The sequence below is a fragment of the Narcine bancroftii genome, chromosome 6, assembly GCF_036971445.1.
Source record: "Narcine bancroftii isolate sNarBan1 chromosome 6, sNarBan1.hap1, whole genome shotgun sequence".
In the NCBI taxonomy this organism is placed as follows: Eukaryota; Metazoa; Chordata; class Chondrichthyes; order Torpediniformes; family Narcinidae; genus Narcine; species Narcine bancroftii.
Genome location: NC_091474.1, coordinates 28,811,327 through 29,065,555, shown reverse-complemented (window position 1 = coordinate 29,065,555; position 254,229 = coordinate 28,811,327). Strand labels below are relative to the sequence as shown.

At 48.4% G+C, this 254,229-nt stretch overlaps 5 protein-coding genes across 15 annotated transcripts; 3 read left to right on the top strand and 2 right to left on the bottom strand.

The window, feature by feature from the left end:
* The first annotated feature begins 8,699 nt into the window (after window positions 1–8,699).
* Window positions 8,700–23,338, top strand: LOC138735893 (elongation factor 1-alpha 2). Its single transcript, XM_069884498.1, has 8 exons — window positions 8,700–8,803; window positions 9,294–9,460; window positions 13,296–13,475; window positions 14,962–15,258; window positions 16,907–17,057; window positions 19,041–19,297; window positions 22,309–22,543; window positions 23,008–23,338. Exons 2-8 carry the CDS (start codon window positions 9,317–9,319, stop codon window positions 23,136–23,138), a joined length of 1,395 nt encoding a protein of 464 aa, XP_069740599.1. The 5' UTR covers window positions 8,700–8,803; window positions 9,294–9,316; the 3' UTR covers window positions 23,139–23,338.
* Window positions 23,339–27,637: 4,299 nt separating this feature from the next.
* Window positions 27,638–119,792, bottom strand: LOC138735888 (DENN domain-containing protein 3-like). 6 transcript variants are annotated; one of them, XM_069884483.1, is made up of 24 exons: window positions 119,685–119,792; window positions 83,403–83,545; window positions 82,810–83,029; window positions 80,067–80,182; window positions 78,139–78,272; window positions 77,389–77,500; window positions 76,746–76,865; window positions 74,164–74,382; window positions 73,206–73,318; window positions 70,987–71,142; window positions 57,345–57,441; window positions 55,343–55,446; window positions 54,644–54,807; window positions 53,257–53,784; window positions 47,061–47,320; window positions 44,430–44,603; window positions 43,370–43,499; window positions 41,638–41,745; window positions 31,112–31,248; window positions 30,393–30,562; window positions 30,078–30,214; window positions 29,501–29,619; window positions 29,158–29,295; window positions 27,638–28,853 (listed from the first exon to the last, which is right to left on the bottom strand). In XM_069884483.1, the coding sequence occupies exons 1-24, from the start codon at window positions 119,713–119,715 to the stop codon at window positions 28,665–28,667; spliced, it is 3,819 nt and encodes a 1,272-aa protein (XP_069740584.1). In that variant the 5' UTR covers window positions 119,716–119,792; the 3' UTR covers window positions 27,638–28,664. The 6 variants fall into 6 exon arrangements, with proteins under 6 accessions (XP_069740584.1, XP_069740583.1, XP_069740585.1 ...); XM_069884482.1 differs by lacking the exon at window positions 119,685–119,792 and adding an exon at window positions 101,221–101,292; XM_069884484.1 differs by lacking the exon at window positions 119,685–119,792 and adding an exon at window positions 100,434–100,694.
* LOC138735890 (putative uncharacterized protein DDB_G0291608) lies at window positions 109,582–167,797 on the top strand. 4 transcript variants are annotated; one of them, XM_069884492.1, is made up of 6 exons: window positions 109,582–109,686; window positions 146,152–146,379; window positions 147,668–147,894; window positions 155,201–155,449; window positions 163,615–163,712; window positions 167,270–167,797. In XM_069884492.1, exons 3-5 carry the CDS (start codon window positions 147,876–147,878, stop codon window positions 163,629–163,631), a joined length of 285 nt encoding a protein of 94 aa, XP_069740593.1. In that variant the 5' UTR covers window positions 109,582–109,686; window positions 146,152–146,379; window positions 147,668–147,875; the 3' UTR covers window positions 163,632–163,712; window positions 167,270–167,797. The 4 variants fall into 4 exon arrangements, with proteins under 4 accessions (XP_069740593.1, XP_069740590.1, XP_069740591.1 ...); XM_069884489.1 differs by lacking the exons at window positions 155,201–155,449; window positions 163,615–163,712; window positions 167,270–167,797 and having other exon boundaries at window positions 147,668–149,907; XM_069884490.1 differs by lacking the exons at window positions 146,152–146,379; window positions 155,201–155,449; window positions 163,615–163,712; window positions 167,270–167,797 and adding an exon at window positions 115,093–115,170 and having other exon boundaries at window positions 147,668–149,907.
* LOC138735891 (large ribosomal subunit protein P1-like) lies at window positions 134,832–171,123 on the bottom strand. 3 transcript variants are annotated; one of them, XM_069884494.1, is made up of 5 exons: window positions 170,943–171,123; window positions 137,813–137,887; window positions 136,965–137,079; window positions 135,670–135,834; window positions 134,832–135,011 (listed from the first exon to the last, which is right to left on the bottom strand). In XM_069884494.1, the coding sequence occupies exons 2-4, from the start codon at window positions 137,843–137,845 to the stop codon at window positions 135,707–135,709; spliced, it is 276 nt and encodes a 91-aa protein (XP_069740595.1). In that variant the 5' UTR covers window positions 137,846–137,887; window positions 170,943–171,123; the 3' UTR covers window positions 134,832–135,011; window positions 135,670–135,706. The 3 variants fall into 3 exon arrangements, with proteins under 3 accessions (XP_069740595.1, XP_069740596.1, XP_069740594.1); XM_069884495.1 differs by lacking the exon at window positions 170,943–171,123 and adding an exon at window positions 146,140–146,308; XM_069884493.1 differs by lacking the exon at window positions 170,943–171,123 and adding an exon at window positions 138,178–138,352.
* On the top strand, window positions 171,083–244,164 carry LOC138735892 (potassium voltage-gated channel subfamily KQT member 2). Its single transcript, XM_069884496.1, is given in 16 exon segments — window positions 171,083–171,588; window positions 207,566–207,656; window positions 211,402–211,528; window positions 212,188–212,363; window positions 214,063–214,188; window positions 215,267–215,377; window positions 216,610–216,705; window positions 218,268–218,362; window positions 219,814–219,912; window positions 224,750–224,776; window positions 226,372–226,428; window positions 231,251–231,465; window positions 232,042–232,147; window positions 233,311–233,442; window positions 236,234–236,357; window positions 239,322–244,164. Coding segments are annotated over 16 exon segments (2,601 nt in total). The 5' UTR covers window positions 171,083–171,283; the 3' UTR covers window positions 240,036–244,164.
* The last annotated feature ends 10,065 nt before the right edge of the window (window positions 244,165–254,229 follow it).

Here is a 254,229-nt window from a genome sequence, read left to right as displayed (position 1 = left end):
CCCACACGGACTCGGGGGGGGGGCGGGTTTCACCCTTCCCACACGGACTCGGGGGGGGGGGGGCGGGTTTCACCCTTCCCACACGGACTCGGGGAGGGGGGCGGGTTTCACCCTTCCCTCACGGACACGGGGGTTTCACCCTTCCCACACGGACTCGGGGGTTTCACCCTTCCCACACGGACTCGGGGGGGGCGGGTTTCACCCTTCCCAGACAGACTCGGGGTGGGGCGGGTTTCACCCTTCCCACACGGACACGGGGGGCGGCGGGTTTCACCCTTCCCACACGGACTCGGGGGGGGGCGGGTTTCACCCTTACTTCACGGACACGGGGGTTTCACCCTTCCTACACGGACTCGGGGGGGGCGGGTTTCACCCTTCCCACACGGACTCGGGGGGGGGGCGGGTTTCAGCCTTCCCACACGGACTCGGGGGGGGGGGGCGGGTTTCACCCTTCCCACACGGACTCGGGCGGGGGGGGCGGGTTTCACCCTTCCCTCACGGACACGGGGGTTTCACCCTTCCCACACGGACTCGGGGGGGGGGGCGGGTTTCACCCTTCCCTCACGGACACGGGGGTTTCACCCTTCCCACACGGACACGGGGGGGGGGCGGGTTTCACCCTTCCCACACGGACTCGGGGGGGGGGGGCGGGTTTCACCCTTCCCTCACGGACACGTGGGTTTCACCCTTCCCACACGGACTCGGGGGGGGCGGGTTTCACCCTTCCCACACGGACTCGGGGGGGGGCGGGTTTCACCCTTCCCACACGGACTCGGGGGGGGGGGGGCGGGTTTCACCCTTCCCTCACGGACACGGGGGTTTCACCCTTCCCACACGGACACGGGGGGGGGGCGGGTTTCACCCTTCCCTCACGGACACGGGGGTTTCACCCTTCCCACACGGACTCGGTGGGGGGGCGGGTTTCACCCTTCCCACACGGACTCGGTGGGGGGGCGGGTTTCACCCTTCCCACACGGACTCGGTGGGGGGGCGGGTTTCACCCTTCCCACACGGACTCGGGGGGGGGGGGCGGGTTTCACCCTTCCCACACGGACTCGGGGGGGGGGGCGGGTTTCACCCTTCCCACACGGACTCGGGGAGGGGGGCGGGTTTCACCCTTCCCTCACGGACACGGGGGTTTCACCCTTCCCACACGGACTCGGGGGTTTCACCCTTCCCACACGGACTCGGGGGGGGCGGGTTTCACCCTTCCCAGACAGACTCGGGGTGGGGCGGGTTTCACCCTTCCCACACGGACTCGGGGGTGGGGCGGGTTTCACCCTTCCCACACGGACGGGGGGGGGCGGGTTTCACCCTTCCCACACGGACTCGGGGGGGGGCGGGTTTCACCCTTCCCACACGGACTCGGGGGGGGGCGGGTTTCACCCTTCCCACACGGACTCGGGGGGGGGCGGGTTTCACCCTTCCCACACGGACTCGGGGGGGGGGCGGGTTTCACCCTTCCCACACGGACTCGGGGGGGGGCGGGTTTCACCCTTCCCTCACGGACACGGGGGTTTCACCCTTCCCACACGGAGACGGGGGGGGGGCGGGTTTCACCCTTCCCACACGGACACGGGGGTTTCACCCTTCCCACACGGACTCGGGGGGGTGCGGGTTTCACCCTTCCCACACGGACTCGGGTGGGGGGCGGGTTTCACCCTTCCCACACAGACTCGGGTGGGGGGCGGGTTTCACCCTTCCCACAAGGACATGGGGGGGGGGTTTCACCCTTCCCTCACGGACACGGGGTTTCACCCTTCCCACACGGACACGGGGTTTCACCCTTCCCACACGGACACGGGGGGGGCGGGTTTCACCCTTCCCACACGGACACGGGGGGGCGGGTTTCACCCTTCCCACACGGACACGGGGGGGGCGGGTTTCACCCCACACGGACTCGGGGGGGGGCGGGTTTCACCCTTCCCACACGGACACGGGAGGGGCGGGTTTCACCCTTCCCGCACGGACACGGGGGGGGGGGGGCGGGTTTCACCCGTCCCGCACGGACACGGGGGGAGCGGGTTTCGCCCTTCCCGCACGGACACGGGGCGGGGGCGGGTTTCGCCCTTCCCACACGGACACGGGGGGGGCGGGTTTCACCCTTCCCACACGGACACGGGGGGGGTGGCGGGTTTCACCCTTCCCACACGGACACGGGGGGGGTGGCGGGTTTCACCCTTCCCACACGGATACGGGGGGGGGGGGCGGGTTTCACCCTTCCCACACGGACACGGGGGGCGTGTTTCACCCTTCCCACACGGACACGGGGGGGGCGGGTTTCACCCTTCCCACACGGACACGGGGGGGCGGGTTTCACCACGAACTCGGGTGGGGGGGCGGGTTACACCGTCTGCTCACACGGACACGGGTGGGGGGGCAGGTTACACCGTCTCCTCACACGGACACGGGTGGGGGGGCGGGTTACACCGTCTCCTCACACGGACACGGGTGGGGGGGCGGGTTACACCGTCTCCTCACACGGACACGGGTGGGGGGGGCGGGTTTCACCGTCTCCTCACACGGACTCGGGTGGGGGGGCGGGTTTCACCCTTCCCACACAGACACGGGGGGCGGCGGGTTTCACCCTTCCCACACGGACTCGGGGGGGGGGCGGGTTTCACCCTTACTTCACGGACACGGGGGTTTCACCCTTCCCACATGGACTCGGGGGGGGCGGGTTTCACCCTTCCCACACGGACTCGGGGGGGGGGGCGGGTTTCAGCCTTCCCACACGGACTCGGGGGGGGGGCGGGTTTCACCCTTCCCACACGGACTCGGGGGGGGGCGGGTTTCACCCTTCCCACACGGACTCGGGGGGGGGGGCGGGTTTCACCCTTCCCACACGGACTCGGGGGGGGGGGGGCGGGTTTCACCCTTCCCACAAGGACTCGGGGGGGGGCGGGTTTCACCCTTCCCTCATGGACACGGGGATTTCACCCTTCCCACACGGACACGGGGGGGGGGGGGGGCGGGTTTCACCCTTCCCACACGGACACGGGGGTTTCACCCTTCCCACACGGACTCGGGGGGGGCGGGTTTCACCCTTCCCACACGGACTCGGTGGGGGGGGGGGCGGGTTTCACCCTTCCCACACGGACACGGGGGTTTCACCCTTCCCACACGGACTCGGGGCGGGCGGGTTTCACCCTTCCCACACGGACTCGGTGGGGGGGGGCGGGTTTCACCCTTCCCACACGGACTCGGGGGGGGGCGGGTTTCACCCTTCCCACACGGACTCGGGGGGGGGCGGGTTTCACCCTTCCCACACGGACTCGGGGGGGGGGCGGGTTTCACCCTTCCCACACGGACTCGGGGGGGGGGGCGGATTTCACCCTTCCCACACGGACTCGGGGGGGGGCGGGTTTCACCCTTCCCTCACGGACACGGGGGTTTCACCCTTCCCTCACGGACACGGGGGTTTCACCCTTCCCACACGGACTCGGGGGGGGGGCGGGTTTCACCCTTCCCACACGGACACGGGGGGGGGGCGGGTTTCACCCTTCCCACACGGACTCGGGAGGGGGGGGGCGGGTTTCACCCTTCCCACACGGACTCGGGGGGGGGCGGGTTTCACCCTTCCCACACGGACTCGGGGGGGGGCGGGTTTCACCCTTCCCACACGGACTCGGGGGGGGGGCGGGTTTCACCCTTCCCACACGGACTCGGGGGGGGCGGGTTTCACCCTTCCCTCACGGACACGGGGGTTTCACCCTTCCCACACGGACACGGGGGGGGGGTGTTTCACCCTTCCCACACGGACACGGGGGTTTCACCCTTCCCACACGGACTCGGGGGTTTCACCCTTCCCACACGGACTCGGGGGGGGCGGGTTTCACCCTTCCCACACGGACTCGGGGGGGGGGCGGGTTGCACCCTTCCCACACGGACTCGGGGGGGGGGGCGGGTTTCACCCTTCCCACACGGACTCGGGGGGGGGGGGGCGGGTTTCACCCTTCCCACACGGACTCGGGGGGGGGGGGCGGGTTTCACCCTTCCCACACGGACTCGGGGGGGGGGGGCGGGTTTCACCCTTCCCACACGGACTCGGGGGGGGGCGGGTTTCACCCTTCCCTCACGGACACGGGGTTTCACCCTTTCCACACGGACATGGGGGGGGAGCGGGTTTCACCTTTCCCACAAGGACATGGGGGGGGGGTTCACCCTTCCCACACGGACACGGGAGGGGGGGGCGGGTTTCACCCTTCCCACACGGACTCGGGGGGGGGGCGGGTTTCACCCTTCCCACACGGACTCGGGGAGGGGGGCGGGTTTCACCCTTCCCTCACGGACACGGGGGTTTCACCCTTCCCACACGGACTCGGGGGTTTCACCCTTCCCACACGGACTCGGGGGGGGCGGGTTTCACCCTTCCCAGACAGACTCGGGGTGGGGCGGGTTTCACCCTTCCCACACGGACACGGGGTGGCGGGTTTCACCACGAACACGGGTGGGGGGGCGGCTTACACCGTCTGCTCACATGGACACGGGTGGGGGGGCGGATTACACCGTCTCCTCACACGGACACGGGTGGGGGGGCGGGTTTCACCCTTCCCACATGGACACGGGGGGGGGCGCGGGTTTCACCCTTCCCACACGGACACGGGGGGCGTGTTTCACCCTTCCCACACGGACACGGGGGGGCGGGTTTCACCCTTCCCACACGTACACGGGGGGGCGGGTTTCACCACGAACTCGGGTGGGGGGGCGGGTTACACCGTCTGCTCACACGGACACGGGTGGGGGAGCGGATTACACCGTCTCCTCACACGGACACGGGTGGGGTGGGCGGGTTACACCGTCTCCTCACACGGACACGGGTGGGGGGGGGCGGGTTACACCGTCTCCTCACACGGACACGGGTGGGGTGGGTTTTACCACCTCCTCACACGGACACGGGGGGGCGGGTTTCACTGTCTCCTCACACGGACACGGCGGGGGCGGGTTTCACCGCCTCCACACACGGACACGGTCCTCCCGCAATTACACACATCGAAATGCTAGAGAGTGCACAGCGTTCATGGGAGATGTGATATACCCCGCTAGTCTACATAATGTACACAGTGCCTGTTGGTTTGTATAATGTACACAGAGTCTGCTGGTCCATATAATACACAGTGTTTGCTGACCTGTATATTTGTACACAGTGTGCGCTGAACTGTATAATGTACACAGTGCCCGCTGGTCTGTAAATATACACAATGCTTCCTGGTCTGCATAATCTACAAAATACCCCTGATCTCTATAATCCACGGTGTCTGTTAGTCTACTGGTCCAAATAATGTACACAGTACCCGCTGGTCTGTACAATGTACACAGTGCCTGCTAGTCTGTATAATCTACACAGAGCCCGCTGGTCTTCATAATGTACACACCATCCTCTGGTCTGTATAATGTTTACAGTGTCCAGTGGTTATTATTGTGTACACAGTGCCCACTGGTCTGTATAATGTACACAGTGCCACCAATCTTTATAATCTACACAGTGCTCAGTGGTTGTATAATCTACACAGAGCCCTATCGTCTACATAATGCACACAGTGCCTGCTTGTGCATGGTCAGCTCTGGGGGTAGGGGGCATTCACAGGCATGCCCCCCCCTTTGTGAGGTGCCTTGCAGCATTCCCCCCCTCTATGCGATGCTATGCCCAAGCTTGAAGTATTCTAAGACTCTCCAAGCAATAAAAACAATGCTTTTGGCTGCTACGTCAGAGAAACAGAGAAGATTTATGTCCACTTGGCAGGTAGGCCACCACCAGCACCCCCCATTGACTGAATCTACAACAGTTGGACTGTGCCCACCTGGTTACCCTAATGCCCTCCTCTAACACTCGTTCTGGCACCAACCCTGCGCTGGTCTGTATAATGTACAGTGTCCCCGATCTGTATAATCCACACCCGCTAGCTGTATAATCTACATAGAGCCTACCAGTCTGCATAATGTACACAGTGCCCACTGATCTGTATAATGTACACAATGCCTGCTGGTCTGTATAATGCACACAGTTCCTCCTAGTTGTATAATTTACACAGTGCCTGATGTTGTGTATAATATATATAGAGCACACTGGTCTACATAATGTACACAGTGCCCAATGATCTCTATAATGCACAAAATGCCCATTGACCTGTACAATGTACACAATGTCCACAGGTAATGTACACAGTGCCACTGGTCTATATAATGTACACAGTACCCGCTTGTTTGTATAATATTCACTGTACCTGCTGATCTGTATAATGTACACAATGCTTGCTGGGTTCAATACTGAACACAGAGCCCGCTGGTCTTTATAATGTACACGTTGCCTGCTGCCCTGTATATTGTACACAGAGCCCGCTTGTCTCTAAAATGTACACAATGCACGCTGGCCTGTATAATGTAAGGGCCCACTGGACTGTATAATGTAAACAGTGCCTGCTGGTCTGTATAATGTACATAGTGACCACTGGTCTGAATAATGTACACAGTTCCCATCATCTGTATTATCCATACAGTGTCCAATGGCCTGTATAATGTACATGGTGCTGGACGGGCTGTATAATGCACATAGTGTAATGCACACATTGCCTTCTTTGGCTTAGCTTCGAGGATGAAGATTTATGGAGGGGTAATGTCCACGTCAGCTGCAGGCTCGTTTGTGGCTGACAAGTCCGATGCGGGACAGGCAGGCACGGTTGCAGCGGTTGCAAGGGAAAATTGGTTGGTTGGGGTTGGGTGTTGGGTTTTTCCTCCTTTGTCTTTTGTCAGTGAGGTGGGCTCTGCGGTCTTCTTCAAAGGAGGTTGCTGCCCGCTGAACTGTGAGGCGCCAAGATGCACGGTTGGAGGTGATATCAGCCCACTGGCGGTGGTCAATGTGGCAGGCACCAAGAGATTTCTTTAGGCAGTCCTTGTACCTCTTCTTTGGTGCACCTCTTTCACGGTGGCCAGTGGAGAGCTTGCCATATAACACGATCTTGGGAAGGCGATGGTCCTCCATTCTGGAGATGTGACCTACCCAGCGCAGTTGGATCTTCAGCAGCGTGGATTCGATGCTGTCGGCCTCTGCCATCTCGAGTACTTCGATGTTGGAGATGAAGTCGCTCCAATGAATGTTGAGGATGGAGTGGAGACAACACTGGTGGAAGCATTCTAGGAGCCGTAGGTGATGCCGGTAGAGGACCCATGATTCGGAGCCGAACAGGAGTGTGGGTATGACAACGGCTCTGTATACACTAATCTTTGTGAGGTTTTTCAGATGGTTGTTTTTCCAGACTCTTTTGTGTAGTCTTCCAAAGGCGCTATTTGCCTTGGCGAGTCTGTTGTCTATCTCGTTGTCGATCCTTGCATCCGATGAAATGGTGCAGCCGAGATAGGTAAACTGGTTGACCGTTTTGAGTTTTGTGTGCCCGATGGAGATGTGGGGGGGCTGGTAGTCATGGTGGGGAGCTGGCTGATGGAGGACCTCAGTTTTCTTCAGGCTGACTTCCAGGCCAAACATTTTGGCAGTTTCCGCAAAACAGGACGTCAAGCGCTGAAGAGCTGGCTCTGAATGGGCAACTAAAGTGGCATCGTCTGCAAAGAATAGTTCATGGACGAGTTGCTCTTGTGTCTTGGTGTGAGCTTGCAGGCGCCTCAATGAGCTCTCTGAACCCTTCTCCATTAACAATGGCGTGAAGCAAGGCTGCATTCTCGCACCAACCCTCTTTTCAATCTTCTTCAGCATGATGCTGAAACAAGCCATGAAAGACCTCAACAATGAAGACACTGTTTACATCTGGTACCGCACACATTGCCTACATGCCTAAATAATGAATATAATGCCCACTGGCCTGTATAACGTACACAATAACCGCTGGGCTGTATAATGGACACAGTGCCCGATGGTCTGTATAATGTACACAGCACCTGTTCGTCTTTATATCGTACACAGTGCCCACTGGTGTGCATTATGCACACAGTACCTGTTGGTCTGTATAACCTACACAGTGCCCACTGCTCTGTGTAATCCACACAATGCCTGTTGGATTTATATAATCCATATAGTGGTCAATGTATAATGTATGCAGTGCCCACATGAAAAAAATCCACTCATTGCCTGGTGACCTGTATAATGTGTATATTGCCTGCTGGTCTGTATTATGTACACAATGCTCGCTGGTCCATATAATGAACAGTGCCCACTGGTCTAGATAATCCACACAGTGCCCGCTGGTTTGTATAATCCACATAGTGCCCCGCTGGTCTGTATAATATATACAATGCCAGCTTGTCTGTATAATATACACAGCACCTGCTTGTCTGTATAATGTACACGGTTCCCACTGGCCTGTATAATTTCCGATGCCTGATGGTCTGTATAATGCATTCAGCACCCACTGGTCTGCATAATCTACAGAGTGCCTGCTGGTCTGCATTACATACACAGTGCCCCCTGAGCTGTGAGTTATACGGATACCACCATTTCCTACAATTCATCTGGGCCGCTGTGCCGATCATCTACAAAAGGGCCGCGATAGATTCCAGTACCCGGTCCGTTGTTTGCAGCGCCGTGGTCTGTGTCCACTAGCTGTTGTTCCACAGGGGCAAAGGCGGCTTCCGAGATTGCCGTTTGCTGCTACCCTCCCCTCTGCATTTCCCCCTCTGCAATCTCTCCCCCACCCCACCGCAGTTCAGTCGCTACTGGCAGCCGCTTTACCGCATTGCTGTAGTGGGGGTGGGGGGTGGGGGCGGGTCTGCATTGCGCAGCGCAGGCACAGACACCGCCCTCTCATAGAATAAAAAGCGAACTGAGGCAGCGCCGGCTCCCCGGCACCAGGGCCAGGTAGGGACCGTTCTCGGGCGGCGCAGGGCTCGGCGGAGAGGGGGAAGAGGGGGTGGGGAGAGAGGTGGGGGGGGAAGGGGGAAAAGAGGGTGGGGAGAGAGGGGGAAGGGGGTGGGGAGAGAGGGGGAAGGGGGTGGGGAGAGAGGGGGAAGGGGGTGGGGAGAGGGGGGAGTAGAAAGGAGAAAAGGGAGCGAGAAGGCGAGAGGGGGGAAGGGGAGAAAGGGAGAGGGAAGGAGAATGTGGCAGAGAATGCATTGGGGAGATCTTCTCCGTGGCAATGGATCAGATTTGCTCCCCCCACCCACCCCCCCCCCCCCCCGCGCGCGCCCCCAGAACGGCCGCGGCTCGACGGAGGGGATGGATTTAATTTTAATGAATTTGTTTTTTTTGGGGGACAAACGCTATAAAAAGTCGGTCGGGAGGCTATAGGTTTCCAGCCCCGGTTCCTTTCGCGGGACGGATCACTGACGTTCCCCCGGTGTGTTCGCAGTGTTCTGCAGCCTCACCTCCAGCATGGGCAAGGAGAAGATTCACATCAACATCGTGGTCATCGGCCATGTGGACTCGGGCAAGTCCACCACCACCGGCCATCTCATCTACAAGTGTGGCGGGATCGACAAGAGAACCATCGAGAAATTCGAGAAGGAGGCGGCAGAGGTAATCGGGAGCTGAGCACATTCCCATCAGGGTCCCAGCACGGCGACCCCTGCCCCAACAGGGTCCCGGCACGGCGACCCCTGCCCCTTCAGGGTCCCGGCACGGCGACCCCTGCCCCTTCAGGATCCCGGCACGGCGACCCCTGCCCCTTCTGGGTCCCGGCACGGCGACCCCTGCCCCTTCAGGGTCCTGGCACGGCGACCCCTGCCCCAACAGGGTCCCGGCACGGCGACCCCTGCCCCAACAGGGTCCCGGCACGGCCCCCCCTGCCCCTTCAGGGTCCCGGCACGGCCCCCCCTGCCCCTTCAGGGTCCCGGCACGGCCACCCCTGCCCCTTCAGGGTCCCGGCACGGCCCCCCCTGCCCCTTCAGGGTCCCGGCACGGCCCCCCCTGCCCCTTCAGGGTCCCGGCACGGCCCCCCTGCCCCTTCAGGGTCCCGGCACGGCCCCCCCTGCCCCTTCAGGGTCCCGGCACGGCGACCCCTGCCCCTTCAGGGTCCCGGCACGGCGACCCCTGCCCCTTCAGGGTCCCGGCACGGCGACCCCTGCCCCTTCAGGGTCCCGGCACGGTGACCCCTGCCCCTTCAGGGTCCCGGCACGGCGACCCCTGCCCCTTCAGGGTCCCGGCACGGCGACCCCTGCCCCTTCAGGATCCCGGCACGGCGACCCCTGCCCCTTCAGGATCCCGGCACGGCGACCCCTGCCCCTTCTGGGTCCCGGCACGGCGACCCCTGCCCCTTCTGGGTCCCGGCACGGCGACCCCTGCCCCTTCAGGGTCCCGGCACGGCGACCCCTGCCCCAACAGGGTCCCGGCACGGCGACCCCTGCCCCAACAGGGTCCCGGCACGGCCCCCCCTGCCCCTTCAGGGTCCCGGCACGGCCCCCCTGCCCCTTCAGGGTCCCGGCACGGCCCCCCCCTGCCCCTTCAGGGTCCCGGCACGGCGACCCCTGCCCCTTCAGGGTCCCGGCACGGCGACCCCTGCCCCTTCAGGGTCCCGGCACGGCGACCCCTGCCCCTTCAGGGTCCCGGCACGGCGACCCCTGCCCCTTCAGGGTCCCGGCACGGCGACCCCTGCCCCTTCAGGGTCCCGGCACGGCGACCCCTGCCCCTTCAGGGTCCCGGCACGGCGACCCCTGCCCCTTCAGGGTCCCGGCACGGCGACCCCTGCCCCTTCAGGGTCCCGGCACGGCGACCCCTGCCCCTTCAGGGTCCCGGCACGGCGACCCCTGCCCCAACAGGGTCCCGGCACGGCGACCCCTGCCCCAACAGGGTCCCGGCACGGCCCCCCCTGCCCCTTCAGGGTCCCGGCACGGCCACCCCTGCCCCTTCAGGGTCCCGGCACGGCCACCCCTGCCCCTTCAGGGTCCCGGCACGGCCACCCCTGCCCCTTCAGGGTCCCGGCACGGCCACCCCTGCCCCTTCAGGGTCCCGGCACGGCCACCCCTGCCCCTTCAGGGTCCCGGCACGGCCACCCCTGCCCCTTCAGGGTCCCGGCACGGCCACCCCTGCCCCTTCAGGGTCCGGCACGGCCACCCCTGCCCCTTCAGGGTCCCGGCACGGCCACCCCTGCCCCTTCAGGGTCCCGGCACGGCCACCCCTGCCCCTTCAGGGTCCCGGCACGGCCACCCCTGCCCCTTCAGGGTCCCGGCACGGCCACCCCTGCCCCTTCAGGGTCCCGGCACGGCCACCCCTGCCCCTTCAGGGTCCCGGCACGGCCACCCCTGCCCCTTCAGGGTCCCGGCACGGCGACCCCTGCCCCTTCAGGGTCCCGGCACGGCGACCCCTGCCCCTTCAGGGTCCCGGCACGGCGACCCCTGCCCCTTCAGGGTCCCGGCACGGCGACCCCTGCCCCTTCAGGGTCCCGGCACGGCGACCCCTGCCCCAACAGGGTCCCGGCACGGCGACCCCTGCCCCAACAGGGTCCCGGCACGGCGACCCCTGCCCCAACAGGGTCCCGGCACGGCCCCCCCTGCCCCTTCAGGGTCCCGGCACGGCCCCCCCTGCCCCTTCAGGGTCCCGGCACGGCCCCCCCTGCCCCTTCAGGGTCCCGGCACGGCCACCCCTGCCCCTTCAGGGTCCCGGCACGGCGACCCCTGCCCCTTCAGGGTCCCGGCACGGCGACCCCTGCCCCAACAGGGTCCCGGCACGGCCACCCCTGCCCCTTCAGGGTCCCGGCACGGCCACCCCTGCCCCTTCAGGGTCCCGGCACGGCCACCCCTGCCCCTTCAGGGTCCCGGCACGGCCACCCCTGCCCCTTCAGGGTCCCGGCACGGCCACCCCTGCCCCTTCAGGGTCCCGGCACGGCCACCCCTGCCCCTTCAGGGTCCCGGCACGGCCACCCCTGCCCCTTCAGGGTCCCGGCACGGCCACCCCTGCCCCTTCAGGGTCCCGGCACGGCCACCCCTGCCCCTTCAGGGTCCCGGCACGGCCACCCCTGCCCCTTCAGGGTCCCGGCACGGCCACCCCTGCCCCTTCAGGGTCCCGGCACGGCCACCCCTGCCCCTTCAGGGTCCCGGCACGGCCACCCCTGCCCCTTCAGGGTCCCGGCACGGCCACCCCTGCCCCTTCAGGGTCCCGGCACGGCCACCCCTGCCCCTTCAGGGTCCCGGCACGGCCACCCCTGCCCCTTCAGGGTCCCGGCACGGCCACTTCTGCCCCTTCAGGGTCCCGGCACGGCCACCCCTGCCCCTTCAGGGTCCCGGCACGGCCACCCCTGCCCCTTCAGGGTCCCGGCACGGCCACCCCTGCCCCTTCAGGGTCCCGGCACGGCCACCCCTGCCCCTTCAGGGTCCCGGCAGTGACTCTAGTCCCATCAGAGTCACAGAATGACAGCTGCCCCACCAGGGTCTTGTCAAGTGGCATTGTCACGATAAGGAAGCAGGGGATTGAGTGCAGATGGACTGTCAGGAAGGGCCAAGGAGTTCGGTGACAGCAGAATATTCACATGATGTGAACAATAGGAGAAATGTAGAAGGTCAACATTTAGGTACCTTTCTTCAGTCCATGCAGCCTTGATAGAATGACAGGTGACACAGATTGAGACCTATGGAATGCAGGAACCTCCATTACGGACACTTTGTTACATGGACAAGAGAACTCAACCTTCCAAGGTGTGAGCTGTTTTGAAAAGGCAGGAAGAACATCAGGAGTGGGGATTCAGGGAGATCCTGGGACATAGAGCATGAGAAAGAGCAAGGAGCTGAGTTTCTGAGGGCCAAGATATAAAGGATATTGAGGGGATGATAATGCCATAGGGCTAGTTTATAGAGTTCCCACAAGGGCTCAAACTTTGGACAGAGTTATGAAATCACAAAAGTCAGTATCAAAAGTAATGCATGAATATTAGGACTTGATTTTTCATAGCCAGATTCTAAACAAGTTGGCAAAGAGTGTCCTGGAGTGTGTAGAGAGAATTCTGCCAACCTCACAACCAGGGTGGAACCAGTAAAGTATGGAAACAGAAAATGCCAGAACACTCAGAAGGATAGGCTGTGCTTGTGGAGAGAGAGCAGTCAACGTTTCAGGTCCCGTCCCAGAACCCAGGTTGCTCCTGGCAAAGGACGGAAATAATACAAGAAAATAACACATTGAGTTTGAAAGTGGTGTACATGGACTGTCCAGTCATGGCACTGAAGAAATTATAGAGCTAGCAAGGTTCGATAGACAGAACAATCTCTTGCTGAGCGTCATTCCATTAACCCGATAAATATCTACCTTTTAGTGTCCAGATTGCACAATCACCCAGTGACCTTGGACTAATTGATTGAAGGTTTCACTGTTAATGATGCTCTTTTGAATGATCTGCTGTTGAATGCTCTGGTCTACTCTCTGTCAGATGGGTAAAGGTTCCTTCAAGTATGCCTGGGTCCTGGACAAACTGAAGGCTGAACGAGAGAGAGGAATCACCATTGACATCTCTCTGTGGAAGTTTGAGACGTCAAAGTACTACATCACTATCATCGATGCCCCTGGACATAGAGACTTCATCAAGAACATGATCACTGGGACCTCCCAGGTCAGTGGGGCTTACAAACAAGGCATGGGATGCTCATCTCTCCCAAAATGATGTCCAGAACATTGCATGGGAATGGGACCCAACAAAACCTGCCCAAGGAGGAGTTTGAATTGGAGCAGTGAAAAGGTTTAGAGAGAGGATTGCAGAGCTTGGGAACCAGACAATGGTGTTGGTGGTGGACAAGGAATGTGGAGAGTTGTGGGGTGGGGGGAGGAGCCTTTTTGAAATTTATGAGGCCACGGCAGATGGACCTCAGTCTATGACACAATGTGGTCACGTCCTATGTGGGATCAGAGGTGAACGGTGGCTGAGCTTCCCAAACTCCTAATGCAAAGACATTATGTTGTTGTTGAATCTCATTCACCATACTTGGTGCAGTAATGTTGGGACTCATTATATAAATTTAAATTTAGACATACAGCACGGTAACAGCCCATTTCGGCCCACGAGTTTGTGTTGCTCAATTTACACCCAATTAACATACAGCCCTGGTACATTTTGAACAGTGGGAGGAAACCCATTCGGACACAGAGAGAACGTGCAAACTCATTACAGACAGTACGGGATTCGAATCCAAGTTCAGATCGCTAGTACTGTAAAGGCATTGCTCTAACCGCTACACCAACCATGCTATAATGATAAAGAAAATCCACAGAACCTGCAAATGAATGGTTAGTGACAGGGTGAAGTTTAAATCCTATCTGGTCACTGGTAACTGACCATCTGGACAAAGCAAGATGAATACAATGGATAGTGAAGGTGCCCAATACACCATTCCTTTCCTGGACCAACAAGGATGTCAAATGGACCCTCGTCTTGGTGGTGAGATGTGGTACAGGAGGCCACCTGTGGGAGAGGGGAGGGGAGCTCCCTGTCCAATCCCATCACAACCGCAATTCCCTGCACAAACCCTCTATCATTCCACTCTCAACAGTCCCTGAGGCGCACAACCTCAGAGGGAATTCTGAGTGACTGTCCCCTGGTTCCCGACCCTACCTAGGAGAAAACATCACCATGCCTGTCCACCTAGGGATTTGGGAACCCTCTGCTCAAAAGAGTGGGAGAGGAGAGGTAGGGGCAGCTGAGTGGACTGGTGACTGGAGGGGAGAGCAGAGCAGAGAGGGGTTATGGTAGAATTCCAGAGCTCAGCCCTTGGTGTGAAGCTGGGCAAAGGGCTCAGATATTGATGGTAGAGAAAGGAATTGGGAATAGGATGTGGAAATGAGGAGAAGAACTCTGAGGTTCCTGATGACAAGGATGGAGGAGAGGGCTGAGCTGGTGGACTGGGATAACATGGTGAACATTGTGGGGGTGGGTGTCCATGGGTCAGAGTGTGGGGTGAGAGAGTATAGGGGGGGGTCAGAACAGGGGCCAGGTTTAGGAGGTCAGCTGTCTGGGGGTCAGGGGTGAGTGTCAGAGTGGATAGGACTGAGGGTGTGGGGTCAGTGTGACATGTGGTTGATCTTCCCCCTCCCCCCTGGTGCAGGCGGATTGCGCAGTGCTCATCGTGGCTGCAGGCGTGGGTGAGTTCGAGGCGGGGATCTCAAAGAATGGGCAGACACGGGAACACGCGCTGTTGGCCTACACACTGGGTGTGAAGCAGCTGATTGTTGGCATCAACAAGATGGACTCCACCGAACCGCCTTACAGTGAGAAACGCTATGATGAGATCGTGAAGGAGGTCAGCGCTTATATCAAGAAGATCGGCTACAGTCCTGCCACTGTTCCCTTTGTGCCTGTGTCCGGTTGGCATGGCGACAACATGCTGGAAGCCTCGCCCAATGTGAGTCTATGCCCCGTTACTTAGCAACGGCCGCCTGGAGCTCCCCTGGACTCTGCAGGGTCCAAGCTCCTGGCAAAGGGGGTCAAGGGCTCACTTCCTAGCTCTCTATTCAGAAGAGGGGGGTGGCACCCGGTTGTGGTGGGGGGGGGTGTGGTAGGCAGAGAATGACGAGTCAGGGCAGACAGTGGGGATTTGGGCAGGAGGTGGGGGCAGGACAGAAGGGGTTGGGAAGACAAAGGGATGGGGCCGACGGTTGAGGGTGGGGGTTGGCAGATGCTGGGGGTAGGGGAGAGTGCCCAGTGTTGGCCTGGAATGTGTTTCTGGAGGGCTGTGCTGGCAGAGGGGAAGTTGGGGGAGATTTGGGCCAGATGTTCAGCTGCCATCTGCTGACCAACAGGACCACGCTGTCAATGCCATGGGTGTCCCTACTGGATGACTGGACCACATTAGGTGCTAGTACCCCAGGGTCCCAGCCGACGGGACCACATTAGGGATCAGTGCCCTTGGGGTCCCCACTGTCCGACGGGAAGTTGGAGAAGTTGTTTAGTGGCGTTGGGACCAGGGTAGGTCACTGGAGGTATTCACTCCCAGGCATGGCCCAGTTGTCGACGTTCTCCCTGTTCGTGGTTGATGCAGACTGGGGAGTGAGCACTGCCCCTGCTCACGTCTGTAACCTGCTGCTCTTGAGAATGGGGTGGTCCTGGCACCAGGCAACCTCTCCACCGTCTCCGCAATCCCTGACCCGTGATGTGGGTATTTTTAGATAACAGAGAGCGTGCGCAGTTCGCTGGATCAGTGAGAAACCTCTTCTCCCTACATGGCAAGGGTTTATTTTTATTTCCTCTGGAATCTGCTTCAAGTGAGCCTGCAGGAACTTGGCACAGCCTCACCCTCCACTCAGGCCTATTTTTGTCCAGGGTTCGGCAAGGCCTGATGGTGCCTGTTCGGTGAAGGCTGGACAAAACACCCTCACCCCAAGGAACCTCTATCCTGCCCTCTCCCTGCCTGGCCGGCAGCTATAAACAGCTAGGCCTTGCAGAGCCCAGAACATTCCAGAGAACTGACAGATTCCCCCTTCTCTCTCTGGGGGTTCCCAGCCTGTGCACCTCCATGCTAGAAAGTGGGGGGGGCTGCCTCTGTGCATAGCAAGATCTAACAAAAGTGTTGATATTTCTGATGCTGGTCAGGTTACGGACTGGGAAGTGGATACAGTGTGGGGGGAGGATCAGGAGGGACATGGGGAGGGGGAGGGTCAGGAGGGGACAAGGGAGTGTGTTAGTGGGCACGGGGTGGCGGAGGGTTAGGAGGAGACTTCCCCAGTGGGAGGTGCAGTGGTGAGGGAGCTCTCTCAGGACATGGTCTGGTGAGACAGCTCCTAGGGGAGGGCAGTAGTGAGGGAGTGCCCCAGGGGGAGGGGCAGCAGTAAGGGAGCTCCCCAGGGCAGGGCTAGTAGGGAGGGACCTCCCTAGGCCAGGGACAGTGACAAGGGAGCTCCCTGTGTGAGCAACCAATGGGATGGGGTCAGGCTGGAGGGTACGAGGCATGCCAGGGTGGAATAGCCCAGGGGAAGGTGACCTGGGCTCTGTATGGGTTGAAGGTTGTGTCCCTGATGACTCTGGTCTTAACCCCTGACCCCTGCCACCTACAGATGCCATGGTTTAAAGGTTGGAAGGTTGAGCGCAAGGAGGGCAATGCCAATGGGGTGACCCTTCTCGAGGCTCTGGACACCATCATGCCCCCTGCCCGCCCCATTGCCAAGCCCCTCCGCCTGCCCCTGCAGGACGTCTACAAGATTGGAGGTGAGGGGCCAGGACTGCTTTGAAAGGGGCAAAGGGGATGGGGTGTGGGGGGCGGGGGGTTAGTGGTGTGTGAACATGATGTGAGCAGAGGAAGGGGGTGGGAGAAGAACAGGGTGGGGTGGGAGAAGAAGGGAAGGAGTGGGAGAGGGGAAGGAGTGGGAGAGGAAGGGAAGGAGTGGGAGAGGAAGGGAAGGAGTGGGAGAGGAAAGGAAGGAGTGGGAGAGGAAGGGGTTGGGATGGGAAGGAAATGGGAGAGGAAGGGGTTGGGATGGGAAGGAGATGGGAGAGGAAAGGGGTAGTGGGGAGGAAGGGGTGTGGGGAGAGGATGAAGAAGGGGGCAAGGTAGGTAAGGGGATGGTGGAGGAGCCATGATGGGGAGGGGTTAGAGGCAGAGATGGGAAGGGTGGAGATTTGGGGGAAGAGGATGAGGGAGGGAAGTGGATGAAGGCAGGAGGAGATCTGGGGGATGGAGATGCGAGGGGAAGGGATATGGGAGGGAGTAGAGTATGGTGGTTAGATGCCATAAGCGGATAGGAGGGAGCAGCGTTCCAGGTGACCCCCATGGGGAGGGGGTTGGGGGGGGAAGCTGGGCCTTAGCTGGGGACACTGCGACCTCAGCATAGCCGTCCATCCAGCTGTGGTGACCCTCTCTCAGGACCCACCCTCCAGCTGGAGAAAGGCTGGTTGTTGGAGTCACATTTCGGCCCAACTTGCATGTGCTGACCATGTCCCTACCTGAACTAGTACCACTACATGCATTCAGCCCATCTCCCAAACTTTTCCTTTCCAGGTACCTGTCCACACAACACAATTCTTCCTGCCTCTTCCTCTACCAACTATATAATGATCTGGATGATACCATAGTAAATTGGATCAGCAAGTTTGCAGATGACACTAAGATTGGCGGCATTGTGAACAGAGAGGAAGGTTTTCAAAGCTTGCACAGGGATCTGGACCAGCTGGAAAAAAGGGCTGAAAAATGGCAAATGGAATTTAATGCAGACAAATATGGTGTTGCATTTTGGAAAGACAAACTAAGAAAGGATATACACGCTAAATAATAGGGCACTGATGAGTGGGTAGAACAGAGGGATCAGACACATAATTTCCTGAAAGTGGCGTCGCAGTTAGATAGGGTCTTAGAGAGATTTTGGCATTAAGGCCTTCATAAATCAAAGTATTGAGTATATGAGTTGGGATGTTATGGCAAAGTTGTTTTAGACATTGTCGAGGCCAAATTTGAAAATCTGTGTACAGTTTTGGTCACCTAACTACAGAAAAGATACAAGATAGAGTACAGAGAAGATATTGTCTGGCCTTCAGGAACTGAGTTACAGGGAAAGGTTAAACAAGTTAGGACTTTATTCCCTGGAGTTTAGAAGAATGAGTGGAGATTTGAATTGTGAGGGGGATAGACAGGCTTTTTCCACTGAGGGTAGGTTGTATATAAAGCAGAGGGCATTTGTTAAGGGTGAAAGGAAAAAAAGTTTAGGGCAAATATGAGGGGAACTTCTTCACATAGAGAGTGGTGGAACGAGCTGGCAGCTGAAGTGGTGAATGTGGACTCAGTTTTAACGTTTAAGAAGAATTTGGACTGGTTCATGGATGGGAGAGGTATGGAGGGATCTGGACTGGGTGCAGGTCAGTAGGCCTAGGCAAAAAATGGTTTGCACAGACTAGAAGGGCCAAAGGTGCCTGCTTCAGTGATGGAATGCTCTATGGTTGTAACTTGCTCCACACACTCTTTGTGTGTGAGGATGCCCCTCAATTCCTATTAAAATCTTTCCCCTCTCACCTTAGACCTATAATCTCTGGTGCTAGCCTTCCCTACTCAGGGAAATATATTGTGACCATCCACTTTACCCATCTCCATCATGATTTTACAAACCTTGATAAGGCCTCCTCTCAGCCTCTTGCTCCCGCCACTGTCTCACAATGAGCCTCACCTCGGTTAGCTGATGCCGTGCATGTGGTTTCTGGCAGGAATTGGCACAGTGCCAGTTGGACGGGTGGAGACTGGTGTGCTGAAGCCGGGCATGGTGGTAACCTTTGCCCCAGCCAACATCACGACAGAGGTGAAGTCGGTGGAGATGCATCACGAGGCGCTGAGCGAGGCTCTGCCTGGTGACAACGTGGGCTTCAATGTCAAGAACGTGTCCGTGAAGGATGTGCGCCGTGGCAACGTGTGTGGGGACAGCAAGAACGACCCGCCCGTGGAGGCCTGCAACTTCACTGCTCAGGTACGGGGGGGGCATTGTGGGGGAAGAGCCAGTGGGGAAGGGCTGGTGGGAAAGGGGTAGGGGAGGGATTTGGGGCAGGTGTGTGGGGGAACATGGAAGGCAGTGGCATTCAATGGATTGCGGAGCGAAATTGTGATGATCTCTGGGCCGGGGTAAGGGTACAGGGCCATGGTTTTTGGAGTGGAGCACTGAACAACCTGTGACCCTGCAGGGCCCGTCTGCAGGCCTCTGTGGTCAGGGAGAGAGGGTATGGGCTCATAACAGCCTCATCCTCCTGGAACCGGGACCTGGGGCAATGGTTCTGTCCTAGTTCCTGAGGTCAGTGGCTCACCAGAGGTGAGGGGGTTACTGGGTGGGATCTTGCAACATTAAACCTGGCAATGTATGACAAAGAATGCAAGCAAAACACTGCAGATGCTGAAAAACTGAAACAAAACCTGATGCACAACTTAAACACTTAGAAGGTCAGGCAGCATCTGTGGAGAGGTTATCAGCCAGGAACTCCTCAGCTCTGAAAAGTATGAAGGAACGTTGACTCTGTTTTCTATCCAGGGATGCTGACCAACCTGCTAAATTGAAATGCAAGGAATCATAGAAAATCGGAGCAGAAAGCCCTTCAGCCCCTCCAGCCTGCACCACCATTCAATACTATCATGGCTTGTCATGTGACCTCAGTACCCTATTCCTATCTCTCCACACCCCTTGATCCCTTTAGCCAATGAGGTTACATCTAACTCCCTTTTGAATTTATCCAATGAACCAAACTCAGTGAAGAGCTTTCTCCTCATCTTAGTAAAAATAGCCAAATGCTGGAGGAACTCAGCCTGTCTTTTTAGCATCTAAAGGAGGCAAAGGTATATTGCCGACGATTCGGGCCTGAGTCTGTCTTTGTAAAAATTAGAAAAGGCAGAAGCAGGATATATTAGAAAGTCTCAGAATTCAAACAATGGGGGAAGAATCCAAACCAACAAAAGGTGTTAATTGTATGTGATAAGGGATTAGGTAGAATTGATCGTTTCTGTGCGAAAGGAGACAGGAAATGGAGAGATGACAGGGAGGTGTGGGGAATTTTAACAAAAGCCAGAGAAATCAATATTAATGCCATCCGACTGGAGGATTCTGAGTCGCAAGATGAGGTGTGTTCTTCCAATTTACATGTGGTCTCAGACTGGCAGTACTTAAGACCACAGTCAGACATGTCAGCAAGGGTATGGGATGGAGAAATGAAATGGGCGGCAGACAGAGCTGAGGTGCTCATCGAAGCAATCTCCCAGTCTGTCTGATGTAGAGAAGACCCGCTGCAGTAGATGACCCCTGCAGATTCACAAGTGGAATGTTGCTTCACTTGGAAGGAGAGTTTGTGGCCCCGAATGGTGCTGAGGGAGGAGGTGAGGGTGCAGGAGGAGTATCTCCAGCGGTCACAGGAGAAGGTCCCAAGGAGACAGTTGGTGGGGAGGGATGTGCTGATTTGGGGGAGTGGACAAGGGAGTAATGGAAGGAGTGGTCCCTGCAGAAGGCAGTGAGGGGGAAAATGTATCTAGTGGGGGGGAAATCACGTAATAGGTGGCGGAAATGGCAGAGTAAGATGCGCTGGATGCAGAGGCTGGAGAAGTGGAGGTGAGGAGAAAGGACAAGAAGAATCCAGTCCTTGTGTGGGGGCCAGGGCAGATGTGTGAGTAATGGAGGATATTTGGGTGAGTGCTGAGTTGATGATGGTAGAGGAAAAGCCACATTGATTGAAGGAGGACATCTCTGATGATCTGGCATGGAAGTGTCATCCTCGGTGCAGATGCAGTGGAGTCGGAGGAACTGAGAGTGGAATCCTCAGATACACAAGATGTGTAGACGAGGTAGCTGTGGGAGTTGGTGGGTTTATAGAAGATGACTGTCGAGAGTTTGTCTCCTGAGATGGACACAAAAAGATTGAGGAAAGGGAGAGGGTTGCTAGAGATGGACCAAGTGAATTTGAGGTTGGGGTGAAAGTTGGAAACAAAATGGATGAAGTCAATGAGCTTATCGTGGGTACATGAGGCAGCACCAAGGTAGTCATCAATGTAGCAGAGAAAGAGTTGAGTTAGGGTGGTCTCATGTACTGCCAGTCTAAGACCACTCATAAATTAGAGGAAAAACATCTCATCTTCCGACTGGGCACCCTCCACTGGTAGCGTCTGCAGCCTATCGTGTTTCACTCTTCTCATTTTAGTCCTAAATGACTTCCCCCTCATTCTTAAACTGTGACCCCCTTGTTCTGGACTTTCCCAACATCAGGAATATTCTTCTTGCATCTAACCTGTCTAGTCCTGTCAGAGTTTTGTACCTCTCAATGAGATCCCCTCTCATTTAACTAAATTCCAATGAGTATGACCCTGGTCTACACAGACTTTATCCCTCTATGCCACCTTAGAGATCAGTTTGGTGAACCTTCACTGCACCTCAATAGGAGACCAAACATGTACAGAATGCTCAAGGTATGGTTTCACCTATCCCTGTACAATTGCAGTAAGACCTGCTTGCTTCAGCTTTCAAAATATCTAACTTTACTTTCTTGACCACTTGCAGTGTCCCAACCTTCAAAGGCTGATCACTGTGACCACCCCAGCTCTTGTTGTAGCCCCCTTCTCCAAATAGGCACAATTTAGGAAAATCAGTTGAGGGGCTCAGTTTAATGGACTGTCACGGGTACCATGAATGGTCCTGATTCCTAATTCTAGAGGGACTGGTGGAGGAAAGGAAGTGCTCATCACCATTGGGCTTGGAAAGGTGGAGGCAAGGGGTGGCCTAACCACACAAGGTACCACGGGTGAACATTGGGAAGATGGGTCCAAACATGGGGATTGGAGATCAATACCATCATCTTGGAGTCAGATTGAGGGGAGGGGTCCTTTCTCAGGGATCAAGGTCTAGTGGGAGGCAGTGAAGGGGAGGGGAGGGGAGTTTGGTGTGATGGGTGCTGGAAGCATCGAGTTTCCCATGTTGCTGTGGCATTGATGGTTTGGCTGCTGTGCCTGCAGGTGATCATCCTGAACCACCCTGGGCAGATCAGTGCTGGTTACTCTCCTGTCATCGACTGCCATACCGCCCACATTGCCTGCAAGTTCGCCGAGCTGAAGGAGAAGATCGATAGGCGCTCCGGCAAGAAGCTGGAGGACAATCCCAAGACTCTGAAGTCCGGAGATGCTGCCATCGTGGACATGACTCCTGGGAAGCCCATGTGTGTGGAGAGCTTCTCCAAGTACCCGCCACTCGGTGAGTCACAGTTGTCGGGCAACAGAGTATAGTCATTCTGACAGAGCAGGTACTTGACTACAGCAACTTCCCACACAAGCAGCCCGCTTCAATGACATTGACTGAGGTGGGGGGTGGGGGGGGGTCATTCTTGGCCCCAGAACTCAGGGAGAAGCTTTGTGGCTCAGATAGTGCTAGCAGCAAACGTCAGGATCCAGAATCCTGGGGTCAGGGGCCAGAATCCTGGGGGTGGATCTGGGTTGTATCCGGTGGGCAGGATCTGGGTACAGCGCTCAGGGATTATGGTCTGGGTTTGGGATCCTCCATTCACCACAGATGGCGGACATGCCCTTGTTCACAGTGGCACACTCCAGCAATGAGTGGTGGGGGCACCAGCCCTATGGTGGGAAGGGGTGCGGATAGGTATTGGGCGTACACATTCGCAGCCCCCCTCTGACCGTCATCTCCTGCTGTTTTGGCTGCAGGACGCTTTGCTGTGCGGGACATGCGGCAGACTGTGGCTGTGGGTGTCATCAAGAACGTGGAGAAGAAGGCCAGCACCATTGGCAAGATAACCAAGTCAGCCCAAAAGGCACAGAAGGCTCAGGGCAAGTGAATGGGACATCCCAGGACCAGCCGCCATCTCAAGGTCTACCCTGTCCCCAAGGGGCATCCCTGTGTGTCTGCCTGTCCAGCCTCATTGGTGAATGACTGGATGTTAACCATTAAAGTCCAATGGAAGTTTTTCAAGAGGAAAAGCATGCCTCTGTATTGGTGGGGATGTTGGTTTTATCAATAAACAGAAGCAAACACGGAGCCATTTGTCAGCAGTGTTTTCCTCAGATTCCCCAGTGAGCCTCAGGATCCCCGTGACCTGCTTGGAGACCCCTAGCTAGCCTCAGGACCCCCATGATCCACCTGGAGATCCCCTTTACCTGCCTGGAGGCCCTAGGACCCCCATGAGCTACTGAAGACTCCCCGTGACCCACGTCATCCCGCCTGGAGACATCTCCCCCGTTACTCACCTGCAGACCTCCGGCTCGTCTCAGAACCCACATTACCCACCTGCAGACTCCCAGCTAGACACAGGACCCCTATTATCCACCTGGAGAACCCCAAACACCATCCATTCCTTTCTGTCAGAAGGCCAGAGTGGTGTACACCTCCCTGATCAGCGACTTCTCCTGATCCTGTAGGGGCAGTGGGTGGTCTAGTGTGGTCCAGGACAGACAGTGGGCATCTGATACAGGACAGATGGTGAGTGGTCTTGTCTGGTCCAGGACAGGTGGTGGGTGTCTGGTCTGAGAGAAGCTGTGATTGTAGTAAACACACAGAAATGATGGAGGAACTCAGCTGGTCTTTTTAGTATCTATAGGAGACATATTGCTGATGTTTTAGGCCTGAGCCCTTCTTCGAGTAAATATCAAAGTCTCAGAATTCAAATGAGGGAGGACTCTAGACCAACAAAAATGTTAATTGGATGTGATAAGAGACTAGGTAGAATTTATCATGTCTGTGCTGAAGGAGACAGGGAATGGAGAGATGAAAGGAGGTGGGGGTGGGAGGTTTAACAATAGCTTGAGAAGTTGATATTAATGCCTTCTGGTTGACAGGTTCACAGTCAGAAGATGAGGGTTATTCCTCCAATTTATGGGTGGTTTCCGTCTGGCAGTACATGAGACCATGGACAGACATGTCAGCCAAGGAAATGGATTGGAGAATTGAAATGGGTGGCCACTGGGCGGACAGAGCCAAGGTGCTCAACAAAGTGATCTCCCAGTCTGTGCCCTGTCTCTCTGATGTAAAGGAGACCACAGTGGAAGCACCGGATGCAGTGAAGACCCCTTACGTGAAATGTTGCTTCATTTGTTTGGGGTCCCGAATGGTGGTGAGGGAGGTGGTGATTGTGCAGATGGAGCATCTCCACAGGGGAAGGTCCCAAGGGGATGATTGGTGGGAAGGGAGATTGGACAGGAGAGTCACGGAGGGAGCGGTCCATGTGGAAGGCTCAGAGGGGAATATTTGTCTAGTGGTGGGATCTCGTAGTAGATGGCAGAAATGGCGGAGGAGATATGTTGGATGCAGTGGCTGGAGGAGTGGTAGGTGAGGACAAGAGAAATCCTGTCCTTGTTGCATGGGGGGCAGAGGGGGCCAGGGCAGATGTGCGGGTAATGGAGGATATGTGAGTGAGTGCCAAGTTGATAGTGGTAGAGGGAAAGCCACGTTGTTTGAAGAAGCAGGACATCTCTGGCATGGAAGTCCTCATCAAGGGTGCAGATGTAACGGAGGAAGAATTCAGAGAATGGAATGGAATCCTTATAAGTGACAGGGTAGTCGAGGTAGCTGTGGGAGTTGTTGGGTTTATAGAAAATGTCTGCTGAGAGTTTCTCTCCTGAGATAGAGACAGAGAGATTGAGGAAAGGGAGAGTATTGCTAGAGATGGACCAAGTGAATTTGAGATCAGGGGTGCAAGTTGACAGCAAAGTGGATGAAGTCAACAAGTTCATCATGGGTACATGAGGTAGCACCAAAGTAGTCATTGATTTAGTGGAGGAAGAGTTGAGGGGCTTTACCTGTGTTGGCTTGTAGCATGGATTGCTCCATGTAGCCAACAAAAAGGCAGGCATAGCTGAGGCTCATGCAGGTACTCATGACTACCCCTTTAACCTGGAGAAAATGCGATGAATCAAAGGAGAAATTATTGAGGGTAAGGACAAGTTCTGTCAACCGGTGGTGGCAGAGGGGGACTACTTGGTCCCATTGTCCAGAAAGAAACGAAGGGCTTTGAGGCCTTCATTAGGGGGGATGGAGGTGTATAGGGATTGGATGTCCATGCTAAACATAAGGCCTTTGAGTTAAGGGAACTGGAAGTTGTTGAAGTGATGGAGGGTGTGTGAAGTGTCCCGGATGTTGGTGGGGAGGGACTGGACTGGGGGTGGGGGGAACGACTAGGGGGAACAAAACAGAGTCAAGGTACGTGGAAGACAAATCTGGTCCAGGATGGATGGTGGTGGTCTGGTTTGGTTCAGGACAGGTGGTGGGTGTCTGGTTTGGTTCAGGACAGACGGTGGGTATCTGGTCTGTTCGAGGACAGATGGTGAGTACCTGGTCTGGTCCAGGACTGATGGTGGGAGTCTGGTGTGGAGTGGCTGTGGGCTACAAAGTGACAGCAGCCACACGGGACACTGCAACCTGAAGCTAAACACAAGCTGTGGAGGAACTCAGTGGGTTGAGTAGCGTCCATGAGGAAAATGGTTAACCTTTCAGGCCAGAACCCTTCATCGACTGTTAATTTTGTCCCATGGATGCTGCTGGACAGCTGAGTTGCTCCAGGGCATGTTTCGTGTGAAGTGACAGCAGATGGACAGCTCCAGGTGTCTGGTGAAGGATGTGCACAACTGCCTGGATGGGTGCCAGCCACTGCTCCTGCACCAGTAATACGCAGTTAGACGCTAAATAAAAGTAAAGAGGCCGCTGTCCTCTCCCCACCCCCAGACCAGCTGTCAGTGCACACTTACCTAGCCTTCCCTCTCTCTGAACAGGATGAGCCTGTACAGATACCAGCTCATTACAGAGTCTGCACGTTGTCCATTGAGAGGCTGGAGCTGGAGGGGTGATGAGGAGTGGAGAGCCCAGGCTGGGGTAGAAGGGCAGAACAGCCTGCTTTGTACTCCAGGTGCCATGTGGGCAGTTCTGGTAGTAGGCGCGGGGTTGTCCAGAGGGAGGGCAGTTAACTCTGGTGTGCAGACGACTGTTCCTGGTTGGTTATGTGTCTGCTGGTGAGCGGCGTTCCTCCCGATAGTCCATTATGTCGAGGTTTTTGTTCCAGGATGCTGCAGATCGTGGAGGGGAGCCCTGGTTGTTGGGCAGTAGGGAGCAAAAACCAGGCAGCCTGCCCCAGGGTGCAGAGAAGCTATGAGAAGATGGGCCAATCCCTCCTGCACCACCCCCAGCTCAGCTCACCGTCTCATTACTGTGATCAGAGGTGGGGCTAGGTGGTCCCTCTCCTATTCCCTGGACCTCTGGAGACCAGGTGGGATGTGCAACCCTGCAACACTCAATTAGACTATTCAGCCCATCTAGTCTGTGCTGAAGGCCTTTGTACTGGTGAGTGCAGGGGCCCGAGTGCATCAGAAGGGGGAAGACTGCACATTCACGTTATTGAACAAAGCCATTTTAAAACCCAATGGAGAAGCACATGGGAACACGAAGGGAGAGGGCATCTTGACGGTAATGCCCCTCAGTCTGGCCCTGTTGCACTCCCTGGGGAGGCTGCATTAGGGTGGGACCAGCCCGGGGGCTATAGCGACAGCTGATGAACACGGTCCTTGTGTGGACTTGCTGCCCGGATGGATGGATGGGACAGGATAGTGGTGGTGGGTGGGGGGGCATGGTGACCAACCAGACTGGGTAGAAGAGAGGAATGGTGAGGGGGAATACTGGCCCACCCCCATCACCATTCACAGAGTCCCAATCCCAGCCATGCCTTGTCTGCAGGCTGGAGCCAGACCAAAGCGAACGGAACTCAGTGGTCTAATTTCCCCCACCCCCCCCCCAGGCATCTGTGCCATAACCTTCCACTCCTCCACCCAACCCCTCTTCAATGCAGTGGTCTGTGACTCTCCCCCACTACCCCCAACCCCCCCCCCCCAGCTCCACCCCTCACCCACCCCCCCCCCCCGCTCCACCCCTGACCCCACTGGCTCCACCCTGGACCGTTTCCACCCGATTGCCCCAGGGCTGGGATGAACATCACTGCAAGCTGTTGCTCCTGGCTCTGGAGGTTGAATGGGCGTTATGTAAGCCTTGGACTTCACTGTGCCTATATGTACTCCCCACCCTCCCCCCTCTTAGGCAATAGGCAGAGCCTGCCCCCACCCCTGATAACCACCTCCCTTTCTCCATCCCTGACCACCCACTTCTTACTAACCTGTCAGCCCCAGGGATTAGATGAGCATCAATGTGAATCGACGCTCCTGGGAGGGGGATGGGGGCTGTTTTACACCTCACCTCACCCACCTGTATACTTGCCCCGCCCCACCACTGGCCTGGGGCTAGTGATTGGTATCAAGGTGGCGAACGAGGGTCTCAGCAGAACATCCAAAAGCAAGTGAATTTAGTCAGAGGTCGCACTCGTTATTTATTTCTTAGGCTCAGAAGGATTTCTGGTGAGGCCATCTTCTCCTGTCCCTTGAGCAGGTAGGGTAAGCCGCTCTCTGGAACCACTGCAGTCCATGTAGTGTCGGTGATCCTGTGGTGGTGTGGAATCAAACCCAGTGAGTGGGAAAGGGGTCTGTTACTCAATCGGAATTTGTTGAGACAGTGACAAAAGTGATTGATGAGGCTAGGGCAGTGGATGTTATCTACATTGACCTTGCACCATTTAACATGGTCCCTGGTCCAAGAGATGGTCATATGGGACCCAATGTGAGTTGGAAATTTGGATCCAGATTTGGCTGGGTATTAGAAGATGAGGGGTAGGGGAGTGTGTGTCTGGCTGTAGCTCGGTCACAGAGCTGGCCCCTCTGAGGCTGAGGACCATCCTGATAGAGGTTTATAAACAGATGTGAGGTTGTGATAGGCTCTTTCCTGGGGGAAATGTCAAGTACCACAGGGCATGGGAATAAAGCCTCTAGGAGATGTATGGCAGGTTTTAGAGATTGAGGTGGGTGCCTGGGACAGGCTGCCAGAGGGAAGGGGGGGTGGAAACCAAGATGAGCAGTATGTAAGGCAGACATGAAGAGGCAGGACATGGAGGGATATGCTGATGGGATTAGTTGCAATTCACATTCTGGGTCAGTGCAGACATGGGTGGGAGGGCCTGTGTTTCCAGTGGCTGAGCTTCGAGCTCCCTCGGCCATTGACACAATGATTATGTCGCTCCCGAAGGTGCCTCTGGTCAGCAAATGGCCCGAGATTGGTCAGTGATCCACAATGGTCAGAGGTCAGGAACTGCCACCCAAGGGTCAAAGACTGATCCACCAGGTGAGGTGATGAAGCTGGGTCACGTTTCTGTGATGGTGTGGGTGGGGTTGGTATGGTTTCCCTGAGCCCCCACCCCGCTGACACTGGCTCAAGGCAATGTGAGGGGCAGGAAGAGGCACCCTGGCAGTGTGGTAGTGCCCATGGGCACAGTCCTCCCTCAGTCAACCTTCCAGATGATGGCCTTGCCGTCCTCTGACCCACTCAGCACATAACGATCTTCTGCTGAGCACAGCGCCTTGATGTGGCCGCAGGGGGCTTCCAGCTCCTTCTCCAGGCGGTAGCTCTCTGCATTGATGATGTAGATCCGTCCCTTGTTCCCGTGCAAGGTCCCTCCGCCCACCCAGACCTGGGAACGGGGGCACAGGTTAGAACACGCTGTGGGGAGGGGGGCAAGGGTCGGGGGGAGGAGTGGAGGGAGGGGCAAGGGTTGGGGTGGGACAAAGATCAGAGGGAGGGGATTGGGCAAAGCCAGAGGAAGGGCTGAGGGCCAGGGGATTGGGCGAAGCCGGAAGAAGGGCTGAGGGCCGGGGGTTGGGGTGGGACAAAGAAGTCAGGGCGAGGTTTGGGATGAGGTTGAGGGGCAAGTATTAGGGTGAGTGATTGGGTCGGGGTGAGGATCAGGTCGGGATTGGGGTGAGTGAAGCTCCCACCTCCTTTTTGACGTGAATCATGCAGACTGCCTCGCTGCTGTCGGGGATGGAGATCACCTTGTCGGGGCTGGTCACTCTGTCCATTCGCCAGACGTACATCCTCGATGTCTTTGTACAGAGCATCCACACCTCATCCCTCTGCAACGGGAGGCTGGATCAGCCAGGGTGAGGGAAGAGCATAGGGGCAGTGGCAGCAAAGGCTACATTTCTCTAGCACCTTTACCAGCCCTGCAGGTTGTCCCACGTCACCAGGCACCACCGCGGGGGTTTGTACTATGGGAATCGCCACACCCACCCACCACGGGCCCCACCACTCTGCCGACCCTGGCCAGCACGACGGTACCTGCGGAAGAATGATGAAGCAACTCAGTGAGATGGAGCCTGGGTCTGGGCTGAGTGTCTGGGTCACCGACTGCAGCTGGTTCCCATTTCGCGACACGGTCAGCACAATGTTCTCAGCACCTGGGAACGACAGATGGAGAAGTGGTGAGACCAGTGGTGGAGGGGGGTGGGGGGAAGAGGGAGTGAGAGAGAAGGGTGGCAGGGAGGGAGAGAGGGGTGGTAGGTGAGACCAGGACAGGAGGGAAAGAGGATAAGAGGGCCCGGGGTGGGGGGGGAGGGGAAGTGAGATGAGAGTGAGGGCGGGGAGTGAGTGGTGAAACGGGGGGGTGGGAGAGCAAGGGTGGGGGAAGGAGAGAAAGGAGGTGGGGATATTTGGAGGGGGTTGGGGAGTTTTGGGGGGAATCAGAAGGGATTTGATTGGGGATTCAGTGGGGTCGAGGGGATTCAAGGCATCGGGGATTCCGGGGGGAATGGGGGAATTCAAGGGTTTTGGTGGGTTTGGGGAATTCAAGGGAGTTGGGGGGATTCAGAGGCATTGGGGGAGATTCAGGTGGAATTCAATGTGGTCAGGCACTCACAACACCAGAGGTGATCATGGTGCAGGGCGATGGCTCTGAGCTGCCAGCACGACTGCAACTGGAACTGGCTTTTCATCTCCATCGACACTGGGTCCCACAGCACCACCGTCCCGTCCAGGCTGCACGAATAAACCTGGCTGAAGAGGGAGGGGGAGGAGACAGGTCACATCCTACACACACCCCCCCAAATGCCCCTCACTCCCCCTGGTTGCCTCCTCTCTGCCCTTACCCCCACACTCCCTGCTCACTCTCCTCCCCCACACCCTTCACTCCCCCTCACCCGTTCCCCTCTTGCACACCAGTCTGGGGACGTACCAGATGTTGCCTTCGCCCCCAGGCAGTGCCTCGTAGACCATGGCAGACACCTGGTTGCGGTGAGCAAGGAGGCGCCGTCGGCAGCACAGATCCTGGGTGCTGATGATGTAGATGAATGAATCCTCTGATCCGAGCCACACCTGATCCCGGCCCACCCCGATCATGCAGTTCTGTGGCAAGAGGGGGGGAGGGGTCCACAGTGAGCAGTCCACTCTGGAATCATCGCCCTCTGGCCCCACTCCCAAACCTCCGCCCCACTCCAGAATCACCCCCTCCCCTTCTCCCAAATCCCTGCCCTGCTCTGGAACCCCCTCAACTCCAAAACCCTCTTCCACTGGATTCAGTCCCTACACCCTCTCCCAAACCCCCTGCACTCTGGAAACCCCCTCCCTGTTACAGAACCCTCTCCTCCCCACTACAAAAGCCACTTCTCCCTGCACCCCCACTATTCAGCCCCCTCCCTGCTCCTCTCCCCCTCACTTCAGACATCCAGACTGCACCTTGGGGTAAGGGGGATAAGTATCAGGGAGTAGTGACCCCATCCTCCTTCACTTCCCCATGCCCCCAACACCCCGTAGCCTGCAGTAACTGGCCCTCCACACTTGATGTCTGGGCCATATGCCTGGGGTGTGGAGAGAGTGCAGTGTGAGGCTATCAGCCAGGGTGCAGGTTTGGGGGTAGCAGACAGGAGGGATGGACTCCCCTCTAACGACACTCACCAGTCTCGAACGGCCGGCGGAGATGGGGGTTTGCTCCATCATCCAGGACGCTGCGTCGTACACCAGCACCCGTCCATCACACAGCGCGCACCACAGCTTCGGGGGACTGTCTGTGCTCTCACATGGGTCCAAGCTGCCTGGCAACACACAAATATGGCAATAGATCAGGCATGGGGGCAACTAGACTTTTCCTATCCCACCACGTCAGCCAGGCCATGCCCTGGAGAGCATGACTCCAGTCACCCAGGATCAGGGAAATGGAGCAGCAACGATCAGAGCATTGGCACCACCAAAATTAAACTCATGAGTAGGAAGATACACTGCAGAGCTCCCTATTATGTGCTATCCAGGCAAGAGAGATCATGATGAAATGCAGTAACAAAACAAAGATGATGTGTGCGGTGTTATACTAGGTGCTTTTAAGCTATAGCACCCAGGTAGCCCTCCTGGGACCCAGGAGTGATTAGTGGGGCAAAGGTGCCTCCAACACTTTTTAAGCTGAGGGGGTATAGCCCCAGTAAATTGCCAACCCAGTAAATTAGAGGGGGATCCCACCCCCATGATGACGAGGTAAATGACGCATCACACAAACTAGTCTCCCTGTCTCTCCCACCAGCTGTCAGTCTCCCTCCCACAGTCAATAGCGCTCCCCCCCAAACCACGGCAGTCAACCACTCTGCCCCCACAGCAGCGACCTCCGCCGCGCAGCAGCAGATCCCTCTCCTCTCTCCCCAGTGGCAGCCGACCCCTCTCATCTCTCCCCCGTGGCAGCGACCTCTCTCCTCTCTCCCCTGCAGCAGCGACCCATCTGCCCCCACAGCAGCGACCCCTCTGCCCCCACAGCAGCGACCTCTCTGCCGCGCGGCAGCCGACCCCTCTCCTTTCCCTCGCGGCAGCCAACCCCTCTCCTCTCTCCCTCGCGGCAGCCGACCCCTCTCCTGCTGATTGTAGCACACCCCACACCCCCATCCGCGACATCGACCTCTCTCTCCAGGGCAGCGACTTCACTCCCCCTCATTGTGGAACTTGTCTCGCCCCCCTCATGGCAGTGACCTCTCCACCCCGGGCCCTGGCTGTGACCCCTCCCCCCCATCACCATAGACACTTCAACTGGGGTTTCCCTGTGACATCAGTGCATAGGTGCTGATGTCACAGGAATAACTGGGTCGGCCATTTTGCTGTTTAAGCCACTGGTCAACGCATCCTGGGTGTTTAATTGGGTTGCCTGACTACCTCCGAGGTAGGGCAGGGACCTAGATGACTTTGGATGGCATTGACCGGGTGTGACCCTTTCAAGCTGCCTTGTGAGTGGGGTGCTAACGGGGCAAATTGCCTGGTTAACCCCATTTTACAAGGCAGTTTGAAAGCACCTAGTCACAGAATGTAGGGTGCGGGTGTTACTGTGAGCCACAGAGTGCAGGTGTTACAGTGAGTCACAGAGTGCAGGTGTTACAGTGAGTCACAGAGTGCAGGTGTTACAGTGAGTCACAGAGGGCAGGTGTTACAGTGAGTCACAGAGGGCGGGTGTTACAGTGAGTCACAGAGGGCGGGTGTTACAGTGAGTCACAGAGTGCGGGTGTTACTGTGAGCCACAGAGTGCGGGTGTTACAGTGAGTCACTGAGTGCAGGTGCTACAGTGAGTCACAGAGGGCAGGTGTTACAGTGAGTCACAGAGTGCAGGTGTGGTGTTACAGTCACAGAGTGCAGGGTGCGGTGTTGCAGTGAGTCACAGAGTGCAGGTGTTACAGTGAGTCACAGAGTGCAGGTGTTACAGTGAGTCACAGAGTGCAGGTGTTACAGTGAGTCACAGAGTGCAGGTGTTACAGTGAGTCACAGAGGGCAGGTGTTACAGTGAGTCACAGAGGGCAGGTGTTACAGTGAGTCACAGAGCGCAGGTGTTACAGTGAGTCACAGAGGGCAGGTGTTACAGTGAGTCACAGAGTGCAGGTGTTACAGTGAGTCACAGAGTGCAGGTGTTACAGTGAGTCACAGAGTGCAGGTGTTACTGTGAGTCACAGAGTGCAGGTGTTACAGTGAGTCACAGAGTGCAGGTGTTACAGTGAGTCACAGAGTGCAGGTGTTACAGTGAGTCACAGAGGGCAGGTGTTACAGTGAGTCACAGAGGGCAGGTGTTACAGTGAGTCACAGAGTGCAGGTGTTACAGTGAGTCACAGAGGGCAGGTGTTACAGTGAGTCACAGAGTGCAGGTGTTACAGTGAGTCACAGAGTGCAGGTGTTACAGTGAGTCACAGAGTGCAGGTGTTACAGTGAGTCACAGAGTGCAGGTGTTACAGAGTGCAGGTGTTACAGTGAGTCACAGAGGGCAGGTGTGGTGTTACAGTGAGTCACAGAGGGCAGGTGTTACAGTGAGTCACAGAGTGCAGGTGTTACAGTGAGTCACAGAGGGCAGGTGTTACAGTGAGTCACAGAGTGCAGGTGCGGTGTTACAGTGAGTCACAGAGTGCAGGTGTTACAGTGAGTCACAGAGTGCAGGTGTTACAGTGAGTCACAGAGTGCAGGAGTTACAGTGAGTCACAGAGTGCAGGTGCGGTGTTACAGTGAGTCACAGAGTGCAGGTGTTACAGTGAGTCACAGAGTGCAGGTGTTACAGTGAGTCACAGAGTGCAGGTGTTACAGTGAGTCACAGAGTGCAGGTGTTACAGTGAGTCACAGAGTGCAGGTGTTACAGTGAGTCACAGAGTGCAGGTGTTACAGTGAGTCACAGAGTGCAGGTGTTACAGTGAGTCACAGAGTGCAGGTGTTACAGTGAGTCACAGAGTGCAGGTGTTACAGTGAGTCGCAGAGTGCAGGAGTTACAGTGAGTCGCAGAGTGCAGGTGCGGTGTTACAGTGAGTCACAGAGGGCAGGTGTTACAGTGAGTCAGAGAGGGCAGGTGTTACAGTGAGTCACAGCGGGCAGGTGTTACAGTGAGTCACAGCGGGCAGGTGTTACAGTGAGTCACAGCGGGCAGGTGTTACAGTGAGTCACAGAGTGCAGGTGTTACAGTGAGTCACAGAGTGCAGGTGTTACAGTGAGTCACAGAGGGCAGGTGTTACAGTTAGTCACAGAGTGCAGGTGTTACAGTGAGTCACAGAGTGCAGGTGTTACAGTGAGTCACAGAGGGCAGGTGTTACAGTGAGTCACAGCGGGCAGGTGTTACAGTGAGTCACAGAGTGCAGGTGTTACAGTGAGTCACAGAGTGCAGGTGTTACAGTGAGTCACAGAGGGCAGGTGTTACAGTTAGTCACAGAGTGCAGGTGTTACAGTGAGTCACAGAGTGCAGGAGTTACAGTGAGTCACAGAGTGCAGGTGCGGTGTTACAGTGAGTCACAGAGTGCAGGTGTTACAGTGAGTCACAGAGTGCAGGTGTTACAGTGAGTCACAGAGTGCAGGTGTTACAGTGAGTCACAGAGTGCAGGTGTTACAGTGAGTCACAGAGTGCAGGTGTTACAGTGAGTCACAGAGTGCAGGTGTTACAGTGAGTCGCAGAGTGCAGGTGCGGTGTTACAGTGAGTCACAGAGTGCAGGTGCGGTGTTACAGTGAGTCACAGAGTGCAGGTGCGGTGTTACAGTGAGTCACAGAGTGCAGGTGCGGTGTTACAGTGAGTCACAGAGTGCAGGTGTTACAGTGAGTCACAGAGGGCAGGTGTTACAGTGAGTCACAGAGGGCCGGTGTTACAGTGAGTCACAGCGTGCAGGTGTTACAGTGAGTCACAGAGGGCAGGTGTTACAGTGAGTCACAGCGGGCAGGTGTTACAGTGAGTCACAGCGGGCAGGTGTTACAGTGAGTCACAGCGGGCAGGTGTTACAGTGAGTCACAGAGGGCAGGTGTTACAGTGAGTCACAGAGGGCAGGTGTTACAGTGAGTCACAGAGTGCAGGTGTTACAGTGAGTCACAGAGTGCAGGTGTTACAGTGAGTCACAGAGTGCAGGTGTTACAGTGAGTCACAGAGTGCAGGTGTTACAGTGAGTCACAGAGTGCAGGTGTTACAGTGAGTCACAGAGTGCAGGTGTTACAGTGAGTCACAGAGTGCAGGAGTTACAGTGAGTCACAGAGTGCAGGTGCGGTGTTACAGTGAGTCACAGAGTGCAGGTGCGGTGTTACAGTGAGTCACAGAGTGCAGGTGCGGTGTTACAGTGAGTCACAGAGTGCAGGTGCGGTGTTACAGTGAGTCACAGAGTGCAGGTGCGGTGTTACAGTGAGTCACAGAGTGCAGGTGTTACAGTGAGTCACAGAGGGCAGGTGTTACAGTGAGTCACAGAGGGCCGGTGTTACAGTGAGTCACAGAGTGCAGGTGTTACAGTGAGTCACAGAGAGCAGGTGTACAGTGAGTCACAGCGGGCAGGTGTTACAGTGAGTCACAGAGGGCGGGTGTTACAGTGAGTCACAGCGGGCAGGTGTTACAGTGAGTCACAGCGGGCAGGTGTTACAGTGAGTCACAGAGTGCAGGTGTTACAGTGAGTCACAGAGTGCAGGTGTTACAGTGAGTCACAGAGTGCAGGTGTTACAGTGAGTCACAGAGTGCAGGTGTTACAGTGAGTCACAGAGTGCAGGTGTTACAGTGAGTCACAGAGGGCAGGTGTTACAGTGAATCACCGAGGGCAGGTGTTACAGTGAGTCACAGAGGGCAGGTGTTACAGTGAGTCACAGAGTGCAGGTGTTACAGTGAGTCACAGAGGGCAGGTGTTACTGTGAGCCACAGAGGGCAGGTGTTACAGTGAGTCACAGAGTGCAGGTGTTACAGTGAGTCACAGAGTGCAGGTGTTACAGTGAGTCACAGAGGGCAGGTGTTACAGTGAGTCACAGAGTGCAGGTGTTACAGTGAGTCACAGAGTGCAGGTGTTACAGTGAGTCACAGAGTGCAGGTGTTACAGTGAGTCACAGAGGGCAGGTGTTACAGTGAGTCACAGAGGGCAGGTGTTACAGTGAGTCACAGAGGGCAGGTGTTACAGTGAGTCACAGAGGGCAGGTGTTACAGTGAGTCATAGAGGGCAGGTGTTACAGTGAGTCACAGAGGGCAGGTGTTACAGTGAGTCACAGAGGGCAGGTGTTACAGTGAGTCATAGAGGGCAGGTGTTACAGTGAGTTACAGAGTGCAGGTGTTACAGTGAGTTACAGAGGGCAGGTGTTACAGTGAGTTACAGAGGGCAGGTGTTACAGTGAGTCACAGAGTGCAGGTGTTACAGTGAGTCACAGAGGGCAGGTGTTACAGTGAGTCACAGAGTGCAGGTGTTACAGTGAGTCACAGAGGGCAGGTGTTACAGTGAGTCACAGAGGGCAGGTGTTACAGTGAGTCACAGAGTGCAGGTGTTACAGTGAGTCACAGAGTGCAGGTGTTACAGTGAGTCACAGAGGGCAGGTGTTACAGTGAGTCACAGAGGGCAGGTGTTACAGTGAGTCATAGAGGGCAGGTGTTACAGTGAGTTACAGAGTGCAGGTGTTACAGTGAGTTACAGAGGGCAGGTGTTACAGTGAGTTACAGAGGGCAGGTGTTACAGTGAGTCACAGAGTGCAGGTGTTACAGTGAGTCACAGAGGGCAGGTGTTACAGTGAGTCACAGAGTGCAGGTGTTACAGTGAGTCACAGAGGGCAGGTGTTACAGTGAGTCACAGAGGGCAGGTGTTACAGTGAGTCACAGAGTACAGGGTGCGGTGTTACAGTGAGTCAGTGTGCAGGGTGCGATGTTGCAGTGGTGCTTTCACACTGCCCCTGAAAGCTGGTATTTAATCGCCTTTTTTAATGTTTCAGAGCATAGAACTATACAATGCTACAGCACAGAAAAAGGCCATTTGGGCCTTCTAGTCTGTGCCAATTATTATTCCACTAATCCCGATGATCTGCTCCCATTCCATAACCTTCCAGACTTCTCCCATCTATGTATCTATCTTATTTATTCTTAAAATTTAAGATCGGGTCGAAATTCACCACATCATATGGCAGCTCGTTCCACACTCTTAAGTGGAAAAAGCCTACTCACATCCACTCTGTCCATACCTCTCATAATCTTGTACAACTCTCTAAAATCTCCCCTCATTCCTCTTCGTACCAAGTAACTCAACTCCTGAAGACCTGGCAACATCCTAGTAAATTTTCTCTCCACTCTTTCAATTTTATTGATATCCTTCCTGTAGCTAGACGACCAGAACTGTGCACAATATTCCAAATATTGCCTCACCAATGTCTTAAACAATTTCAACATTACATCCCAACTCCTATACTCAATACTTTGAATTATAAATGTTAAAATGCCAAAAGCTTTCTTTACAACCCTGTCCACCTGACAAGCTCCTGACAAACCAAGTTAGGGAGCTGGAACTGGATGAACTTTGGATCTTAAGGGAGGCAGAGGAAGTGATAGACAGAAGTTTCAGGGAAGCAGTCACCTCTAAAAGTCAGGAGACAGGTAACTGAGTGACTGTCAGGAGAGAGAAGGGGAAGAGGCAGAAAAAGCAGAGTGCCTCTGTGGCCATTCCCATCAACAATAGGTCTACCATTTTGGATACTGTTGGTGGAGAGAACCTACCAGGGACAAGTTGTAGAGGTCGTATCTTTGGCACTGAGACTGCTCCCTTAGAAAGGAAGGAGGGAAAAGAGTGATAGGGGTTTCCATAGTTCGGGGGACAGATAAGAGATTCTGTGCGAGAGATTGAGAACTCCAAATGATCTGTTCCCTCCCTGGTGCCAGGGGTCTGCGATATCTCGCATTGAGTTCTCCCTATTCTCAGGAGGGAAGGTGAGCAGCCAGATGTTGTGGTCCAATGATGTGGGAAGGAAGTGTGAGAATATCCTGCAAGGAGAATTTAGAGAGTCAGTGCAAAATTGAAGGATAGGACCTCCAGAGTTGAGATCTCCGGATTGCTACCTGTGCCATGTGCTAGTGAGGCTAGAAATGGGAGGATAATTCGTGGCTAAGGAGATGGTGCAGGAGGGGGCTCGGTTCAAGGGAAGGTGGAACCTGTTCCAAAGGGTTGGTTTGCACCTGAACTGGAGGGGGAACTAACATTCCTGCAGATAGGTTTGCTAGTACTGCCATGGGGCATTTAAACTACATTTTCAGGGCGAGGGGAACCAGAGTGTTAGAGCACATAGTGAGGTGGAGGAGGATAAGGGTCATGTGAGAACTGTATGTATAGACAGAAATCAGAGGTTGTACGTGATGGAAATACTCTCAGGTACATCTATTTCAGTACAAGGAGTATTGTCAGTAAGGCAGAGGCCATATGGGTGGAGGTGAGGAATGAGAAAGGTGTGACCGCACTGATAAGGTTGTATTATAAACCGCCCAATAGTCAGAGAGAATCTACAGAGATAGCAGACCGATGTGTAAAAAAAAAACCCGCAGCAAGTTGTGACAGTAGGAGATTTTAACTTTCCACATTATTGACTGGGACTTGCATACTGTGAAAGGACTGGATGGCTTGGAGTTTGTCACATGTTCAAGAAAGTTTTCTAAATCAATACTGTATATAGAGGTACAAACTAGAGGGCAATACATGATCTCCTGCTATTAGGGAACCAGGTAGGTCAGGTGACAGAAGTCTGTGTGAACATTTTGGATCCAGTGACCATAATGTCATTAGTTTCAAGTTATGGATAAAGATAGGTCTGGTCTTCGAGTTGAGATTCTAAATTGGAGAAAGGACAATTTTGTGGAAATGAGAAAGGATCCAGGAAGAGTGGATTGGAATAAGTTGTTTTCTGGCAAGGATGTGTCCAGTAAGTGGAAGGCCTAAGTTACCAGGCATAGGGAACCTTGGTTTTCAATGAATATTGGTTCAGAACAAGAGAGAGAGATGTATAATAGGTACAGACAACAAGGAGCAAATGAGGTACTTGTAGAGTATATAAAATGTAAGAAAATACTAAAAAAAAGAGATCAGGAAGGCAAAAAGAAGACATGAGGTTGCTTTGGCAGATAGTGTGAAGTTTAAACCCGAAGGGTTTCAACAAGTACATTAAGAGTAAAAGGATAGTAAGGGACAAAATTGGTCCCCTGGAAGATCAGAGTGTCGTCTATGTGTGTATGTGTGGAGCCTCACAAGATGTGGGAGATCTTAAACAGTTTTTTTGCATCAGTATTTACTCAGGAAACTGGTATAGTGAATAAGGAAGGAAGGGAAACAAACAGAAGGATCATGGAACATATGGAGATTAAGGAGGAGGAGGTGCTTGCTGCCTTACAGAAAATAAAGGTAGACAAATCCCTTGAACCTTGAGGGAGACTAGTATAGAAATTGCAGGGGCCTTGACAGATGTATTTAAAATGTCCTTAGCCAGGGGTGAGGTGATGGAGGATTGGAAAGTAGCTCCTGTAGTCCCATTGTTTAAAAAAAGGTTCCTAAAGTAAGCCAGGTAATTTTAGGCCAGCGAGCCTGATGTCAATAGTAGGTGAATTATTGGAAGGAGTTCTGAGATAATATAGGTATTTGGACAGCCATGGGCTGATTAAGGACAGTCAGCATGGCTTTGGGCATGATAGGTTGTTTTTAATGAACCTTGTAGAGTTTTTTGATGAAGTTAACAAGAAGGTAGATGAAGGAAATGCTATGATGTTGTCTACATGGACTTTAGTAAAGCCTTTGACAAAGTCCCACATGGGAGCTTAGTTTAAAAGGTTATGACACTAGGTATCCATGGAGAGGTTGTAAATTGGATTTGAAATTGGTTGTATGGGAGCAAACAGAGAGTGGTAGTGGATGGTTGCTTCTCAGACTGGAGGCCTGTGACAAGTGGTGTGCCTCAGGGATCTATGTTGGGATCATTGTTGTTTGTTGTCTATATCAATGATCTGGATGATAACATGGTAAATTGGATCAGCAAGTTTACTGACGACACAAAGATAAATGTAGTGAACAGTGAGGAAGATTTTCAAAGTGGGGGATGTTGCATTTTGGAAGAGCAAACCGAGGTAGGACATGTACAGTAAATGGTAGGGCACTGAGGAGTGTGGAGGAGCAGAGAGATCTGGGAATACAGATACATTGTTCCCTGAATGTGGACACAACCAAAACAGTAAGGGGGTGGGGGGGGGGGATCATTTTCATCCCAGTTCTTACCTTCAAGGTAGGTAGTATCAGAGCCAATGCGAAATGCATTGGCTCCCGTGTAAAAGGTTACCCACTTTCCCGTGACACCAGCACTGTATAACTGTAGGTCCCACCTCCTTTTGCACCAGGATGCCAGGTCCCTATGTAAAAGATCACACTGAACCATCTGTTCTTGGTTCAGTGTGAATGCTCTGATCCAATGTGACCCAGCTTTAAACACTGGTCATTGACATGTGAATTTACTGGGATCTCGGTGTGAAAGCACCATCAGGCATTTTCACACCGCCGGCCGAGAGGTGACCATACTTGGATCTGGAGAAATCCCGGGAATGCAGGACCTCCCGGGCCTTTCACACTGTGGTCCAACTTCCCAAGAATTTACCCTCCTTGGTAACTCGGGGGTGGGGAGGGAGGGTCCTGTCCCCAACTGATGATACGTTATGCACTCACAGGAATAAGTTTCCCACCCCCCGTCCGTTCATCTGTCACCCATCTGCCCCCTCCCTCCTTCCCTCTCGTGCGTCGGTCAGTCACCTGCCCGCACCCCCCACCCCGTGCTTTGGGACCACTTTGGCACATCGTGACGGCAGCACAATGCGTGAGGAATGGCTGACTTAATTTCCCATAATCTCTCATGCAGCTGGAACCACTCTGGGAAATACAAAGCAATTCTAGCCGTGAGGGGTTATGGTTAATGAGGACAGCCATTCCTCATACATTGTGCCATAATGGCCTGCTGTTGGCAGGAGGTATGAATCTTTAAATTTTAATCGCCTATATGATGCAGCAAGCTTTGCCTGCTTGGCTATTTGCCTTTTCACACCTCAGGGAGAGGGTGGCCTGGAAAAATTACCCAGGTCCATGGCCCTACCTACGAGGTAGGGCTGTGGACCTGTTTGAAAAATTTCTGGGCCAATCTTTTCACACTGCAGGTTCACGTGAGGGTTCCCACGAAAATTTCCCAGCAGTTTTCATTTTAAACTGCAGTCTGAAAAGGCCTAGTGAGGTGTGGTGTTATAATGAGTCACAGAGTGCAGGGGTTCGGTTAGGGTGTTACAGTGAGTCACAGAGTGAAGGGTGTAGGAGGTGGAGTCGAAGTGAGAGGAAAAGGTGAGTGGGTTGGAAAGGCAAGAGGATGGATGTGGAGGTGAGGGTGTGGGGGAATAGTCAAGGGGGTGGGGAGTAGAGTGGATAGGGAGGCAGAGATGGGGTAAGGGATTTGTATCCTGTGATGAATTTGGAAGGATGAGATATGATCACTGACATTCTTTTGGGAATTGATGGGGTGCGGAGCTGACCCTGGCTGAGAGTTTCACAGTCGGGATCAGTCACTCGGACAGAGATGAGATGGCTTAGTCTGCTGAAGTTGAGAGGTGTTCGATGTGAAGGGTAAGGGGGCAGCGGTGGGAGGTGTTGCCCAGTCAGAAGATGTTACAGCTTCCCATGGGAACAGGGTCCCATTCCCAAACACAACTTACCGGGGATGTAGAGCAGCACACTGACGGGGCAGGGCTTGAAGTGGCTGTCAGACAGATGGAGCGTGTGCTTCAGAGCGTCTGAAGTCATCTGGGGAACGACGGGCAGCACTGCAATGGGAGAGGACACACGTCACACTCTGTCATAATCACAGCTGACCCAGAACAAATCCCCGCACTAGGATAACGCAGGAGGTCGGCAGGAGACGGGCAGTGAGAGCTTTGCTCTGTCAGAGCGACAGTGCAGAAGTCATGGTGCACACTGCTGGGAAGACGGTGACAGATAAATGATTTAAACGGCTAAAATGGGATTTGAATGGAAAGGAGGTTTTATGAGTATAGCGTGGGAGCTCTTGGGCGTCTGTTCAGAAGAAATCTTCTGCCTGTGAGTGAAGCCCTGCTGTCCTCAACTATGCAGTTTCAGCAATTAGCTGACAGTTTGCCAGGTTGAATTTACTCCACCTTGGAACCACCATTTTTTGCCTAATTTACTCATTAAAAGTTTAACATCGGTGACTTCACCGCTGGTTCATCACTGATTACCTTGGTGATCGATTGTTAATGACATTTTGACAGTGTCTCAAAGATCTGGGAGCCTCGGTCTCACCTTCAAAGAGCTCGGGAGGCTTTGGCAGAAGGCCAAGGAGCCAGTTCGTGAAGCATCCAGGGATTTCTGTTCATCGCTCTGCTATCTCATGGTCTGGATAAAGGACTCACATCTTGGACTCTCGTTTCGACGTGGGGAATACAAATGGTGTACTCCGAGGACTGAGTTAGCACAACTTTAGTCACTAGTTGGTTTTTTTATAAATATGCCAGACCCGTTTTCTGAAAGACCTGGGCCCCACAGGAGTCACGCTGGGCCAGTGATTTCAGTGACCCCTGTGGCCAAGAATTCTTTCTCATCATTGGAATGCGGTCATGATACTTGTCCCCAACGATCACGGTTGGAAAATGCACAAGGGCAATGGTGGGGAGCGATGGCATCCTGTCATTATAGCGAGTGTGAAAATGGAGAGGAAATCTGTGATTTGCCTAAAAAAGGTGAAGGTGGTGGGTCTAGTCACAAGTCAAATTGATTCATAGACTCACCAGCTATCTCTCACTTCAGCGGTTTGGTTGAGACCGTGTTTCATAGAGATATGGAGTGTGTGAGGGTGCAGTCCCTGCTCCTGTGCTTAAAGGGATTGGTCTTCACGTTCTGGCTGCATTTCAGCCCAACGCTCTTGATCTTTGGGCACCTGGTTACGAAGGCAGGAGGGTTGGTCGAGGGCTGTCCTCGTCGGTCTGTTACTGGGCCAGGCCAAGATGGCCATCCATGGGTCCAGGCAGAGGGCTGTCGAGGGTTCAGCTCGGTCTGACTGTCTACCCCTCGTCTGAGGACACCTGTATGATCGTGTATCCCTGGAACAGAAAGACTCAGTGCCCATAGGGAGACTGGAGGGTCTCTGGGAATGGTTGGCCCCCTAAGGGTTTGAATGGTATTGACAGAGATTATCATGTTTCAGATTGTAACTTGTGTTTTGTGTGAATAGTCTGAATTGTAGACTAATGTTGTTCTTGTAACTTTTGGACAATGAATAATAAAGGAATGGCATTGATTTACCAGCTACAAGGCAAAATGAAAGCATGGTCTCACACGAGGCACATTGGATCATTAAGATGGCAAGGACGTGACAGGTGCTATGCAGATGGAAGTGGGTCCGGCAAGGGGGAGTGGGTTGTGTGTTCTCACCCTCTTGTATGGTGCGGTCAAGCTGTGCTAACTGTGAGAGGACGTGGGTGGTCCGGGGGTGGGAGCCACACTTGGCTACAGCGTGAATCAGCTGAATGTTGCTGTGTGCTTGCTGGTCATACTGAGGGTCCTGTGGAAAGGAAGAGGCTGTCAGAGAAAGCATGCCAGTGGAGACGGGGCGATTGTCTGACACTCCCCATCCCCCTCACCCTGGGCTCATGCCCTTCCCTCACCCCATCTCTCCATCCCTCCCCTCCACCCCTCAAATCCCTGCCCTCCCCCCACTTACCCTCTCCTTTCGCTAACCTCCACCGTCCTGGGCTGAGGCCTCCCTCACATGTCTGTCTTTCAGCACCTGGCTGGCCCACCCCTTCCTCCCTCCCCCACCCCCTCCCCTCACCTTGTGCCTCTCGGACAGCACCTTGCTGACCCACCCCTTCCTCCCTCCCCCACCCTCTCCCCTCACCTTGTGCCTCTCGGACAGCACCTTGTTGGCCCACCCCTTCATCCCTCCCCCACCCCCTCCCCTCACCTTGTGCCTCTCGGACAGCACCTTGCTGACCCACCCCTTCCTCCCTCCCCCACCCTCTCCCCTCACCTTGTGCCTCTTGGACAGCACCTTGTTGGCCCACCCCTTCATCCCTCCCCCACCCCCTCCCCTCACCTTGTGCCTCTTGGACAGCACCTTGTTGGCCCACCCCTTCCTCCCTCCCCCACCCCCTCCCCTCACCTTGTGCCTCTCGGACAGCACCTTGCTGACCCACCCCTTCCTCCCTCCCCCACCCTCTCCCCTCACCTTGTGCCTCTTGGACAGCACCTTGTTGGCCCACCCCTTCCTCCCTCCCCCACCCCCTCCCCTCACCTTGTGCCTCTCGGACAGCACCTTGCTGACCCACCCCTTCCTCCCTCCCACACCCCCTCCCCTCACCTTATGCCTCTCGGACAGCACCTTGCTGACCCACCCCTTCCTCCCTCCCCCACCCTCTCCCCTCACCTTGTGCCTCTTGGACAGCACCTTGTTGGCCCACCCCTTCCTCCCTCCCCCACCCTCTCCCCTCACCTTGTGCCTCTCGGACAGCACCTTGCCGGCCCACCCCTCCTGGAGAATCACCGCCCACAGGTCGCGGTCGGACCGCAGGTTTGCGGTGAACACTTCCTTCCGGCCACGCACTTTGATCTTCAGGCTGGGCACCTTGCGGGGCAGGCCTGATGTGGGCACCCCTGGCTCCACCTCCTGGAGGCACAACACACCATGTTAGGGCACACTCCTTCACTCTCCACACACACACCCCCCCTCCAGTGAGGGGGAGTGCACAGCAGAGGAACAGGACCTCTGAGAATCACACCCATCATTCTTGACATGTTGGTGTGTAAATGTGCATGCGTGTAAATGCATGCGAGTGTGTTTTAAAGTGTGTGTGAATGAGTGCGCGCATGGATGAGTGTGCACATGTATGATGGTGATAGGTTTCACCTTGAGGGAGAATGGAAAACTAGGGCCCAGTGCTTGAAACATCTGGGTCTGCCCATTGGACAGAGATGAGGGATTGCTCCCAGAAGGCAGTGAGTGTTTGAAACTTTGAGAGTGTGCTGGAAGCAGAGGTTTCAATACAGACAGGAGGTGACAGAATCTTCACAAAAGAGGGGATGTGGGGCAGATGTGGAGCTGAGGTTCCCACCAGATGATGTGTTTATTGAATGGGGGAAAAGTGTGGTAAGGTCCACCTCTATAGCTTCCACATCCTTCCTGTAATGTGGTGACCAGAACTGAACACAATACTCCAAGTGTAGTCTCAGCAGAAATTTGTAGAGTTGCAACATGACCTCTCTATTCTTGAACTCAGTCCCTCTATTAATGAAGCCCAGCATCCCATAAGGCTTCTTAACTATCTTATCTACCTGCACGGCATCTGAGAGGAATGAATGTCCCTGCCCATAATGTTAGTGGGCAGGGTCACTGTGTTAAAATGAATGTGTTGCCGAAACTTCAGTACCTCTTCCAGACACTGCCCATGTCATTACCCCGAAGATTCTTTCAAAATTTGCTCTCATGAATAAGGATATTCCTATGGAAAAATTGACCTGGGATTACAGTCTGGGTAGACTATGAATGCCAGACTTCAAAAATACTATTAGGCAGCCCAGTCGAGATACATCACCTCACTCTGAAGGGGGAGGTGTACCATCCTGGGCATAAATTGACCTGCACGAGGTAGGTGAGAAGGTAGCAGAGGACTTTATTTATAAACTGGACACTAAATTGTTATCTGGGAAACAAATTGTCCTCATTTGGTATAAAATTAACCAATATTTAGGAATCAAAGTGTGGCTGTCCCCAAAAACACCCACAACTCCAAATAGATTAATATCATTGATGGTAACAAGATCCTGGACACCTGGCATCTTAATGGCATCAGGTGCATAAAGGACTGTTATGAATGGGGGCAGTAAATGTTGTTTTTAACAACTCAGGCATTAGTATGATTTGGATCTTTACTGCAGGACAAATTAGGTCCAACTATGGCCCTACCACTGTTCAGTGACATAGAGGCCATGATTTGAAGGAGGAACACATGGAAGTTAATTTTGGCAAAACATTTCTTGCTCCAAGCTGTGTCGCAATTATTAATGCGCGGTAAGGCTGGTACAATACAACTTTCTGCACCAGCTGTACCTGACACTGCAAAAATTGAACAGATCTAAACCAATACTTCAGATATGGCATTGAGATAGGAACCTTCGTGCACATAACCTGGATATGTACCAAAGTGAGTCCCTCTGGGTGGAACTAAATCAAGTCCTAGAAAAAAATCATAGGTAAAGAATTCCCACAGAATCCAGAGTTGTTCCAGATGGGAATCATAATGGACATAAGACTTACAATGAATCTGTCCAAATTCCAAATCCAATTTGTAATGATCACATTGGCAGTGGCCAGGAAATGCATAGCGGTTTCCTGGAAATCTGACTCCTGCCTGAGCATTACTCACTCGAACACAGAAATGCAAAGCTGTGTTCCCCTGGAGAAAATCACTTATACTTAAAGGAAAAAAATACAACACTTTGCTGAAAATTTGGCAACCATACCTAAATTCCATAGGAGCACGATTATAGGGTGAACCATCACGTCTCACTACCCTACCTCCCCAGTTGATGGTGGGGGGTACCATTCCATTCCAACCAGGAAAAGTCAAGAGAAGAAAGCAGCCTGAGCTCTTGCTGCCGTGATGTGACAAACCCATAAACCCCTGATATATGTTTCATACCTTTATTGTGAGTGTCTTCAATGTCGTATGTAACTCTGGTTAGTTAAGTGTTAAATATTGAGGGTGAGGGGTGGGGGGAGGGGGACTGAAAGAGCCTGAACTCTGTAGAAAGCTTTTTATAGAATGGATAATTGTAAATGCTGATTCTGTTAACATTGACATGGATGATGTTGATAATTGTTTGAGTTTAAGTTTGGAAAATCATAAATAAAATATTCAAAAAGAACCTTGAAGGATTTGGACCCAATGGAGGAAGAGAGGATTGAAGTGTGACTGGGAACGGGCGTGTAGTTGGAGCTGAGTCCATGGTCAGATCAGCAGTGACCTTATTGAATGGTGGAGTAGGCTCGTCGGGCCAAAGGCCCCACTCTTGCTCCTTCCATTCTTCTTGTGATGAGAGGGGATGGAGGCAGGCGGGGTCCTACCTCAATGTCCCGTAAGAGGGCAATATCCCTGCAATAAGGGTGGGCCTCAGACAGGAGGAAGAGCCTCTTCTGACTCAGAGCCAGCCTGCCCAGCCCACAGCTGGTCTTCACTGGGTTGGACACCACCGACACCTGCTCGTCATCCAGCAGGTTCTTCGCCACTTCGGGGGCCAGCATGATGCTGTCCACCTCTGACCGCATCTTCCTCCAGTGGGAGTACAGCTCGTTGAAAGTCTTTGACTGAACCACCTTCTGCTGCCCTGCCAACCCAAAGCAAGGGAATGTCAGAGGAACAAGCCTGAACGGAGGGATCTCCTCAGGACATAACAAATCCTGCCCTATTCCTGGCACCAAAGATGACCCACCCAGCCAACACTGGGGAAATTTTGCCAACTTCACTAATAGATGTGGTCTACGTGGACTTTAGCAAGGCATTTGACAATGTCCCCCATAAGAGATTCATCCAGAAAATCATTAGGTATGGGATCAGTGGAACCTTGGCTGTGTGGACAGAAAAAAATGGCTTGTAGTTTGAAAGCAGAGAGTTGTAGAGGAAGGAAAATATTCTGCCTGGAGGTCAGTGACTAGTGGAGTGTCACAAGCATCTGTTCTGGGACCCCTGCTCTTTGTGATTTTTTATAAATGACTTGGATGAAGAGGTGGAAGGATGGGTCAGTAAGTTGGAGGAGTTGTGCATGGAGCTGAAGGTGGTTGAATGTTGCAAGAGGAAATAGACAGGATGCAGAGATGGAAAGAAAAGTGGCAGATGGATTTCAATGCAGGGAAGTGTGAGATTATGTATTTTGGAAGGACAAACCAGAAGGCTGAGAACAAGGTTAATGGTTGGTTACTTAAGAGTGTGGATGAACAGAGGGACCTTGGGGTTCAAATACATACACCCCTCAAGGTCGCCATACAGGGTGATAGGATAGTTAAGATGGCCTATGGGATGCTGGGATTCATTAATTGAGGGATTGAGTTCAGGAGTAGAGAGGTATTGTGTGGTGATCCTTTCTGGTTACCTCATTATAGGAAGGATGTGGAAGCTATGGAGAGGGTGCAGAGGGGATTTATCAGGATGTTGCCTAGATTGCAAAACAAGTTTTATGAGGCAAGGTTAGCAGAGCTGAGGCTTTTCTCTTTGGAGCACAGAAAGGCGAGAGGAGACTTATGTGGTATTCACCCATCCCTCTCTGTTCTTCCTTTCAGACTCCAAATACTAGCATGGGTCGAGCATTGATTGATTGGCAGGCAACAGTAAGAATAAAGGGATCCTATTCTGGTTATCTACCAGTTACCAGTGGTGTTCCACAGGGGTGGGTGTTGGAGCGCCTCTCTTCATGTTGTACATTATTGACTTGGGTTGTGGAATAAATGTCTTTGTGGCTAAGGTTGCAGATGATACAAAGATAGATGGAGGGGCAGGTAGTGAGGGGGAAACAAAGAGGCTGCAGAGAGACTTCACAGGAGAACGGGCAAAGAAGTGGCAAATGAAATATAATGTTAGAAAGTGGATGGTCATACACTTTGGGAGAAGGAATAATAAGGCAGACTATTATTTGGATGGGGAGAAAATTCAAAATTCAGAGGTGCAAGAGGGACTTGGGAGTCCTTGTACAGGATACTCAAAAGTGAGGGGATAGGATACAAGAGCAGGGACGTGATGTGAGGTTTTATAAGGCACTGGGGTGGCCTCACTTGGAGTTCAGGGTTGAATGTTGGGATCCTTATTTGAGAAAGGATGTGCTGCATTGGAGAGGGTTCATAGAAGATTCACAAGAATGATTCTTGGAATGAAGGGATTAGTTTATGAGGAACGTTTGACGGCTTTTGGACTGTACTCCTTGGAGACCAGAGCAATGGTTATGGGGGGATGGACGAATGGACAGTGGGGGGGGGGGGACCTCATAGAAGCATTTTGAATGTTGAAATGCCTGGACACAGTAGATGTGACATAGTTGTTTCCTATAGTAGGGGAGTTAAGGACAAGAGGGCACAACTTCAGGATTGAAGGGCACCCATGTAGAATAGAGATATGGAGGAATTTCTTTAGTCAGAGTGGTGAACCTTTATAATTTGCTTCCATGGTGGCCAAATCATTGGGTGTACTTAAGGCAAAGATTTATTCCCTGGAGTGTAGAAGAATGAGCGGAGATTTGATAATTATACAAAATTGCGATGGGTACAGATAAAATGCAAGTAAGCTTTTTCCACTGAGGGTAGGTGAGATAAAAACCAGAGGACATGGGTTAAAGGTGAAAGGAGAGTTTAGGGGAAACTTCTTCACACAGAGAGTGGTGGGAGTGTGGAACGAGCTGCCAGCTGAAGTGGTGAATGCAGGGTCAATTTTAACATTTAAGAAGAAGAATTTGGAGAGGTACATGGATGGGAGGGTATGGAGGACTATGGACTGAGTGCATGTCAGTGGGAATAGGCAGAATAAGAGTTCAGCACAGATTAGAAGGGCTGAAGGGCCTGTTTCAGTGCTGTAGTGTTCAGTTGTCCTCTGGTTCTACCTGTTTGACTGCAGTAAACAGGAATTACAGGAGTATATTATACTCCTGTAATTAATTCATTATTGAGAGGGGATTTAAAATTTTGAAAGGGGTAGATCAGATGGAGGCAGGAAAGTTGTTTCTGTGGGCAGGTGAGACCAGAACTAGGGGATGGTCCCAAGATTCGGGGGGAGTAGATTTAGGACGGAGACATAAAAGAACCACTTTTCCCAGAGAGCGGTGAATCTGTGGAATTCTCCGCCCAGGAAGCATTAAATGTATTTAAAACAGAACAGATAGATTTTGGCAAAATAGGATAATTAAGGGTTATGGGGAACAGGAGGGTAGGTGGAGATGAGCCCATGGCCAGATCAGCCATGATCTCACTGAATGGTGGAGCAGGTTTGACGGGCCAGATGGCCGTCTCATGCCCCGGTTTTTATGTTCTCTTTGGGGAAGCAGGTAAATGTGAGAGCAACAGAGGGCAGCAGAGACCAATGATCTGTATTGATCCTAGATCCAGCCTGAATTCCTCCTCTGCAGTACATAAAACGTGCTGGAGAAAAGCAGGTCACACAGCATCCACAGGAAGTGACCAAGGCTTCGGGCCTGGATCCTTCAACAGGGATCAGGTAAAACAGGTAGACACCTGGGAAGGAGGAGAAGAAGGGGAAGGAGGAGGAAATAAATAGGTGGATACAGGCGGGAGGATAGAAACAAAAGAAGCTGAGAAGTGATGGGGAGAGCAGAGAACTAAGAAGGGCATGGAGCTGCTATAATAGCTGCACTGCCGCTGGTGCGGACCCGTGAAGAGCAGGGAGCAGAGTCAGCTCCATACAGGCTTTGAACGATTTTAAAATATTTCTTCATTTAAAAATACTGCGACTGCTAGATCTGCACACAGGATGGTGGGGGCTATAGTCGGCAGCAGCCATGAGGAGTTGCAGACTCTAGGGAAGCAGAGGACTGGCACAGGGCACCAGAAAACAAGGAGATCAACCCCTATTGGAGAAGGAGAAGCAGAGGAGACGACCCACGAGATGGTGACCATGGCTGCAGACCAGTGAGGGGCTCCGAGGCTGAAGAACATACAGGCAGCAGGCTGTTGGCGATTCAAGGCGAGGAATGCATGCAGTCTATGGGCTGCTGGCGACTGCGGTCAAGGGATTCACACTGGGTTGCGGACAGCTGGAGACTGGCTGAATAGGTACCAGGTATTGGAACCTGATCATGTTGGAAGTTTGGATCTGGAGCTTAGGATGCTGATGGTTTGGACGGGACTCTGTGAGGCTGTGGGAGCGCTGGAGGTGACTCTGTTTGGCTTCTCTTTCTCTGAATGTAAGAGGCACTTCAGGTAATTTCTGCTGACGGCAAATCTGTCTGCCTTACAGCAGATGAAAACAAATTTTGTGTAATATTACACTGTCTTTATTACATGATGATAAATTGAATCTTGAATTCTCTGATAGGAGAAGGAAGGGAAGGGGGTGGGGAGGAAAGGAGACAGGGATAGGGAAAGAGAGAGGCCGAGGGAGGGAATACAAAGTGTGTTCCTCCAATTAGCAGCTGGCCTTTGTTTGGCAGTGTGCGAGGCTGTGGACAGTATGGCAGTGGGGTGCGGAATTGAAGTGGTTGGCCACTAGAAGGTACTTGCTGTTGCAGCAGGCAGAGCGAAGGGGCTCAATGAAATGATCTCCCAGTCTACGTCTGGTCTCACCCACGGGGAGCACCTGATGCAGTATCTGGCCCCAACAGATTCAAAGGTTGCTTAAACTCTGTCAATTTTGAACGCTCCCAGAAATTGATGGAACAACAGCTTGTATTCTGCTTTGGCAGTCCTCCAACCAAACCTCCCTAGGTGAGGCAGAACTTTATACACACTTCAGTCAACCTGTCCAGTGTACCCAAGAATTGCTTCCACTACATCAGTGAGACCAGACACAACACCTATACTGTGTGTGTGGGTCTAACCATGAACTCCATCCTCGGCCATTGTCAGAGAGAGGCTAAATGCAACAGTGCATCGTATTCCTCCTGGACAGCCTTTAACCCAGCCGCATGGACTGACTTTTATAACTTCAGTTACACCCCCTACTCAGTTTCACTGATACCTGATCCCTGCCCGTTCACTGTGGACTCACTTGTGTTGTTGGGAGGTTCACATGCACTGTAATCCCTGCTCTGTCTGTTAGGAGGGGGAAGGTGGAGAGAGGAGACAGAAAGGAGGTCAGGGGATGGAGAGAATGGAGAGGGGACAAGATGGAGAGGGGATGGAGCATGAGGACATAGAGGGACAGGAGATAGAGAGGGGTAGGGGTCAGAGAGGGGAAAGGGATGGAGATGGGGGAAAGGGATGGAGGGAAGGGGTAGGGGATTGTGGGGGTAAGGAAAAGAGAGGGGTGGGGGTCTGTGCCGGATATAGTGGCAGTGATCATGAGTTCAAGCCTGGGTGGGGAGGGGGGATCTCCCCCACAATCTAGGGGTGGAACCTGGGCAGGACCTCCATCCGGAGAATTGGGTGGGTGGGTGAACCCCCAATGTGGATGGGGGCATCTGAGGCATCTTTGGCCTGCTGGGTCTGGGGGTTCTATGTCCTAGTTGGTCACCTCAGCCCAGGAGGCAGGCAGTGAGGGAGCAGGGGAAGGGAAGGGCTTGGGAGGGGCAGGGTAGGAGCAGGAAGGGAGATGCCAATGTTGGTGTAGTGGGGGGGGGGGGGGTGGGGAGGGAGAGGGAGGGGAGATGTGTAGTGGGGAGGGGTGAGGGAGAGGGGTGAAGGAGGGAGTTGCTGAGGAGGGGTGGGGCAGGCAAGGGCTTGGTGATGGAAGGAAGGATTGTCGGCCGAGGGGCATGGGAGGTAGGGAGAGAGATGCCAAGGGATTGGGAAGGAGGAGGTGTGAGGGATGAGAGGATTTCAGCATCACATTACAGGTGAGAGGATTTGTTGTTTATTGGTTTTTGTTCTCTTTCCTCGTGGACAGTCCCCTTTTGGGTGTCTCTGCACAGGTTAAAAGAAGAATAGATAGATCGGGGTCAGTGGTGGGGCCAAGGTCAGGGCCACCTGCCTACCTGCCCTGGCAACCTCACACTGGCCTCCCCCTTCCTCCTACCTGTGGGGGACACAGCACCTCACCGATCCCAAAGGTTACTCCCCCAGCACCTCACATCCAGGCCAGGCCCTGTGCGTGCAGGGGATCGATCTTCTCTCCTGATGGAGATGGCCTTCTGTTCCTTTCCTGGCCTGAAACCTGAGATGCCTGCCCCAGGAATATTGAGGGAGCAGACACACCAGCAATTCGGTGCTGGCTCAAGGTAGCTCTCCCCGTCATTTGGGGACCAGGCAAGATGGACAACTGGTGCCCAAATCCCTGGGTTCTCCCCACCCCCTGCTTCTGGCACACAGACCCTAAGGCAGTCCCTAATTGAGACCCTGGCACAAGGACTCTGGGGCAGTCCCTGGCAGAGACCCCAGCACAAGAACCCGGGGCAGTTCCAAACGGAGACCCCAGCAGATGGACCATGGCGGAGATCCTGGCACAGGGAACCTGGGCTCTCCCCAGTCCTTGCTCATGGAATACGGACCGTGGGGCAGACCCTGGTGGAGACCATGGCAGACGGACCCTGGGCCAGTCCCTGCTGGAATTTCCAGCACACGGACCCTGGGGGAGTTGCTGGCAGAGACCCCGGCATAGTTTGGCACTCACCTTCTGCCAAGATGTCGAAGAGGCAGTCGGTGTTCCTGGTGTTGCCAACTACTCCTATGGCCTGGATGTGCATGCTGAACTCCTGCCTGTTGAGGGGCTGTCTGGGTAGCTCAAAGTCCTTGATGGTTTCCTCGGGACGGACCCTGTCCCAGTGCGTCTCCATGATGCCGTGGAGAAGCCCCTTCAGCTCCTCTGTCTCCTGCACACCTTGCAGCTGCTGGGGGCTCAGGGACTCCAGGATCTGCTTCACTAGCTCCAGTGGGAAAAGGTTCATGTTTATCTTCTCCAGGTTCTGGAAGTCCAGCAGAGCTTGCAGGAAGTGTCCCTGGCCCAGGCGAGCAAGGCCCCTCAAGAAGAGGCAGACCGCCATCATCTCAGAGTCCTCACCGGCTGTCTGCTCCATGAACCTGCTGACCTGCCGGACAAGCTCAGAATAGTACAGCAAGACGTTGTGGGGGTCCCAGGGGTCATGGGGGAAGCAAGGCAAGGGCAGGGTCCGCAGCAGAGGCACGTCCTTCACCATCGCCCCTGTTAACGCAGAATATGGAGTCATGGACAGAGAAGACCCATGCACTGACAGCACACACACACCCCACTAACCATCTCCCCCAACCCTGTCCCAGTACTGACAACACACACACAACCCATTCACCATCTCTCCCCCAACCCCGGGTCCAGTACTGACAGCACACACACACACACACACACACACACACACACACACACACACACACACACACACACACACACACACACACACACACACACACACACACACACACACACACACAACATTTTCCCCTACCCTGGAACCAGCACTGACAACACACACACGCCCCACTCACCATCTCCCTCCCTGGACACAACCTGACAGCACCCACACACACGCCACTCTGGAACCAGCACTGACAACACACACACGCCCCACTCACCATCTCCCTCCCTGGACACAACACTGACAGCACCCACACACACGCCACTCTGGAACCACCACTGACAGCACACACACCCCATTCACCATCTCCCTCCACTCCGGACCCAGTACTGACAACACACACACCGCTCACTCACCTTTTCCCCCATCCCAGACCCCTGACACTGGTCTCTGCCTTTTCCTGTGGGACCAGGTCCCACCTTCACAACCCCACAGGGGAACTGTCGTCTACTAAATGCCCAGTGTTTGGGAGCACACTGTAGAGGGAGCTTTACTCTGTGTCTGACACCAGGAATGTGTGATGGGACGGTGCGGAGGGAGCTTCACTCTGTGTCTGATCCTGGGAGCATGTGATGGGACGAGGGAGCTTCACTCTTTCTGACCTGCACTGTGTCTGCCTAGGCCTTGTGTCTCCTCTGCCAATGTTTCCAATGGGAAGTAAACATTCAGTACCTGAGGTCTGGCTGGGTTTACTGTGGTTCTGAGGTGTCGGGGATTCAGGCAAGCTTGTGTCCTGGACTCTCTTCAGCACTGATCCCTGCAGCTGGTTCTGTCCCTTCATCACAGAGTTGGAGGTGAGTGTCGTTGAGCGAGTAGATGAAGCCTCTGGGTTCACCCTGAAATATTCCAGTGGGACAGTTATTGGCATGGATTTTGGAGTAAGTGATGTTGGGTCTGGACCCCAAATTTCCCCAGGGCCACGTGCCCAATCAAGGTTAAAGTGTCTGGAGAGTGAAAACTCCAACCGTTCTCTTCCATTGATGCTGCACAACCTGCTGAGTTCCTCCAGCACGTTGGGCTTTGCTCCAGGTTCCAGCTGCTGCTGCCTCTGGTCCTCAGTTTATTAACATTCATAGTAAGAAAACCCACAGTCATTGAAATACAGAGGAGGTCATTGGGTCAATACTACGTGGCAGGGTGATCCAGTTAATCCCACAGCCCTGTGAATCCTTCCTTCCCAATACACATTCAACTCTTGTTCCCTGCACACTGATCACTGACGTGTGTGTGTGTGTGTGTGTGTGTGTGTGTGTGTGTGTGTGTGTGTGTGTGTGTGTGTGTGTGTGTGTGTGTGCATGTAAGTGCAGACCCCAGCTGCCATTCCTGGATGTGCATGCCTATATGCATGTGTGTGGACCCCAACAGCTGTACCTGGCTGACTCAAAGCGCGCTATCAGTTCCCAGCGGCTGAATGAGTCCACTCTCTGGTTGAGCCGGGCCTTCAGGAAGCAGTGAAACAGGTCGGTCTTCAGAAACTGCCCAAGGCAAGAGACAAAGTCAATTCCACCACTCAGCACATGGTCCCCAACCCATTTGCCTGACAGACAGCCACAGATCCTCCCATTGGTAACAGGCCACCAAAGGGAACCCTATCCATACAAATACCTGTTCGTTCACTACAGCTCAGTCTTTAACACCAACAGACTGATAAATATGTCACTGAAAATTCATTTTTTGCTTTCACACTTGGAAATCCTCTCTGCTGATCTTGGTGCAGTCAGTGATGAACACGGTGAAAGGTTTCACCAGGACATTGCGACCATGGAAAAGAGGTATCAGGGAAAATGGAATCTATCAATGCTGGCCAACTATTGTTGGACACCAACATGAGAGGCAGCAGATGCTGAGTACAAACGAAAATCAGCGGCAAAACACTTTTAGGTCAGTTAAACTAACGCAATGTGTTAGCGTCATTGTGCGATTACACAAGCTAAAAGTTAATCTTTCTCCAACTTCTTACATGATTCAGAAAATCTGAAATTATTTTTGTGTTCAGCTTGACTATCAAAATCCCCAATTTTTTTTCAGGAAGCAAACCTTTTGAAAAAATTAGTTGTCCAGTGTAATCATTCTCAGGGACCTGGGACTCAGTCCATCTGCAGCTGGACCCTTGACTCCCTCAATGGCAGACCTCTGTCAGTCTGGATTGGGAACATCAATGCAGGGACACATCAAGGCTGTGTGTTAGACTCCTGCTCTGCACCCTGTACACCCATGACATTAACTCCAAAATCTACAAATTGGTTGATGTTGGCCAGGTCACGGGAAATGATGAGTCATAATCCAGGATGGAGATGGAGAACCTGGTCAGGTGGTGCCAGAACAATCTTGCTCTCAACGTCACCAAGGACCTTATTGTGGACTTTAGGAAGGGGAGGCTGAGGAGAACACATGATGATGATGGGACGGAGATGAAGAAGGTTAGTCCCTTCAAGTCCCAGGGAGCCAGCACAATGAAGCAAATGTGAAGAAGGCACACCAATGCCTCTACTTCCCAAGGAGATTTGGCATGTTGTTGAATACTCTATCAAACCTACAGGTGCACTAGCTGGTGGTGGCAGAGCCTGGTGTGGGAACTCAACTGCTCAGGAACACAATATTTATTTAGACATACAGCACAGAAATAGGCCCTTTTGGCCCATGCCCCCCAATTGCTCCCAATTGACCTACAACCTGGGAGGAAACCAGAGCCCCCGGGGAAAACCCAAACAAACATGGGGGAGAGTATAAACTCGAACCCCTGTCCCAATTGCTGGCGCTGTAGTGGCATTGCCTCAACCACTATGCTAACTGTGAAGGCTTCACAAAAACACAACCAGGTCCGTTACAGGCTCCGAGCTCCAATCCACTGCAGACATTTATGTAAGGCACTGCCTCAAGAAGGAAGTTAACATCATAAAGGAGGCCCAGCACCCTGGTCACAACCTCTTCTCACTGTTCCCTTCAGGCAGAAGGTACAGAAGCCTGAAGACCAGCACCTCTAGGCTTAAGGATAGTTTTAATCCATCAGCTATCACGTTCTTGAATCTCCCCCTACTACCCTAATCATAACTATTCCAGAAAACCAAAATCACTGAAACATCCCTGCTTTTTTCCTTGCACTAACTGAAACTGTAATTAATTACTTATCTATCTTTTTATGCTAATTATGTTCTTTTCTAGTCTTAGCATATAGAGGTGCTGTAATACAGGGCAGCTTTTGTTCCTGTGTGACTGCAGCAAGTCAGAATGTCCGTGTATCTGTACACTGCACTTCCAAATTCCACTCCCAGTCCCATGGGCTCTGGACGATTCCCCAGGACACCAGAGATAGTGGTAGCTCCAAATGGAGTCCCCCGCCTCTCAGAGATGACAGAGAATCGCCGTTACTCACACTGACATAGAAGGGTTGAGCGGCCGGCTGGCGCGAGTCCAGGAACTCCTTCTTGATGAACACACGATGTTTGAGATTCAGGTGCTTGGAGACATCCCTAGGAGCAGAGCAGACAATCATGTGAGTGAAACATGAAAGTCTACAGACCCTGTGATTGTAGTAACAACACCAAATGCTGGAGGAACTCAGGGGTCTCGCAGCGTACAAAGGAAGATATAAAACTGAAGTTTCAGCCCTTCCAGGGCTCAGGCCCGAAACGCCGGTTATATATCTTTACCCCCTATGGACCCTGCGATATCTGCTGAGTTCCTCCAGCATTTCTGCATTTTAAGACAATCAAGTAAACCTTGGTCAGGACTGGGTGCTAGACAAAGTCAGCGCTGGCCTCAGCTGGGAAGTGTGTAGAGTGGGTGGGGTCAATGGCCTACGTGTTTAGCCTCTCATTTAAATCTAGGCACACTGCTCAGTGTCCCCATGCAATGGGCAGGAGAATCCTGTGGCTGGGTAGAACTCACATTTCTGGATGTAATTCTCATTACTCTTCGTGTTTTCTTGAAGGTTACACAGAAACATAATAACTTTTCCAATGAATCTAGTTAGTTTAAGGCAGTGGTTCTCAACCTTTTTTAAAAATCTACCTTAAGTAATTCCTATGGCATAGGATTCCATGGATGCTCTAAGGCAGGGGTGTCAAACTCAAATTCACGGAGGGCCAAAATTAAAAACTTGGACTAAGTCGAGGGCCGAATAAATATTTATTGAAAATTTTCAACAACATCTGCATGTTTTCTCTTCTTTCAACATATGTAATGTTAAACTTTTTCTTATTAAAATAAATGTTTAATAATAGTTTTGGATAAACTCTTTCCAGAAGCATTAACAAATGAGAAATAAAATATTCAATAAATTATATTTCTCTATAGAGGATTTGTCAAATGTTGCTAGTGTGCTGTCAAATAGTAAAATCTGAGGGCTATTGAGAATGTGGGAGAATAACATGATTCCTGAAAAATCAAATGGGTGACAGATTGTGGGCATGAACTCTAGCAGGGTTATTTGCCATGCCCTTTTTCCATTGGTACAGATATCCTTTGATTTACACACTTTTCAAGTTTTATGCCTAATGAGCTTGTATCCAGGTGCAGGACCATTTTTAACCAGGAATATATTTATCACTGTGACATGAAACTATTGGAAGATCGTTTTATCCTGAGATTAAAGTTCATAATACTTACTCAGGCCTGTGTGCGGGAGGGCGGGGTTTGTGGGCGATCGCGTTGGACAACGACAGTGCGGGGGCATTGGCTCTCGTTGCAGGGCAGCATCTCGGCAGATCAGCGGCCCCGTCACCGTGAGTCGTGGGTCGGCCTGCGGCAGGGAGGGGGAGTGGGCAACGGTCCTGGTGAGGTCAGGCCCCCCCTGAGTTTTTGCCGGACCCCCCTTGACCTGCTGAGTTTCTCCCGGACCCCCCTTGACCTGCTGAGTTTCTGCCAGACCCCACTTGACCTGCTGAGTTTCTCCCGGACCCCTCTTGACCTGCTGAGTTTCTCCCGGACCTCCCTTGACCTGCTGAGTTTCTCCCGGACCCCCCTTGACCTGCTGAGTTTCTCCCGGACCCCCTCCCCTTGACCTGCTGAGTTTCTCCCGGACCCCCTTTGACCTGCTGAGTTTCTCCCTTCTGGTGTTTTTACGAGAACCACAGACTTTTGCTCATACATTGATGAGGGGGATCAAGGGCCAAACATTGTCAGGTACCTCTCTGCTGGATAAAGGATACGGTTTAACCCGCTGAGTTTCTCCAGTGTTGGGTTTTCACGAGGTAGAGTCAAAGGGCCGAAGGGCCTGTTTCTGATCTGAAATGTTCTACGGACCCTGCTCTTCTTTCCGTGCCGGTGTCCCAGGACCTTTCCAGGGCAGTCTCCGCGCTCAGGACCGCGCTGGGATCCCAGTCAGCGGTGGAGGAGCAGGTGAGCGCGGCTAATCCCGATCCAGCCCACGCCACTCCCGAGATTGGTGGGGGGTTCCACCCTACCTGCCCAACCAGCCTCGCTCTCCACGTGTACTCCGGGCACCCGCCGCTGGTCCGGTGGGAAAGCGCAGGGCGGCCGGCGGCCGTCGCCCCCATCGCCCGGCGGGGAGCCCCAATCTTCCCTCCGGCGTCCCGACTCCATCTGCAGCTCCAAGAATCGCTGTGCCACTGGGGTTCCGGGCGCTGGGAAGCGGCCTTGGCTTCCTCCAAGAAACGCTGTGCCACTGGGGTTCCGGGCGCTGGGAAGCGGCCTTGGCTTCCTCCAAGAAATGCTGTGCCACTGGGGTTCCAGGCGCTGGGAAGCGGCCTTGGCTTCACCTGACACCGGCTAGGCAGCGCTGCGGTGGGGGGGTGGGCGGGGGGACACGACAACGTGTTTATAAAACCACCCACCACTACTTTTCAATGACCAGGATTTTTCTCTCTCTCTCTCACCCTGGGACACAGCGGTTACTGTGCATGCGCTATACTGGCGCGGTGGCCAGCGGGCCACCTCTAATACATTTTTGATATGATCTTGCGGGCCAAATATAATTATATCGCGGGCCAAATTTGGCCCGCGGGCCAGAGTTTGACATGTGTGCTCTAAGGGATTAGTTAAGGTGGTATGTGAGTGGAAAAAAAAAGGTCGAGAACCACTGGTTTAAGGGGAGCGGAGATCAGATCTGAGCCACTGGGATTCCCAAATAACTGGACAGCACATCATCAGCGTTTAAGAATATGAGAAACAGGAACAGGATTGGCCCGTCGAGCCTGTTCCACCATTCAATGAGATTATGGCTGATCTGATGATGGGCTTGTCTCCGCTTACCTGCCTTTTCCCCTTATTTTCTCTATTATGTAAAAATCCTATTGAGTCTTGTCTTAAATATATTTACTGAGGTCGCCTCCACTGCTTCAACAGGTAGTGAATTCCACAGATTCACCATCCTCTGGGAAAACCAGTTCCCCCTCATCTCTGTCCTAAATTTACTACCCTGAATCTTGAGGCTTATGTCCCTTCGTTCTGCTCTCCCCCACCAATGGAAACAACTTACCTACCTCTGTCTTATCCATGCCTTCCATAATTTCATACGTCCCTCTCATATTTCTGAATTCCAGCGAGTACATTTCCGGACAACTCAATCTTTCCTCGTCAGCTAACCCCCTCATCTCTGGAATCAATCTGGTGAGCCTCCACTGCACCGCCTCCAAAGCCAGGACATCCTTCTTCAAGTAAGGAGGCCAGAACTGCCCGCAGTCCTCCAGATGCAGCCTCACCAGTACCTTGTACAGTTGCAGCATAACCTGAACGCTTTTCTTTTACAAAAAGAGTCAATACTTCTGGAATTTCCAGAACTCCATGACCACAGCTAGATGGACACTTGGCGTCATTGGTAGAAGACTGGAGGCGGGTTAAAGGACACACACTCTGCTGGAGGAACTCAGCAGGTTGAGCAGCATCAGTGGGAGGAAACAAATGGTTGATGTTTCGGGTGGGGACTGTCATCAAGACTCCTACTGATGCCAATTTCTCCCAGCAGGTTGGTTTTTACTCCAGATTCCAGTGTCTGCAGTCTCATCTCCCCCCAAGGTCAAATCTTTCAGTTCTCACTCAGCTGTGCTGGCTTGTTTAACTAATTTGAATGACAGTCACATCCCCACACATTCCGTTCACACCAGTAGAACTGGCTGTGAAAGGCATCAGCGCCTTCCAGACCATTAAACAGCACCGGAAATTCAGGAGGCAACAACATGGTTCAGCTGAAGGAAGTCGGTGGGTCAAACAGCAGCCTTTTTTAAAAATTTTTTATTTTTCACGCTATAGATCACATTATTCAAGATATACACATTTCTCCTTTCAAATATATACAGTATCGTTTTCTCCCCCCCTCCCTCCTCCCCTCCCCCCCCACCTCCCCCTCCATCCATTCAAAACTCTGAGTCCAAGATACATCAAACCCATCAAACAATGTTGTCACTCAACATTAACGAACAAAAACTTCCACTGAGTCAATTCTTTCCATTCGCTTTTCCTTTTGTCATTTTAGGTAGGTTTTCTCTATTATATTCCATATATGGCTCCCATATTTGTTCAAATAATGTTATTCTTTTCTTTGGCTTGGCTTCACGGACGAAGATTTATGGAGGGGGTAAAAAGACCACGTCAGCTGCAGGCTCGTTTGTGGCTGACAAGTCCGATGCGGGACAGGCAGACACGATTGCAGCGGTTGCAAGGGAAAATTGGTTGGTTGGGGTTGGGTGTTGGGTTTTTCCTCCTTTGCCTTTTGTCAGTGAGGTGGGCTCTGCGGTCTTCTTCAAAGGAGGTTGCTGCCCGCCAAACTGTGAGGCGCCAAGATGCACGGTTTGAGGCGTTATCAGCCCACTGGCGGTGGTCAATGTGGCAGGCACCAAGAGATTTCTTTAGGCAGTCCTTGTACCTTTTCTTTGGTGCACCTCTGTCACGGTGGCCAGTGGAGAGCTCGCCATATAACACGATCTTGGGAAGGCGATGGTCCTCCATTCTGGAGACGTGACCCATCCAGCGCAGCTGGATCTTCAGCAGTGTGGACTCGATGCTGTCGACCTCTGCCATCTCGAGTACTTCGACGTTAGGGGTGTAAGCGCTCCAATGGATGTTGAGGATGGAGCGGAGACAACGCTGGTGGAAGCGTTCTAGGAGCCGTAGGTTGTGCCGGTAGAGGACCCATGATTCGGAGCCGAACAGGAGTGTGGGTATGACAACGGCTCTGTGTACGCTTATCTTTGTGAGGTTTTTCAGTTGGTTGTTTTTCCAGACTCTTTTGTGTAGTCTTCCAAAGGCGCTATTTGCCTTGGCGAGTCTGTTGTCTATCTCATTGTCGATCCTTGCATCTGATGAAATGGTGCAGCCGAGATAGGTAAACTGGTTGACCGTTTTGAGTTTTGTGTGCCCAATGGAGATGTGGGGGGGCTGGTAGTCATGGTGGGGAGCTGGCTGATGGAGGACCTCAGTTTTCTTCAGGCTGACTTCCAGGCCAAACATTTTGGCAGTTTCCGCAAAGCAGGACGTCAAGCGCTGAAGAGCTGGCTCTGAATGGGCAACTAAAGCGGCATCATCTGCAAAGAGTAGTTCACGGACAAGTTTCTCTTGTGTCTTGGTGTGAGCTTGCAGGCGCCTCAGATTGAATAGACTGCCATCCGTGCGGTATCGGATGTAAACAGCGTCTTCATTGTTGGGGTCTTTCATGGCTTGGTTCAGCATCATGCTGAAGAAGATTGAAAAGAGGGTTGGTGCGAGAACACAGCCTTGCTTCACGCCATTGTTAATGGAGAAGGGTTCAGAGAGCTCATTGCTGTATCTGATCCGACCTTGTTGGTTTTCGTGCAGTTGGATAACCATGTTGAGGAAGTTTGGGGGATATCCGATGCGCTCTAGTATTTGCCAAAGCCCTTTCCTGCTCACGGTGTCGAAGGCTTTGGTGAGGTCAACAAAGGTGATGTAGAGTCCTTTGTTTTGTTCTCTGCACTTTTCTTGGAGCTGTCTGAGGGCAAAGACCATGTCAGTGGTTCCTCTGTTAGCGCGAAAGCCGCACTGTGATTCTGGGAGAATATTCTCGGCGACACTAGGTATTATTCTATTTAGTAGAATCCTAGCGAAGATTTTGCCTGCAATGGAGAGCAACGTGATTCCCCTGTAGTTTGAGCAGTCTGATTTCTCGCCTTTGTTTTTGTACAGGGTGATGATGGTGGCATCACGAAGATCCTGAGGCAGTTTACCTTGGTCCCAACAAAGCTTGAAAAACTCATGCAGTTTGGCATGCAGAGTTTTGCCGCCAGCCTTCCAGACTTCTGGGGGGATTCCATCCATACCTGCTGCTTTGCCACTTTTCAGTTGTTCGATTGCCTTATATGTCTCATCCAGGGTGGGAACCTCATCCAGCTCTAGCCTTAGGGGCTGTTGAGGGAGCTGGAGCAGGGCGGAATCTTGGACTGAGCGGTTGGCACTGAAAAGAGATTGGAAGTGTTCTGACCATCGGTTGAGGATGGAGATCTTATCGCTGAGGAGGACTTTGCCGTCTGAGCTGCGCAGCGGGCTTTGGACTTGGGGTGAGGGGCCGTACACAGCCTTTAGAGCCTCGTAGAAACCCCTGAAGTCGCCAATGTCCGCGCTGAGCTGTGTTCGTTTGGCGAGGCTAGTCCACCACTCATTTTGGATCTCCCGGAGTTTGCGCTGAAGATGGCTGCATGCGCGACGGAAGGCTTGTTTCTTCTCTGGACAGGACGGCTTTGTAAGGTGAGCCTGGTGGGCAGCTCGCTTCTTTGCCAGCAGCTCCTGGATTTCCTGGCTGTTTTCGTCAAACCAGTCCTTGTTTTTCCTGGAGGAGAAGCCCAGTACCTCTTCAGTGGATTGCAGTATTGTAGTCTTCAACTGATCCCAGAGGGTTTCAGGGGACGGGTCCGTGAGGCGGGTTGCAACGTCGAGCTTTGCTTTGAGGTTTGCCTGGAAGTTTCCTGGAAGCTTCATTGCCTCCAAACTCGAAAACCTTCCGACAGGCCTCTCGGACCGAATCATGTCCATGCGACTCCCCCTTCAAAACAAGCGTCGCATCACCCTCATCAGTGTCTATGCTCCAACCCTCCAGGCGGAACCAGCAGAAAAGAACAAGTTCTACACCGACCTGCGCAACCTCATCCAACGTACCCCTACAGCCGACAAGGTTGTCATCCTGGGCGACTTCAACGCTCGTGTCGGCAAAGACTCAGAAACCTGGCCAGGAATCCTGGGCAAGCATGGCGTCGGCAAGTGCAACGACAATGGGCGCCTCCTGTTGGAGCTCTGCGCAGAACAGCGACTTGTCATTACAAACACCCTTTTTCAGCAGAGGGACAGCCTTAAGACCACCTGGATGCATCCCCGATCCAAACACTGGCACCTCCTGGACTACATCCTGGTGCGAGAAAGTGACAAACAAGATGTGCTCCACACCAGGGTCATGCCTAGCGCGGAATGCCACACTGACCACCGGCTGGTTCGTTGCAAGCTCAACCTTCACTTCAAGCCAAAGCCCAGGAACAATAAAGCCCCCAGAAAGAGGTTCAATGTTGGAAACCTGCAGTCAGACGAAGCGAGAGGAAACTTCCAAATAATGTTATATTATTTCTTAAACTATATGTTATTTTTTCTAATGGAATACATTTATTCATTTCTATATACCATTGCTGTATTTTCAAATTATCTTCTAATTTCCAGTTTGACATAATACATTTTTTTGCTACAACTAGGGCTATCTTAACAAATCTTTTTTGTACACCCTCCAAATCAAGTCCAAATTCTTTATTTTTTATGTTACTTAGGAGGAAGATCTCTGGGTTTTTTGGTATATTGCTTTCTGTAATTTTATTTAATATCTGGTTTAGATCTTCCCAAAATTTTTTCACCTTTTCACAAATCCAGATTACATGAATTGTTGTTCCTATTTCTTTTTTACAACGAAAACATCTGTCAGATATTGTTGGATCCCATTTATTTAACTTTTGACGAGTGATATATAACCTATGTATCCAATTATATTGTATCATACGTAATCTCGTATTTATTGTATTTCTCATAGTTCCTAAACATAACCTCTCCCATGTTTCCTTTTTTATCTTTATGTTTAGATCTTGTTCCCACTTTTGTTTAGTTTTATCATTTATTTCCTCATTCTCCTTTTCTTGTAATTTGATATACATGTTTGTTATAAATTTTTAAATTATCATTGTGTCTGTAATCAGATATTCAAAATTGCTTCCTTCTGGTAACTTCAGACCACTTCCCAATTTATCCTTTAAATAGGATTTCAATTGGTAATATGCCAGCACTGTATCTTGAGTTATATTATATTTATCCTTCATTTGTTCAAAGGATAATAATTTATTCCCCGAAAAACAATTTTCTATTCTTTTAATCCGCTTTTTCTCCCATTCTCTAAAAGACAGGTTATCTACCGTAATAGGGATTAGCTGATTTTGCGTCAGTATTATTTTTGATAATTGGTAGTTTGTTTTATTTCTTTCTACATGAATCTTCTTCCAAATATTAAGCAAATGGTGCAATACTGGAGAATTCCTATGTTTTACCAATTTTTCATCCCATTTATATAATATATGTTCAGGTATCTTCTCCCCTATTTTGTCTAGCTCTAATCTAGTCCAATCTGGCTTTTCTTTTGATGGGTAAAAATCTGATAGATATCTTAATTGTACGGCTCTATAATAATTTTTAAAATTTGGCAGTTGTAAGCCTCCTTGTCCATACCATTCTGTTAATTTATCTAGTGCTATCCTCGGTTTCCCCCCTTTCCATAAAAATTTCCTTATTATTTTCTTTAACTCCTTAAAGAATTTTTTTGTCAAGTGTATTGGCAGTGCCTGAAATAGGTATTGTATCCTTGGAAAAATGTTCATTTTAATACAGTTTATCCTTCCTATTAGTGTTAATGGTAAGTCTTTCCAATGCTCTAAATCTTCCTGTATTTTTTTCATTAGTGGATAATAATTAAGTTTATATAGATGGCTGAGGTTTTTATTTATTTGTATACCTAGGTATCGTATTGTTTGCATTTGCCATCTAAACGGTGATTCTTTCTTGAATTTTGAGAAATCCGCATTATTCATTGGCATTGCTTCACTTTTATTTGCATTAATCTTGTATCCCGACACTTCTCCATACTCCTTCAATTTCTTATGTAATTCTTTTATTGATGTTTCTGGTTCCGTTAGGTATACTATAACATCATCTGCAAATAAACTGATTTTGTATTCCTTTCCTTTTATTTTTATCCCTTTTATTTTATTTTCTGTTCTTATCAGTTCTGCAAGTGGTTCGATGGCTAACGCGAACAATAAGGGCGATAGTGGGCATCCCTGTCTTGTTGATCTGCTTAAGTTAAAATGTTTTGATATATATCCATTTACTGTCACTCTTGCCAATGGCCCCTTATATAATGCTTTTATCCAATTAATATATTTCTCTGGTAAACTAAATTTTTGTAGTACCTTGAATAAATAATTCCATTCTACTCTGTCGAAGGCCTTCTCTGCGTCTAAAGCAACTGCTACTGTTGGAGTTTTATTTCCTTCTACTGCATGAATTAAGTTAATAAACTTACAAATATTATCTGTTGTTCGTCTTTTTTTTATGAATCCAGTTTGGTCTAGACTTACTATTTTTGGTACATAATCAGCTAATCTGTTTGCTAATAATTTAGCTATTATCTTTTAATCTATGTTAAGTAGAGATATTGGTCGATATGATGCTGGTGCAAGTGGATCTTTCCCTGCCTTTGGTATTACTGTAATTATTGCTGTTTTGCACGAATCTGATAAGCTTTGTGTTTTATCAATATGGTTGATTACTTCCAGGAGGGGAGGAATTAATAAATCTTTAAATGTTTTATAGAATTCTATTGGGAGACCATCCACTCCTGGTGTTTTATTATTCGGCAGATTTTTTATTGTCTCTTGTATTTCTACTATTTCAAATGGTTCTATTAATTTATTTTGTTCCTCTGTTTGTAATTTCGGTAGTTCAATTTTAGTTAAGAATTCATCTATTTTGCCTTCTTTCCCTTCGTTTTCAGTTTGGTATAATTGTTCGTAGAATTCTCTGAAATTTTCATTAATTTCCGTTGGATTATATGTGATCTGTTTGACTTTTTTCCTTGATGCCAATACCATTCTTTTAGTTTGTTCTGTCTTAAGCTGCCACGCTAGAATTTTGTGCGTTTTTTCTCCTAGTTCGTAATATTTCTGCTTTGTCTTCATTATATTTTTCTCCACCTTATATGTTTGAAATGTTTCATATTTTATTTTTTATCTACCAATTCCCTTCTTTTAGTAGTGTCTTCCTTCCTTGCTAATTCTTTCTCTATATCTGCTATTTCCTTTTCCAACTGTTCTGTTTCCTGATTGTAGTCCTTCTTCATCTTAGTTACGTAACTTATTATTTGCCCTCTGATGAACGCTTTCATTGCGTCCCATAATATAAACTTATCCTTCACTGATTCCGTATTTATTTCAAAATACATTTTAATTTGTCTTTCTATGAATTCTCTAAAATTCTGTCTTTTAAGTAGCATGGGGTTTAATCTCCATCTATACATTTTTGGAGGGATATCCTCTAACTCTATTGTCAATATCAAGGGTGAATGGTCCGATAATATTCTAGCTTTATATTCTGTTTTCCTAACTTTATCTTGTATACAAGCTGATAACAGGAATAAATCTATTCTTGAATATGTTTTATGTCTATCCGAATAATATGAATATTCCTTTTCCTTTGGGTGTTGTTTCCTCCATATATCCAAAAATTGCATTTCTTGCATCGATTTAATTATAAATTTGGTTACTTTATTCTTTCTGTTAATTTTTTTCCCGGTTTTATCTATGTTTGAATCCAAATTGAGATTGAAATCCCCTCCTATTAATATATTCCCTTGCGTATCTGCTATCTTCAGAAAAATATCCTGCATAAATTTTTGATCTTCTTCATTAGGTGAATATATATTAAGTAAATTCCAAAACTCCGAATATATCTGACATTTTATCATTACATATTTTCCTGCTGGATCTATTATTTCCTCTTCTATTTTAATTGGTACATTTTTACTGATTAATATAGCCACTCCTCTAGCTTTTGAGTTATATTACGCTGCCGTTACATGTCCTATCCAATCTCTCTTTAATTTCTTGTGCTCCACTTCAGTTAAGTGTGTTTCTTGCACAAATGCAATATCAATTTTTTATTTTTTCAGTAAATTTAGCAGTTTCTTCCTTTTGATTTGATTATGTATTCCATTAATATTTAAAGTCATATAGTTTAATGTAGCCATTTTATACTTTGTTTATCTTTCCCTTCCGTTTCCTCATCATCACCTTTCCTTCTCATCCATTTCTGCTTTCTTTCTTTGAACAGTTTATAAGACAACATTTTTAACACATCAAACATTCCCCTTATTCTCCTACCTAATATTTCTTTAACCCCATTGTCCCCTCCCCTTCCTGAGTTGCCCATTATCCCTTGTCAGGCAACCACATCTCCCCTCTCCATTTGGATTTGCGAATTCACTCGCAAGCGTCAACTGATTTTGCAGTGACCATAATTTCTCTCTACCCAGCCCCCCCAGAAAAGATTTCAATTTTTATATACAACAAAGGTCACTCTCTAAATTCCCTCTTTACTCCTCTCTTCCCCTTTTTTTCCCTCATTAATTCTTCTCTATACACTATATATTTTCTTTTAAATGCACATACACTTATGTAATATATGTATTATATATCTATATAGTCCTATACACACATCTTTTTAGTTCGCAGTCTTTTGTATTCTCGTTACACGTCTTCATCTCTCAGTCTATTTTGTAATTGTTCTGCAAATTTTCGTGCTTCCTCTGGATCCGAGAATAGTCTGTTTTGTTGTCCTGGAATAAATATTTTCAATACCGCTGGATGCTTTAGTATAAATTTATACCCTTTCTTCCATAAAATCGCCTTTGCTGTATTGAACTCCTTTCTCTTCTTCAGGAGTTCAAAACTTATATCTGGATAAATAAAATTTTTTTGCCCTTTGTACTCCAGTGGCTTGTTGTCCTCTCTTACTTTCTCCATTGTTTTCTCCAGTACCTTTTCTCTTGTAGTATATCTTAGGAATTTTACTAAAATGGATCTTGGCTTTTGTTGTGGTTGTGGCTTAAAGGCTAATGCTCTATGTGCCCTTTCTATTTCCATTTCTTGCTGTAGTTCTGGACATCCTAAGATCCTGGGGATCCAATCTTTTATAAACTCTCTCATATTCTTGCCTTCTTCATCTTCCTTAAGGCCCACTATCTTTATATTATTTCTTCTGTTATAATTTTCCATTATATCTATTTTCTGAGCTAACAGTTCTTGTATCGCTTTAACTTTTTTATTAGATTCTTCTAATTTCTTTTTTAAGTCCTCTACCTCCATTTCTACAGCTGCTTCTCGTTCTTCCACCTTGTCCATTCTTTTTCCTATTTCTGATATGGTCATATCTATTTTATTCACTTTCTCTTCTGTACTGTTTATTCTTCTTCTTAAATCACTAAATTCTTGTGCTTGCCATTCTTTAAATGAATCCATGTATTCTTTAATAAGAGAAAATATATCCATTGTCTTGCCTTTCCCTTCTTCTTCCATTTCACTGTACTCTTCCTCTTCCTCTTCTTCTTCCTCGTTGTCTTCTGTGTTCTCCTCTTGCTGCTGCTGTTCTGTAGCTGTCATTGCTGGCTGTGGAGATCGACTCCCCAGCTGGTCGCCCCTCCCGTCGGTGTGTTTTTTTGCATGCGCATCGCGCATGCGCGAGGAGTCGCGCATGCGCAGTTGTGCACTTTTACTCAGCTCAGCGAGCCATTTTTGTAGTGCACTTTCTACCGACCTGAGGGAGCGGGCTTCTCTCTCCACCGCGGGCCTCTTCGGACAGGTAAGGCCTTCTCCTTCCGTTGTCTTCTCTTCCTCTCTTCTTACCGTTGGTTTCGACTTTTCTTTTTTCGTCGCCATCTTCTTTCTACCTTTATATTCACTTTACTTTAATTTTTATTTTTGTGCCTTTGTGCTTTCCTTTATTTTTTTCAACTTTTCTGGAGAGGGCTGGAGTTCACCGTCCGGCCACTACTCCATCACGTGACTTCCTCCGAACAGCATCCTTGAAGGACAAAGAATGGTCAATGTTTCAGCCCAGAATCTTCCATTGTGTCCTCCGGATGCTGTTCGAGTGCAGGATGGTTTCTGCACTTTCCTGTGTCTCTATCCTGGGAAATTTATGCCCCTTTGTGAGGTGATGGATTTGGGAAGGACAGGTCAGTTACATAAGAGTGTGGATGAACAGAGGGACCTTGGGGTCCAAATCCATGTCTCCCTCAAGGTCGCTGCACAAATTGATTGGATAGTTAAGAAGGCCTATGGGATGCTGGGCTTCATTAATGGGGGCATTGAGTTCAGGAGCAGAGAGGTCATGTTGCAACTCTACAAATCTCTGGTAAGACCACAGAGTATTGTGTTAATTTCTGGTCACCTCATTATAGGAAGGATGTGGAAGCTATGGATAAGGTGCAGAGGAAATTTACCAGGATATTGCCTGGATTGGAAAATAAATCTTGAGGCAAGGTGAGCAGAGATGGGACTTTTCTCTTTGGAGCGAAGAAGGACAAGAGGAGATTTAATAGTGGTTGACAAGATTCTGCAAGGCATAGATAAGGCCTTTTTCCGGGGCAGGAATAGCAAACACCAGAGGACATATGTACAGAGTGAAGGGAGGAAGGTTTCGGGGAGACATCAGGAGTAAGTTTTTTTTTTACAGAGTTGTGGATGCCTGGAATGCCTTGCCAGGGATGGTGGTGGGGGTTGGAACAACAGGGCCATTTAAGAAACTCTTAGACAGGCATATGGATGAAAGAAAAATAGAGCGTAACGGGGTAGGGAGCATTTAGTATTTTCTTTAAGGAATATATGGGTCGGCACAACGTTGAGGGCTGAGGGGCCTGTACTGTGCTGGGGTGTTCTATGCTCTATGTCCCACACTCTCCTGGGTTAAGATGGCACCCAAGCAGGACCCTGCCACAAACCTCAACTCCGCCAGGGCTGGAAACCAACCTCAGCAAGTTCCCGATGAGCTGCAGGAAGATGTGGTGGATCTGCTGGTTAAGCTGGTGCCTGTGAAGCTGCTCCCTCTCCCGGGCAGATGCCAGGCTCGTGCACGACGACCGATGGGCCAGCGCCAGTTCAGAGTTCATCTGGAGCTGCTGGACACTGCAATGCAACAAGGAGCAAAGATCAGTGAGCAGTACAGAGGCCAACGAACAAGGACAGGGGCAGCCACAGAGGATACAATATTCACAGACTGCTTAAAGTAGCAAGCACACTCAATGTAGAAACATGGGAATGCTGGCAGAACTCAGTAGGTCTCGCAGTGTCCACAAGAGGTAAGTGTTTAAGCAACATTTCAAGGCTGAGCCCTTCCTCAAAGTGAGTGAGAAGATGAACCTTGAAGAAGGGCTCAGGCCTGAAATGTCAGAAATATATCTTTACCTCCTTTGGACTCTAAGACCAGCTGAGTTCTTCCAGCATTTACTGTGTTTGTACTACAATCACAGCGTTTTCAGACTTTCGTGTTTTAGTACTATGGTTTGAAAGCTCTTTTGGATTCCAGATGCGCTACAAGTTGAGGGAGAGTCACCTGGATCTGGCCTTTCAGCCCTCTCAGTCTATTCCAGCCCACTGCCGATCCACAGGGATCGTACCCTCAGTGCATGTTACCCATTTCAGTCCTTCCTCTCCACAGCTGGAAAAAGCCCAGATGGTGTAATATCCAGCTGTGACACCAGATTTCAGATTTGTTGTCAGAGTACATATGTGACATCAAACACAACCAAAATACTTTTTCCTGCGGGTGAGGCAGAATTACCACTTAATGGTAGTGCAAAAAAAGAGGAACCAGATGGACTTCCCTCTGATCATGAGCATCCAGTGGCCTGGACTGGCCAGAGCCAGTCCCTCCTTCCATCTCCACTGACAGCTCACGTCACCCTGGATAGCTCCTACTGCGGCTTCTCAACACAAAATCGGACAGGTCCTTCAGCTCGTCAAGGCTGTGCCAATCATGAAGGTAACTGAATGAATCCCATCAGCCTGCACTGGTCCATACCCCTCCATGCACTGCCTCTTCACATCTGTCTAAATGCCTTAAACACTAGTCTCTGCTTTCACCACCATCCCTGTTCCAGGCACCCACCACTCTATGTGTAAAAAAAACACTTCACATATTACTCAGTGACTCTGGGGGGGGGGGAATTATTTCTCTGACTGTAAGGGGGACTGTGCAACTTCTACTGATGGCGAATCTTTGACTTCCGGTAGACTAAAGGAAATTTTGTGTAATAGCACATTTTCAGCTTTCATGACAGTAAAATAATCTTGAATTTTGAATTTCCCCCTTGTACCTTAAGATATTCGACATCTTCATCGTGGGAAAAGACTGACTGTCCACCCGATCAATGCCGCTCAGAGCTGCATGCACCTCTTTCACGTCTCACCTGGATTGCCCCCAGGTCCCACTGCATAAACTCAATGTCCCTGCTAACTGCTGGGGTTCATAGTTCAGACTGTCTCCAACTATGGAAAGCAGCTGGTTGGATGAGCAAGTCTCCACTCTGCTCCGTCACAAACTGTCCTACAAGTCCCACTCACATCAGGCACACCCACCTGTTTTGCTACTGGCACAGCAGGTAGTGCCACTGCCTCAGAGAAATCCGGGTTCGATCCCAACCTCGGGTGCTGTCTGTGTAGAGTTTTCACATTCTCCCCCGGATGCTCTGGTTACACCTTGCACATCAGCATGTCAGTGGGTTAATTGGCGGGTATGTGCAGTTAGGGGGCAGAGTTGGGGGGACTTTGATGGGAATATGGGTATAATAAAATGGGCTTAGGATTGGTGTAAATGGATCAGTATGTATTTGATGGGCAGAAAGATCTGCTTCTGGTAAAAGTTCCATTATTGTCACATATTTAGAATGTAACGCATTAAATTCTTTAACTTTTGTCTACCATAAGGCAGACAGAGTCACCAGTTTGTCCAGTGCCCCTCACAGAAACCTAAAGCATCTGGTGTTCCTCGGAGGTCTCCCCTCCAAACACTGACCAGTTCTGAACTTGGTTATCTTCCGATATCAGACAATCTCAGGCGTATTCAGGCTATTAGGTGCTGTGTTCTGTGCTGACTGACTTTCTGTAATGAATTCTGCAGTGATTGGAAACAATGCACCAACATCTGGTCAGGAGACTCCAGCCCCGAGCTGTTCCAATGGAGCTCTTACCTGGTGAGGAACTCCACCACAGCAGCACTCGGCAGAGGGGGCGTCTCCATCTCCTTGAATTGGGTGGTCATCACCCTGCCATGGTCAATGTCCACCAGAACCAGCTCATCCACCTGTTGTGGACATGAGAAGGGCAGCAGTCAGGGCTGATCGGCTTCAGGAGTCCACTACCCAGGGACACGCAGACTGGGGTGGAGCCAGAACCCCAGGGTTGGCTGTAGGGAGGGGAGGGGGAGGGGGAAGAAGGGAAAGGGGAGAAAGGAGACAAAAGAAGGGGAAAGGGAGGGGGCAGGAGAGGGGGAAGAAGGAAGAAGAGGAAAGGGGGAGAGGGGGGAAGAATGGGAAGGGGTGAGAGGGGAAAGAGGGAGATGGAGTGATTGTGAGAGGGAGGTGGGAGAGGAGGAGGGGGTAGGGAGGGGGAGGAAGGTCAGGAATGGGAAGTAGGGAGGGAGAGGGGGTGGGAGGTAGGAAGGGGGAAAGTAGGGAGGGGAGTGCACAGTCCAAGCTTGTGGTGGACATTGCTCCTGGGAAGGTTTTGGAATGGTGAGAGGGTTTGGCCATGAGCTGGATTACTGCATAAACATCCATACCATCCCATAGTTGTTCGTGACACACGCCAAGAGTGGCTGAAATCCGTCAAACCCACACCCATTGGTTCAGTGGGCCATCTGCTGCATTTCCATCTCGTGTTGTGATGTTTCCCCCCTCCCCACCTGTCTGTCCATCTCTCCACCCATTCTACACTGTCACCTCAGCCCCTCCCAGCTTCCTCCCCCCTGCATATTCCTGTCCCCTTCCCCACCATGTCGATGAAGGGTTGCAACCCACTCCTTCCCACAGTTGCTGATGGACCCAGTGACCCCTCCAGCTGAAACAGGACTGTGGATGGAACCGCTCTCACCTCCCCACCCTCCCATGCCCTGCGAGCCGGGGCTCAGACCCTCATAGTATCGCTGACCTCGCTGATGGTGTCCAGGTGGCGAGAATGGCAGCCCATGAGGAAGACGGTGGGGGCCATCACCAGGTCGAGCATGCGGCTGCCAAGCACTGGGATGTAGGGGTGGCGCCAGCGCAGGGGGTGCAGGAAATTCACAAAGCACTCGGCGACCAGTGTCAGCAATGGGCAGTTGCAAGAGAGGAAGACCAGCCGCCTCTCCATTAGGATGTTGGTCAGAATCTGCAGGAGAGAAAGAAGAAGTGGGGCAGCTGGTTCAATCCCAACCTCGAGTGCTGTCTGTGTGGAGTTTGCATGCTTATTCGGTGGTCATGTGGGATTTAGCTCAAGCACTTAACTAAAAACTTGAATTGTAAAACATGAAAGTCTGCAGACACCGAGGTTGAAATAAACACAATCTGGAGAAACTCAGCAGGTCAAACAGTGTCCTTAATGTAGCAAAGATAAAGATACATAACCAAGGTTCCAGGCTTGAGTCCTTCATTGAGGTATGAGCAAAATGTAGGTAGGCGCCCGAACAAAATGGTGAGGGGGGAATGGGGTAGGGGGATGATCACAGCCCCACGGGCAGGATAAGGGAGGTTGGGCATATCAGAGGGGGGATGGCTCTGTGAATGGAGAGGGAAGGGGGTGGAGAGCTAGAGGAAAGAAGAGAGTGGGATGGGGAAGAGAGGGAAAACGGAGAGTGGTCTTGCAGAAACTGGAGAATTCGATGTTAATGCCATCTAGCTGAAGAGTGCCCAGAGGGAAAATTAGGTGTTGCCCCTCCAATTTACGAGGCCATTGACAGACTTGTCAGCGCAGGAGTGGGGCACAATATTGAAGTGGTTGGGCACTGGAAGATCCCTGTCACTGCTGTGGACAGAGCGAAGGTGCTCAGCGAAGTGAGGCTCACCTCCCTACCTTGACAAAGGGCTCAGGCGCAAAACATCGGTCAGGTATTTTTGACCAGCTGAGCTTCTCCAGCATCATGTTTTTAACTATAAACTTGAACTTGACTGGCTGCAGAGGGGTCCAGAGAAGATTTATGATTTTGTTGCCAGGACTCGGGAGCTACAGGGAGAGGTTGAGTAGGCTGAAGCTTTATTCCTTGGAGTGCAGGAGGATGAGGGGTGATCTCACAGAGTGGACAAGATCATGAGAGGAATAGATTGGATAAATACAGAGAGCATTTTGTCCAGAGCAGGGGAGTCAGTAAGCAGGTTTAAGGGGGTGATATAAATATTTTTATATACAGTAGTCAGTAGGAGAGGTACGAATGAACCAAATCTTGACTGCTTTCCAAGGACCATAACCTTATGCAGAGTCCTCAGGAGGCCATAGCCAAAATAAAAAGTTGAGAAAGGCTGGTTTAAGGTGAGGGTGGGGGGGGGGGGGGGGGAGAGAGATTTAACAGCAACCTGAGGGATAACCTTTACACAGAGCATGGTGGGTGTACAGAAGGGGCTGTGCAGGAGGGGGTTGAGGGAAGTACTATTGCAATGCTTAAGAAAATTTGGGCAGATACGATAGTTTGAGGGATACGGATCAAACACAGGCAGGTAGGATTAGTGTGGGTGGGGCATTTTGGTCAGCATGGCCCAACTTGCCCAAAGGGCCTGTTTTCACGCCGCGTGGCTTTCTGACTGCTTTTACAGCTGTATGAATGTTAGAGCTCTTCTGTTCGTCTGTTTGGGGAAGATCCCTTCACATAGTGGCAGGTATAACGTGACAAATAAACTGAACAGGGCTTGGAGGGTGGAGGTAAGTGAAGCATTGCACTTGTTGAAAGGGTGGAGGATGGGAAGGGGCGAGAGTGAGGAGAAGTGTTGTGATGGTCCACAGATTCCCTCCCTCAAAACAGCTGGACCCATGGGTGAGGATGCTCATGGGATACGAACATCTGGATAATCCATGGGGCAAGTGTCCTCACTGCCCTCTTTCTCTCACACCTCCCCTTCACCACCAACAGATGCAGGCACCCCACTCCAGCGGGTACAGGGAGGCGGTGGGGGGGGGAGGGATTTACTGGTGCTGTCAAGGGAAGAGAGTCTAGGTCGAAATATTTTCAATGAAGGAGACTGAAGGCAATTGAACTCAAATCAGGTGGATAAGGTGTCGAGGGCCCTTGGGGATAGACGGGGACATCCCAGTCCTTCAGCAGAGGAGACAGCAATGAGAGAGCACAAAGGGGAGGGGGGGTTCAGGAAGCTAACCCCAATGAGGACACCCCGATGGGAGCAGAGACCGGGAGGGGGCGAGAGGAGGGGGCCAGAGGGTGTGGGGCAGGAACTCCATGATGGAGTGGGGATGGAGAGTGGAGTAGGAGCTCCATAATGGATTGAGGAAGGGGGGGGGCTAGATGTGGAGAGAGGGGCTGATGGGGGGTGGAGCAGGAGCTCCACGATAGAGCAGGTATGGAGGGTGGGGGGGGGGTGACAGGGGTGGGGGTGGAGGGGGGAAAAGGGGGAGGGGCAGAGGTTCCATGATGGAGCAGGGATGGAGGGTGGGGGGTGACGAGGGGGAAGGGGGAGGGGCAGAGGCTCCATGATGGAGCGGGTCAGCAATAACCTGTTCACATATACAGAGTGCACGTTCCCCTTTACCTGCAAGATGGTTGTGGGTGTGAAGCAGAGGAATGGGAGGTGCAGGCCAATGTCGAGAATCGGACTGTCCACATCTTCAGGGGGTGTCAGCACAATGTTGAGGGGCCCCAGCTCGAAGCACTGAGCACGTGGCAGGACCGGATGATGGGAGAGAGACAGTCATCACTATGCAGCAGCAAGAGCTGTGTGATCCATCCCCCGTCCCGGACTCCGCGGGAAGCTGCTCCTATATCCTACTCCCTGCCCAGTCGAAGGTAGGCGATGGGGAGAGAGGAGAGGCAGGGGATAAGGCAGAGGGATGGAGGGGAGAGAGGTGATGGAGTGGGATGAGGGATGGTGGGAGGGAGTAGGCAGGAGAGGAGGTGGGAAGAACAAGGGAGGGAGGGTGGGGAAGGAGGAGAAGGAGAGGAGGAAGAGCAAGATGGAAAGGCAAGGGAGGAGGGGAGCAAGGAGGACAGAGGAAGGGAGGAAGGGGATGGGGTGCGGGAGGGGGAGAAAAGAGATGGGGAAGGGGGAAGGGAAAGATTCTCTGAGGCCCAACCCCAGTTATGACCCCAGCCCCTCACACAGACACTCACCCTGTACAGACCACACATACTTCTCACAGATCCACACACCCCATGCCCAATAATGAAAGGCTTACCAGTTGCAGAGAGCCGGGAGGGGGACAGGGCACCAGGAAAAGCCGTTCAGCAAAGCCCTTCACCTTCTTCTCAAAGTCTGTCTCACTGCAGCTGGTTAGTTCGGACAGCAGGCTGGTGAAGGGGACAGGCAGAGCGGTTACAGGGGTGTGGGTCTAACCTGTGTCCCCACTCCTGACCCCTGAAACCAGTTACCAGGTCTGCAGACCAAGCCCTGGGGAGTGCAGACAGAGCCAACACCAGACCATGGGCAGCTCAGGCATTGGGGGAGAACAGAGAAAGATCAGTAGTTAGTGAGGGGAGCAAATTGGGTCACAGTCACACTGAAGATTCAGATACAGCCCTGTGGAATGGTCTTTCAGGTGGCACCCCTGAAAGCGCTGTGCTGTCCACCTGAAAGGAACAGCTGCAGGAGAGGCACCTTGGAGTACACTCCAACTCGTCAGCGCGGGACGTTGGGGCAAGGGCGACCGGCGCGGGATGTCAGGGCAGGACCGGCCAGTGCGGCAGTGGGGCTGTCAGGTGTGGGGGGGGGGGGGACTGTCAGGCAGTGGGGAGGGGGGTTGTCAGGCACGGGGATTTGGGTCCGGCTGATTATTATCAGCCCGGCCCATGGCAGCCACTTTCAGGTGGCTGCATTCAGGTGCCTCGGGGGACTGCTCAGATGCGGACCATGCCCACCCTCCTGTCTCCCCTCTAACACTGGTCACAGGCTGTTAGATTCCAGCACTTGCTGTGTGCACCCCACTTACCAGGAGAGGCAATCCTTCAGCACAGTGTAATATGGGAACCTGGTGATGACACATATTCCATATGGGGCCCACAAGTGGAGAGCTTCTGCTGCTGGTTCTGAGTCTGAGGATTCTGTGGGACACAGGTCAGAATCCTGTTGGGCAAAACCATGGCATCAGAGAGCTGCCGTCCAAAGTTCATATCTATTGTCAGAGTACACTGAGATTCTTTTTCCTAATTGGTAGCGCAAAAAAAAAACTGTACACAACATACACATGTAAACAAATAAAGAAATGTAAACAAACTGGTTGTGCAATACAGAGAGAAAAACAAAAAATAAATTGCAAAAGTCCTTAAATGGGTCCCTGATTGAGTTTGTCATTGAGGAGTCTGATGGTGGATGGGTAGAGATGTTCCTGAACCTGATGCTGTGAGTCTTGTGGCACCTAGACCACTTTCCTAATGGTAGTAGCGAGAACAAAGTGCGTATTGGGTGGTGTGGATCCTTGATGATTGTTATTGCTCTCAGACAGCAGTGTTCCCTTTAGATGTTCCCAATGGTGGGGATGATTTTGCCTGTGATGTCCTGGGCTGTATCCACTACCTTTTACAGGGCGTTACACTCAGGGGTATTGGTGTTCCCATATGAAACTGTGATGCAGCTGGTCAACACACTTTCCACCACACATCTGTAGAAATTTGCCAGGGTTTCTGATGTCGTACCAAACCTCTGAAAACTCCCGAGGAAGTAGAGGCACTGATGTGCTTTCTTCACAATGCCATTGGTGTGTTGGGTCTGGGAAATATCTTCCAAGATAGTGACTCCCAAGAACTTAAATTTGCTCACCTTCTCCCTCCCCACCCCGTAGACTGAACCCAGGTGGGCAAGGGTACGCTGCTGGCTGGAGTTCCATTCGCCTCATGGGTGGGGTATTCTTTGCCTGCAGCCTTCAGTGGAAAGTTGGGTTCTCCTGGCCCAATACAACCTGAGCACACATACATTCCGCACCAGGTGAACAACATGGTCAGTATGGACAACTTGGGCAGAAGGACATGTTTCTGTGCTTTTAAACTCAGTGGGGAAGAGCTGGGTGCAGGGACATTGGAGGTTGTCAGCTCCACCAGCTCTAATCTGGGCAGGTGGGATAAGGAGCCTCTAGCCAATCACCCACCTCCTCCCCCAGTCCACCGAGCAGAGTCTAACTCCCCTCCTCCATTGACGCCTCTTGGCTTTGTGTTGACCCTCAGCCCCACAGCTTGTTGGGGATAGGAAGCCATCTGGCACCCACCTCCTTGTGAGGAAGGTTCCCCCACAGTTCTGCCAGAGGAAACTTTCCCCTTTTGCTGAGACTGTCGTCAAGGACAGTCTCCCACTCTCACATCCTTGAGAGTGGCCAGCAAGTAGACAGGGTGGCGAAGGAGGTGCAATGCATGCCTGGCTTCAGTGGGTAGGGCACTGAGTGCAAGGGAAGGGAGGTACGCTGCACCTGGACTACTGTGCACAATTCTGGCTGTCCCATGACCAGAAGGATGTGAGAGCTATGGAGTGGGAACTGATTTACAAGGATGCTGCCTGGATGAGATGGGAGGAGCAGCAGGGAGAGTCTGGACAAAGGGTTGCTTTCTCTGAGGTGTCCGAAGCTGAGGGGAGGTTTGCAAAATTGTGAGAGGCATCACGAAGGTGGGTAATCAGTACTTCCGAGGGTGGATGCGACACACGCCAGAGGATGCATGTTTAAGGGGAGGAAGAGGAGGTTTAAGGAGATGTGCGGGATAAAGATTTCACACACATTGTGGTGGGTGCCGGGAACAGGCTGCCAGGAATACAACAAGGAGTTTACGAGGCTTCCACACTAGTCATTCCCAAAAGGTTAGGTCTCAGCTTCCAGGAAGAAGTATCCTTGCCGCGGAGAAAGTGGGGAATTGAGAGGAGACATTCGCTGCTCACCCTGATCTCTCTGTACATGCGCAGCACCACTCCCTGCTGTCGATTGCCTAGAACGTCTGTCAGCACCAGGAAATGGAAGGAATCTGCTTTGGCCTCAGCCGCCAGCTCAAATCCGTCTGGGAGGGTGAAAGAGGGAGACAGAGAGAGGGGGAGGGGGAGTGAGAGAGAGAGAGAAGGAAGGGGAGGAGAGGGAGGGAGAGATGGAAGGGAAGTGTGAGGGAGAGATGAAAGGGGAGGAGAGAGAGGGAGACAAGGAAGGGGAGAGGAGTGAGGGAGAGGAAGGGGAGAGAGGGAAGTGTGAGGGAGAGAGGAGAGGGCGAGGGAGAGAGAGAGGGAAGGGAAGTACGAGGGAAAGGGGATGAGAGAGGGAAAGGAAGGGGAGGGAGAAAAGAAGGAAGAGGGGAGGGAGAGAAGAGGGGGAGGGAGAAGTGAGGAGACGGGAGATGAGGGGGCAGGAGAATTGAGGTGGGTTGGATAGGATACAAGGAAACTTTGGAGAGATGGAGCAAACATGGCAGGGATGGAGAATGGGAGGGGGGTGTGTGGTGGTGGGGGGAGAAAAGAAACAAGAGATCAATGGGATTGTGCTCAGAATGATTCCTAACGTTCACCTGGGGTGGATAATAAACCTCAGCTTTGTGCCTACAGCCCACCCATGGGTGGGGGTAGAGGTACTGACCACATAGCCCATCATTGGGAGGGGGCAGGAGGACTGACCCACACAGCCCACCCGTGGGTTGGGGCAGGGGGACTGACCCTCACAGCCTACCCATGGGTGCAGGCAGAGGGACTGTCCACCACAGTCCACCCATGGGTGGAAGCAGGGACTGACTGACCACCACAGCCTATACCCCATCTTCCAACTTTCTCAGTGCAGGATAGCAAGCGGTCAGTCTGTCAGTGTGCACATGGAGGAATGTGGCAGGGAGGCCATTCCCCACAGCATACAGGACAGGAGGCCTTTCCACGGCTGGTATCCATTTCCCCTAGCCCCCAATCCCCCCAGCCCCTCTTCAAATCCCAGAAAACCCCAGGGCAGGATCAGACTGGGACCCTTTGTCAGGGTCTCTGTATCCATTGTGGCCCTCATTCCCCACTGACCCCTCTGCCCATGCCTTTTGCCTGTTGCCAGCTCTCTCCCAATTTCCCAGCCATTAACCCTTTCAGTGAGTTGTCCAGGTGAATTGTGGTAGGAACACAGGTTTGTGCCGAGCTCAGGGCCACAACCTGACTAACCAGCAACGTCTTCTCCAGAACTCCCGTGCTTAGCACCACCACAAACAGCCTGGCCCGATCTGGTCTGTTAGGAGCGCAGGATTGAACTCTGGGCCACTAGACTATGGCCTGGTTCAGAATGTAGGATGGGCTGCGGGATTCTTTGTGCGAGAAACAATCAGCTCTGGGATATGGCTTCTTCCTCACCCCCCCCTCCCCTCAGACCCCGGCGCCAGGAACAGTGCCAGGGTTAACAATGGTTTGATCTGGTGGATACATCAAGGATGAGGCTGGGGAAGTGGTGAAGAGGCAGTCTGGGATACAGTACCGTCTCTGGGTCAGGACTGGGATTGAGTCCCTGTCCCCACAGGGCCAGAAACTCATTCACGGAGACCTTGTGGCCAAAAATGGTTCCTTTGGTGGAGGGGGTCCATCCCACTCTAACCAGGAAAATCCACAGAAAAAAGGAGGCAGTGTCTGCACCGACTGCCGTGATGCGACCAATCCATAATCTCCCAAATAGAAATTTTGTACCTTTGTCATGAGTGTTTTGGTTATTGTATGTAAGCGTAATTAGTTTGGTGTTAAGTTTTCAATGTTGTGGGGGAGGGGGGGTGAGGGGGAAGGGGATAAAAAACTCAAAAAATTTGAAAAGGTTTCATGGAATTAACAAGTATGAAATGTAAATAATGTGATAACAATATTAATGATGGTTTGAGTGTAAAAACTATGAACAAAATATTCAAAAGATGGTTCCATTGGTGGGAGAGGTCCACTGCGACATCACACAAACTCCCCTCTCCAGATGATCCACACTTCCCACTGCCCAGGAAAGGAGGCCACTGCACTGAGGGGCCCTCTACACCCCGCACACACTCCTCACATCTGGGAGAGGCTCGGGAGTGTGCCTCAACAGGTTTAAGGGGTGTTCCTTCCCTGCAGACGTCAAACTCCTCGCTGAACTCCACCACGGTGCTCTGGGGGTGCCCTTGCTGCTGCGGAGTGACCTTCCTTTCTTTACCATCCCACACTCTGCAAACTTGCTCTTCACGTAGTTGTGTGACTGGTCACACAGCATGGTTACAGACCCTTCCAGCCCATGAATCCATACCTCCCAATTACACCCAATTAACCTACAACCCTCCGGTACATTTTGAAGGGTGGGAGGAAACTGGAACCCCTGAGGAAAACCCACATAGACACAGGGAGAACGTACAAACTCCTTACAGGCAATGGCAGATTCAAACCCTGGTCGCTGGCGTTCTGATATCTAACTGCTATGCTAACTGCTAACTCCTTAAATGTTGGAGATAACCCACCACCTGCTCACAGAAGAACCCTTCTCACTGTTCTTGGGCCTTTGTGACACTTGAACTTGAATCCTTTCCACGCATCTTCAGCACCACTCCCCTTCCTGACTGACCTGGCCTTGATCCCTGACCCTCCTGACTGAACTTGACCCCTGACTTTCCTAATTGACCGGACTGTGACCCTGACCCTCCTGACTGACTGGGTTGTGACCCCTGACCTGGGAAGCAGAGTTCCGGCAGCCCGCACAGATCTGTCCTGCCCGGAATTCCGAGGTGCTCCTTGGGAAGTTGCATCATATTGACGAGTTGTTCCGATGTGGGGGTTGGCCCCATGGTGTCCTCAGCCAGAGTTGGGGTGTGAGTGCTGGCGAAGGATGATGCGTGGATGGACAGTACCTCTGGGCAGACATCTGAGGGTCCAGATCCATGGCGGACATCCTGCAAATGGTGCGGAGATGAGGAGCAGCAAAGCCCAGATAGGGGTCAGAATGATCCGATGTCTGCCAGAAAGGGGAGGGAGGGAAGGCAGAGTAAGGGAAGGGTAGGGAGGGAAAGGGGAAGGGGAAGAAGGGAGGGAGGGAAGTGGAAGAAGGGAGGAGGGAGGAGGGAGGGAGGGAAGGGGAAGGGTGCATTGTTGGGAAGGAAACCGATTGGACTTGGCAACACCTGGAGAGGAGTGTGTTAATCAGCAGCTTGGAGAGCAGGAGGTAGGGGAGTACACTGAGGGTCTGAAGGGAGCACCAATGGTCAGGAAAGGGGAAAGGGAGGGGATGGGATGGGGTGGGAGGCTAGGGAAAGAAGGACTCCCTACCTGTACCATGTGCCAGAGGACTTTGGGAGGGACCCCCACGACAAGACACATCTCCAGCAGCTGGTGGCTCTGCAGTTGGACTCCTGAATCCCCCACCACCAGCCGGCTCGCCTCCGACATCCTCCTGAAGATCTGGGCTGCAGCTGGGCAGAGATGAGAAGGCCATCAGGACCCACTCCAACCTCATCTCCACCACCAGCCATGGTGAGGGGGTGAGTGGGGAGGGGGTGAGAGGGGTTGTGAACAGAGAGAGGATGGAGGGTGAGGAATAAAGGGAGAGAGGAAAACTGATGAGATAGAGAAGGGCATGGGGGGTGGGGGAAGGGAGGGGCAGACAGGGTGGGAGAGACATTGAAAGATTGTGAGAGGGGAAATCTCAAGCTGTTGGCCCTCCATGTGAGAACAGCCTTACAATCGAGCAATGGAGATAGGAACAGAAAAGGGAGTGGGAGGCCAGATCCACACATCCTGACCTCGATCATCTTTCTGTGAGCAAGCCCTTCCTGGCCTAAATGGGCACCTCGAGGACTGTCCAAACCACAAGACATAGGAGCATCAAGTCTGCCCTGCCATTTAATTGTGAGCTGATCCATTTTTCCACTCAGCCCCACTACCCGGCCTTCTCCCCATAACCTTTGATGACCCGGCAAACCAAAACCTATCAATTTCTGCCTTAAATACACCCGATGACCTGGCCTCTACAACTGTCTGTGACAAAAAATTCCACAGATTCACCACCCTCTGGCTGAAGAAATCCCTCCGCATCTCTGTCTAAGTGGACTTCAATCCTGAAGTTGTGCCCCCTTGTCCTAGACTCTCCCACCATGGGGAACAACCTTTCTACATCAACTCTGTCCGTGCCTTTCAACATTCAAAACATTTCAGTGAGAATCCCCCCTCATTCTCTGAAATCCTAACAAGTGCAGGCCAAGAGCTGCCAAAAGTTTATTCCTGGAAACTATTCTTATGAACCTCCCATGAACCCTCTTGAACAGCAGGACTTCCTTTCTTAAATGGAGAGCCCAAAATGGCTCACAATACTCCAAGCAAGGCCTCACCTGTACAGACCAAGAGCCATCAAACATTCAACATGGCTAATCCCTTCATTCCTGAAATCTTCCTTATGAATCTTCTCTGAACCCTCTCGAATGCCAGCACATCCTTTCTTAAATGAGGAGCCCAAAACTGTACCCCATATGGCCTCACCAGTACCTTATAAATCCTCAACATTATATCCCTGCTCTTGTATTCTATTCCTCTTGAAATGAATGCCAGCTTTGCATTTGACCTCTTCACCACCCTCTCAACATGCAAGTTTACCTTCAGGCTATCCTGCACGAGGACTCCCAGGTCCCTTTCCACCTGGCATTTTCAAATTTCTCCCCATTTAAGAAATAGTCTGCCTGTTTATTTTTTTTTCTACTAAAGTGCGTGACTGAACCCTTCCCAAACATTAATTTTCATTTGCCATTCCTCTGCCCGTTCTCCTAATCTGTCTAAGCCCTTCTGCAGCCTCCCTGTTTCCTCAACACTACCTGCTCCTTGACCTACCTTCATATCATCTGCAAACATGGTCACAAAACCATTCAGTCCATAATCAAAATCATTAATATACAAGATAAAAGGAGTGGCCTCCACAAGCAATTGGCAGCCAACCAGAATATAATCCCTGTATTCCTGCCAATTAGCTAATGCTCTACCCCCGCTAGGACATTTCTTGTTATACCATGAGCTCATGTTAAGTAGCCTCGTGTGGCACATTGTCGAAGGCGTTCTGAAAAACCATATACATAACATCCACTGCATCTCCTTTTTCCAGCCTGCTTGTCACTTCTACGACAGAAAGCTGTCAGCTGGGATCACCAAACTCACATTAGTAGGTTACAGATTAGTCTGAGATCAACTTGCATCAGTAGATTAATTAGTTAAAGATTAAGATGTGATAATCGCAGTTGTATTGGTGGGTTAACTAGTTACAGATTAGTGCAGATCTCACATTAGTGTGGACATTACTTTAAATTAATTAGTATGGATCCGTACTACCGATTTGAAGCTGATACAAGGATCTGTGCGAGGAACTCAGCAGTTCAAGGGGCAGCAGTGATGCAGAGAGAATGGTAACATTTAAAGAAAGAGCCCTTCAGAGAACCATTGAACTCTCCAGCACATAAAAGAGACCCTTTGTGCTGAACTATTATTCTGCCTCGTCCCACTGACCTGTACCCAGTGCAGATCTCTCCACACTCCTCCCTTTCATGTACCTGTCCGGATTTCTCTTAAATTTTTTTTGGAGTGTGTGGTGCGCTGTTAGACAGAAGCAAACACACAAAACCGAAGAGACTGTACAACAGGTTTTAATTGACAAAGACATCCACAGAGCAGGACTGGCTGTGGCTGCAGCAACTCTGAGTGAGGCCTCGGGAGGCTGGCTCAGGCTTGTATCCCAGAGGGTGATTGACACCTGACCAAGTGGGGCTTGATCCATTCAGGTCAGCTGATTGACAGCCGGCCAGGTGTTGTACTCTCCTGCAGGTACAGAGGTTGCCCCCTTCAGTAAGCCGGTGGTGTACCACCACAGAGAGATAAATACGAGAGGTCATAGTTTTAAGCTGAAAGGGGAAAAGTTTAGGGGGAACATTAGGGGAAAGTTCTTCACTCAAAGAATGGTAGGAGTGTGGAACGAGCTGCCATCTGTTGTGGTGAATGTGGGCTCAATCTTAAATTTTAAGAATAAATCGGATAAATACATGGATGGGAAGGGTCTGGAGGGTTACGGAATGGGAGCAGCTCAATAGGACTAGTGGAATGATGGTTGGCACAGTCTAGAAGGGCTGAATGGCCTGTTTTCTGTGCTGTACCATTCTAAATATTTCTCCAAATTGAGCCTGCATTCACCTCTTCAGCTAGCACTCGTTCCACACTCCCACCACTCTTTGTGTGAAGAAGATCCCCCTCATGTTCTCTTTGTCCCAGACTCCCCTCCCATGGTAGGGGAGTCCAGGACAAGAGGCCACAAAATCAGATTTTTTTCCCTGCATCAGCAATGGGGAGGGTAGCAAGAGTTAACACTTGCGGCTCTGATTGCCTATTTCTGGTACTTCCAGTTTCTCTCTCAGATCGGCCAGCTGCGTCAGCTTCCCTTTTTACCGACCAGACCTAGTGCTCCGGTAGGTACTTTCCTCTGTCACTGCTCACATGCAGGCCTGGCCCATGCAGCAGCAGGGAGAAATGTGGCAGTGAGGGGGAAGAAGAGGAGGCTTTGGAGAGGCTACAGAAGAGCGGAGAGGTAGGCCAGTATGGCTATATGGGCTGAAGAACCTGTGAGTCTGCCCTCCCCAGGCAGAAATCTCACCAAAGACATTACTGTCACCAAGATCACTGTGCGTCACCACATAAAAGTTTCAAGTTTCAATTCAAGTTTATTGTCATCTGATTGTACAAATACAACCCAACGAAACAGCGTTCTCTGGTCCTCGGTGCAAAACACACAGACACACAATCAGACGTAACGCACATTACAGACAAACAATACATATGAAGGACAAGTATTTAATCTATAAGTCAGCCTGAAGAAAACTGAGGTCCTCCATCAGCCAGCTCCCCACCATGACCACCAGCCCCACCCCACATCTCCATCGGGCACACGGAACTCAAAATGGTCAACCAGTTTACCTACCTCGGCTGCACCATTTCATCTGATGCAAGGATCGACAAAGAGATAGACAACAGACTCGCCAAGGCAAATAGCGCCTTTGGAAGACTACTCAAAAGAGTCTGGAAAAACAACCACCTGAAGAAACACACAAAGATCAGCGTGTACAGAGCCGTTGTCATACCCACGCTCCTGTTCGGCTCCGAATCATGGGTCCTCTACCGGCATCACCTATGGCTCCTAGAACGCTTCCATCAGTGCTGTCTCTGCTCCATCCTCAACATTCATTGGAATGACTTCATCACCAACATCGAAGTACTCGAGCTGGCAGAGTCTGCAAGCATTGAATCCATGCTGCTGAAGACCCAACTGTGCTGGGTGGGTCATGTCTCCAGAATGGAGGACCATCGCCTTCCCAAGATTGTGTTCTATGGCGAGCTCTCCACTGGCCACCAAGACAGAGGTGCACCAAAGAAGAGGTACAAGGACTGCTTAAAGAAATCTCTTGGTGCCTGCCACATTGACCACCGCCAGTGGGCTGATATCGCCTCCAACCGTGCATCTTGACGCCTCACAGTTCGGCGGGCAGCAACCTCCTTTGAAGAAGACCGCAGAGCCCACCTCACTGACAAAAGACAAAGGAGGAAAAACCCAACACCCAACCCCAACCAACCAATTTTCCCTTGTAACCGCCGCTGCAACCGTGCCTGCCTGTCCCACATCGGACTTGTCAGTCACCAACGAGCCTGCAGCAGACGTGGACATACCCCTCCATAAATCTTCGTCCGTGAAGCCAAGCCAAAGAAATAAAATAAATAAATAAATGAAATTGTTTGTTTCATGAATATGAGAGTCTTGGATAGTTAATGTGACCAGTTCCTTTCGTCGTTCAGCATTCTCACTGCCTATAGGAAGAAGCTGTTCCTCAGCCTGGTGGTGCTGGCTCTGATGCCCCTGTATCTCTTCCCTGATGGGAGCAGGTGAAAGATGCTTTGTGCAGGGTGGAAGGAGTCCTCAATGGTTTTGCACACCCTCTTCTGACAACGATCCCAGTAGATCATATCAATGGGGGGCAGGAGGGAGACCCCAGTAATCCTCTCTGCCACTCTTATTGTCCTGTGGATTGACCTTCGATCCATTTCTCTGCAGCAACCATTTTATTTCCAAACTTTATTCAACTACGACGTTACAAACTCAAAACACACACAGAGCCACAATTAAAACTAAAAACCACCATAACATGTGGCAACAAAACCGTGAGAAGCAGTAATTACGACCACCTCTCTAGTAAACAGTATTACACATCAAATTAAAGCACGATCTTCATCATCAACCACACATGCGATCCCCTGGGGGGGGGGGCCCACCGTTCCCTGAACTCAGCCACTGCCCCCTTGAACACCATGTGTTCCTGCTCCAAAACCAAATGGGCTTGCACGTAACCCCAAAAGATGGGTGGGCAGTCAATTCTCCACACCCCCTTGACCACTTAATTCTTCTCAGGAAGTGCAGTCGCTGTTGCGCCTTCCTGACAAGTGAGGAGATGCTTTGTGTCCACAATAGGTCACCAGTTAAGTGAATTGCAAGGAACTTGGTGCTCTCCACTCTCTCTCCTACAGAGTTGTTGATATGTAGCGGAGAGACCTCCTCCTGAGGTCCACGATCATCTCCTTTGTCTTGTCCACATTGAGACTCGGTTTGTTCCTATCGCACCATATCGTGAGATATTCCACGGGGTCACCACTGACCAGGGCCAGTGGAACACTGTGATGCAGGAGCAGCTCCATGGCTGGGGCAATGCGATGAGCGACTCACCTCCCTACCCTCCCCAAACCTCCCCCTCTGCCATCCACAAGGCATGTCCAGAGTGTGTTGGAACACTCTCCCCTTACTATGACTCTCAGAAAGCTCAACAGCAAGGAAAACACAGCACCCAGCACTGCACATTTACTGTACTGCAGTGATGTATTAATGCTGACTGCTTGCTATTAGTTATGACTGTAGATTGGCTCCATCCTACTGGTATAACAGATGGTGCAACTTAACCCACTGGTCAGTAGAGGTGGCTTCTTCTGTTAATAAAAGCCTATAGTATGATACAAGACTGGTCCCTGCTTATGGCGTATCAAGTACCCATGCCCAGAGACTGCTGGCTGCACAAGCTACACACCCTCTTGTTCAATAATCTCTGGTATGGTACATTATTGAAACCCTCCTGATAGTCTTGCACCCCTTCATCCACTGATTCCTCTTTACCTGCCATTTACAATCTTGGAACACTCTGGACCATGTGTCATGTGCAATTTCTCTCCCTTAAATCCATGTCGACCCAGTCCTAGAATAATTTTCTAACTTGCGTTTTTACAGTTAAATCTTTGCCCAACAATCTCAGGCTAACCCATCTGTAGGTCCCTATTTACACTCTTCCTCTTTTCTCAAGTCTTGGCCTTACATTTGCCTCCTTCCAAACGGTTGTGTCTTTCAGAATCTGTGCTATTCCAGAAGGTGATAACCAGAGCTCTGACATCTCCATCGCTCCCTCCCAAATGCCGGGATACAGGGCACTGGCTCCTGACGATTTACCACCCGCCAGCTCTGTTCACACTCACTGAATTCACTATTTCTTTAAAGTTGATGATCCTTTTTTAATTACAACACAATTAGAAATTAGAAACAAATTCCAGCATATAACCCAAGCCACCCAAATTAACCTACAAACCCAGCACGTTTTCGAAGGGTGGGAGGAAACCCACGCAGACATGGGGAGAACGTACAAACTCCTTGCAGGTAGTGCCAGATTTGAACCTGGGTTGCTGGTGTTGTAACAGTGTTGTGAAGACAACCACAAGATATTTATTCCATTTTTCTTTCATTTCCTTATTCATCAATACCCCATTAATTTTCACAAATCTTTCTCTGGTTAACATCTACAGAAGTTTTTAAAAGTCTGTTCGTAGTGGACTTATGGGACGTTCTCGCATTCTGCCATCCCTCATCAATCCCTCAGGCATGGCCATGGGGCGGAGCTAGAGCAGTGTTCCTCAACCAGGGTTCCCCGGAACCCTAGGGTTTCGCAAGAGGTCGCTAGATGTTCCGCAAGAAACAGTGATTAAATAGGCTAATGCATTTTTGAGTAATTTTTGTTTAATTTTATATTTGTAATTTTACCATACATGGATGGTATATTGTTGGAAAATCCTTGGTTATTATAATAAAGGCTTCCACCTCTTATATTATTTGAAATGAAAACCTCGGTGTGAGGTCTCATAAACAGCAGTATGATATTTTTTGCATTGCCAATAAATTTGACAAAAAAAGGGAGTTATTATTTTCCTTAACAAGTTATCAAAAATATATATAATGTTTACCATGTGAACTATGATAAAAATATAATAATTTTTATGCAGGGGTTCCCTGAAAGTTTCAAGGGTTCCACAAGGGTGGAACCTTCAAGCCAAGAAGGTTGAGAAATGCTGAGCTAGACAGACATGTCTTGGATGAACTCTCAATGAAGAATTTTAAAAAGATGGTTTAAAAGTTTAAAATGAAGAATTGTTTTTCCCTGTGGATGAAAAAAATGAACACTAAGAAACCATGACAGCAAAAAACAAAATCGGAAGGGACACCGACTCAGCCATCGAGTGAAAGCCTGAAAGGGAGTGGCACAAGAGCAGTCTTGGGACCGACTGAGCCCAGCAGTGCTGGGGGATCAGGGCGAGACCTGAATGTAATCCTAGATAAGATGGAGACTTTATGCAATCATTTCATGGGCGTTGAAATAGCAATGAAGTATATGTCAGAGAAGATGACTGAATTAAAAAAGACAATTGATGATTTAATGGAACGAATGGTCCAAGTGGAAGTTGACTTGGTTAAAATGGAAGAAAGGCTTTGGAAAAAGATGGAAGAAATGGGACTTGGATAAACAAGCTATGGTGGATAGGATCGACCACGTGGAGAATTTCAGCAGATGCGATAATGTTTGGATTATTGATTTGAAGGAAGGGACCGAAGGGAGAGACCTGGTGAGCTTCTTTGAAACTTGGATTCCACGAGTATTGGGAGAAAATAAATTCAACGGAAAACTACGAATAGAAAGGGATCATCGGACCCCTGGACCCGGAAGATCTGACGAGCAGTGACCATTCCCAGTTCTGGTAAGACTTTTGAGTTTCCAGGAACGGGAAGCGGTTTTGGGAGCATCATTTATGAAAGATTTAAATCTGATTGATATTTGGAGGCAGCTCCACCCCACAGAGAAAGAGAGAGACTACTCATTGTACTCAAGGGTCCATGATTCACATACAAGGATTTATTTTTAATATCTGGATAGTTAAAAAAGTGATAAAAATGGAATTCTTGGCGAGGCTACTGTCAGTCCATTCGCCATTAACCTCAACTATTGCGATAGTGGAAAAACAAGATGTGTACAGATGGTGTCTTAATGCCACATTGTTGAAAAGGGCAGACTTCTGTGAGTTTATTAGGAGACAGATAGAACTAATTTGTGAGACAAATCTCTCTTCCACTGATAAGAGCTTTTTGATATGGGATATGCTTAAAGCTTATCGAAGAAGGCAAATTATTTCTTATACAAAAAATCTTAAAAGAGAATATAATGTAGAATTGGATAGTTTGGAGAAAGATAACAGAACTGGAGAAAGAATATCAGAGGACGGATTTACAAGAAAAATATAGACTCTTTGAGAATAAAAAATTGCTGTAACAGCAATTTATTATAAATGTGTAAAACTGAAAAAAATTATTTTAAAATCTAAGCAAAAATATTATGAATTAGGAGAACGAGCACATACGGTCTTGTCCTGGCAAGTGAAGTCACAGGAGTCATTGAGGATGATAAATGCAATTAAAACAGAAGCCAATATTTTAACGTACAATCAAAAAGAGATTAGTGATATTTTTAGACAATACGATACAAAACTATATAAATTAGAATTATTAGGAGATGATAAGGAGATGGACAAGCTCTTAGTGAACACTGAGAAACTAGAGGTGAGAAAACAGATGGAGTTTGATGCCCCTTTCACAAGAGAAGAAATTGAGAAGGTTCTGAATACGCTGCAACCTAATAAGTCTCTGGGATATTGCAGGATAAATCGTAGTGCAGGAATTGACTCAAAATTCCTGCACATTCCTTTTTAGACTGCCCGTGTAGTGGCAAAATTCCTTGATTGTGCCGTTACATGCCTGCAATCTAAAAATCAAAACAGATTACAGACGTGGCCTTCGCAGATGACCCGGAGCTTTATCTTTTGAGTAATTTTATTGAATTAAGTAATAAATTAACTAAATTCCAAATTTCTTTTGTCAAAGCAGCTTTATCAGTGGCTAAGAAGTGTATTGCAATTTCTTCTAAGTCCAACTCTCCCTTATTCATAGCACATGTGGACTGCAGAGATGAATAGTGGAGAAAATTATGTACAATCTAAAAAACAAATATGACACATTTGTCAAGAAAGTTACGCGGGGGGGGGGGGGGGTGGCGGCGTGAAGCCGTGAGCAAAGGACATGGGAATACGCCTCCTCTGGGAGAACTAATTAATAACTGACTTTAAAAGTTTTAAAAATTTTTAAATAATTAATACAGCTTTTAGAACCTGCCTGCAGTTTTTATTATGGCTTCAAGGAAAGGGAAGCCACAGACAACTAGAAACACAGTTATGAAAGAAGTAAAAAAAAAATCAGAGAAATTTGGGCCTATCTTGACATCAGAGCCTTGGGCTGAAGTTCCTCTTTCTCCTCGAGCAACGAGAGCCACAGTGGCACGAGTTCAGATGACACTAGCACTACTTCTCTGGGAAGCCAAAGAAGATGGTGCTGGAGTCCGTAAGAGGGTCATCGAGCTACAAAGATTGCAAGAACAAGTGTGCATGCGACAAAGTTCGCACATAGGCAGAACAGACCATTCGGCACTATTATGGAGAACTGGTAAAGCTGCTGTCAGCAGCTCTATTTCACAAGTTCTGCCTCCTCTAGAATAGGAGGCAGAATCAGAAGCTCCTTTTTCAATGTTAAGTGATATAAAAAGACAAGAAGAAGATCAGAATAAGGAAGAGGAGGAGAAGGAAGAAGATGGAGATCAAAAGGCTCAACTAATACAAGAAATGAGAACTATGCAGGTAGAGGCATCTAAAGCTAGGGGACGGGGTATGGGCAGGCAATGAGTGAGAAGATGGATATGCAGTTTGTGTCTGTAAGGCTTGATGTTCATACTCAATTTGTATATGTTAAAGGAGAGATGAAGATTATTAAGGAAGAAACGAAAAGAGATGCTAAAGTGATTGATAAAGTTAAAACAACAAGTTCAGAAAGTTGAGAAAATGTGCAAGAATACCATGATGAAGTGGACCAATGTAAAGATGTGGTTAATAAGTTGAAAGATTCAGTTATGGCATGGAGTGTCGAGAAGAAAGAGCTTTCACAAAAAAATTATATATTAGAAAATCACAGTCGAAGAAATAATGTGAAGAGGCTGATAGAAGATTTTGAAGGTCCCAATCCTGTACAATTTTTTCAAAAAATGTATCCCAGAAGTTCTGTGATCTGATAATTTTCCGAATGAAATTGAATTGGATAGAGCACATAGGGCTAATAGAAAGAAGCCATTACCTGGACAGACTGGGTTCTGATTACATATTTGTGTTATCAAGATAAAGAGAGAATATTGAGAGCAGCTGTCCAGAAGACTTGCCAATATCAAAGCACATTGATAGTGGCTGATAAAAATTATTTTTCTATGCAGATCTAAGTACAAAAATTGTGAAAAGAAAAAAAGGAATTTAACCCAGTTAAATCAATTTTATGGAAGAAAGGATATAAGTTTTCTTTTCATCATCCTACTACACTTAAAGTGTTTCTGGGAGATAATCAAGCAAGATTTTTTACAAATGAAATGGAAGTGTTGGAATTTGCTAGTTCTCTTGCTAGTAACTCAAAACGGTCAACCAGTTTATCTATCTCGGCTGCACCATTTCATCAGATGCAAGGATCGACAATGAGATAGACAACAGACTCGCCAAGGCAAATAGCGCCTTTGGAAGACTACACAAAAGAGTCTGGAAAAACAACCAACTGAAAAACCTCACAAAGATAAGCGTATACAGAGCCGTTGTCATACCCACACTCCTGTTCGGCTCCGAATCATGGGTCCTCTACCGGCATCACCTACGGCTCCTAGAACGCTTCCACCAGCGTTGTCTCCGCTCCATCCTCAACATCCATTGGAGCGCTTTCATCCCTAACGTCGAAGTACTCGAGATGGCAGAGGTCGACAGCATCGAGTCCACGCTGCTGAAGATCCAGCTGCGCTGGATGGGTCACGTCTCCAGAATGGAGGACCATCGCCTTCCCAAGATCGTGTTATACGGCGAGCTCTCCACTGGCCACCGTGACAGAGGTGCACCAAAGAAAAGGTACAAGGACTGCCTAAAGAAATCTCTTGGTGCCTGCCACATTGACCACCGCCAGTGGGCTGATATCGCCTCAAACCGTGCATCTTGGCGCCTCACAGTTTGGCGGGCAGCAACCTCCTTTGAAGAAGACCGTAGAGCCCACCTCACTGACAAAAGGCAAAGGAGGAAAAACCCAACACCCAACCCAACCAACCAATTTTCCCCTGCAGCCGCTGCAACCGTGTCTGCCTGTCCCGCATCGGACTTGTCAGCCACAAACGAGCCTGCAGCTGACGTGGACTTTTACCCCCTCCATAAATCTTCGTCCGCGAAGCCAAGCCAAAGAAGAATAAAAAGGTTCAATAAGTTGGCGTGCAAACTACAGATAGTCAACAACCTGAGAAGATACAAGGTGAAGAGAGTTATACAACAAGAAATGGAAGACCTGAATGAAGAACAAATTAATAAAGTCCATGAAGCAGCTGCCTTCACCTAAAAATGAAGTTTTTAAAATTTATATAACGATTGTTCTCTTTGGGGAGGGGGGGTGTAGAAGGGTGTTTTCCTTCTCCGTCCCTAGCTATTATGTGCCACTTAGTGGTGAGAGCCACTTCCCGCACATTAGAGGGAGGTAGCACTTGTATCTTTTTTGACAGTACATTTTTTGTGTTTTTTTTTCCTTTTTTAAGTATTGCTTTATTTTTCTTTACTTTCTTCCTTTGGATGGAGATGTCAAGTGTGGTTAACAGTTTTAAGAAGTGGGAGGCCCAAGAGGAGAGGCAAAGGGGAGTTTTGAGTGTTTGGGAAGTAGATTAATGGCTAATATGGGGTACTAAATATTTTTTAATATAAATGGGCTTAACAGTTTGATTAAGAGAAAGAGGGTTTTAGCTTATTTGAAGAAAATTAAAGTTGATGTTTCTTTTCTACAGGAGACTTATTTAACAGAGAAGGAACATCAGAAATTAAAAAAGAGACTGGATAGGTCAGGTGGTAGCTTCAACGTTTAATTCTAAAGCAAGGGCTGTCACAATAAACATTATCTGCGAAAATTCAAAGGGTGGTTACTGCTCCTGTGTGGAGATTTGTCCTGGTTCATGGTCAAATTTATTCAGAAATGTGGACACTTGTGAGTATTTATGCACCAAATATAAATGATGAAGGATTTATTCGGGATACTGTAGCGGCCCGCGCCCACACAAGAAATGGCTGTTGAATGCGGCAACTGGCAAAGCATCATGCAGGAAAGGTAACCTTGAGTGCAATGAAAGAGTTGAACTTGATAGATATTTGGCAAAGATTAAATCTGAAAGAAAGGGATTATTCTTTTTATTCACATAGACATGATTCTTATTCCAGCATAGACTTATTTTTGATATCGGCGCAATTGCAAGGAAGAGATATGAAAGTGGTTTGTAAGGCTAGAATTTTATATGATCATTCACCGCTTTTAATGACATGTTTGGTTCCTGAGAAGGAGCAATTGGTTTCGAGGTAGAGTATTGTTGAAGAGTGGGGATATTTGTGATTTTATAAGAAAACAAATTCAAGAAGTTTTAGAAATAAACTCTAATTCAGTAGTTAATAAATTTAAACTTTGGGATGCATTGAAGGCATACTTGAGAGATCAGATAGTAAATATTACAGAGAAAATTAAGAAAGATTATATGAAAGAGGTTGAAAAAACACACAAATGCTGGAGAAACTCAGCAGGTCAAACAATGCCTTTACGTTGCAAAGGTAAAGATACATCACCAATGTTTTCAGGCTTGAGCCCTTCATCAAGGTGTGGGGGAACATGAGAGATGTCCAAACAAAAGGGGGAATGAAGGGGGGTGGTGAGGGGTGGGAAATGATAGGCAGAATGGGGGGGTGGTGGGAAGGACCAGAGGAAGGGGGGAGGAGGAGTCTAGGCAAGGTGGAGAGAGAAAGGAAGTAGGAACTGGAATAACTAGGGGGAGAGGGAGGGAAAAGGCAAGCTGATGAGTGGAATGCAGTGAACTCATTGTTCATGCCCTTGGGTTGGAGAGTACCCAGATGAAAAATGAGGTGTTGGTCCTTCAATCTGCAGGTGGTCAGGGTGGGGTAATGTGAAAGGCCATAGATAGACATGTGAGCTTGAGAGCATGACTCAGAATTGAAATGGTTGGCTATGGGGAGGCTGCATTTGTTGCGGATGGAGAGGAGGTGCTGGGTGAAGCGATCTCCTAATCAGTGACTGGTCTCTCTGACGTAGAGAAGGCCACAGAGGGTGCACCAGATGCAGTAAATGAGTTCACCTGAAAAGTCTTTTTGGGACCTCAGACTGTGGTGAGGGAGGAAGCGTGGGTGTAGTTATTGCACCTCCTATGACCACAGTGGAAGGTGCCGAGTGTGGGGGGTGATAGGTGAGGAGGGAAGAGTGCATGAGGGAGTCATGGAGGAAGCAGTCCCTGCGAAAGGCTGAGAGGGGAGGAGAATGAAAAATGTGTCTGGTGGTGGGGGTCCTGCAATAAGAACTGGAAATTCTAGTAATGTTTTGGATGCAGAGGCTGGTGGAGTGGTAGGTGAGGACAAGGGGGATTCTATGATTATTGTTTCTAGGGGTGGGGGGGCTAGGACAGATGAGCGGGGAAATGGAAGAGATGAGGGTGAGGGCCGTTAATAGTGGTGGAGGGGAAGCCATGTTTGTGGAAGAGGGCAGACATTTCAGAGACTCTGGACTGGAAGACCTCATCTATGGAGCAGATGTGGCGAAAACGTAGAAATTGAGAGAGGGGGATGGAGGGTGTGAGGACGAGTCCAGGTAGTTGTGGAAGTTAGAGGTTGTAATAAAAGACAGTGGAGAGTCTGTCTCCTGAGATGGAGAAAGACAGATCCAGAAAAGGGAGAGTATCATCGGAGATGGACCAGGTGAGTTCGAGGTCAGGGTGGAAACTGATGAAACTGACAGCTCATCGCGGGGGCATGAGGCCGCCCCGATGTAGTTGTCAATGTACCAGAGGAAGAATTGGGGGTGGGGTTCTTGCCTGTGAACGAACAGGTAGGCATAGCTGGGACCCATGTTGGTACCCATGGCTACTCTTTTAATCTGGAGGTAGTGGGATGAGTTAAAGGAAAAAGTGTTAAGGGTGAGGACAAGTTCTGCCAGGCGGAGAAGGGTAGTGGTGGAAGGCGACTGCTCAGGTCTGAGGTCCAGGAAAAAGCGAAGTGCTTTCAGGCCTTCTGTGTGGGGAATGGAGGTGTAAAGGGATGATTGGACATCCATTGTGAAGATGAGGAGGTCAGGTTCGGGGAATTTGAAGTCTTGGAGGAGGTGGAGGGTGTGTGAGGTGACTCGGTGTAGGTGGGGAGGGATTTTACTAGGGGAGAAAAGAAGGAGTCAAGGTAGGATGAAATTAGTTCCGTGGGGCAAGAGCAAGTAGAGACAATGGGTCTGTCTGAATGGTTAGGTCTGCCTCCCCCTTCCCCTTCTTGTTTGGACATCTCTCACATTCGCCAACTCCTCGATGAAGGGCTCAAACACGAAACGTTGGTGATGTATCTTTACTGTTGCTATATAAAGGCACTGTTTGACCTGCTGAGTTTCTCCAACTTTTGTGTGTTCTTTCACTTAATCACGGTGTCAACAGAATCCTGTGTTTTACCATATGGAAGAGGTTGATCAATTAGAAACTGAAATAGAGGATTTGGAGAAGGATTTACAAAGGTCTCAGATGAAAAAAGAAAGAAATTAATAAAGAAAAAAATTTATTATATGATCCAGACTTACAGAATGGAAAAATTAATTGGAGAACTAAACAGAATTAGGACAAAGGGATCACAGGTTTTAGTTAAAAACAGAACAAACTTCTAGAATAACTCTTCCTCTTTCTTTGGCTTGGCTTCGCGGATGAAGATTTATGGAGGGGTAATGTCCACGTCAGCTGCAGGCTCGTTTGTGGCTGACAAGTCCGATGTGGGGACAGGCAGACACGGTTGCAGCGGTTGCAAGGGAAAATTGGTTGGTTGGGGTTGGGTGTTGGGTTTTTCCTCCTTTGTCTTTTGTCAGTGAGGTGGGCTCTGCGGTCTTCTTCAAAGGAGGTTGCTGCCCGCCGAACTGTGAGGCACCAAGATGCACGGTTTGAGGCGATATCAGCCCACTGGCAGTGGTCAATGTGGCAGGCACCAAGAAATTTCTAATGCTATTATAAAAAGCTCAAAGATGATTACTTATAAACCCCAATAAATTAATGATTCATTTAAAGATTTTTATTCTAATTTATATAAATCTGTCTAGAGGAAATTAAGTTAAAATTAAGATCTTATCTTTTTATATTTCAGATAAATTTAGAAATATCGAGATAGAAGAGATTTAGATGCTTTTACAGTAAGAGAAGTCAGTGAAGCACTTTGTTCATTGTAAGTCTCTGGGTTTTCTGCCTGAGTTTATTTAAAGTTGTTTAAGGATCTTTTAATACTTCCTTTTATGGAGATGTTAAACCAAATGGCGGAACCTCATTCCTTACCAGAGTCTTTTTCAACTGCAATAAAGACTGTTATACCAAAGAAAGCTAAGGAACCGTTAAATCAGGGGAGGAGGGAAGGGGGGAGGTTCTTATATGCCATGTGTGTATCTTTTTGAAATAATTTTTGAATTTAATGAAATGTAATTATTGTGGTAAACTTTGTAAATAGATTATTTAAAAAAATGGAAATAACATCTTGTTACAATATGTGATTTCCCCGCAGAGATTTTTTATGAATAGTGTGATCTCTCAGGGAGTGTGGTTTTATATTTTGTTAGAAGGGGGTGGGGAGGGGTTTTTTCTTTATTTTTGTATGAAAAAGTTTATATATTGTGAAATTGAAAATTTTACCATGTCTGTTTATAAAAAATGAAAAATAAAATATTTTAAAAAATCCCTCAGGCGCATATATTGTGAAATTGAAAATTTTACCATGTCTGTTTATAAAAAATGAAAAATAAAATATTAAAAAAAATCCCTCAGGCGCATTCTGAAATTTTACCAAACCCCAGGCTGACGTCTCTCTTGGTCAACATTCTTTTCCTTTCATCAGACTCTGGCTTTGACATCACTCGTTGGCTAAAGTTGTGTGGCCTTTCTTGTTTCCTCAAAGGCATGCCCATCAATTGTAGACTTTACAATTTTTTTTAAATACAGGGGAGTAAAGCCATGAAGATCTGCACACGTTGCGATTGAAGTAAAAGCATAATGCTGAGAAATTCAGCAGGTCAAACAGTGTACAGCCTGAAATGTCGGTTATCTACCTTCATCTTTCCTATATAAAATACACTGCTGAGTTTCTCCAGTATTGTGTTTTTACTTTAAACTCACGACACCTCATCTCCCTCATACCTCCTGACATGGCTTCCCAATCCATAAGGAGTAAAACACAGAAGTCTGCAGACACTGATTATAGTACAAGCTCACAGAAACACTGCAGGAACTCAGCTGGTCTCACAGCGTTCATAAGAGGTAAAGATATATAACCTACATTTTGGGCCTGAGCACTTCCTCAAGGTATAAGCACACAGGAAGGCATCAGAATAAAGACCGAAGACTGGCTGGGAGAGGAGTCCAGACCAATAAAAGGTGTTAATTTGATATAAGAGTAGTGGTCTTCTTTACATTGGAGATATTGGGCGCAGACTAGGGCTCTGTTGAACACCTTGGCTCTGTCTGTTACAATAGCGTGGATTTCCCAATGGCCACTCATTTCAATTCCCCATTCCATTCACTTGCTGACATGTCTATCCATGGCTTCATGCACTGCCAGACTGAGACCACCTGCAAATTGGAGGAACAACACCTCATCATCCATCTGGGCACCCTCCAACCAGATGGCACTAACATCGACTTCTCTGGTTTCCATTAAATTCCTCCATCTTCCTCTTCCCCTCATCACCTTTCCCCTAGCATGCGCGTGGTCTCTCCCTCTCCCTTTTCCTCTGTCTCCTTTCACAGAGCCAAGATCAATACTCACCTGTCCTCTTATCATATCCAATTAACACCTTGTGTTGGTCCTCCCTCAGTCAGTCTTCAGTCTTCATTCTGATGACTTCCTGTTCTTTGCTGATTCCTCAAAGAAGTGTTCGGGCCCAAAATGTCGGTAATATATCTTTACCTCCTATGGATGCTGCGAGACTGGCTGAGTTCCTCCAGCATTTCTGTGTGTTTTTATCCCAGTCCACAGGGCCATTTCATACCTCACCAGACTTCGTGTGGACTTAACTCAACCACTTCAGCCTTACGCAATGTTCTATCACATGACCACACTTCCTGAGGCGCCTCTCACAACAAAATTATTCATTAACCCTTTCTCACAGATTAAGTCATCTCAACAGACTGACCGAGAAAACCAGCTTGCCACTGGCAAAGGTATGATAACGATTCCATGGTACCTCCTTGCCTTTCACTGGGGCTTCTGGAAATTCCGCCAAGGAGACCCAAGTGCTTTCCCTGTAATTCCCTCAACTTTCCCCACCAGTTTCAACTGCCAGCCTTGGGACTGTGCTTGGGGGGTTACTTTTTATTTAAAACATACAGTACAGAAACTATCCTGGAGCACCCAGCACCAGCAGGCTGTTTGGCCTTTTTCAGCCTGTTCTGCCAGTTGCTGAGCTAATATCAGCGGCTCAGAGATTGGGTGAGAGTCCCAAAGCATGAAAACACAAGGGGCAGCTCACCTGAAGTCCCCTCCCTCAGCCACACCATCTCACACAGCCCACCAAATCACCTTTAACAAGGGTCAGAGGTTCCCCTCTCCTCACCTCCACAGCCACTCAGCAACCGCACCAGAGCCTTGTCCCTGTTTGAACAGAGGGTTCCATCTGGCAGCATTCCATTGCTTGGGTAACAGTGCCAGCACCAACACCCTAGACATTGAGCTAGCTCAGCAAGGTTCTCTCTCCTGGAAACCCCCACTAATGACTTCCACTGATACCTCGGGGGGAGAGAGGGAGAGAGAGAGAGAGAGAGAGAGAGAGAGAGGTAGTTGGAAAGGGAGAGAAAGAGTGAAAGAGAGAGAGAGAAAGAACAGAGAACTTTACTGCACAGTACAGTCCATTTGGCCCTTGATGTTCCAATCTATATATTCCTACCCAAAAAAAACCAAAATCTTTCCTACCTTGTAACCCTCTATGCTTCTTCCATTCATGTGCGTGTCAAAGGGTCTCTTAAATGCCCCTAATGTTTCAACCTCCACCACCATCCCTGGAAAGGCATTCCAGGCACTCACAATTCTGTGTGAAAATATGTACCCCTGATGTCTCCATAAACAGGTGCTTGCTGCCCACCCTATTGATACCTCTCATAATCTCGTAGACCGCTATTAAGTCTCCTCTCATCTTCTTTGCACAAAGAGATAAGTCCCAGCTCTGCTAAATTTGCCTAATAAGACATTTTCCAATCCAGGTTAACATCCTAGTAAATCTCCTCTGCACCCTCTCCAGAGCTTCCACATCTTTCCTGCAATGTGGTGACCAGAGATATGTAGGTGTTGCATCATGACCTCTCAACTCTTGAACTCAATCCCCCTATTAATGAATCCCAGCATCCCATAGGCCTTCTTAACATCCTATGAACCTACATGGTGACCTTGAAGGATGCATGGATTTGGTCCCCAAGGTACCTCTGTTCATCCACATTCTTAAGTAACCAACTATTAACCCTGTACTCAGCCTTCTGGTTTGTCCTTCCAAAATACATCACACTTATCTGCATTGCACTCCATCTGCTACTTTTCCACCCATCTCTGCATCCTGTCTATATCCTTTTGTAACCTGCAACAACTTAAAAAAAAAATTCAGATGCCACCATTTTAATTCTGTGCTTTGGAAATTTAAAAAATTTAAAAATTTTTAAAAATTTTTCACGCTGTGAACCATATCAATCAAAATACATACAAACATTTCCCTCTTAAATATACACAGTGGCATTTTCTCCCCATTTATCCCCCTACCTTCCCTCCCCCCCTTCCCACCCTGTCCAAACCCATTAAACATTCAACAATACAATACACTAAATCCATTAAACAATGTCATCACACAATGAAAATAAACAAGAAAAATGTGTCATCTACTTTTACACACTGGATCAAGTCATTTTGTCTTCTTATCATTTTAGGGGGTGGAGGTCCAAGGCAAGCCCTCTCTGTTATTTTCCATGTACGGCTCCCAAATTTGTTCAAATAATGTGACTTTATTTTTTTAATTATATGTTATTTTTTCCAATGGAATACATTTATTCATTTCCATGTACCACTTCTGTATTCTCAGGTTCTCTTCTGACTTCCAAGTTGACATTATACATTTTTTTTGCTACAGCTAAGGCTATCATAATAAATCTTTTTTTGCGCTTCATCCAGTTTGAGGCCTAATTCTTTACTTCTTATATTACTTAGAAGAAAGATCTCTGGATTTTTTGGTATGTTATTTTTTGTGATTTTATTTAATACCTGATTTAGATCTTCCCAAAACTTCCTCACATGCCCAAATTGTTGTTCCCATTTCCTTTTTACAGTGAACATTTAACAAAAAAACTTTTGGGGTGTGATATATAACCTGTGTAACCAATTATACTGTATCATGCGTAACCTTGTGTTTATTATATTCTTCATAGTTCCAGAGCATAACTTTTCCCATATTTCATTCTTTATCTTTATGTTTAAATCTTTTTCCCACTTTTGTATGGGTCTATAGCTTATTTCATCATTTTCTTTCTCTTGCAGTTTAATGTACATGTTTGTTATAAATCTTTTTATTATCATTGTGTCTGTAATCACATATTCAAAGCTGCTTCCTTCCGGTAATCACAATCTGTTTCCCAATTCATCCTTTAAGTAGGCTTTCAGTTGATGGTATGCAAACATTGTACCATGAATTATTCCATATTTGTACTTCATTTGTTCAAATGTTAATAAATTATTTCCCAAAAAACAATTTTCTATTCTTTTAATTCATTTTCTCTCCCATTTTCTAAAGGAAAGGTTATTTATTGTAAAAGGGGTTAGCTGATTTTGCACCAATAATAATTTTGGTATTAGGTAATTTGTTTTTTCCTTTCTAAGTGAATCTTCTTCCATATATTGAGTAAATGATGCAATACTGGTGAGCTTTTATATCGTATCAGCTTTTCATCCCACTTATAAAGTATATGTTCCGGTACCTTCTCCCCTATTTTATCTAGCTCTATCTTAGTTCAATCTGGTTTTTCCCTTGTCTGATAAAAATCTGATAAATACCTTAATTGTTTTGCTCTATAATAATTTTTAAAGTTTGGTAACTGCAAACCACCTTGGTTGTACCTCTCTGTTAATTTATCTAACACTATCCTCGGTTTCCCCCCTTTCCATAAAAATTTCCTTATTATTCTCTAGTTCATTAAAGAATTTCTCTGTTAAGGGAATTGGTAATGATTGAAATAAGTATTGTATCCTTGGGAAGACGTTCATTTTAATGCATTTACCCTCCCTATCAACGTAAGCAGTAATTCTTTCCAATTAAGTCTTCCTGCAATTTCTTTATTAGTGGCTGATAATTTAATTTGTACAAGTGTCTTAAATTATTATCTAATCTAATACCTAAGTATCGGATTGCTTGTGTTTGCCATTTAAATGGTGATTCTTTTTTAAATTCTGTATAATCCGCATTACTCATTGGCATCACTTCACTTTTATTTGTGTTGATCTTGTATCCCGATATTTCTCCATATTCCTTCAATTTCTTATGTAGTTCTTTTATTGATATTTCTGGTTCTGTTAAGTATATTATGATGTCATCTGGAAATAAACTGATTTTATACTCCTTCTCCTTTATTTTTATCCTTTTTATTTTATTTTCTGTTCTTATCAGTTCTGCCAATGGTTCTATTGCTAAAGCGAACTGAGGGAGATAGTGGACATCCCTGCCTAGTTGACCTACTTGATTTAAATTAGTTCGATACATATCCATTTACTGTTACCTTCGCCAATGGTCCATTATATAATGCTTTAATCCAATTAATATATTTTTCTGGTAGATTGAACCTCTGTAATATTTTGAATAAATAATTCCATTCTACCCTGTCAAAGGCTTTTTCTGCATCTAAAGCTGCAGCCACTGTTGGCTGCATGAATTAGATTAATAAATTTACAGACATTATCCGCTGTTCGTCTTTTGTTAATAAATCCAGTTTGATCTTGTTTTACTATTTTTGGTACACAGTCGGCCAATCTGTTTGCTAATAATTTTGCTATTATCTTATAATCTGAATTAAGTAGAGATATTGGTCTATATCAGGGGTGTCAAACTCAAATTCACAGAGGGCCAAAATTAAAAACTTGGACTAAGTCGTGGGCCAAACTAAATATTTATTGAAAATTTTCAACAATATCTGCATGTTTTCTCTTCTTTCAACATATGTAATGTTAAACTTTTTCTTATTAAAACAAATGTTTAATAATAGTTTTGGTTAAACTCTTTCCAGAAGAAGCATTAACAAATGAGAAATAAAATATTCAATAAATAATATTTCTCTATAGCCTTTAAGCTCCTTTTAAATGTTTTTTTTTCCCACAAGCCAAGAAGTCAAAAAAATAACAACTTGCTTCAATGAAAATCCAATCTTTCAACTATGAACAGTCCAAAGTTAACCAAAGAAAATATTAATCCAAGCTTAGCTTGCCTCACTGTGATTTACTCTGATGCACCTGGGTCTAAACCAGATACCTGGCATCTCTTAGATGCAAGTTCATCAAACTCTGGGGTCAGAGTTTGCCTCCCACCTGTCTTGAAAGGTCCTGTTTTCTGTCTTTCGTTTGGCCATTTTTCGTAAGGGGTTTATTACATGTGAGTTAGGCGACAGGTCGCAAATGGTAATGAAAGTAAAGAGAGGAGGTGGGGGCGATTAGCGGGCTGACGGGCCAGCGCCAACTCATTTGCAAAGCATTCTGGGATTTGTAATATTAGATGTGCATGCGCTATACTGGCAGGGTGGCCAGCGGGCCAGCTCTAATACATATTTGATATGATCTTGCGGGCCAAATATAATTATATCACGGGCCAAATTTGGCCCGTGGGCCTGAGTTTGACATGTGTGGTCTATATGATGCTGATGTTAGTGGATTCTTCCCATCTTTGGTATACTGTAATTATTGCTGTCTTACATGAATCTGGCAAGTTTTGTGTTTCTTCTATCTGGTTCATTATTTCCAGGAGAGGAGGAATTAATAACTCTTTAAATGTTTTATAGAATTCTATTGGGAATCCATCCTCTCCAGGCATTTTAATGTTTGGCAGCTTTTTTAATATATCCTGTACTTCCTCTATTTTAAATGGTTTTATCAGTTTGTTTTGCTCCTCTTGCAATTTCCACAGTTCAATTTTAGCTAAAAACTCTTCTATTTTATCATCTTTCCCCTCGTTCTCAGTTTGGTATAATTGTTCATAAAATTCCTTAAAGTTCTCATTAATCTCCATTGGATTATATGTAATTTGTTTGTCCTTTTTCCTTGATGCCAATGCAGTTCTTTTAGCTTGTTCTGTTTTAAGTTGCCAGGCTAATATTTTGTGTGTTTTTTTCTCCTAGCTCATAATACTTTTGCTTTATTTTCATTATGTTCTTCTCCACCATATACGTTTGTAATGTGTCGTATTTTATTTTTTTTTGTCCACCAATTCTCTTCTTTTTGTTATATCATCCCTTGTTGCTAGTTCTTTTTCTGTATTTGCTATCTCCCTTTCCAACTGTTCTATTTCTTGATTGTAGTAATTTTTCATTTTAGTTACATAACTTATTATCTGCCATCTAATGAAAGCTTTCATTGCATCCCATAATATAAATTTGTCTTTCACTGATTCTGTATTTATTTCAAAGTACATTTTAATTTGGCATTCAATAAATTCTCTAAATTCCTGGCTTTTAAGTAGCGTGGAGTTTAACCTCCATCTAGATGTTCTTGGTGGGATGTCCTCCAGTTCTATTGCTAATAACAAGGGTGAATGATCAGATAGCAATCTAGCTTTATATTCAGTTTTTCTAACTCTCCCTTGAATATGGGCTGACAACAAAAACATATCAATTCTGGAGTATGTTTTATGCCTACTCAAATAATATGAGTATTCCTTCTCCCTTGGGTGCTGCCTCCTCCATATATTCATAAGTTTCATTTCTTGCATTGATTTAACCATAAATTTGGCCACTTTATTCTTTTTGCTAGTCTTTTGTCCAAATTTATCAAACATTGGATCAAATTAAGGTTAAAATCCCCTCCTATCAATATATTCCCCTGTGTATCTACAATCTTCAAAAAAATATCTTGCATAAACTTTTGATCCTCTTCATTAGGTGCATATATATTGATCAAATTTCAAAATTCTGAATATATCTGACACTTTATCATTACATACCTCCCTGCTGGATCTATTATTTCCTCTATTTTGATTCGTATATTTTAAATTAATCACCTCTGGCTTTTGAATTATATGATCCTGCCGCTATGTGCCCTACCCAGTCTCTCTTTAATTTATTATGTTCCACTTCAGTTAGATGCGTTTCCTGCACAAATACTATGTCTACTTTTTCTTTTTTCAGGAAATTTAATAGCCTTTTTCGTTTAATTTGGTTATGTAGTCCATTAATATTTATAGTCATATAGTTCAACATGGCCATCTCATATCCTGTTTACACCTCATTTCCGCTTCCTCACCACCCCCTTTTCCCCATTTTCATCTCTCAGTTTTCCCTTTTTGAACTCAATGTATGACAACACATTTAAAACATAAAATACTTCAACAACTCCCACATCTAATATTCCCTTAACCCCAAATGCCCCCCTCTCTGAGTTGCCCCTTATCTCTTGCTGGGCAACCACAACTCCCCTTTCCATTTGGATTGCGAACCTGCTCGCAAGTGTCAACTGATTTAGCAGTGACAGTTATTCTCTCCCATCCAACCCCCTCCAGAAAAGACTTTTTTTCTTCACATATAACAAAGCTCACCCTCTTTTTTTCCCCCTTACTTCCTTTCTTCCCTTTTCTTTCTCTTCTTTGGTTCTTACATATACATTATATTCACATCTTTATATGTATTTTATCGTCATTCTTTGTTCTTGTTACAGCTCTTCATCTCTCCTTCTGTCCTGCAGATTCTCATGCTTCCTCCAGATCAGAGAACAGTCTGTTTTGCTCCCCAGGGATAAATATTTTAAGCACAGCTGGATATCTTAACATAAATTTATAACCTTTTTTCCATAGGATCAATTTTCCTTCCTCTTTAAGAGTTCAAAACTTGTCTGGGTAAAAAAATATTTTTTGATCCTTGTATTCCAATGGTTTTTTGTCTTCTCTAATTTTATTCCTTGCCCGCTGTCGTATATCTCAAAAATGTTACTAAAATGGATCTTGGCTTTTGCTGTGTCTGTGGTTTCGGAGCTAGTGCTCTATGTGCTCTTTCTATTTCCATTTCTTCTTGTATTTCTGTCATTCCCAGGACCTTTGGGATCCATTCTTTTATAAATTCCTTCATATCTGTTCTTTCTTCATCCTTCTTTAGGCCCACTATCTTTATGTTGTTTCGCCTAATATAATTTTCCATCATATCAATTTTCTGAGCTAACAACACTTGTGACTCAAACTTTTTTGTCATTTTCTTCCAATTTTCTTCTTAAGTCATTCACTTCCATTTCTACAGCCGTTTCTTGTTCTTCCATATTTTATAATCTTTTCCCTATTTCTGTCATGACCAGCTCTATTCTACTCACTTTTTCTTCTGTACTTTTCATTTCACTAAATTCTAATGTCAATCATTCTTTTAATGCTCTCATTTGTTCTTGAAATTTTTTTAAATCTATATTCTGTCCATCTGTTTTACCTTCTATTTCTCTGTGCAGATCTTGTTCTTCTACTTCCTCTTCTTCTGTGTCTGTACCTGTGTTTGAGTCTTCTTCTTCTCTTTCTTGTATCTGTGTCTCTTCTGACTTTCCTGATGAGTTGCTTGCCTCACTTTGCTGGGCTTCTTCTTGCTTGGCTGCTTACTGTTGGTCCTCTTCTTCTGGGCTACTCATCTGTTGGGCCTCCTGTTGCTGTTCTTCTTTCCTATCCTGTCACTTTCCTCTTCTTCCAGCTGAGAGCCCTGGTGTCGGGCATCCCTCAGCTGGTCGCGCTGTGTTTGCCCAGTCCTCAGCTGGGCCCCCCTCCCGTCAGTGTTTTCCATTTCCTTAGTGAGCGCATGTACAGTTGCGCACTTTGTTTGGCTCAAAGAGCCATTTTTGCAGTCCAGCGGTCGGGGATCGCGACTCTGCGGGGTCGTCATCATCCTTGGAGAACGGGCTCTCTTCTCCATGACGGCTCCCTGTTTCTTCATGCAGGTAAGGCCTTCTCCTTTTCCTTCTGGTGTCTTTTCTTCTTTTTTTCCCCGTTGTTTTTACTTTTTCCTTCTTGGGTGCCATTTTCTTTCTTTTCTCTACAAGTTTATCTTTTATTTGATATGTTTTGTGTTTCTTGAACTTTGTATTTTCTTCACTTTATTTCTTCTTTTCTGGAGATGGCTGGTATTCTCCTACCGGCCACTACTCCATCACATGACTCCTCACCTGCAACAACCTTCAGCATCATCCACAACTCCTCCAACCTTTGTATCATCTGCATCCTTCTGCCTCTTCATCCAGGTCGTTTATAAAAATCACAAAGAGCAGGGATCCGGGTCAGATCCTTGCGACACTCCACTAGTCACTGACTTTCCTTCCACTACTACTCTCTGCTTTCTTCATACAAGCTAATGTTTAGTCCACACAACCAAGGTTCCATGGATCCCGTGCCTCATGGCATTCTGAGCAAGTCTCTCATGAGGGATCTTGTCAAATGCCTTGTAGATCTGTTACAGAGTTCTGCGTTGTGTATTGGCCTATGTGTTGTGTGGTTTTATGTTAAAAAGTGACAGTTTGCCTTTAAGAGCCAAGGTGAAGGTGGACTGCTGAGAGAGTGGGAGACGGACTGACACGTGCAGAAAATGATCTAAAAATTTCTGGACTTGGATGATAAACCACCACTAGGTGGTGCTGTGGAGTGGAAGAAGGCCCAGAGCATGAGTCATGGTCTGGAGGAGAGTTTAGAATGTTGGGATTTCAAAAAGGATGAACATTCCGAAAGTAGCCAGAAGGATCCAGACCAAGCAACACAAGACAACTTCGAATTTTATGTTCTCTCTCTCTCAAAGATCTTTTGGCTTCAGTTTACCAAACAAACTGAATTTTGTTTTGTGTAAGTTTTTCTGTGGGCTGGTTGGAAGTGTAGCTCAAACTTTGAATACGTATATTTATATTTAGGCTGGGGAATTTATTAGTTTTACACTGTTATAGAGATTTTCATAGTAACCAGTGGGCATTGTTATAAAAAGGGGGGATTTTTGAATTAAAGTTTGAAGGTGAATTTTTGTTGCTAAAGTAATTGTTCATCTTTACCCCTGTGTGATATGCCTTCTTTGTGGTTGCTGTTTTGATCTTGTAACAGACCACATTTACCATCATCTTCTTTTGTTTCCTCCTGAGGCATGACATTCCCTCCACAATATCATGCTGACTATCCCTGAGTAGACTGTACTTCTCCAAATGCTCATAGATTCAGGACCGGCACTACCATTAGGCCAACTTGGCAGACAGCTAGGGAGCAGACCTCAGAGGGGTGCTGTTGAGGAGAGCAAATTATGCCCCACAATTCAGGTAAGCTGAGGGGAGGGTTCAGAATTGGTGTTGAGACCTACAGTATGCAACTGTAGGCCGACTGCTGATGGGAGGGTTTGGCCTTCAGAGTTGGGTGCCAGGAGCTCCTAACACCCGACTCTGAATCCTCCCCTCAGCTTACACCAGAGCTCCCAACGCCTGAGTACCAATAGTTTGCACACTACTGATGTAAGTCTCACTGGTCTATAAATCCCAGGATTATCTTTTTTAAACAAAGGGACCACATTTGGCATTCTCCAATCCTCTAGCACCAATTTGGCGGTCAAAGAGGACTCAAAGATCATAGCTATTGCCCCAGATATCTCTTCCATCAATTTCCACAGCAACTTTGGGTACATCGCGTTTGACCTGGGGACTTGATATTTCTAAGAAGATCCAACACTTTCTCTTCCTTAATCTCCAGATTGTCCAGCAGGCAGGCCTGATCTATTCTGACCTCACCCTGATCAAGGTCCTTTTGTCTTGTGAATTCTGAAGCAAAGTATTCATTTAGGACCTCTCCAACCTCCTCCATCTCCAGACACATGTTGCCTCCTATATCCTTTAGCAGCTCCACCTTCATTCTCGTCATCCTACCCTTCGAGCTCTCCTAAGTACTTTCTTAACCTCCCTCCTGCTACCATATACTTCTCATGACCCCTTCCTGTTTCCCGCTTCCTTCTTCCTTTTCACTAGCTGCCTCACATGTTTGGTCAACCACTGATCCCTTTTCTGACCATCGTTCCCCTGTCCAATTGGAATAAACCTATCCAGAACCCAACACAAATGGTCCCTGAACTTCCTCCACATTAGTTCTGTGCTTTCACCCTTGAACACCTGTTCCCAATTTACTCTCACTAGTTCCTGCCTCATCCCAATGTAATTAGCCCTTCCCCAATTAAACACTTTCCCATTTTGTCTCCTTTTATGCTTATTCATAGCTATGCTAAAGCTCAGGGAATTGACCCTCACTGTCCCCAGACCCTCTGTGCCTCTGACCCACACTGCCCCCTGACCCACTGCCCCAAATCACACTGCCCCCGACCCTCAATGTCCCTGTGTCACTTCCCCGTCCCGAACTGCCTCCCCTGACTCACATTGCCCCCAACCCACAATGTTTCCTGACCCACACTGCCCTAGGCCCCCACTCCACCCTTGTTGTACTTGCCTTCAAATTCCTCGGTCGCCTGTCTCCCTGCTGCCTCACTGACCCGTACCGTTCCATTCCTGTCTTTGCATCCTTCCTGTGTGATTGTTCAGCTGTTCCACCAGCCTCTTCCCTGGACCCCTGGAGCCTTCCCCCACATTTCACATCCAAGGAAGCCCATGGCATACGGAACTGACACTGATCCCAATGTTCCAGCTCAGTTGTTACCCGAGAGGCGGGCACTGTGAAACACAAGCTGCTGGCCAGCACAAGGCTTTACATTTTACAGTGCAAGCTAGGGGAGAGAGGGAAATGGGAGAGGGAGAAGAAGGAGAAGAGGAAGAAGAAGGAGAAGAGGATGGGGAGGGAAGGGGAAGAGGGAGGGGAAGAGGGAGGGGAGGGAGAAGAGGGAGGGGAGGGAGAAGGGGAAGGGGAGGGAGAAGGGGAAGGGGAGGGAGAAGGGGAAGGGGAGGGAGAAGGGGAAGGGGAGGGAGAAGGGGAAGGGGAGGGAGAAGGGGAAGGGGAGGGAGAAGGGGAAGGGGAGGGAGAAGGGGAAGGGGAGGGAGAAGGGGAAGGGGAGGGAGAAGGGGAAGGGGAGGGAGAAGGGGAAGGGGAGGGAGAAGGGGAAGGGGAGGGAGAAGGGGAAGGGGAGGGAGAAGGGGAAGGGGGGAGAAGGGGAAGGGGGGGAGAAGGGGAAGGGGAGGGAGAAGGGGAAGGGGAGGGAGAAGGGGAAGGGGAGGGAGAAGGGGAAGGGGAGGGAGAAGGGGAAGGGGAGGGAGAAGGGGAAGGGGAGGGAGAAGGGGAAGGGGAGGGAGAAGGGGAAGGGGAGGGAGAAGGGGAAGGGGAGGGAGAAGGGGAAGGGGAGGGAGAAGGGGAAGGGGAGGGAGAAGGGGAAGGGGAGGGAGAAGGGGAAGGGGAGGGAGAAGGGGAAGGGGAGGGAGAAGGGGAAGGGGAGGGAGAAGGGGAAGGGGAGGGAGAAGGGGAAGGGGAGGGAGAAGGGGAGGGAGAAGGGGAAGGGGAGGGAGAAGGGGAAGGGGAGGGAGAAGGGGAAGGGGAGGGAGAAGGGGAAGGGGAGGGAGAAGGGGAAGGGGAGGGAGAAGGGGAAGGGGAGGGAGAAGGGGAAGGGGAGGGAGAAGGGGAAGGGGAGGGAGAAGGGGAAGGGGAGGGAGAAGGGGAAGGGGAGGGAGAAGGGGAAGGGGAAGTGGAGGGAGAAGGGGAGGGAGGAGGAGGAGGGGAGGGGAGGGAAGAGGGGTTGAGGGAGAAAGAGGGGGTGAGGGGAGGAGAGGAGGGAGGGGATGGGGAGAGGGGAGAGGGAGGGGGAGGGAAGGAAGAGGGGTTAGGTGGGAAGGGGGTGGGAGGAGAGAGGAGGGAGTGGGTGAGGAGGGGAAGGGGAGAAGAGACATGTAGAGTTAGTGGGAGAGGGAGGGTGGGACAATGGGAATGAGGGGAGGAGTGTGGAGAGGGAGAGGTAAGAGGAGGGAGGTGTGCATGGGAGTGAGAGGTGGGGTGGGAGGGGATGTGAGGGAGGGAGGGGTTGGGAAGGAGATTAGGAGGATTGAGGAAGGGCGGAAAGAAGCAGGGGAAGGTTGGAGGGGAGTAGGAGGGAGAGTGGGGGAGAACAGCATCAACCAACCACACATAGATCCTTCATTATCTCCACATTCCCATCAATTCTCCCAGGTTCCTTCCCTGCCCCACCCCCCCAACACACACACACACACACACACACACACACACACACACACACACACACAGAGGGGATAACTTATGGTAGCCATTAACTCAGTAACTCGCATGTCTTCAGGATGTGTGGGTATACTGCAGGTAAGAAAGAGAGGGGAAGGAGTACAGTCCACCAGACAAGTGTGAATCAGATATGCTAAGATGAAAGGCTCTGTGAAAGGAGTCAGAGGGGAAAGGGAAGAGAGACAGAGCTAGAGGAAAGGAGACATGGAAGGTAAAACCCAGGCCGGAGGGTGGGTGGTGGTGGGTCTAACACAGAAACATTAGGTCAATATTAATGCCATCTGGTTGGTCCGCATTCTTAGACTACACGCTGATGGCTTCTAACGTTTCCGGTGTGACCTCGGCTCAGATTTTCTGGCACAGACGAGTGTGCTTAGTTCTCTAAGTAACTGTCACTGAAAAATGGAGCTGTATCGCATAGAGACAAGACCCTTCAGTCCAATTTGCCCTTGCCAACCAAGATGTCTACCTGTGGTCATCCTCTACTGGCCTGCTTTGAGGTACATACACTCTCAACCTCTCTAACTGAGTTCATCTTGAAGCTTTGTTAAGGTAATTGATCCCATCTCCATCACTCCCCAGTGGAACTAATGCTTTGGTTAATCCCACTTCCCGCCTCCCAGTGATGAAAGGCAAGTCAATGACGGAGGATAGAAACATTAGATGCACCCTTCTGGTCCAGAAGCCTGAAGTCCAACTCCTCTGGGTTCAAGAACACTTTTGTTCCAACAGCTTTCAGGCTCTTGAACCTTTCTGTCCTACCCTGATCATAAACTACACTGGCACCACCAAAATCTTCTACAGGAGCTCTATCGAGAGCATCCTGGCCAGCTGCGTAACAGTGTGGTACAGTTGCTGCAGAGAAATGGGTCGAAGACCATAAGAGTGGCAGAGAAGATCACTAGAGTCTCCCTCCTCTACAATCGATGTGATCTACTGGGATCGTTGTCTGAAGATGGTGTGCAAAATCATTGAGGACCCCTTCCACCCCGCACACAGTATCTTTCAACTGCTCCTTCAGGGAAGAGATACAGGAGTATCAGAGCCAGCACCACCAGGCTGAGGAACAGCTTCTTCCCTCAGACAGTGAGGATGCTGAACGACCAAAGGAACTGCTCACACTAACCATCCGAGACTCTCATATTCCTGCATATGTTATTTGTCTGTATGTATGTTATGTTGGGTTGTGTGCTGTGTGTTTTGCATTGAGGATCGGAGAACGTAGTTTCGTCAGGCTGTAATTGTGCAATCAGATGACAATAAACTTGACTTGAAGATCTGTCTACATGAAGCATCACCTACTTTCTCTTACACAAACTGCAATTGTGAATATTTGTTTATCCATCCTTTTATATTTAATATCGCTTTCTCATGCAATATGTGACATTTTGAAATGATACTATTGTAGTTGATGTACCTGTGTCTGGAGCAGGTAAGAATCTGTACACTGTACCTCTGTATATGACAATAACCTCTCATTTTCAAAGATACATATTTAGGCCCTATCAAGTCTCACCTTTTCCTCTCTTGTCCATATCCAATCAACAGTTTTTGCCTGTTGGACTGTACTCTTCCTCCCATCCCTTCTCTCTAGCCTTTTAATTCAGACAGATGCCAGCCTGCCTTTTACTCATACCCTGGAAAAGGGCTCAGGCCTGAAACATCGTATCTTTACCTCCAATGGATGCCGTGAGACCTGCTGAGCTCCTCCAGCATTTGTGTTTTTACTGCAATCATGGAGTCTGCAGACTTTCGTGTTTCACCACGTTAACTCCGTCACCTTCTCCATATGTCTGATATGCTGTGTGTTTCCAGCATGCCTGGGGTTTCTCCAGAGATCCCAGTCAGTAACCCTACAGGTTATGATCCAACCAAATTCCGTTTGACTGGGGGAGAGTTTGTCTCTCTTCTGCTCCTTCCAACAAAGAATGAACTCCTCTTTTATCTGTTATAAATCTAGACCGTGTGGTTTAAGATTCAAGATATCTTTACTGTCATGTAATAAAAACAGTGTCTTTCTTCTCTTCTCTCTTTCTCTTTGGCTTGGCTTCGCAGACGAAGATTTATGGAGGGGTATGTTCACGTCTGCTGCAGGCTCGTTGGTGACTGACAAGTCCAATGCGGGACAGGCAGGTACGGTTGCAAGGGAAAATTGGTTGGGGTTGGGTGTTGGGTTTTTCCTCCTTTGTCTTTTGTCAGTGAGGTGGGCTCTGCGGTCTTCTTCAAAGGAGGTTGCTGCCTGCCGAACTGTGAGGCGCCAAGATGCACGGTTGGAGGCGAGATCAGCCCACTGGCGGTGGTCAATGTGGCAGACACCAAGAGATTTCTTTAAACTGTCCTTGTACCTCTTCTTTGGTGCACCTCTGTCTCGGAGCCCAGTGGAGAGCTCGCCATATAACACGATCTTGGGAAGGCGATGGTCCTCCATTCTAGAAACGTGACCCACCCAGCGCAGTTGGGTCTTCAGCAGCGTGGATTCAATGCTTGCGGACTCTGCCAGCTCGAGTACTTTGATGTTGGTGATGAAGTCATTCAATGTTGAGGATGGTGCGGAGACAGCGCTGATGGAAGCATTCTAGGAGCCGTAGGTGATGCCGGTAGAGGACCCATGATTCGGAGCCGAACAGGAGCGTGGATATGACAACGGCTCTGTACTCGTTGATCTTTGTGTGTTTCTTCAGGTGGTTGTTTTTCCAGACTCTTTTGTGTAGTCTTCCAAAGGCGCTATTTACCTTGGCGAGTCTGTTGTCTAACTCGTTGTCGATCTTTGCATCAGATGAAATGGTGCAGCCGAGGTAGGTAAACTGGTTGACCATTTTGAGTTCAGTGTGCCCGATGGAGATGTGGGGGGGGCTGGTGGTCATGGTGGGGAGCTGACTGATGGAGGACCTCAGTTTTCTTCAGGCTGACTTCCAAAACAAAACATTTTGCAGTTTCCGCAAAACAGGACGTTATGCGCTGGAGAGCTGGCTCTGAATGGGGAACTAAAGTGGCATCATCTGCAAAGAGTAGTTCACGGACAAGTTGCTCTTGTGTCTTGGTGTGAGCTTGCAGGCGCCTCAGATTGAAGAGACTGCCATCCGTGCGGTACCGGATGTAAACAGCATCTTCGTTATTGAGGTCTTTCATGGCTTGTTTCAGCATCATGCTGAAGAAGATAATAAAGAGGGTTGGTGCGAGGACGCAGCCTTGCTTCACGCCGTTGTCAATGGAGAAGGGTTCGGAGAGCTCATTGTTGTATCTGACCCGACCTTATTGGTTTTCGTGCAGTTGGATAACCATGTTGAGGAACTTGGGGGGGCATCTGGGGCACTCTAGTATTTGCCAAAGCCCTTTCCTGCTCACGGTGTCGAAGGCTTTGGTGAGGTCAACAAAGGTGATGTAGAGTCCTTTGTTTTGTTTGCTGCACTTTTCTTGGAGCTGTCTGAGGGCAAAGACCATGTCAGTAGTTCCTCTGTTTGCGCAAAGCCACACTGTAATTCTGGGAGGACCGTGTGGTTTAAGATTCAAGATATCTTTACTGTCATGTAATAAAAACAGTGTAATATTACATGAATTCACCATCAGCAGAAATTGCCAGAAGTATGGTTACCTCCCTTTTTCCAATTTCCCATTAAACCTTTTGTTCCAGATGTAATAGCCACAGGCTATTTGATCTTTCTTAGCACAGCCCCTTCTGCCCCTCAATTTGCTCAGTTTGAGCCCCAACTCCCTGCTCTTTAGTTATCTGAGAAAAGTCCATTCTCAGCTACGGGTAGTGTTCAGGGATCGGTGGACCACCACGCCAACACCACTCCTCCCATTTACCTTGCCCTATTTGCTCCTCGCCTCTTGTCCCTGCACTGAATTCCAGTTGCCATCTTTGTACCCTCCTGGATCCCACATTTACCCCCACCCCCATCCTCTGGGTTGCCAAATTGCGGCTTCTGGGAGCATGATGTGCACACAATGCTTACCAATTTCCTCCCCAACAATATTCCTATTGAAACATTGTTCATGGACCACAATGAAGAAGGCTCACCAGCGGTTTAAGGAGATTTGGTACATCACCAAAGACACTTGCAAATTTCTACAGGACAGCATTCTGATTGGTTGTATCATTGTCTAGTATGGAGATGCCAATGCACAGGACAGGAAAAGGCTTCAGAGATTGTGAACTTGGCCAGCACCATCATGGGCATCAGCCTTCATCCATCGAGGACATCTACAAGAGACCTTCACCACCCAAGCCGTGTCTTCTTTACTCTGTTACCATCAAGAAGGAGGTACAGAAGCCTGAAGATGAACACCCAATGGTACAAAAAACAGCAACTTTCCTTCCGCCATCAGATTTCTGAACAGACAATGAACCCATAGACACTATCTCACTCGTTCTCCTTTCTTATGCACTGTTTATTTTAAAATTTTGCATCTACGGAAATGTAATTTATTGCAATTTTGCACCTGTAATCTACAGACACTCATTTAAGGACTCTTACTTGTGCACCTTATTGATTTTTATTTGCTCTTTGCTCTCTCAGTATTGCACAGTCAGTTGTTTACATTCATTATCTGTTCATAATTCTTTTGATTGGTCACATGTTTACGCTGTGTACAGTTTTTTTTTCACTACCAATTAGAGGTAATTCTGTCGTGCCCGCAGGAAAAACTAATCTCAGAGTTGTATATGATGTCATATATGTACTTTGACAATAAATCTGAAATCTGCAGCACAGCACGGGCCTTTTAGCCTTGACTATCCTTGTGTAGACTGTACTGCTCCAAATGCTTATAGATCCTATTGTTAAGAATTCTCTCCACAAGTTTGCACACTACTGATAGAAGCCTCACTAGTCTATAATTCCCAGGATTCTCCCTATTACCTTTTTTAAACAAGGGGACCACATTGGCCATTCTCCATTCCTCTGGGATCTCCCCTGTGGCCAAAGAGGACCCACAGATCATAGCTACTGCTCCAGCTATCGCTTCTCTCACTTCCCTCAGAAACCTGGGGTATATCATATTCGGCCCCGGTGAACGTTCTTAATGTTTTCAAGAAGATCCAACACTTGGGGGAGCACTGGAGGCAAATCCACAGACTCTCAGCATCTCTGAAGGGACTCCCTTGGTTCTCTTTCTCTCTTACTGCAAGCGGCGCTGAATGACACTGATATATCTCTTTGTCTGCCTTACGGCAGGCAAAAGGGAATGTAATGTAATATTATACGTTCTGTACTATTACATGGCAATAAAGGAATCTTGAACAAGTCTGTGTTGACTGCTCAGTCCCATGATTTAGTTCCAAGTGTTCTGTTATTGCATCTTTTATTAAAGATTCCAGTACTTCCCCCATTATTGCTGCTCCCTCTTTTCAAAAGTAAAACACAAATGTCTGCAGACACCACGTTTGAAGTAAAAACACAATGCTGGCAAAAGTCAGCAGGTCAAACAGTGTCCTTTATAAGGCAAAGATAGATACATAACCAATGTTTCAGACATTGATGGAGGAGCCCTTCATCAAACTCACAACCTTCTCCTGCACTGTGTTTACTTTAGAGCAACAAGTGTGAAACTGAACTGTTGTTGGGTCAGTGAAACATTCTGGCAATATAACACAAACCTTTAAACAGTTAACACAAACACAGTTCTCATCTTATAGCAGACCATCTGAAATGTTTTGGAATATTATTTAAGAGCATAATAGTATTAATTATGCTTTCTAACGAATTGAAATAGCTTTCATGGCATGCACAATCATGATGTCTGTTCAGCTTCCTGTATTTGTTAGTTGATCTGCAATCTCTCGGAAATCCCCCTCTACACTGGGTTAAGGAGGCAGCACGACCCAATATTCCCACTCTGCTCTGGCAACACCAGCAACACCGAGCCAAGTCTGCTGGTGCAACTAAGGACGATCAGGTCTTTGCTTACAGGCCTCTAACATGCTGCAAGGGTGACTGACTGGCCAGTTCACCCTAACTCATCCCCACATCCTGTTTTCAACCTGACCAAACTCCACACTCACTCACTCTACCCCACTGTTCTCTTTCCCTACCCCTTGCTCTCATTCCTTACCCTCTTCTCTAAATTAAATTTTAAATTTAGACATGCAGCACGGTAACAGGCCCTTTTGGCCTGTGGTGTCTGAATACACCCAATTGACCTAATATCTCTCCCCAACCCCCTGCTCTTGCTCACTCCCTCTCTCCCCCCCAAACCGCCTGCTCTCTCCCTCTCCCCCCAAACTGCCTGCCCTCTCTCCCTCATCCTCCTCCCCACTCTCCCCTCCACCCCCCACTCTCCCCTCCACCCCCCCACTCTCCCCTCCACCCCCCCACTCTCCCCTCCACTCTCCCCTCCACCCCCCACTCTCCTCACTCCCCTGAATATTTTCTACTTCACTCATTTAACCACTTTCCTGTAGAATCTTCTTTTGGCGTCACCTAAATCTCAACCCAACAGATGATTTTTTTTCTGAAGAATCCCTCTCTCCTTAAACCACCCTCAACATTTCTTTTTCCTACCCTGGACCCGGCCAGGGCCACCCTCGCCCTCTGCATTTCCCCAACCACCCTGTTTTGAACAGCACCGGTGGCCCCTGCCGTGAACACCGCACGTGTGCGGGACGGGGCAAGGAGCTCGGCGCATCCCTCCTTCCCGGGACTGACCTGTTGAGGACAGGTGGGCGTCATGGTTCATCACTGGAATGTGGGGCTGAGGATCCCTCTCCGCTCCCGCACACAACGGCGAAGTTCAGCCCTGTGGCAAAGCAACGAGCCAGCCCCGCCCCGGCTTCCCCTTCCCCTCGCTACTCGAGTCTGTCCGCCTCCCCCGCCCGGCTGCTGCACCTCCTTCTCCGCGAGTCGGGCTGCTCCCCGTTCTGACAGAGACCCCCCCTCACCCGTCCTGCACCCTGACCGGCTGAATGCTTACCCAAAAGCGAAGAAAGCCGCGGAGATTTGCGGCCGTTCAACCCATAGCGTCCATGCTTGACAAGAAACTCCTTCGTCTGCTCCCCCGGTTCTAGCGCCTGCAAACCCATCCAAGTAAACATTTCTCCTCTAATCCATCGACTAAGTATTTTCAATGTCGCTCTCTCTGCTGAAAGACAGAAATCCTGGTGATTTACCCCCAGACACCTCACAATTAAATCTGGCAATGATTGGCACACAGAACGATCGGGATGGCTCAGGATTCAGTGCTGGACCTCAGCAGCGACAACGAACTGCCAGGTGGAGGTGATGGTTGTGACATTTAAGGGAGGACTGGATGGTAGGGGTACTGAAAACTATGGTCTGGGTGCAAGTCATGGGCTGAGGTGGATTCATAGTTTGACATAGACTAGATGGGCCAAAGGGCCTGTTTCTGTGCTGCAGTTTTCTATGGTTAACGACTTGCAGAAAGGCATTATTTCCAGTTTAGGCTTTTGCAATGAACTGGGATTCACTGGTAGGGCTTTGTGCTGATGGCCGGCCCCACCCCCATCTGCTCACTTATAAACCTGGTTTCCCACCAAAACCCAGAACCCTTCTGAAGACTACTGTGAGACCCTACCCTTAGTTATATGCTAATAAAAGCATTTGTTCTCCCTCCAGTCATGAGAGCTTTTACTCACACTACAATTTTATTAGCTTATTCCCTCATGATGGAAGTGCTACTCAAGCCAGGTATGCTCTGTCCCCCCCCCCGATGCAGCTGAGGAGTTCACATATTGGCTAGACTGCTTCCAGGTCTACCTGAACGTGAGCAGAGACTTCTTCCATACCAATGAACTCAGGAGGTCTGCACTCGCTTCGAGGGAAGGAACAAAAGGGTGTGCAGTCATCAGGGACTGCTCTACATATGACGCTGCCACCCTGACTTGCTCTACATCACCAGCGGCCAGGAGAGACCATCGATGATTATCTGTTGGATCTGTGGATGCTTCCTAAGAAGTGCAGATATGAAGTGGTTACGGGCCACATTCGTGAGGAAGAACAGATCTGGGACACTCTAGTCGTGGGGGTCCGCTCGAGGTACATGAGGCAGCGACTGCTCGAGTCGGGAAAGAAGGACTGGCTAGCCACATCAAGCTGGTCAAATCACTGGAACTAGCCAAGCTCGAGAATGATGACCTTGAAGCCAGCGACCTTGCTCACCCAGGTGACCCCTTCCAAGGACCGGCTGTTCTCGCTATCCCTGCTGCTTCCATGCCAGGGAGTGCTTTTTCTGCGGCAAGAGGCAGAATCTCCAATCTCGTTGCCTGGCAAAAGACTCAGTGTGTTCCAGCTGTAGCAAAAAAGGACATTGAGTCAGGGTTTGTCATGCAAGGGGAAGCCTGGGGAAGTCCGCAGCCTGCAACACTTCTGGATCTGATTCCAGCTCCAAGCCATCTGCCCCAAATTCACCCGAACCTACTTGCTGCCCAACATGCCGATGGAGGGTGGCAATGAGGAAATGGCATGAAGTGACCCAAATTCAAACTTTGCGCCATCATCGTCAGAGGAGGAAGGAGGGCAGCCATCTTGCCGTGCCACATGGTTGACACCATCATACCCATGCAGGGCAACTCAGGATGGTGGGGGCCACACGAGTGAGTAAGGATTATGGAGTCTCTGGGGACCTAGCCTCGATGGTCCTAGACAGGATAGACCTCACCAGCTCAGCAACTCCATAGTGACTGTGAAGGGAAATGGACATTCCACTAAATGCCTAATCAATGCAGGCTGTACTGAAAGCTTCATAGACTCATGGACTGTACAAAAATTCAACCTAAAGATGTATCCTTCTAATTATTGCATATTTCTCGCATCTCATTCACACTCTATGAGTGTTCAACAACATTGCTTAGTATACCTGTCGGGGGAGGGGGGTGGGTGGGAGTTCTGTAAATTTTGCTTGTATATACTTGATGAATTGTGTTGTTGGTCTGGACTTCCTGTGTCACCTTATGTAGTGCACGTCGAAAGAACCACAGACTTGTTGATCCAAACCAAGGCTTTTATAAACTAAAAGACTGGAGCATATCACAAGTAGGTTGACCAGTCTAGAATGACTTGGTCTGGCTAGGAGCAATCCTTTAAGACCTGCCAGTAGGTGTGTACACTCTGTACTATCACACCTTAAAAGTGTGACCTTGGAGTATTCTGGTCCCCTCCCCCCATAACTGTTTGGAACGGATGGCCCCTAAAATCAGAATCTACATGCAACCCCTCCACACTGAATATCGACCCACCCCCCTCCTCTCTTCCCGAATCTGTCCTCAGACTGAAAACCTATTGCTACCAAGAGCAGGAGGTACAGTACTGCAGAACAAGATTTTATAAAGTCTGAGACACAACATCTGCTGGATGAAGGTATCATTGAACCTAGCACCAACCCGTGGAGAGTGTAAGTGGAAGTGATAAAAGGGGAAAACAAGTTCAAGCTAGTAATTGACTATAGCCAAACTATTAATTGGTACACACTCCTGGACACATACCCCCCTCCCTTGAATTTCGGACATGGTGAATGATATCGCACATTATCGGGTCTATTCGACCATCTGAAAGTTGCCCATCACTAGCTGCCAATCTGTTCAGAGGACCATCCATATATGGCATTTGAGGCTAACGGTCATTTCTATCAATACCTGAGGGTCCCTTTTGGTATTACTAATGGGGTTTCTATCTTCCAGAGGCAGATGGACAGAATAGTGGACAAGTATGGGTTGAAGGCTACCTTCCCCTACCTCAATAATGTCTGTGGCCACACCTTGGAAGACCATGACGCCAACCTCCAGAGTTTTCTCTATGCAGTGAAAGCCCTGAAACTCATTTATAACTCTGACAAGTGTGTGTTCAGGTCTAACCAGTTGGCTATCCCTGGCTACGTAGTGGAGAATGGCATCATTGGACCCGATCCTGATAGAATGCACCCCCTGTTAGAGCTCCCCATCCCCAGGACCACAAAGGCTTTGAGGAGATGCCTGGGGTTTTTCCTCATTATGCCCAGTGGATCTCTCAATATACTGATAAGGTTTGCCCCCTCTTAAAGGCCACTAATTTCCCCCTCTTGGCTAAAGCCCAAACAGCTTTTAACTACCTCCGGAACCACATTGCGAAAGCTACCATCCACACAGTGGATGAGAATGTGCCTTTCCAAGTGGAAAGCAATGCTTTGGACGTAGCCCTGGCCGCTATTCTCAACCAGGCGGGCAGGCCGGTTGCATTTTTTTCGCGGACATTACAAGGCCATGAGTTCCAGAACACATCAGTGGAAAAGGAGGCTCAAACCATTGTAGAAGCCGTAAGGCACTGGAGACGCTACCTGGCTGGTCGTATTCATGTTCAATAATGTCAAGAGGGGCAAAATCAAGAATAACAAGATTGCTAGGTGGAGGATTGAGCTCTCCACCTACAATTATGACTTTGCCTATTGGCCAGGTGCCCTTAATGACCCTCCAGATGCCTTATCCAGAGGAAGCTGTGCTTCTGCACACACCAGCCAGCTGCGGTCTATGCATAATGAGCTTTGCCATCCAGGGGTCACCCGCATGGCTCATTTTGTCAAGGCACACAATCTGCCCTACTCCACGGAAGACGCCAGGTCTTTCCAGGTCGGCACAGAATGCAAGCCGCACTTCTACCGCCCCGCTAAGGTGCACCTGATCAAGTCATCCAGGCCCTTCGAATGGCTCAGTGTCGATTTTAAGGGACCCCTCCCCTCCACGAATGGGAACATCTTCTTCCTCTCCACCACTGACGAGTAATCCCGCTTCACATTTGCCATTCCATGTCCAGACACGTCCACTTCATCAGTCATAAAGGGCCTAGACACAATTTTCGCCATGTTCAGATATCCCAGAATATATTCAGATATATTCATAGTGATTGGGGCTCAGCCTTTATGAGTGATGAGCTACGTCAGTACCTGCCGGTGAAGGGCATCGCGTCCAGCAGGACTACTAGCTACAACCCCCAGGGGAATGGGCAGGTTGAAAAGGAGAACACCATTGTCTAGAAGGCTGTAAAACTGGCCCTGAAGTCAAAAGGCCTTCCAAACTCATGCTAGCAGGATGTCCTCCCTATGGCACTCCATTCTATCCAGTCGCTACTATGTACTGCAACCAATGCTACTCCTCATGAGCACCTATTCACTTTCGAAAGAAGGTCGGGATCAGGAACTACACTCCCAGTCTGGCTCATCACTCCTGGTCCAGTCCTTCTCAGGATGCAAGACCAACCCCCTGGTGGAAAGGATGAAACTGCTCCACGCCAATCCCACAAATGCCTATGTGGAGAACCCAGATGACAGGGAGGACACCATCTCCAACAGGGACCTGGCACCCACCGGAACAGAGGGTCTGTTGCCTCAGGTGCCCTGCAAGCCACAGAGCTCATTCTTGCCACCCCCAGTCAGGTCCTCAGGGGATCCGGTTCAGGAGGAAAGTGCATCCCCCTCCACCATTGAGCTGGAGATCCAGGCCGCCTTTCCTCCCTCACAAGGGGACCAGGAGACCCAAGGAGACCAAGGACCCCCTGGTGCTAAGGCGCTCCACCAGGATATCCAGACCCCGGGACTGCTTAAATCTGTATTTGTAAATAACTAGATACTTTTCAACCATTATTTTCTGAACCCATGTTCTCTGTCTTCATTCACAGACCCTAAATTCTACAGGAAGGGGTGAATGCAGTGAACTGGGATTCACCGGAAGGGTGTTGTGCTGATGGCTGGCCCTGCCTCCCAGCTCCACCCCCATCTGCTCACTTATAACCCTGATTTCCTGCCTAAACCCAAAACCTTTTTGAAGACTTCTGTGAAACCTTACCCATAGTTATAAGCTAGTAAAAGCATTTGTTCTCCTTCTAGTCATGAGAGTTTTTATTTACGCTAGAGCTTTATTGTTCCATGTACGGAAGTGAAAAACTTTGTTTTGAGGCCTATCCAGGCGTTGCCAAAAGGTTCTCTCAGTTCACACCATTCTGGATTTGAAAATTCACGGAAAACTACACCACATCAGCAGAGGGACAGGAATAATAAAGACAAGGGTCAAACTGGCGGTGTGTGTGGAGGAGGAGTGGCTTCCTGTCTGAAACTCACTCAGAAATCACATCACCAGTCAGTACGTGGTGCACTTTTTGTCACTCAAAGTTATGGACAAAGTTACTAATTGCAGGTGGAATATCAGTTAAAATTGGGCTCAGACCACTGCTCCCTGCACACCTTGCCATTGGCTGGTTCAAATCACCTAGCGTCCTTATTGGCTAGAGCCCTCTATTTAGCAGCTGCACAGAGGACATTCGCCCTCTCTGCCTTATAGTGATAACCCTGGACACTGCTCCATGCCAGGTCGCTTTTGCAGACATCGCTTGGGTCATGGTTGAGGTATGTTATTGTTATAGCTCAAATTGCTATAGATGAATCATGAGTCCAAGAGCATGCATTTACCCCTGTGGATACAGTGGTACCAGATCCACCTCCTCTTATTCAGGGGTCCGGGAGGGTGTGTACATCCCCTACTTATAGTGTGCGAATGTCTGCATTGCCTGTATGAATTAATGATTGTGTACAGTCTAACGTTCTCCCCTGTTTGTTTCTTGTTAAGATCTCTTCCCACACTCTTATAAATTGTGTGTGTTTGTTCCCACGCTCCCTTTTAAATTGTGTGTGTATGTTCCCATGCTCCCTTTTAAATTGCGTGTGTATGTCCCCACGGTCCCATATAAATTGTATGTGTATGTTCCCATGCTCCCTTATAAATTGTGTGTGTATGTTCCCATGTTCCCTTTTAAATTGTGTGTGTATGTTCCCACGCTCCCTTTTAAATTGTGTGTGTAGGTTCCCATGCTCCATTATAAATTGTCTCTCTTAATAATTGTTGTGTTAATAAAGTTATGTTTGATTGCAAACCCTTGTCTCCATATTCACTTCTCTTTGAACCCACCAAACCTGACACTTTCTCAACAAAATACTGGGTTTCTACAGTTCAAAGTTGAACTGTCAGAGAACATACATGACATCACAGAAAACCTCCAGGTCAGGCAGAATTTCTACTTACCAGAGAGCAAAAAACTGTACTCGAAATTATACAAAATAGAGAAATGTTGTAACAAGAAGGAAGTGCAAACTGGCTGGTGCAATACTGAAAATAAATATTCAGGAATCAATAAAGTGCACAAGAGTCCTTAAATGAGTCCCTGATTGAGTTTGTTGTTGAGGAGTCTGATGGTAGAGGTGGAGCAGCTATTCTTGAACCTGGTGGTACGAGTCTTGTGTCACCTAGACCACTTTCCTGATGGTAGCAACGAGAACAGAGCATGTGCTGGGAGATGTGGATCCTTGATGATTGATGCTGCTCTCCAACAGCAGCGTTCCCTGTAGATGTTCTTGATGGTGGGGAGGGTTTTGCTTGTGATGTCCTGGGCTGTGTTAACTACGGTTTGTAGGGTTTTCCACTCAGAGGTATTTGTGCCCCCACACCAGACCGTGATGCAGCTGGTCAGCGCACTTTCCACCACACACCTGTAGAAGTTTGCCAAGTTTCCCAGTGTCTTAAAGAACCTCTGAAAACTGAGGAAGTAGAAACGCTGATGTGCTTTCTTCATGATGACTTTCATGTGTTGGTTCCAGAAAAAGTCCTCTGAAATTGCAACTCCCAGGAATTTAAATATGCTCACCCCCTCCACCTCTGATCCCTCAGTGATCACTGGATCGTTCACCTCTAGCTTTCCCTTCCTGAAGTCCACAATCAGCTCCTTGGTTTTGGTGGCTTTAAGTGCAAGGTTGTTCTTGGTGCACCAAGTTTTCCAACTCCCTCCTGTATGTTCACTCATCACCCCTTTTTATATAACCCACCACCGTGGTGTCATCAGCAATTTTTTCCAGCATCTTAACAGGAAAATCAAATTTATTGTCAGTGACTCCAAACGATAACTAGTTTATTGTCATATTCACAAGTACAATGTACAATTGCACTAATATTCCCACTTGCTGCAGCCAAACAGAGATTTTGTGAAAAACTACAATCATATACTATACATTAAATTAAAAATGGTTAATAAATATTTATAAATTTAAAATTAATATAAGATTGCTAATGTTAGATTTAGTTCAGGTCTATTGTGGAATGTGCCAAGATGCAGTGAAAGAAGTTGTTTTATGAGCTGGCCAATTAGATATCCTATATGTAGGACAGCAGGTAAGACACATTGTAGATGCACAGAGTTACGGAGACATCAGTTACAAAGGCAACACTATTTTATCAGTGGGAGATTTGTTCAAGAATCCGAAGTCAGTGGGAAAGAAACTGTCCTTAAATCCATGGTGTGTAATCTCACAGGCAAAGGTGAGGGTCGATGATTGGTCTGTTGCAATATAACAGGCCAATCACATTCCTGGTGGCTTCCTGCTAATCTTGGAGCTGCTCCGTCTTGGGATTGAGAGGGGTGGGAATCCGACACTGTCGCCGTGTGCTGTCAGGCACAGTGGAGAAGAGGGGTAGGAATCCGGCACAGTCACTCCATGCCATTGGGCACAGTGAGAAAATGGAAAGCCCCATCCTGTCCTGGATGGGGTTGAGTTGCTACAGCCGTTCTCATCCAGAGAAGTGGAGAGTGTTCCACCTCACTCCTACCTTGTGCCATAGGACACACAGCCTCTTCTGGGCTCTTGCTGCCACAGTATTTATGTGGCCAATTCAGTTGCATTCTAGTGAATGGTGACTCTCAGCACGGTTGGTACTTTGGAGATGGTAAAGCCACTGTACAGCCAAGGTTAGTGGTGAGACTTGCTTGAATTGGAGATGGTCACTAATTGCCTCATGCCCTGTACTTGCATAGTGTCTGGGTGCAGCTGTGGGCTGCTCCATTTACAAAGGAGTTATGAATATAATTGAAGTCTGTGCAACTATCAGTGAACTTCCCCTTTTCTGACAAAGGAACTTTGAAGCAGCAGAATATGGTAGGATGGAGGAACTCCTGGAATCACAGCCAAAACTATCTTCCCTCCACAGCCCCATCACACCCAGTCAAGAATAACCATGGACCACTGGACAGCTCTTCCTCTGGGGGAGGTCCAGCTCTAACCATTGGAAGGTTTCCTTTGATGCCCATTGGGTCGTTACATCAGAGCCAATAGGGAAGATTTCCCAGGGAATGAATGGGTTATCATATGAGAAATGTTTGATGGCTCTTGGCTTGTAATCATTGTTTCAATGTTGAAAGGCATGGACAGAATAGATGAAGAAAGGATGTTTCCCATGGTGGGAGAGTTTGGAACAAGAGGGCACAACTTCAGGATCAAAGGGCATCTGCTTAGAAGAGGATTTTTGTTTGCCACAGGTGGTTGTGTAGGGCAAGTCATTGGGTGTATTTTAGGCAGAGATTGATAGGTTCTTGAATAGCGGGGCCATCAAAAATTATGGGGAAAAGGGCGGGCAGTGGGGCTGAGTGGAAAATGGACCAGCTCACGAGGAAATGGCGGGCAATCTCGATGGGATGAATGGCCTGTTTCTGCTCAAATGTCTTATGATCAGATAGAAACAGTGCCCCGACATCAAGGGCAATCAACCTCTCCTCACCTGGGGACTTCAGCTCCTTGGTCTAGGTTTGTGAAGCCCAAGCTGAGGAGTGACGGCCACTCGCTAGCATCATCAGTGCTACCTTCCATCATTTGCTGATGAACGTTAGCAGGCTGACTGGGTGGGGATTACCCAGATTGGATTTGCCCTCTCAGCATGTATATGTGCCAACTCTCAGTGGTCCCTTCCATGAACATTCAAGGTGGAGAAACATCTATTGGGATGGTATTGACCTCCCAGACCACGGACTGGGGGCTCACAGAAGCTCTGTGCATGCGGCAGATGGAGCTGCAGCACACACAAAAGGTGAGAGGGGCCAAGTTGTTCTTGATTCTAAGGGTGTGCCCAAGAAGTTATGTGGTTGTTAGAGAAGGGAGAGTATGGTGTACATAATAGCATTATAAATTGTACCAGCCACTAGTAAGATGGCAACAGGAGAACTTATGGATCACAACTGTTCCTGCTGTAGGAAGGTCATCAGAGAGAGGTTGATTCCTGGACCATTGGGGTTGTCTAATTAGGACTAATTGAACTGGTTGGGTCAGTACTCATTTGAAGTGATCGTCCTGATACTCCTGAAACATCTGAGAACTTGAGGATCAGATGGAGCTGATGTTTGAAGGAGAAACAAAATGTTGGAGAAACATAGCAGGTCAATATTATAAAGCAAAGATAAAAATACACACTTGTGCTGGCTCACCACTAGGCAGGCAAACCGGCCCTGCTTGTAAGCCACATGGCGGGGCAGCTGGCCAAAATGGCGCCATCGGGGGTGATCCCTTCCTCCCAGCACGGGGCTCATAAGCCCGCGGTGGGGGACCACATGACTCCTGGGTGATGTCAGCGCCCTCCAGTGCGGTTCTCAACCAGGTCCGGGCTGGGAGTATAAGTACAGCCCAGCAGCCTGCAATAAACTAGTCTCCTCACTAAGCTCAACCCATCTGGTTCTGTGTGTTCTGTCAGGAGCAGTGTAGCTGCCGCTACAATTGGTGACCCCGACTGGTTCAAATGTCTTTGAACCCATCATGAGCGAGTCTGGGATCAGCAGTATAGCTGTGAAACTGCCGGAGACCTGGTTCAGCCACGTAAAGGCTCAGTTTCACCTCCGCCAGATTTCGTCCGACACGACCACATTCTACCATGTGGTCGCTGCCCTGGACCAGGCCACCACCAGACATGTGCTGCACCTCATTCAGCACCCACCCGCCGAAGACAAATATGAGACCATCAAGCGAGTGCTTACTGGATCCCTCGGACTATCCAAAGACCAGCGTGCCGCTCGGATGCTGCACCTCGATGCCCTGGGGAACAGGTCCCTGATGGAGCTGATGGATGAGATGCTCATGCTCATGGGTGAGCACACCAACTGCCCACTCTTCAAGCGTATTTTCCTCGACCATATGCCTGGGGACATCCGGCCGCTGCTGGTCCAGGAGAGTTTCACCGACCCGAGGAAGGTCATCCAGAAGGTCCAAGAGCTATGGCTCGCACGATTCTCAGAAGGCTCAGTGGTCCAGCAGGTCACGAGGCATGAGCGCGACCATGCCAAGCCCGCCCCTAGTGCTGCGGTAGAGCATTGGGCCCCTGCAGGGGCCCCCAAGAGCATAACCAAGGCCACAGCATCCGCTCCAGGCCTTTGCTTCTACCACCAGTGCTGGGGAGCCAAGGCTTGGAAGTGTCATCAGCCCTGCTCATTCCAGGAAAACGACCAGGCTGGCCGCTGTTAATGGCTGTGGCGGCTGGCCAAGGACACAGCCTCCTCTACCTGCAGGACTCAGTCAGCGGCCGGCAGTTCCTTGTTGACACTGGAGCCCAGATCAGTGTCATCCCGGCCACAGCCGTTGAGTCCAGGAACCTACCTCGTGGACCTCCCCTCTGTGTGGGCAACGCAACTGTAATCTAGATGTACGGAGACAAGACAGTCCACTTCCAGATTGGCCAACGAAAGTTTGCATGGAAGTTCACCGTCTCATCCCTCCCGAATGCCATCCTGGGTGCAGACTTACTCCTCGTACACGGGCTTCTGGTGGACATTCGAGGTAGGCACCTGATGGATGCCTGTACCTTCCAGGACATTTGCCTTGACCCCTCCCGCTCAGAGCAACTGCAGATGGCCATGATCAGCATGCCCAGAGACGAGTTCCAGCGAATCCTGGATGAGTTCCCGACACTCCTCAAGCCACAGTTCTCCGCTGCCTCGCCGCACCATGGGATGTTTCACCACATCCCCACCCAGGGCCCACCGGTTCACGCCAAGGCATGCCAGATCCCGCTTGACAAGCTCCTGGTGTTGAAGAGGAGTTTTCTCACCTGTTGGAACTGGGGATCATTTGGCAGTCCGACAGCCCATGGGCCTCGTTCCTCAACCTGGTCCTGAAAGGCTCCGGTGGCTTGCATCCCTGTGGAGACTATCGACAGCTCAATGAGACAACAGTTCCTGACCATTACCCCATCCCTCATATCCAAGACTTTATGGCCAACCTGCATGTTGCGAGGGTTTTCTCCAAGGTTGACCTGGTGCACGGATATCACCAGATCTCAGTGCACCCTGAGGACATACCCAAGACGGCCATCATCACCCCCTTTGGCTTGTTCGAATTCCTACGCATGCCATTCGGGCCCAAGAATGCCGCTCAGACCTTCCAGCGTCTCATGGACTCTGTGGGCAGGGACTTGGATTTCATCTTTATTTATTTGGATGACATCCTCATCGCGAGCATGGACCAGGTGCAACACAAGGCACACCTACGCGCCCTTTTCTCCCGGCTGGCCAATTTCAGCCTTACCATCAATCCGGACAAGTGCCAGTTCAGGAAAGAGTCCATGCAGTTCCTGGGCCATACCATCACGGCTGAAGGAGCCATGCCTGCCACTGCGAAGGTCGCCGCTATCAGGGAGTTCCCACGCCTGGACAGCCTCAAGGGGCTGCAGGAGTTCGCGGGTATGGTCAACTTTTACAACCGCTTCATCCCGGGAGCTGCATGTATCATGCAGCTGCTGGTCACCCTCATCACAGCCAAGCACAAAATGCTCACTTGGAACCCAGAAGCCTGGACCGCATTCAAGGCCACCAAGGACGCCCTCATGAAGGCCACCATGCTCGCCCACTCGCACAGCGACCTGCATATGGCACTCTCTGTCGATTTCTCTGCCATGACCATCGGTGCCATCCTGGAGTAGCAGGTGAATGGACATTGGAAGCTGCTGCCATTCTTCAGCTGCCTGTTCCACCCGCCAGAACGCAAGTATAGTGCCTTTGATTTACTGGGCATGTACCTGGCAGTTAGACATTTCCGCTATTTTTTGGTGGGGAGGACTTTTACCATCTTCACTGACCACAAACCCCTCACCCAGGCGCTCGCGATGGCAAAACATCCCTGGTCGTCCTGCCAGCAGCGTCACCTCTCCTTCGTGTTGGAGTTTACCACCGACATTCGGCACAAGGCGGGGAAGGACAATGTGGTTGCAAATGCACTCTAGCGACCGGCCATCTGCACGCTGACGCCCGGCCTTGACTTCGACCAGCTCGCTCGGGACCAGAAGTCTGATGAGAAGAATGCTACACACTGACGTTTTGGGCTTGAACCCTTCATCAAAGTATGGAAAAATGTCTTTACTTCAACCACAGTGTTTGCAGATTTTCTGTTTTACTTGGACCTGACGTTTTCACTGGTGGAGTGAGTTTAAACTGCGGAGGTCACCATTTAAGATGGAAATGAGGAGGAATTTCTTCTCATGGAAGGTTCTCTACTGAGAGGATGGCAGAGATGGAGTCACTAAACATGTTTGACTGGGAGATGTTTAGACTAGACTGATGTTGAAGGTGCTGGAGAACAAGCAGGAATATGGGTTGAAGCCAAGTCCACATCAGCCATGATCTTGGTCAGTAGGGAAAGCAGGTTCCAGTGGCTGAAGGGTCTCCTCACTGCTCCTTCCAGGTGTGCAGCAGTGACGACACACCCATCAACCTCTCACGGGTAGTCGTTGAACTGAATTGTTGTCATGTACCAATATACAGTCCAAAGTTTTGTTCTGAACACTATCCAGGCAGGTCAACTCATACAGGGTATGTTCTGGGTATAATTTTACACTCCAAAAAAGTGCAGGGTAAAGAAATAAGTACCTTCAAAAGAGCAAGGGCATAATCTTTTAAGTTCAAATTCAAGTTCATTATCATCCAATTGTGCAGTGCAACCTGATGAAACCGTTCTCCGGTCCTTGGCGAGCTTTCTTCGTGATTGCATTGATATGGAGGCCAAAGTACTGTTCCTCAGTGATGTTGACACCTAGGAATTTGTCCTGTAGAAGATTGACAGGATTTACCAATGAGAGGTCCATTTTGAGTCTGATAACAACGGGAAAGGAACGGTCCCTGAACCTGGAGGTTCATGTTTTCAGCTCTTGTCTCTTCTGTTCAACAGAATTACTGGGGATAGAAAATTGGGTGGTGACATTTCCAAATCTGTCACATCAGGTAACAGAGAGAACAAATGGCAATTACATTCACTGTGTGGTCAGTTACATCATGTTTGACAAATTAGTAATCAATCATTAAGAGAAAGTAATCCTAACAACCTAACAACGAAAGCAGTCTATCTTTAGTAGAGTGTTTAACTGTAAGGGTTTATGTATACTAGTCAACTTCCCATTAGCTTCCCAGTTTCTCTTTTCTATTCCTAACTTCCTTTCTTGCTTCATAGAACAGCTACAGCATTGAGGGCCATTCAGCCTGTCGAGTGTGCACCAGCTCTGTGCAACAACAATCCAACATTCTCCCTGGCGATTCCTTTCTTTCAGATACTTGTCCAGCTCCCATCTGAATGCTATGAGTGTTTGTCTTCAATGTCCTCCCTGGCAGTTCATTCCAGTCCACCAACAAGTCACTGAGGACAGAAACATGGCCCCTCTGAGCATCATGTCCCTAGTACCTGTGCTATTCCCACCAAAATAACCCACCCCTACACACCAGGGTGAATGTACAGCCGACAATTGACCACTGACCCGCACATCTTTCAGACTTAGGAAGAAAACAAAACCTTTTGTCCCCTCACCTCTGGACCCCCTTCCCCCAGCTTCCTTCCCCCTTTCTACATGTTATTTTACTTTTTAATTTTTGTCTTGGTGAAGGTTCCACCACGAAGCGTGGACTTCATTTCCACCAGCGGATGCTGTCTGACCTGTTGAGTTCCTCTAGCAATTCTTTGTCTACTCAAAATTCCAGCATTTTGCAGCTTCTCAGTTTCTCTGAGAAACGTAGGTTGGACACCAGACCATAAGAAATTGGCCATTCAACACTTCGAGACACTCCTGCCACTCCGTCATGAGTTGATTCATTCTCCCACTCCCCTGCCTTCTCCTCATAACCTTTGATACCCCAACTATTCCAATACCTCTTAATCTCTGCCTTAAATACACTCAATGACCTGGCCTCCACAGCTGTCCATGGCAGCAAATTGTAGAGGTTCACCACTCTCTAGCTAAAGAAATTTCTCTGCATCTCTGTTTTAAATGGCCGCCCATTTTAGTAGATAGAGTATCACTTTGAAAGAGCAAGGTCGAGTGGGGAGAGCAACAAAGTCACCAGGGGAGTCAAAATCCCAACTTCAAAATGTCAAACAAATTGGCAAGACCACTAAAGGCAAACCTGGGAGAACTGAGGACTTGCATCAAACCTAGCAGATACACCTGGTATGACACCTGGTTTCAGTCAGGATTTGATAAAAAAGAGGCAGTAGGAGGCTGCAGGGAAGGTTGACAAGGATATGACCAGGAATGCAACAGTGGATGTATCAAGACAGGAAGTGGATCTGCCTTCTTTTGAGGGGCATGGAGGACCAAATGTATGTCCGTCAAATAATACAAGGTTTCCACTGGGTGGGAGGGAGCAGAACCAGAAGCCATCAATACAAGAGAGTTGGCAAGAAATCCAACAGAGAATTCAGGAGAAACCTCTTTACTCTGAGAGCAGTGGGGGTATGGACCACTCTTTGCAGAATGTGCATGATGTGTTTGCTGGACATATAGATGACAGAGTAGGGAATGGGGTTGGTCAAGGGTTCAGATAAGAAGAAATGAGGCTTGAGCCAAACATGAACACCAGTATCCAGAGTATTGATGATTACAGTCCATGGAGATTATAATCACCAGATCCCATGGATAGAAATGTCACACACAAGAGGACATTTAAGGTGAGGGGAGGAGGTTTAGGGGAAATGTGCGGGACAAAGATTCCTTTTGTGTCAACCTTCATCCTTCACAAAGCCAGATGATAATGAGATGACCATAAATATTGCAGGGATTTATTTAATGTGCTCAGTGTTTAGTTACTGCAGTTCTTGATCATTTCTTCGCTCGTACTGCAACCTTCCCGATGTAATGTGGCCATTGGATAGTAGTGTTCACAGGAGAGGATCCACGATGGACAGCAGAACTGCTTAACCTCTGGGAACAGCCACTCCTAGGTGGAAAAAGCCACGAGGTTCAGATGAGGTGATGCCAAGAAATGATTTATTCTGCAGTTACATAAACAACAATACCCTTTTAAGATGCGAAATTGGACCACAGGAAACATTAAAAGTGCAAACTGCGATTAAGTGTTTACCTCCAGGTTGTCAAATCCACAGTTCTACACTCCATAGCTGCTGTTTTGTGATTCGATACAGTGCCGAAAGGGACACCCTCATTCCTAGTAACAGTCACAGTGCAGTTTCTATTGCTACACTAAATTATCTTCAGGTATTAAGAAACATAAAACTATTTAAATTTTAAAATGTAATTTATAATAAAATTATGTAATATTAAATTTTCTGAAGAGTGCATTAGAGGGAGGAGGCATGGCAAGATTATCATTCTCCCCATCCTCCTTCCTTAATCTAAAGCCTCCAGGGTTAACATTCACCAGGGGACAGGTAACTAATGTGCTCTATGCAACGTGCTATCAGAGGGCGCATGTTCAAAGGAGATCAAAGTGCAAGGGTTGTGTGCAGGAACGGGAAGATACAACTCCCAAATTCGCAGCCAAAACCAAGGTTGGCTTGCGTACAATCATCACCACTGGTAATATATTCAATACAGCGTCAAGAGCCACGTGGCTCTCACCTGGGCACATAGGCTACCTGTCAGAGGTCATCGTGCACAGGATCTGAATGGAGATCAATGCGCCAACCATGCAACCAGCTTTCTTTTCCTATCCATGTGGTGGTCTTGGATTGGCTTGAGTGTTGAAGAGCTCAAAGCCCATGACTCCTCAGGTTCCTCCTCAACCTCAGGTTTCTCTTCAGCTGAGGGGAAGAAACAGATCTCATTAGCACCAACAATCCATAAGTGGAAAAAACTCAGGGAAAACTCAGCTGGAGCCCACTCACGCTGTACTGTGCAGCACTGGGCCCAGACATTTTTGACCGCTCCAGCGGGCACTGCATCTCCTGCCAGTCTCCGGCCGTGAACAGATTCACCTTGGACCAAGACCAACTGAAAGCCACTGATGTGATTATTGCCCCAGTCAGGGACCCTTTACAGCTTCTTAAGGGCGAAGTTGATACACAGTGCTCCCATTGACAATAACTTACTCAAAAGGTTTGAATGTCAAGCCTCTTGAGTGAAGGAAGCTCTGGAGCAGTTTAAAACAGAGAGACCTAGGGGTACAGGAGCATCGTTCCTTGAAAGTGGGAACTCAGGAGAGCAAGCCAGGGAAGGAGGTGGGCATGTGTGTCTTCACTGGGCAGGATATAGAATACCAATGTGGGAATCTTCTAATTCAGATGTTCAAGGCATTGGTGAGACCACACTGGGAGTACTGTGTGCAGTTCTGGTGGCCCAACTATAGGAAGGGCACCAATGAATTGGAAGAGATATGGTGGAGCATCACCAGGATGTGGCTGAGACTGGAGAGCTTGAGTTATAGGAAAAGGCTGAGTCTTTATTCCCTGGAGTGCAGGAGGCAGAGCGACAGACCTTACAGAGGTTTATAAAATCATGAGAGGTGTGGATAAAGGGGATGCTCACAATCTTTATCCCAGGGCAGATGATTCTAGAACAAGGGCAGAGGTTTAAGATGAGAGGAGAGGGATTTAAGAGGAATCTGAGAAACAATTTTTTTCCACTCAGATGGTTCACATCTGGAGGAAACTTAATTTTGACATTCAGACATTTGGGCAGATTGATGGATAGGAGGGGATTGGAAGGATCTTGAGGCAAATGAGACTAGTCCAGAATGTTCAGCATGGAATGGTGTTGAAAGGCTTGTTTTGTGCTGTTCACTCTCTGACCACATGCTGCTATTGCTGACAGGACATGGTGTCCCATTGTACGTCAGGCCAGTGGGTTGGTCACTAACATCCATTACTAAAGCTTCTGTGCAATAGGACAGTCTAACCGGTTCCCTGAAGCAGGGTTAAAGGCACAGACTTACCATCAGCAGCTATATAGGCCCCAGCTGCAGAACCATGTGAGGAAGCACAGAGGGGCTCAGGACCACCAGCCCCGATGTAACAGATCAGGCTGACAATGTTCACTTTGCTCAGAGCCTGTGGGTGAAACACAAGCATGAAGCCCAATTAGATCCACTCAGATCAGGTGAGATCGCTGCCAGGGTTAATCAAAGGATCCACAACTCCCTTCCCAGCCACCACTCAGTGGCCAAGCAGCCTCTGGTAATTTGGCCCTTCTTCCCCGTTTATTCCGACCCCGCCAGCTCAGTACTCAAACTCCAACTCATAACCCTCACAAGTTCCTTGGGTATTTACTTCAAACGTTAGCAGCATGATCTCCCAAAATTCAATGAGTTTTTCCATGTGTTAGTTGATCAAGGATCAGAGGAAAAATTTTAAATGAGATTTTATTGTCATACAAATAAGTACAATGTAAATGTTGCTGAAATTCTTGCCTGCTGCAACCACACCAACCAGAACAGTGAATTAAAATATACCAGGACAGAAAGCAAGATAATAAATATAAAAGCAGGGATAAATATATATTCACAGTTGCAATGAGTGCAAACTCTGATGTTCCAGACAGATCTTTTGGTTGTCCTGGAGTCGTTACTGGCTTGTATGGGGATGTTCAAGTGCCTGCTAGCTGTTGCAAACTATTGTCCCTAATTAACTGATGGACTCTCCACCCCACTTCCAAATTTCCAGTGATCCAGGCTGATGTGGAACATCTCCCTGTCCTACGAGGAAGCAAAGCCTGGGCTAAGTTTACATTACTGTGCTGTAAATTTCTACACCCTGACAAATGGTTGATGATCGCGTGCAGTACCTTGGCAAACAATCCCGGCCAGAAGGGTTCCATGGTAACTCCTGCTACCTTCACCGGAGCATTGAGCTTATCCTCCTGTAACAAGAAGGGGAAAAAGAGGTTCAGTGAAGATCAACAGCAGGCAACAGCGACACACCCCCTCGGATGGGTGTGGAATCCTTCACCTGAGTCAGTGGACAACATCCTGACCAGCACAGGCCCTGATCGCCATTGCTTGTGGGATGCATGGCCCAACAAATGTTAACCCTGCTTTCCCTCCCATGGTTCAGCCTTTCCCAGCCTACAGTCCTGCCACTCTGCAAAGTCACCGCGCCTCTTCCATCTCCCAATGTCACCTCTTAAATATATATTACTTTGTACTTTACCTGGAAGCAAATTCAAGCTGAAACTGTTTAAATTCTCCAAAAAAGAAAAAGGTGCAGACTGTAGGAAAGGGTGAGGGGAAAACAGGGTACTTGGAAAGCTCCTTTCGGCTGCAGCATGGGCCTCACAGATTATATGGCCTCCTTGGAGGTTGATTCATTCGACAAGAATAAATCATGGTAAAAACTCCTTGTTTCGTTTTATCATAAGCGCTCAGTTCAAATGGAAACGCCCCTGCACTCGATATCTTTCTATGGAAACCAATGGCAGCAGTAGATAAGAGGACTGTGGTTCAGTTGAGCTGGCAATGTTCTGACACCATGTACAAAATATGTTGGTGCACACACACAATGTCATTAGTCATATCCGAGCACAAGAACTGCATTTCCAAACTCTTAGAAAACAGGTGGAAATGCCACCGTGGAGCTAGACCACATGTTTTCACGGCAGTCATCCAAAGTGAAGTAGAGGATGTAAATCAACTATTCCGTCTCACAGAATTCACAATCAGAATTTAGCATAATGAACATGTGTCACAAAGTTCGTTATTTTGTGGCAGCAGTATTGTGCTTTACAGGTGCAAAAAATCGCTATAAACGACATCTCTGTAAATAAACTACAGGAATTTAAAAAATCAGAGCAAAAGAGATAAAAAGTGAAGTAGCATCTGTGGTTCATTGTCAGTTCAGAAATCTGATGGTGGAGGGGAAGAAGCTGTTTCTGTACCATTTCTCTTCAGGGTCCTGTGAGAAAGGGCATGGCCTGGGTGGTGAGGGTCCTGAAGGACAGAGGCTGCTTTCTTGAGTGCCCATGGTGGCACTGGCCGAGTTGACAACTCTCTGTAGCCTGTTCCAGTCCAGTGCATGAGATTTGCAACATGACCTCTCGACTCTTGAACTATTATGAAGCCAAGCATCCCATAGGCTTTCCCAAGGTCCCTTTGTTCATCCACACTCTTAAGTAGTTTGCACACAACTGACGCAAGACTCACAGGTCTGTAATTCCCAGGATTCTCCCTATTACATTTTTATAAAAACTATGGATGTTACATTTTCCATTCTCCAATCCTCCGGCACCTCTCCTGTGGTCAGAGAGGATTGAAAGATCATAGTTAATGCTCCAGCTATCTCTTCTCTCACTTCCCACAGCAACCTTGTGTTTATCAGGTCCGGTCCCAGGGACTTATCAATCTTGACGTTTTTAAGAAGATCCAACACTTTCTTTTCCTTAATCTCCACATTGTCCAGCACACAGGCCTATTCTGTTCCCACCTCTCCTTGATCAAGGTCCTTTTCTCTTGTGAATACTGAAGTATTGATTTTGGACCTCCCCAACCTCTTCAGCCTCCAGGCCAGTTGCCTCCTTTATCGGCTTCACCTTCATTCTTGTCATCCTGTTCTTCACATACACATAAGCCACTTTCAGATGGCCACAATACGCGACTGTAAAGCCGCACATTATACTCCTGTGCCCTAGGGTTCTTCTTAATCCTACATGCCTAGGCCTTCTCATGCCCCTTTCAAGCCCTTCTAAGTCCTTTCTTCAGCTCCTTCCTGGCTACCATATACTTCATATTTCCTGCTTCCTTCTTCCTCTTGACTAGATATCTCAGCTGTTTGGTCAATCACAGATCCCTTTTCCTACCATCTTTTCCCTGTCCCAGTGAGACAAACCTATCTTGAACCCTGCACAATTGGTCCCTAAACTTCCTCTACATTAGTTCTGTCCCTTCACCCGTGAACATTATTTTCCAATTTACTCTTGCTAGTTCCCGCCTCATCCCATCATAATTAGCTCTTCCTCAATTAAACACTTCCCCATTTTGTCTGCTTTTATCCTTATCTGTAGCTATTCTAAAGCTCAGGGATTTGTAGTCACTCTCACTAAAATGTTCCCTTCTTGGGCTCTAGATCAAATGGGCATTCAAACAATATGCTTTTGATTTTCCCCATTTGCCCCTTGCAGCCCCCTTTACTTTCCTGTCTCCCTTCGTATCATCAGTAAAGTTAAACCTCTTCACCTTCAGCGCCTTCATTTACACAAAATGGACAAAGTTGAGGCGATGCCCCACTTGTTATATATACCCAACCACTGGCCACCGAGACAGAGGTGCACCAAAGAGGTACAAGGACTGCTTAAAGAAATCTCTTGGTGCCTGCCACATTGACCACCGCCAGTGGGCTGATCTTGCCTCCAACCGTGCATCTTGGCGCCTCACAGTTCGGTGGGCAGCAACCTCCTTTGAAGAAGACCGCAGAGCCCACCTCACTGACAAAAGGCAAAGGAGGAAAAACCCAACACCAAATCCCAACCCACCAATTTTCCCTTGCAACCGTGCCTGCCTGTCCCGCATCGGACTTGTCAGCCACAAACGAGCCTGCAGCTGACGTGGACTTTTACCCCTCCATAAATCTTCGTCCGCGAAGCCAAGCCAAAGAAGAAGAAAGAAGAAAGAAAGAATTCAGACCATTTTATTAGTCGGCCAATCTTCCTTGCATACCAACTTTACCTACAGCACCATGAGGTTTTATTTTCCACAATAGCCTTTGATGCAGCAACATACCAAACACCTTCTGGAAATCGAGGCAGAAGACATCCACTCATTCCTATTGATTCTGAGCTTACAGAGATTTGCTCAGTTAACTGATCTGCTGAATGCTTCCATCATTTTGTTTTGTTTAAGATGTCTGCAGATTTGTTGATTTTCAAATATTTTAAGGAGTATGCCGAACAATTAAATAAGAAAGACAATCTGCATATATTAGCATAGTTCAATTGGCAATGATTTTGTACTTGATGATGCCCAACTGTTTGAGACCTGGCATGTGGGGATATATATCATCTGTGTGGTGAACGTTGTAAATGTGCAACCTTTCAAAAATACTTTTAAAAATTATTTTATTTTAATTTTCATAGACTTGTAAAATTCAAACCATATAATTTTTTTAACCTTCATGTAACACAGAGTCTGTATTTATCCCACCTACCTCCACACAGCCCCCCATGTTCATATAATTGAAAGTAGTCAATTAAATTACATTAAAACAATTAAATTAAATTAAAAAGGTAAAAAAACTCAAAACAAAACTGAAAAAACACGTCGCCTGAGCCATGTCCTACTTTTGAAAAAAAAATTATTTTTGTTTTTTCTTTCCATAAATATACATAGAAAAACTCTTCAATATTAAATATATCTATAAAAAACAAATTAAACAAAACAACCTTTCCCCACTCCCTTTTCAGTATAAATCCACACACCATCAGGGCTCACATTTTCATTGAACTTCAAAAATTCTACATGGGGAAGTCACTTCTGTTTATATTACAGCAGCATTTGTTATTGTCCTTTTTATTATTGTAGTTATAGTTTGGCCCCTATATGATTCAAATATGGCTGCAATGTCTTAATAAATATGTCATATTTGTTCTTTAAGTTGAATGTTATTTTTTCCATAAGTATACAACTATTCATCTCAGCAGTCCATCGTGCTGTCTGTAGAGGGGAGTTGGATTTCAAAGTAATTGTATTAAATTTCTTTTTCTAAGGCTAAATTTGGAATTTAGTTAATTTATTGCTTATTTTAATAAAATTACCCAAAAGATAAAACTCCGGGTCATCCGCAAAGGCCACCCCTGTTATCCTTGTTAATGTTTCAATAATATCCTGCCAGAAAGGTCTTACCTTCACACACGACCATGTAGTATGTAAAAATATTCCTATTTCTGTCCCACACCTAAAGCACATTTCCAATATTTCAGATTTTGATTTATGCAAATTCTGTGGTGTTAGATATAATTATATTGCACTAATCATATCTTACATTTATAATTGATGTCATGCTATCCGAACACCAATCAGACCAACTTCTTTACATTATTGCAACACCTAGATCTGACTCCCTTCTCTCTCTCAATTTCTGTAAACCTGGTTTTTCACTTTCATTCTGGAGAGCATAGATACTAGAGCCTTGGCATCACCTTCATTCTGACAAGGTTAACTCTGCCCACTGTGCCCAGTGTTATGGGCAGAATCCTCCATCTGCCAAAGTCCTCCTCAATCTTCCAGAGCAAAGGGAGGTAGTTGTACAAATCTTTGTCCACTTTTATCTCCAGATATTTAAATTGACTTCTCAGTTGACATTGTCTACAGTCCCCATTCATCAAAGGCATAATCTAACTTTTATCCAGATTTATCTTATATTCAGAGACCTTCCCATAATCCTTCAGTGTAGTCCTTAGACTGGGTAAAGACTCCCCGCCCCCCTGGAATCTGTCAAATATACTAACACATCATCAGCGAAAAAGTTGATTTATGTTCCTTCTGGCCCACCCTGAACCCCTTTATGTTTGAATCTCACCAAATGGCTTCCGCCAATGGCTCAATTGACAGAATGAACAGCAATGGGGACAATGGAAGCCCTGCCCACTGGACCTGTTCAATGGGAACACTGGAAACACTGCCCATTTGTAATAATATTTGTTTGGGGTTTAAAGTGTTCTCACCCAATTAATAAATGTTTGACCCAATCCAAATTTCTCCAGTACCTTGAACAGAAAGTCCCACTCCAATCTGTCAAAGGCCTTTTCCATATCCAAATCTATGGCCACTCCTGGATCCTCCCCCAACTAGACCAGATGAACTATATTAAGCAATTTAGCTATGTTGCTTGCTGATTGTCTCCTTTCTACAAATCCAGACTGGTCTGGATTCATTAGTTTCAGCAAATATTCTGCCAATCTATTAGTCAATGCTTTTGCAATTATTTTATAATCTGTGTTTAATAATGAGATGGGATTATATGAGGAGGGATTCAATGGGTCCCCCTCTTTTTTTGGGATCACTGTGATGAGTGTTGTGCAGAAAGACTCCAGGATGGTATCTGCCTCCACCGCCTGATCCACCACCTTCATAAGAAGGAGCATTAAAAGGCCTTTGAACTCTATAAAATTTGACAAGGAAACTGTCCTCCCCAGGTGTTTACCAGCCTGCAAAGAGCTCAGGGTCCATGCAATCTCCTCTTTAGAGAAAAGGGCACACTTCCCCTCTCACTCTTACTGATCCAAATTTGGTAGTTCCGACGAAAGTAAGAAATCATCTATTTTGGTAGGATCACCTCCGACTCAGATTTATACAATTCCTTATGAAACCTTCTAAATGTTTCATTTATTTATTTTGGCTTATCGGAGATCTTGCCTTTCCCTGTTTGAATTGCATTGATTGTTCTTGAGACCTCTTCCTCCCTTCTTACCAGGACAAGACTTTGTGGGCCCTCTCCCCCAACTCACAGTACTGCTGACTATATCTTAAAATCAAATTTTCTATCTTATATGTTTGCAACATATTATATTTGAGCATTTTATTCATAAAATTCCTGTATTTTTCTTCTGTGCTTGTTGTTTGACAATCTTTTTCCAGTTGAATGATCTCCTGTTCTAAAGCATTAATCTCCTTCATGTGCTGCTTTTTGATGCTCTTATCTGATCCCTTAAATAAGCCTTCAATGTGTCCCATATTAGGAAGTTATCCTCAGTAAAGAGGTACTTCATCTTACAGAACAATTCTCTCTGAGCTCTAAGATAGGTACAAAATTCCAGTCTTCTCAACAGCAACATATTCAGGCACCATCTATCTGCTTATCTGGCATTGTAATGGTCAGAATCAAGGGTGAATAGTCAGAAAGTAGTTGAGCCATATATTCAGTTTCCACTATCCTACTCTCCAATTGGGTTGATGAAATAAAAATCAATCAATTCTGATGTAGAAATCACGTTGTCTGATTCAGCCTTCTTCAGATATTGATGAGATTTAATTTGTTCATAAAGGCTAGGGCAGACGTAACCACTTTGGCCTTGTAACCTTCTTTGATCCAGACAAGAATTAAAATCCCCTCCAATCAAAGCATTCTCCCACTCTTCAGATGCTATATACATTTTTTGTCATCAAAGTTTGGGGTGTAAATATTCATAAGTGTTCAGAGTTCTGAGCATATTTGACAATGCATCATCACGATTCTCCCCCTCAGCACCATTAACTCCCACATTTTGAGACATGCCCAATGCACCCATCTACCACTTGTATCTCCCTCCCTTTCATTGAACTCCCCATATTCATTCTTACTTATAATATACATTCATCTTTAAACATTAACACGATGAAAGAAAACCCCCCCCTTGTATTCCTCACAATTATAATATTTACAGTCCATCTTTCCCCGATTCCCTCTTTCCCTCTTATTTACATTTACATTTAATCGCAAAACAGTGGCAGGGTTCTTACAAAATCCATTGCTTCCCTTGGATCCTTAAAAAACTTTCTTTCCCCTCTTGCCTAACTATCTTCAGCGTTGCTGGATGAAGGAGGGTAAATTCGATTCCTTTTTGTTTTAGGCTCTTTTTAACCAGGTCAAATTCAATCCTGTGCTTCAATAGCACAATGCTTATGTCCAGGTAGAATAAAATCTTCCCTCCCTCATATTTCACCAGACCCCATCCCCTTTGCCTTCACACCCACCGTTGTGACCTGTAAAATCCTCACTCTATCCTGGTAGCAAAAGAGCCTTATCAGAATGGCCCATGGCCATTGGTTTGGCCCTGGGCAGGAGGGTGCGAGAGACCAGTGGTACCATTCTATTTCCAGGTTATTTCCAACTTGTTCCCTCCCCAGTATATCTGGTATCCACTTTTTCAGGAACTCCACTGTGTCTCTCCCCTCCGTACCCTCCTTCACCCCCACAATTTTAACCGTATTCCTCCTGCTGATGTTTTTTAAGTTATCTATCTTCTCCCACATCCTTAACCTATCCCTTTCCCACACAACCATTTTTTTCTCCCTCCTATCCAATCGTTCTTCCACCCTTTCATTTCTCTCCTCTGTTTCTGATACTCTTTCTGTCAAATTATTCAACCTTTCTTTGATTGTCCCTTGCCCTGCCACCAGTGTTTTCAAAGATTTTTTCATCTGGACAGTCTGGCAAAAGGCATCAGGCTCTCTGCCCCCTTTATCTGTCCTTCACCTCCCTGTTATCTCCTTCTTTTACTTCTGTTACAAGATCAAACCAGCAACCACAAAGAAGGCCTATCACACAGGGGTAAAGATGAACAATTACTTTATTAACAAAAAAATTCACCCTTCAAACTTTAATTCAAAATCCCCCCCTTTTATAACAATGCCCACTGGTTACTATGCAAATTTCTATAACAGAGTAAAACTAATAAATACCCCAGCCTAAATATAACATATGTAATTAAAGTCTAAGTTATATTTCCAACCAGCCCACAGAAAAACTTAGACACAAAACAAACACAAAACACACAAGATTCACAAAACTTCGATCTCAACCGAAGCAAAGGTCATAAACAAAATTCAGTTTGTTTGGTAAACTGAAGCCAAAAGATTTTTGAGAGAGAGAGAGAGAGAGAGAGAGAGAGAGAGAGGACAAAATTTGAAGTTGTCTTGTGTTGCTTGGTCTGGATCCTTCTGGCTGCCTTTGGAATATTCATCCTTTTTGAAATCCCAACATTCTAAACTGTCTTCTAGACCATGACTCATGCTCTGGGCCTTCTTCCACTCCACAGCACCACCCAGTGGTAGTTTATCGTCCAAGTTCAGAAATTTTTAGATAATTTTCTGCACATGCTCAGTCCATCTCTCACTCTCTCAGCAGTCCACCTTCACTTTGGATCTCTGAGGCAAACTGTCATTTTTTAACATAAAACCACACAATACATAGGCCAATACACAACACAGAACTCTGTAACACTTCCTAGTTCTTCCTCTTTTTCTTCTTCCTCCTCCTCCACCTCACTTTCTGACTCCAGGCTGCCCTACCATGTTACTTTCCCGTGAATTCTCTCTGGCTGTGCTGGTCCTAGAGTTCTCCAGACCCGACACCTCAGACCCGACCTTTTTTTGTGCCCACAAGTTTGAGCGGCCTCACCAGATAGGTCTTTATTTTCTCCTTTACCTTTTCTTCCAGCCCACAGGTCCTTCTCTCTGCTGCCACCAGTGGCGCCGTCCACTCTGCCTCGACTCAGCTCCCTTGGCCTCAGGACCCCAAACTGTCTCCACCCAACGTGCTCCCGCCACTGCCAGCATCACCATCCACTTCACCTCAGGCAAAAATATTTTCGACCTGACTGAAGTGTCAAAGATCGAAAGTGTGAAGTCGCTGGGGAGGACGTGTTCAATGTGGAATCCTTGTCAGGTGGGAGTATACAGTATAGGATGGCAAACCGACAGCCTTCTTGCACTCCGCACAATTATCTTTTCCATTTGACTTCAAACACTTCCAAGAGGCCATGGGATTTTCCATGCATCCTGAATGATTAACACTTGCTCATTGCCCCACCTTCATCCGGCACACAGCCTTCACATTCTGGGCAACAAAAAGACCGTCAGACTAAAGAAGATCAGTGATAATGAAATGCCTAATTAAACATCATCACAAAGGACCCCCATCACCCTGGTCACAAGTACCTCTTCTCACTCTCCCTTCGGGTGGAAGGTACAGAAGCCTGAAGACTGGCACCTCTCGGTTCAAGAACAGTTTCTTTCAACAACAATCAGACTCTTGACTCTCCCATTGCTACACTGATCAGGGACTGCTCCCACACCACAAAGGGATTGCCTGCGCTATTGGAGGTCACTTTTTATGCACTAAAAAGTGTCATGGGTCTGTCAGCAAAACACTAAGGAAGGAGGGGGCCCACTTGATAACCCACAAGAAGCCACCACTTAGTTGCCAGAGTCCAGGTGGCGTCTCAGGAATGCAATAAGGGATATTAACATCTAGTCCTACATAACATACCTGTGAATATTTATTTAAAATGTATTTCTTGTCTCTTTTAATCTTTGCCCACTTTCTCATGTAAAAGTTATCAGACCCATGGTTGGAAGGGTCGGGGAGGGAATATGGAAATAAACAATTACAGCAAATCTATTACATTTAATGTAGGGGAATGAAAGTTTCACCAGTTGCTTCTCATGCCCGAAACGTTGGTTATATATCTTTACCTCCTATGGAAGCTGAGGAGACCGGCTGAGTTCCTCCAGCATTTCAAATTTCACAGCCATCCTCCCTTGCAGGGCGGAAGCAGATGGTTAACCTTTCTTCTATCCTACCCCACATCCACAGCAGTCCTCAGGTGAATGTGCCACCAAAACTCTTGTCTCCATCGAAGTTGAATTCTCCTATTTTGTTTGTTCCCTGATCTCCCAGTCAGAGCCCTCTGATCCAGCATCTGCCCACTGCCTACTTTAGAATTGGTTAATGCATCCCTTGTTAAGGCTGATTTCTTTTTGATTAATACCTTATTTGCTGATTCTAATCTCAAAGATTGTTTATCGTGAATTTAATTTATCTGAATTAAGCATGATGCATTACATTAAATTCCTGAGTTAATTCAGCAATTCTTACAATGTGAGAGCAGAGCAGTTATTTCCTTCCCTTTATTAGTATTCAATCAAATTACTTCAGAGCTTTCTTCCAGCAGGAATTCAGCCAAGAACGCGAAGAACCAGGGAGATGTTCCACGTACATCAGACAGTAGGCAAGCCGGCCCAGCCACCCCACCAGAATACGTCCTCACAGAGCATTCCCAGCTGCCTGACAGCAAGGTTGCAGGGAAATATGGGAGAATGGGATTGCTCTGAGAGATGGCAGAGACGAGATGAGCTGAATGGTCTTCTACCTCAGAAGAAATGAAAACTCCCACAGCCTGTCAGTAGGCAGTGTTTGCAGGGGAGAGTTACTGTTCCTTCCACCTGGAGGGAGTGACTCTGTCATTCATTTCAACAGTGATTTTCTTTGCAGCGCTCCCTCAGCACCATGGCCACCAAACCCTCCACCCTCCCACCCCGAGAGGCACTTCCTCAACATTGCACCACAACACTCCCCAGCCCCAAAACTCCTTTGTGGCACTCCCTCACCACACTCGCCGTGCTCCCTCACTGTCCCTACCACGCTCCCTCACCGTCCCTTCCACGCTCCCTCACCACACTTGCCACATTCCCTCACCAACACCGCACTCTCTCACTGTCCCCACCGCACTCCCTCACCAACCCCGCCATGCTCCGTCACTGTCCCCGCCACACTCCCTCACCATTCCCACCGCACTCCCTCACCAACCCCGTCACTGTCCCCGCCGCGCTCCCTCACCAACCCCACTGCACTTCCTCACTGTCCGTACTGTGCTCCCTCATCAACCCTCCCACACTCCCTCACTGACCCTGCCGCACTCCCTCACCATCCCCACCATGCTTCCTCACTGTCCCCGTGCACTCCCTCACTGTCCCTACCACACTCCCTCACCATCCTCGCTACACTCCCTCACCACATTCACCGCGCTCCCTCACCATTCCCACCGCACTCCCTCACCAACCCCACTGTGCTCCTTCACCAATCGCACCGTGCTCCCTCACTGACCCCGCCGTCACTCAGCTGCCAAGGCATCGGGTTTGCTGACAGCAACCGGAAATCGAGGGGTGAGAGAGTGTGCACCATAGCAATGGCTGCCATGTTTGTACTAGGCAACTGTTGGCAAATTCAATGGGGCAGTGCATCACTGACAGGGCCATCATGTTTGTGCCTGGCATCTGCTGAAGCGTGGTACATGTGCCAGCATGTTAGTGTGGAGCTGGAGATTAGAGGGTTTGCAATGGATTCACACTTCAGGTTTCTTGCATTTATAAAGAGAGTAGAAAGGTAATCAATGATCACTTTTATTGCACTGTGATTTGTTGTTTGTATCTTTTGGAAATATGTCAGGATATTGAGGGGGTGGGAGAGATTTATTGGAATTAACAGCTCGATTAAGAATCTCCATGAAACATACAGTATCTCCTTGACCCAGCTTTCAACAGCTATCAGGCTTTTGAACTACCCCAATCCTAACCAGAAACTACTCTGGGACCACCATACCCAGTGGCTAGCCTTTTATGGATAACCCTCTGATGTACTATTAATGATTCCTGCAAAACTTCGTTTGGAGTTTTGCTATGGTCCACATAATTCTGCTAATTGTTCTTTGCCCCTGTTTTTCCACTTGCCTTCACCGTTCCAAATGCATCCACAGTGTGGTTATAGGATCTGCTCCGCTCAGGACTGCAAGAAGCTGCATAGTGTTGTGAATGTGGTTCAGGTCATCACATACCCAAAAGTTCAAGGTTCTTTTTGTTGTCATGTAGTCAAATTTATTGACATCTGATTGCACAAGTGCAACACCACGAAACAGCCTTCTCTGGTCCTTGGTGCAAAAGCCGCAGACACACAACCACATACCTCACATTCAAATGAACAATACATATGCAGGACAAATATTTAATCTATATAAACAAATAAATATGATTTTGTGAGTATGAGAGTTTAGGAGGAACAGTTCCTTTGGTCGTTCAACATTCTTCCTGCCTGGGGGAAGAAGCTGGCTCTGATACTCCTGTATCTTTTCTCCAATGGGAGCAGCTGAAAGATGCTCTGATGTTCTGTGCGGGTGGAAGGGGTCTCTTCAGATAATGATCCCAATAGATCGTTGATGGTGGTGGGGGGGGGAGACTCCAGTGATTCTTTCTTCCACTCTTTATTCCTGTGGATTGACCTCTGATCTGCAGCAGCCATTCCACACTGTGATGCAGCTGGCCAGGACACTCTCAATAGAGCTCCTGTAGAATGGTGGCTGGTAGCCTTGCCCACTTCAGTCTTCTCAGGAAGTGTAGTCGCTGTTGTACCTTCCTGACAAGAGAGGAAATATAACATACATGATATAAATCAACTTCTGTCTGCCGTAAGGTAAATAAAGAGTCACGGCGAGATTGCCCAATGCCTTAACAATAGGAGAAGGAGAAGCAAAAGTGAGTCCTCCCAGAGACATCGAATGTCTGAGGATTCGCCCCCAGTGTTCCTGCTGCCTCTGCAGCCATGTAGATTCCAGTTCAAACAGTTGGCAACCTGAGCTCCTGATCCAAACCTCCGATACAATCTGGAAGCCTTCAGCACCCGAGGCCCTCAGGGAGCCCTTCTTACCCTCAGCACGCTCTTGAGTCCTGGTTTTGATGCCAGGCTTCCATCAGCCAGCCTCCAACAGCCCACAGCCTGTGTGGGTCCTTCAACCACAGAGCCCCTTGCTGTCTGCTGCTGTGGTCATTGTCTTGTGGGGTTGTCTCCTATACTTCTTTTCAATGGTGGATGTTCTCCCCATTTCTGGTGGCCTGCGCCAGTCTAGGGCTCCCCTGGAGTCTGCAACCCTTTGAGATACACTGCCCAGCACAGGGGCATCTTCGGGTACAGACCAAAGATGGCTGCACCTGCAGTTGGTGGATTTAGAGAAAAACATTGTTGGCTCCTTTAACAGGCCATTTAAAATCTGTACGAAGCGGTCAACAAAAGAACCAGGCAGTAGAACCTTGCTGAGCAGTGCTTATCCCTGGTTTCCTCTCTCCTGGGCCTGCACCAGTGACAGCGCTTCTATTACAGCAGTTTGCCGCTCCTCCCTCCATCAACTCCATCTACTCTGCTTCCTGTCTCAGGAAAGTGGCCAACAGATTAAAAGACCCATCTCTCACTGGTCATATGCACATTTTCCGCTTTCTGTTTGACAGAAGATACACCTGCTCAAAAACACAAACCTTCAAATCGAGGAAAGTTTTGTTCCTGTTATAATCAGACTCTTAGTGGATCCCTCATTGGTAAATATAACCTCCCGCAGATTCATCTCAAATTTTGCAGAGACTGTGATAAAGACTCATATCAGACTCTTAAATGGACCCCACATTGGAAAAAGATTATGCTCTTGTACTGTTTAACCGTAGTTTTCTTCACATTCTACACTCTGTGACTCACTGTAACACCGCACCTGCACTCTGTGACTCACTGTAACACCGCACCTGCACTCTGTGACTCACTGTAACACCGCACCTGCACTCTGTGACTCACTGTAACACCGCACCTGCACTCTGTGACTCACTGTAACACCGCACCTGCACTCTGTGACTCACTGTAACACCTGCACTCTGTGACTCACTGTAATCACTACACTCTACACTCTATTATGCCTCACTGTAAACACTGCACCTGCACTCTGTGACTCACTGTAACACCGCACCTGCACTCTGTGACTCACTGTAACACCGCACCTGCACTCTGTGACTCACTGTAACACCGCACCTGCACTCTGTGACTCACTGTAACACCTGCACTCTGTGACTCACTGTAATCACTACACTCTACACTCTATTATGCCTCACTGTAAACACTGCACCTGTACTCTATGACTCACTGTAACACCCCACCCTACACCCTGTGACTCACTGGAACACTGCACCTTGCACTCTGCTCTCTGTGACTCACTGTAACACTGCACTCTGCTCTCTGTGACTCACTGTAACACCGCACCTGCACTCTGTGACTCACTGTAAAGCCCCACCTGCACTCTGTGACTCACTGTAACACCCCACCCTGCACCCTGTGACTCACTGGAACACCTTATTGCACAACCTGTTGTACTTACGTATGCATTGATTTGCCTGGATAGCGTGCATAACAGTGTTTCCCTGACTTCCTGTACACATGACAATAAACGATTCAGTCCAATTCAAGCACAGATATCCTGCAGGACTGACTGCCCTTTAACTGCTGGACTTGGATCGTGGCTGACTTCCTTCGTTAGAGACATGTGGGAGCTTTGTGTAAAATGAAGCCACTGTCTCTGTGGCTGACATCTAGAACATAGAGGAGAAAAATTAAAGGCTGCTGGCTTGTCTCTCAGTAACCTCCTGCAGATTACATTCTCATCTTGCAGTGATTGTGTTTCGTGGAACATTACGTGATAAAGAATCATATCTCCTAATTGGGACAAAACTGTCAATGTCATGGAAATATTAGTGATTTATGGTCAACAAAAGAGCCATGGATTACAAACTAATTTCATTTTGAAAGTGGGGGGTGATTCGAAATAAACCAGGTTTCTTATCGTGACTGCAGGTGGGCTCTTGAATATATAGCAGCCAGGAAGGAGTTTAAGAAAGGATTTAGGAGAGCTTGAAGGGCATGAGAAGGATTTGGCCTGTAGGATTAAGAAGAACTCCAGGGTGTTCTATGTGTATGTGAAGAACAGAAGGATGATGATAAAGGATAAAGGAGGCAACATGTGCCTGGAGGCGGAGTAGACTGGAGAGGTCCTAAATGAATACTTTGCTTCAGTATTCACAAGAGAAAAGGATTTGATCGGGGTGAGATCAAAATTGAATAGGCCTGTGTGCTGGACAATGTGGAGATTAAGGAAGATCTTCTTAGAAATATCAAGAATGATAAGTCCCTGGGGCTGGATGTGATATATTCCAGGGTACTATGGGAAGTGAAGGATGAGATAGCTGGAGCAGTAACTATGATTTTTGAGGAATGACAACTGTAGTCCCCTGGTTTAAAAAAGATAATGAGAATCCTGGGAATTATAGACTGGTGAGTCTTATGTCAGAAGTGTGCAAACTAATGGAGAGGATTCTTAAGGATTAAATCGATGAGCATTTGGAGAAATACAATCTACTCAAGGATTGTCAGCATGGCTTTGTGAGGGGAAGGTTGTGCCTCATGAGTCTAATTGGGGAGGTTACAAAAGAAATTGATGAGGGTAGGGCAGTAGATGTGGTCTGCCTTGCCTGCTGGAAAAAGAATCAGGATTGTATGTGATGTAATGTAATGTACGTACTCTGACAACAAATCTGAATCTGAAACATTACAGCACAAAAACCTGCCCTTTCACCCTTCTAGCCTGTGCCAAACTGTTTCTCTGCCTTGTCCCACTGATCTGCACCCAGTCCAGATTTCTCCATTCCTCTCTCATCCTGTTCACATTTTTCTTATATGTTAAAATTGAGCCAGCATTCAACACTTCAGCTGGCAGCTCATTCCACACTCCCACCACTCTCTGTGTGAAGAAGTTCCCCCTCATGTTACCCCTAAACTTTTCCTGTTTCACCCTTAACCTGGTTTGTATCTTACCTACCCTCAATGGAAAAAACCTACTTGCATTTACACTGTCTACACCCATCATAATGTTGTATACCTGACCACTTCCTGATGTTTTCAGCCACTCAACATAGAGATACACTGTGGGGAACTTGTTCCCCATCACCTTACACTTGCTTTTTATCTTCAGAACATCCTCTGCTCTAGCATTAGGATTGAACAGTAAGGAGAGAACGGACAGGCTGGGACTTTTCTCCTTGGAACAGGAAGGCTGAGAAGTGACTTTCTCGAGGTTTATAAAATAATGAAGGGAACGAATAAGATAAATAGTCCTTGTTTTTTTTACTCCAGGGTAGGGCATAGTTTTACAATGAGAGGGAAAGATCAAAGAGCAGCACGGTTAGCGTAAGTTAATGCGACGTTATTACTGCACTGCGACCCGGATTCAAATCCAGCGCTGTCTGTAAGGAGTTTGTACGTTCTCCCTGGGTCTGCATGAGTTTCCTCCGGATGCTCCGGTTTCCTTCCAACCTCCAAAACATACTGGAGGTTGTAGGTTAATTGGGCGGCAGTGGGTTTAAATGGCTGGAATTGGCTGCTACCGTGCGAAAATTATTTACTTGATTACAGGAAACCATTCGTCAATTTCACAGCCTGTGGGAAGAAGCTATTTACCAGCCTGGCAGTCCTGATTTTGATGCTCCTATACCTCCTTCCTGATATCAGTGGGTCAAAGATACTGTGTGCTGGATAGAAAAGGTCCTCAATAGTTGTGTGAGGTTTGTAGCGTTTAGAAAATGTGGACAGGTGCATGGATAGGAAAGGTTTAGAGCACACATGTCAAACTCTAGCCCACGGGCCAAATTCGGCCCGCGATATAATTATATTTGGCCCGCAAGATCATATTAAATATATATTAGAGTTGGCCCGCTGGCCGCCGCGCCAGTATAGCGCATGCACACTGAAGGTGAAAATGAAGGCGCCGGAGGTGTGGAGGAATCTCAGAGTCCCGAATCCCGGGGATCGGAGCGCCGCACTCAGCCCGCCTGGCTCCCGGACACACAGACGCGGCTGGAGTTGGGGACCATCCTCGCTGGGTCTGCGCTTCAGTGGTGACGCCGGACCAAACGTCTCATTGGCGATGCCTTCCCCCTCGCTCCGTGTGTGGCGGACCCTGCCTCCCGCTCCTTTTGTTGGAGACGAGCCGGCACCGTGAGATCGCAGTTTAATCTCTCTCCAACCATGGGAGGGGGGTGGGAGCAACGCGCTCTTCTCAGCCAATTCCTCCACCGCCCCGGATGCCGGTGTTTCAATGGGGGGTTCAGGTGCCTTCGTCAGGCGACCGACCTGTTGGTCCAAGACAAGGGGAGAGCGTACAAACTCCACACAGACAGCACCTGAACTCGGGTGAATGTGGAGCTGCGACCACACATTCCACATCAGGACTGTGTGTAAGATTGGGAGCAGTGAGACGGAAGCTTATTTTGTTCCTGTGATTTAAGCCTTTCTTGGGGTGGGGGGGTGGTCCTTCTCTGACCACTTGCCTAACAATTAACCTAATCAGATGTGGAGTTACCACAGTACAGCAGTTCTCAACCTTTTTCTTTCCACTCGCGTCCCTGTGCCATTGGTGCTCTGTGATTAGTAAGGGATTGCTTAAGGTGGTCTGTGGGTGGGAAGAAAAAGTTTGAAGACCACTGCTTTAATCATCCCTCATTGACTCGTCATGTGCACGGTTTCAGAACGCTAAAGGAAATGGGCCAATGACAATTTTTCTCAAGCAAAATATTTCAGTAACAATTGGGTCTAGAGCAGTGATTCTCACCCTTTCCTTCCCACTCACATCCCACCTTAAGCAATCCCTTACTAATTACAGAGTTCCGATGGCATAGGGCACACATGTCAAACTCTGGCCCGCGGGCCACCCCGCAAGATCATTTCAAAAATGTATTAGAGGTGGCCTGCTGGCCGCCGCGCCAGTATAGCGCATGCACAGTAATACAACAAATCCCAGAATGCATTGGCATCAGCCTGCTAATCGCCCCCACCTCCTCTGTTTACATTGCAGGGTCTCACCGTGGACTCTGGTTTTGGGGCCTGGCCGGTGTCAGGGGAAACCAAGGCCGCTTCCCAGCGCCCGGAACCGGAGGCCTCGGGCCTGACCTCGCCAGAACCGTTGCCCACTCCCCCTCCCTGCTGCAGGCCGACCCGCGACTCATGGTGACGGGGCCGCTGATCCGCCGAGATGCCGCCCTGCAGCGAGAGCCGATGCACTGTCGCCCGCCCGCAAACCCCGCCCTCCCACACACAGGCCTGAGTAAGTATTATGAACTTTAATCTCAGGATAAAACGATCTTCCAATAGTTTCATGTCACAGTGATAAATATATTCCTGGTTAAAAATGGTCCTGCACCTGGATACAAGCTCATTAGACATAAAACTTGAAAAGTGTGTAAATCAAAGGATATCTGTACTAATGGAAAAAGGGCATGGCAAATAACCCTGCTAGAGTTCATGCCCACAATCAGTCACCCATTTGATTGTTTCAGGAATCATGTTATTCTCCCACATTCTCAATAGCCCTCAGATTTTACTATTCGACAGCACACTAGCAACATTTAACAAATCCTCTATAATTTATTGAATATTTTATTTCTCATTTGTTAATGCTTCTGGAAAGAGTTTATCCAAAACTATTATTAAACATTTATTTTAATAAGAAAAAGTTTAACATTACATATGTTGAAAATTTTCAATAAATATTTAGTTCGGCCCTCGACTTACTCCAAGTTTTTAATTTTGGCCCTCCGTGAATTTGAGTTTGACACCCCTGGTTTAGAGGGATACGAGTTGAAAACAGACATAGGACTAGCTTTGTCAATGTGGACAAGCAAGTATTAGCATGAGACCACCTGCCACAACCCGTCAATGTTTCAATGCAATCACCTCTACCCTCTGTCCACATTGACAACTTCACCTGCCCTCCTGCAACATGTCTGCCGCTCCGGGAGTGGAGCTGGTGAACCTGTCTCACAACCCTCCATCCATCCGACAGATGGTTATTGTTCTTGGGGAAACTATTCCCCGTAGTGCTTCTCCATCTGTCCTAGCTGATCTATCTTCTCAGTTTAATTTTATCCAACACCATGTACTAGGTAAAAACATGGTAAATGCTGGAGTAACTCAAGCTGGTCTCGCAGCGTCCATAGGAGATATATAACTGATGTTTCAGGCCTGAGGCCTTCTTCAAGGTAACTTAACTTTACCTCCTATAGACGCTGCAAGACTAGCTGAGTTTCTGCACCATTTCTGTTTCACACCATATTCTCGGTGATTTTTTTCTGAGACCACTGTGCCTCCTGATCTCTTATAATTTTCTTTCTCTTCTAGCCTCCTACATGTCGACCTATAACCTCTCAGCTGTTTGCTTGTGCTCTTCCACCTTCCCTCTCCACCCCATCCACCTCCCCCCTCCCCACTTTTCTATCCCAGCTCCTGCCTGATTTTCGACACTCCTGACGAAGGATGCAGGCCCGAAACATCAACTGCCTTTTCTTTCCATACCTGCTGTGTTTCTCCACCATTTCTATGAGCTCCATTACTCGGTGCCTCGTTCATTCCTGTTGCTCTGTACAGTGCAGTAAAACACGCAAGTCAGCGGACACCGTGGTTGAAGTAAAAACATAAGGCTGGAGAAACTCAGCAGGTCAAACCGCGTACTTGACATAGCAAAGATAAAGATACATAAACAATGTTTCAGGCTTGATCCCTTTATCAAGATATAGAAAAATGTCAGCAGACGTCCGAACAAACTGGTGGGGAGGAAGGGAGGGGCAGGGGGAGGAGCACGGTCCCAAAGGTAGGAGGTAATATGTGAATAAGGGAGGGAAGGCACACTCCAGCTGGATGGCATTAACATCGACTTCTCTGGTTTCTGCTAACCTGCTTTCCCTTTCACCCTCCCTTCCTTTCCCTCTGTTTTCTTTCCCTCAGCTCTCCACCCCCTTCCCTCTCTATACACCCAGCCATCCCTTCTCTCCTTGCTTACTGCTGTGCCCTGCCTCCCTTCTCCATCTAATACCTCCTGCCTTTGTGACCATGTTCCTCTCCCCCTCATCTTCCCCCTTATCTTTTTGTTTGGACTCCTTCTGATATATTTCCATATCTAGATGAAGGGCCCAAGCCCGGAACAATGGTTATGTATCTTTATCTTTGCTATATAAAGGACACTGTCAGGATCTTCGTGATGCCACCATCATCACCCTGTACAAAAACAAAGGCGAGAAATCAGACTGCTCAAACTACAGGGGAATCACGTTGCTCTCCATTGCAGGCAAAATCTTCGCTAGGATTCTACTAAATAGAATAATACCTAGTGTCGCTGAGAATATTCTCCCAGAATCACAGTGCGGCTTTCGCGCAAACAGAGGAACCACTGACATGGTCTTTGCCCTCAGACAGCTCCAAGAAAAGTGCAGAGAACAAAACAAAGGACTCTACATCACCTTTGTTGACCTCACCAAAGCCTTCGACACCGTGAGCAGGAAAGGGCTTTGGCAAATACTAGAGCGCATCGGATGTCCCCCAAAGTTCCTCAACATGATTATCCAACTGCACGAAAACCAACAAGGTCGGGTCAGATACAGCAATGAGCTCTCTGAACCCTTCTCCATTAACAATGGCGTGAAGCAAGGCTGTGTTCTCGCACCAACCCTCTTTTCAATCTTCTTCAGCATGATGCTGAACCAAGCCATGAAAGACCCCAACAATGAAGACGCTGTTTACATCCGGTACCGCACGGATGGCAGTCTCTTCAATCTGAGGCGCCTGCAAGCTCACACCAAGACACAAGAGAAACTTGTCCGTGAACTACTCTTTGCAGATGATGCCGCTTTAGTTGCCCATTCAGAGCCAGCTCTTCAGCGCTTGACGTCCTGCTTTGCGGAAACTGCCAAAATGTTTGGCCTGGAAGTCAGCCTGAAGAAAACTGAGGTCCTCCATCAGCCAGCTCCCCACCATGACTACCAGCCCCCCCACATCTCCATCGGGCACACAAAACTCAAAACGGTCAACCAGTTTACCTATCTCGGCTGCACCATTTCATCAGATGCAAGGATCGACAATGAGATAGACAACAGACTCGCCAAGGCAAATAGCTCCTTTGGAAGACTACACAAAAGAGTCTGGAAAAACAACCAACTGAAAAACCTCACAAAGATAAGCGTATACAGAGCCGTTGTCATACCCACACTCCTGTTCGGCTCCGAATCATGGGTCCTCTACCGGCACCACCTACGGCTCCTAGAACGCTTCCACCAGCGTTGTCTCCGCTCCATCCTCAACATCCATTGGAGCGCTCACACCCCTAACGTCGAGGTACTCGAGATGGCAGAGGTCGACAGCATCGAGTCCACGCTGCTGAAGATCCAGCTGCGCTGGATGGGTCACGTCTCCAGAATGGAGGACCATCGCCTTCCCAAGATCGTATTATATGGCGAGCTCTCCACTGGCCACCGTGACAGAGGTGCACCAAAGAAAAGGTACAAGGACTGCCTAAAGAAATCTCTTGGTGCCTGCCACATTGACCACCGCCAGTGGGCTGATAACGCCTCAAACCGTGCATCTTGGCTCCTCACAGTTTGGCGGGCAGCAGCCTCCTTTGAAGAAGACCGCAGAGCCCACCTCACTGACAAAAGGCAAAGGAGGAAAAACCCAACACCCAACCCCAACCAACCAATTTTCCCTTGCAACCGCTGCAATCGTGTCTGCCTGTCCCGCATCGGACTGGTCAGCCACAAACGAGCCTGCAGCTGACGTGGACTTTTTTACCCCCTCCATAAATCTTCGTCCGCGAAGCCAAGCCAAAGAAAGATAAAGGACACTGTTTGACCTGCTGAGTTTCTCCAGCATTGTGTTCTGTACTGTGATTTGGTCATCCTTTCTCCACTCAATTGTGAAACCTAATTCCTGATGTCTGTTGTTTCAGGTTTAGCCATATTCCTGAGTGCCAGGAATATGACCTTCACCTTCCCATTTTCTACGTGGAGCCACAGAACCTTAGCCTATCGTGTGCATGCTGGTCATAAGTGGACCTCCCAGCTCTCGACCAGAGACCTACAGATCACATCTCATTGTCCTCAACTCTCCTTCATACCTTTTACTAATTAAAGTAAACCTGTGTCCTCAGTCCATCAGACCAACCCCCTTGTCCTTCATCGACACTGTCTACACTTCCCGCTGCCACAGAAACCACCCAACATGACTTAAGACTCATCTCACCCCGGCCAGACTTTCTTCAACCTCTCTCTTCAGGATGAAGATTCACGAGGGTGAAATCACAAGCCCACCAGATTCAAGTGAAGCTCTGAAATTTGCAAACACCATGGCTGAAGTAAAAACACAATGCTGGAAAAGCTCAGCAGGTCAAACAGTGTTCTTTAATGAACAGCGCAAGCCTGAAATGTTGGTTATGTATCTTTATCTTTGCTATATAACAGTTTGCTCATACCTTGATGAAGGGCTCAGGCCTGAAAATTGATAATGTATCCTTATCTTTGATATCTAAAGTACACAGTTTGATCTGCTGAGTTTCTCCAGCCTGGAGGAGTTGTGGATAGCGCTGAACATTGTTGTAAGTTACAAAAGGATATAGACAGGATACAAAGTTGGGGAGAAAAGTGAGGGGATGCATTTTGGAAGGTTAAACCAGAAGCCTGTGAGTACAGGATTAATGGTCAGATACTTAACAGTGTGGAGGAACAGAGGGACCTTGGGGTCCAAATTCATGCATCTCTCGAGGTTGCCACACAGGTTGATAAATAGTTAAAAGAAGGCCTATAGGATGTTGGGCTTCATTAATAGGGGGATTGAATTCAAGAGTCATGAGGGAATGTTGCAACTTTACAAATCTCTGGTGAGACCACACTTGGGGTATTGGGTTCAGTTCTGGTCACCTCATTATAGGAAGGATGAGAAAGCCATGGAGAGAGTGCAGAGGAGATTTACCAGGATGTTGCCTAGATTGGAAAATAAGTCTTATGAGGCAAGGTTAACAGAGCTGGGATTCTTCTCTTTGTACAAAGGAGGATGAAAGGAGACTTAACAGAGGTCGACAAGATTATGAGAGGCATAGATAGCAAGTGCCTTTTTCCCAGACAGGAATAGCAAACACCAGAGGACATCTCTACAAAGTGAAGGGAGGAAAGTTTAGGGAGACATCAGGGGTGTTTTTTTTTTTTTTACACAGAGAGTTGCAGGGGCCTGGAATGCCTTGCCAGGTATAGTGGTGGAGGCTGGAACATTAGGGCATTTAAGAGACTCTTAGACAGGGGAATCATGCTGCTCTCCATTGCAGGCAAAATCTTCGCTAGGATTCTCCTTAATAGACTAATACCTAGTGTCGCCGAAAATGTCCTCCCAGAATCACAGTGTGGCTTTCGCGCAAACAGAGGAACTACTGACATGGCCTTTGCCCTCAGACAGCTCCAAGAAAAGTGCAAGAACAAAACAAAGGACTCTACATCACCTTTGTTGACCTCACCAAAGCCTTTGACACCGTGAGCAGGAAAGGGCTTTGGCAAATACTAGAGCGCCTCGGATGCCCCCCAAGTTCCTCAACATGGTTATCCAACTGCACGAAAACCAACAAGGTTGGGTCAGATACAGCAATGAGCTCTCCGAACCCTTCTCCATTGACAACGGTGTGAAGCAAGGCTGCATCCTCGCACCAACCCTCTTTACTATCTTCTTCAGCATGATGCTGAAACAAGCCAATAAAGACCTCAACAATGAAGACAGTGTTTACACCCGGTACCGCACGGATGGCAGTCTCTTCAATCTGAGGCGCCTGCAAGCTCAGACACAAGAGCAACTTGTCCGTGAACTACTCTTTGCAGACGATGCCGATTTAGTTGCCCATTCAGAGCCAGCTCTCCAGCACATGACGTCCTGTTTTGCGGAAACTGCCAAAATGTTTGGCCTGGAAGTCAGCCTGAAGAAAACTGAGGTCCTCCATCAGCCAGCTCCCCACCATGACCACCAGCCCCCCCACATCTCCATCAGGCACACTGAACTCAAAACGGTCAACCAGTTTACCTATCTCGGCTGCACCATTTCATCTGATGCAAGGATCGACAAAGAGATAGACAACAGACTCACCATGGCAAATAGCGCCTTTGGAAGTCTACACAAAAGAGTCTGGAAAAACAACCACCTGAAGAAACACACAAAGATCAGCGTGTACAGAGACGTTGTCATACCCACGCTCCTGTTCGGCTCCGAATCATGGGTCCTCTTCCGGCATCACCTACGGCTCCTAGAACGCTTCTATCAGCGCTGTCTCCGCTCCATCCTCAACATTCATTGGAGTGACTTCATCACCAACATTGAAGTACTCGAGCTGGCAGAGTCCGCAAGCATCGAATCCATGCTGCTGAAGACCCAACTGCGCTGGGTGGGTCACGTCTCCAGAATGGAGGACCATCGCCTTCCCAAGATTGTGTTCTATGGCAAGCTCTCCACTGGCCACTGAGACAGAGGTGCACCAAAGAAGAGGTACAAGGACTGCTTAAAGAAATCTCTTGGTGCCTGTCTCATTGACCACTGCCAGTGGGTTGATATCGCCTCCAACTGTGCATCTTGGCGCCTCACAGTTCGGCGGGCAGCAACCTCCTTTGAAGAAGACCGCAGAGCCCACCTCACTGACAAAAGACAAAGGAGGAAAAACCCAACTCCAACCAACCAATTTTCCCTTGCAACTGCTGCAACCGTGCCTGCCTGTCCCATATCAGACTTGCCAGTCACCAACGAGCCTGCAGCAGACGTGGACATACCCCTCCATAAATCTTCGTCCTCGAAGCCAAGCCAAAGAAAGAAAAAGACAGGTACATGGATGGAAGAAAAATAGAGGGTTACGAGGTAGAGATGGTTTAGTATTTTTTTTCTTTTAGGAATATATTGGTTGGCACAAAATGGAGGAACCAAGGGCCTGTATTGTGCAGTAGTGTTCTAATGTAACCTTCTAATGTAAACTGCAATGAAGTCAAAGAGGAATAATATCAGGAATTGTTGAACAAGTTCTGAAATAATTTACAGGAACATAGGTGAAACCAGAAAAGTTAAGTTGGGAATGGAGTATGGAGGGGGTGGATAGTAAAACAGCAGACACGGTGATCTAAAGTAATTAATTACATTGCTTCAGTCTTCAACAAAGGAATAATTCAGGTGGGAATTCAAGGTTTGAAATGACTGGAAGATGACAAATGTTAAATAAAATTATCCAACTCACAGAGGGTAAGTGCCCAGATTTGGATGGCTTGCATCTGTACATTTGAGAGGTGGCATTTCAAATCAGAACTCCCTCTCATGAACATGACACACATTTGTTATTATGGAGCAGCGTCACGGAGCAAGTATTTCTATAAATTATATTTTAAAAATAAATAAATAGCGTATGAAAATAGGAGAAAGTGAGGTAGTGTCTGCGATTCATTGTTCATTCAGAAATCTGATGGCGGAGGGGAAGAAGCTGTTTTTGTAACATTGGGTGTTCGTCTTCAGGCTCCTGTACATCCTTCCTGATGGTAGCAGTGTGAAAAGGGCATGGCCTGGGTGGTGAGGGTCCTTGAGGGTAGAGGCTGCTTTCTTAAGACATTGTCTCTTATAGATCTCCTCAATGGAGTGATGACTGGAGCTCATGATGGCGCTAAATGAGTTCCCAACTCTCTGTAGTCTTTTTCCTGTCCTGTGCATTGGCATCTCCATACTAGACAGTGACACAAACAGTCAGAATGCTCTCCATGGTACATCTGTAGAAATCTGCAAGAATCTTTGGTGACATAACAAATCTCCTCAAACTCCTCATGAAGTATAGCCGCTTGTGAGCCTTCTTCATGATTGCATCGACACGGAGGCCCCATGACAGGAAGACAGGAATCAGTAATTGTAATCAAAGCAGGACAAAGAAGGTATCTGGGAGAATTTTAAAAAACTGGAATCCCGATAAAAGAGAAAGTGAAAGAAAATGGTCTCACTTTCAAAAATATTCTCTTTTCAATCTTTTTTTATTGGTTTTTAGAAGAAAATGGAACAAAACTGAAAGTACAATGTCACATACATATATATAAAATAAGATAAATCATCAAACAGTATAAACTCGGTTTCCCCCCCGCCTCCAATGGCAATGGATGAAAATTTAAAAAACCAACAAAAGTATTATATAAAAATCCCCACTTAACCTACTCTAATAAAAAAATACTAACAAAAACAGGTGAGCAGCTTATCCTGAGGGTTACATATTTTGTAGTTTTTGGTTCCTACCGTAAATCAAAAAACAAAGGTAAGACTATCTCTCATCTAGAAGAGTAAATACATCTAATCAGATTAGAAACATTTACATCATATGAAAATAAGACATAAAAGGTCGTCAGATATCTTCAAATTTCACCAGTGAATCAAATACGTGATATCTAATTTTTTTTCTAGGCTTAGACAGGACATAATATGAGAAAACCATTGAAACACTGTTGGAGGTCGAGAGCCTTTCCATTTGAATGAAGAGAAGGCCACAACCCGTTGAACAGGTACAGAAAAACTCTCTATGTCTCAGACAGTAACTCTGAAAAGAGCAGTTATTGGATTGGGTCGTAGCTCAACCTGGAGTATAGTTGAGAAGATATTAAAAATTTTTTTCCAATAGTTTTCTAAGGATGAACAAGACCAAAACATGTGTTGGTGAATTTCAGCAAAGGAGGTCCACATCAATGCTTATTTGAAGAGATGATAAGAGGGGGTGGACATAAGTTACGAGGTAGCAGTGGAAAAGCTAGGGATGGGGATGCAACTCCCCATGAACACATTTTTCAAAAGTGGTGCCTCCACCCCCCCCCCCCCCCACTCCAGGTCTACCGCCGCCAACCCTCTCATCTGCTGACGCTGAAAGCTCAGCATGGCCCACCATTCAACCATTGACTCATCATCTGGTAGGTGTGGAGGTGCCTTTTTTATGTGCTCGCTCCCCCTAACTTTAAAACCTGGCTAGATGTTATTTATCTGTATATCTAAAAAGCCTGTGATGAATTGCCATCTGGAGAACACAGACTTTTTCTGCCCTGATTAGTTGATTCATGACAATGTCCTTTCCAATCTCAACACTGACCTTTTCTCTGAGAGTCAATGATGCATCTCTGAGACGTCCCTGCTCTCCAATTCTTGATGATTTCAGAACAATCATGACAGAACGTTTGGAGCATCAGGACTTTTGGCTCAACCGATTCCTGACAGCATTTATGCCCAATCACCTTCATATTTCACTCCACCCCCATGCTTGGTCCTTGTGTGTTAATCTAGCTTCCGCTGAACTGTATCTCTTTTAAATTTTGTAAAAAATTTACAAAAGTGTAGAAACCAATCCTAGCCATTTAAACCTGTGCCACCCAATTAGAACATAAGACATCAAACACTACAGCACTGTTTAGGCCCTTCGGCCCTTGATGTTGTGATGACCCATGTATTCCATAACAAAAAAGTACTAAACTCTCCCTACCCTTTAACCCTCTATTTTTCCTTCATCCATGTGCCTGTTTAAGAGTCTCTTTCTTCTATGTCTCTAATCTTTCAGCCTCCACCACCATCCCTGGCAAGGCATTCCAGGCACCCACTACTCTGTGTAAAAAAAAACTTCCCCTTGATGTCTCCCTTAACCTTCACTCTCTTCACTTTGTACACATGTCGTCTGGTCTGGGAAACTGGTGCTGGCTGTCCAACCTGTCTATCCCTCTCATAATCTTGTGGACCTCTATTAAGTCTCCTCCCATCTTTCTATGCTCAAAAGAGAAAAGTCCCAGCTCTGCTAACTTTGCCCTTGAGAAGGTGGTGGAGCCCTTGACCATCCCTTTGCCTCCTCATATACTGCTCATCCAGCTGTTTGTTTTGGCTCTCTGGATAAATGAAGCAGACGTCCCCTCCTTTTACGTTCCTCCCCAGTAGAATGGATAATATTGTTCTCCAAAGTTTACTAATTATTTGCTGAACACACATACTAACCTCTTGCAGATTCAGACACTCAAATCCTACACTTGTCTGTCTGTATCTCAACATTTAGATATGTTTTGGTTTTTATTTTTCCTGCTAAAGTGTACAATTTAAAAAAAAACAACTTTATTTATTCATTCAAAAAACAAATAATATATGACATATGCAGCACTTAAACATAAACATGAACTTTTTTTATATAGAAAAAAGAAAAAAAGAAAAGAAACCCCCTTCAGCCAATTCTCCTAAGGAGAGCCATAAAAAAAAGAAAAAAGAAAGAATATTAAAGAAAAAGTTAAATATACATATTAAAATCTAGTCAATATAAATTGAAATGTAAATATTCCAAGTATAACAGCCACTTATTAATAAAAAAATTATAATGATCATGTGAAACATATGTAATTTTTTCCCATTATTAAACAATATTTAATCTCATTATGCCATCTATTAATATCAATCATTTTTGTATCTTTCCACGTACTAGCAATACATTTTTTCACTATGGATAAAGCTAAATATACAAAAGCAAGCTGGAACTTATCTAATCCCAAACCTTTCAGAGGTTGCAAACTACCCAATAAAAATACTGTTGGATCTAAAACTATTTTAATCTTACACAGGTATTCTAAAAATGACTGAATTTTCTTCCAAAAAGATTGTATATGTATACATGACCAAACAGCATGAAAAAAAGTTCCAACCGTATTACCACATCTAAAATACAAATCTGATTCATTAAAACCATATTTTTAAAAATTTTTCAGGTGTCAATATAATTGATGTAAAAAATTGTAATTAATCATTACATAACATGCATTCATCAATCCAGTTACACTATCATAACAGATATCTAACCAATCATCTTGAGAAAAAATAAAACCAATATCCGCTTCCCATTTAATTTTAGATCTATCCCAATCCTTTTTATCCATACCATCCTGTAATATTTGATTCATAGATATAACCCTTCTCTGGTACCTTCATAAGAAAAGTCTCAAATTTAGTCATTTTAGGTAAAATCATCTCTCTACCAAACATACATTTTGCCAAAGATCAAATTTGATAATAAAGAAATAAAGAATTCTTATCAATACCAAAATCTTCTCTCATCTGATTAAAAGATAAAAACTTACCCTCTTTAAAATAATCTCCCAAATTTTTCACACCTTTAAATCTCCAATGCAATAAACTTTGATTATGTATTGAAAAAGAAATAAGTTGATTATTATACAACGGAGTCAAAGCCAATAATTTATCCCTGGAGCCTATCATTTTATTTTTCTTTATCCCTAATTTCATTAAATGTTTTAGTATAGGCACATTATATTGTTGTAACAAATTTATATTCCACCTAAACAAAAATTGATGTATTTCAAATTCAGAAATACTTGCCATCTCAATTTTAGCTCAACTAGGAGGCTGTACCAAATCCATCAATGAACTAATAAATTTAAGTTGGGCTGCTTCATAATAATTTTGAAAATGTGTTAAACGTATTCCCCCAACTCATATTTCCAAGTTAATTTATTCAAAGCTACTCTCGAAAATTTACCCCTCCATAAAGACTCCCTAACCATTTTATTCAAATCTCGAAAAAATTTTTTAACAAGTAAATACGGAATAGATTGAAACAAATATTGTATACGCGGAAAGATATTCATCTTAATTGTATTTATCCTACCCAATAAATTAATAGGTAAATCTTTCCATTTAATCAAATCAGTTTTAATTTTTTTCATTAACGGAGCATAATTTAATTTATATAAAGATTGATAATTAACATTCAAAATTATACCCAGATATTTAATTCGATCAGTCCACTTCAAATTAATAATATTCTTATAAACTGAATAATCTCCTTCACTTACCGGTAATATTTCACTTTTTTCCCAATTAACTTTATATCCAGAAAGACATCCATATTGTATTAAACATTCCTTCAAATGCAAAAGTGACTGAGCTGGGTTTATTAAATACACCAATACGTCATCAGCAAATAAATTAATTTTATACTCCTCATCTAAAGTGTACAATTTCACATTTTCCACATTATGCTCCATTTTGTTATGTTTATCTCCTTACTTGACCTATCCATAACCAACAGAAATGGAAAGAATAGCCCCCTCCCCCCCCAATGTTGAGAAGGAGGAGCAGAGAAGACGATCCTCCAGGGTGGTGAACACGGCGACGGACCAGTGAGGGGCTCAATGGCTGAGAGTCGCACACAGTTTGCGGGCAACCTGCGGGTGGGGGATCTGGATAGGCTACGGGCTGCTGGAGACCAAATCATGGGAACCAGGTATTGGATCCGGAATTCAAGTGGGTGCTGAGGACAAGAAAGGCTCCTGAAGGACCTCAGGAGCTGCAGGTTTCCTGATCATGTCGGAGGTTTGGATCTGGAGCTCAGGCTGCTGATGGATTGAACAGGAATCTGTTCGGCTGCAGAGGCTGTGGGAGCGCTGGAGGCAAAGCCACGGACACTCAGCGCTTCTGAAGAAACTTTCCTTTGCTTCTCTTTCACCTTTTGTTAGGGTGACGGCAATTCTCATGGCGACTCTGTGTTTGCCTAATGATCATCTATGTTACATTTTAATGTATTGTTCAGTGACAATAAAAGGAACCTTTGAACATATCCCTCTCTAACCTCCTTACACCCTCTTCACAGCTCACCATCTTCGAGCAATCAGCAGATTTATCAATAATATTTTCTGTGCTGTCAATTAAAGATATAGTAAGAAGCTTTAATCAAAAAAATATTTAGACATACAACATGGTAACTGGCCCTTTTGGTCCACGTGCCCATGCTGCCCAATTACACCCAAGCTGAGGTCTCATCACCAATCCCTAAGGAACATTTCTGAGTGGGGTTCCTTTGGATGCTCTGGTTTCCTCCCACTCTTCAAAACGTACTGGGGTTGTAAGTCAACTGGGCAGCCCAGGCCCATGGACTGGAAAGGCTTCTTACTGTGTTGTATGTCTAAAATTTAAAAAAAAATTAAAATGTAAAAAAGCTTGCCAACCTGAACATACCCATTTATACCCATTCTGTTTCCTGTTACTCAGCATATGTCCTGTTCATGACAAATTGTTACCTCCTACACTCTGGATTTTTATTTTCTACAATAACCTTTGTTGCACCTTTGATTTCCAGTCAAGGAAATCTGCATGTCCCCTGCATCCCTTCACAACTTCTACAAGCGTCTCATGGAAAGCATCCTGCCAGGGTGCGCCACTGCATTGGATGGGAACTGGTCCATCCAAGACCACAAGAAGCTGTAGAGTTGTGAATGTGGCCCAGACCCTCTCACATACACCTTCCCCCAATCCATCGACTCGGACAGCCTTGGAAATGCAGCCGACAAATTAAAAGACTTATTCAACCCCAGTCACCCTCTCTTCACTACCCCCCACCCTTGTCAGGCAAAAGATTCATGCATGTAAGATCACATACCACCAGATACAAGGACAGTTTCCTTCCTGCTGTTATCAGGCTCCTGAACAAACCTCACACTGGTAAAATTATGTTACCATCTCTGGTATGGTTGCTGCAGCGCTCAGAGATCAATCCACAGGACCGTAAGAGTGGCAGAGAAGATCACTGGAGTCTCCCTCCCCCCCAGCAATGTGATCTATCGGGACAGTCGTCTGAAGAGGGTGCGCAAAATCATTGACGACCTTTTCCACCCCACACACAGCAACCTTCAGCTGTTCCTGTTGGGGATGAGATACAGGAGTATCAGAGCCAGCACCATTAGGCTGAGGAACAGTTTCTTCTTACGGGCAGTGAATGACTGATGAATCCTCTGAGACAATACTATTCATTTAACAAAATTTATTTGATTTATATATATGTACTGCAAATGTATTGTTTGTATATGTGTTAAGTCTGTACGTGTGTTTGCATGTTTTTGCACTGAGGACTGAAAAACGTGTTTTATTTGGCTGTACTTGTACAATTGGATGATATAAACATGAACTTGATATCACTGTGACTTTGCAAAGAGAGGATTTTTCTCTTATATTGAAGTATATAACATTGTTAGACTGCCTTGAATTTTTCTGAGTCCACTGCTATAAAGTCTTTAATGTTTATCTCATGACAGGCTCACTGGCCTGTTGTTCCCCACTTTCTGACTCCTTTCACTTGTGAGAATAGACAGATGACAAAATCTGGTCACCGTGGGAGCTTTTAAAGGTTCACTTGTAGAGGAGGGGGAGATGGAGAGGTGCAGGTTCAGGAAGCTTTGATAACAGGCAGCTGGGAGCATGTGGATCTGGTTGCTACCCCTCACCTATGCACACTATGGGGGATTCACAGAGACAATTAACCCACTGACCCTAACATATTCGGGATGTGGGAGGGAACTGAAGTACCAAGGGGAATCCCAAGTGGTCACAGGGAATAGGAAAGTCAGCATTACCTGCTGCATCACTCTGCCTTCATGTTCGTGATAAGGATCATGGTCTGCTCTGTTCTTTGACAGCATGGATGAAGGTTGGGAATAATGAGTTTGAGGGTGGTCTCAGTGCTTCTTAAAACTATGAAGGCCACAGACAGGATAAAGAGTCATAATATTTCAAAAGGATAGAAATGGGAATGAGGGACCAAGGAATGGCATATGGAATTTAACTCAGTAAAGTGTGAGGTATTCTCAGCCTTATTTTGACTCCTCCCCCCCCCCCCCCCCCAGGACTCTGTTCAGTTTTGGGTACCCTTCCCTGTGAAGTATTCACATTTTTCTGTACTTCTCTCTTACCGACTTTTCTTTCTTTGGCTTGGCTTCGCGGACGAAGATTTATGGAGGGGTAAATGTCCACGTCAGCTGCAGGCTCGTTTGTGGCTGACAAGTCCGATGCGGGACAGGGAGACACGGTTGCAGGGGAAAATTTGTTGGTTGGGGTTGGGTGTTGGGTTTTTCCTCCTTTGTCTTTTGTCAGTGAGGTGGGCTCTGCGGCCTTCTTCAAAGGAGGTTGCTGCCCACCGAACTGTGAGGCGCCAAGATGCGCGGTTTGAGTCGATATCAGCCCACAGGCGGTGGTCAATGTGGCAGGCACCAAGAGATTTCTTTAGGCAGTCCTTGTACCTCTTCTTTGGTGCACCTCTGACACGATGGCCAGTGGAGAGCTCGCCATATAACACGATCTTGGGAAGGCGATGGTCCTCCATTCTGGAGACGTGGATCCAGCGCAGTTGGATCTTCAACAGCGTGGATTCGATGCTGTCGGCCTCTGCCATCTCGAGTACTTCGATGTTAGGGATGAAGTCGCTCCAATGAATGTTGAGGATGGAGCGGAGACAACGCTGGTGGAAGCGTTCTAGGAGCCGTAGGTGATGCCGGAAGAGGACCCATGATTCGGAGCCGAACAGGAGTGTGGGTATGATAACGGCTCTGTATAGACTCGCCAAGGCAAATAGCGCCTTTGGAAGACTACACAAAAGAGTCTGGAAAAACAACCAACTGAAAAATCCTCTTACTGACTACATTATAAATATTTATGTTCCTTGAGGTGAAAACAAGGTTTTTACTTCAATGTGCTGTGACCACCCCCCCCCACACCCCAGGGGTCTATAGGACCCCCATTAAAAATGACTGATTTAGAGTATTGTGAAGAAAAACACAAAAGTCTGCAGACAAGGTGGCTGGAGCAAAAACCACGATGCTGGAGAAACTCAGCAGGTCAAACAGTGTTCTTTATGTACCAAAGATAACAACGTTTCGGGTTTGAGTCCTTCATCAAGGTATGGAAATTGACTAGGACAATAAACTTGACAATACCTCGAGGGCTAGCCGCGGCTGGATGGGCCGAGCAGAGAGGAGTTTAGGTGTTCCGGGCTGCCGGCTGCAGTACGTAGTCACGGATAGACGGCTCGCTGGGGATACACATGCGCAAAACGGCTACAGGGATTGCGCGTGCGTGGGACGGCTGCCCGGACCGCCGGGGATGCTCATGCGCGCAGCCGCGGCTGCTGCTGCCTTGCATTGTGTGCAACCCGGGGGTGGGGAGGGGAGGAGAGGAGGGGTGAGCCGAGCCCCCCAGCCCCCGGAGAGGAGCGGCCGGCCGACGGGCGCACGCACGGCATGACCCCGGGGAATGGGCAGGTGGCCGAGAGCCCAGCATGGTGCAGAAAGGGCAGCGCGGCGAGGCCGGAGTCGGGCCCGGCGACAGGAGGCTGCGGGTGGGTTTCGTGGGCATCAACGGCGCGGCCGAGGCGCCCGGCGGCTCCGACCCCTCCTGCACCCGGGACGGGGCGCTGCTGATCGCCGGCGGCGACGGACCGCCATGCGACCAGGGGCCGGGCAAGCCGCGCTCCGGCGCCGGCAGACGCCCGAAGAGGACGGCCTTTTACAGGAAGCTGCAGAACTTCATGTACAACGTGCTGGAGCGACCCCGGGGCTGGGCGTTCGTCTACCACGCCTACGTGTGAGTGTCCGGGACCCCGTCCCCCCCCTGCCTTCCGGGACCCCGTCGTCGTCGTCCTCCCTCCCCTGCCCTCCGGGACCCCCGTCCCCCCCCCTGCCCTCCGGGACCCCCGTCCCCCCCCTGCCCTCCGGGACCCCCGTTCCCCCCCTGCCCTCCGGGACCCCCGTCCCCCCCTGCCCTCCGGGACCCCCGTTCCCCCCCTGCCCTCCGGGACCCCCGTTCCCCCCCTGCCCTCCGGGACCCCCGTTCCCCCCCTGCCCTCCGGGACCCCCGTCCCCCCCTGCCCTCCGGGACCCCCGTCCCCCCCTGCCCTCCGGGACCCCCGTCCCCCCCTGCCCTCCGGGACCCCCGTCCCCCCCTGCCCTCCGGGACCCCCGACGCCCCCCCTGCCCTCCGGCACCCCCGACGCCCCCCCTGCCCTCCGGCACCCCCGACGCCCCCCCTGCCCTCCGGCACCCCCGACGCCCCCCCTGCCCTCCGGCACCCCCGACGCCCCCCCTGCCCTCCGGCACCCCCGACGCCCCCCCTGCCCTCCGGCACCCCCGACGCCCCCCCTGCCCTCCGGCACCCCCGACGCCCCCCCTGCCCTCCGGCACCCCCGACGCCCCCCCTGCCCTCCGGCACCCCCGACGCCCCCCCTGCCCTCCGGCACCCCCGACGCCCCCCCTGCCCTCCGGCACCCCCGACGCCCCCCCTGCCCTCCGGCACCCCCGACGCCCCCCCTGCCCTCCGGCACCCCCGACGCCCCCCCTGCCCTCCGGCACCCCCGACGCCCCCCCTGCCCTCCGGCACCCCCGACGCCCCCCCTGCCCTCCGGCACCCCCGACGCCCCCCCTGCCCTCCGGCACCCCCGACGCCCCCCCTGCCCTCCGGCACCCCCGACGCCCCCCCTGCCCTCCGGCACCCCCGACGCCCCCCCTGCCCTCCGGCACCCCCGACGCCCCCCCTGCCCTCCGGCACCCCCGACGCCCCCCCTGCCCTCCGGCACCCCCGACGCCCCCCCTGCCCTCCGGCACCCCCGACGCCCCCCCTGCCCTCCGGCACCCCCGACGCCCCCCCTGCCCTCCGGCACCCCCGACGCCCCCCCTGCCCTCCGGCACCCCCGACGCCCCCCCTGCCCTCCGGCACCCCCGACGCCCCCCCTGCCCTCCGGCACCCCCGACGCCCCCCCTGCCCTCCGGCACCCCCGACGCCCCCCCTGCCCTCCGGCACCCCCGACGCCCCCCCTGCCCTCCGGCACCCCCGACGCCCCCCCTGCCCTCCGGCACCCCCGACGCCCCCCCTGCCCTCCGGCACCCCCGACGCCCCCCCTGCCCTCCGGCACCCCCGACGCCCCCCCTGCCCTCCGGCACCCCCGACGCCCCCCCTGCCCTCCGGCACCCCCGACGCCCCCCCTGCCCTCCGGCACCCCCGACGCCCCCCCTGCCCTCCGGCACCCCCGACGCCCCCCCTGCCCTCCGGCACCCCCGACGCCCCCCCTGCCCTCCGGCACCCCCGACGCCCCCCCTGCCCTCCGGCACCCCCGACGCCCCCCCTGCCCTCCGGCACCCCCGACGCCCCCCCTGCCCTCCGGCACCCCCGACGCCCCCCCTGCCCTCCGGCACCCCCGACGCCCCCCCTGCCCTCCGGCACCCCCGACGCCCCCCCTGCCCTCCGGCACCCCCGACGCCCCCCCTGCCCTCCGGCACCCCCGACGCCCCCCTGCCCTCCGGCACCCCCGACGCCCCCCCTGCCCTCCGGCACCCCCGACGCCCCCCCTGCCCTCCGGCACCCCCGACGCCCCCCCTGCCCTCCGGCACCCCCGACGCCCCGGCTGGGCGTTAGTCTACGTGTGAGTGTCCGGGATCCCCACCCCCCCCTGCCCTCCGGTACCCCAAATCCCGGCTGGGCATTCGTCTACCACGCCTATGTGTAAGTGTCCGGGACTCCATCCCCTCTTCCCTGGGACCTTGTGAGCCCGACCCCCAGGTCTACGTCTTCCCGGGACCCTTGGGACCATGACCCCAGAGACACCCCCCCCCTCCTCCCAGCCGGGCCTTCATCTACCATGTCTATGTGTGTGTCCGCGATCCCCGACCTACCTTGGGATACCCCCGCCCTGGCCCCGACCCCTGGGTTCAGGAGAGAGACCCCTCCCCCCCAAGCACCTGGGGGAACAAAGGCAGAGATCCTCTCCCCCAGGTTCCCTGACCTACAATTAATGGGGTATACGGGTGTTGGAGGTGCTGATGGGGTGGGGAACGGGACGGTGACAGGACACTGGGGATGTCATGTGGTCGATGGGACCGAGGGAAGATGGGGGGGCGGGGGGGGGAGAGAGAGAGCAAGAGAAAGAGAAATGGGTTGAGAGGGAGTGATGGAAGGGCAGAGAGGGACAGAAAGTGATGGGGAGAGGGTAAGGGGAAAGTCACTGAGCAATGGAGAGATCAAAACCAGATGGAGAACGGGAAGGAATGAGAGACGTTCAGATTGAGATGATCAGGGGGTGGGTTTAGAAGGCAGGGAGAGGGTGGGTGCTTATAGTGTGTGGCAGGGGGAGAGGAGACTGAAGGAGAGAGATGGAGGGTAGTGGAGAGAGGGCAAATGAGTGGGAGAGGGGAGATCAGAGGAGATAGGGAAGGACTCATTAGGGTTGTGGGAAGATGATGAGAGGGGAAGAGATATGGCTTGTGCTGGTGTGAGCTCATGATATCCAGCAGTCTCCCCCTGCTCCTGACCATTTGAACTGGTATTCACAGATTTTAATTCAATACTTTGTTAAAGTGGTACCATCGATCTTATTGTATGTTGAAGATCTGTGTTGGAATGTTGTACTTTTTTTACAAAAATAATGTTGACAGGATAGAAATTCTTAGAAGACCAGGCAGGCTCTGTGGAGAGAGAAGCAATTCACATTTCAAGTCAATTATGTTTTTTTACACAGCCGCTGCATTCCAGCATATTATTCCCATTTTCCCAGAATGCATACTATGTAAAATGCTTGGTACGGGAATGGGGGTGCTATTCCCATTCTGACCTTTTACCTCCTAAGCCCCTGGTCTTTTTCCCAGAATGCCTGGTGTCTAAACTGAACTGCAGGCATTCCATGAACAAGGGGCTTTGTAGTGATGTAGTGATGATATCTAAACATTGCAGTGCACAAGTTTCAAATTTGCTGCAAGCAAATTACCAGCATTGGACAACCATGAAATTCACTTGCATTTGCTCACATTAAAAGCACCTCGGGATCAACAACTATTTTCCTCTGAAGGATATTTTGAATGAGTATGATGCACGTCACAGTTTACATCGACGCAGTGGCACTGAATGTCCACATATGTTATGTGTCATGGTCAACATCCCACCTCTTTACATACTGCATTGCTGGGATGCTATCTAAACTCGCAGTCAGAAATGGAGATTTGCAGTTTTGGTTGTTCCTGTGTGAACGACCATTGCTGGCATCTGGGGAGACTCTTCCTAACAGTAAAATCCCACAAAGTCTATGTAAAAAAAACACAATGACTTGTTCAGCCTTTAACTAAAGCATTTAACATTTGTTGAGAGGAACCATTTACTGTGTTTATGTCCGTCTAACCTGCTGAGTGTTTCTAATGTTCTGTGGCTTTAATTCAGACTTTGAGCATCTGCTGGACTTTATTTCATTTGGAAGGAGTTGCATGTGGAGTTTGAAGACTTATTGTTGGAGGAACTAGTTCAGGACTGTAATGTGTTTTTTTTTTCTTTGGCTTGGCTTCGCGGACGAAGATTTATGGAGGGGGTAAAAAGTCCACGTCAGCTGCAGGCTCGTTTGTGGCTGACCAGTCCGATGCGGGACAGGCAGACACGATTGCAGCGGTTGCAAGGGAAAATTGGTGGGTTGGGGTTGGGTGTTGGGTTTTTCCTCCTTTGCCTTTTGTCAGTGAGGTGGGCTCTGCGATCTTCTTCAAAGGAGGCTGCTGCCCGCCAAACTGTGAGGCCCCAAGATGCACGGTTTGAGGCGTTATCAGCCCACTGGCGGTGGTCAATGTGGCAGGCACCAAGAGATTTCTTTAGGCAGTCCTTGTACCTTTTCTTTGGTGCACCTCTGTCACGGTGGCCAGTGGAGAGCTCGCCATATAATACGCCATATAACTCTGCATGCCAAACTGCATGAGTTTTTCAAGCTTTGTTGGGACCAAGGTAAACTGCCTCAGGATCTTCGTGATGCCACCATCATCACCCTGTACAAAAACAAAGGCGAGAAATCAGACTGCTCAAACTACAGGGGAATCACGTTGCTCTCCATTGCAGGCAAAATCTTCGCTAGGATTCTACTAAATAGAATAATACCTAGTGTCGCCGAGAATATTCTCCCAGAATCACAGTGCGGCTTTCGCGCAAACAGAGGAACCACTGACATGGTCTTTGCCCTCAGACAGCTCCAAGAAAAGTGCAGAGAACAAAACAAAGGACTCTACATCACCTTTGTTGACCTCACCAAAGCCTTCGACACCGTGAGCAGGAAAGGGCTTTGGCAAATACTGTAATGTGTATTAATAGGTAATTAATCGCATTGTGCGACTAATCATGGGGGGGGGGGGGGGAAATTTTAATGAACACTTTGCTGTGGGCACAGAGATCACTAACATCACCCGACCAAGGTTGTCTGAGAAGGTGACACTGTTATCATTTCGATGAGATACTGTGTGGGGATCTGTTCAATGTCTGCCTGACCACTGGTTGTCACGGTCTGGCACTTGTTGCTGTCCAATATCGTGGTCTGACATACTGTTTGGAACATATGTAGACAGCTGCTGGGGTGTAGAACCAAACAAGCCTAAAGCCACTTTCTGTGTTCCCCATACATTAATTCAAACCTTCAGTGAGTTCACTGTTATTGCTATCTCCAACGTCTTTGAGCAGGTCTAGGAAGAATTTCATAAAATCTACTCCTCTGACAGATTGTGAAGCTGGATGTTTTGGTTTGGATTTTCAGAGTCCCTTCAAACGTATCAGCTGCTTGTTTGAGCCAATCTCTCACTCAGAGCGACTGGCACTCGCTGAATGAGTGCTCAAGGTTATGAGCAATACAAATTGATCTGTCAGCATTTTGTTGTGGTCTGTCATTGCTGAGGTTGCACTGGTTCGTTTTGATCCTTCTGTCACATTGTTTATAGAGTTGATTGGGAGCAGAAAGTCTGCCATGTTTTACATAAGAAATAGGAGCAGGAGTAGGCCATCTGACCTGTTGAGTCTGCTCTGCCAGTTAAGTGATCATGGCTGATCTGATGGTAGGCTTATCTCCACCTACCTTTTCCCCATATCCCTTAATTCTCTACTATGTAAAAATCTATCCAGAAGAAGGCAGCATGTCACTGGTCAAGATTCCCTCTATTCTTTGTCTATATCTGGGCAGATAGTGTTTACTCTGGGAATGTTCATTCAATCTCTGTCCTCTGAGAGACCACAAAACCAGATGCTTTTGTTGAGAACTTGGGTCCCAAGAGTCCAATTGAGAATACTTGCTCATCAATTAAACTCTGAGCCACGGACTGAGTGAGGTTTTACAGCAATGTGCTTCCCTCGTTACAACAGTGACTGCAATTCAAACCAGACCTCTTCAATGGTACATGTTCTGGGAATGGCCTGATACTGTTATAGAAATAGATTTTGGGGCAAGTGTAGGTTGCAGAAGTGGAACAATTTTCTACTTTTCCATGAGGAGAGGAGGAAATGTGGAAAGGATGGGAGAAGGAGCAGAATGGTCAAAGCCAGAAACCTTGAGAATGACACATCCACTGATGGAGATCAACATTTCAACCTTATGTGTGGAATATTGAGTGCTGGAGTTTGAAGATGTATTGTTGCAGACAGTTCGTGTTATGGACAGAAAGTGGTGTGTCAATATCCCCACTGACAGCCCACAGCAATGTTTTCATTTTTGGCAGTGTGACCTGCCAGAGTGGTCCTTCATTCTGGACTCATTGCTACTACCACCTGCCCAGAATCTCAGTTTGAGTGAGTCAGGTTAGCGATATGTGAAATCCCACACAGGTGAGGTGGGTGAATGCTGTCATCCTGGAACAAATGTAAGACCATGTTTTCAGATGATATTCCTCTTGTGGTACAAACCTGCACACAGCACATGCTAGTTCTGCACTGTGAACCACATTCCAGACCTTCCTTCAAGACTTGGGACACCTCTTTCCTGCCAGTTCCTCCCGTCCCTGTGAATCTGCCTCTGCCCCTCATTGAGGCAGAACATACCAGATGTCAGTAATGTTGTCAAAAAGACAATTCTCCACTCTCACTGCCCCCCCCCCCCCCCCCCACTTTGCTTTTCTTTGCAGGTTCTGATGAACCAGCAGCCTTCTTGCCAGTTTCCGTTTCCCAATGCACTCAGTCTAAATCTCCCAATATCTGAAACAACTCTCATTAACTCTCTGCAGACTTCTAATTTCTCTGCATCTTCTCCTTTGCTGAGTGAATGATTCTCCTGAGACCCATTAAGGCATGAGATCAGGACGTGGCTAGGAGAGCTGGATACAGCAGATGCTATAGGACCAGGAAATGGCCCAACTGTAGTACTGAGGACCTGTGCTCCAGAACTAACTGTCCCTCCAGCCAGGTTCCCCAGGACAGTTACAACACCAGTATCTCCACCCAGCACTGTGGGAAATTTTTCAGCTTCCTCCCATTCACAGAATGCAGGATCAAGTCCATCAGCTATGCATTGTCCAAAATCTCCTCTCCACCATTGGCAATGAGCTGGGAGTTGTCATCGTCACTGCTGTCGAGCAGCACTTACTCACCAGTGACCTATTCCCAGTTTGGAGATTCCTAGGACCACGGCTCCAGCCTCCACCACAGCATGGAGCAGGGGAAGAACTCCAGAGGTGAGGTGGAGTGACTGCCCTCGCCGTTGAGGCATCTGACTGAGTGTGGCATCGAAGAGCTCTGGTAAACCTGGTCAACAGGCATCGGGGTGAACGCTCGCAGGGTTGGAGTTCCTTGCACAAAGGAAGATGGGTGTGGGGGGGGGGGGAATCATCCCAGCTCCAGAACATCGCTGCTGAAGTTTGTCAGCATGATGTCCTCACCCCATTCACCTTCAGTTCTACATCAGTGACCTCCCTTCCATCTTCATGTCAGTGGTGGGATATTGATTGACAATTACATGGTGTACACTTAACTGTTCCTTGGGTGAGACAGTCATGCCTGCATACAAGACCTGGGCAATATCCAGGCAGAGCTGATGAGTGACAAGTTCAAGTTTATAGTTATCTGATTGCACAAGTATAACCCAATGAAACTGCATTCTCCAGTCCTCAGTGCAAAACATAAAGACACTCAACCAGACATAACACATGCAAACAAATAATACATTTGTAGGACAAATATGCACATATGAAAATAAATATTGTTTAGTTAAATGCAGTAAAACCTCTGTGTTTTCCTGAATTCAAGCAATTGGCAGCCTCGCACAACCAGCAAAAAAAAGCAGAAAATAAATAGGTAAAAAAAAATAGAAGTTTAAAATTGGCACACTTCACCGTTCATTCACCCATGCTTGCAACATGCAATCTCAAGCAACCAGAAAGTTCACTTATTCGGCATCTACCAATCCCTATAGGCGTTGGATACCTGGGGTTTTACTGTATTAGAGTAAGCATTAAGAGTGGATGGCCAGTAATTTGCATGGTGAGGTTTGGGCATGCTTAGTCTGGAACAGGAGCAACAGGGGCATTCCAAGATTAATCTGATGAACCATCACTGCTGTTATAAGGAGCTTCACAGGGGAGCTGTGAAGGAAAGGTCCAGGGTGAGCTATGTCTGGAGATGTGAGGGCTGGAAGGTTGCTTGACCAGGGTGAAGGGAGCCTGTGGAGCAGGTGATAGTGATGATGGAGGGTTTAAACTGGAGCAGAATAGGTGCAGAGACCTTGGCGGATTGTCAGATAGGAATTAGAGTCCATGGCGGAGACTGCAGGGAGTTCAGAGCACAGGGAAAGGAATCAGATTTAAAAAGCTCCTCAGTTAGCTGAGTGGATTGTGTGCACAACAGTTGGACGTTAATTACTCTGACAGTCACTTAATAACTGCAGCAAATGCTTAAAAGGCTTCTGGGTGAGTTACCAGATAAGTGAATTAATTAGAAAGACCAGCACGGAACAGGCCTTTCAGCCCAACCAGGTTGGCATGCTGGCCTGCAACGGATATGGGGTAGATGATGCTGTGCGGAAAGAACAGGTACAATGGGCTGAATGGCTTCCTCCTCCTGCTCTGCTGCCCTTGCATGTGGAAGCAGAGGTATCTATCGGCAGCCTCACACGGCAATGGTGCAACAAGAGGCAGCCCGTTCGACCTCTTTGGGTGAAATGATCAGGTGTTTGGAGAATAAAATCAGTCTCAGCGTCATTGGTGACCATTTACTGAGAGAGAAAAATCCCTCAACTTCTGCATGTAGAACTATCTCCAAACCAGATCCTGACAGGCCCTGGTAGGGGAAGGTTCAGGAGAACAGAAGTAGCTGCTAAGAGAGAGGGTTCACAAGAAACTCCATGTTTAGTGGACTGCCCAAGAGGAACATTTGGGTCCTTTGGTTTATGGTGCCCGCTGGTTAGGATGGAGATGTAGGGCTGAATGGCGTGTTTCCCTGCCATGTGAATCCATCACCGTGCATGCTCGTTTCAACCAGTTTCCTGCTTAATTCATTCTAAGGAACTTCATCTTATGCTTGTTCATTTTCCCGGGGAGTTTATAGTTTCTGCTGGGAGTGGTGAATAACCAGCATTCAAATCCTGAGCCACACACTGCAAGGAAGTTAATTGGGAAGAGGATGTAATTTTACAAATCCGTGTTGGGTATGTGGATCTGAAATCACTCCGTGTTCAGTCTCTGATTAATTATATTCTGCAGTTAATCTGTTAATCTCCCTGTAACAGATGTTGGATGAACTATTCCATAGTTCCCAATTCACCTTCCTTCAACTGCTGTGTGATGGGAATTTTACCCAGCTTTTAACACCAATTTCACATCGTGGGAGGGGTGGTGCAGAGAGGGGAGATATCCCTTGAATGGAAAACTCATTCAAACAGAAATTACATGTTCTCTTCTTGTGTTTTCCTATGCTACCTTCCCTGAGCACAGCTTCATTAATTGGGGGGAGAGAAATGCCTCATTGTTGCCTCTGTGAGCCCCCCCCACCAACCTTCTCCTGGATTTGAGTGGGTGTATGAAAGGGGTGTGTCTGTAGCTAGGATGGGACAGGAAATCCTCTACAGCGGATAGAGTGTGGCACGAATACGAGTCAGATCTCTGAGTAAAAGGGGCTCAGAAGGATGGGGACCAGATGTAGGAGAATTGGCCCAGCCCAGAATGCCAACTGGATGATATGGGCCGGAGGGCCTGTTTTGTGCAATACGACTGCCTATATGCTGTCAGCTAATGGCAGAGTCCTAGCTCCCCGTGGAGTTTCAGGGTAGGGAACTGAGCCATAGATATTCACCCCCAAACCAGTTCTTTATCTTTTAATTTTTTTCATTGATTTTCACAAATATACAAAATATTTATGAAATATAATAATAATGACTGATTTGATAACTCAACAAACTGTAAAACATATAATGCAACCACAATACAAAAGTACATCAAAAAGAATTTTTTCATCATGTAAAGGATGGTCCCAAACCCCATCCCTAACCCACATTGTATGACTAAAGGAAAAATGTACTGAAGTACATTTCCTGATGAAGTTTCTGAAGTAAAATGACAAGAATTAAAATTCAGAGATAATATTTATGGCTAGAGGTAATGAAAATAATTCAGAAATAGTCCCCACAACATTTGAAACCTTATACTTGAATTATTAATTGAGTAACAGATCTTTTCTAAGTTTAAACAGGACATAAGGTCCTTCAGCCATTGAGCATGAGTGGGCGGGGCAGCATCCTTCCATCTAAAGTTTAAACAGTATCACACATCTAGCCAAAGGATAGGCAAAGGACAGAGTAAGATATTTAATTGGAGTTAAAAGAATATCATCCTTTCAAGTTGTACTAAAAAGAGCAACCAAAGGATTAGGCTCTAAATTTATGTTAAGAATTAAAGATAAAGTTTGAAATACCTCCCTCCAAAATTTTTCAAGTCTAGATCATGTCCAGAACATGTGAATAAAAAGACCTCTGAACCATTCATTATCTAATTTGAACCACTCATGAAAAACAAGATCTTGCAAAGATGGTTGAAAAAGATGATTGGATAAAATAAGGTTTCAAAGAGAAAAACCATGTGTTTTCTGAACTGCACCCACACTCTCACAGTGTGCCTAACAACAGAATTATCAATTGATTTATTTAAAGAGAAGGGAAGTGAGGATTCAAGAAGTGCTGGAATGCAAAGGTTTTTAGCAGAATTCAGCTCCATTGCTACCCAAACTGGACGGTCCATTCGATTTATGAAAATGTAACTAAGACATAAGGTTGCATATATTGACTGCACAATAATAAAATCTGAATTTAGGTAGCACCCTACCTCCATTCTTTTAGATGTTTGAAGATGAACTTTGTTTCGATAAGGGTGCTTACTCTTCCAAAAATAAGACGATACAATTGAATCAAAAACTGATTTGGGAATGGTATAGATTGAAAAAGATAAAAATTTAGGTAAAATATTCATTTTAATAGAATTAATATGACCGACCAGAGCTATAGAAAGGGGTGATCATTGTGTTAAAGACTGTTTCACATACATTAATAATGTAAAAAAAAAGTTCTTTAAAAAGGTACTCCTGATTCTTTGTAACTATAATACCGAGATAGTGAAATTGATTTTCCACAATGTTAAAAGGGGAATTGGTGTACACTGATGCAGGTGCATTCAAAGGGGAAAGTTAACTTTTATGCAGATTTAATCTATATCCTGAAAATTTTCTAAATTGAGAAAATATTGATTGCATGGATGGTAAAGAAGTGTCAGGATTTGATAAGTAAACCATATAAAGGGAAACTTCTCTGTTCAATTCCCTTTCTACAAATCCCTGAAATATCCTCATACTCTCAAAATGCAATCGCTAATGCCTCTAAGGCCAAATCAAAGAGTAATGGTCTTAGAGGAAACCCTTGACGGGTTCCCTGTTGAAGATTGAAAAGTTCTGATTGTTGAAAACTAGTGAGAATTGAAGCCATAGGGCATGAATACAATAATTTAATCCATGTAATAAAACATGGTCCAAAATTGAATTTTTTTCTATAATAATAAATACATCCATTCAACTCGATCAAAAGCTTTCTCTGCAACAAGGGAATAAACTCACTCAGGACCCACACTTGAATGTAAGTACAACATATCCAATAAGTGACATGTTAAAATAAGAATAATGGTTTTTAATAAAACCAATCTAGTCTTCAGAAATGACATGCCAAAACTTTAGCCAAAATTTTTACATTGGCCTGTAGGAGAAGCACTCAATTGGAGCTTTAACTTTCTTTACTATGAGAGATAATCAAGATTCAATTTATTGTAACAATAATAAGAGTGAAATTCCTTTTTGCCTGCTGTAAGGCAGACAAATTCACCACTAGCTTCTTTCATTTCTTACAGTCAGACTTAGTCAGAGAAAGAGACCCAAAAGAGAGTAGTTCCACCCCCCCCCTCCCCCCCCCCCACCAGTCATTGGGTGTCCGTAGATTCGCCTTCAGCACTTCTGCAGCTACACAGAGTCTAGACTAAACCATTGGCAACCTGAGCTCTATAAATCTGTGGTTAGCTCCAGCGAACCTCCAACATGGTCAGGGACCCTTTTGCACCCTCAACACTCCCTCAAATCCTGGTTGCAATACCAGGTACTCCTCCGGCCAGTTCGAGTTAGTCTCCAGCAGTTCACAGCTTGGAGTGAGTCTCCCGACAGCAGTCTCCAGCAGCCCGCAGCTTCCTTGGGTTCCTCGCCTTGAGTTACAATTCACAGATAAATTTGATGAACGTGTGAAAAGAAAGAATGCTCTCTCCTATTTGGATCAAAAAAAGACAAACATCAGAAATACCATAATCTGATTTAAAAAAAAAAGAATGAATTAATGAGGCAGATTTACTCATGGCAAATTTCAGATGAACGATCCAAAGCAGTGTCTCATCAACAACTTAAGTCCCTACCAAGTGCTAAAGAGTACAAGCTCAATTTTGGTCAGGAAGAAAAAAACTGTTCAAAAGACCCAACATTATTTGCAATCTTCTTTGCTTGGCTTCGCGGACGAAGATTTATGGAGGGGGTAAAAAGTCCACGTCAGCTGCAGGCTCGTTTGTGGCTGACAAGTCCGATGCGGGACAGGCAGACACGGTTGCAGGGGAAAATTGGTTGGTTGGGGTTGGGTGTTGGGTTTTTCCTCCTTTGCCTTTTGTCAGTGAGGTGGGCTCTGCGGTCTTCTTCAAAGGAGGTTGCTGCCCGCCAAACTGTGAGGCGCCAAGATGCACGGTTTGAGGCGTTTTCAGCCCACTGGCGGTGGTCAATGTGGCAGGCACCAAGAGATTTCTTTAGGCAGTCCTTGTACCTTTTCTTTGGTGCACCTCTGTCACGGTGGCCAGTGGAGAGCTCGCCATATAACACGATCTTGGGAAGGCGATGGTCCTCCATTCTGGAGACGTGACCCATCCAGCGCAGCTGGATCTTCAGCAGCGTGGACTCGATGCTGTCGACCTCTGCCATCTCGAGTACTTCGACGTTAGGGATGTAAGCGCTCCAATGGATGTTGAGGATGGAGCGGAGACAACGCTGGTGGAAGCGTTCTAGGAGCCGTAGGTGGTGCCGGTAGAGGACCCATGATTCGGAGCCGAACAGGAGTGTGGGTATGACAACGGCTCTGTATACGCTTATCTTTGTGAGGTTTTTCAGTTGGTTGTTTTTCCAGACTCTTTTGTGTAGTCTTCCAAAGGCGCTATTTGCCTTGGCGAGTCTGTTGTCTATCTCATTGTCGATCCTTGCATCTGATGAAATGTTGCAGCCGAGATAGGTAAAAAGGTTGACCGTTTTGAGTTTTGTGTGCCCGATGGAGATGTGGGGGGGCTGGTAATCATGGTGGGGAGCTGGCTGATGGAGGACCCGTCCCCTGAAACCCTCTGGGATCAGTTGAAGACTACCATACTGCAATCCACTGAAGAGGTGCTGGGCTTCTCCTCCAGGAAAAACAAGGACTGGTTTGACGAAAACAGCCAGGAAATCCAGGAGCTGCTGGCAAAGAAGCGAGCTGCCCACCAGGCTCACCTTACAAAGCCGTCCTGTCCAGAGAAGAAACAAGCCTTCCGTTGCGCATGCAGCCATCTTCAGCGCAAACTCCGGGAGATCCAAAATGAGTGGTGGACTAGCCTCGCCAAACGAACCCAGCTCAGCGCGGACATTGGCGACTTCAGGGGTTTCTACGAGGCTCTAAAGGCTGTGTACGGCCCCTCACCCCAAGTCCAAAGCCCGCTGCGCAGCTCAGACGGCAAAGTCCTCCTCAGCGACAAGATCTCCATCCTCAACCGATGGTCAGAACACTTCCAATCTCTTTTCAGTGCCAACCGCTCAGTCCAAGATTCCGCCCTGCTCCAGCTCCCTCAACAGCCCCTAAGGCTAGAGCTGGATGAGGTTCCCACCCTGGATGAGACATATAAGGCAATCGAACAACTGAAAAGTGGCAAAGCAGCAGGTATGGATGGAATCCCCCCAGAAGTCTGGAAGGCTGGCGGCAAAACTCTGCATGCCAAACTGCATGAGTTTTTCAAGCTTTGTTGGGACCAAGGTAAACTGCCTCAGGATCTTCGTGATGCCACCATCATCACCCTGTACAAAAACAAAGGCGAGAAATCAGACTGCTCAAACTACAGGGGAATCACGTTGCTCTCCATTGCAGGCAAAATCTTTGCTAGGATTCTAGTAAATAGAATAATACCTAGTGTCGCCGAGAATATTCTCCCAGAATCACAGTGCGGCTTTCGCGCAAACAGAGGAACTACTGACATGGTCTTTGCCCTCAGACATTATTTGCAATAGGAGCCTAAATATTAGCAAAAACTCTCATTTTATTATACAATTTCCCTGAAACAACAATATTAATGACCATTTGTATCTGATATAACATTGTGATGGATAAACTGAATATTTAGATTAATAAGAATCAAAACACACCACCCCCCCTCCCCCCGGCTTTAGCCTGGAAGGAAGAATGAAAGTGCTGCCCCCTCCACCTTGACGCAGGAATTATCACAACTATGAATATGTGTTTCTTGTAAAAAATACAATAGTAGCTTTAAGCTGTTTAAAATGTGAAAATACTTTTCTTCTCTTAACCAGATCATTCAAACCTTTTACTTTCCAACTAAGGAAATTATAGTTATCCATACTTTTTCATAATTAATGCAAATTGATTAATATCTAGCCACCAGGTGGCAGCCTTGAGGAAAAATATGAAGCCAGTGATACATAATCCTTATACATTCAAAGTTTACACAGATTCTTCAAGCCATAACAACCTTGAGAAAAATACCCCCCACCACTCCATCCCCAAAACCAGAAAGTTGCTAAAGATTTACAGAGTTTTTAACAAACCAGTCTATTTCACACCCAATTAATTCTCCCTGCTGGACCTCAAAGATTTAATAATATATTGAATTTAATACACAGAAAAATACTGGTAAAAATTTGAGCTCATATTATTGAAAGAGAAAAGAATATGTATTTCTTAGTATTTATCTTGTAAGAATTTAATAGATCAATGAATTTAATACAAAGAGAAGGAAAAAATATTTACTTGAATACAACCCGAGTAAGTTTAATACCCCAGAAAAAAAACAATATAAAAATACTTGTCCAGGCAAAAAAGAACCAACCAGTCCTCGACCAACAAATGCAATAAATGTGGGTAACCTTAAAAGTAATAATAGTCAATCATCTTTATTCTTCCAAGTAATAATTCCCGCTGGGCACAATGTAGTAGTGAAATCTTCTAGGTAGATTTGAGCCTCTTCAACAGAGTACAACTTCTTCTGACCATTAGAAAGTGTAATGCAGAGATGTGCAGGATACAACAAGGAAGGTGTTAAATCGTGCTTGTACAGCTCTGACATTATATTTGCCGTGCTACTTCATAACTTTCAGACGGTAATCTGATGTGCTGGCCATCGTATTCAAGTGACCCTCTCCGACAAGCTTCTCGAATCAAAGACTCCTTTGATAATGATGCAGCTGAGAAATGACCGAATGCAGTCTCTAATCGGGACCCAGCTTGAGTATTAAAGAGCAGTGAGCTCTATCAATCTCTGGGGGAATGAAAGAAGCTCCTTCCCAAAAACCATGCAAAGCAACTCCAAAAATAATTTTGTAAGTTGCCTACTTTCTGTGGATTCAGCCAAGTCAACGACTTTCACAATTAGTTTCAAATCACTGTTACTTAATCTGGAGCATACATTTTCCATTTCATCCACATGGTGTTCAGTTCGTGCTCAACGGATGTCAAACGTTCACTGTGTTCGTCAGTTAGTCTTTGGATTTGGGCAAGTTTAGTGTTAATCTGACCCAAGACTTCTTTAAGATCGTTGGTTAATGTCTGTCTATCCTGATTTCAGTAGCTCATTAATACTCTCCATAGTCAGATTTGTTGGCACTTCTTCTTTCTTCCCTAATTTGCTTCTTGTAGCCATTTTAATGCAAGTATAAGTAGAAGAAAGAAAAGATGAATAATATGGAGCACTTTGATTGCAAAATAAAGAACCAAATATGGAAGGACTGTAAAGTAATCGAGAACATCAGATTGCTGCTGTGACACCATGTTGCAGCCAACCGGAAGTCCCCAAACCAGTTTAGATAGAATCCATTGAGGATTTGACGAGTATTGTGCTCCAGTGCAGGATGATGGGCAGCATTAAACTGCTGGTGGAGTGATCCAACAAAACGAGGACAGGCAGTGGAGGGGGAATTCCTAGAGGGAAGATGAGCTGGAGTTCTCCATCAGCATGTTGATGATCTGACAGGAGAAGTGGCTATTTGTGCAGTGATGACATTTTTATCATAGAAGGGCCTCTTGGACCAAGAATTTGGCATTGTGTGAAAGGGCTGTTGCTAAAGCTGACATCAATGTTTTCAGTGTAAACAGAGGGAAATCTGGTGGTATGAGGTGCAGGGTGGCTGGGGAGATTGGGAAATTATATTTTTTAAAAAAAAGTGTGACCTTGCTGGAAGCAATGGTGAGAAAGTAAGGACACAGTGGTTTGCAAAAGGTCAACTTTGGTGCACAAAGAAGCAACAGGAACTGTCATCTATCTAGGGATACAAGAGTCATACAGGTAGTATCTAAAACAGGCTTTGGGTTTCCAGAGAAAACACCAGATCTGAGGATTGGGAGCTTTCCGGGAATAATGGGACCGTGTGGAGGGAGCTTCACTCTGTGTCTGAACCTGTGAGTGTGTGATGGTGCAGTGTGAGGGAGCTTCACTCTGTGTCTGAACCTGTGAGTGTGTGATGGTGCAGTGTGAGGGAGCTTCACTCTGACCCTGAGAATGTGTGATGGGACAGTGTGGAGGGAACTTCGCCCTGGGAGTGTTTTGGGACAGTGTGGAGGGAGCTTAATTCTGTCTGACCCCAGGAGAGTGGGTTGGGACGGTGTGGAGGGAGCTTCACTCTGTCTGACCCTGGTAGTGTGTGATGGGAGGGTGCAGAGGGAGTTTCACTCTGTGTCTGACCCTGAGAGTGTGTGATGGGACATTAAAGAGGGAGCTTCATTTGCTATTTGTGTAATGATGGAATATAGTCTACAGATACTAGTTAGGTGAAGATGCTGAGCTCTCAGCATGAGTTTCCTTCTTAAGCCTTTGAAAATCCAGCTGTCATTAATGGTTCTGAAGACATTACCAATAACTCAGGGTAAGGTATTTTTGTATTGGAGCATCAAAGTTTCATGAATGGCGTTAAATGGCTTACCAAAATAATGTAAAATTTAATACATTTTATTGATTTACTCTTCCTGCAGAATAACACACATTTCTGTAATAATTGGAGGAGAAAAGTTTTGTTTGCTGAAGTTTTGCACTGTGATTTCCCAGAGGAAGCTCCCCTGACACTTTGGCTCTATAGCAGTTGGGGTTTCGTGCTGGTTGTGAATATAATGCCCTCAGACTGGAGCTGCTACCAGTGTGGTGCTGAGGTTCGACGGGTTGTCACCAAGCACTCCAATGGAAGGTCATTGAAGTGAAGTCACTGCCGCATTTCTTTCTCTCCATGGATGCTGCCTGATCTGTTGAGTATTCTTGTGTACAAGCAATCTGCTGGAGGAACTCAGTAAGTCGAGCAGCAGCAGTGGGGCAATAAGAATTTTCGATATTTTGGGCTGGGACTTCTCATCAGACTGCTTAATGTCCCCTGGTGGACCCTTTCTCCGGCGTTTCCCTGATCACCCAAAGAGATTTAACCCTGATGGGCTTTCAGGCTACTGTTTAACTTTAGTTCTTCCTGGAACATACAGAATCATTTTCCCTGATGAAACTTTCCCAAGTTTACATTGTCCATCACTTTACAAATCTTGTCCTGCATCCTACTGCCAGTGTGCAGGCTCATCACTGGCGGTCACTGGCACTAATAGATGACTGGGGAAGGTTCAGAGAGTGGTCTAAGGGACTCCTGCTTCTGCCCTCTGTGACCATCTTTGTCTAGTGAAGGGAACTGAGGAGCCACTGGCAACCCCTTCCCATTTGATTAGGTCCCTGCCACACCCACCCTCTTCCATCCTTTGATTAACTCCTCTCAAAGTGCAGTTTTTTTTAATCAAAGTTTTTTTGGATCACGTTCCCACTCATTGCTGGATGAATCAGAATTTATTATCGTGTATATGTGTCACGAAATTTGTTGATTTGTGGCAGCATTATTGTGCATTACAGATGCAAAATTGCTATAAATTACATTTCTGTAAATACACTTTAAAAAATAAGTTAGTGCAAAAGAAGGGAAAAAGAGGTGGTTCATTGTTCAGAATTCGGTTGGTGGAGGGGAAGAAGCTGTTTTTGTACTGCAGGGTGTTCGTCTTTAGGTTCTTGTACCTCCTTCCTGATGGTGAGAAGAGGGCATGGTCTGGGTGTTGAGGATCTCCTTTCTTGAAGCACTGGCTCTTTAGATGTCCTTAATGGAGTGAAGACCGATGCCCGTGATGTCACTGGCCGAGTTCACATCTCTCTGTAGCCTTTTCCTGTCCTGTGCATTGGCACCCTCATGCTAGACAGTGATGCAACCAGTCAGAATGCCCTCCATGGTACACCTGTAGAAATATGCAAGCGTCTTCGGTGTCATTCCAAGCATCTTCATGAATTATAGCCGCTGGTGAGCTGCCTTCGTGATTGTATCGATATGGAAGCCCCAGGATAGGTCTTCAGAGATGATGACACCCAGGAATTTGAAGTTCTTAATCTTCTCCTCTGATGACTCTTGCTTTCTTTGGGGAGTGGCAGTGAAATGTTTTCAAACAGTGTACTTCTGACAACAGAACAAAGATAAGGATACATAAGCAGGCCTGCTGACATTTTTCCATACCTTGAAGGGCTCAAGTTATATATTTTTATCTTTGCTATACAAAGTACACTGTTTCACCAGCTTATTTTCTCCAACAGTTTTACTTCAACCTCAGTGACTGCAGACTTTTGTGTTTTACTTTAAATTTACTCGGCGCCTTCTCACAACCTCTTTCTGCTACAGTAGTGGGAGAATTGTAATGTGAGAAAACACCAGCGTTAATGATGTGATGCTTTCTCCCTGATGGAGAGGCAGCATTCATGCCCCTGACTCAGAAGGTTGTGGGTCCAAGTCCTGGTTCAGAGGCCCAAACACAAGACTCTGCGTGGGACTTGGTACTGTGATCTTAGGGAGATGTAAATGACTGCATGGTGCTGTCTCGAGAGGGAAAAGTAGGGAGGTCTCCCTGGATCATGGGCTGTGCTTATCTTTGATTGATGATACTGATCTGGCAGTTTGTTGGATCTTGCTATGTATAAATTAGTGGCTGCGTTTTCAACAGTTGTAACAATGCGCTTTGGAAACCTTCCAACCTGGTGACACTTGTGCATCTGGTAGATCCAGTGTCTCACAGCACCAGAGACCTGGGTTCAATCCAAATCTCTGCTTCTGTCTTTGTGACGCCAATCTGACAAAGCTTTGGTAGACTTTCTGCAGGCTGTGTTTATCCAGAGTTCTTGCCAGGTGAAAGCAGATGAAAGCAAACACCAGGGTGATATTGATCAAGCAATCATTGTATTGATATTCAGTTGCTCTTTTCCTGCTGAGAAATTACATTGGCACTTTTAACTTGCAGTCAGTCATCATTAGCCAGGCATGAAGGATTGACACTGAGGTCACTGCAACAGGTCTGTCGCTCACATGGCAGGACTGCTGCTGAGGGACTCTGGAGGTATTGATCACTCCGTTTCATCCCCTGACCTTTCTAATAGCTGGCATGTGTTGGTGGAGTTGTTGACAGTGTAGACTTGGGCCACATTAATCTTGTGTGTTGGTGAAATGGGAGGTGAAGTTTAATCCTGATCATTGCAGGGTGATGCAGGTAGCAGGATGAATGAGGCTTGGACATGCACCATGATCGATCATTGGTTCTGGTGAGGAGCAAGAGGACCTTGATGTACAATTTCAGAGATGCTTGAATGTAGATAATGTTTAAGAAGGTACGTGGGAGACTGATTTTCAATACCCTGTGGACTGAATGAAAGGAAGGAGGTTATACTATATATACTCGTGAACAGTCCAACATATATAATAGTTGACACCCCAATTTTTGATCCAAAAATCATGTTTTCCATATGACCCATGTAAAAGTTAATTTCCCCCCCACTATTTTTGATCCCGCTTGTCTGCACTCCCGGCCGGCCTCCACTCCATGCTTTTTTTGCATATTCTTTGTTTATTCCTTGAGGAAGGGCTTGGGCAATATATCTTTGTCTCCTATAGACACTGCAAGGCCTGCTGAGTCCTTCCAGTATTTTGGTGTGTTTTTACTACAATCATAAAGTTTGCAGACTTTCATATTTCACAAGGATATGAAGAGTCTTCAAGGAGATAGTGAGAAGCTGAATGATCGGGGCTTTGAATATCGTTTACAACATGAGAACCTGTCATATTGGTTTTTAAAAAAGAGTCCAGAGTGTTCTTCTGCACAGCAGCTGAAAATGAACAGATTTGTGCATTTTGGAGACAAATGGTACGTTGGCATTTGTTGCAGGAGGATTTGAATGCAGTGAATGGAGGACTTTGTTGCTGAGACCACACTGGGAGCTTGTGCACAGTTTTAATCTTGTTACTGTCACCCAGAGAGCACAGGTGCTGACTCACCAGGCTGGTTCCAGGATGGTGGGCATGTCACTTGAGGAGAGAATGAATACCCGACTTCGGTTGTCTGGAGATTAGAAGGAAATGAGAGGTTATCTCGCTGGGAATTATATAATCCTGAAATGATGACGCAGGGTAAATGTGGGGTGAATGTTTCTCTGGGTGAGGATGGTGACCCATCTGGCACTGAGGTGGTGAATCATGTACCCTGGAGGGAGATGGAGGTCAGACAGGCAGTTGTTCAGAGTTCCATGGATTTGTAGATATGAGGGGAGCTGTCGTAAATGCGGTGACAATAAAATGGGGTTTATAGCAATAGATGCCTGATGGACAGCATAGGTTTGATGAGCTGAAGGGTCTCTTTATCTCTCTGTAAATAAATACTGTAAAATCATTGTTACCTGGAATTCAAGCAACCGGCAGACTCAAGAAAAAGGAAAAAAAGTGCAGAAATTAAATACATAAAAAATATGAAATTTTGAAATTGGCACCCCCCAGTAGTCATTTCATCAAACATTCAATTCTCTTTTCCGGTATCTACCAATCTACAGGGAGTTTTACTGTATTTGGAAAATAATGTTTCCAGCATTTTCAGTTTCTTTTTGAGAATTCCAAAGGCTGCAGTTTTTTTTTGTTTATTAAATATTATCCGTTGGTTGATTCCAGACCATTGGATGTATTGAAGCTGAGTTAGCTTTATTGGCCATCCACTCTCATTGTTACTTGCCACCAGTGGTGGATTAACTACCACCTGGGCCCTAGGCTGAGCTTTAGCAAGGCCCCCCACTCCCTGCAGTGACGTATCTAGGCAAAATAGCGCCTATGGCAAGCACTGAAATTGCCCCCCCATTAAAACGTATTTACTTTCACCACGTCATCTACTTTGCCTTCCATACATGTCCTCGTCACTGTAGAACCCTAAAATAATCACATCCAATGTTGTGTGGGATACGTTAAGATATTGGAAAATAATCTACACCTTAAAAAACATGACATTTGTTTCGATTATATATATATATATATATAAATATTAAAAAAAAACCCTCTGCCTACTTCAAAGGCCAGCATTGGCTGAATGAAAGCAGTGAGTGGTGTTCCCAGGACCGGAGCAGCCAAAGTTAAAGGTGTTGAGAGGCTGTCACTCTCCCCATGGGTGCCCTCTCTTACCTTTGGTGGAAAGGTGACTCTCAGTGCTGAACATCTGGTGGGAGAGAAACAACGGAGTTCAAACATCCTTGAGCTCACACCCTCCTCAGCCCTGGCTCCAACAGCGGACAGGGGAGGGTTCGGAGTCAGGTGTTGGGAGCTACAGTGTAGGCCGAGGGGAGAATTTGGAGTTGGGTGTTGGGACCTCTGGTGACTTCGGCCTACACTGGAGCTCTTGATAACCGATTCCAAACCCTCCCCTTGGTCTACTACCGCATAGAGCGGATACGGTAAACACAGATGCCACATGGCTCCCGAGGGACTGTGGAGAGCACCGCCATTCTTGCCCACAGCAGAAGCATCCACTCCAGGTCTGGCCCAATTCCAACAGTGTGGTGACACTCGCCTTGCTCCGGGCGCAAGCTGTTGATGGGTGACGGTCTCTGTGGCTACTATCCATGATACGGTGTTTATTCTTTTTCAATATTTTTTAATTGAAATTTTAAAAAATTCCAAGTACAAAATTAGAGTATGTAAGAGTACATAATAAAAAATAAAGAAGTACAAAGTACTTGAATTACACTCAAATCATACTATTACATCCACAGTACCCACATTCTTAATCAAACAAAATATATATTACAATATAGTAATATTTCATTATATTTAAAAAAAAGAAATCTAATCTCACTGCCAAAAATGAAGCTGCTTGGCAAAGAGAGAAAGAAAAGAATTCCTTGTCGCATTGATAAATTACCTCATTAATCAACTCCTCTGCATTAATACAAAGTCAGAGATTTTGGAAATAATTCAGAAAGGTTCCCCACAATGTTTGCAAACTTAAATTCAAATCAGATATTGAGCATCGAATCTTCTCTAAATTTAAGCATGATATAATGTCAAGTAACCATTAACCAAGGTGTTGGTGGTCCAAGGCCTGCTCTTTCTGTTATGTTCCATATATGGTTCCCAGGTTTTTCAAACATTGTAACTTTGTCTTTTAAATTATATGTGATTTTTTTTTCTGAATTGAATGAAGATCTACCGGGACCAATGGCTGAAGAGGGCGCACAAAATCAGTGAACCGGTGCGGACTCGAAAGGCCAACATGGCCTGTTTCCGCTCCGCAAATGGTTATATGGTTAACGTCCTTCCATCTAAGCAACACTGCCCACCTAGCTGTAAAAGAGGTAAAAGCTAATATGTGCGGATCAGATGCTGTTGAAGTTATGACTCTCTCTCTCCAACAATATCAAACAAGGTCATTAAAGGACTAGGCTTAAAATTTACTTTAAAAAGTGCAGAAAAAGTTTGAAATATTTCCTTCCAGTAATTCTCAAGACTCGGATGTCCAAAACATATTAATTAGTGAAGCATCTGCATTGTTGCGTCTGTCACAACGAGGAGATACGTTAGCATAAAAATGAGATAGATTGTCTTTGGACATGTGGGCCCTATGGACTACTTTAAATTGTAGGTGAGAGGGGCATGTAAATAAAGATGAAGTATTAACCATTTTAAAAAATTACATTCCAAGTTTCTTTAGAGATAGAAAACTGTAGGTCCTGTTACCAGGCTTTTTAAATTTTATTCAAAGGAGCCTCTCTTATTCCCAACAACATGTCATTAATGTTAGATATTGAACCATTATAGAAAGGTTGCAACTTAAAAATTACATCTATTAAATTCTTATCGAAGCTCTTAGGAAATGTATGTAATTGAAATTGCAAAGAAATCTTTGATCAGTAGGTAATGAAAAAAATGAATGTTTGGCAAACTATTTTAACTGACAGTTGTTCAAAAGAAGAGAGACTCCCCATAGCAGATGTATCTTCAAAACATTTAATACCTAATCTATACCATTTTTAAAAAGCTACGTCAACCATGGAAGGTTTAAAGAAATAGTTAGAAAAATGGGTCTAGAGAGAGAAAATCTTTATAAACCAAAATGTTTTCTAAACTGTATACAGATCCTCAAAGTATGTTTAACTACTGGATTATCTGTTACTTTATTTAAAGATAAGAGAAGAAGGGATCCAAGAAGAGAGATGATAGAACATTTTGTAACAGAATTACATGCTAAAGAGACCATATTGGAATGTAAAGAGACCATTATATGTGCAAAACATAAAATTTTGTTTGTTGACTGCCCAGTAATAGAACCTGAAGTTTGGTAGATTTTTTGAAGGTAAACTTTATTAAGGAGAGGGTGTTTGTTCTTCCATATAAGAGATATAGTTGAATCAAGGGAATAAAAAAAAAGACAGGAATTAAAAACAGGCAAAGCCTGAAAATTATATATACTGGTAGATTTAGGTAAGATATTCATTTTAATACAGTTGATTTGACCAACCAACGATAAAGAAAGGGACAACCAAGTCTTTTATTAAATGGAGAAAATTTTCTGTAAATAGGCATTTATAATTCTTAGTAATTGTTACTCCCAAATAAGTACAGTAAATTGATTTCTTACAATTTTAATAGGAAGATTAGTATTTCTTGGTGCCAATTCAAAGAGTTCACTTTTATGTGAATTAATTTATAACCTGAAAATTGACTAAAATGAGAAAGTAAAGAAAGCATAGAAGGCAATGAGGTCTCAAGATTAGAAATGTCAAGCAATCGGTCATCAGCATAAAGCGAAACGTTGTGGGCAGTGCCCTTCCAGAAAATGCCAGTGATATCATTGGATTCTCAGAAGGAGATAGTTAAAGGTTCTCAAGCCAGGTCAAAAAGCAGTGGACTTAAAATCCTTGCCTGGTTGTACACTGCAGTTTAAATGGTTTAGAATTTTGAAAGAATGCATGCAGAGGGGTATAGATATAGAAATTTAATCCATTGAATAAAGTCAGGCCCAAAATTAAATTTCTCTAAAGTCTTAAAAAAAAATTCCATTCTACACAATCAAAAACCTCCACATCCCGAGATACTACTGATCTCTATTTGCATCATCAGCTGCATGATGTTACTGCCCTGCACCCCACCCAATGTCTACTTTCATTGGCCGTACATCATGTCCTCCGCGCGGATGCCAACACTTCATCGGCTTGTTGGGTGATCAATCAAATCATGGACAGGCCAGGTCCGCTTACCTTCTGGGCCCGAGGCTACAGCCTACTCAGCCTAATAGGTAATCTGCCACTGCTTATCACTCATCAGCTTTGTCTGGATGTTGCCCAAGTCTTGTTGTATGACTGCCTCACCTGAGGAGCAATGTACACCATGTAATTGTCAATAAACATCCCACCACTGACATGAGGATGGAAGATGGAAGAGAGGTCATTGATGAAGAGCTGAAGGCAGATGGAGTGAGGATATCACCCTGAGGAACTCCAGCAGCAGAGCTGGAGCTGGGATGATCCCCCACATCCACAACCACCTTCCTTTGTGCAAGGAATATCTCCAATCGTTCGAGTGTTCCCTCTCGATGTCCGTTGACCAGGTTTACTAGGGCTCCTTGATGCCACACTTGGTCCCCACATTAAATGTCGGGGACAGTCACTCTATCTCACCTCTGGAGTTCTGCCCCTGCTCCATGTGTGGGGGCTGCAGTCGTGGTCCTGGTGAACTCCAAACTGGGGAACAGGTTACTGGTGAGTAAGCGCTGCTCATAGCAGTGTTGATGACAGCTCCCAGCTCATTGCTGATGGTGGAGAGGAGACTTTGAGCAGTGATCGACTTGCTCCTGCATTCTTTGAATGGGAGGAGGCTGGACAATTTCCCCACAGTGCCAGGTGGAGGTGTTGGTGTTGTGTCTGCAGACACTATGGTTGAAATAAAAACACAATGCTGGAGAAACTCAGCAGGTCAAACAGTGTACTTTATATAGCAAAAATAAAGGTACATAACTAACATTTTGGGCTTGAGCCCTTCATCAAGGTATGAACAAATGTTAGCAGGAGTCCAAACAAATTGGTGAGGGAGGAAAGGGCAGGGGGAGGAGCATGGTCCCACAGGCAGGATATATTACGTGGAGAAGGGAGGGAGGGCACAGCAGCAAGCAGGGGGAGGGGGAATGGCTCTGAATGGAGAGGGGAGGGGGTGGAGAGCTGGAGAAAAGAAAACAGGAATGGGGAAGAGAGGGAGAACAGCACAAACTGGAGAAGTCAATGTTAATGCCATCTGGTTGGAGAGTGCCCAGATAGAAAATCAAATGTTATTCCTCCAATTTACGGGTGGTCTTGATGGGATAGTACATGAGGCCATGTTGTAACTTTCCTGGAGCAGCGTAACTGGAGGCGTAGATAGTTTTGGAACACAGATCCTCAGTGCTACAGAATTACCTGGACCTGTGCAGAAGTACTCTTGGGTGCTTTATCTCACGAGAGTGAATGGAATTGTTGGACTCTGGTTTCTGGTACTGGGGGGATCACAGGAGGAAGCGAGAAATTGTTCACACACTCAGCACTTCTGTCCAAATGTGGAGTCAATCCCTCAGCTTGGAATGAATTGAATATTCTTGAAGCCACTTCCTTCTCTTGCCTGTTTAACTTTACACCACCATTGATGACTGAATGAGGACCTGCCCTGTTGGTAGTGAGATCGCTGAGGTCTACCTCTCACTTGCTGGTTGGCCGTGGTCCTCGATTACAGCATCACCAGGCAACCACACATGATATACTCATGGTGCTTCTCCCAGCACGCCAGTGATTCCACCCAATGGTCAAGAGCCCTATTTCTTTGCTGTCGGTCTCCACAAGTCCAGATATAGGAATATTAAATCAAACACCGTCAAAGGGGATTCATTCGATGTTTGCACCCTGTTGGGGAAGGAGGGGGAGAGGGATGGAGCAGAGGATGCCGAGACATACCAGAGACAGGCGACAGAGCCCTTGGTACAGTTGAGTCATCAGACATGAACGAGGGTGCTAGTGGTGACCAACAACACATTCTGTGAGCTAGTTGACATTCAGGGAGCCATCCCACAGTGATTGAAAACTGAACTCATTACAGTAAAAAAATAGCCCAGAATGCAGGGTAAGATGGATAATGACACAGCAAACTCAATCACTCTGCTTTTCACTGTTGGTGATTTGTGATAACAGAACCCTGCCTGAATGAATTAATGACAAACTCCAGAGTAAAAGGTCTTGCTTGTCCCTGCTCATTCTGCACCTGCCATCATGGTGCCTCAGCAGTGAATCACTGAGCTTTATCTGCTTAATTCCAGGTTCGCCTGTTGTAGCCGTGCTGTAACTGGGACAAAGTGCAGGAAAGAGAAAATAATAAATAACATAGAGCAGAAGCATCAGCATGGTTAGTAGAACACTGTTACAGGACTAGCAACTCAGGTTCGAATCCCATGCTGTCTGTAAGGAGTTTGTATGTTCTCCTCGTGTCTGCGTGGATTTCCTCCGGGCACTCCAGTTACTTCCCAACCTCCAAAACGCACATGGATTGTAGGTTAATTTGGGTGTAATTGGACAGCACGGGTTTAATTGGCCAGAATTGACTTCTACCGTGCTGTAAATAAAATTTAAAATGTAAACCTTGAGAGGTCCATACAAGAGCCTGATAACAGTAAGAAAAACACTGTCCTTGGACCTGCAGGTTGGTGTATTCAAGGTCCTGTATCCTCTGCCTAGTGGGGGTGGGGATGAGTGTGACTGGCAGTATCCTTGAGAACGGGTTCTGTTCCAAAAGATTCACTGTTCATTTCTCTCCACGGGTGCTGCCTGACCCACTTAGTCTCTGCACCTTGGTGTAAACTGGAGATTCCAGCATCTGCAGTTTCTAGCACAGTGTGGACACAAGCCTTTCAGCCCCTTTTCTCCATGCTGACCCAGCTCATCCTATTTGCCTGTGTGTGGCCCATATCCCTCTCAACCTTTCCTATCTGTGTACCTGTCCACGTGTCTCTTGGCTGATCGAGTTCAATCCGGATAAGTCTGAGGTGATGCATTTTGTAGGGTTGGGCTTGAGGGTGGAGTATGCAGTTAATGGCAGAATTCTTCACAGGGTGGAGGAACTGAGATTTCTGTGGGAGTGGGGTGGGGGGGTGTCCAGGTCCTTAGATCCCTCAGGGTTGCATAGCAAGTTGATGTGGTGGTTAAGAAGCCATATGGTATGTTGGTCTTCATTCGTCGGGGGATGGAGTTCAAGGGCTATGGGCTAATGTTACAGCTCTATAAATCTGTGGTTAGGCCACACTAGAGTATTGCGTTCATTTCTGGGTGCCTCATTACAGGAAGGATATGGAAGCTATGGAGAGGGTGCAGAGAAGATTTACCAGGATGTTGTCTGCATTGGAGTATGCGTCTTACGAAACAAAATTGAGAGTGCTTGGGCTTTTCTCTTTAGAGTTGATGAGAGTGACTTAATAGAGGGCTACAAGGGCATAGATGGGTGGGCAGCACCTTTTCCCCAGGTGACAATAGCAAATGTCAGAGAACATATGAATGGTAGAAAGTTCAGGGGAGATGACAGAGATAATTATTTTACACAGAGTGCTGGGTGACTGGAATGCATTGTAGGAGTGGTGGTGGAGGCTGGTACAATAGGACCATTCATAAGCCTCTTAGGCACATGATGGTAGAAAAATAGAGGACATGGGTGTGAGGAAGGGAATGGTTAGATTGTTGTGGAGTAGATTTACACAAGTTGGGACAATATCATGGGCCGAAGGGCCTGTACTGTGCTGGAACGTTCTATGTTCCAAATATCAAAATTGTTCCCACCTCTACCACTTATTCCACAGACCCACCACTCTCTGTGTGAGATCTCTCTCATATCATCTTAAACCTTTGTTTCCTCATTTGAAGAACTCTCTAGTTGTCCCTTTTTATCTGTATCATTTTATAATTACTTATTGGCATCCCAGAGCAGAAGGAAATTAGTAATTTCAAAAGGATTGATCTGTTGGAGTGGTTTGAAGCTGACCACTGAAATTGCTAATGGGTGTTTAAATTGATGCGATCATCAACGTTGAATGCTGTGACTGAGCTTCAGTGAGACTTGGTCAGTGGGAGTAATTGTTTTGCTGATAAACTTGAGATATGAATACATTTTGTCGAATAGGTGTTATTTGGAGAACTGTTTTAATCTGCTTATATGCAGTTGTTTGGGGATAGAGTTCTATGTCAAGGTAGAGTGTCAGGGTCACATTGTTACCAGGCTGGGGTACATCCCACAAAGTTGTACAGCATGGAACAGGCCCTTCAGCCCAACTTGTTTATGCTGACCAAAATGGGATTCTGGTCTAGTTTCATCTGTCCGCATTTTGCTCACATCCCTCCTCTATTATATCTGTTTCAAGTGTCCTCAAGCGTTGTAATTGCACGGGCTTCCAGAGCTTTCTCTGCCAGCTAGTTCCGGATATGGACCACCCTCTGAATGAACAGGTTTCCTCTCTGGCCCCTCTTAAATCTGCCCCTAACCTAGTCTGTGTCTCTTATCCTCTCTCTGATCTACTCACCCATGGAACCATAGTGGTCAGGCCAAGTGGAGACCCATGGCCAGGATTCATGAGGGTGGTGGCAGAGTGGCCATGGCTGCTGGGCTGTAGGTTGGGGTAGGGGCCGAGATTCAGCAGAGGGGAGCAGGCCATGTGTGGAAATCCTCTTTTTCATAAGAAACGTTTGCAGGAAACTTCAGAGAGTGGTGAACACAAACCAATTGACTCCAAACACACCTGCTGTTGTCTCGGGGATACTTTCATGTATTAAAGGACTTGTCCCACCCTGGTCACACTCTTCCCCCAATTCTGTCTAGCAGAAGATACAGAGCTTGAAAATGCAAACCTCCAGGTTCAAAGATGGTTTTTTTTGTTGCCGATATCAGGCTCCTGAATGGACCTCTCCCTGGTAAAAGATGATGCCCTTGTAATGTTCAACTGTGCTTCCTCTCTATCCATTGAAGACCACCACATATTTTACTGCCTGACTGATGTTCTGTCCCCACGAGCTATTCTGTTACTTGTTTGAGCTAATATTGAGGATGTGTCAGCAAGTGAAGCAACGTAATTATCTTTGTAGAATCTGAGAAAGATGCTTTACAAAAGAAATAGGAAGAATGAAATAAATATTTAATGTGGACAAGATATTGTTTCACTTTAAATATAAATGAAACCTTTGCATTTTGGTATCTGCATGAACAAGCCCATCAGCATTGATCATTGAAGCCTTTCTGTCAGATGTGTGACGGTGTTACTGTTACCAAGTCAACCAATAGGAGAGGCTCATCTTTGTCAAGGTGACCTTCGGTATCTGTAACACTTGTGATCTCAGCTAATTCATGAGCTGTTCTACCAGAGGCTTGGGTTTCCTGCTTTGTATGAGTGCCTTGCCTCTGTGTTTCAGACCACCCCATATAGTTGCTTTAGATGGAAAAGTGCCTGAGGTTGAGGTTTCTTAGACAATGCTAGCTCTGCAACATTGGAGACAGGACACCAAGGAGATTGGGAAAGGGCGATTAGTTGTGATGTGAACAGTGAGCACAGCGCTTTGTAACCATTGGTGTCAAGGAGAAAACCTTCCTCATTTGATTCGGAGCTGACTTTATAGGGGAGCTGAGAGTTGGATCATTGATCCTGGTTCACATGGGAATGGGGGAAAATTCAAGGCAAAACTGACATCCCAGGCTGTCCATTCCACAGATGGGAACTCTTGGAAAGCATTGGTCTGGGATGTTCAGTTGGATTTCTGAAGGGAGGAGAAGAGGGTGTGTGTGGATGCAACTGAAAGATTTGGGGAAAAGATGGTCGATTAAGAGGAGAGGGTGGGTGAGTTGTGATTGAGGGATAAGGGGATGCATTTTCCTCCTGCAAAAGTTCTCAGTGCTATCTTCTTCAATGTGTAATGTGGTCCTTGTCCATTCAGTAAGGAGACCATCTCCTTCCAGAGCTGGATTGCCCTGTAACTGGAGTGGGTCATTGTCCTTGGGGGCTGTGTGTGCGGTGCATGGTCTCTGGCCCAGAGGAGGGGAAACTGAGCGGTTTTGTGCATCAGAGATTGTCTTGGTCAAGGGTTTTGGGGTAGGATACTTTAGCCACAATACCAATTTTTCAGTGTTGCCTGACAAGCCCTCTGGGTGACTTGTGGTATCTGTGGCTTTCCTTTCCCATCTCCATGAGTAGATTTTAAATGCGAGTCTCATGCTCAACAAGAACACATAGTCTAGGCAATGCTTGCTTTTTTTTTTCAAAACTTTATTTATTAATTTTAACATATAAAGAAAGTAAGTAATTCACGTACAGAAAAAATACGAAATAAAGGAATACAAGTACAAAGTAACATAGTTAATACAATACCAATCTCGGCATCTCCCCCTAACAACTAAAAACTAAGACTAAAAAAAAACCTATTTTTAACCCCTAAACCCCCCCTCCCCACCCCCACGATAAAGAGTGAAGAATTAATACTATTAGTATAACAAAAAAAATAAAAAATATATATCTTTAAAAAAAAAGATCGATATATATATATATAAAAAACCAAAAAAAATATTAATTAAGTATTAATTATTAATCCAAAATTTTTTTATTATATAAGAATATATATGAAAAAACAAAAACAAAAAAAACTTAAACGAAAAAAAAACCAACTAATAAAAAAAACTAAAAAAAAGAAAACATAAATAGAAAAGATATATAATTAAAAAAAAGTTTTTTTAAAGAAAAAAAAAGATTAATTCAAACTTATTTAAATTGTATATAATCAATAAATGGGGTCGACTTTAACTCATAAAAAGACATCTTATCTTGTATAGAAAAAGATATTCTTTCCATAACCAAACAAAACTTCATCTCTGAATACCACCTATCTAAAGACAATACATTTCTATTCTTCCAAGTACTCGCTATACATTTCTTGGCCACTGCCAGCGCTAAGTAAATAAAAGAGATCTGGTAATTATCTAATTCTAAATCAATCAAAGGTTGCATATTCCCTAATAAAAATATATCAGGGTCTAATACAATATGAAGATTATATAGATTATTAAATACAGATTGAATACCTTTCCAAAATTGTTGTAACCGATCACACAACCATACAGCATGTAAAAAAGTACCAGAAACCTGATCACAATGAAAACAAAGATCTGACTTACTAAAAGCAAATTTTTTAAATTTTTCGGGTGTTAAATATAATTGATGTATAAAACTATAATTAATCATCGCCAATCTAGCATTAATCAATTTTCAAACACTATTACGGCAGATTTCAGACCCATCTTCTTCAGTTATTGTTAAACAAATCTTTTTCCCATTTCATTTTATCTTTATCCCAATCTATTTTACTTTCACTTTCCAACAAAATACGATACAAACCTGATTATATAACCCTTTTTTGGAAATGAGAGCACATATTTCTCAAAATCAGTTTCAGACAGTAAATTCATTTGGCGACTGCATTCCTATTTTACAAAAGATCTTAACTGATAATACACAAATATAGAATAACCACTTATATCAAATCTCTTTTGCAATTCTACAAAAGAACAAAAATGACCTTCTAAAAAACAGTCAGATAAATTATGTATTCCTTTCTCCTCCCATTGTTTCAAAATAATATTAGATACCGTGAAAGGAACAAGTTGATTATTATATAATGGTAGGCAATGTTTGCTGATGAAGGTGCTCTGTGAAGGCTGTCTCTCCCCATAAACAATCCCAGTGCAGCACTTATACCCAAGCTTGCCTCAGCACCACATCGTCTCATCCATGAATTTATTCCAGGTGTGGGGTGCTTGTCTTTGTTTCCCTCTTTACACCTCCAAAGTAATTAAAAAGTAGGATGAGAGCTGTTGCATGTGGCCAATGCTGTACCGTTCTATTATCAGGTGTTGTCTGGTTTAAAGGGCATCCATCAGTGATGAGAGTTATGGGGAGAGAGCAGACAAACTTTGGTTGTTTTCTCTGGAGCATCAGAGGCTAAGGGGAGACTTGATACAAGTTTATAGAATCATGAGAAACATTGATAGGGTGAACAATCAGGATCTTTTTTCCCAGGACAAAAGTCACACACTAGAGGACGTGTCTAAGGTGACGAGGAGGAGGTTTAAGGGAGATGTGCCAGGTTAATATTTCTCACACAGTGGTAGGCGCTTGGAATAGGCTGCTGGGGTAGCGGTGGAAGCAGGTACAACAGTAGTGTTTAAAAGAGTTCTAGATAGTCGTGTGAGTGTGAAGGGGATGGAGGGATATCTGTCCAGTCCAAGCAGCAGAGTTTTAGTTTGGTTTGTATATCCTTTTCTTCCTGTTAAATTTAAATTTAGACATACTGAATGGTGACAGGCCATTTTGGCCTACGAATCCATGCCGTCCAATTACACCAAAATTGACCTACAAACCTGGTACGTTTTGAACGATGGGGGGAAACCAGAGCTCCTGGGGAAAATCCATGCAGATACAGGAAGAACGTACGAACTTCTTACAGACAGCGCTGGATTTGAACCCCAGACTCGATAACTGGCGCTGTAACAGCATTGCACTAACTGCTACACTAACTGTGCTGCCCCGTGCTGAACTGAAAACAGAATGCGAGAAACACTTGATGGGTCAGGCAGCATCTGTGGGGAGAGAAACTGTTTCACAGCAATGTCCTTTCATCAAAGCTGATAAACAGTATGCTGTGAGCCGTGAACTTCCTGTGGTGATTGGTGCTCTGGAGAGGAATTTCTTTTATTCTTTCTCCTTTTTTTCTACTGCACTTTTTTTTCACTGTTCAGTCTCCTTGCAGCAGAGTAGACCATTCAGCCCATCAAACCCATGTCAGCTCTTGAGTAAGCCCATCAATCTCATCCCCTCCAGTTCTTTCCTCGTGTCCTTTTTTTTGCATTTACAGTAGCCAATCGACCCACTGACCTGCATGCCTTTGGGATGTGGTGGGGGGGGGGGGAACCGGAGCACTTGGAGGAAATCCATGAGACAAAGTATAAACTCCACACCGATGGAGGTCAGGATTGAACTCCAGTCTCTGGAGTTGTAAGGCAGCGACACAGCCTCTGTACCACTATGTATCTCTTTTTCTCTAACTTCCACCATTTTCTTCTTTCCCTATTTATTTTTAAACATTTTCTTTCTTACTCTTCTCTTTCCTCCTTCCTCTCTTTCTGTTCTTTCTTCTTGCTCCCTTGTATGAGAGTCTCCTTGCCTGCGATGATGGCAGCAGAGAGGCAGACATCCTGACACAGCCAGACGACTGATGTCCAACTTTCACTGCCCTGGTGAAGGGCCATTGATCTGAAAAGACTGTGCAATTGTTTCATTGACCACCTTCACTGTCTGCTGCAACATCCAGGACCTCCCAGTGGCCAACCATTTCAATTCCACACCCCATTGCTACACTGACATGTCTGGCATTGTGTAGTGTGATGGCTTGGGTGCTAATCAGACTCATTTTTAGCGTGTTTTATGTATCTGGGGATGTTGCAGCAAGCGAGATTGTACTAACGATGATAAAATTCATTCATTAAATAAAATAGACAGCAGTAGGACTGAACATAGTCACAGGAGGTGAAGGCAGGTCAATAATAGACACATGACACAGTCTGAAAAAATGACAAAGGTGGATTATCCACAGGATTCAGAGTTGTACCTTCTAGGGGACATTGGGGAATTATAATTTCAACTGTTCAAACATCAAATTCAGTTTGTGAAGGTCGCCTCGTCAGTAGCCAGGAAATGCATAGTGGTTATATGGAAGTTGACTCCCAGCTAAATATTGCACGATTGAATATGGAAATACAGTGTTACATTTCCCTACAATTTACGGAAGAGATATAACACATTTGTTGAAGTGTGACAACCCTATCTGAGGATGAACGGATAGGTGAACAGATATAATTCACACCCTCTTCCCCTCCCCCAAATAAGGGAAAAGAATCAATCCGTCCCAGCAGGTAAAGGATTTAGAACATGAAATGGGTAATGTGGTGCAGATGACATGTGCATTTGCCCCTACCTGTTTTTATTTAACACCCAAGGTCCTCTAGCTTCAAGGAGGATTGTTGTCTTTGTTGGTATTTAGGTGTTTTTTGTATGCTTGTGTTGTTATATTTTGGTATTTGTATAATTTAAAGTATAGGGAGGGGAGGGTGTAAGGAAGGGGAATAAAGACTCTGTAAATCATATTATGTGAAAAGAGAATCTAATATTTTGTTTATTGGATTTGCATGAGTCTTTGGAAAATTAAAAATAAAATATTCAAAAAAGTAATAGAGGCGTGAACTCTTTATCGAAAGTGTCTGGAGCAAACATTCTGGCACAGGAGTAGGGCTTGAGGTTTTCTGAAGACTAGTAGATGTCGGTTTGTGGAGTTGAGGGATGAGCCATTCCTCCCTGATTACAGAGAGCCAAGAGACTGGAATCCTGTTGATGGGGAGTGCTTTCAGGGTGCAGCTTTTGGACGCTGATCGATGGAAGCCGCATGCAGATGGAGACAGTAGGGTTTCTTTCCTAAAGGGTTTTCTAACATGTGAATTGTGGGCCATCCTGCCCCTCAAGCTTGCCTGACCACTGATGCACTCGTATCCTCAACTTGTTCCTTCTTTCTACTGAGTGGAGCTCTTCACTTCCTCACTTGCCAAGATTCCACTGACCTGCACCTTAAAATAATCAGCCTCCTTTTCCACCACCACCGGAGGTGTTCTCTTTGTCCGATCCATCTCTTCTTCCTTCCTCTGTGCAGCTAAAAACCAATTTGTTCACTCCTGCTTCTGGTCATGGGTTTGGACCCAAAGAGTTTTAATTTTTTTTTTGACAGTAACGGGTCCTTCTGGCCCACGAGCCCGTGCCACCCAATTAACCTACAACCATCCTTACACTTCTGAAGGAAACCGGAGCACCTGGGGAAAACACACGCAGTCATGGGGAGAATGTACCAACTCCTTACATCAATGCCGAATTTGAACAATGCCAAATTTGAATTTGGCCCTGTGTGTGCTAACCGTGTGGCCCCCTTTTCATTTGTCTCTCTCCACAGATGCTTCCTGACCTTCTGTTGGTTGGTTCAAATTTCTCGCATCAGTATTTAAAATTTTTAAAAATTTACTTATTAGTTTTGCATTTGATTCCCTTTGCACCGTGAACCTGTCCACCTTTTACTAACTGTCAGGCAGGTGGTTGGAGATACTAATGCCAGCTGTTTATTTCCAGCTGATTTACAACTCCTTTAACATTCACACGTAACCACAGTGGGTTGGGAGCATGAGCTCTCTGGACAATTGTAACTAAAGTCAGATGGAGATGCAGTAGAGGCCCTTCATCCACAAGCCCATACTGACAAGTAATCACCCATTTACAGTAATTTGACAGAACTCCACGATCCCACCTCCATCCAGATTCTTCCACACTTGCTATACTGTAAGTGAGGGTAGGGGGAGTTGATTGGATGGTGGGGAGAATAGACGGGATCAATTGTTGATGTCCGTACAGACCTGGGGTGAAGGGCCCAGTTTGGTTTGGTGTTCAGTGCCCAGTCACAGGGGAGCAGGTAATTGCCTCTGCTGTCCTGCTGTGGTGAACAGACTCTCTAATCCTGCACCTTAGCCAGGGTGAACATAACCAAACTCTGCTTGTGTTTTTCAGGTTTTTACTGGTCTTCTCCTGCCTGGTCCTGTCTGTCTTCTCCACCATCAAGGACTACAAGGAGAGTTCTGAGGGGGCACTCTATATTCTGGTGAGTTTCTTCCAAAACACATCTGGCCAGTCCTGACCAGAACAGACCATGCCTCCAAGCCCTATATATCCTTCCTCAAGTATAGAGACCAGAACTGCACACATTACTCCAGGTGTGGCCTCACCAGCACCTTGTACAGTTGCAGTATGACCTCCCCTTCTCTTGAATTCAATTCCTCTGGCGAAGAAGGCCAACATTCCATTTGCCTTCTTCATAACCTCTTGTACCTGCAACCCAACTTTTTGTGATTCATGCACAAACACTCCCAAGTCCTTCTACACGACAGCATGCTGTAGTTTTTCACCATTTAAATAATAATCTGCTATTTTTCTTACCAAAGTGAATGACATATTATGGTGGTTTTAGTTGTAGCTCAATGTGTGTTTTTGTAATAATGTAGTTTGAATCAAGTTTGTATGTTTAAAAATAAAAGGAGCGGTGTGGGAGGGTTTCCGGGTTTGAGGAGCTTGGAGCTGGGTGCCATGGTTTGGACTGGTGTTTGAAGTGCTAATTCATTGCCCTCCATCCTCTCTCTGGTCTCTCCCCACCTCACCTTGCTTCCTCCCCCCCTCCTCTTCCCGCTCCCCCCTCGTCCCGCTCCCTACCCCCCTCGTCCCGCTCCCTCCCCCCCTCGTCCCGCTCCCTCCCCCCCACGTCCCGCTCCCTACCCCCCTCGTCCCGCTCCCTCCCCCCCTCGTCCCGCTCCCTCCCCCCCTCGTCCCGCTCCCTCCCCCCCTCGTCCCGCTCCCTCCCCCCCTCGTCCCGCTCCCTCCCCCCCTCGTCCCGCTCCCTCCCCCCCTCGTCCCGCTCCCTCCCCCCCTCGTCCCGCTCCCTCCCCCCCTCGTCCCGCTCCCTCCCCCCCTCGTCCCGCTCCCTCCCCCCCTCGTCCCGCTCCCTCCCCCCCTCGTCCCGCTCCCTCCCCCCCTCGTCCCGCTCCCTCCCCCCCTCGTCCCGCTCCCTCCCCCCCTCGTCCCGCTCCCTCCCCCCCTCGTCCCGCTCCCTCCCCCCCTCGTCCCGCTCCCTCCCCCCCTCGTCCCGCTCCCTCCCCCCCTCGTCCCGCTCCCTCCCCCCCTCGTCCCGCTCCCTCCCCCCCTCGTCCCGCTCCCTCCCCCCCTCGTCCCGCTCCCTCCCCCCCTCGTCCCGCTCCCTCCCCCCCTCGTCCCGCTCCCTCCCCCCTCGTCCCGCTCCCTCCCCCCTCGTCCCGCTCCCTCCCCCCTCGTCCCGCTCCCTCCCCCCTCGTCCCGCTCCCTCCCCCCTCGTCCCGCTCCCTCCCCCCTCGTCCCGCTCCCTCCTCCCTCGTCCCGCTCCCTCCCCCCTCGTCCCGCTCCCTCCCCCCTCGTCCCGCTCCCTCCCCCCTCGTCCCGCTCCCTCCCCCCTCGTCCCGCTCCCTCCCCCCTCGTCCCGCTCCCTCCCCCCCTCGTCCCGCTCCCTCCCCCCCTCGTCCCGCTCCCTCCCACCTCGTCCCACTCCCTCCCCCTCGTCCCGCTCCCTCCCCCTCGTCCCGCTCCCTCCCCCTCGTCCCGCTCCCTCCCCCTCGTCCCGCTCCCTCCCCCTCGTCCCGCTCCCTCCCCCTCGTCCCGCTCCCTCCCCCCTCGTCCCGCTCCCTCCCCCCTCGTCCCGCTCCCTCCCCCCTCGTCCCGCTCCCTCCCCCCCTCGTCCCGCTCCCTCCCCCCCTCGTCCCGCTCCCTCCCCCCCTCGTCCCGCTCCCTCCCCCCCTCGTCCCGCTCCCTCCCCCCCTCGTCCCGCTCCCTCCCCCCCTCGTCCCGCTCCCTCCCCCCCTCGTCCCGCTCCCTGCCCCCTCGTCCCGCTCCCTCCCCCCCTCGTCCCGCTCCCTCCCCCCCTCGTCCCGCTCCCTCCCCCCCTCGTCCCGCTCCCTCCCACCTCGTCCCGCTCCCTCCCCCCCTCGTCCCGCTCCCTCCCCCCTCGTCCCGCTCCCTCCCCCCTCGTCCCGCTCCCTCCCCCTCGTCCTGCTCCCTCCCCCTCGTCCCGCTCCCTCCCCCCTCGTCCCGCTCCCTCCCCACCTCGTCCCGCTCCCTCCCCCCCTCGTCCCGCTCCCTCCCCCCCTCGTCCCGCACCCTCCCCCCCCTCGTCCCGCTCCCTCCCCCCCCCCTCGTCCCGCTCCCTCCCCCCCCCCCTCGTCCCGCTCCCTCCCCCCCCTCGTCCCGCTCCCTCCCCCCCCTCGTCCCGCTCCCTCCCCCCCTCGTCCCGCTCCCTCCCCCCCTCGTCCCGCTCCCTCCCCCCCTCGTCCCGCTCCCTCCCCCCTCGTCCCGCTCCCTCCCCCCCTCGTCCCGCTCCCTCCCCCCCTCGTCCCGCTCCCTCCCCCCCTCGTCCCGCTCCCTCCCCCCCTCGTCCCGCTCCCTCCCCCCCTCGTCCCGCTCCCTCCCCCCTCCCCCCTCGTCCCGCTCCCTCCCCCCATCGTCCCGCTCCCTCCCCCCCTCGTCCCGCTCCCTCCCCCCTCGTCCCGCTCCCTCCCCCCCTCGTCCCGCTCCCTCCCCCCCTCGTCCCGCTCCCTCCCCCCCTCGTCCCGCTCCCTCCCCCCCTCGTCCCGCTCCCTCCCCCCCTCGTCCCGCTCCCTCCCCCCCTCGTCCCGCTCCCTCCCCCCTCGTCCCGCTCCCTCCCACCTCGTCCCGCTCCCTCCCCCCCTCGTCCCGCTCCCTCCCCCCTCGTCCCGCTCCCTCCCCCTCGTCCCGCTCCCTCCCCACCTCGTCCCGCTCCCTCCCCACCTCGTCCCGCTCCCTCCCCCCTCGTCCCGCTCCCTCCCCCCCTCGTCCCGCTCCCTCCCCCCCTCGTCCCGCTCCCTCCCCCCCTCGTCCCGCTCCCTCCCCCCCTCGTCCCGCTCCCTCCCCCCCCCTCGTCCCGCTCCCTCCCCCCCTCGTCCCGCTCCCTCCCCCCCCTCGTCCCGCTCCCTCCCCCCTCGTCCCGCTCCCTCCCCCACTCGTCCCGCTCCCTCCCCCCTCGTCCCGCTCCCTCCCCCCCTCGTCCCGCTCCCTCCCCCCCTCGTCCCGCTCCCTCCCCCCCTCGTCCCGCTCCCTCCCCCCCTCGTCCCGCTCCCTCCCCCCCTCGTCCCGCTCCCTCCCCCCCTCGTCCCGCTCCCTCCCCCCCTCGTCCCGCTCCCTCCCCCCCTCGTCCCGCTCCCTCCCCCCCTCGTCCCGCTCCCTCCCCCCCTCGTCCCGCTCCCTCCCCCCTCGTCCCGCTCCCTCCCCCCTCGTCCCGCTCCCTCCCCCCTCGTCCCGCTCCCTCCCCCCTCGTCCCGCTCCCTCCCCCCTCGTCCCGCTCCCTCCCCCCTCGTCCCGCTCCCTCCCCCCCGTCCCGCTCCCTCCCCCCCGTCCCGCTCCCTCCCCCCCGTCCCGCTCCCTCCCCACCTCGTCCCGCTCCCTCCCCACCTCGTCCCGCTCCCTCCCCACCTCGTCCCGCTCCCTCCCCACCTCGTCCCGCTCCCTCCCCCCTCGTCCCGCTCCCTCCCCACCTCGTCCCGCTCCCTCCCCACCTCGTCCCGCTCCCTCCCCACCTCGTCCTGCTCCCTCCCCACCTCGTCCCGCTCCCTCCCCACCTCGTCCCGCTCCCTCCCCACCTCGTCCCGCTCCCTCCCCACCTCGTCCCGCTCCCTCCCCACCTCGTCCCGCTCCCTCCCCACCTCGTCCCGCTCCCTCCCCACCTCGTCCCGCTCCCTCCCCCCCTCGTCCCGCTCCCTCCCCCCCTCGTCTCGCTCCCCCCACCGTTCCCCACTCTCCGCTCCCTCCAACAGGAGATTGTAACGATCGTGGTGTTTGGTGTGGAATATCTGGTACGGATCTGGTCTGCAGGATGCTGCTGTCGATATCGGGGATGGAGGGGGCGGCTGAAGTTTGCACGGAAGCCTTTCTGCGTTATTGGTGAGGGTGCATCCCCTGGTTACCTTGTGGCTGTCCATCACCTTGCATTGCTGATTAGGTGAATGGTCCCAGACTGTCTTCCTGGACAGTTTGGGTCAACTAGCTTTGCGCTGATTGCTCTCTCTTTGGTGTTGACTCCGCACTGTGGTGAAGCCTTGTCTGTATGAAGAGATCTTGGTGTGCAGGGTTGGAAAGTGGTAGTGGTCGCACCTCTGGCTGGGTCCTGCCTGTGGACCCCACTACCAGGGGTTTGGGACAGTGTGTTCATGGCATGGGGGAGGTAACAGCATCAGGACCAGGTGAATGTTGAACAGAGACCCTTGCAGTCAGTGGGGTAAAGCAACAACCGTGACCCAGGTCAATGAGTTTTACAGTCCAGGATCAGGGTCAGTGTGAGGCATGTAGGGTTGGGGTTATGGTAAACATGTGGGGTTGGGGTCAGCAATGAGAGAGGGATGTGAGGTCAGGTTTAGAATCAGTGTGATGGGTGGGGAGGATCGGTGTGATGGGTGTGGTCAGGAAAGGGGAGTTGGGTTGAGGAGAGGAGGATCAGGATCCGGGTGAGGGGTTGTAGGAAAAGTCAGTTGGGAGATTGTGGAGGTTTTCGGTGAGAACAGTGGTTCTCTGGGATTTAATGACGTTTACCACCCATCCCCCAGATGTGATGGTCCTGGTGGCATCCATTGCAGTCCTTGCCGCCGGCACCCAGGGCAACGTCTTTGCCACCTCAGCGCTGAGGAGCCTGAGGTTCTTGCAGATCCTCCGCATGATCCGCATGGACCGGAGAGGCGGCACCTGGAAGCTGCTGGGATCGGTGGTCTATGCACACAGCAAGGTAACTGTGGTGGGGGCGTGAGGGTGGTGGGTGGTGGGGTAAGGTGGCGTGAGGGTGGTTGGGGGCAAGGTGGAGATGTGGGGGTGGGGATCAATGTGGGGGCATGAGGGTGGTGGGTGGTGGGGTAAGGTGGTGTGAGGGTGGTTGGGGGCAAGGTGGGGATGTGGGGGTGGGGATCAATGTGGCGGCGTGAGGGCGGTGTGGGTGGCGAGGTGTCGGGGCCCAAGGGTGGGGGGGTAAGGTGGTGTGAGGATGGTGGGGTAAGGTGGTGTGAGGGTGGGGAACAGGTGGAAGCACGAGGGTGGTTGGGGGCAAGGTGGGGATGGGGACAGGGAAAGGCACTGGCAGAAGCATGGGGCGGCAGGGGATCTGCAACCTTGGGATTCTGGGATGGGGCACCTACAGGATGGCGAGGGGGGATGGCCTGCGGGACAGCGATGGGGGGGGTGGCCTGTAGGATGCTGAAGGGGCGTGATTTCAAGGAGGGGTGTCCCATGGGATGGCAAGGGGTGGTGTCCCATGGGATGGCAAGGGGTGGTGTCCCATGGGATGGCAAGGGGTGGTGTCCCATGGGATGGCAAGGGGTGGTGTCCCATGGGATGGCAAGGGGTGGTGTCCCATGGGATGGCAAGGGGTGGTGTCCCATGGGATGGCAAGGGGTGGTGTCCCATGGGATGGCAAGGGGTGGTGTCCCATGGGATGGCAAGGGGTGGTGTCCCATGGGATGGCAAGGGGTGGTGTCCCATGGGATGGCAAGGGGTGGTGTCCCATGGGATGGCAAGGGGTGGTGTTTCTGTCCCTGGAGTGTGGGCTTCACTTTGACCTTGGATCAGCCGAGGTGTCCAGTAACACAGTCAGCAGGGACTGGCACAACTCTGTGAAAGGCTGATTGACCTGAAGGGGCATCACCAAGCTGCCACTCCTGCACCCCTCTCTGCTGCAGCCACTGGGCACGTCATCAGGGAGAGGTTGCCCCTCGTTGGGAAGCAATGTGGTAGAGCTCTCTCTGTGCTGGGTCCTCCTGCATCCTTTCCCACCCGTGGGCACCTGAGAAGGGACCTGTTGGGCACCAAGAGGGAGTGTTGGACTTCGTGGTCTGTGATCCTCTGGAGGAGATGGTGGTCAATCCCCAGATGGATGGAAGTGACCCCAGGGTAGGAGATAGGGCAGGGGGATCTCCCAGGGTCCAAGGCAACCATAAATTCATCAGCAAACTCTTCAAATGTTGAATAATGAATGAGTCTATTGTCATGTGATGGTTAACACAGTGGTACTGTAACACTTACAACACCTGCGACCAAGGTTCAAATCCACTGCTGTTTGGAAGGAACTTGTATGTTCTCCCTATGACGGCATGAGTTTGTCCCACATTCACAAAATGTACGGGGATAGCAGGATAATTAGTCACATGGGTGGATATAGGTGGCGTGGGCTTGTGGGCCGGAAGGGCCTGTTACTGTACTGTGTCTCTACTTTAAATAAATTAAACAGGTGCAGTGCAAGGGATGATCTGGTTATTCCCATGAACTGTCTGTGGGAGTTTGCTGTGCATTCATTGGCACCGGTTCCATTTGCTGACAGGATTCCTCTGGATGTGAGGGGTTCTGGCACCCTGAGGTCGTCAGCAATGGAGACTGGTCAGGGCTTGTGCCCACATATCAGCCTGAGATCTCTCACCCCCTGGTTTGCTGCCTTTCAGGAGCTGATCACTGCCTGGTACATCGGCTTCCTCTGCCTCATCCTCGCCTCTTTCCTGGTCTTCCTTGCAGAGAAAGATGACAACGAGGAGTTTGCGACGTATGCGGACGCTCTGTGGTGGGGGTTGGTAAGTGGAGGTAGTTCTTGTATCTGGAGGGTTGTAGCAGAACGGAATCCCATCCTGAGGGGAGGGTCATCCTGGAAGAAGACCGGCAAGGTCCAAGGGTCCAATTGTGGGTGAACTCTCCAATGAAACCACTTAGGTAAAGCTTCCAGCTGTCAGGCTGCGTTTCCGTATTTCCCACTAATGTGGGATTTTCCAGATGGTGTGGAGGGAAGATCAGCCAGGGAGCACCAAATCACAGTCTACCCCACTCACGATTATCTGCTGTTGGGTTCACTTCCTGCATGCAGCACTTCATGGAGTCACTTACAGTGATCCACGTCCAGGGCCTCTGTTATTGAGGGTGGTGATATCAGCAGGGCAGGGACAGTCAGACACAGAGTGAAGCTCCCTGCAAACCATCCTGTCACACTCCCGGGGTCAGACATCGAGTGAAACTCTTTCCGCACCGTCCTGTCACACTCTTGGGGTCAGACACAGAGTGAAGCTCCCTCCACACTGTCTTGTTACTCCTTGATGTGGAGTAGTTTCTGTCTCTGGAAGAGGTCTGTGGGTTTGGCTCTGCCAGGTTTTTGAGTCTCACAAATATCTACTCTGGCCCCTTGGTCACCTGCAGTCCGAGTGTTACCCAGCTGGAGAAGGTGGTCAAGGACACTGGACTGCAGGGGCAGGCCAGAGGAACAACCCAGGCCCCACACACTTCTGTGGGTATTGTTGTCTTAAGGCGGTTGAGTTGGACTGTTCCCATAATGCTGCAGCAATAATCCAGCTCTTCATGTCCATATCTAAAAAGGAGAAGAGGAGGGGCTAGTCGGGGATGGACAAGCCTGCCTCTGTGTATTCTTTCCATGGACCCTTTGTGTTAAAGGTCTTCTGACCACATCTCCAGTGCTGGAATGCTGTGCTGCTCATTTCTGACAGATATCCCAGATGTATTAGATGGTGGAATTCCCAAATCCACTCCCCACCTACCCAAGTTTCCCCAATGACAGCTGACCAAACACAGGATTTGGAGGGGTCTGTATTGTGGGGGAGTCCTATTCCATTCGGCTGCCAACTCCGATCTGACTCCACTCCATAGATCACATTGACTACCATTGGATACGGTGACAAGTTTCCCATCACCTGGAATGGACGGCTTCTGGCAGCGACTTTCACTCTCATCGGTGTCTCCTTCTTCGCTCTGCCAGCGGTAGGTTCGTAGTGAATGTGGCGGTGGGGAAGGAGGTTGAGGAACTGTTACGTCGCCACCCCATTCAGAACTCTTGGACAGTGACTGCAGGGCAGACAAGAAGAATGGTCCAGGGAGCACTCAGACAGACCTACAATGGGTACCAAGTGGGCTTAGGGTAGTGGAATTGGACTGTGCTCTTGAGATGCTGCAGGAGCATCCAGCTGTTACTGCCCACATCTGGAAAGAGCAGCACAGTTAGCATAGTGTTTAACGCAACCCTGTTACAGCTGTCTGTAAGGAATTTGTACGTTCACCCTGTATCTCCATGGATTTCCTCCCACCCTTCAAAATGTATTGGGAGTTGTAGGGTTAATTGGGTGTAATTGAATGGCATGGGCTCAAGGGCCAGAAGGGCCTGTTATTGTGCTGTATGTCTAAATTTAAAATTAAATTGTAAAAAATTAAATTTAAAATAGAGGGCTGGACAGTGATGGGGAAGCTCCACGAGATCTTGGGGTTCTGGACAATGAACAGGAAGGGGGGAGCTGAGGTCAGCGGCGACCTTGTTGGGACTGGTTTGATAGAGCAGGAGTTGCCTCCTGACCCCTGCCCTGCTCCTCACCAAGTTTCCCCTCCTACACAGCTCACCCATCGCCAGGCCCGGGTGGGGAATGGAAGCAGTTCTGTTCAGACTTTCCACATGGCTTTGGCTGCTGGTGTTTATTGCTACATTGGCCTTTCTTAAGTGGAATGCAGCAAAAGACCATTCAGCCCCTTCACTAATTTTGTTGGATGGAGGCTGATCACTTCCTCCTCTCCTTAGAAGAATAAGGAGATTTTATAAAATCATAAAATTATGAAAGGCATAGATAAGATAGAGGTAGGCAAGTTGTTCCCATTCATAGGGGAGATTACATTTAGGGGACATAACCTCAAGATCCAGGGTAGTAGATTTAGGATGGAGTTGAGGAGGAACTGCTTTTCCTAGAGGGTGGTGAATCTGTGGAATTAGCTGCCCATTGAAGCAGTGGAGGCAACCTCAGTAAATGCATTCAAGACAAGGTTGGATAGATTTTTACATAGTAGGGGAATTAAGGGATATGGGAAAAAGGCAGGTAGGTGGAGATGAGCCTATCATCAGATGGGGCAAATAGCCTGCTCCTATTTCTTATGTTCTTGTGGTGAGGATTGGGGAGTTTTCAACCCATGAACTCAACTCCTTCCTCATATTTCCATCTTCAACAACCCAGGGAATTCTTGGTTCTGGCTTTGCCTTGAAGGTTCAAGAGCAACATCGACAGAAACACTTTGAGAAGCGCCGCAATCCAGCAGCCGGACTCATCCAGGTGAGGTGGGATTGTTTCCACGGCTACTGCAGCAGGGTGGGGGTGGGGGGTGGGTTAAGGTGGGATTGTTTCCACGGCTACTGGGGCAGGGTGGGTGGGGGGGGTAAGGTGGGACTAACCCTAACCCTCACCCCCTGCCCCGGAACAGGATAACGGTAGCACCACCCCATGTCCAGAAGAAAGGGGAATCTGAATCCGGTTTATTGTCATGAATATGTTTCACGAAGTTTGTTATTTTGCGGCAGCAGTATTGTGCAGAGAAAGGTGCAAAATTACTGTAATTTACAGTTCCGTAAATACAAGATTTTAAAAAAAATTACAGACCCTTTAACGTCCGACCGCATATTTGTCTTTGGTCCCATAATTATTCAGTTACCGTGACAATTTAGAAAAAGTGATCGCTAGCTATAGGAAATTATATACTGTATACCCAAACTGATCCCACTTCCCCGCTCTCTCCTCACAGCCCTGTACCAGTCCCCACGCTGATCTCACTGCCCTGCTCTCCCCCCACAGCCCTGTTTCGCTCTTCACACTGATCCCACTGCCCTGCTCTCCCCCCACAGCCTTGTGTAAGTCTCCACACTGATCCCTCTGCCCCGCTTCCTCCCCACAGCCTCATGTCGGTCCCCACAGCCTCATGTCGGTCCCCACACTGATCCCACTGCCCCACTTTCTTCCCACAGCCCCGTCGATCCCAACTAATCACACTGCCCTACACTCTCCCCACAGTCTTGTTTCAGTCCCAATGCTGATCTCTCTGCCCACATCCTCGTGTCCGTCCCCACACTGATCCCACTGCCCTGCTCTCTGCCCACAGCCTCGTGTCAGTCCCCATTACTGATTCCTACTTACAAATAAATTGTTTACAGGTACACTACGGTATCCCATATAGCTTTGCAAAATGTCCATATCACAAAATGCCCAATTTCACAGAACGTATTGTGGATGTTATACATACATGTAGTGCAACAAAAAAGAAAAAGTGAGGTTGTGCCTATAGATTCATTCTGTTCAGAAATCTGATGATGGAGGGGAAGAGGCTGTTTTTGTGCCACTGGATGTTCATCTTCAGGCTCCTGTATCTCCTAATGGCAGCAGAGTGAAGAGGGCATGGCCTGGGTGGAGAGGGCTCTTGAGAATAGAGGCTGCTTTCTTGAGACACCACCTTTTAAAGATGTCCTTAATGGAATGAAGACTAATGCTCATAATGGTGCTGGCTGAGTTTACAACTCTCTGTTGCCCGTTGCAGTTCTGTGCATTGCCACCTCCATACCAGATAGTGGCCCCTGGCCCTGTCCATATCAAGGGACTGGTCAGACCCAGTAGACTGACCCAGGATCAGAGTGTTGAGAAGATTTGGTCACTTCCCCATAGGGCTGCAAGATGAGAATTTTTGTGGCTGCTTTTGATCCATTTTTGGGTGTGGAGAGTTGAGGGAGACGCAGCCGTGAAGTATCCCAAATGTGTGTGCCTCTCCTTGATCCCTCTTTGGAGGAGGCTGTGGTCTGAAGGGGCTGTGTTGCTTGTGTTAATACTCCATATTTGTGTCTTCGCCACAGGCTGCTTGGCGATACTATTCCACCAGCTTGTGTCGTACTGATCTGCACGCCACTTGGCAGTGCTTTCAACAGACTCTCACTGTCCCAATGTACAGGTAGATATGCCTTTCAATATTTTTCCTCATCCACCACACAGTGATCTGATTTGGCTTTATAATTTTGTTTAATTAATTTGTTTAATTTTCATTTTCTTTTATTTCCTTCCATTTTAGTTCAGTTCCACACCAGTTTCTTTTTGCTCCATCGCCCCACTGTAGTGTAACTGTCGTTGTCATTCAGGTGTTTCCATTGAAAGGTGGAGTCCATGTGTGAGATGGGGACTTGGACAAGTAGGTACATCGTGTATCTGTTTTTCTCTGTGCTGCCTGCCTTTGTCTTGTTGGGAAATTTCTCCCCCCACCCACCCCCAAAAGGTGCCGACTTGGGTTAAGACAGATGACCTCCTGACGTGACCTTTTTGACTGCCATCTTCCTTGGTGTAGAAGGATAAGGCACCGGGTTTGAAGATCCATTGGACTGTGTGATATGATAGTTCATTGACGTCATTGGGAACTTGCTATCGCTTGAACTAAAGAGGCTGGGGTAAGGCCCTTGGGATGCCAGACCGGCTATGGGACCTGGTCATGGGTAGTATATTCTGGCCACTTTCCTCATGGTCCAGTAGACACCAATTCTGGGTTGTAACCCGGGAGGGTTTGATCATATCCTCCAACACTCACTTGGACCCAGTCAACCAGCTCGTTCTCTACTTCAATTAATTGAAAAATAATCCAGATTCTTTTTTTTTCGCTCTTGTGATCGTTTGGGACAATGTCCTGAACACTACTTTTCTAATCGTGAAGGTTCGATTGATAGATCTGGGGTGTGGTTAGGTCTTTCAGGGGCTAATGAGAGCGTATGGCCAGATTAGGTGCTTTCCTGAGCTAAAGAACCAACAGATTGGCAGCTTCTTGTTAACTTCGATTTCTCCTTACATTGGTGGTAAACTCAGTCTGGTTCTGCTGGGATTTGAGCTCGTACTCCACAGTTGTAGGCAGTGTGGTGTGAGCACGTACAGGAGGTGGTGATTACTGCAGGAGGGAGCCCTGTGGGTTCAGCTGTGCTCTCCTGAGGGTTGTTAAAATTTGTGTGTGTTTTCCATGAAATTGTCACTCCTGTGTGGGCCTCCCATGATTAGCTAGATTCTGGTCATCCCTAACCCACACCAAACCCAATGCCCAACTTATCAGCCTTGATCTGCACTGGTTCCTGGGTAGGACTTTAACCTTCTGTTTTCAAACTCCTTGCATTGCCTCACATTCTCTCCCCACCTTTGATCTCCATTACCTCCTCCAGCCCTGCCGTTTTGTGACTGGTTATTGCTTCACCACTGCAACAGCTAACAAGGACGCGAGCTCTGGAATTGCCTGCCTCAGCTCTCTGCCTCCTCTCCTCCTTCAAGACCCATCCTCTCTGACAGACGCACGGGTCTCCTCTCCACACGTCTTCTGATCTGGTTCATGTTCTGGTGAGATGTTGTTTGCTGATGTCCCTGTGGTGTGTGTAGGACTACAAGTTGTTTTTGATGTTGTGACAGGCTGATCCCTCCTCTCAACCAGCTGGACCTCCTGCGTAACCTCAAAACCAAATCAGGACTCACATTCAGGTACTGGGGCTGCTTGGCAATCTGCTGATATCCTTCCTTGTGCCCAACACCAGCGCCAAAATGGTCAAGTTCTCATCATTGCTTGCATAAATGGTTTATCTGCATGAGTATAGAAAGTGCTAATTGTGCCGATTAGAGGGCTAACAAGAAATATTGTCAACTCTGACTGAAACAAGTACCAAGTTCGATCAACTGGAATTTGAGATTCCGTTTTCTGCCAAGTATACAAAAACATTTCCTCTGTTCACCCTGTAAAGACACACAGAGGAGTCACTAGTTCAGTGGCCCTTTCGAAATGAGAAAGAGAAGCAAAAAGGAGTCACTTCAGAGATGTGAGTGCCCATGGATCCTACCACCTCCTCTGATCCCGCTGCCCCCTGCGTCCCCATAACTTCCGCAGTTGTAAGGCCTTTTGTCTGGTCCAGCAATGAACCTGAGCTCCGGGCATCCAAGTCTCTCTCCTCGAACCCTAGTTCTGGATCTCTGAGGTATTTGGAAGGTGTCGGTGCCCGAAGCCCTTTGGGACCCCTGCTCACTCTGCTCCTAAACCAAATTATCGGCCAATTTAACGATGCTCTTTGTGGCACTGATTAGTGCAACGCTGTTACAGTATCAGCTGTTGGGACTGGAGTTCGAATCCAGTGTTGTCTGTAAGGAGTTTGTACGCTCTCCCTGTGTCTGCATGGGATTTTCCTGAGGGCTATGGTTTCCTCCCACCTGGGGTTGGTCAATCGCGTGTATTTGGACAGCACGGGCTTGTGGGCTGAAAGGGCCTGTTACCATGCTGTATGTCTAAATTTTAAAATTTTAATTTAAATTACAAGATGGACAAGGTGCCACACAAAAGCAGCTTTGCTGTTTACAGCTGTCCACCTGTGTCTTCACCCTTCTGATGTCCTCTAGCCACGAGAGATCCCAGGCCTCGAGGTTCTCCCCCACCATGGACATCCTCTCCTCCCTCCTAACCTGTTCCTCAGGTGGACATTCCCCACCTTTTCTCCTGCTCCATTGACAAGGGCTTTGGGCCTTCCTGAGACAGTAGGGGCTGCATCTCCTGACTGCCACAGAGCTGGTATGAAGCTGGTAACATTACAGCCATGGAAAGTAGTACAAGGGAGAAGCAAGATGAGCTGAGGAGTTTGTCAGTACGGAGTCCTGGAAAGGAATGATAGGAGACTACAGGGAAGAGAACAGGATCTCACTAGGCCTTTTCACCCAGCGGGCAAGTGGTGACCCGGGTGAAATTCCCAGGAAGGCAGGACCTCCCGGGCCTTTCACACCATGGTCCAAATTCCCTGTAATTTGCCCTCCCTGGCAATTTAGGGGATCCCACCCCCAGCGATGATGTAGTGAGTGATGCATTACACACTCACAGGAAGTCCTATCGAAAGTTGGATCGCACAGTAATGGGGGACGAGGCTTTTCCAAAAATCAATAAAACTAATGCCTATATGCTCAAATAAATTGAGTAATTCAATCCACAGTCCTATTGCACGAACACCTCTCCTGCATACTTCTTTCTTCATTGGTGGTGCGGCACACAAGCGCTGTTGTCACAATGCTTCCCCTGCTTGGCCATTTGCTGATTCAGATCATAGAGTAACCAGGGGAAATTACCCAGGTCCATGGCCCTACCCAAGAGTTTGGGTGTGGTCACAGGTAGTTTTCCCAGGCCAACATTTTCACACCACCGGTTCACTGGAAAATTTCCCGAGAATCCCCATTTTACATGACAGCGTGAGAAGGCTTACTAACAGATCAGACTTTGAAGAGTGCTCGTTCTCTGTAAACAACATTGGGTTGGGTTACCAATGGTGGAGAGAACAAGGAGAGGAAAGAAGCCCTTGACATCATTGCATGGTGCAGCAGGCTCAAGGTGGAATGGCTTCTTCCTTGTCCCTTGATCCCATGAATGAAGCAATCGAGAAAGGAAAGAGAACCTGTATGTATGTGCGCACGTGCATATTGAAGTAATGATAGGTGATGGGTCACACTGATAAATCTCTTGTACAGATGGAAAAGAGGTTTATAGGTGAGTCAGAAGTGAAGGGTATCAGGTCCGAGTTGATTGAAACTGTGAATTAGCCTCAATCAAGTCTGATCCGAAACATATTATCATGATCAGTGTATCTGTAATGCATGAACTAGTTTGTCTCTGCACATGATTACAGCCGAAGCGTGAGACCACTATACAACGGCAACAGGAGGAGCCCACTCTGCTCCTCACTCCCATCCTCCATTCAGGGTGATCACAGCTGATCTGTACTGGCCTCTTCCCTAGAACCCTCAATTCCCCAATCTCTCTCCACCTTAAATCGTTCTGTTGATCTGCCTTTCACCACCCTGGAAGTGGGGGGGGAAATGTCTGAGACCCGACCTCACTCACCCGGGGAGGGGGGGTGGTCAGAGACCCAGCCTCCACTACTCTGGGGGTCAATGACCTGGCCGCCACCACCCTGGAGGTTAGAGACGTGGCTGCCACCACCCTCTGAATCATACAATGTATCTTGGCCCCTGACAGCTGTGACCCACGTTCATGACTCCCCTGCAGTGGAAATGCCCCAGCATTGATCCTGTCAGGCCCCTGAGTACTGCCTAAGTTTGAATAAGGTTGCGCCTCATTCTTCTTGACTGCAGGTACTAAAACATTGTTGTGGATACTATAAATCTTACTCATTCAAGCACAGGCCATTTGGCCCATCCTCAGTAACAATATCAGCAGTCCCTGTTCCTTACATTTCCTTAGAACTATTCTCTTTCACAAGCCCATCAATGACCACACGATCCTTCTGCCACTTGTCCTTCACCAAAGTCAATCTTTCAGCATGGCTCTGGGACATGGGAGGAAACTGGCGCACCCGGAGAAAACACAAGCAGTCACAGAGAATATACAAACTCCACACAGTCAGCACTGGAGCTCAGGTTGTTGAAGTAGCTGTAACTAAAATAAATGCTCAGTGGCCAAGTGGGATTCCTCGGGGTGGGGGGTGTTAGAGAAGGGGAGTTTAGATCAGTGCTCTAACAAAATGTTTCCATGTAAACTTTCCCAGTCAAACTTCCCACAATTCCATTGAAATCCAGCTCTGCAAGGTCAATTTTTCATTGTAAGGAGACACCACTGGGTTCAGACAAATATTGTGATGTGAAAATTCATTGTCCTTTTGTTCTGCCAGTATTGGGAATTTCTAATGCCCAAAAGAAGTGGATCGTCGTTAATGAGCTTGTTCCAGTACTTGCCTGCATTGATGCATTGAATCCTGAATTACTGTATATGCTGTTGTATAGGATGATCCGAAACGTAAAAATGTCGCCTCAAAATCGAGTCATCTTATACACTGGGTCTAAAATCCGAGTCTCAACAGTGAAGTCTCAACACTACTGCCAACTTCCCCCTCCGATTCACTTCCTCATTCCCCCAGCTCAGGTGTCCCGGTCAGGACCTCAGTGCACTCTACTACCTTCCTCATGCTGACAACCTGACTCACCTCCACGCCAGTGTCCCGGTAGGCTCTAGACGTACCTTCCTCACGCTGACAACCCGGTTCACCCTCATGCTGTTGCTAGTTCAGCAGAGCAAACTTGCATGTGTCCAACGAAGTCTCAGTGCTCCTCTGCGGTGTCCATCCGCCCAGTCTGTAGGCTCTGTACAGGTTTTAAATGGTTTGTTACAGGAGCCAATGGTGGTTTATTTTAAAATATGCTGATAAAATGAAAGCCCTTACAGGGTAATTTGGTATTAAAATATTGTGACAGCATCACTCCACTGGTCAGTGGTATGTGCCAGACTTGGGGGTCTTCCTCTACAAAGGGTATAGTTCAAAACCTACATTTTAGGAGGAAAATCTGGGGAGTTGTCTGATGCATGAGTCATCCTCTACACCGGTATATATGGTATGTTCTTCAGATTTTGTCACAATTAATGTTGATGGCTCTTGGCTGGTGTAAAAGTCAGACTGATGTGTACCTCTTGACTGGTGTCTGACAGGGAAGATACAGCTGGAGAATGTGAGGGGAGGTTCTCATTTCATAAGATTGGCAAAATTCCTCATCATCTTCCAACCCTTCCTGTGTTCAATGTTGTTGACGGCGTGGAAGGTGTGTGTGGGAGGGTTGGGCCAATTTATGCATCTCGGGGCATGCTGCTCGTGGTGGGGCAGGGAGTGGGAGGGAGGGTTCCGGTGGAGGTGATCTGGGACTTCAGCCTATAGAAAACCAACTGTTGACCTATTTCCGTCTGTGACTGCCTGTCAGTTCAATGGATAAGATGTGCTGAAACTGAGATAGAGTAAAAGAGAACGGCCCTCTGTGCACTGAACATCTCAGTCCAAGCAGGCATCACACCACCACCACCCCTTCAAGGGGCAATTGATGTTACCTTCTCTATTGCTACCCTAATCTCAAACCATAAAAACTAGGTTGGGTGAGATAAGACTGAGAGAACATGGGTTAAGGGCAACAGGGGAGAAGTTTAGGGGGAATTTTTTCACACAGAGAATGGTTGGGAGTGTGGAACAAGCTGTCAGCTGAAGTGGTGAATGTGGGCTCAATTCTAACATTTAAGAAGAATTTGGACAGATACATGGATGGGAGAGGTATGGAGAGATATGATGCAGATCAGTGGGACTAGGCCAAAAAACAGTTTGGCACAGACTAGATGGGCATGGGGCCCTGTTTCCGTGCTGTAGTGTAGGATGCATCGCAGAGGCTGGGTTGGGGGTGGTGCTGCCTGGCCACTGGAAACCCCACAGGACTGAGTGTTTGTTGTGTGCTGAAGGTGGCTGATGGTATTCTGCTTGTCTCCCTGTTAACATTCTGTGTCTTCTGTTCCCTGCTGCAGGAAGGAGACCCCCGAGAGTACCCCCAGGTTTGCTCTGTTTTAAAGCTCTGACTTTTGTAAAATATTTTGGGCTTTGGCCTCCACCGGAATGTGGCCACGCTGTGATTAATACAGAACTGTCTTTGGCTTTTCATGTTCCTGATCTCAGGGTCCAGGTGTGCGTGTTGTTCTGCTGTTAACGATGGACAATGTTTCTGCAAACCCCTCCCTCCACAACTAACCTCCACTCACCCCTCCCCCTGGCTTTTCTTGGGCAAGGGGCTGTCTCCCAGGTTGAATAATTGGTGATTGGTGGGGGGAGAGAGTTAAGAAGTGAATGGGTCGGCATGGGAAGAGTGGGTGGTGGGTTGGGGAAAGAATGGGTGGTTGATTGAGGGAGTGGTGGTGGGTTGGGGGAAGAATGGGTGGTGTGTCGGGGGAAGAATGGGTGGTGGGTCGGGGGAAGAGAGGTGGGGGGTCGGGGGAAGAGTGGTGGGGGGGTCGGGGGAAGAGTGGTGGGGGGGTCGGGGGAAGAGTGGTGGGGGGGTCGGGGGAAGAGTGGTGGGGGGGGTCGGGGGAAGAGTGGTGGGGGGGTCGGGGGAAGAGTGGTGGGGGGGTCAGGGGAAGAGTGGTGGGGGGGTCAGGGGAAGAGTGGTGGGGGGTCGGGGGAAGTGGTGGGGGAAGAGTGGTGGGGTGTCGGGGGAAAAGTGGTGGGGTGTCGGGGGAAAAGTGGTGGGGGGTTGGGGAAGAGTGGTGGGGGGTCGGGGAAGAGTGGTGGGGAGTCGGGGGAAGAGTGGTGGGGGGTCGAGGGAAGAGTGGTGGGGGGGTCGGGGGAAGAGTGAGTGGGGGAGTGGTGGTGAGTTGGGGAAGCGGGTGAGAGAGGGGGAGCAGGGAAATGGGTGGGTGATGGGGAGCACGTACCATTCATGTGAGATTCTCAATCCCCCACTCCCTTGGTGGTGGACAGGCGATCAGTATTATGAGAATACTGAGTCCCTTCTACATCAGCTGGTGGGGCAGATGTGTTGGGGTTCACCAGGCTACTGAAGCCTCTTGTCCTTGCTCCCCACTCTGCCACACCCCCTGGGGGGGTGGGGGCCAAGGTGATGTCCCACTGCCCAACAGAGAGGTTGCATGGAAAAACATCAGGTCTCAGGAGAAGATGATTGTCCACAGGGGAAAGGTCAGGAGATGATGATGGCCCACTGGGGAAAGGTCAAGAGAAGATGATGGCCCACTGGGGAAGGGTCTGCCAACAGAAGTGTCCGGGGGGAGTTGCATCATGGGTGCAGGTTGGAGCCAGTATTTTGGACGTCTGAAGCAAAGGCTAGTAGCCCAGGCCCTTCCTGAGGTTGAGGCTGAGGCTCACCAACTCACAAGGGACTTGATGTCACTTTGAACAGCCCAGCAATAGGAGGTGAGCAGGTTTGGCTTGTGAGGATTCCTCCCATCCTGTCCCAGACCCCTTCAGTACCTCTGCATGCCTCCAACCCCTAGCCTCTGGTCAAATGGGTGAGGGTATGGGTTATCGGGCAATCCTTGTGGCTGTATTGCTTTGTGTTGGAGAATGCTGAAGCTACTGATTCTGTGGCAGAATCACGGGAATGATAACTCATCAATTCCCCTTTTCCCATTGTTTTCAGTAAACAAAAACCCCGGCGTGATTCCATATGTGGGATGTGCTGCTCAGGAGACCCTAGGTATCCATGTGGAACTCTCCCTCTGATCCCTGCTCGTGCCTCTCAGATAGTCCACACTCTTCCCATCCCACCCCTTTCCCTGCGTGTTACCCCCCTTCCCCTCTCTCCCTCTGTCTTCCTCTCTCATTACTGCTTGGTTTGGCAATCCCTGTGCATTCAGCAACAAATTTAGAGAACTGACGCTCTCTTTATTTACCCTGCTCGCTCCCCTCTCTCTGCAGTCTAATTCTATTTGGAAGAGACTATTAGCTTCTTCTGATGAAAAATGGGTGTCTTGGACACTTACAAAGAAGTTCACTCCAGGTAAAGATCAGAACCTCATGTAATGGGTCCATAAGACCAAGATTTTATCAACATTAATGATAGAGCTGGAGATAGTACTGCACACAGCTGTGGCCAAACATCATTCATTGCAGCTCTAAATGTGCACTGTATTTTGTCACGGGGTGTGTTTGAGTCTCCATCAACAAGTCCTTTTCGCATGTTGTGGAAATAGGGCAGTTGTTCCATTCCACAGCAGTCTTCCCAGAGTGGAATGAAATCACAGGCATGATCTGCATGTTCACAGATCCCATTGGAAGCATTTCCTTCTTTTGTTTAGTTTCCAACCCTCAGTGTCCTTGCATTCAACTTGGCTGTAAGGTCTACACCCACTTATATTGCTTCCCTTCTTTACATTCACACATCATCCTGACCTAGTTCTCCTTCATCACTGGTCCAAGTCTTTCTCCAGCAGTTTGGGAGACCTTCACCAGAATGACTTAAGGGCTTCAGGAAGTTTGTTCACCCCACCTTCACAAGGGCAAAATGGAGGAGGGACAGGGAAGGGTGCGAGAAGAGGGTGAGGGACGAGAGAAGGCAGGAAAGGGGGAAGGAGTGGAGGTCGAGAGAAAAACCTTATTTTGAAATGATCAAAGCAACGAGTTTTCGTTAGCAGTGGGCAGGAAACAGAAGAGAGGATCTACCACAAGCCATGTTTTGTGGATAGATTGGATGTGGGTTTGTATCCGATTTTCTGGTTCTAAAATAGCAGTGTGCGAATGGCAAAGAGGTGTTTGCTCAGGAGGAATCTCTCAGGATTTCAAGTAGCCTGATTTGGAAGGAGTGTGAGGATCAGCTTGTTTGACAGGATTCAGGTTTTCTGGAGCTTGAATGAAACAAACACCAATGACCCTGGTGTGGCAGGGATAGGTTTGGACCTTGCAGATTGTGTATCCATCGTCCTAGATGTCCCTAGTCACCATATACCGTATAGTCCAATTCCACATAAAGAAAATGTAAAAGCTGCCAGATGATGGAAGTATAAATGGAAAATGATGGAAGCACCTCAGAAGGTTAGGCAGAGTTCAGCTCTGGCGGCCTTCCTCAGAATTGTGAAGGGCATTCAACCTGACACATTAACTCTAGTTCTCTCTCTACACCTGCTTCCCGACCTGCCGGGCACAGTTTCCATTTCAGCATGCCCTCCACCTAGATGAGGTGGAAGTTATACAGACAGTGCAGCCCAGGAGCACGTGTAGAGAGAGAGCCATTGGTTCCAGACCTTCACCTATTGGAGTGCTTGCTGGATGGACAGGGAGAAGGTTGGATGTATAAGAGGAACATTGGAGAGGAGAGAGAATGCACAAGGGGGGGTGGAAATTGTACAAATTTCTAGGTTCTAAAATTGATGGACAGGGTGTATCAATTGCAACACACTCAGTGTAGTTCACACCCAGAGGGTTCCCACTTTCTATGTTCCCATTCTACACTTGCATTTAATGAGTTGCCCACTTACCTTCCTTAAAGAGACCTGGCTGAAGACAAGGATTCCTTTAATTTCTGGGATTGATTCATTACATGAATCTGTTTGATCTTGCCTTGTCTTTGCAAGTCTCGAAAGTTACCCTCCCCCTCCCTATTACCCTTCCATTTCCTCCCTGCCCCCAGCACCGGGATTGGCCTGCCTGCCCCCAGCACCGGGATTGGCCTGCCTGCCCCCAGCACCGGGATTGGCCTGCCTGCCCCCAGCACCGGGATTGGCCTGCCTGCCCCCAGCACCGGGATTGGCCTGCCTGCCCCCAGCACCGGGATTGGCCTGCCTGCCCCCAGCACTGGGATTGGCCTGCCTGCCCCCAGCACCGGGATTGGCCTGCCTGCCCCCAGCACCGGGATTGGCCTGCCTGCCCCCAGCACCGGGATTGGCCTGCCTGCCCCCAGCACCGGGATTGGCCTGCCTGCCCCCAGCACCGGGATTGGCCTGCCTGCCCCCAGCACCGGGATTGGCCTGCCTGCCCCCAGCACTGGGATTGGCCTGCCTGCCCCCAGCACCGGGATTGGCCTGCCTGCCCCCAGCACCGGGATTGGCCTGCCTGCCCCCAGCACCGGGATTGGCCTGCCTGCCCCCAGCACCGGGATTGGCCTGCCTGCCCCCAGCACCGGGATTGGCCTGCCTGCCCCCAGCACCGGGATTGGCCTGCCTGCCCCCAGCACCGGGATTGGCCTGCCTGCCCCCAGCACCGGGATTGGCCTGCCTGCCCCCAGCACCGGGATTGGCCTGCCTGCCCCCAGCACCGGGATTGGCCTGCCTGCCCCCAGCACCGGGATTGGCCTGCCTGCCCCCAGCACCGGGATTGGCCTGCCTGCCCCCAGCACCGGGATTGGCCTGCCTGCCCCCAGCACCGGGATTGGCCTGCCTGCCCCCAGCACCGGGATTGGCCTGCCTGCCCCCAGCACCGGGATTGGCCTGCCTGCCCCCAGCACCGGGATTGGCCTGCCTGCCCCCAGCACCGGGATTGGCCTGCCTGCCCCCAGCACCGGGATTGGCCTGCCTGCCCCCAGCACCGGGATTGGCCTGCCTGCCCCCAGCACCGGGATTGGCCTGCCTGCCCCCAGCACCGGGATTGGCCTGCCTGCCCCCAGCACCGGGATTGGCCTGCCTGCCCCCAGCACCGGGATTGGCCTGCCTGCATGCTCGCAGGTGCTCACTCTGCATGAGAAGGCAGCATGTTGTGCTTCTGTAGAGAGCTCCCAGAGGCACAGGCCATGTTTGTCAGAATGTAAAGCCTGTATATGCAGTTCTGGAGGTCATGTGATGTAACCACATGACCTTTCATTCCAAATGTTGAGTGGATCTTTATTCCCAGTGTGGGATGGTGCATCCCACCAAACTGCAGCCAGCCCGTAGCAGGTTATCTGGTCTCTTTTCTGAGTCTCTGGGTCGTGCACTTTGACCAGTTTCTCTCTGCTTGGAATTGGTCCTACTCAAGATATGATCCTGTGTGTGTAGGAGTGACACCACGAAGTGAGGGCCGACTGACTCACTCAAGTGGTGGTAGGCACATGAGGGCAAAAGCATATTGTATTAATAACCCTCAGTAACAGGTTAAATGTGGCAGAATCTGATCGGAGTGAGTAGGTTGTGGAGGGAGATTCACTAGGGAACGTTTATAATTCAAAAAAAGTAGAGGGCTCTTTGACCTCGTTCAAGCTTTGATTTTATTTATCAGGAGAGCCTTTGGAACATTCATCTCTAATTGGCTGCCTACAGGAATTTGTCTCTTTCCCATATTTGTTCCTTGATGGCAAGCAAGCCATGATGATAGCCAGCATGTCCCTCTGAGGGGAGACTGGTGTTAAAGCAGACTGTGTTACTGCCCAAAATTGGTCTTTATCATTGCTATGTTTCATTCTTGCCAACAACTTGCAGCAGGTAACCTGAATGTTTATGATGCCTGTGCCCCAATAGCTCAAGGCTAGAAACATGTCAGCTGGTGTCTCTGCTCAATCTTCCATATTTCCTTGCAAGGATTAGTGTCCCTGCTTTGAGCCAACCTCCTCAGTTAGGACAGGGCCTGTCATTTGCATTCCTGACACCGGACCCTTGAAGCACCTTCAAGCTTCCACAGGAAGAGCCAGCATGGTACCAGGCACTTCCAGCCCTGCCCAATTACACTCATGTGTCCAATTTTGTGGTGTTGGGCAGAGCAGTTCTCGTCCCTCACAGTGATACACCCTGACAGGATGCTTTCAATGGGGCACCTGTTGTGAAGGGAAACGGGTGACATGCCAACTTTCCTCAGGATGCCCCATCACTGCTGTCCTTCAGATATGTACATGGTAACAGGAATGGCCAGGGCTAAAGCTAATTCAGTTCAAAACAATGGCATTTTATTAGGTTAATGTACCTTTCCCATGTTTGATTACTTGAATTTTCAAAATAAATACAGGTCTTCAGATTCTTTTCCAAAAAGAAGCAATGTTGCTATCCCTTGTTAGATGTGTCCAGACAGTGCACACTGTGGGAGGAGATTCAGTGGGCTGGTGTCCACGGCAGGGAGAGACCCTCTGTGAGGGTACATGGTGCAACCCTGGCATGTGTAGGCCAATCTGCCTACACGCCTTCGGTATGATTGAGGGTTTATGGATTCCCGTTTCCAGTGGGAAGCTACAGCAGGGAATGGGCCACATTCACAGCTGGGGCAGGCTCAGTTGGGGATTGGGGGTGAAAGGGAAGGCATCCTCTGAATGTTGGATGTTGCCCTAGGAGTGCAGGAGACTAGTTTCCAGCAGAGTTGGTGCTGGCAGTAGTGAGATTTTGCAAGGTTGGTGGTAACTGTCTGGGTGTATTTTTGGCACAGTGTGCTCTGCTGGAGGGGTTAATGCCAGGATATCATGTTGGTAGGTTAGCAGGTACTGCAGTTGTGGCAGTGTCCTACCTCTCTCTCTCTCTTTATTTTTTTCTCTCTTCCCCATCCCCTCCTTTCTCTCTCTCTCTCTCTCTCTCTCCCTTTCTCTCTCTCTCCCTTTTTCTTTCTCAATGAGTGACTGGTGTGTTTTGCAGTAACAAGGTGAGCTTGAGGGAGAGATTCTCCAGCCCCAAGGGTCCCAGTGCCAAGGGGAGAGTCTCAGAGCAGAGTGGCATGCGGCCATCACCCAGTGCTGAAAACATCGAGGAGAGTCCTGACAAGGTGCAGAAGAGCTGGAGCTTCACCGACAGAAGCCGCTTCAGGCATGCTTTCCGACTGAAGGGAGCAGGGTCGCGGCAGAACTCTGAGGGTGCGTACTCGGGGTGGCGGTCTCAGAAGCTGCCAGTCCCCCCCGTCCTGCTTGTTTACACCACCAGGAACCTGGTGTGGTGTTTGGGGGAGTGGGGGAGGGGTTAGTAACGATTAGAGGAGTCGGGGGTGGTTGGTGCTGTGGGAGGGTTCCGCGGTGGTGGGGAACTACTAAGAAAGGGTCTCACTGACAAGCTGAAAGGTGTAGATCGGTCAGGAATTAAAAGTGGAGAAGTGAAGGGTTTGAATTCCTAGGCTGCAGGAAGGAGATGGGACACTCAGAAACCTCCGCTTGGTCTCTGTCCCAGGCCATGTTCAGGTAATTCGCCGCCTGCAATGGGATTAACGGCACATCTTCACCAACCAGAGACTCGCCTCAGAGAACCTGCTAGGTGGGTGCAGCATTGGGGAGGGGAGTAGAGCAAGTCCACAGAAGGTGAGGTCCAGGTTCAGGTGCTAGTGTAGCCTACGGGCCAGAGTTGAGGGTTGCTTTGGATGATGGTGTTACCAGCCCCAAAGGTAAAAGTGCTATGATTGGGCTCTGGCTTGGTGTTTCCCATCTCCCTCTGTGTTTCAGACCAAGGCAGCTTACCCGAGGAGCCTCCCGACAACAGGAGCTGCCAGAGTGACTTAGGCTCGGATGAATTGACCCCTGGACTCAAAGTCTCCATCAGAGCCCTGTGGTAAGTCCTGCCTGTGGTCCCTGAGGTCTGGAACCTGGCTGGATTCAGGAGTGGCTGGGGGGGCTTGATCCTGGGAGTCTCTAATCCTGGGAGCCCTGAATCTTGGAATTGACCCCGGGAACTGATTCTGGCTGGAACCCTGATGGCATCCTGGGGCCTGACCATGGTCTCCCTCTGCTGCCAGAAGCCTGGGATGATGAGTGGTTGAGGCCTGATCAACTGGGCCATCCGGACTGCGTCTGGAGAATGTTTGGGGTTGCTGGTCTGTGGGAGATGATCCTCTGACTAGCCAGCCTTCATCAATTCCCCTCCACCTCTTTCCCACTGGGAGAGGAACAACTTCCTGGTCTCTGATCACTCCCCTCTTATCCAGCTCCTGATTAGATAAGACAGGGCAGAATAAGGCCATTTGGCCCATCTGTCTGCTCCACCATTTGAATCATGGCCAAGGTATTTTTCATCAATCTCATTCTCCTGCCTTTTCCTCATTATCCTTGACACCCTTACTGATCAAGAACTTCCTCTTGCAATGTACCCAGTGACTTGACCTCCATAAACCACCTGTGGCAATGAGTTTCACAGATTCATCCCCCTCTGGCTAAAGAAATTTCTCCTCTCTAAAGAGATATCCTTTTATTCTGAGACTGTGCCCTCTGGTCTGAGACTCTCCCATGATTGAAAACGTCTTCTCCACATCCACTCTATCCAGCTCTTTTAATTATCCGTAGGTTTTCATGAGATTTCCACCCCCTCTCCACCCCCTCCCCCCCCCCCCCCCCCCATCTAATACAGGGCCAGAGCCATCAAACACTCCTCATATGTGAACGCTTTCATCCCTTGGGTCATTCTCAGGGTTCCTGTTGCCCTTAATGTGAAGCCCACGTTGGGTGACACTTCACCCTACCTCTGCATCTTGCTGCAACCCTCAAGGAGTTTATCATCTGGGGAGGAGAAAGGGCATCTTTGGTATTGGTGGGTCTAGGGAAGCCCCAATTCCTAGCAATAACAGCGTACTGCCTTTGTTGTTGATGACTTAGTCTGCTGTCACAGGTAAAGGAAGGTTGGAGCTGCTCCATGAGCCCAGCCAGACTCAGCACTTCCCAGAATACCATTTGCTCTCGCGTCCCTCCACCCCTTTAACATCCCAGCAACTTTCGTTGCAGCATTATGCGTTTTCTGGTGTCCAAGCGGAAGTTCAAGGAGAGCTTGCGGCCTTACGATGTGATGGATGTGATCGAGCAGTACTCCGCCGGGCACTTGGACATGCTGTCCAGGATTAAATATCTGCAGTCCAGGCAAGTACATGGTCCCAGTCCCACCTCCTGTCCCCCCCTTTGTGGGATGGTCGCTGAGCAGCTCCTTGCACTCCACACATGCTCCCAGTTTCACGCCATGTGTCACCCACTCTCACACCATGTGGGATAGTCGCCTGGCAGCCCCTCACACCCAACACCTGCTCTCCATCTCACTCCTGTGTTCTCCAATGTGTCACCCTTTGTGGGCCAGTCACCTGGCATCCCCTCACACCCAACACCCACTCTCAGTACTGTATACTAACCCCTACCCTCCTCACACTGAGTGGGATGGGCACTTGGGGAACTCTTCACACTCCAGCCCCAATAGTCAGCTGGCAGCTCGTCGTGTAGCCAGTGTGTCTGTCCTTCCAGAGAGTGTGGTGGTTATTGGACAGGTAGTGAGAAGGATCGACGAGCCAGCAGATAAACATGTGATTTGCTGAAGCAGTCTTCCTCCTCACTCCATGTGGAGGCAGGCCAAAGGAGTGTACAGCACCCAGTTGGTGTGGAGACAAGCTGTATACAGCATCCAGGGTTACTGAAGGAGGAGTGTCAGTGCATTGAAACTGGGGACATGATCTTCTCCATAAGCACACCTCGACAATTCACGGCAGGACAGCCAGTTGTGTTGGGACATTTGATGCATTTTCAGTCAGAGATATATACCCCCTCTTCAAGTCCCAACACAAATAGGCTCATGTGTGTTCTTTCTTGCAAGCCACGCACATAGGTGCATACTCGTATACATGCATACTCCCACGCACACACGAAATGGTGCTAAACAGGAAAGTCTTCAGATGCTGTGATAGTAATAAAGCATCCAAATGAGTTGGAGAAACTCAGCAGGTTGTGCACTGTCCATTAGAAGCAAAGATCGATGTATCCACCAGCAAGGTTGTGTATTGCAGAGGAATGATTATTGTCTGCATTAAGAACAGATCTGCAGTAAGTAACAATGCTGAGGAACTGTTTGGTTGTGGGTGGGGTGGGGGGGGTGGTGTTTGGTGGGGTGCTCGGGTTGTTCCCAGGGCAGGCTCACCTCTTTTTTGTGTGATAATTCTGACTGTGATGATGCAAATTCCTTCTGTGGCCTCAGTGTGCATTTGCTGGTTTTCTCTCTTGTTTACTCTACCAGGATAGATATGATTCTCGGCCCTCCACCCCCTTCAACTCCCCGGCATAAGAAGTTTAAAGGCATCCACACCACTTTCAAAGATTCAGTCCAATACTCTCCTAGGTTAGGAATCATCAACAGAATGATTTTCTTCTGACTCAAGAGTAATTATTCAAACAGCCAAACCCCTTCTGCAGGATAAGTAGTCTAGATGTTTAATTAAAATAATAAAATTTGTTTCTTCCGATTGTTTGGCTACATTTAAGATGCACTCAGCACTGATGAGTGACGTGGCAAGGTCCAGGCAGAGGGTAGAGTGGGAGAGAAGACTGAAGAAGGGGTTTAGCTGGGAATGTTTGCACCACTGCAAAACACTCAATGCTTTTTTTTTGCTGTCTTTGAGGACGATGGGAATGTTTACAATCCTGGTGCCAGGAATTGAATGGACCAAAGCTCTGGGCTGAGGTTTGCATGCAAGCATGATGTTGTGAGAAGCATGGGCTAACCACACGGCAGGGCACTGGGAGAGGTGTCCACCATTGCCACCCAGAGACCCCATGCTGAAGCCTGCACTGATGGCCCATCAGATTCAACATCAAGGAGTGTATAGATCTTTCCCAGGACAGATGGCTGACTCTCCAGACACCGGATCCCTTCCAACACTGTCCTGCCTGGATAGAGTTCTCAGCAGTGCACAAGTTCGTATTGCTCAATCCAAAAGAAGTTTCAACCTTGTGTTCAAACTCTTTGTTGTCTCTGCAATCCCACAGCCCTCCGGAATCTCCCTTCTCCCTGTCCCCACCCCCTCCTCCTCAGCAGTCTCCTCTACCCGTCTCTCCACTTCTGTCACCTTCTTCTGTCGCTCTCTTTTCATACTCGATATTACCACTTTACACTATCATCTGGCACGCTGACTGTCCGCTTCTCTCTGTAGATGCTGCCTGGCCCCATACCTCATTGTTCACTTCCACTTTGCTTCCTCAGTTAGAGGGATGTTGCTCTATATACAGATCATTATGGCCACCAGCCCCGACTGTATGTGGGATAATCACTCTGTATATAAACTTTGGCCGATGCAAGTTTGGGAATCTAGGCCACAATGCTGGCTGTCTCTGGGTGAGAGCTGGATTCAAGGAGGTTCACTTTCCCCTCTCTCAGCATGCACCTTTTAAATGAGCCTGTAACTCCAGCAGGTGGGAAGATTATAATCTCCCCTGTAGTGGGTCATTGAGCGCGGACATTCGCCCAGCTTCAGGATTCCTCCTTTCCCACCCACTACTTTCCCATACAAATGTCTCCAGTCCCAGCTCTTCATTGCTGCATGTTTTACTTTCTGACCTTGGTTTCAGTCCCTGCATGTCACTGGCTTATGGAGACTGCATTACTGGGGAATGTGCTTCTGAAATTCTGCTCCAATCTCTTTCAGGCTTTTGCTCAACCTTCCCCTCCTGCTTCACAAAAAGAAAGAAAATTATCCACCTATCTATCTTCTTAAAAAGGAACCTTTTCTCCTCAGGCAAATCTTTCTCTTCAACGAAGAGACCTGTTGCCTTGCATTTCCTGTCTCTAACCCTCTGGTGATCTCTAGGATAGTCTGGATGAACCTAGAGCTGCTTTACATTCTAATCTATTACCTGAGCTGTCTGTTCCCCCCTCCCCCCCCCCACCCCATGGTAGAGTCGACCAGATTGTTGGGCGAGGCCCCCAGATACAGGAGAAAGATCGCTCCAAGATGCCAGCGGAGCCAGAGATTCCAGAAGATCCCAGTATGATGGGGAGACTCAATAAGATGGAGCGACAGGTAAGGACTGAGGCCTTGTGTTGAGAGTGGTTTGGACACTTCCAACAACAGATTCAAGACTTAATACCTGGAGCATAAATTGGGACAGGATCTGGTCTTGGGGAATAATGCAAAAGCAGAGATGTGATGATGAGGCTTTATAAGGCACTGGTAAGACCTCAACTGGAGGTCATCATTCATGCGCTGACATTGGAAAGGGTTCAGAGGAGGTTCACAAGGATGATTCCGGGAATAAAGGGTTATATGAGGAGCGTTGACAGCTCTTGGCCTGTACTCGTTAGAATTTAGGAGAATGAGGTGTGGATGAAGTAGATGTAAAAAGGTTGTTTCTAATGGTTGGTGAGTTGAGGACAAGGGATCATAACTTCAGGATTGAAGGGTGTCCACTAAGAACAGAGATGCGAAGGAATTTCTTTAGCCCGAGGATGGTAAGTCTCTGGAATTTGTTGCTACAGTCGATTGTGGAGGCCATGTCATTGGATGTATTTAAGGCAAAGATTAATAGGTTCTTGATTAGCCATGGCATGAAAGATTATGGGGAGAAGGCCAGGCAGTGGGGCTGAATGGGAAAATGGATCAGTTCATGATTAAATGGTGAGGCAGACTCGATGGGCTGAACAGCCTACTTCTGCTCCTGTGCCATATGATCTTGTACACAGCACAAAAACAGACCATTAGTCTCTGCTGACATGAATTTGGGAGTAGTCTGATGCATTAGAGAAGCTGTCTGTCCATGGGTGGATTGTGGTGTGTACATTGCAATGAGTTAATCTTGGGTTAGTCTCTGGGGAGTTAACTATGCAGGACGGCAGGCAGATAGAAACTCTTACACTTAAGTTCAATGTACAAATGCTGTCAATCTCTCTTGCTGCAGACAAGTTGATACCCAAGACACACCAGACCATAATACTCCATGAGACTGTGAAAGAGATAATGCAGTAAAATTCCCAGTATCCAGCACTTATGGGGATTAGTAGATGCCGGATAAGTGAATTTTCCAGTTGCTTGAGGCTGCGTGTTGTATGATTGGCGAACTTTCGGCGAGGCACGCCAATTTTAAACGTGTATTTTTTACCTATTTCTGATTTTTTTTTGGCCAAGGGTTTTAGTGTAAATTTAAAAAAAAGATAGATAAATATTCACAGTTGGAGTTAGTGCAATAAAAAATGTGATGTTTCAATAGTGCATGTGGAACTTTTGATGATTCCTTATAGTCAGGGTTAGGTTGATACTGGGAGGTTCAACAGTCTGATAGCTGTAGGAAGATGAACCTACTGGTGCTGGACTTCAGACCTGTTATTTCTACCTGAAGGGAGCAGAGAGAAGAGGTTGTAGCCTCCTTACGATTCTGCTCAAAGTTTATTGAGGCCCCCCTCCCCCACTTCCCTGTGAAGCAGTCACGTTTTGGTGTCTTCGTACTTCCATCCTACTGGCGACTACATAAAACATATTTGTGTCACGAGGTGAAAAAAAAAAGGCTTTTACTTAAATGTGCTGCGGCCCCTGTTGAGAATGGCTGTTTCTCAAGGAAGTGTAGCTATGCATTTCAAAATATGCTTGCACAGAAGTGTATCCCTGTGGATTTGATTGCAGATACACCTCCACCTCGATGTAGCTGAGCCACCCAGAGCTGTGGTTTACACCTGTGGACGTGAGTGGTGAACTGGCTGTGTTTCTTTTTGTGTCTCTGGGATCCAGCCACCTGTTACCTTGCCAAAGGATGAAGGTGACCCAGGGAGTGGGAGCTATTGTTCAACCACTGATTCTACCCTCTAGAGCCATAGAACCATTGGTCCTTCTAGTCTGCACCAAACTCTTATTCTGCCTAGTCCCACTGATCTGCATCCAGTCCATATCCCTTCATACTTCTCCCATCCATGTACCTGTCCAAATTCTTCTTGTACATTAAAACTAAGCCCACATTCACCACTTCAACGGGCAGCTCATTCCACACTTCCTTCATCTCTGTGTGAAGAAACTACCCCAAGCCTAAAGGGCAGCACAGTTAGTGTAGCGATTAGTGCAGCGTCTATGATCGGGACAAGGGTTCGAATTCCGTGGTGTCTGTAAGGAATTTGTATGTTCTCCCTATGTCTGTGGGATTCCTCTGGGTGCTCCAGTTTCCTCCCAACCTCAAAACGTATCGGCAGTTGTAGATTAATTGGATGTAAATTGGGCGGTATGGGCTCGTGGGCCAAAAGGGCCTATTACCATGCTGTATGTCTAAATTTAAAAAAAATTAAACAGCTCCCATTTCACCCTTAACCCATGTCCTCTGGTTTATATCTCACCTAACACCAACTTGCAGATACCCAGTTCTCATGGTGAGGTTAAATGCAGGGGTTCAGAGCACTGGTGTTCACTGTGATGGATGAGAGGCATGAGTGGAGGTGTGATTCGGCTATCCTGGAGAAAGGTTATTCAGTTCTGTTGCAGATGCCACAGATGTCCTCTTCATTGTGTTTAGTTCATTACAAAAGGGGATTGCACAGAACGAGCAGGTGAGGGAAGTTCAATATGAATCAAGCCTCATTTCACAGTGTGAGGCTCACTCGTATGGCGCAGGGCTCCTGCCTCAAAGCTGCAGACACCTGGGTACAGTCCTGGTATCAGGTGCTGGGTGTGTGGAATCTGCCCTGGGTTCTCCAGTATCCTTGCACATCCCAAACACTTGTGGGTTGCTGGGTTATAGTCCACTGGGAATTGTCTCTGGTGTGTGAGTGAGTGGTTAGGGGTCTAGTTGTTGGATGGGGAGGAGAGGGGAGGGGAGGAGATGAGGGGGAAGGACAGGGAGAGAGGATGGAAAAGGGGAAGGGAAAGGTGGCGGGGATGGGAAGGGACATGACAGTGGGCAGGGACAGGCCAGGAGGAGTAGGGGATGGGGAAGGGGGGGGATGTTTTGGGGAGGACTGGATGGGGCAGGGTGGAGTGGTTGGGGCCGAGTGAACACTCTGTATGCTGCAGGTACACTCCATGGAGAAGAAGCTGGATTTCCTGGTGAACATCTACATGCAGCGCATGGGCATTCCTCCGTCAGAGACACAGGCCTACTTTGTTTCCAAGGAGCCTGACCCTGCCCCACCATACCACAGCCCAGTAGACAACCTGCATCTCTGCGAGAAGAACATAAACGCCAAAACGACCTGCTCTTGCACTGCGCACAAGCCTTTCCCCGGACAGATGGCTCCACAAGGTTGCCCACCATCAACCTCCTGCCACCAGCCCTCAGCTGACGTCCTGAATCGCCAGTGCCTCGGGACCCTCACCTTTGTCACTTCTCCAGTGGGTGACAGCACGGCCTTTGTTCGGATCCCACCGCCGCCCTCTGCCTCGCATGATCGGATGTGCAGAGCAGGGTCAGAGGGTGGGAGACATGAGGACCATGTGTCCAAGTGCCCGGATGCAGGGTTGAAGGATCGGGACAGTGACACATCCATCTCCATCCCCTCAGTGGACCACGAGGAGCTGGAGCGATCCTACAGCGGCTTCAGCATCTCGCAGTCCAGGGAGAACGCTGAGAATGGCCCTTACCCTGGCTTCACGCCTTGGTCCAAGGTCAGACTGTACATTGCCGAAGGGGAGTCAGATACCGACTCAGATGCATGTACCCCATGTGGTCCCCCCAGACCGAGCACCAATGATGGGGCCCACTGCCAGTTTGCATGGATTTCAAAATGAACAGAGGAAACACTTCATCCAGGGAGTGGGGACCAAGTCTATACTCGCCCAACTAGCCGGGAACAAGGTCAAGGGCATCCCTGCGTCCTGTCCCAAGGCCCAGCCTTCTCCCACCCACTGATCACCCAGCCACATCCTAAGGGCCAAACTGTCTCCTCTCAGCCCCATCCCACTGCATTGAGCAGCCCCCATGATCTGCTGTCCTTCAGGCCTTTGACCACTGAATGTACCACCATGGGGGAGGAGGGGGAGGGGAGGAAAGGAGGACAGCGGCTTAGCTAGCTAAAGGAAAGGTGAGGAGGTGATTGGAGTGCTTTTCCCTAGCAAGCAATTCAGGAATAGGGGGTCAAGCTGCTCCCTTCCCTGGGTACTGACCATTGTCATGTGGAAAGTTATTCATCTCCCACTGCTTTGCCTAAAGGCCAGATACAACCTGGGATCCCAGGTGTCCTTCCCATGGTCTGACTGACATCACCCTTCCTGGTTCATCCCAGAGAGTCTGGGACAGAGGAGGGCATTCTGCCCATCAGCCTGGGCTGGTCCATTAATCTGGCTTCAGCTCTCATTTCTGCCCCCGAGCTGCTCCCTGTTCCTTTGCCACTCTGGTAACGATATTGATTCCAAATCAATCCTCCTGCTAGTTGGCTGAAAGCTCTCAGGCTATTGGCTCGATTCACGTTTTGTTTTGCAATATTTCCTTCCACGTTAATGATGTGGATTGTATCGTTCTGAACGTGTTCAGCAAGTGAATGGTGCACCATCTCTTGGAGCAGGCATCAATCCCAGTTCCCACCATGGTGTTTGGAAAACGAGCAAGGGAGAAGAACCCAACCTGCTGCCCTTGAACCGATGGCCTTATCAGCTCATTGCTTTCAGTGGCAGCTGTTGTAATCTAACATAACAACTGTGCCCACATTTTTAAGGCCATTGGCCTTGGTTTCTTGGGGATGTCATGAGGTCCAAGAAATGCGACTCCTGTTTTCACCTTGGATGTTCAGGTGGGTTCAACGTCAAGTCTCCTTCATGGTGACAACGACCCTGGGGGTAACTGATTGGGTCTGTACCCAGACGTTTCTCCATTCCACCTTTCTCTGTCTGTCACGCACACTCCATCCTCTGGACACACACAGCCAATTGGAAATGAGCTCTTTGTCAGCAGAAGTCTTGAGTGACACCCACCCATTTGCTCTGCCTCCAGATGAATCCATTCAAAGCAGATTGGTGACCCATGGCCACTGTCCAAGTCCGAGAGATTTACTTGAACTTTTAGGTAATGCAGGAGACTGGGTGAGAACATGGGGCAGGCTCACTTTGCACATATACATTGTGCCTTCTTAAACTAAAGCCTTGCATCTTTGCAAAGTCTGACTCCTGAGTGATTAGCAGGAACTCCACCCAGGGTTTAACCCTGAAGTTGGGAACTAGTTTACACCAAGCCCTTATTTCTATGTGTACAAAAGCTTTAATTACCCCTAGGGCTCGACCACTGACGCAAATTCCACCTTTGGTCCCAATTCAGCAACATACCCTGGCATGGTATCCTTGATACATCCCAAGGTGCTTCAGGGGAAGCCCATAGACTCAATGGGCCAACTGGCCTCTACCTGCACTGTAACCATTCTGGGATTGCTGGACAAAATGTGAGGCATTGGAGGTTTCCCAAATTTTTTAGTTCAGGGAAGTGAGCATTCTCACAGCCTAGAAAATGTAAAAGACTAACAAATGTTTCGGAACATATTGTAAGCCCTTGCCGCAGTCCCACGATCCCCATGTGTGTGAGGCTGCCGATTTTACCACCTGTACCTGAACCTCTACAGTAAAGGATGACATTCCCTCTCCCAAACCTCCGAATTGCCACTGAGTCAAACATGTAAGGTGATGAAGCTGCCAAGGCCCTGTGTTCCCAGTGGTTTACTCACAGGACTATTGGCTAGAGGCCTGGAATTGAGGACAGCTGGGGATACTAAATTCAGTTCATTATATAGATCAGGATATTGTTAAAAAGCAAAAACAGTATTAGTAATGGTGAACTCACTTTACCTGGTTTATCTGTCATTCCAGATCTTCTGAGCAGTTGACTCTGCCTCTGCTTCAGAAGAGGGTGGGGGGGGGGGGGTGGAAATGAAGGAATGTTCTGGTCTAACTAATAATCCTGTGATTGAATAAACAAGTTTTTCTTCCTTAACTCTCTACCTCTCACCTCCATCAGACCCATATTTTCACCAAGCCTTCGGTATGACCATGTGTTATATGTTCAGTCCCACCAGGCACCTTGGGTTGAGGGTGACAGTTACAGCAGACAAGTCCGTGGTTGCTAACGGTTTTGTGAGTGTGTCCCCCTTGTTGATCACTGTCTAATGTTTGGGTCCATTGTTCGTGATTGACAGAGTCTGAGTGAATTATTCCAAGGCTTCGATGAATGGGCTGCCCACTTCTGGTGTTAGAACATCTACCTACTAATATGACAGGTTTCTATCTGGAGTTCAGAGGGCTGTTTGACTCTCTCTCTCTCTCACACACACACACAGGTAAAGCCATGGGCACATATGGATTCAGGCATCCATACACAGGCACACAAAAACATATATACATCTCATTTCAATTAGTTCACAAATATTCAGCTTTATCTCAGATTTCCCAAGGGGTGCCGATATAAGTTGTCACCTGCAAAACACTGACTGTTAATTCCTTCCCAGACCTCTCGATTAGAACCCAATGCTGTATCCAAACGTGATGGATAAACTCAGCATGCATCGAAAGTGAAAAGCAGTCGACATTTACATTCCAATGCATAACTCACACTTGTTAAGCCATGTATACACTCCCTGAATCCTTTCATTGAAAGTCCGCCTCAACCTCAACGCCAGGGAGTTTATTCCACATATTGACCACGAGTTTTCGGCCCTTAACTAACTCTCCCAACTCATTCTTCCATGTAAATCCCCAAGCCCTTAAATTAATTTCCAGGTGGAATCTTGTCTAAATCTCCTAAGCTCTCAAATCCAGCCTGTAACTCCCGAACATCGTTATTTCTGATGTTCTGGATGAGGTTCTACACTGAGGTCCACTCTCAGGAATTTCGAACTATACACAAACGCTCTCGAACCCCTCGATTAGCTTCCAGTCTGTAACTCACTCGCCGCGATGTCAGTCCACCCAGAGGAAACGTTCACACTCCACCCTTAGTTTCAAGCCGACCACGTTCCTGTGTGTCAGCCATTCTATGTATGGATCCCCTGAATGGAGTGAAAGTCGAAAGTAGAGATCCCCTGAACCTTGCCAGCCTCTGTCATTCCTGAATATAGACTAGTAGATGCCAGTCTATAGGCTATTCCAGATTTAACTTCTCAACTGGATTAAATCCCAGTTTGCAACTCACTCCTGGGGATCAGAATAGCATGCAGACCTGCAGTCTCTTGTCCCCATGGATCTTTGGACTAGACTTGCGCCTGTCACCCACTCACTCCTGGCGATCAGTGTGCTGCATTGACTCCGACCTCGCACTACGTGAACTGCTTCACCTTGCAGCCCTTCCCCCCCCCCCCCCCCCCCCCCAGCCGGAAATACCTGAACCTAGACTCTCTAAAGGCGGTCGTCAAGGGAAGACATTGCATGAATTTGCAGCGTAAAACATCAGTTGATGTACTTACTTTTAACTGATATTCTGCTAGGCATGTACACACATTCCAGTGCTATTTTGAACCTATTTCATTTATACAATTTAATAGTGAGTAGCTGAAACGACCACTCTGGAATTTGATTTCCTGACCCACATCTTTTTACTCGGAGGGTTAACCATTTACACAAGATATTTATCGGAACTTTTACAATTTCTATACACAGAGGAGCCTTGTTCTACATGGAAATGGGCTTCCTCCGGGAGTGCTGGAAGCAGGTTCCCCACACCGAGACGAGATCGAGGGACTGACTTGTCTTTCGAGCAATGGAGGGGTGCCAGTCGAGGGTTAACTCAACCCTTGGTGACTGACCTGAGAATGCAAGCTGCTGCTTATCCAGGTCTGCAATTCAACCTGGCCCGGCGACGACTGACTGTACGCGAGTTTGACTGCGTTTGTAAAGATTCCATGAATTATATATTATTAAATAAAGGGTATACACTTACAAAGTACGTGCACATTCTGTCTCGTTGTTGGGTCAGGATTCTTGCCACTCACAGGTTAACTTTGCCCAGTTCTTCAGCTGTCATCCCCCAAAGTAAACTATGAAAGTCTGCAGGCACTGTGACTGAAGTAAAAGCTGGTCAAAGCGCCAACTTAATAAGGAAGGATAAAGATACTTGAGTGTGGATGAACAAAGGGACCTTGCCCAGGTTGATAGGATAGTTAAGAAGACCTATGGGATGCTGGGCTTCATTAAAAGTGGGATTGAGTTCAGGAGTAGAGAGGTCATGTTGCAATTCTACAAATATATAGTGAGACCAAAGAGTATTGTTTCAGTTCTGGTCACCTAAGGGAAGGATGTGGAAGCTATGGGAGGGTGCAGAGGAGATTGACCAGGATGTTGCCTGGATTTAGACAGGCCACGTCTTAAGTCAGGATGTGAGCACAGGGAGGCTGCGGTGTATTTTGTAGATGGGGGGTGGGTGGATGGAGGTTTAAGGTGCTGCTTCTACAGGTTGCTTTGTCCTTGTGAGGCGAAGCATCTTGCAGGTTGTTGGGGAGGTCCCCATCACATTGCTGACCTATCTTCCAGATGGTGCAAAGACACAAGGGTTAGGATGGCAGCAGGTGAGATTCACCATTCATTTAAAAAGTTGAGGCATGGGATCCACACAACCTTCTAGTCTGCCAGAAATATTTTTTTGCCGAGTCCTACTGACCTGCACCCAGTCCTTAGCCCTCCATACCTCTCCCATCCAAATGTTCAAAATGAGCATGCATTCACCATTTCAGCTGGCAGCTCGTTCCACACCCACCACTCTCTGAAGAAGTTTCCTCCTAAATTTTTCCCCTTCACCCATGTCCTCTGGTTTGTATCTCACCTACTCTCAGTGGAAAAAAAACCTACGTATATTTACTTACTCTATCCCCCTCATAATTTTAAATATCTATCAAATCTCCCCTCATTCTTCAATGCTTCAGGTTATAAAGTCCTAACCTGTTTAACCTTTCCATGTAACTCATTTCCTGAAGTCCAGGCAACATCCTAGTAAATCTGCACTCTTTCTATCTTATTGATATCCTTCCTGTAGTTAGGTGACCAAAACGGCACACAATATTCCAAATTTGGCCTCACTAATGTCTGAGGCAACTTTATAATCTCATCCTAATTCCTATACTTTGATTTATGAAGGCCAATATGGCAAAAGCTCTTGATACAACCCTATCCACCTATGACACCACTTTTAGGGAATTATGTCTCTGTGTTCCCAGATCTCTGTTCTATTGCACTCCTCAGTGCCTGACCATTGACCATGTATGTTCTCTCTTGGTTTGTCCTTCGGAAATGCAACACCTCACATCTGCAATTTTTCAGCACATTAACTTGGATTTGAAATTGACTTGATTGCAGAAAACAGAGGGTAGAATGTACTCATGTAATAATTGAGTTTTGGGGGTCAATTTTTCATGTCAAATTTTGGGATGGGGATTGACCTTTACACACATCATACTTTTGTCCATGGCAAGAACATGCATCATTCAAAGCATTTAGATCTTGGATAGGCAACCAGTACAAGGATCTGCAGTCAGGGCATTGGGAGCTCCGGTGGGCAGCCAGGGCGAGGATCTATGGCGGGGCTTGTCGGGACCAAAAATAGGAGGGTCAACTTTTACACAGGATCAACTATTACATGAGTAACCATATAACCATATACAATACAGAATAGGCCAGTTTGGCCCTACTAGTCCATGCCGGAACAAATCCCCACCCTCCTAGTCCCACTGACCAGCACCTGGTCCATACCCCTCCAATCTACTCCTCTCCATGTAATTATCCAGTGTTTCCTTAAATGTAAATAATGTCCCCGCTTCAACCACCTCTGCTGGAAGCTTATTCCACATCCCAACCACCCTTTGCGTGAAGAAATTTCCCCTCATGTTCCCCTTATAATTTTCCCCCTTCAATCTCAAACCATGGACTCTAGTATATACAGTAGAATATGGAACTGGAAGTCGGTGACTAATGGAGTTCTACAGGGATCTGTTCTGCTACACCTGCTCTTTGTGATTTTTATAAATGACCTGGATGAAAAAGTGAAAGGGTCGGTCAGTAAGTTTGCAGGTGATACAAAGATTGGAGAAGTGGATGGTGTAAAGGGTTGTCATTTTTACAATGTGCTATTGACAGGATGCAGCATTGAATGGAGAAGTGGCAGATGGAGTTCAATCGGGATAAGTGTGAAGTGATGCACTTTAGAAGGCCAAACCTGAAGGTAGAGTACAGAGTTAATGGTTGGATTCTTAACAGTGAAGGAACAGATGGGCCTTGGGGTTCATGTCCATAGATCCCTCAAGGTTTCCATGCAAGTTTGTAGGTTGACAGAACTACAGCTGTTCTCTTTGGATAGGCAAAGGAAGAGAAGTGACTTAATATAAGATTATGACATGCATGAGGGTGGACATCCAGCACCTTTTTCCCAGGGCAGCAGTGGCCAGTATCAGAGGACTTTTGTTTAAGGTGAGGGGCAGAAAATTTTGGGGAGATGTCAGGAAGCAGTGGGTGCCTGGAATGCGTTGCTGGGAGTGGTGGTGGAGGGTGGTACAATAGGGATATTCAAAAGACACTGGCAGGCACATAGATGAGAAAAAAATAGAGGGTTATGGGTGTGTTGCAATGAAAAATTAGATGGTTGTGGAGTAGGTTTATATTGGTCAGCACAATACTCTGGGCTGAAGGGCCTGATCTGTGCTGTAAGATGAGGATAAATTCTAAAACATTCTGTAAATGGTGAGAGGTTGCAGCACAGGGAGATGGTGAGGACCTGAGCGACTTAGGGCATTGTTCAGAGAAGGTGAGAGTGCGGCAAAAAGTGATGAGGAAAGTTAACAGTGGGAGGACATTGGATGCCAAGCGAGGAGGTTGTGCTTCAGGTACATCAGGGAGCGGTGTCCAGAGAACTGTGCTGGGAGGGAGTTAATGTGTTGGAAGCAGCTCAGAGGTTGATTTCTGGAATTGGCAGTTCACATTTGTATACGCTGCGCTTGTATCTGCTGGGGTTTAGAAGAATGAGAGGGGTATTGATTGAAACATGTCAGGTGCTGAGAGAGGTATTTACAGTGTAGGAGTGGAGATGTTGCCTGTTGTGGGAGGATCTAGAATTGGGGGTCACTGTTTAAATCAGAGATCAAGTTCATTGTCATCTGATTGTACAAGTACAACCTGAAGCAGCATTTTCCAGTCCTCAGTGTAAAATATGCCAACACGCAACCAGATGTATACAGACAAATAATACATATTCAGGACAAGTATTTCATATATACAAATAAATAAATATTGATATATGAATGTGAGCATCTCAGGTGGCTAGTGTGAGCAGTTCCTGTGGTTGTTCAGCATTCTCACTGCCCATGGGAAGAAGCTGTTCCTCAGCCTGGTGGTGCTGGCTCTGATACTCCTATATCTCTTTCCAAATGGAAGCAGCTGAAAGATGCTGTGTGTGGGGTGGAAGGGGTTCTCAATGATGCACTCCCTCCTCAGACAACGATCTCAGTAGATCACATCAATGGGGGGAGGGAGACTCCAATCATCTTCTCTGCCACTCTTATGGTCCAGTGGATAGACTTCTCTGCAGCAACCATACCACACTGTGATGCAGCCGGCCAGGACACTCTCAATAGAGCTCCTGTAGAAGGTTGACATAATGGTGGCTCGCAGCCTTGCCCGCTTCAGTCTTCTGAGGAAGTGTAGTTGCTGTTGTGCCTTCCTGATAAGTGAAGAGATGCTGAGTGTCCACAATAGGTAATTAATCAAGTGAACTCCAAGGAACCTGGTGCTCTCCACTCTCTCTACGACAGAGTTGTCGATGTATAGCAGAGGGTGGTCATTCCTGATCCTCCTGAAGTCCATGATCATCCCCTTCATCTTGTCCACGTTGAGACTCAGGTTGTTCCTCTCGCATCACTTCACCAGATTTTGCACCTCTTCTCTGTCGCGTGACTCATCATTGTTGCTGATGAGGCCGACTACGATGAGACAAAGATGAGGTGAAAATTTTGCAATACACAAAAATGTGGGAGAAATTCAGAAGGTCATGCAGCATCCGTAGGAAATAAAAGATGATCAAAGTTTCAGACTTGGGCCCTTCGTCAGGTATAAGCAAAAACAGGCAGGTGCCTGAATAAAAAAGGTGGGGGAGAGGAGAAGAGGGAGGAAGGGGCAGGGAAGAAATCATTGGTGGATGTATGTGGGAGTATAGAATGTTGATGTTAATACTGTCTTGTTGGGGAGCAGAATATAAGGTGGTGTTCTTCCATTTCCCAGGTAGCCTTGGTTTGGCAAGAACAGGCATGTCAGTGTGGCAAAGGGTGTGGAGTTAAAAAGGTTGGCCACTGGGAGGTCCCTTTCCCCTCAGGACCTTCTTCCCCTCCCCCTCTCTCAGCTTAAACCTATATACTTTAGTTCTCAAATTATCTCCCCTGGGGAGAAAGACTGAGTATTCCACTTTATCCATGGTGATCGTAATCTTATAAACCTCCATAAGATCACCCCTCAGCATCCTTTGCGTTTGGGAATAATGACCCAGCCTGTCCAGACTCCCCCTACAACTCAATCCTAGCAACAGCCTTGTGAATTTGCTCTCAACGTATTGATGTCTTTTCTGCTGTTAAAAGATTAAACAGGTTAGGACTCTATTCCTTAGAGTGTAGAAGAATGAGGGGAGATTTGATAGAGGTTTACAAAATTATGAGGGGTATAGACAGAGTAAATGTGAGTAGGCTCTTTTCACTTAGATTAGGAGAGCTAAATACAAGAGGGCATGCACTTAGGATGAAAGGGGAAAGGTTTAGGGAAACATTAGGGGGAACCTTTTCACTCAGAGAGTGGTGGGAGTCTGGAACAAGTTGCCATCTGGCATGGTAAAAGCAGGCTCACTTAAAATTTTAAAATGAATGGATAGATACATGGATAGGAGAGGTCTGGAGGGTTATGGAATGGGTGCAGGTCAGTGGGACTAGTGATATAATGTTTTTGCTCAGACTAAAAGGGCTAGTCTGCTGTGATACAATCATGAAGATGGCTTGCCAGTGGCTATATTTGGTGAGGTGTTTGAGGAGATTTGATATGTCATCAAAGACTCAAAAACTTCTAGAGGTGCACCTTGGAGAGCATTCTGGCTGGTTGCATCACTCTCTGGTATGGAGGCGCCAACCCTCGGGCATGAAAAATCTCCAGAGGGTTGTTAACTCGGCCTGCGACATCACGGGCACCAAACTTCACTCCATCGGGGACATCTACAAGAGGCAGTGTCTTAAGAAAGCAGCCTCTATCCTCAAGGATTCCACCACCCAGGACATGCCCTCTTTGCTCTGCTACCATCGGGGAAAAAGGTACAGGAGCCTGAAGACATGCTCTCAGTGACATAAGGACATCTTCTTCCCCTCTGCCATCAGATTTCTGAATGAACAATGAACCACAGACACTGCCTCACTTTGACTTTTTACTTGCATTATTTTTATTTATTTGGTCAGGTGGTTTATAGAAATGTTCGCACTGTGACGCTGTTGCAAAACAACCAATTTTGTGACATGCTTATGACAATAAATTCTGATTCAATAGCTGAGTGACAGAGCTGTACAAAGTACTTCAAGTACTTGAAGTACTTTGTATCTGTACAAGGTCTTACCAATACCTTGTACAGATAAATCATGAGGTCCCACCTTCTATGCTCAATGCCCCACGCAATGAAGCCAGAGTGCCAAATGTCTTCTTCACCGTCTAGGCCATCTGAGTTGCCACTTTCAAGGAATTGTGCACTTGTATCCTGAGGTCTCTCACTCCTACATTACTCCCTTGGGTCCTGCCATTCACCGCATAAGTCCTGCCCTGGTTGGACTTACCAAGAATGACCACCATCTACTACACATCAACAACTCTACAGCAGAGAGAGTGGGGAGCACCCTTGGAGTTCACTTAATTAGTGACCTATCGTGGACACTCAACATCTCACTTGTCTGGAAGATGCACTTCCTGAGAAGATGGGTAAGGCTACCAGCCACCATCTATATGAGCTCTATTAAGAGTGTCCTGCATCACAGTGTAGTACAGGTGCTGCAAAGAAATGATCGAACGTCAATCCACAGGACCATAAAAGTGGCAGGGAGGATCTCTGGAGACTTCCTCCCCACTCCACCTCCCGCCCCTGCATCGATGTGATCTACCAGGATCATTGTCTGAAGAGGGTGTGCAAAAACACTGAGGACCCTTCCTCCCTGCACACAGCATCCTTCAGCTGCTCCTGTCAGGGAAGAGATAGAAGAGTATCAGATCAAGCACCACCAGGCTGAGGAACAGCTTCTTCCCACGGGCAGTGAGAATGCTGAAGGTCCAAAGGAACTGCTCACACTAACCATCTGAGACTCTTATACTCACGAAACAATATTTATTTATTTATTTATTTGTATACCTGAATACTTGTCCTGTATATGTATGTGCATTATGTTTGCTTGTCTGCCTGTGTGATTTGCACCGAGATCCGGAGAATACTATTTGTTGGGTTGGACTTGCACAATCAGATGACAATAAACTTGACTTACCAAAGTGTAACACCTCATAGTTGTCAGCATTAAATTCCATTTGCCACTCCTTGGTCCACCTTCCCAATGGATCTAGATCGTGTTGCAAACTTAGACATCCTTGTGCGGGGAATAAATGTTGGCATTGCCTGAGGCATTTGTGTGTTATGCAAGAACATGAAAGGATCTGGCCTGGACATCAGTCTTCTCATCTTTGCACACACCAGCTCCTTCACATTTTCAAATTACTTGGGCTTGAAAGAACTTTCTCTGGTGTCTTGTGCTGGTGACTCAGCCAACAGGTCACAACCTGGTCACAGTGAGTGACACGTCCAATCCTTTACCTCCTTTGCTCCTTGGTTTACAGGGAGCATGCTTCTTCATTCTTAAACAAGAAAGTTTGCAGATGCTGTGGTCGAATTCTGGAGAAACTCAGCAAGTCACGCAGCAAGATTCAAGATTCATGTAATAAAGACTGCAATATTATTTGTTTTTGTCTGCTGTAAGGCAGACAGATTTGCCATTGGCAGAAATTGCCTGAAGTGCCTCTTACAGTCAGAGAAAGAGAAGCAACAGAGAGTCCCCTCAGAGTCACCAAGTGTCGGTGGATTTACCTCCAGCGCTCCCGCAGCACCTGCAGCCACGCAGACACCCATCCAAACCATCAGCTGCTTGAGCTCCAGATCTGAACCTCCAACACGATCAGGCACCCTCTTGCACCCCAGTTCCAATACTTGGCATCCCTTCAGCCAGTCTTAAGCCAGTCTCCAGCAGTCTGCAGCCTGGGGTAAAACCCTTGACCCCACTCACCAGCAGCTCATAGCCTGTCTGGGTTCCTCACCTCGACAGCCCGCTGCCTTTGTTTTTCTTCAATTGCAGAGTTCCTCACTGGTCCACCGCCATGGTCACCATCCCATGGGTCATCTCCTCTGCTTCTTCTCAAACAGGGAATGTTCTCCCCATTTTCTAATGCTCTGTGCCAATCCTCTGCTTCCTCAGAGTCTGAAACCCCTCGTGGCCACTGCTGATCACAGGCGCCACCATCATGGGCCCAAATCCAGTGACCATGGAATTTTAAAATAAAACCACCATCAGCTCCATTTTCAGCTGTTGGCAGTCAGACTGGGCGGTTGGACCCTGTGGGAGAGCACTGTGACTCCTCTAGCCTCAAACTGCGGGATTACCATCAATAAAAGTAAAAGGCAATCAACATTTCAGCCCTGAACCCTTCAGCAGGAATCTGGATGAAGCAAAATAGACAGCTGAATAAAAAGGAGGGAGGGAGGGAGGAAGGGGGAAGAGAGGAACCCAGGCTAACAGGAAAGAGGTAAGAGGTGGATTCTCAGCTATTAATTAGTAGGGCTTGAACAACTGACATTTCATTGGAGAACTAACTGCAATGGTGTGAATGAGTCGAGGACTTAATGAAGAAGATAGTTTGGATTTCACTGCAATTGAACTGTCTGTTCCTGTCACAACAACTTTCTTATTGAGTTGGATCCTTTTGTTTGCCACTATATATATCTATAGCCAGAGGTCAGAAGCTCAGAGTTCTATAACCATATAACCACTTACAGCACAGAACAGGCCAGTTCGGACCTACTAGTCCATGCCGTAGCAAATCCCCACCCTCCTAGTCCCACTGACCAGCACTCGGTCCATACCCCTCTAGTCCCCTCCTATCCAAGTAACGATCCAGTCTTTCCTTAAATGTAACCAATGAATCCCGCCTCGACCACATCTTTTTTTTTGAAGACTTTATTTAAAATTTTATAACATGAATACAATAGAGAATTACATTTAAAGAAAAAAAAATTAAAAAGGTATAATTACAATATTACATCAGAAAACTACACAAAATAACACCCCCCCCATTAATTGTAACACAATATTAATAATCTAACTTAAAATTAGTCCAACTCTCCCCCCCAAAATAAAGAGTAAAGAGTTAATAAAATTAACAATATTATATATGGAAAAAAATACCCACTTACAAAAAAAGAGATAAAACTTAACCTAAAAAAAATTCTAACAACAAAAATAAATTGTCAATACTAAAATATCACGCTTAAACATATATTTAAATCAAACCTAAATGCATATAATTAGCAAACAGAGTCCACTTTAACTTATCCTGAATTGAAAAAGATATCCTTTCCATAGTCAAACAAAATTTCATTTCCAAATACCACTTATCTAAAGTTAGTATATTTCTGTAAGTGCTATACATTTCTTAGCCACGACTAAAGCTAAATAGACAAATGAAATCTGATAATCTCTAAACCTAAATCAATTAATGATTGCATGTTCCCTAATAAAAATATATCGGGATCTAATACAAGATGGATATTATATAAATTGTTAAAAATAGATTGAATACCTTTCCAAAACTGTTGCAATCGATTACAAAGCCAAACAGTATGCAAAAAAGTATTGGCCGTCTGATCACATCGAAAACAAGAATCCAACTTACTAAGACCAAATTTTTAAAATTTCTCCGGCGTTAAATATAACTGATGAATAAAATTATAATTAATCATCGCTAGTCTAGCATTAATTAATTTCCGAATACTATTCTGACAAATTTCCATTCAAGCTTCTTCAGCTATTTTATGTCCTAAATCTTTTTCCCATTTCAACGTATCTTTATCCCAGTCTTTTTTACTATCAATTTCTTGTAAAATACAATACCCGCCTCGACCACATCTGCCGGAAGCTCATTCCACATCCCCACCACCCTCTGCGTAAAGAAATTTCCCCTCATGTTCCCCTTATAATTTTCTCCCTTCAATCTTAAACCATGTCCTCTAGTTTGAATCTCCCCCTTTCTTAATTGAAAAAGCCTATCCACATTTACTCTGTCTGTCTCTTTTAAAATCTTAAACACCTCTATCAAGTCCCCTCTCAATCTTCTACGTTCCAGAGAAAAAAGCCCCAGTCTGCACAACCTTTCCCTGTAACTCAGACCTTGAAATCCTGTCAACATTCTCATGAACCTTCTCTGCACTCTCTCTATTTTGTTTATATCTTTCCTATAATTTGGTGACCAAAACTGTACACAGTACTCCAAATTTGGCCTCACCAATGCCTTGTACAATTTCATCATAACATCCCTACTCTTGAATTCAATACTCCGTCCGATTTATGAAGGCCAACATTCCAAATGCCTTCTTCACCACACCATCTACCTGAGTATCAGCCTTGAGGGTACTATTTACCATAACTCCTAAATCCCTTTGTTGCTCAATTGTCTACCATTCAATGTATATGACCTATTTAAATTTGCCTTTCCAAAATGTAGCACCTCACATTTATCTGTATTAAATTCCATCAGCCATTTCTCAGCCCACACCTCCAGCCTTCCTAAATCACCCTTTTATCTACGGTAATCTACCTCACTGTCCACCACACCACCAATCTTTGTGTCATCCGCAAACTTGCTTATCCAATTCTCCACCCCTACATCCAGATCGTTAATATATATATAACAAATAATAGTG

Coding starts and splice junctions, on each gene's coding strand:
- LOC138735893 (XM_069884498.1), top strand. CDS start 9,317: ATGGGCAAGGAGAAGATTCACATCAACATCGTGGTCATCGGCCATGTG. Junction 9,461..13,295: donor TCGAGAAGGAGGCGGCAGAG/GTAATCGGGAGC, acceptor ACTCTCTGTCAG/ATGGGTAAAGGTTCCTTCAA. Junction 19,298..22,308: donor CCTGCAACTTCACTGCTCAG/GTACGGGGGGGG, acceptor CTGTGCCTGCAG/GTGATCATCCTGAACCACCC.
- LOC138735890 (XM_069884491.1), top strand. CDS start 147,854: ATGGTCTTCTACCTCAGAAGAAATGAAAACTCCCACAGCCTGTCAGTA.
- LOC138735891 (XM_069884494.1), bottom strand. CDS start 137,845: ATGGAACCCTTCTGGCCGGGATTGTTTGCCAAG. Junction 137,080..137,812: donor GGCCGGGATTGTTTGCCAAG/GTACTGCACGCG, acceptor TTTCACCCACAG/GCTCTGAGCAAAGTGAACAT. Junction 135,835..136,964: donor GGCCTATATAGCTGCTGATG/GTAAGTCTGTGC, acceptor TCTTCCCCTCAG/CTGAAGAGAAACCTGAGGTT.
- LOC138735888 (XM_069884482.1), bottom strand. CDS start 101,290: ATGCTGCCAGATGGAACCCTCTGTTCAAACAGGGACAAGGCTCTGGTG. Junction 78,273..80,066: donor GCATGTACAGAGAGATCAGG/GTGAGCAGCGAA, acceptor TTTGCCCAACAG/GATTCTGACCTGTGTCCCAC. Junction 41,746..43,369: donor TGACCGCACCATACAAGAGG/GTGAGAACACAC, acceptor CTCCCATTGCAG/TGCTGCCCGTCGTTCCCCAG.